This window comes from Phoca vitulina, unplaced genomic scaffold (assembly GCF_004348235.1).
Source record: "Phoca vitulina isolate PV1807 unplaced genomic scaffold, GSC_HSeal_1.0 scaffold16, whole genome shotgun sequence".
NCBI lineage: Eukaryota > Metazoa > Chordata > Mammalia > Carnivora > Phocidae > Phoca > Phoca vitulina.
Window position 1 is genome coordinate 32,667,792 of NW_022589719.1, and position 284,581 is coordinate 32,952,372.

The 284,581-nt window shown below is 47.4% G+C and overlaps 7 protein-coding genes and 1 pseudogene across 16 annotated transcripts in view; 6 read left to right on the plus strand and 2 right to left on the minus strand.

Moving 5' to 3' along the window:
- The first annotated feature begins 12,248 nt into the window (after positions 1–12,248).
- Positions 12,249–111,855, plus strand: CUNH11orf80 (chromosome unknown C11orf80 homolog). Of its 5 annotated transcripts, none has more exons than XM_032414472.1 (16): positions 12,249–12,359; positions 14,411–14,552; positions 17,451–17,504; positions 66,353–66,462; positions 71,642–71,725; positions 73,109–73,164; positions 73,820–73,891; positions 75,080–75,275; positions 83,741–83,891; positions 86,253–86,399; positions 90,386–90,507; positions 91,475–91,585; positions 93,353–93,451; positions 107,095–107,170; positions 111,332–111,519; positions 111,617–111,855. In XM_032414472.1, the coding sequence occupies exons 1-16, from the start codon at positions 12,330–12,332 to the stop codon at positions 111,680–111,682; spliced, it is 1,704 nt and encodes a 567-aa protein (XP_032270363.1). In that variant the 5' UTR covers positions 12,249–12,329; the 3' UTR covers positions 111,683–111,855. The 5 variants fall into 5 exon arrangements, with proteins under 5 accessions (XP_032270363.1, XP_032270365.1, XP_032270364.1 ...); XM_032414474.1 differs by having other exon boundaries at positions 107,098–107,170; XM_032414473.1 differs by having other exon boundaries at positions 75,083–75,275.
- A 40-nt stretch (positions 111,856–111,895) lies between these two features.
- Positions 111,896–115,030, plus strand: RCE1 (Ras converting CAAX endopeptidase 1). Of its 4 annotated transcripts, none has more exons than XM_032414482.1 (8): positions 111,896–112,114; positions 112,252–112,354; positions 112,454–112,537; positions 112,789–112,867; positions 113,372–113,539; positions 113,668–113,739; positions 113,956–114,073; positions 114,362–115,030. In XM_032414482.1, exons 1-8 carry the CDS (start codon positions 111,930–111,932, stop codon positions 114,819–114,821), a joined length of 1,269 nt encoding a protein of 422 aa, XP_032270373.1. In that variant the 5' UTR covers positions 111,896–111,929; the 3' UTR covers positions 114,822–115,030. The 4 variants fall into 4 exon arrangements, with proteins under 4 accessions (XP_032270373.1, XP_032270375.1, XP_032270377.1 ...); XM_032414484.1 differs by having other exon boundaries at positions 114,011–114,073; XM_032414486.1 differs by having other exon boundaries at positions 113,967–114,073; positions 114,362–114,713.
- Positions 115,031–115,366: 336 nt separating this feature from the next.
- PC (pyruvate carboxylase) lies at positions 115,367–214,071 on the minus strand. Of its 3 annotated transcripts, XM_032414479.1 has the most exons (24): positions 213,746–214,071; positions 208,799–208,836; positions 143,364–143,464; positions 143,115–143,272; positions 139,669–139,804; positions 139,328–139,512; positions 138,951–139,116; positions 138,679–138,824; positions 138,402–138,519; positions 138,046–138,197; positions 136,398–136,516; positions 133,945–134,107; positions 131,519–131,701; positions 121,500–121,644; positions 121,054–121,143; positions 120,743–120,964; positions 120,135–120,291; positions 119,378–119,618; positions 119,009–119,258; positions 118,567–118,811; positions 118,303–118,482; positions 117,978–118,226; positions 117,552–117,692; positions 115,367–117,459 (listed from the first exon to the last, which is right to left on the minus strand). In XM_032414479.1, the coding sequence occupies exons 5-24, from the start codon at positions 139,802–139,804 to the stop codon at positions 117,211–117,213; spliced, it is 3,537 nt and encodes a 1,178-aa protein (XP_032270370.1). In that variant the 5' UTR covers positions 143,115–143,272; positions 143,364–143,464; positions 208,799–208,836; positions 213,746–214,071; the 3' UTR covers positions 115,367–117,210. The 3 variants fall into 3 exon arrangements, with proteins under 3 accessions (XP_032270370.1, XP_032270368.1, XP_032270371.1); XM_032414477.1 differs by lacking the exons at positions 143,115–143,272; positions 143,364–143,464; XM_032414480.1 differs by lacking the exons at positions 143,115–143,272; positions 143,364–143,464; positions 208,799–208,836 and having other exon boundaries at positions 213,746–214,065.
- Positions 124,963–130,063, plus strand: LRFN4 (leucine rich repeat and fibronectin type III domain containing 4). The gene is made up of 3 exons (XM_032414481.1): positions 124,963–125,330; positions 125,788–127,146; positions 127,681–130,063. Exons 2-3 carry the CDS (start codon positions 125,798–125,800, stop codon positions 128,240–128,242), a joined length of 1,911 nt encoding a protein of 636 aa, XP_032270372.1. The 5' UTR covers positions 124,963–125,330; positions 125,788–125,797; the 3' UTR covers positions 128,243–130,063.
- A 10,375-nt stretch (positions 214,072–224,446) lies between the features above and the next one.
- Positions 224,447–225,041, minus strand: LOC116638724 (annotated as a pseudogene).
- A 158-nt stretch (positions 225,042–225,199) lies between these two features.
- On the plus strand, positions 225,200–226,933 carry CUNH11orf86 (chromosome unknown C11orf86 homolog). Its single transcript, XM_032413823.1, has 2 exons — positions 225,200–225,773; positions 226,329–226,933. Exons 1-2 carry the CDS (start codon positions 225,336–225,338, stop codon positions 226,425–226,427), a joined length of 537 nt encoding a protein of 178 aa, XP_032269714.1. The 5' UTR covers positions 225,200–225,335; the 3' UTR covers positions 226,428–226,933.
- Positions 226,934–259,174: 32,241 nt separating this feature from the next.
- Positions 259,175–279,908, plus strand: SYT12 (synaptotagmin 12). Its single transcript, XM_032414709.1, has 8 exons — positions 259,175–259,326; positions 265,113–265,169; positions 268,745–268,938; positions 270,907–271,299; positions 274,304–274,519; positions 275,180–275,300; positions 276,186–276,319; positions 277,721–279,908. The coding sequence occupies exons 2-8, from the start codon at positions 265,136–265,138 to the stop codon at positions 277,892–277,894; spliced, it is 1,266 nt and encodes a 421-aa protein (XP_032270600.1). The 5' UTR covers positions 259,175–259,326; positions 265,113–265,135; the 3' UTR covers positions 277,895–279,908.
- Positions 279,909–284,417: 4,509 nt separating this feature from the next.
- RHOD (ras homolog family member D) overlaps positions 284,418–284,581 on the plus strand; it is an 8,781-nt gene continuing 8,617 nt past the window's right edge. The window contains exon 1 of the mRNA XM_032414895.1: positions 284,418–284,569. Within this exon, the coding sequence (XP_032270786.1) occupies positions 284,438–284,569 (132 nt within the window). The 5' untranslated portion in view covers positions 284,418–284,437. The remainder of the gene's footprint in view (positions 284,570–284,581) is intronic.

Here is a 284,581-nt window from a genome sequence, read left to right on the forward strand (position 1 = left end):
GGTAGGGTTGACAGACATTAATAAAATAACCCCTTAGATACATAATCACAAATTATAATGAATGAAAGTTTCAGGATGCTAGGTGAGAATCTAACAGAGAGTCATAATCTGGTTGGGGGCTGTCAAGGAAGACCTCCCTTAGATCATTTGAGCTGAGATCTGACATAAGAGAAGTGTTAACTAGGCTGAGAATGGGGGATGATAGTAGTGGTAACTAACACTAATTGGGGACTATATTTTTAATACTTTATGCATATTATTTCATTTCATTCTTGTAAAAACTGACAGGTAAATATTAACCTCATTTCACAGAAGAAAAAATGGAGGCATAGAGAGATGAAGTGTCACGCCCAGGGTCATTTAACCAGGCTTGGGTAGGGCTGGGAATTTTAACCCAGACGTCTGGCACTTGAACCACATTCTTAGCTACAGAAACACAGAGCGTGTGGATGCCAGGCCTGAAGCAGAAGGATGCATGATGTATGTAGGAAATGGAGAGAAGGGCAGTGGGAGGGAAAACAGAGAGCAAGAGGGAATGTGTGGTAAATTCTGGCTGGGAAAATCGGCAAGGGCTAGATCATGCAGGGCTTTCCAGGTCATTTAAAGAATTTTGGTTTTCACCTTTGGAGCCCTGGGAAACTATTGAAGGATTTGAAGCAAAGAAGTGAAGTGATCACCTATGTATTTTATTTATTTATTTAAAATACTATTTTATTTATTTATTTGAAAGAGAGACAGCAAGAGCGAGGGACGGAACACAAGCAGGGGGAGTGGGAGAGGGAGAAGCAGGCTTCCTGCTGAGCAGGGAGCCCGATGCAGGGTTCGATCCCAGGACCCTGGGATCACAACCTGAGCCGAAGGCAGACACTTAATGACTGAGCCACCCAGGTGCCCCCAACTATGTATTTTAAAAAGATGACTCCAAAACTAATGATGTAATGTATGGTGATTAACATAACATAATTTAAAAAAAAAAGATGACTCCAGCTGCTGTGTGGGGAATGGAGGGGTGTGCCCATTGACGTGAGAAACCAGTGAGGAGGCTACCACTGTGGTTTAGATGAGAGAGAAGATGGTAGCTTGAATGTAACTGTTGGCAGTGAGGATAGAGGAACACATAGGTAGAAAGAATTGACAAGACGTGATGATGACTTAGATACAGGGTGGGGAAAGGTTTGTCATGGATGGATCGTGCAGCTGGAAGACTGGAGGTACCATTTGCTGAGATGAGTGCACTGGGGGAAGACCAGGTTTGGGTGGGGAGAATGTAGTAGGTCTTGGAACCTGCTGGGTTTGAGATACATTTGAACCAATCAAGTGGACATTCTGAATAGTCAATGGTATCCGGGTGTGCAGCTCAAAGTGGGGACCTGGACTTACGATGCACATCTGGAAGACATCAGTGCAGAGCCAGATGGTGAGTGAAGGAGACGGATGAGTACTGATGCAATTGATTTAGTCCAACGCAATATAACTTCTATTCCTCTGCAGCTGCTTTCAACAAAGTCATCATTAATCCTCTTGCTAAATCCAGTGTTAATTTATTTTTTTTTAATTTTTTTATTGTTATGTTAATCCCCATACATTACATCATTAGTTTTAGATATAGTGTTCCATGATTCATTGTTTGTGCATAACACCCAGTGCTCCATGCAGAACATGCCCTCCTCAATACCCATCACCAGGCTAACCTATCCTCCCAACCCCCTCCCCTCTAGAACCCTCAGTTTGTTTTTCAGAGTCCATCGTCTCTCATGGTTCTTCTCCCCCTCCGATTTCCCCCCCTTCATTCTTCCCCTCCTGCTACATTCTTCTTCTTCTTTTTTTTCTTCCTTAACATATGTTGCATTATTTGTTTCAGAGGTATCCAGTGTTAATTTCTGATTACTGTTCCTCTTGGCAGTGGTTGACTTTAATTATGCTTGCTTCTTGAAATTTTCTTCCTTTGGTTTAGGGTTGCCACACTCCTGGTTTTCCTTCAATCCCTGTGGTCCCTCCTTTGATCCTTTTGTGAATTCCTTTCTGCTTGTCACTTAATTGTGTTGTTGCCATTGGTGGTGGTGTTTCATTCTAGGCCCTTTCCTCATTCTGTGAGTTCTTCCTGGGCCCCCTTATCTACAACTCTGCTGCCAGAGCATCTTTTTAATACAACATTCTGTCAGATCGCTCCTCTGCTGAAATCTCCTCAGTGACTCCCCAAGTCTTTGGGATAAAGTCCAGAGTTCTTAATAGAGTTGACACACACTGCTTACCTCTCCAGCCTCATTGCTGACCACTCCTCACTTGATAATCTATGTCCTAGACATAAGGAATCCGTTTGAGTTTTTCCAGTGTTTGTGGGATTTTGAACATGGTATTCCCTTTGGAAACTCTTCCTTTTCCATTCACCTAGGATTTACTCATCTGTTAGGTCTAAATTTAGGTGTCACTTCTGGACTCCAATTCTGGGACAGGGCCCTTCTGATAGTGCTCCATGTGATTGGCACTGCCCATTGTGTTCCCTTTTGGATGGAGAACTCTGTGAGAGAAGGGAGCACACCCATTTCTCGGTTGTGTCCCAGTAGAGCAGATGTGTATATATCTGTGCGATATATTAAAGAATGACATAAAAGACTTTGAGAGAGGGGCGCCTGGGTGGCTCAGTCGTTAGGCGTCTGCCTTCAGCTCAGGTCATGGTCCCAGGGCCCTGGGATCTAGCCCCGCGTCGGGCTCCCTGCTCGGTGGGAAGCCTGCTTCTCCCTCTCCCACTCCCCCTGCTTGTGTTCCCTCTCTCACTGTCTCTCTCTGTCAAATAAATAAATAAAATCTTAAAAAAATAAAAAAAAAAAGACTTTGGGAGAGACGGGGATTCCTTGTTGTATAAAGATAAAACTTGATGTTTTCATAGCAAACAATGTGTTTTCTGTTTCTTCTACCCTGAATCTATCCCCCATCATTAAGCAGCAGCAAGTGCTTTCTAGATGCAGTATCTTCTGCACAGGGATGATACAGAAAGATCAGGGTCAAAGTCTTGTGCTTTTGAATTCTTTTTTTTTTTTTTTAAGATTTTATTTATTTATTTGACAGAGAGAGACACAGTGAGAGAGGGAACACAAGCGGGGGAGCGGGAGAGGGAGAAGCAGGCTTCCCGCTGAGCGGGGAGCCCGATGCGGGGCTCGATGCCAGGACCCTGGGACCATGACCTGAGCCGAAGGCAGACGCTTAATGACTGAGCCACCCAGGCGCCCCGGGCTTTTGAATTCTTAACTAGACCTTTTAAAATCGATTGCAGAGGAGATGTTCTTTTTTTTTTTCTCCAAGATTTTATTTAAATTCCAGTTAGTTAACATACAGTGTAATATTAGTTTCAGGTGTAGAATTTAGTGATTCAACACTTACATACAACACCCAGTGCTCATCACAAATTAATCCGTATCACCCATTTAACCCATGCCCCACCCCCCCACCTCCCCTCCAGTAACCATCAGTTTGTTCTCTATAGTTAAGAATCTGTTTCCTGGGGGTTCCTGGGTGCCTCGGTGGCTCAGTCGTTAGGCGTCTGCCTTCGGCTCGGGCCCTGATCCCAGGGTTCTGGGATCGAGCCCCACGTTGGGCTCCCCGCTCCGCGGGAAGCCTGCTTCTTCCTCTCCCACTCCCCCTGCTTGTGTTCCCTCTCTCACTGTGTCTCTCTCTGTCAAATAAACAAAATCTTAAAAAAAGAATGTTTCTTGCTTTGCCTCTCTTTTATTTCCCCCTATGTTCATTTGTTTCTTAAATTCCACATATGAGCGAAATCATTTCCATAATTTGGCTATTGTAGATAATGCTACTATAAATATCAGAGTGCCTATTGAATCAGTATTTTTGTATCCTTTGGGTAAATACCTCGTAGTGCAGTGGTTGGATCATAGGGTAGCTCTATTTTCAACTTTTTGAGGAACCTCCATACTGTTTTCCACAGTGGCTGCACCAGTTTGCATTCCCACCAACAGTGTAAAAGGGTTTCCCTTTCCCCTCATCCTCGCCAACACCTGCTGTTTCCCATGTTGCAGAGATGTTCTTGAAAGCTCCAGTCTTTAAATTGTTCTTGAAAGTGATTTTTTTTTAAGATTTCATTTATTTATTTGAGAGAGAGAGAGAGAGCGCGCGCGTGCACGCATGCACGAGCGCGGGGGAGGGGCAGAGGGAGAGGGTGAAGCGGCTCCCCGTTGAGCCGGGAGTCTGATGTGGGCCTCAATCCCAGGACCCTGGGATCATGACCTGAGCTGAAGGCAGATGCTTAACTGACTGAGCCACCCAGGCGCCCCTAGAGGGATTTTTTTTGTCTTTCAGAAGTTTCTCTTTAAATATCAAGAGACAGAATCTGATAAACTTAAAGCTTAGAATTTATGCCATTATCTCGTGAAATGGGAAGGACTTGTGAGTTTCCCCTCCACAAAGAAATACAATCCTTTTTGAGCCTGCAGCAGAATTGGAAAAGACTGGAAAAAGAGGGAAAGAGAATTTAGATGCTCCTTTGGGCTCTGTTTTCTGTGCTCATCACGAACAATGGTAGACAGAAGGGGCTTATGCTCCATTCTGTTCCTAGAACTCTGAGAAGACATAGCATTTCAAAGTACCCTGTGCTAACAAGGGACAGCTGCCACAGAGTACAAGTGGAATTGTCACCTGCGTAGGCAAAGCAGGTCTGAGATAAATTGCATTTCCTCACTACCCGTAGCCTTTTCACTCCCTAAACCTGAGTCTACTTGGCTCCTTGACATTTGGAAGAAATTTGAAAAATTCCTTGGTGCCCAGCCCCTGAGATGGGTGTGAGAGTGAGCTGAGAGCCAGGTGCCTGTAGGGATTGCTGTGGAGTGGGGGGGTGAACCCCCCAGTTGAGGCTGAGGGCTGCATGACCCAAGCCAGGGGCCGGATGGAGACTCAGTAGTACCAGGAAGAGCTGAGATGGGAGCCACTGAGCTCCTCATGAAAGCAGCCACTGTACCTTTCTAATCCACCCGCCAGGGGATGCTGTAGCAGGTGCGGTGGCAATGGAGTCCAATGGCCAAGATCAAGTGAAGCAAGAGAAACAGAAAATGGTTCTTGACCTTGGTGCCCTTTCCTGATGTTGGAATGATATGTGAACCCCCGACTGGAACACTGTGGGGAGAAGGAAAGAGAATCCTAAGAGACCAGGTTCAAAACTTGGAAAGATTGAGTTGTCCGGAATTGGCAAAGTTCATTATTTTTTCTGCCATTAGTAGAAATGTGGGTTGAAGAGCTCGGTTAAGAAATACAGAGAATTGGGTGCCTGGGTGGCTCAGTCAGTTAAGCATCTGCCTTCCGCTCAGGTCATGATCCCAGGGTCCTGGGATCAAGTACTGCATCAGGCACTCTGCTCAGTGGGGAGTCTGCTTCTCCTCTACCCTTCCCCCCTTTGCTTGTGATCTCTCTCTCTCTCTCTCTCTCACTCTCTCAAATAAATAAAATCTTAAAAAAAAAGAAATACAGAAAATTGCATATGTCCTCCCCTGGGTCTATGACTCAAGGCTATAAACAAGCCTGGTATACAAAGTAAAGGTCAGAAAGGTGGACTTGCAAAGGAGAGTTCTGGTGCCTTACAAGGACTGACCTGATTTCCTGACAACTGTGGACCAGGAGGCTTGGACAAGATTTGCAAAGAATGATCATGTATTTGAAAGCAAAGTCTGCAGATGAGCCAAGATAAAATCTCAAGTCAAACGGGGCGTTCTCATGCTAGGGTGGGTAGAGGAGGGGCTCAGAGGACAGAAGAATACTACCTGGAGCTCCCTTATATAGTGTAGAAAAGTCTGAGGTTCTAGGAGCCTTGAGGGGCGCATTCTGAGCTGAGCAGTGGTGTGTGTGCATGCTGTTGGTGACTAAACTGAAGACACTGGAACTGATTTGAGGACATAGAGGTATTATATCCATTTGTCTTTGTCCAGTTTGAATTCAAAACAGCACTTTATTTATGGATCATCCCTCCCCAACTATTTTTAACTTGCAACCCTAAACACCATTAAAAACTAGACCTAAAAAAACATTTGAATGATTTCAACCCATCTAGGAGCAGATTGGGATCAACCACGATGCCAGTACTTTTGATTTCACCTGTCAATAACAAACCACTTCTTTCTAAGAAGTTTCTGCCACAAAGCCCTGAGAATACACAAATCCTTTGAAAAAGTGTCTGATCACACCCATCTGCCTGAAATAAATTTTGGCAGCATCTGCTTCATACTAACAGCTGAAGGGAAGTTTTTGGAGTTCCTTGATCAAATTGCACTGAGAAATGTGAGTTGTGCGGGAAACTTACAAAGAATAGATTTTTGGGGTGCCAGAACCCCAAATGAGAAGATATAGTGTACATCTTTGAAGCTGTAAACGTTTTAGGTCAGTTTTCTGTATCATAGCCTAATTTACTTGTGCGGTAAACAGCTAGGTAGGTACACAGCTAAGTAGCCAGTCATTTCAATTATTATTGGCATCTGAAACTTCCTGGTGGTTAAGATACAAGACTCTGGAGTCTTATGGCCTTGTTGGAATCTGAGTCCATCATTTTCTAATTCTGTGACCTTGGATAAGTTATACAACTTCTCTAAGCCTCGGTTTCCTCATCTGTAAATAGGGGATAATCTTAAAGGAGTTGTGGTGAGAAATTGACTAATGCATGTCAGGTGCAGCTTAGGGCTTAATAAATGTTAGCTATTGCTATTATCATTATTTTACCTGTTTTGTATGCAGGCAAATCTTGCCTTAAGTAAAATATAATATATGAAAATCTAGATTTGTATAAAGTTTAAGGGGGAGATCTTTGCATTACAACAAAATTCTTCAGTCTATGAAAGAACAGATAACAGGGTTTCTTTTAGACAGTCAGCTTCTCAGTGTGTCTAAAACAATCTGATTCACACACAACTAGGTTTACACAATACATTAAGAACATAGCTAGTGTACAAAGCACAGGACATCTGTAATATAATCATTCAGGCCAAGTCTGAACCACTGTGACAAGTTAACAATAACAATCCTGGGTATTTCCCTCTGCCCTTTATAAAAGGATTAGATGACTTCTCTGTGGTTTCAAAGAGCAGAGCTGGGACCAACGGGTGGAAGATACAGTGGGGGAGTTTCAGTTCAATATAATGAAAAACTCCCTACCAAACCACTGTTGTCCAAAACTGGAATGGGTTGCCTGTGAGGTGGCAAATTTCCCAACACGAGGTATTCAAGTAAAAGCGAGATATCAACTTGTCAGGACTGTTGGAATGACTATTACATAAAATAGGGAGGTGAATTAGGGCAGTGTTTCACAACCATAAGCACACAAAATATATTGTGCAGACTAGATCAGTTCTCTACCTTGGATACCAGGGGTTGAGGAAGGAGGTAGAGAAAGGCTGTTCAGAGGAGGGCTGGGGATAAAGGAAATGAATTGGAAAAAAAAAAAATATTGCTCCTCTGGTTGGGAAATACTAGATTAAATGACTTGTAAGATTTCCTCTAATTTAAAGATTCTAGGGGCTCCCGGCTGGCCCAGTTGGTAGAGTATGCAACTCTTGATCTCAGGGTTGTAAGTTCAGAGCCCCACGTTGGGTGGAGAGATTACTTAAAGATAAAAAAAAAAATCTTAAAAAAATAAGATTCTAAGACTCTCAAATTGTTTCACAGATGTTATTTTAACTATATTCCTGGGATAATTTTCCTATTTTAGTTGAGGAAAACTGGAACATAACACCAAAAGCGAGTGGTAAAATTAGAAAAGAATTCAGACATCCTCACCCTTTTAGACTTCTGATCCCACAGCCTCTTTTCAGCTGGTGAGAAAAGAAGTTGAAGAAACAGAAGATGATAGCGGCCTTAAAGCTAGAATGGATGAAATCAAGTCAGCTTCAGAGATCAGGGGAAAATCAGCTTCAACAAGGCTCCATATTACTAGCTTTAAAGACTCCATACACCAGCATGCCTGGTAAATCCTTAGAGTACTGTAACCAGACAAAGATGCAACCAAGACTAAACATGTGGAGCCCATGTCCTCTTGAATGTGGCTCCTAGAAGAAGAATCTTTTTCCCAGTTAGCCTACTTGTTTTTCAAATAAAGTTGATCATCTGGCCTTTGGATCAATAGGTTTACTCAGCCATATGTGACCAGATTCCACTGCTATTTCCATTCCTAAGGCTTCTATGCCACAAAGAACACCTACCATCCAGTGGACATCAGCTAGCGGGACAAATCCAACCCTGCCTAGAGAGAAAGTTAAAAGCCAATTAGAGAGAACAAGCTTTGTGATATAGATTTTATTGGTTATCTAGGAAGAGTAGAAATTTGACATAAACGGGGAAGGAATGAAATCTCCCGGGCTGGCCCGGGAACCTATTACTGATGGATGAGGAATCAGACTCTGTACACAGGGGGATTGTCACCAGGAAAACAAGGAAGCTATCTGGTATCACAGTCAGTCATTCTAAGAAGTAGAGAAAGAAAACATAGGGGTGAAGAAAATAATACTCTAGCTATACAAACTCTAGTGTTGTCTTGGGGGAGAGTCATTCCTTTGCCCATAAGTCTTAGAATGAGGAAGGACAAATGGTGTAGTCCAAGAATTGGCACAAAAGTCAGCACCACTATGGCGACAACCTAACATACCTCTGTGAGAACATCCCTGTCTGACCCCGGATAGCAGAGGGAGGTGAGTAGAGAAGCTGCCCCAGATTCTGTGCTCCAGGTGGAGAAGGCCTCAAGAAGGTGAAGGAATGAGCTAATCTGAGCTTCCTGGCCCCATTTCCAAGGATGTGATTAGTGGAGTGGCACCTGGGACCTGCTCCATTTCAGGAAACCCGGTTATGGGAACTGGTGGGGGACAGACTTGGCTCAGGACCCGAGAGAAGCAGTTAACCCTTTCCTATTGCGTGTATGGGAAACAGCCTCTTTTAATTGTTTCCCAGGGGAAAAGAGACTTCTCAAATGGATTTAGTTTTGCATTAGCCTCATAAGGGGGACTACAGGGATATTTTCCACTTAAGTTCCTATGGTCAATCTCTTCAGGGCCTTTGAATGCTTTAGGGGAGACTGAGAGCAAGGTAGACCTAAGAGGTGTCTAGGAATGATATACACAGAGAGGGCATATTGAAAAGGGAAAGACAGCTCAGCAGTTCCTAAAATGTCACTGTTCACCTGGCAGCATTTCTTAGGATGTTCTTGGTTCCACTTAAATCCTTGGGTTTGGGTCAGAATCAATCTGGGCTCTTTTTTTTTTTTTTTAAGATTTTTTTTTTTATTTATTTATTTGAGAGAGAGAATGAGATAGAGAGAGCATGAGAGGGGGGAGGGTCAGAGGGAGAAGCAGACTCCCTGCTGAGCAGGGAGCCCGATGCGGGACTCGATCCCGGGACTCCAGGATCATGACCTGAGCTGAAGGCAGTCGCTCAACCAACTGAGCCACCCAGGCGCCCTCAATCTGGGCTCTTTAGATGGGGTCTCTTCTATCCAGACAGGGGATTTCTCCTCAGAATAAACAGGATGTTCAAAGTAGACATGCAGCACTCTTCCAAATGCTGAGGTGGGTGGAGAAACGCAAGCAGAATTAATATGCCACCAAGTGTAAAGACTGGGGATAACTGACCCCCTGAAGATGGGCTCCCAGGGCTGAAAATGTCCAGAGCAGTTTCCAAAATCTCCTTGGCTGACCTGGTTGACTAAGGTGAACTTAATCTTGGGCAGGTCACTTAATTTCTTTGGACCTCAAATTTCTTCATCTATTGAAGATAATTGATAACCTCTACAGTCCCTTCTGACTCTGACATTCTATTGCTCTGAGGATGGGGTCTGAGTAAAAACAATTTTAATAATGTGGAATCCAATAGTATATTAGTTACTAGACCCCAAGCAGGATGGAGGCACCCATTGATGGGTTGGGGAAGGGTTGGGAGCTGTGGCTCATTCAAACCTTAGTTTGTGGGAGAGAAGGGCATCTGAGTTCATTGGCTCCTTAGTTTTTGAATGGAGAGACTGGCTTTTCATGGTAATGTTAATGTTCCCATACTACAGAACTCCGAGACAAGCAATCACATCCAGGTGGGAGACGAACTGGGTAGCTGTAGGGGGGTGGAAAGAGGTGTTAAGAGATGTTGTTTGTTTCAGATTCTGGCCCTACCATGTACAACTCACTGTCATACAACCTCTTCTTGAAACCTCATCTTCATTTTTTATAAAACAATGATAATACCTTCCATACAATGTTGGGAGGATTACTTAATATAAATAAGAAAAAGTGAAGACCACTTAGCACAGAGTAGATGCCCACCAAATGTCAAGCCTTCATCAAACCTTGCCTAAAAGGAGCACCTGGCTAGCTCTGTCAGTTGAGGATGGGACTCTTGATCTCAAGGTTATGAGTTCAAGCCCCATGTTGGGCATGGAGCCTACCTTAAAAAACAGAACAAAACAAAAAAAAACAAAACAAGCTTGCCTAACTGCAAGGGTTTATACTATGGAAGTCCTGATGGCAGTCCTCATATCAAAGGCTCCCTTCCTCACTTCTGTCTACATCCAGTATGGAAGGTGGCTCTGTCCTTGGCCTGTGTCAGGCCTCCTCTGACTCTAGGATGGTGCTGGGTGTTCCACTGCATGTTCATCCCTGAGTCTCACTCCAAGGCCAAGGGCTGGAAGCCAGGACAACCAACTCATCTGAAGTACTTCTACATTGGCAACTGTTCCTCCACCCCTCATTTCCAATGCCACTCTCAAGGTGGGGCATTTCCTGCTGAGCCAGAACTCTCTATGGGAAATACTTTGAAGAGCCATCCTCAGCGCCTTGGTTCCTCACTGACGGATAGTGAATATAGTGAAGATAACAAGTATCTCACAAGATACTTGTGAGAGTGAAAAAACTTGTGTAAAGAGCCAGTGGTTGGACAACATGCAGTCGAATACTCAATAAATGTGAGCTCCCTTCTCCTTGGCAACTCCTTTGCCTAAAGGAACACTGGAGAGAGAAGCAAGTGAAAGGGAGAAGCAGGCTCCAATGATTCCCCAAATGCCAGCTCTCTTACCAAGTCTGAGATGGTTTTATGATGAATTTTCCAGAAATAAAAGCCAGTAGGTCTACCTGTGAGCAACTGAGACGGAGAGGGTGGTCAACGGTGCTGAGCATGGACTGGCCAAGGCTATGATTCAGGTCTCAGCAGACATGTTCTTTGGAGTGGCACCAAGGCTGTATACTGGATGGGCACTCTGCCAGCCCCCCATCTGTTCTGTCCAATCCTGGCTTCTTGGAGCTGGGGTGGAAGAATTTCCCCTGAAGGAAAGCAGCTAACACCCTGTCCAACGCTTCTCCTTGGGCAACTCTTTGCCACACAGGAATCTCTCTCACCTGTTCTTTCAGCTGCCTGAGGAACCAGCTGCCAGATCAGCAGTTTGGGCTCAAGCCCCGCTCACCTTGTCCCTCCCTGAACCTGCCCGGAGTCCAGCAGCTGGTCTGGAGTAATACCTTCCTTCTAGCTGGGAACACTCTCTGAAAACCCCAGAGCTTGTCCCGTCAGCTGGTGCCCAGGAAAGCCAGCTCCTGCCGTTGGCATATCTAGTGCAGAGCCAAACGTGGGGCAGGGCCTATTCCCTGGCGGGGGAGGGGGTTCCAGGTCCTGCCTAAGGCTGACCAGGCACCTTGGGATTGGGCTGGGGACATGCTTGGGGCAGGTTAGCAGATAAAATACAGGACGCCCAGGTTTGAATTTCAGATGAATGAATGATTTTTTAATATACGTATGTCCCAAATATTTCATGGGATATCTGTGTGCTTAAAAAATAATTTTTTTTTTAAATCCGAAATTCAATTTTAACTGGCCGTTCTGTATTTTTATTTGCTAAATCTGGGAAGCAGAGGTTGGCCTAGAGCATTTGGGGCAGCCCCCGCAGGAGCTGAGGCCGCTCGGGAGCCAAGAACCGGCTTGGGGATCCTGCACCGGGCCCCAGCAGCTTCTCCCGGCTGAGGGCTGCACCTCGGCGGGACCGTGGGAAAGTCCCTTTCCGGAGGAAGGAGAGTCTTGGCCTGGCTTCATTCTCGCTCGCCTCGAGCTTCAGTCGCCACCCGCGGGTTCTCCCCAGCCCGACGGCCCGCCCGCCCACGGGCCCTCGCGGCTCCCCGCACCTCCCCACCGCTCTTGGCAAGCCCCGGCGGTTCGCGGCCTGAGGGCGGCGCGGCGCGAAGTGCGCAAGCGCGGCGGGCCGGTGGGCGGGGCGGGGCGCGCGCGGGCGGGAAGAACGCCGAGCGACCGGGCGTGGGCGCCGGCGGAGGTCGACGTCCGGGCGGGCAGCCGGCGGTGGGCGTCGCTGCTGCTGCCTCCGCGTCATGGAGTGCGCTGCCGTGGCAGTCTGCGAGGTGATGCCGGGGAGGGAGAGAAAACGGAGGCGGACTCTGGGAAGGGTTTTGTGAGGGGACCGCGAAGTTTGGGCCGAGGGGTCAGGCGGTGCCTGAGGTGGGAATGAGGTGCTTCGGTGAAAGCCCGCCGGCCCCACGCGGGGCTGTGAGGAGCAGATGAGGGAGCGCTTGGGCAGTGTGGAACCATTCCCTCAGGTGGGGGGACACCCCACCTGGCAGCCCAGAAAACCGAGGCCCCGGAGGCTCAAGTGTTTGCCAGGCGTTAGCGGACCAGGTTAGGGCCCGGAGACTGGCCGGGGGAGGGGGGTCCTCGCGGGCCGAGGGGGCGCGCAGGAAGGACGAATGGGCAGCCCCGGGCGGAAGGCGAGACCAGTGCGGGCGAAGTGGGCGTGAGGGAGAGTCGTGTGCAGCCGGCCGGTGGGCCACGGTGTGGGGCGCGTTCCTGGGTCGGGCCCCGAGCAGTCGGGTGGTGGATGGCTGCGGTGCAGAGGCCTCCCTGAGCTCCGACCACCCCGCGGCCCGGAGAACCTTCGTGCCCTGGGGGGTGGGGCGGATCGCCCGGCGCCGCCACGCCACGTGGGTTCAGCCGTGGCAGCACCCTCACAGCCGCCACCTGATCGAATTCTTCGCCACTGGTTTTGTAAGGGGGACTAGACAGATCAGAACCACAGGCCAGACGGGGTTGACCTGACGGTCCTCTTGCCTCCTTCATTATCCTCAAAGTTGGAGGATTCGATTTTACAGACGACAGACGCTAGGCTAGAACCCAGAACTTCTCACTCCAAGCCAGTCTTCTTTTCCCAACTGCTCTCTCACGGATAAAGACACTGCGGGAAAGTCTTAACAGAGGGGAGCACACTGCGTCAGAGGACGTGTGAAGGAAAGTGTTAGATTGTAGGAACGCCTGGAAACCATTTTTATAAACTCTCGTACACATTAGGATCATCATTCCCAAGTTTTCTTACTGAGATGAGATCTCTTTGCCTTTAAGAAAAGGGGTAGTAATTTTCCTTGTGGTACCTTAGTGTGGAAGTGAGAGGGTACTTTCATAAATAATGGAATTAAATACAGTATATTTTAAATTTGTCTCATCAAGATTGAATGTTTTTTTTTTTTTTTTTTAAAGATTTTATTTGTTTTTTGACAGAGGGAGACACAGTGGGAGAGGGAACACAAGCAAGGGGTGTGGGAGAAGGAGAAGCAGGCTTCCCGCGGAGCAGGGAGCCCGATGTGGGGCTCGATCCCAGGACCCTGGGATCACGACCTGAGCCGAAGGCAGACGCTTAACGACTGAGCCACCCAGGCGCCCCAAGATTGAATGTTTTATCTAGACATCTTGGAACCTTAAAACTTAAAATATTGTGTGCAGTCTTCACTGCAGATGAACTTACTCGAAATAAAAGCTAATGTCTATTAAGCATTTACTATTTTCAAGGCACCGTGTTAAGCACTTTGCTCTTATTTTGTTTACATTTCACAGCAGCCATAACTGGTGGTTTTGTCCTCATTTTGGTAAATGAGGAAGCTTAGGTAGAGAGGAGTTAAATAACTTGCCCAAGATCACATGGCACATCAGAGATTCAAACCCAGGCATCTGCCTCCAAAGCCAGTGCTCTTAACTATATTCTGATCCTCAGAAATGATGGTTTAATGAAAGGTAAAGATGATTCACAGCCAGATGCCAGTCTTATTCATAATCTTCATATTGGTTTTTACTTGGGGAGAAAAAAAGAAACAGGAAAAACAAACTCCCACTTAATTTTTCCAAATTATTATTTCCAGATGAACTTACCCTTTGAATAAAGCAATTTATTGTCTCCATTTCCTGTCTTGTTGGGCATTGTGTTAATTTCCCATGTCTCCTTTCTTATGTCAGTTTTCTGGTTATTTCTTCTGTGTAGACACAATGCTTTGTTCTGAACAAAATGTAAATCTGACATTTTGCAAGCAAGAATATTATTTTTTAGAAATTAGGATTGTAAACTATCATCTAAATTTGATATTGCCATGATTTCTAAAGATTTGTTTTCTTTGAATTGTGCCCTTTTCAGATTTTGAAATATTTAATAATTCACTGGAAGTGTGAAACAGCAGGAACATCAAAGGGAGCATTGCTAGAAGGACAGCTAGTGATTTCCATGGAAGCATTAAATTCTAAGCATCAGGCAAATACTCTTCATTGTGTAACAACTAGTAAGTAGAGGAAGAAATATTGATTTTCTGTCTTTGTTTTGTTATGATTTGTTATAGTTAATTTAAAAATTTAAGTTAGTCATAATCTTTTATCATGTTATCACTCCAGGGTTATTCCATAGTTAAAAAGATTAAATAACTATGCAATAAAGTATCTGGTGATAGATTTACAAATGTGTTCTACAGGAAAGGTGAATACAATGACATCAGAGGATTATTTATTTTACTGGCTTAAGAATTCTCAGAAACAATCTCCTTCTTGCTCTTGGTTTTAACCTCCTCTTTCACAGCAAAATTATATTACATTGAATTTTATCTCCTTTTCCATGTCCAGCCTTTGATAGTTGGAAGAGAGCCAAAAAATAAAGGAAAAGGAAAAGAAAAAAATGATAAATGGTGCATATTTTCATAATTCTAACTTGCAGTTAGTTTGAAAATAAACCTTTTCCATTTGGCTTTTATTCTCTCATTGTTTCTGCCTACACTCTTGAGCTGATGCATTGAGTGTCCCTGGAAGAACTATTTTTTTTTTTAAAGATTCCATTTATTTATTTAGGAGAGTGAGACAGAGATAGTGAGAGAGCATGGGTAGGGAGGAGAGGGAGAAGCAGGCTCCCCGCTTAGCGGGGGGCTTGATCCCAGGACCCTGCGGTCATGCCCTGAGCCAAAGGCAGAGGCTTAACCAACTGAGCCACCCAGGCGCCCCAACAACTAACTTTCTTGAACTTTTGAAGTGATAACTTTTTTGTTTGGTTGTGTGTGTGTGAGAGAGAGAAGAGAGTGTGTATGTGTGTGTCTGTAGGTTTACTGAAGGATACTTTGGGATGAAGTTGTTCTGTCAGCCTTACAGGAGTCATCCTGAGTCCCAGCTGAGACTGAATAGTACTTTAGGCTCTACAAGACATTGTGTCACTGAACTGGAAAGCCATGTCTTCTCTTTGGGTACCTAGCATTAAACATCCTTGAGAGAGATATGACAGGTTGGTTTGCTATTACCGTGCGTGAACTCCACATTCTGACTGGACAGAGTTCCCACAGTTCATAAGAGAGTTTTGGTTAGCTAGATGGCTAGGGTGATGCTGGTCTGTATATGGTTTGTTAGTTTATGCATTGATTCTAATCCAATAAACTGGCCAAGGTAGCAGGATGCATTTCACTCAAAGCGGAGGACTTGAGCCATAGTAGCTTTTAGCAAAAAACCCAATTCCATAGGCATTTTGAACCTAATGGATTTGTTCAGCCCGTATGAAATATAGGGGCCTTTCTCTTCTCTTTATTGTTTTTATTGTCTCTGATCTTCATGTAATAATTTTCATAATTTTTTGGTAGAAGGAAGGGTGATACATGTTTATCATAAAACATTCGAACATTACAGACATCATGGACACACTGTGAGATATATAGGTTGTATTTTTTTTCTTATTGTTCATTTCCTCACTAATCACTAGTGTAGGCCTGCTACCACCTGCCATCCCTGTCCCAGTGACCCACTCTCCTTAAGTTAGAACCAGTGTATGCCTGTGAGGAATGTTAAGAAAAAGATGATTGTCTTTTTTTTTTTTTTTTTTTTTAAGACTTTACTTACTTACTTGAGAGCGCACAAACACGGGGAGCGGCAGAGGGAGAGGGAGAAGCAAGTTCATGTGGGGCTGCATCCCAGGATGCTGGGATCATGACCTGAGCTGAAGGCAGACACTTAACTGACTGAACCACCCAGTCACCCAAGATGATTGTCTTTTATTGAATATTCTGTGTTACTTGGGCTCAGGCCTTTTGAAATACCATTTGTCTAGAATCATTCAAAATCTGGAAATGTAAAGCCCTGCTCTCATTGCATTTCAGTAGAACTTTTTGTGATGATAGAAATGTTCTCTATCTGTGCTGTTCAGTACAGTAGCCGTTACCCACACTTGGCTAACGACCACTTGAAATATGGCTAGTGTGACTGAGGAGTCTTATTTTTAATTTAATTTAATTTAATTTAGCTAAATTTAAATTTAAATAGCCACATGTATCTAGTGGCTACTGTATTTGGACAGCACACATTTAGAGAATGGTGTTGCCTCTCACTGTAGTTCAGTTATTCTCAACCTTTTCCCCCTGCCTGAGGAATACACATTTCTAGAGAGAGAGACACATTTTCACTGGTTCCTGTGGCAGTGATTCTTAGATTCTTAACTGTGGGTTGACCCTCTGGGGGAGAGATGTTCAATTTAGAAAAAGTCTCCAGGTGGTTCTGATCTTTTTTCCCTCTTAGGTGCCTGCTTCCTTCCTCACCCTCTTTCCCTGAAGAATCATTGTTCTAGGGGCACCTGGCTGGCTCAGTTGAGCATGTGACTCTTGATCTCAGGGTTGTGAGTTTGAGCCCCACGTTGGGGGTAGAGTTTACTTAAAAAATTTTTTAAGAAAAAGATTGTTGGTCTAAATGTTCTGATGTTCAGAGTTAGAACTCTAGATATGAAGAATTCTTACCTGATAGTCTAATGTTTTCTACTAGAGAGTAAATTGTTTAAAAGAAGGGCCAAAATTTGCAATTGAATCTTATACTGGAATATGGGTTATTGGCATGATATATTCTGATTACTTGCTACAGTTTGCAGTCTTCCTATAATCCTTTTCTCTCAGGAATAGTAATACCTAAAGAAGCAGTCCTGGTATTGGATGTAGGTGAAAAGACTTGCCATTTAGTTCTCATCTCCAAGAAGTTATCTGCTGCCAGAGAGTTGTTGTAGCCTCATAATGCTTCTTTGATGCCTCCATTTTTAGTAAACTCATTACAGAGTGGTCACCTTTTTTATGTTCTGTATCTATAAACAGTGTTTTTAGGCTTCCATTAGATTCTTTAGATAAAATCTGTTTAATTGTTTGTGATATTTCTTTGTGTTCTGTTTCTTACAGTTGCTTCTGCAGGAAGCATTTATGGTGGCTTGGTTCTCAAGAAGTTCCTAAAAGGTAAAGAATTACTCTACTTTCATGAGATTAAGTCTCTTCCTGGCAGTGAATTTGGTATTTTCTAAAACAGACAAACTGAACGATAGTGTTGCCAGATTTAGCAAATAAAAATATAGGATGCCCACTTAAATTTTAATTTCAGATAAACAATGAGTAATATTGTAGTGTAAGTATGTTCCATGCAGTATTTTGTCCTGTATTTTATCTGGCAATCCTACTGAAAGACGATCTATAAAATTGTATAGATACAGGAATGAACAAGATACCTAGGTTTCTATAGTGTCTCTGAATACTCTCTGTACAACCTCAGGCAAAATTATCCCAGATATAAAATAAAATTATTGGTAAAGTATTTGTTTCCATCTGCCTCAAAGAAATAATGTGTGGAGAAGGCTTTACTGTAAATTGTTTTGGCTAGTATTAATATTGTACTCCACATGCCAAAGTTGGTATGGTTTAGGAGCTTTTGTTGACCTTGGTTTTAGTTCTTCTTTCCTTTGACTTGAGAATAATCTTAAGCAAAAGGACATACATTATTTTAAGGAGATCAAAATGATCTGAGAAGTGTTGTGCTTTCATATTTATCTTTTATAGTTGTGTGGTTTGTAAATTATCCAATGGCCCTGTCTTTTCCTAATGTGTGGTTAATTTACAGATTTTACAAAATATTTTTTAAAAGAAACCTTCTCCAACTAAATTTAAAATATAAGTAGATTGTGTTTTTTTTTTAAACTGTACATTTGTCATTAAGAAAATGTGCTGTGTGTTAAATATGGAAACAATAAAAAAACTACATTAGAGCAGTGTAATATTATAAATGTTTATGAAATGTATTACCATTGGACTATTTATTTATTTATTTATTTTACCATTGAACTTTAAAAAATGGCAGTGTTCCTTGTGCTTTTTAAAAGACAATCAATTAAAAATTTTATTTAGATCCACATTTCCAGTAACCCAATTACTGCATAAACCAAAGTACCTTCCTTTATCTTGGTCATATAAAAGAAAAAGAAGAAACTATTTTTGCATCTCACAAGATGAGTGACCCTAGGGACATAAACGTATAGGAAATAATTTTCCCTTTTGGAACTTCTTTTTTGAAGTAATTTTAATTTTTTAATTATTATTTTTTTAAGTTTTTATTTAAATTCCAGTTAACATACAGTGTAATATTAGTTTCAGGTGTACAATTTAATGATTCAGCACTCACATATAACACTCAGTGCTCATTGCACTAAGTGCACTTTTTTTTTTTTTTTTAAAGATTTTATTTATTTATTTGAGATAGAGAGCACAAATGGAGGGCAGAGGGAGAAGGAGAAGCAGGCTCCTCGATCCCAGGACCCTGGGACCATGATCTGAGCCAAAGGCAGACGCTTAACCAACTGAGCCACCCAGGTGCCCCCCACCAAGTGTACTCTTTAAAAGCCCTATCACCTATTTTACCCATCCCCCCCCACCTCCCCTCTGGTAACCATCAATGTGTTCTCTTCTTGTTCTCTTCAGTCTGTTTCTTGGTTTGCCTCGCTCTCTTTTCTCCCCTATGCTCATTTGTTTTGTTTCTTAAATTCTGTATATGAGTGAAATCATATGGTGTTTCTCTGACTTATTTTGCTTAGCATAATACTCTCTAGTTCCATCCACATTGTTGCAAATGGCAAATTTCATTCTTTTTTATGACTGAGTGATATTCCTATACACACACACACACACACACTCTTCTGTAGCCATTCATCAGTCAGTGGACATTTGGGCTGTTTCCATAATTTGGCTATTGTAGATAATGCTGCTATAAACACTGGGGTGCATGTATCCCTTTGAATTAGTATTTTTGTATCCTTTGGGTAAATACCTAGTAGTGCAGTGGTTGGATCATATGGTAGTTCTATTTTTAACTTTTTGAGGAACCTCCATACTGTTTTCCAGAGTGGCTGTACCAGTTTGCTGAAGTAATTTTTAGTTTAAGCATGGGGATTTAAAAGTGTTTGCTTGCTAAATTAAGGGTCATCAGGTATATTTCCCTTTGCCTTTGAAATTGTCTTGGCCCTCTGAATCTACTTTCTGGTAGTCTATATCCTGGATTTTTTTTTTTAAAGATTTATTTATTCATTTGAGAGAAGGTAAGGGAGGAGAAAGAGGGAGAGGGACAGGTGGGCTCTGCACTGCCCAACACAGGGCTAGATCTCAGGACCCCGAGATCATGACCTGAGCTGAAACCAAGAGTCAGACCCTTAACCGACTGAGCCACCCAGGTGCCCTTGTGTCCTAGATTCTTTTTTTTTTTTTTTTTTTAAAGATTTTATTTATTTATTTGACAGAGAGAGAGACCGCGAGAGAGGGAACACAAGCAGGGGGAGTGGGAAAGGGAGAAGCAGGCTTCCCGCCGAGCCGGGAGCCCGATGTGGGACTCGATCCCGGGACCCCAGAATCATGACCTGAGCCGAAGGCAGTTGCTTAACCAACTGAGCCACCCAGGTGCCCGTGTCCTAGATTCTTAATGGACCTCAGCTTTTTGCTCTGTGATCCTAATCTTTTTTAAAAAGATTTTATTTATTTGAGAGAGAGTGAGAACGTGCACGAGCCGGGGTGTGGGGAGGGGCAGAGGGAGAGGGACAAGCAGACTCCACCAAGGAGGGAGCCTGATGCGGGCTCAATCCCGGGACCTTGGGACCATGACCTGAGCCAAAGGCAGACACTTAACTGACTGAGCCACCCAGGCCCCTGATCTTAGGTCCTTCTTGGTGTGCACACATTTGAAAGCAGTAATTGTGGAGGAAAAGTAATAGCTCCATAACAAATATTCTGTGGGAGCTTGGTTAGAATGTTCTTCCTGTGGTAATCATCATGATGATTTATTGAGCATTACTGAGGCTTGTGCTTGACATGGAGGGGTTACAGAGATGATCAAGACAGATTTGGTTTCTCCCCTTATGCATATACCTAAGATATTTTAATCACTTAATTCTACTGCCTCCCAAAGCCTATGTCTAGAAGAAAGGGAGAATCAGTGTATTGTCCTGGAGAGTTTGCTCTGATTCTAAGACTTTTGGGAAACCTGAGTCCAGCTTTAAGAATGATGAGTTGACTGCCTCAAAACCATCTAGTCTATCAATCTTTAGTCCTCTTCTCTTTTTGAATTCTGCCCTTTGGATGGTCAAAGAATGGAAAGATCATTCCTAATGCCACTGCTTTAGTTAATATGTGTAAAAGTGCTTTGAAAGAAGTGAAAATCCACATAAATAACAGGGAGTATGTTATTATTAGCACTAAGGAGGAGATAGGAATATTTCCTGAAACATAAACCTATACTTACCATGCCTGTACAGTCAGTGGTCAGATCGTACATAATACAATTTCTTCAATTAATATTTGTGAAAATGCTTTGAAAAAGGTGAAAACCTATACAGGTACAAGGGAATGGTTTTATTATCACTGTTAATACCTGGAGAGAATGTATTGAATTGAATTTAGGTTATGGAATAACCACCTGTTATGCTAATACAAAATTTAGACAGTTTGTGTCATGGTAACTTAGTTTTTTTTTTTTTTAAGATTTTATTTATTTATTTGACAGAGAGAGAGCGAGAGAGAGAACACAAGCAGGGGGAGTGGGAGAGGGAGAAGCAGGCTTCCCGCTGAGCAGGGAGCCCTGTGCGGGGCTCGATCCCAGGACTCTGGGATCATGGCCTGAGCCGAAGACAGCTGCTAACGACTGAGCCACCCAGGCACCCTGGTAACTTAGTTTTAATTTAATTATTTTAAAAGCTCACAGCAATTTTATGCATATTTATCTCTTTTTATATCCTTGTGATAAGGTGCAGGTGGCTAACTTTTTGTACAAAGAAGAAGTACTGCATATCAAGTACACAATAAAAATTGAGTCATTTAGGGGTGCCTGGGTGGCTCAGTCGGTTAAGCATCTGCCTTCGGCTCGGTCGTGATCCCAGGGTCCTGGGATCAAGCCCCACATCGGGCTCCCTGCTCAGCGGGGAGCCTGCTTCTCCCTCTCCCTCTGCCTGCCTGCCTGTCTGCCTACTTGTGATCTCTCTCTCTCTGTGTCAAATAAATAAATAAAATCTTTAAAAAAAAATTGAGTCATTTGATCATAGTCAATCACATTTAGTAGCCAACTTCAGCCTGTCTACTTTCCAGGCTCATAATACTATCCTCCAGTCAATAATGCTATTTATTTTTATTAATTAGTAACAAAAATGACTCAACTGAAACTCACAAAGGAAATTGTCCAAGTTTAAGATTTAAATCCCTTAGCTCTCTGGTTTATGCACCATTAATTATGCCTTTATTACTATCGTTATTTATTTAGCATTCCTGTAACATTATTAACAAACTGCTTTAAATTGGTCCATTCACAAATCTTTACACTGTTTAATTAGCTTCGTTAGGAAGTCTCTGGTGGCTGATTCATTAACCATCAGATTTCCAGATGTTAAAAAAAATTACTTATCTATACCAAATTAATAGTATGCCTCTGAATTCACTTTAACTATGTTGTTCTCTTTGTTGCTTGTTGATATCTCTCAGTGCCTAAAATAAGGTCTGATCTCTCTTTGGGGAACTGTGCTGTTGTCGAGCCATCCAGCTTCGATTTTCTTTACTTTTCAGTCTATTCTATCAGGATTGTATTAAGGTACTTTTTCTCTGGATCTGGAATACTTCAGATCAATTTGTATACAAACAGGCTCTTATTTTTGAGTGTTTTATTTATGTTGGGTTAAGAAATAGTGACCAAGGTAATCTCCCCATTTTACTTCTTCTCTAATGGTTTATGTTCTCTTTCTTGCTCACTTTCTTCTCTGGTTTCCTAACTATTCTTTTATCTAAAAAAACCTTTAATTGAACATCTACTTGCCACAGGAAGTCATAGGGAGAGGTAGCTCTGTAAATAAAATATAATCTGATAAGTACTGTAATGGAGGTATGTATATTCAAGGTGCTTCTTTGGTAACCTAGAGGGTAGTCCTTAAAGTTCAGTTACCAGTATGCCTTTCTTCCATTCATTATTCTGTATTATTATTTTTTTAAAGATTTTATTTATTTATTTATTTGAGAGAGCGAGAATGAGAAAGAGAAAGAGAGAGCACACAAGAGGGGGCAGGGTCAGAGGGAGAAGCAGACTCCCTGCCGAGCAGGGAGCCCGATGCGGGACTCGATCCTGGGACTCCAGGATCATGACCTGAGCCAAAGGCAGTCACTTATCCAACTGAGCCACCCAGGTGCCCCGTCTGTATTATTATTCTATATTTACTTAAGATAGCTTTTCTAGGGCGCCTGGGTGGCTCAGTTGGTTAAGCGACTGCCTTCGGCTCAGGTCATGATCCTGGAGTCCCGGGATCGAGTCCCACATCGGGCTCCCTGCTCAGCAGGGAGTCTGCTTCTCCCTCTGACCCTCCTCCCTCTCATGCTCTCTGTCTCTCATTCTCTCTCTCTCAGATGAATAAATAAAATCTTTAAAAAAAAAAAAAAAAGATAGCTTTTCTACTTTTAAAGTTTTAATATCATTTCTATGCTGATGAGACTTATTTTTTTCCTCTCTATCACTAACATGTTTCCAGCTTTGATTGTCAATTAAACTATTCCATTTAAAGGTTCCGTGGAAATACATGTGCAACATATCTAAAATGGGTTTCATTTTCTTGCAACTAACTTGCTCTGTAATGTCTCCATTTCTTTCAATGATACAAACATTCATAATTTTCCAGGCTTATAAATTTTGAGTTTTTTTTGGCATCCTCTCTTTTCTCCATTATCTAATCTAATTGAATTTTTGTTAATTCTCCTTTTATTATGTAGAATTATTATTTATTCAGTTATAAATGAATTTAAATATATCTTTAAGTTCCTAACTTAATGATTCCCAGGTGCTTATTAGAATAAGACACCTCAGACCAGATGTGAGGTCTTTTGTCAATCAGAATACCTCTGTACTTTGAAGGATGATGTCCATTAATATAAATTCTTATGTGTTTAAAAATTCTCATTACTTCATATTAATATATGTACTATTATTCTGCATGATATGCTTATCCATTTATATAGAAATTCATTTTATATCCATTTATATATCTACTTATCCATTTATGTAGAACTGCTTCTATCATAAATATTTGGCAAAATGTGATGGTTTTAGTTTGTCCTTCTTGTCCAGATCTAGAAGCTACTACCTATTATGTCCTTACTCTGGTGAAGAAAAGAAAAAAAAAGAAAAGGTAGAAGAGAGTGATAAGATGAGGGAATATGAAAAAGGCCATGTTTATAGGTCCCTGTTTTCCTGTTTCTTTCTTGTTTCTTCCATTCATATTATTGTGATTTCTTTTTTATCTTTTTATTTTTTTTAAAGATTTTATTTATTTATTTGACAGAGATAGAGAGAGAGAGTACAAGCAGGCAGAGAGGCAGGCAGAGGGAGAGGGAGAAGCAGGCTCTCCGCTGAGCAAGGAGCCTGATGCGGGGCTCGATCCCAGGGGATCACGACCTGAGCCGAAGGCAGCCACCTAACCGACTGAGCTACCCAGGCGCCCCTCTTTTTTATCTTTTTAATTACCACCTCCTCATTCCCATGTTTATTGACATAATTTAACTCTTCTGTAAAATACAGTTTAACCAGTCATGTTCAAGTGTTTTTCCCAAGTCAAAAAATTTACAGCCCTTTTTTTTCCTTCAGAAGACCAGATAAGAATAGTAGCCCTTGAAAGTAGGGAATACTGTGCTATTGTTGTATGGTTATGATTACGATAGTCTAGTTTTTGTCTCTTTGTACTCTACCACTTAATGACTGAGCCACCCAGGTGCACCAAGACTCAGTATTCATCTAACACTTTTCCCCCAGGAGCTCATTTTGTAGACATGATCTTATTCATTCTCCAGAGATAGGTCAGACTTATGTGTTATCACGATTTCTCTTTCCAAGATGAGGAAACTGAGCTTTACCTCAGCCTCATATATTAAATTTAGAAGTAAGGGAAGAATTTGTGGGCTCCTAGGTCATTGTTGAGTCCACATTTAATCCTCAAACTTTGATATGTCCTAAACAGTCTCTTGCTGCTAAATTTGCATAACACGTGGCAAGATTTTATAAAGAGAAGATTGATTGAAGATCAAGAGAAGTTAAGATAAATGAATTTGTTAGGATGCCTGGCTAGCTCCGTCTGTGGAACGTGCGACTCGATCTCAGGGATGTGAGTTTGAGCCCCATGTTGGGTGTAGAGGTTACTTAAAAAAATAAAATAAAATCTTCAAAAAAATGAATTTGTTTTCTTTTGCTTCCAAAATATTTCTTTACTCTTTTCCCTGTTAAATGTATCTAATCATACTTCACTATTGAGAATATGTTCAAGATTTGATGTGAAGGGAAAGGAAATGGAAAGGACATGAACATTGACATGTTTCTCTTCCTTTTGAGGTTGGGTAGGTAGAGGAAGAAGAAAAGGAGAGCTCTTAACATCAGAGATCCTGGAAGTTGGCTCATCCTGCAGGCAAGTGGCTTTTATTCAGTAGTTAGTGGGAGCTAGCCTGCATTGTACCTGCTTTGACTTAAAATCCTTGAACTGTTGTTATCTCTCATTGTGTAATCAACTGGGCACTTACTGCTCCAACTCTGGCCTCTTGGATTATCATATCCCTTTCATTTCCATAGCAGACAATGTTAGCAGCCTATGGCAGTGATTTGGCTGGTATGGGAAGAAAGGACATTTTGAATATTATTTCCTGAGTAGACTTTATGGTTACCCACTTAGCACATTTAAAAAAGTCATATGACACTATATATAACAGTTAACTCAAAATGGATCAAAACCCTAGATATAAGAGCTAAAACTATAAAACTCTTACAAGAAAATAAAGGTGTAAATCTTCGTAGATAGGACACTTAAAGCACAAATAACCAAAGGAAAAATAGATAAATTGGACTTCAGCAATATTAAAAACTTTTGTATTTCAAAGAACACTATCAAGAAAGTGAAAAGACAGTAATTATGTGATGTGATGGAAGTGTTAGCTCAGGCTAAGGTAGTAATCATTTTGGGACATATAAGTATCAGATTTACAGGTTGTGCACCTTAACCTTACACACTGTTATATATCAGTTGTACCTCAATACAACTGGGGAAAAAAAACTTTAAAAAAAGAGAGAAAAGACAACCTACAGAATGGGAGAAAATATTTTCAAATCATGTATCTGATAGGATTTTTTTTTTTTTAATTAAAGATTTTATTTATTTATTTGACAGAGACACAGCGAGAGAGGGAACACAAGCAGAGGGAGTGGGAGAGGGAGAAGCAGGCTCCCCGCCGAGCAGGGAGCCCGACATGGGGCTCGATCCCAGGACCCCGGGATCATGACCTGAGCTGAAGGCAGGCGCTTAATGACTGAGCCACCCAGGCGCCCAAATCATGTATCTGATAGGATTCTAATATCCAGAGTACAAAACAACTTTTACAACTCAACAATAAAAAGACAACTAATTTTAAAATAGGCAAAGGATCTGAATAGATGTATGTGATGAATTGAATGTTTGTGTCCTCCCAAAATTCTTATGTCGAAGCCCTAATCCCCAGTGCAAGGGTATTTGGAAATGAGGCCTTTGGGAAGTAATCAGGGTTAGATTAGGTCATGAAGGTGGGGCCTTTATGATGGGATTAGTGGTTTTATAAGAAGAGGAAGAAAGAAAAATCTCTCTCCCAAGTGCACCTACCCAGGAAAAGCTATGCGAGGACACAGTGAGAAGGAAGCTGTCTGCAAGCCGTGAAGAGAGCTCTCACTGGGAACTGAATTGCTGGCACCCTGATACTGGACTTCTCAGCCTTCAAATCTGTATGAAGTAAATTTCCATTGTTTAAGCCACCCAGTCTGTGGTATTTTGTTATGGCAGCCTGAGTAGATGAAGACAACATTTATCCATATAAATGGCCAATAAACCCATGAAAAGATGTTCAACATCATAGTTTTTAGGAAAATGCAAACCAAAACCATAATGAGGGGCGCCTGGGTGGCTCAGTCGGTTGAGCATCTGCCTTCGGCTTGGGTCATGATCCAGGGGTCCTGGGATCGAGCCCCGCATCGGGCTCCCTGCTCAAGGGGGGAGCCTGCTTCTCCCTCTCTCTCTGCCCCTTCTCCCCACTCGTGTGTGCTCTTTCTCTCACTCTGTTCTCTCTCAAATAAGTAAATAAAATTAAAAAAAAAACCATAATGAGATACCACTTGATACCCACTAGTATGACTGTAATAAAAAAATAAGAAGTGTTGGCAAGGGGGCGCCTGGGTGGCTCAGTCGTTAAGCGTCTGCCTTCAGCTCAGGTCATGATCTCAGGGTCCTGGGATCGAGCCCCGCATCGGGCTCCCTGCTCCGCAGGAGGCCTGCTTCTCCCTCTCCCACTCCCCCTGCTTGTGTTCCCTCTCTCGCTGTGTCTCTCTCTGTCAAATAAATAAATAAAATCTTTAAAAAAAAAAAAAAAAAAAAAAAAGAAGTGTTGGCAAGGATATAAAGAAATTGGGACACTCATACTTTGCTGGTAGGAATGTAAAGTGGTGCAGCCACTTTGGAAAAACAGTTCGGAAGTTCCTCAAATAGTTAAACATAGAATTATCTTCACTCAGCAATGCCCACACAAAATCTCATGCACTAATATTTATGGCAGCATTATTCATAATATCCCCAAACGGAAAACAACACAAATGTCCATCAGTTAATGGGTGAGATGTGCTCTATCCACACAATGGAGTAGTATTCAGCCATTAAAAGGAGTGAAGTCTTGGTATACGTTACAACATGGATGAAAACTGTAAATATGCTAAGTGAAACAAGCTGGATACAGAAGGCTGCACATTGTATGATTCCATTTATATGAAATGTCTATAATAGGCAAGTCCATAGAGACACATCCAAAGGAGATTAGAGGGAGGAGGGAGGAATGGGGAGTTGGTATTAATGGGTATGAGTTTTCTTCTTGGAGTAATAAAAATGTTCTGGAATTAGATAGTAGTGATGGTTGTATAACCTTGTGAATATACTAAAACTCATTTAGAATAGTGAAATTTATGGTGTGAATTATATATCAGGTTTAAAATAATTCCCTCCCCCCACCGAGGTGCCTGGGTGGCTCACTTGGTTAAGCGTCTGCCTTTGTCTCAGGTCATGATCTCAGGGTCCTGGGATCGAGCCCTGCATTGGGCTCCCTGCTCAGTGGGGAACCTGATTCTCCCTCTCCCTCTGCCTGCCGCTCCCTCTGCTTATGCTGTCTCTGTCAAATAAATAAAATCTTTAAAAAAATAATTATTAAAAAAATATAAATAGGGGCGCCTGGGTGGCTCAGTCGTTAAGCGTCTGCCTTTGGCTCAGGTCATGATCCCAGGGTCCTGGGATTGAGCCTCACGTCTGGCTCCCTGCTTGGCGGAGGCCTGCTTCCTCCTCTCCCACTCCCCCTGCTTGTGTTCCCTCTCTCGCTGTCTCTCTCTGTCAAAAAATAAATAAAGTCTTTAAAAATATATATATATATAAATAAATAAAATAATCCCCCCACCAATGTTTATAGCAGTACTATCCACGGTAGCCAAAATGTGGAAAGAGCTCAGATGTCCATTGACTGATGAGTGGTTAAAGATATGGTGTCCACACACACACACACACACACACACACACACACACACAAGAATATTACTCAGCCATCAAAAAGAATGCAATCTTGCCATTTGCAACAACATGGATGGAACTAGACTATTATGCTAAGTGAAATAAGTTAGAGAGAGACAAATACCATATGATTTCACTCATGTCAAAACAGATGAACATAGGGGAAGGGAAGGAAAAATAAAATAAGATAAAAACAGATGGAGGCAAACCATAAGAGACTCTTAACTATAGGGAACAAAGGGTTGCTGGAGGGGAGGTGGGTGGGTGGATGGGGGTAAACAGGTGTTGGGTATTAAGGAGGGCACTTGTAATGAGCACTGGGTGTTATATGCAAGTGATGAATCACTAAATTCTACCCCTGAAACTAATACTACACTATATGTTAACTAGCTTGAATTTAAGTAAAATCTTGGAAGAAAAAACAAAGAAGTGGTTATATGAAATTGAAGTTTTTTGAACTCTCATCTTCCCCTTTCCTTCTCTCCTCTTTATATTGACACTGCTCTGGCCTCCCTACCCATGGTTAATTAACCACTTGGCACTGTATAATCCCCTGCTGCCTTGACTTTCTATCTTTCCTTTCTTACAGTCTTCAAGCTTGGATAATCCCCACTCTTTGCTTTTTCCATTCTTATTTCCAAGCTGCCACATGTTGCTAGTATAAATCATAACACTGGGCATTGGGCACACTACAAATTGAAGTAGAATTTCTAACTTTGTTAGGATTGTTCAGTAATTATTCTTTTATTTATTCTTTTAACTTTATTATCCTTTAATATAATTCGAATAGTATATGTTCCAACCTACCTGAACTCATCTAAACAAATTTCTTTATCTTCTGTTTTTACTGAGAAGGTTGAGATTGTCCAAGTGGTATTTCTTCAAATTCTCTTTGCAACTTAAATTTAAAATACTAAGTTGTAATGAAAATATCTGTCTCTTATTAGCTCCATGGCCTTAGACAAATCATTCTTATGGCAACTACTTCATCTGTAATACATATTTTCAGAAGTGTGACTATATGTAGAACCTAATTTGTAATTGTTTTATTATAAAATGCTTATATTACAAGAAAGTGTTTTTGATTGAGTAGGTACAAGGTGTTTATTTTTTTTATTTTTTTAAAGATTTTATTTATTTATGACAGAGAGAGACACAGCGAGAGAGGGAACACGAGCAGGGGGAGAGGGAGAGGGAGAAGCAGGCTTCCTGCTGAGCAGGGAGCCCGATGCGGGGCTCGATCCCAGGACCCTGGGATCATGACCTGAGCCGAAGGCAGACGCTTAACGACTGAGCCACCCAGGCGCCCCGGTACAAGGTGTTTATAAAAGAACACTTCCTACAAAAAGGTCACAAACTTATCTAAATGTCTATACTCAGCATTAAGATGTAAAATAAATATTGGGGTGCCTGGGTGGCTCAGTTGGTTTTAAGCACCTGCCTTCGGCTCAGGTCATGATCCCAGGGTCCTGGGATAGAGCCCCGTGTCAGGCTCCCTGCTCAGTGGGGAGTCTGCTTCTCCCTCTGCTCCTCCCCCACTCATTTTTTTCTTTCTCAAATAAATAAAATCTTTTTTTAATTTTTGAAGATTTTATTTATTATTTATTTGACAGAGAGACAGCAAGAGAGGGAACACAAGCAGGGGAGTGGGAGAGGGAGAAGCAGGCTTCCCGCTGAGCAGGCAGCCCGACCAGGATCATGACCTGAGCCGAAGGCAGACGCTTAACAACTGAGCCACTCAGGCGCCCCAATAAATAAAATCTTAAAAGAAAAAGATGTAGAATAAATTTTGAAGAATATGGGTTGTAGTCCTGACTCTGACATTAACTACTTGGTGTGATTTTGGTTATCTTGATCTTTTTGTACTTGGGGTTCTCAGAATGTAAAACATAGGGATTCACTGTATAAAAAACTTTCAAGATCCAGTTTTTAAATTCTGCTTTACATCTCTGTACCTTAGTTTTCTGATATATAAAATGAAAAACATGGTCTCTTTTACAGGTAGCTTTGATTTTGTAATGAGAAAACAATTTGAAAAAGTATAAAGCACCATGTAAATGAACATGAACAATATTCTATATTTCCAGAAGTATTTCTCATCCCATAAAAAGAATAAATGTGCTATTTCTCTGGACTCTAGTCCCTTCCTGTTGAAGCTATGTCACATCAGTTTTGCTATTTAAATCTTTGCCTCTGTTATACTGGCTTCTTTGCCCTATATGCATATGTTACCAAGTCTTTTCCAGTCTTACAAAAGAATGAACAAAGACAACCAATCCTCAGTTTTTCTCCTTTCTTACATAAATTTCTTAAGGGAGCAATCTCTACTCATTGCTCTTACCTAGTCTTGTTCACTCCATTCCCTAGTCCCTTATAAGTTGACTCTTCCCTTTAACCATTCCATTGAATTAAAGTTATATGTTTATTGTAGAACTGCAGGAAAATGTAGTAAAATAAAAAGAAAAAATAAAAATCATTCGTAAGTCCACCATTCAGAGATAATAATTTTTAACATTTTGATGATTTTTCTTCCAATCTTTTTTATTTTTTATTTTTATTTTTTTAAGAGAGTGAGTGTGCATGCACGTGAAGAGGGGGTAGGTGCAGAGGGAGAGGGAGAGAGAGAATCTTAGAGGTTCCACACCCAGCACGGAGCCTGATGTGGGGCTCAGTCTCATGACCTTGAGATCATGACCTGAGCTGAAATCAAGAGTCAGATGCTTAACCAACCTAGCCACCCAGGCTTCCCTCCAGTCTTTTTATAGTAATAATTATACACAAGCCCAGACAATATATCAAACATAAATAATATGTTTTTTAAACAAAATTATAATCAAACTATATATAGAGCTTTGAAACATACATTTTTTTCTATTCTTGACATATTGTGAACATTTTCTATTTTAAAAATTGCTCAACATAGAGTCTTATTTTGAATTTTTGTACCTTTCATCATGCTTTGTATACAATTAGGTAGTCAAAAATTATTTGTTGCATGAATAGATAGCTTAAAAAGCAGAGAAATTTAGAGGAGGAGCGTATGACTATACAATTTAGTCATTCTGGTTAGCCATTTACTAGCTTTGTGATTATGCACAAGTTATATAACCTCCTTGTGTCTCAGTTTTCTCATTTGTAAAGTGAGAATAATGACACTTAGGGTTGTTAGGAATTGAAATTGAAAAAAAATTATTTAAAATAATTTCAAAGCACCTAGAATGTGGAAGGTGCTCAAGGCTTCTGTTTATGCCTTTGACCACTCCATCTCCCTTCTCTATATTGCCAGCCTAGATGGGGCTCGATCCCAGGACCCTGAGCCAAGGGCAGATGCTTAACCAACTGCACCACCCAGGCACCCCTCTATAATTCTTTTCTCAGTTCACTTGTTCTCCAGCCACACTGACCTAGGGAACAGAAGTTCCTTAACACACCACCCTCTCTCATCTCTGAGCCTTTGTACTTGTTCCCTTTACCTGTAATAATTCTTCTGCTAGATTTTCATGTGACTGGTTGGTTCACTTCCATTTCTATTTCTCAGCTCAAATGTCACCTCCCCAGAGAAGCCTTCCCTGACACCCTATTTAAAGTAGTTTATCTTCCTGCTCTGCTTATTTCTTTCACTGCACCTATTATGTCCTGTAGGAATCTTGTAGGGTTTATTGTTTTGGTATTTATTTATTGTCTTTTTCAACTGGAATGTGAACTCCATGAGGAGATGGGTATAGTCTGCCTTAATCATCCCTGTGTTTCCAGAACCCAGTACAATGTCTGGCATATAGCAGGTGTTGAATAAATACTGGTTGAGTCACTTTAACCTCTTTATCTCTTCTTTCTGATCAGTCTATAACAGAGGTTCTTAACTTTGGGTCACTGATCTAACTAAAATTTGGTCAGTTTTGTGTTTATGTGTCTCTATCCCTACAATGGTCCTAATTCAGAATCTTATTATTCTTGCCTATAATAATTTCCAATTGGTCTTCTTATCTCTAGTCTGGACCCTAAAATTAATTTTCTTCGAAGTTGCCAGACTCCCAAGTCTACACTTTTAGCCACTACTCTATAATTGATTCTCTTATTAAAATGATCTGTAAATGCATCTGTCTCCCTTACTAGACCATGAATTTCTTGAGGATAAAAGTTTTGTCTTAATTATCCATGCATTCCCAGTGTTAAGCCCAGTGCTGGCCATACAGTGGATACTCAGTAAATGTTTAAAAACATCCAGAAAATGTTTAAAATATGAAATATTTGCTTAAATACATAAAATAACAAAGGATAATATAAATAATTATACTCATTACACAAAATGAGCAGATGCTGAGATTGTGATACATTTTCTTCAAACTTTTTTAAAATGATAACACATTTGACATAAAGTTGAAAGCTCCTGTTCCCTAAATGTTTTTTTTTTTTTTTTTTTAAGATTTTATTTATTTATTTGAGAGAGAGAGAATGAGAGAGAGCACATCAGAGGGGTTAGGGTCAGAGGGAGAAGCAGACTTCTTGCCGAGTAGGGAGCCCGATGCGGGACTCGATCCAGGGACTCCAGGATCATGACCTGAGCCGAAGGCAGTCACTTAACCAACTGAGCCACCCAGGCGCCCCCCCAAATGTTTAAGTATACAATTTGATAAGTTTTGAAATATGTGCTTATTTGCGATCCATGTGTTTTCTTTGGTGAAGTGTATATTCATATCTTTTGCCTATATTTTAATTAGGTTCTTTGTTTTCTTCTTACTGAATTTTGAGAGGTTAAAAAAATATATTCTGGATAAACCAGATATGTGGTTTGAATATATTTTCTCTGAGTCTTTGGCTTGTCCTTTAATTCTTTTAAGTGTCTTTAGAAGTTCTTAATTTTTATGAAGTCAAATTTATCATTTTGTTTTTTATGGATCATGCTTTTGGTGCCATAACTAAGGAAATGTCACCTAACCTAAAGTCACACAGGTTTTCTTCTCTACATTCTTTATAAAGTTTTGTAATTTTGGGTTTTACATTTAGGTCTATGACCTATTTTGAGGTTTTTTTTTTTTTAAGATTTTATTTATTTATTTGACAGAGAGACAGCGTGAGAGGGAACACAAGCAAGGGGAGTGGGAGAGGGAGAAGCAGGCTTCCCGCTGAACAGGGAGCCCCATGCGAGGCTCGATCCCAGGACCCTGGAATCGTGACCTGAGCCGAAAGCAGATGCTTAACGACTGAGCCACCAAGGTGCCCCTTGAGTTATTTTTTTATATATGACACAAGAATTGAAGTTTGTTTGTTTTTTTTTGCATATGGGTATCCCGATTGTTCCAGCATCATTTATTGTAAAAGCCTATCCTTTCTCCACTAAATTGCTTTTGCACCTTTGCTGAAAACTGATTGACCATACCTGTGTGGGTCTATTTCTGGACTTTGAATTCTGTTACTTTGGTCTATTTGTCCATCTTGATTACTGTAGCTTTAAAATAGGTTTTTAAGTCCTCCAACTTTGTTCTTTTTTTCAAAAAAAATTTTTTTTTTAAAGATTTTATTTATTTATTTTGACAGAGAGAGAGAGAGACAGCGAGAGAGGGAACACAAGCAGGGGGAGTGGGAGAGGAGAAGCAGGCTCCCCGCCGAGCAGGGAGCCCGATGCAGGGCTCGATCCCAGGACCCTGGGATCATGACCTGAGCCGAAGGCAGACGCTTAACGACTGAGCCACCCAGGCGCCCCTTTCCAAGTTGTTTTGACATTCATGTTTGTTGAAGGCCCTTGGCATTTCTATGTGTATCTTTATTTTTTTAAAGTGGGGTGCCTGGTTGACACAGTTGGTTAAGCATCTGACTCTTGGTTTTGGCCCAGGTCCTGATCTCGGGGTCGTGGGATCTAGCCACGCGTCGGACTCTGTGCTCAGCAGGGAGTCTGCTTGGAGTTCCTCTCTCCCTCTCCCTCTGCGCCCCCCCATAAATAAATAAATCTTAAAAAAATATAAAGCTATTAAAATCTCCTCTGCCACAGGTGAAGTCTACTAAACATTTATTTTTTTTTCTTTTGATTTCAAGTTTTTATTTAAATTCTAGGTAGTTGTCATATATGGTAAAATTGGTTTCAGGTGTAGAATTTAGTGGTTCATCACTTACATATAAGACCCAGTGCTAAAAAAAAAAAGAAAAGAAAAAGAAAAAAAAAAGACCCAGTGCTCATCAGAATAAGTGCCCTTCTTAACACCCATCCCCCATCTAGCCCATCCCCCACCCACCTCCCTCCATCAACCCTTAGTTTGTTCCCTGTAGTTAAGATCTGTATTTTAGACTCTACTTGTCAATATCTACAGAAGCCTGCTGGGATTTTAATTGAGATTGTATTGCATCGATAGCTCAATTTGGGGGAGAATTAACATCTAAGCAATATTCAGTGTTCTGATGCATGAACACAGTATATCTATATATCTATCCATTTCTTAGGTCTTCTTTAATTTCTCTTAAGTGTTTCATAGTTTTCAGTGTACAGATGTACCTTTTTGGTCAGATTTAACATTAAGTGTTTAATATTCTTGATGCTATTGTAAGTGATATTTTTGAAATTTTTAACTTCCAATTGTTCATTGCTAATATTTGAAAAACAGTAGATTAAAAATTGTCTCAACCTTGCTAAACTTTCAGTTCTAATAGCTTTTTTGTAGATTCCGTAGGATTTTCTACAGTAAGGATCATAGCATTTGCAACTAAAGAGTTTTACTTCTTCCTTTCCATTCTGGATACCTTTTATTTCTTTTCTTGCCTAATTGAACTGGCTAGATGCTCTAAGTACAATTTTGAATCTATATGGTGAGTTCAGACTTCCTCACCTTGTTCCTGACCTTAAAGGGAAATCAGTTTTCACCATTAAATATGCAGGTTATCTAATTTTTCTTCAGTAAGTGTGGGTAGTTTGTGTCTTTCAAGGAATTTGTCCATTTTGTCTAAGTTGTTGGATTTATTGGCATAAAACTGTTTGTAATATACCCTTATTATCTTTCCAAACTTTGTAGAATCTCTAGCAATATCACCTCTCTCACTCCTGGTATTGATAATTTATAGTTGTTCTCTGCTTCTCTCCTTCCCTCCCTCCTTCTCTTACCTTAATCTGTCTGGCAAGAATCAGGTTCTTTTTGTTGTATTCTATTTAATTGATTTTCACTCTGATCTTTTATTCTTTTCTTTTTTCTGTTTGCTTGTGTCTCATTTGCTCTTCTGTTTCTAGTTTTTTAAAGTGGAAGCTGCAGGGGCGCCTGGGTGGCTCAGTTGGTTAAGCGACTGCCTTCGGCTCAGGACATGATCCTGGAGTCCTGGGATCGAGTCCCACATCAGGCTCCCTGCTCAGCAGGGAGTCTGCTTCTCCCTCTGACCCTCCTCCCTCTCATGCTGTCTGTCTCTCATTGTCTCTCTCGCAAATAAATAAAATCTTAAAAAAAAAATAAAAAATAAAAAATAAAAAAATATTTTAAAGTGGAAGCTGCAATCATTGATTGACACCATTCTTTTCTGCTGAATCATGATATTCTTTAATATAGTTCTAAAGTTTCAAATTTGTATTTAATTATTACAGTTAGTTTATTTCTATTTATGATACAAGTTAGGAATATAATTTAAATCTTTTGTTTCCCCCAATAATTTGTATTCCTATCCTGTCATATACTAAGTTTCTGTATATGCCCTGTTTCTGGATGCCCTAGTCTTTATGTCTGTTCCTGGGCAAGTACCAGAGTCTTATTTCCTAATGCTTTAGAATAAATCTTGCTATTTGATAAGGCAAATCTCACCTCTTTGTTAATCTCACCTCCTTGTTGTTTTTCAGAATTATCTTTGGTTTTTAAAACTGTTACTCTGGTCTATGAATTTTATAATTTCAGTTCTATGAAAAATCTTGTTGTGATCTTGATCGTTATTTTACTGAATTTATAGATTAATTTGGTAGCTGTTAGTATTTTTATGCTATTAAGTGTTTCTATCTATGACTTGATCTAGCTTGTCATTTATTTAGATCTTCTTTTTAAAAATGTTACTTACTTTTTTTTTAAGTTTTGTATTTTTTTAATAATCTCTACACCCAACATGGGGCTCGAACTCGTGACCTTGAGATTAAGAGTCACACGCTCCTCTGACTGAGTCAGGTGCCCCAAAAATGTTACTTAATTTTAATTGTCAAAACTAGGAGGTAGACACTATAATCTCCAGTATAAGGATTCTACAGGAAAATAAGGAGCTTTCCCAAGAGCACATGGCTAGTAAAGCCAAAGGTAGCCTGACTCCAGAGACCATTTTGCTAGATTTTATTATTTGTTCAAAATATTTTCTCCCTGTGGGAGAATTATACTTCTTGCCCCATTGATATAAAGCTGGGCCATATAACTTGCTTAGGCCAATGAAATATGAGGAAGTGATATGGGCCACCTCCCAGGAGAAGCTTTAAGGGCCAATGTGTATTGTTTTTAGCTCCTTTTCTTCTGCTTTTCTTCTGTTGCTAGGATGTCTGAGACGGAAGATACTCCTTTAGCCCGGATCCTGCTCTGAAGTGGCTCTTTTTTGCACTTACCTGGAGTTCTGGTTTCTTAATTCTCACAAAGGCAATTTGGTGTTGTTAAGGCAGTATCTCCAAGGGGGAGCAAGGGCCTGGGACTTCCTCTTCTGCCATTTTGCTGATGACACTCCTATTTAGATCCTATTTTATGTTAACACTGTAATTCTTCTCATAACAGTCTTAGACATATTTTGTTTTTGTTTTTTTTTCTTTTTCTTTTTTTTTTTAAAGATTTTATTTATTTATTTGACAGAGAGAGACACAGCGAGAGAGGGAATACAAGCAGGGGAAATGGGAGAGGGAGAAGCAGGATTCCCGCGGAGCAGGGAGCCCGATGCAGGGCTCGATCCCAGGACCCTGGGATCATGACCTGAGCCGAAGGCAGACGCTTAACGACTGAGCCACCCAGGCGCCCCTTAGACATATTTTGTTATATTTAACCCTAGTGTCATAATTTTTGTTGCCATTGTGAGTAGTAGTCATTGTTTTCTCAACATTGCTGAATTGAATTGTTAATAATTTTGGTAGTTTATCTGTAGATTATCTTGGATACTCTATATGGGCACTCAAAGCATCTCTAAATTATGACAGTTTTGTCTTTTCCTTGTCACATATGGCTTCTTTTCCTTGTCATATTGCATTGGATAGAACAGTACTAGTACTGGTTAGAAGAGTAGGGGTGATATTAAGTATCTGTGTCTTGCCTTCCTTTAATGAGATTACTTAAAATTCCACCATTGAGCACATTTACTGTAGTTTTTTGGCACTTGCTCCTTGTCAGGTTAAGGAATTTCTCTTCTTAATTTGCCAGTAGTGTTTGTTATGAATGAGTGTTGTATTTTCTAAAATGCTTTCTCTACATCTTTTGGTATTATGATATGGTTTTTAAAATCTGTTAATATGATGACTTATAGTGGTAGACCTTCTTATGAAACATTCTTGCAGTTCCATCACAGTTTTATCATGAAGTTTTGTATATCCTGGATTTAGTTTTTACGTCTGTATTCTCAGTGAGATTGGTTTCTATTGTCCTTGTCCTGTTTTGGTAGTAAGATCATATTAGCTTTGTAAAATGAGTTGGGTAGGTTTATCCATTTCTGTTGTGGAACTTTTTATATCTGTTCTCTGAAGATTTGATAAAACTAACCTGTAAAAAAAAGTCATCTGAACCTGGTATTTTGGGGTGGAGGGAGGTGAAGAGGGAAATATTTTTGATAACCAACTTGTGTTCTTTGATGATGTTTGGTTTAAATTTTCTGTTTCTTCCAGAGTCAATTTTATAGATACATATATATCTTTATTTTTTATTTATTTATTTATTTAGAGCGAGGGAGGGGCAGAGGGAGAGGAAGAGAGAGAATCTTATGTAGGCACCACACTCAGTGCAGAGCCTGATGTGGGGCTCGATTTCACAACCCTGAAATCATGACCTGAGCCAAAATCAAGAGTCAGGCGCTTAACCGCTGAGCCACCCAGGCGCCCTGAGATACATATATATCTTTTAAAAAAATACACAAACACACACAAATTATTTCTTACTCCCTTTCAGTCATTCATCCAGGACATATTTATTGAGCAAACTGCTATGTGTTAGGCATTTCATCTTTTCAAATTAATTGATACATTTTTATGATTTAAAAATATTTGTATTCTTATCTCTTTGGGATTTCTTATGTTGTTTTTGTGCCTTTTTCTTAGTGGTGGTGATCATAACACTAATAGCAAACATTTCATTTTATACATGAAAAGGTTAAGTAACTTGTTCAAAGTCACAAAGCTAGTAAGTGGTTGAGTGGGTTGTATGAACCTAGACAGACTGGCTCCAGAGACTGTCTTAACCACTATTCCATAGTATTTTGGTTTACTCTATAGTATACTGTTTTGCTACAGGTTTGCCTATTAGCTTTTCAGATAACCAACTCTCATTTATGCTCAATAAATGAACAGATACTAATTTCTCTCTTCCTTTGACAACTTTTTACTTTACTCTTAAACCACAAGTTGAAGAAATCTATAGCCTGTATCACATTTAGTGGTTGAGTTGTTGAGGTTATGTGAAGAGGCAGGTGTACATTTGGAAAAATGATCAAGTTTTTTCTCCCTCCATTCTCAGTTTACATCCTTTTGGTTTGGGAACCAATAGTAGTATGAGGCTCAGGTGTATATTCCTTTGTTAGAAACTTGAGTGATCACATCTTTCCTGCCTGGCTTGCTTGGCTGGATGAGCCCACTGAATATGCAGCAGTGGCTACTAGTATCCCTGCTTTTTTGGGGGGAGTAAATGAAGATTTGACACAATATTTTGAAAGGTTTCTGATCCTCCATTAAAATGTTCTGCTTTCTATTTCTTTCTCTAAAGTATGTCTGGGGGACGCCTGGGTAGCTCAGTTGGTTAAGCGTCTGCCTTCAGCTCAGGTCATGATCCCAGGGTCCTGGGATCGAGTCCCAAATCAGGCTCCTTGCTCAGGGGGGAGCCTGCTTCTCCCTCTGCCTGCCACTCCCCCTGCTTGTGCTCTCTCTCTGGCAAATAAATTAAAAAAAAAAAACATGTCTGGGGTTGTTTTATAGTGTGGAAATAATTAGCCAATTTAACTAATGACATGAAGCCACAGAGCCAACCAAAGAACTTTTCATCTTTTGGCTTAATTAGCTTCCTTCTTTAAAATGCTTGATATGGCTGCTTTATTTACTGGTACATTACTTGCAAGCATTATGATAAAGCTATGTTAAAGGACAGGAGTCAGGCCAAGTGAGACCAAATAGTTACTGGTTTGCTGAGTCTCTTGGAAAAGTACAACAACATGCAGCCAGATCTCAACTTTTGCCCCCATCAAATAAATTATTATTATTATTTTTTTTTTTAAAGATTTTATTTATTTATTTGACAGAGAGACACACAGCGAGAGCAGGAACACAAGCAGGGGGAGTGGGAGAGAGAGAAGCAGGCTTCCCGCAGAGCAGGGAGCCCGATGTGGGGCTCGATCCCAGGACCCTGGGATCATGACCTGAGCCGAAGGCAGACGCTTAATGACTGAGCCACCCAGGTACCCCGAAATAAATTATTTTTAAAAGGAACTTTCTGTTAATAGAAGCAATATTACCCATTTTAGAATATTAGAAAAACAGAAAAAGAAAACACTTCTTGCACAATAAATGTTGGCATTTTATTATATTCTCTGCAAACTCCCCCCCCCACGAATTTTTAATGCAGTTGTAATCACAATATATACACAGTTTTGTCCTACTGTTTTTTTAACTTAACATGTAAGCATTTTTTTTCATGTTATGACATAGTCTTCTAGTCCTTATTTTTTTTTCTGCTTTTTTTTTTTATTATGTATGTTAATTCTAGTCCTTATTTTTAATGGGTAAGTTGTCCATAAGATGTATCGTTTTCATTTTGTATCATTAATCATTTTAATATTTTAATATTAATCATTTTAATCCTTTTTAATTTAATCATTTTAATAGTTTCATTTAATCATAATCATTTTAATATTTTTAGGCATTTAAGTTTAGTTTTTCCTTCCGTTATTATGAATAGCAGTGTTTTGCAGTGATTAGGAACCCATAGGTATGTCCTTGAGCAAGTTATTTGATCTTTTGAAAGAACCTACCTCATAAAGCTGTTTTGAGGATTAAATGAGGTAATACACATAATGCATGTAGCATAGTGGTTATTCTGAGTACATAGTTCTCAATAAATGCTAATGTTAATGTCACTGGGATGAATATCTTAATATATATAGCTTTTTACTTAATTGAGAAATTTAGGGCTAATTTCCCTAAGGTAGAATTAACTTAAAGTCTGTATATATTTTTATGGTTCCTGAAATTGCTTTTAAAAAAGTTGTGTCATGTAATGTAGCATTTGTAAGTGAAGATACCAACTTCCTATACTTTGCCAGCCTTAGGAATTTCAATTACTTAAAATATTTTAGCCAATTTACTAGTTAATGAAATGGTATATAATTTTAATTTGTATTTGTTTGAACCTATTTATAAATGTTTACTATCTATACTTTCTTTTTTTCTCAACTTTCTCCATGTCTTTAGGGCTAAATTTCTAATGTGAAATTTAGAATAAATTTGGTCATTAGCTATGTGCTATGATCAGAATGTTTATGTTTCCCCAAACATCCATATGTTGGAATCCTAATGCTCAGTGTGCTTGTATTAGGAGATGGGAGAGGTGCTTAGGTCATGTGGATGGAACCCTCACAAATGGGATTAGTACCCTTATAACAGAGACTTCACAGAGCTTTCTAGGTCCTTATGCCATGTGAGAATGCAATGAGAAGTCTGGACCTCTAAGAGGGTCCAGAATCTGATAAAGCTAGGACCCTCATTGTGGCTTCCAGCCTCCAGAACTGTGAGAAATAAATATCTCTTGTTTATAAGCCACCCAGTTCTGTGCTTTTTGTTAAAGCATCCCAAATGGACTAAGATACTATACAATTTGTATTTTTAGGCTTGACATCGTGATTTACAAATTATTAAGATTCATTTCACTATTGTAATGCCATTTTGTTTTAAGGTGCACAGTTGGCTATGGAATGATAGGTCTAATGTAATGATTTCCCAGATCTTCTTTTCTTTTCTTTTCTTTTTTTTTAAAGATTTTATTTATTTATTTGACAGAGAGATACGAGAGCAGGAACACAAGCAGGGGGAGTGGGAGAGGGAGAAGCAGGCTTCCTGCCGAGCAGGGAGCCCGATGTGGAACTCGATCCCAGGACCCTGGGATCATGACCTGAGCTGAAGGCAGACGCTTAACGACTGAGCCACCCAGGTGCCCCAGATCTTATTTTCTTCTAATATTTTACTGATACAAGAGTATCACTGTGGAAGTACTTGAAGAACTAGAATATTTTTTTAAAATGTTCTTTAAACAACAGCTATTTGTATGATGATGTTCTTTTTCCAAAGAGATTAAAATGATGTTTATACTGTGTTACTTACATTTATTAGAATTTATTTTACTCCATAAATATATATAGTGATTAAAAACACAGGCTTTAAAGTCAGGTCAGTGCTAGAGCCCTAACTTTTACATGTGATGTAACATTTGAAAACCAGTTTTTTCAGTTGTAAAAATGGGGATAATGAAGGAATTTCTGTCTCATAGAATTAAATTAATTTAGTTAGGTAATATTATAAAGTGTTAGTATAGTGCCCAGTACATAGGAAATGCTTAAATAAATATTACTTGTTATTAATAATAATAATAATTAATAATAATATTTAGTTTTACTTTGAGTAGTCAGGCTAAATGTTGACTAAATAGTTGCTCTTTATTTTGCTCCAAACTTTCTGAAAAGATTTCTTGAATATAAATCACTTGTTTTGGGGAAGCTAAAAAACTAAATGGCACCAATTTTTTTTTTTAAAGATTTTATTTATTTATTTGACAGAGAGAGACACAGCAAGAGAGGGAACACAAGCAGGGGGAGTGGGAGAGGGAGAAGCAGGCTTCCCGCGGAGCAGGGAGCCGGATGTGGGGCTCGATCCCAGGACCCTGAGATCATGACCTGAGTCGAAGGCAGATGCTTAACGACTGAGCCACCCAGGCGCCCCCAATTGTTTTTATTTATTGAAAAAACCCATAACAAGAAAAAAAAGACCACTTCGATTTCTCCATACCTTTTATTCTCACTCAAAAAGGAATAATTTCTTTGCATATTAATTACCAGATATAAAGAGCATAAGCTGTATAGCCTAATAATTGGCAGGAATTTTATTTTTTAAGGTATTCTAGACTTTTTTGTATTTATTTGATAAATCAAATCCGAGTTCTTTAGTATTTAATTACTCTATGGACATTTAAAAATTAATTTTTTCTTATTTATGAACTATTTTATATGTATGATATAAAACAGAAGAATGAAAGAAATATCACCCATACTTCTAGAGATAATTACTATTAACATTTAAATATTTTTCCTTAAAGTCTTTTTTCCCTCTACCTATATATTTACATAAATACCATTTTCCATAGTATATCTTATATTTCTCACTTATAGTAAGCATTTTCTTATTTCATAAGAAGTCTTTGAAAATATAATTTAAAAAAATCACAGTGGAGGTCCTAGCTAATGTAATAAAGCAAGAAAAATAAAAGGCATAGAAGTTGGGAGGCATAAGTAAAAGGCATAAGTAAAACTGTCTTTATTTACAAATGAAATGATTGTTTACAGAATTCTAGGGAATCTGCAAAATAAGTATTAGAAGAAATATGTGTATTTAGCAAGGTCACAGGGTATAAAGTCTATAAACAAAAAAATTATTTTGATATACTAGCGGCAAACAAGTAGAAAATGAAACTTAAAAAACAGTTCTGGGGTGCCTGGGTGGCTCAGTTGGTGGAGCATATGACTCTTGACCTTGGGGTTGTGAGTTCGAGCCCCACTTTGGGTGTAGAACTTACTTAAAAAAAAAATTGCATTTGGGATTCCTGGGTGGCTCAGTTGGCTAAGCGTCTGAGTCAGTATCAGCTCAGGTCATGATCTCAGGCTCCTGAGATTGAGTCTTGCATTAGGCTCCGCACTTAGTATGGAGTCTGCTTCTCTCCTTCTGCCCCTGCTCACATGCTCGCTTTCTTTCTCTCTCTCTCTAAAATAAGTATTTTAAAAAAGTACCTTTAAAATATTTCCATTTATAATAGCATCAAAAAACATGAAACACTTAGGAATAAATTTAATGTAAAAAGAAGTTCTCGGGGCACCTGGGTGGCTTAGTCGGTTAAGCATCTGCCTTTGGCTCAGGTTATGATCCCGGGGTCCTGGGATCGAGCCCCTCGTTGGGCTCCGTGCTCAGCGGGGAGTCTGCTTCTCCCTCTGCCTTTGCCACTCCGCCTGCTTGTGCTCTCTCTCTGTCAAAATAAATAAATAAAATCTTTAAAAAAATAGAAGTTCTCTATGCTGAAAATTACAAAACATTGTTGAGAGAAATTAATGGAGATATATATTATTGGAAGATAGGAAGATTCAGTACTTCTAAGATGTCTGTTCTTCCCAAATTGATCTATGAATTCAACACAATCATAATAGTAGTAGACTTTTTGTAGAAATTGACAAACTGGTCAAAAATTTATGGGGACTATAATATAGCAAGGTGGCAGGCTATAAGGTTAATGTACAAAAGTTAGTTGGTTTTTTATATGCTAGCAATGAACAAGTGATTTTTTTTTAAAGATTTTATTTATTTATTTGACATAGAGAGACACAGCGAGAGAGGGAACACAAGCAGGGGGAGTGGGAGAGGGAGAAGCAGCCTTCCCGCAGAGCAGGAAGCCCAATGCGGGGCTCAATCCCAGGACCGTGGGATCATGTCCTGAGCCGAAGGCAGACGCTTAACGACTGAGCCACCCAGGCGCCCAACAAGTGATGTTTTAAATTAAAAACATATTACTGCTTACATTAGCACCCCCCAAAATGAAATACTTAGGTATAACGTAAAAAAAAATGTACAAGATCTATATGAGGAAATCTATAAAGCTTTGATGAAAGATATCAAAGAAGAACTAAATAAGTGGAAGAGATATTCCATATCATAGATAAGAAGATTCAATATTAGCATGACGTCTGTTCTTTCCAACTCGATGTATAGATCCAGTGCAATCCCAATCATAATCCCGCAAGTTATTTTGTGAATATTGACAAACTGATTCTAAAGTTTATATGGAGAGGCAAAAGACCCAGAATAGCCAACTCAGTATTAGAGGAGAACAAAGTCAGAGAACTGATACTACTTGACTTCAAGACTTAATATAAAGCTACAATAATCAGGACACTGTTGTGTCGATGAAAAAAAAAATAGATAAATAGATCAATGGAATAGAATAGGGAGCCCAGAAATAGAGCCCAGAACAGAATAGAGAGTCCACATAAATATAGTCAACTGATCTGTGACAAAGGATTAAAGGTGCTACAATGGAGCATAGGTAGTCTTTTCAACAAATGGTACTGGAACAACTGGATATCCACATGCAAAAACATGAATCTAGACAGATATTACACCTTTATAAAAATTAACTCAAAATGGGTCATAAATGTAAATGTAAAATACAGAACTATAAACTCGTAGAAGAGAAAGTAGGGGGAAATGTAGATGATCTTGGATATAGAGATGACTTTTTAGATACAACAACAAAGGAATGATCAATGAAGGAAATAATTGATAAGCTGGGCTTTATTAAAATTAAAAAGTTCTGCTCTGTGGAAGATAATGCCAAGAGAGTGAGAAGGCAAGCCACAGACTGGGAGGTAATATTTGCAAAGGACACATCTGAAAAAGGACTGCTTTCCAAAATATACAAAGAAATCTTAAAACTCAACAGTAAGAAAACAACCTAGTTAAAAAATGGGCAGAAGACCTGGATAGGCATCTCACCAAAGATAAACAGATTGCAAGTCAACACATGATAAAATGCTCTTTATTATATGTTATTAGGGAATGGCAAATGAAAACAATGAGATATCACTACACACCTGTTAGAATGGCCAAAATGAGAATACTGTTAACAAATGCTAGCAAGGATGTGGAACAATGGAACTCTCATTCATTGTTGGAGCCACTTTGGAAGACAGTTTGGCAGTTTCTTACAAAACTAAACATACAGTATGATCCAGTAATCATGCTCTTTGGTATTTACCCAAATAAATTGAAAACTTATGTCCACATAAAAGCTTCTCCATGGATTAGCAGCTTTCTTTGCCAAAATTTGGAAGCAATCAAGATATCATTCAGTAGGTAGTAGATAGATAAACTATGTATACCTAGACAGTAGTGGCTTTACTGGATAATATGGTAATTCTATCCTTAATTTTTTGAGGAAAATCATCTGTACTGTTTTCCACACTGGCTGCACTAATTGGCATTCCTATCAGCAGTGCATGAGAGTTCCTTTTTCTCCACATCCTCACCAACACTTATTTCTTGTGTTTTTGATTTTAGCCATTCTGACAGGTGTGAGGTGATATCTCATACTTTGGATTTGTATTTCCCTGATGATGAGTGATATTAACATTTTTTCATGTGTCTGTTGGCCATTTAAATGTCTTCTTTGGAGAAATATCTGTGCATGTCTTCTGCCCATTATTTAATTGGATTATTTGTTTTCTTGAGTGTTGAGTTATATAAGTTCTTTATATATTTTGAATACTAACCCTTTATCGGTTGTGTCATTTGCAGGTATCTTCTCCCGTTCAGTAGTTGTCTTTTAGTTTTGTTGATTGACTTTGTTGTGTAGAAACTTTTTATTTTGAAGTAGTCCCAATAGTTTATTTTTTGCTTTTGTTTTCCTTGCTTCAGGAGACATAAATCTAGAAAAATGTTGCTATGGCTGATGTCAGAGAAATTACTGCCTATGCTCTCTTCTAGGATTTTTATGGTTTCAGGTTCTTAAACCATTTTGAGTTTACTTTTGTGTATGGTGTAAGAAAGTGGTCCAGTTTCACTTTTTTGCATGTAGCTGTCCAGTTTTCCCAACACCATTTGTTGAAGAGACTTTTTCCCATTGCATATTCTAGCTTCCTTTGTTGAAGATTAATTGACTCCATTTAATCATGGGTTTATTTATGGGCTCTCTATTCTGTTCTATTGGTCTATGTGTCTATTTTTGTGCCCATACCAGGCTGTTTTCATTACTACAGCTTTGTAATATAACTTGAAGTCTGGAATTGTGATATCTCCAGTTTTGTTTTTCTTCTTCAAGATTGCTTTGGCTATTCAGGGGTCTTTCGTGGTTCCATACAAATTTTAGGATTATTTGTTCTAGTTCTGTGAAAAATGCCTATGGTATTTTGATAGATATTGCATTAAATCTGTAGATTGCTTTTCATAAGATGGACATTTTAACAATGTTCTCTCAATCCATGAGCATGGAATATCTTTCCGTTTGTGTCATCTTCCATTTCTTTCATCAGTGTTTTATAGTTTTCAGAGTATAGGTCTTTCATCTCCTTGGTTAAGTTTATTGCTGTATGTTTTATTATTTTTGGTGTAACTGTAAATGGGTCTATTTTCTTAATTTCTCCTTCTGCTTCATTATTACTATATAGAAATGCAATGGATTTTTGTATATTGATTTTGTATCCTGTGACCTTACTGAATTCATTTATCAGTTCTAGTAGTTTTTTGGTAAAGTCTTTAGGGTTTTCTAAATATAGTGTATGTCATCTGCAAATAGTGAAAGTTTTGCTTCTTCCTTACCAATTTGGGTGCTTTTTATTTCTTCTTCTTGTCTGATTGTTGTGATTAGGACTTTACTTTATTGAATAAAAGTGGTGAGGACGGACATCCTTGTCTTGTTCCTGATCTTAGGGGAATAGCTTCAGTTTTTTCGCCATTGAGTATGATGTTAGCTGTAGGTTTTTCATATATGGCCTGTTTTATGTTAAGGTATGTTCCCTCTAAACCTACTTTGTTGAGGTTTTTTATCATGAATGGATGTTATACTTTGTCAAATGCTTTTGTGCATCTATTGAAATGATCATTTAGTTTTTATTCTTTTTCTTGTTGATGTGCTGTATCTCATTGATTGATTTGTGAATATTGAACTACTCTTGCATGCCAGGAATAAATCCCACTTGATTGTGGTGAATGATTTTTTTTAATGTATTGTTGGATTTGGTTTGCTAATATTTTGAGAATTTTTACTTCAGTGTTCATCAGAGATATTAGCCTGTAGTTCTCTTTTTTTGTAGTGTCTTTATCTGGTTTTGGTATCAGGATAATGCTGGCTTCACAGAATGAATTTGGAAGCTTTCCTTCTTCTTCTATTTTTTTGGGAATAGTTTGAGAAGAATAGGTAATAACTCTTCTTTAAATGTTTGGTAGAGGGGCATCTGGGTGGCTCAGTTAGTTAAACATCTGCCTTCGGCTCAGGTCATGATCCCAGGGTCCTGGGATCGGGCCCCTCATCAGGCTCCCTGCTCAGTGGGGATTCTGCTTCTCCCTCTCCCTCTGCGCCTTCCCCCCACTCATGCTCTGTCTCTCAAATAAATAAATAAAATCTTTAAAAAAAAAATGTTTGGTAGAATTCACCTGTTAAGCTGTCTGGTCCTGGACATTTGTTTGTTGGGAGTTTGTGGATTACTGATTCAATTTCATTGCTGGTAATCAGCCTTTTAAATTTTCTATTTCTTCCTGATTTAGTTTTGGGTGGTTATGTTTCTAGGAATTTATCCATTTCTTCTAAGTTGTCCAATTTGTTGGCATATAATTTTTCATCATATTCTCTTATCCTTTGTATTTCTGTGGTGTTGGTTATTTCTCCTCTTTCATTTCTGATTTTGTTTGAGTCCTCTCTCTCTGTCTTGCTCTCTCCTTTTTTTTTTTTTTAAAGATTTTATTTATTTGTTTGACAGAGAGAGACAGCGAGAGAGGGAATGCAAGCAGGGGGAGTGGGAGAGGGAGAAGCAGGCTTCCCACTGAGCAGGGAGCCCGATGTGGGGCTTGATCCCTGGACCCTGGGATCATGACCTAAGCCGAAGGCAGACGCTTAACGACTGAGCCACCCAGGCGCCCCTTGCTCTCTTCTTTTTTTGATGATTCTGGCTAAAGTCTTTTTTTTTTTTTTTTAAGATTTATTTACTTATCTGACATAGAGCACAAGCAGGTGGAGTGGCGGGCAGAGGGAGAGGGAGAAGCAGGCTCCCTGCTGAGTAGAGAGCCTGACCTGGGGCTCAGTCCCAGGACCCTGGGATCATGACCTGAGCCGAAGGCAGACGCTTAACTGACTGAGCCACCCAGGCACCCCTCTTTTTTTTTTTTTTTTTTAACAGATTTTACTTATTTATTTGAGAGAGAGAGCACACGTACAAGCAGAGGGAGAGGGAGAAGCAAGGAGCCCAACTCGGGGCTTGATCCCAGGACTCTGGGATCATGACCTGAGCTGAAGGCAGATGCTTAACTAACTGAGCCACCTAGGAGCCCCAAGTCTGGCTAAAGTCTTACCAATTTTCTTGATCTTTTCAAAGAACCAACTCCTGGTTTCATTGATCTTTTCTATTGTTTTTTTAGTTTCTCTTTCATTTATTTCTGCTCTAATTTTTTTTTTTTTTTTTTAAAGATTTTATTTATTTGACAGAGAGAGACACAGCGAGAGAGGGAACACAAGCAGGGGGAGTGGGAGAGGGAGAAGCAGGCTTCACGCTGAGCAGGGAGCCCGATGCGGGGCTCGATCCCAGGACACTAGGATCATGACCTGAGCCGAAGGCAGACGCTTAACGACTGAGCCACCCAGGCACCCCTATTTCTGCTCTAATCTTTATTATTTCCTTCCTTCTACTGGTTTTGGGTTTTGCTTGTTCTTTTTCTAGTTCCTTTAGGTATAAGGTTAGGTTGTTCATTTGAGATTTTTCTTGCTTCTTGAATAGGCCTGTATTGCTATAAACTTCCCTCTTAAAACAGCTTTTGCTGCATTCCAAAGATTTTGGACTGTGTTTTCATTTTCATTTGTCTCCATGTATTTTTTTTTTTTTAATTTCTCGGTTAACCCATTGATTGTTTAGTAGCATGTTATTTAACCTCCATGTATTCGTGTTCTTTCCAGATTTTTTCTTGTGGTTGATTTCTAGTTTCATAGCATTGTGATCAGAGAAGATGGAGGTATGACTTCAGACTTCCTGAATTTGTTGCAATTTGTTTTGTGGCCTAGCGTGTGATCTGTTCTGGAGAATGTTCCATGTGCATTTTGAAAAGAATATGTCTTCTGTTGTTTGAGGGTGGAATGTTTTGAATATTTCTTAGGTCCGTCTAGACCAATGTGTCATTCAGAGCCACTGTTTCCTTGTTGATTTTCTGTTTGGATGATCTATGCATAGATATAAATGGGGTGTTAAAGTCCCTTACTATTATGGTAATACTATAGATTACTTCTTTTGTGTTTGTTATTAGCTGCTTTGGGTATTCGGGTGCTCTCATGTTGGGTGCATAAATATTTGCAGTTCTTACATATTTTTGTTGGATTGTTCCCTTTATGGTTATATAGTGTCCTTCTTTGTCTGTTGTTGCAGGCTTTTGTTTAAAGTCTATTTTGTCTGATACAACTAGTACTACCCTGGCTTTCTTTTCACTTCCATTTGCATGATAATTGTTTTTCTATCCTTGCACTTTCAACCTGTCTATGTCTTTAGATCTGAAATGAGTCTCTTGTGCGCAGCATACAGATGGGTCTTGCTTTTTTATCCATTCTGTCACCCTAGGTCTTTTTTTAAAAAGATTTTATTTATTTAAAGAGAGCGGGGGGAGAGGGGCAGAGGGGAAGGGAGAGAATCTCAAGCAGGCTCCACACTCAGCACAGAGCCTGACACGGGGCTTGATCCCAGGACCCCAAGATCATGACCTGAGCCAAAATCAAGAGTTGGACACTTACCTGAGCCACCCAGGCACCCCACCCTATGTCTTTCTTTCGATTGGAGCATTTAGTCCATTTATATTCAAAGTGGTTATTGATAGGTATGTATTTATTGCCATTTTGTTCCTTCTTTTATGGTTGTTTTTGTAGTTCTTCTCTGTTTTCTTCTCTTGCTCTCTTTTCTCACAGTTTGCTTGTTTTCTTTAGTGATATTCTTCGATTCCTTTCTCTCTTTTTTTTTTGTATATCTCTTACCAGTTTTTGATTTGTGGTTACCATTAGGTTTATATATAACATCTTATGTATATAACAGTCTATATTAAGTTAATGGTCACTTAAGTTTGAGCCCATTCTTTTTTTTTTTTTTTTTTTTGAGATTTTATTTATTTATCTGACACATGAGAGACACAACGAGAGAGGGAACACAAGCAGGGGGAGTGGGAGAAGGAGAAGCAGGCTTCCCGTGGAGCAGGGAGCCCGATGCGGGGCTCGATCCCAGGACCCTGAGATCATGACCTGAGCCGAAGGCAGACGCCTAACGACTGAGCCACCCAGGTGCCCCGGTTTGAACCCATTCTAAAAGCACTAAATATTTACTCCTTTCCTCCCATGCTCTGCATTTAGGTATATGGTGTCACATCCTTTTATTTTGTGACTCTTTGACTGGTTGTTATACATATACTTAATTTTACTTTGGTGCTTCCTACTTTTCTTACTCCTGCTTAGGATCTTTCCATTCAAAGAGTCACCTTTAACATTTTTTGTAGGGCTGGTTTAACGGTGATGAATTCCTTTAACCTTTGTTTGTCTGGGAAACACCATCTCTCCTTCTATTCTGAATGATAGTTTTGCTGGATAGAGTATTCTTGGTTGCAGGTTTTTTTTTCTTTTAGCACGTTGAATATATCATGCCACTGTCTTCTGGTCTGAAAAGTTTCTGCTGAAAAATGAGCTGATAGCCTTATGGGGTTTCCCTTGTGTGTAACTGTTTTGTTTTGCTGCTTTTAAAATTCTCTATCACTACTTTTTGCCATTTACTATGTGTCTTAGTGTGGACTTCCTTGGGTTGATTTTGTTGGGTGGGGGGGGAGGTCTCTGTACCTCCTGGATCTGGATTTCTGTTTCCTTCCCAGATTCAGGAAGTTTTCAGCCATCATTTCTTCAGATAAGTTTTCTGCCCCCTTTCTCTCTCTTCTCCTTCTAGGACCCCTGTAGTGCAAATATTATTATGCTTGATGGTGTTGCAGAGTTCCCTTAAGCCTATTTTCATTTATTATTATTATTTTTTCTCTCTCCTGTGCAGCTTGATTGCTTTCCATTACTCTTCCTCCAGGTCACTGATCCATTATTCTACTTACTATAGTCTACTATTTATTCCCTCTAGAATATTTTTAATTTCAGTTATTGAGTTCTTTGTCTCTGATTGGTTCTTCTTTTATGTTCTCTTTCACTTTGCTGAGGGTCTCACTGAAGACCTCTACTCTTTTCTAAAATCCACTGATTATCTTTATGACCATTATTTTAAATTCTCTATCAGGTGTATTACTTATCTCCATTTCGTTTAGCTCTTTTGCTGTGATTTTGTCCTGTTCTTTAATTTGGGACATATTCTTATGTCTCCTCATTTTGTCTAATTCTGTGTCTGTTTCTATGTGTTAGGAAAGTCAACTATGTCTCTTGCTCTTGAAATTAGTGGCCTTATGCAGAAGAGGTCCTATAGTACCCTGTAGTGCAGTATCCCCTGTTCACCAGAACCTGGCACTTCAGGGGTGTCTGCTATGGGTGTTGTGTGTTGCCCTACTGTTGTTGCTGAGCTGCATTTGCCTTCAGTCCAGTCTTCTGCAATGGCTCTCTTTGCCTTTTGTAGGCCGTGTTTGGTTCCTGTGTTAGTGGGCCAGGGTGGGGCCACCTTGGGTTTGAGTTGAGTCTGACCAGGCATTTGCCAGAGCTGTGGCAGCCCCGAACTGTAGGGCACTTCCCTGTGTTGTCCTGAGAAATTTTTGTTGGTGGGTGGGGCCTGCAGTCAGACCAGCTGCAGTCAGACTGGTGTGTGTGGTTATCTTCCCCTCTCTTCAGGTCAGGAGTCACTTTGGAGTTGTGCTAGCCCCTCCAGGGACTGCTTGCACACTGCCAGGGTTTTGGCACCACTCTGGATGGGCTCCTGCCAAGGATGTGTTGTTGAAGGGGGTGTGTCCACAGGAGAATACAGGGGCAGGGCCCATGGTGCAAGCAAGGTCTTCCGGTCTGCTGTAAGAATAGACCTGCAGCCACTGTGAAAAACTCCTGCCCAGGCCAGGATGGAGGGGGGGCACTTCAGCAGGAGAATCCTGGGGGTGAGACATGCTGTTAGCAAGCTAGGTGGGAAGTGTTTGCTCTCTGCTGGTTCTTGCAGGAGTCTCTGTATTTAGGCTGGGAGTTTAGGGGAGGGAAATGGTGCCTGCCAGCTCTTTTCTTCTTTTTTTTTTTTTTTAAGATTTACTTATTTTAGAGAGAGTGTGAACAGGGGGAGGGACAGAGGGAGAGGGAGAGGGAGAAGGGAGCTCGATGTGGGGCTCAATTCCAGGACCCTGAGATCATGACCTGAGCCGAAGTCAGACATTTAACCTACTGAGCCACCCAGCCCACCCCAGCTCTTTTATTCTTGGAGAAGTCTCAAGTGTTTTTCAAACTGCTGTTTCAGGGGCGCCTGGGTGGCTCAGTCATTAAGCATCTGCCTTCAGCTCAGATCATGATCCCAGGGTCCTGGAATCAAGCCCCGCATCAGGCTTCCCTGCTCAGCGGGAAGCCTGCTTCTCCATCTCCCACTCCCCCTGCTTGTGTTCCCTCTCTGGCTGTCTCTCTCTCTCTCTCTGTCAAATAAATAAATAAATAATCATTAAAAAACAAAACAAAACAAAAAAACCCCTGCGGTTTCAATGCTGTATCTCAGCAGGGCTATTTGTTGTGCTCTCTCTTTAAGGATGGGAACTCGGTTTCCTATCCCTTCCAGCTCTCCCAGAGCTCAGCTGCTGATTTTTAAAGTTCCAGGCATTAAGCCCTACAGATTGTAAGAACTTGTGAAATTAGGCCCCTCTGGTTTTCAAAGCCAGTTGTTATGGGGATTTGTCTTCCTAGTACAGGTTGCTTGTGCCTGGGGTGCCTGGGGTGCCTGGCATGGGGTCTTGTCTCCCCTCTCTATGCCCTGGTGTCCCTCCCTCCCATGGACAGTCCTCTGGGTCATTTTGGCTCTCAACCTTTTCTGCCCTTCCTACCCTCTTTGATGTGGTGTCTTTTCTGCATTTAGCTGTCTGTGCTACCAGTGTTCGGGTCATTTTCTAGGTTATTTATACTGATGTGGGTGTTATCTAGGTGTATCTTTGGGACAAGGTAAGCCTAGGATCCTCCTACTCTGCCCTCTTCCCCAGAAGTCTCCAAAAATTATTAATTTTTTAAAAACAAGGAAAATAAAGAATCTGGGTGGCTCAGTTGGTTGAGCATCCAACTCTTGATCTCAGCTCAGGTCTTGATCTCAGGGTCATGAGTTCAAGCCCCGTGTTGGGCTCCATACTGGGTGTGGAACCTACTTAAAAGATAAACAAATAAGGGGCACCTGGGTGGCTCAGTCAGTTAAGCATCTGACTCTTGATTTCTGCTCAGGTCATGATCTCCGGCTGGAGAGATTGAGCCACATGTCAGGCTCTGCACTTAGCGGGGAGTCTGCTTGAGATTCTCTCTCTCCCCCGGCTCACGCTCTCTCTCTCAAAAAATAAGTAAAATCTTTAAAACAAACAAAACAACAACAACAAAACAGGGAAAATATATGTAAATGGAAAGGAGCTAAAATAAAACAAACTTGAAAAAGAACATTACTGGAGGGCTTAAGCTACCCTGCAAAGTACTTTCTATAAGACTACAGTAATTAAGACAGTGTCGAATTGGCATAAAGACAGAAAAGTGAGAAAGAATAGAGTCCAGAAATAGGCCCATTCTTATGTGGTTACTTGATTTTTTTTTTTATAAAAGCACCAAAAATCCAATGACGAAAATTTTTTTAATTGAGGTATTATTGATGTATAACATTATATTAGTTTCAGGTATACAACATAATGATTTCACATTTGTATACATTGTGAAATGATCACTACAATAAGTCTAGTTAACATCCATCACCATATATAGATAAAAATTTTTTTATCATAATGATAACTTAAGGTCTATTGTTTTAGCAACTTTCAAATGTGCAGTATAATATTAACTGTAGTCACCATGGTGTACATTACATTCTCTTGACTTACTTACTTTATGACTGGAAGTTTGTATCTTTTGACCCCCTTACCACCTCCACACCCCCCCTCCTGGGAACTATCAATTTGTTCTTTGTATCTATAAGCTCATATTTTTCTTTTTCTCTTTTTTCTTTTTAAGATTTTATTTAGTTGAGAGAGCGTGCACAAGCAGGGGGGAGAGGGGAAGGGCAGAGGGAGAGGGAGTAGCAGACTCCCCACTGAGCAGGGAGCCCAACATAGGGTTCCATCCCAGGACCCTGGGATCATGACCTGAGCCAAAGGCAGACCCTTAACCTACAACCACCCAGATGCCTCTCATTTTTTTCTTTAAGATTCCATGTATAAGTGAGATCATATGATATTTGTCTTTTTTTTTAAAAAAGATTTTATTTATTTATTTGACAAAGAGAGACACAGCTAGAGAGGGAACACAAGCAGGGGGAGTGGGAGAGGGAGAAGCAGGCTTCCCGCTGAGCAGGGAGCCCGATGCGGGGCTCGATCCCAGGACCCTGGGATCATGACCTGAGCTGAAGGCAGACCCTTAACGACTGAGCCACCCAGGCGCCCCAATATTTGTCTTTCTATGTCTGACTTCACTTAGCATAATGTCCTCAAGGTTCATCTGTGTCGTCACTAATGGCAAGATTTCATTTTTCTAAAGGCTCAATAATATTCCAGTGTGTGTGTGTGTGTGTGTGTGTGTGTGTGTGTGTGTGTGCATGCGTGCGTGCCACGTTTTCTTTATCCATTCATCCACTAGTGGAAGCTTAGGTGGTTTCCATGTCTTGGCCATTGTAAATAATGCTGTAGTGAACATGTGTGTGCATTTATGTTTTCAAATTAATGTTTTCGTTGTCTTTAGATAAATACCCAGAAGCGGAATTGCTGGATCATATGGTAGTTATATTGTTAATTTTCTGAGGACTCTTCACTCTTTTTCATAGTGGTTTCACCAGTTTACATTCTCTTTAGCGCACAAGGGTTCACTTTTCTCCATATCCTTGCAACACTTTATTATTTCTTATCTTTTTGGTAATAGCCATCCTGACAAGTGTGAGGTGATAGCTCATTGTGGTTTTGATTTGCATTTCCCTGATGATTAGTGATGTTGAGCATCTTTTCATGTACAATAATTATTGGTCATCTGTATGTCGTCTTTGGAAAAATGTCTATTCATATCCTTTGCCCATTTTTAAATCAGATTGGGTTTTTGCTATTGATTTGTTTTTTTGTTTTTTGTTTTTTTTTTTAAAGATTCTACCCATTTATTTGACAGAGAGAGCAAGAGAGCACAAGCAGGGGGAACAGTAGAGGGAGAGGGAGAAGCAGGCTCCCCACCAAGCCTGATGTGGGGCTTGATCCCAGGACCCTGGGACCATGACCCGAGCCGAAGGCAGATGCCTAACCATCTGAGTCACCCAGGCACCCCTTTGCTGTTGATTTGTATGAGTTCTTTTTTTTTTTTTTTTTTAATATTTTATTTATTTATTTGACAGGGAGAGACATAGAGAGGGAACACAAGCAGGGGGAGTAGGAGAGGGAGAAGCAGGCTTCCCCGCGGAGCAGGGAGCCCAATGTGGGGCTCGATCCCAGGACCCTGGGATCACGACCTGAGCCGAAGGCAGACGCTTAACGACTGAGCCACCCAGGCGCCCCTGTATGAGTTCTTTATATATTACAGATATTAACTCCATATGAGATACATGATTTGCAGTTTTTTCTCACATTCAGTAAGTTGCCTTTTCATTTTGTTGATAGTTTCCTTAGCTCTGCAGAAGATTTTAGTTTGATGTAGTTGCACTTGCTTATTTTTATTTTTGTTGCCTTTGTTTTTGGTGTGAAATCCCAAAAAATAATCCCCAAGACCAATATCAAGGAGCTTCCTGTTTTCTTCTAGGAGTTTTATGATTTCAGGTCTTACATTTAGGTCTTTAATCCATTTTGAATTAATTTTCGTGTATGGTGTAAAATAGTGGTCCAGTTTCATTCTTTTGCAGAGCATTTACATTTTTCTAGTATTTATTTTTTTTAAGATTTTATTTATTTATTTGACAGAGACGCAGCAAGAGAGGGAACACAAGCAGGGGGAGTGGGAGAGGGAGAAGCAGGCTCTCCGCTGAGCAGGGAGCCCGATGCGGGACTCTTATCCCAGGACCCTGGGACCATGACCCAAGCCGAAGGCAGACGCTTATCGACTGAGCCACCCAGGCGCCCCAAGCATTTACATTTTTAATTTGAAAATAATTTTAGACTTACAGAAGAATTGCAAAAACAATACAAAGAATTCTTACATACTCTTCATCCAGCTTCCCCTACAGTTGATACTTTAAATACCTGTAGTGCAGTTATCGAAGTTGAGAAATTAACATTGGTAAAATAGTATTAACTAAACTACAGACTTGATTAAGATTTAACTAGTTTTTCTACTAATGTTCTTTTTTGGTTCCTGGGTCCATTACAGGATCTCGCATTTTGCATTTAGTTGTTCTGTTTTATTAATCTCTTTCAGTCTGTGACAGTTTCTCAGTCTTCCTTTTTCTTTCATGACCTTGATACTTTTGAAGAGTATCAGGTATTTTGTAGAATGTCCTTCAGTTTGAGCTTTTGTGATGTTTTCTTATATTAGATTGAGGTTATACATTGTTGGGAACAGTACCACAGAGATGATGTATTCATTTCAGTGTATCATATGAAGGAACAGATGATGTTGATGTCTTTTTATTAGTAAAATAAACCTTGATCACTTGGTTAAGGTGTTATCTGCCAGATTTTTTCAAAGTGGAGTTACTTTTTGTAATTTTTAAATATTTGGGGGAAATAGTATGAGACTTTGCAGATAACTTGTTTTTCCTTAAATGTTTGTCCAGTAATTTAGTATTCATTGGTGCATCTTGCCTGCAGCAATTATTACTGTAGTATTTTGTGATTTCCTATGTCCTCATTTCTTCTACATTTATTTATTGGAATTTATCTTTAAGGAAGAGCTATTCCTTCTTCACCTTTTATTTATTAATCCAGTTATTTATATCAAGATGAGCTTGTGGATATTTATTTCATTTGGGGTGTTATAATTCAGTACTATTTTCTGTCCTATTTTGAGTGTTCTCAGATGTTATAATTCCTGTCTTACAATGTTATTGTTTTTGCTTTAAACTGTTAGTTGTATGTTAGGAAAAATATGAAAAGAAAAAAGTATCTTTTGTATTTACCCACTTATTTATTTATGGTGCTCTTCATTTCTTCCTTCCTTCTGGGTTTTCTTCTTCAGCCTAAAGAACATCCTTTAACATTTCTTGTAGTCAAGACTTCTGCCAACAAATTATTTAATCCTCTGTTTATCTTAAAACGTCTTTATCTTGGGGTGCCTGGGTGGCTCAATCGGTTAAGTGTCTGCCTTGGGCTCAGGTCATGATCCTGGGGTCCTGGGATCGAACTCTGCATCGGGCTCACTGCTCAGTGGGGAGTATGCTTCTCCCTCTCCCTCTGCTCCTCTCTCAGCTCATGCTCTCTCTCTCTCTCACACAAATAAATAAAATCTTTAAAAAACCTAACAATTAAAATGTCTTTATCTGGGCGCCTGGGTGGCTCAGTTGGTTAAGCCACTGCCTTCAGCTCAGGTCGTGATCCTGGAGTCCTGGGATCGAGTCCCGCATCAGGCTCCCTGCTCAGCTGGGGGTCTGCTTCTCCCTCTGACCCTCTTCCCTCTCGTGCTCTCTGTCTCTCATTCTCTCTCTCTCAAATAAATAAATAAAATCTTAAAAAAAAAAAAAAATGTCTTTATCTTACCCTTGTTTTAAAAGGATGTTTCAGTGGATTTGAAATTCTAGCTTAACAGTGTTTTTTTTTCTTCCTCAAAGATTTTTTTTTTTTTTTTGACAGAGAGACACAGCAAGAGAGGGAACACAAGCAGGGGGAGTGGGAGAGGGAGAAGCAGGCCTTCCGCCGAGCAGGGAGCCCAATGTGGGACTCAATCCCAGCACCCCGGGACCATGACCTGAGCCAAAGGCAGACACCTAACAACTGAGCCACCCAGGTGCCCGCTTAACAGTGTTTTAAAAAATGTCATTCCATTGTCTTCTGGCCTCCATTGTTTCTCAGAAGAAGTCACCTGTAATTCATATTATAGTTCCTCTGTATGTAAAATGTGCTTTTTTCCCCAGCTTGTTTCAAGATTCTTTAGGGGCACCTGGGTGGCTCAGTTGTTGAGCGTCTGCCTTCAGCTCAGGTCATTATCTCAGGGTCCTAGGATCGAGCCCCGCATTGGGCTCCCTGCTCTGCGGGAAGCCTGCTTCCCCCCTCCCACTCCCCCTGCTTGTGTTCCCTCTCTCACTGTGTCTCTCTCTGTCAAAAAAAAAAAAAAAAACTTCTTTTTTTTTTTTTTAAATCATTTCGTCCATTATCTTAGGTGTGATTTTCTTTGCATTTATCCTGCTTGGGGTTTGCTGAGCTTTTCACATCTTAATAGTTTTCATGAAATTAAAAAAATTTTATCCATGAGTTTTTCATATTTTTCCTGTCCCATTCCACTTTCTTTTCCTTCTGGAACTTGCATTATACATGTTTGTGATTGGTTGGTATTGTTCTATAGGTCTCTAAGATACTATTCATTTTTCTTCAATCTCTTTTCCTCTGCTGTTCGGATTGGATAATTTTCTTTGTTTTCAATAATTTCACTGATTCTTCTTTCATATCTAATCTATTAAAACTGTCCAGAAAATTCTTCATTTCAATTATTGAACTGTTCAGTTGTAGAAATTCCATTTGGTTCTTTTTTACAGTGTACATTTCTCTGCTGATATTTCCTATTAGTTGACTCATTTAAACTAACTTTGTCTTTGAACATATTTATACTAGTTTGTACTTTAAAGTCTCTCCTAAATGTAACATCTATTACAGGCTTGGTTTTTTTACTGCCTTTTTTCTTGCAAGTTACATTTTTTTTCTTTGCATGTCTAGTAAATCATTATTTTATATTGGGTAATGTGTTCATATTTTATATTTGGTTTTACCTCTGAAGTGTTGATTTTTGTTCTAGCAGGCTAATCACCTTAACCTTGTGTTGGCTTGTTTTTGTACATTTTATAGAGTTGATATGTAGAAACCCAAGTCATTTTCCAAACTCCTCTAACTTGGATAGAGTTGGATACCACTCAACCTCCAAATTATCTTTTCTGTGGATCTTGTTGAGGCTTGTTTTTTTTTGTTTTTGTATTTTTTAGGTTAGATCAGGAGCAGATTTCCATCTACAAAGTGTTTTGTTGTTTTTTTTTTCCTTCTAAAGCCTTACCTTTTTGGCCTCTTAGCTGGATACCATCAGTTTCATCAAGGTCTCTCCATTCTGGTTGGACCCGAAAGCCAACATTTTCTAGCACTGCTTGACCACTTATATCTTGTTCCATTCTCAACTCCACTGCACCTGCTCTCTGGAGAATTTTATATAGTCTCACCTGTACGTGCATAGTCCACCTTTTGGCCAAGGACTCATGGGGAGCTCCCACACAGACTTTCAGTACCCACTTCTGCATAGGTCCCTCCCCTCCAGTGCTCTGCCTTGTAGATTCCAGGTACTTTTGCAACTCTGAACTCTGTTCTGTGTCTCCTCAGCTTACTGGAACCACTGTACTCTGCTTGAGTTCTGGGTCCCTGCTCAGTAGACAATAAAATTTCCATAGGTAGACATCCAGGGCAATCGTATGATTCACCTCAGGAGTTTTTCCTTTGTCAGGGATCACAGTCTTGGGCTACATCTTATCCAGTGCCTGAAAACAGCTGACTCATATGTTTTATAGTAGCTTTTGGTGGGAGGGCTGATTTGGTACCTGTTATTTCATCATTGCTGGACAGAGAAATTTCAGTATATTGTTTTGATGTATGTTCACATTGCCACATGATTGAAATTTTGCTACTTCATCTTTAAAAGTTGAGGAGTTAAGTGAAGAGATAGTTTGATATTGTTGATGATATAATTTTTTCTTCCTTATCCCCACAGTATCTCAGCAAAAAGGTGCAAAAAATTTTTAAAGATTTTATTTATTTATTTGAGAGAGAGAGAGAGAACATGAGCAGGGGGGAGGGGCAGAGGGAGAGGGCAAGGCAGACTCCCCACTGAGCAGGGAGCCCAATGTGGGGTTCGATCCCAGGACCCTGGGATCATGACCTGAGCCGAAGACAGATGCTTAACAGCCTGAGCCACCCAGGTGCCCCAAAAAAGGTGCAAGTTTAAACTCGTTTTTGAGTGGTAATGCTGGTTTATTTAGTTCTTTCATCAAGAGCTTGTAGAACATAACATTTAAAGTTTCTCAGTCTTTAATGATGGTTTGATTCTCTTTTTTTTAAACTTTTTTTTTTTAAGATTTTATTTATTTGCGAGAGAGAGAGAGAGAGAGAGAACATGAGACGGGAGGGTCAGAGGGAGAAGCAGACTCCCTGCTGAGCAGGAAACCCAATGCCGGACTTGATCCTAGGACTCCAGGATCATGACCTGAGCTGAAGGCAGTCACTCAACCAACTGAACCACCCAGGCGCCCCGATGGTTTGATTCTCTTAAAAGTCCAGATTCAAAGTTAATTTTTTTCTGGTCTTTGACAATAGTACTTAATTTTCTGGCATCTAGTATTGCCAATGAGAAGTCTAACTCAGGTTTCTTTGAGATAATTTCCTTCTCTTTTGTAGAGTTTAGGATTTTCTCTTTATCTTTGTTATTCTGGGTTTCATTGTGATATGTTCAGCTCTGTGACTTTTTTGTGCCTTTTTTTTTAAAGAAATTTATCATGCTTGGCATTTGGTAAATTTATTCAAACTGTACTTACATCTGTCTTTGTTATAATTCTCAGTTGTTATTTATTCTGGACCTATTTTTTATTTTTTTATTTTTTTTTAAAGATTTTATTTATTTGACAGAGAGAGACACAGCAAGAGAGGGAACACAAGCAGGGGGAATGGGAGAGGGAGAAGCAGGCTTCCCGCGGAGCAGGGAGCCTGATGCGGAGCTCGATCCCAGGACCCTGAGATCATGACCTGAGCCGAAGGCAGACACTTAACCGACTGAGCCACCCAGGCGCCTCTGGGCCTATTTTTTAATTTAAATTTTTTAGTGTCTTTTTAAGATCTATCCTTAATGTCTTTATGGATTTGCCTATTTTGGACATTTCATATAAATGAAATAATATAATATGTAGCCTTTTTTGTCTGTCTTTCTTTGTTTTTTTGTTTGTTTGTTTCTTTCTATTTTATTTATTTGACAGAGAGATAGAAAGAGCCAGAGAGTACAAGTGGGGGGAATGGCAGAGGGAGAAGGAGAAGCAGGCTCCTCTCTGAGCAGGGAGCCTGATGCAGGGCTCAATCCCAGGACCCTGGGATCATGACCTGAGCCAAAGGCAGACGCTTAGCCAACTGAGCCACCCAGGTGTCCCTTGTCTGGCTTCTTTCATTAAACATAATGTTTTCCAGATTCATCCATGTTGTAGCATGTAACAGTACTTAATTTATTTTTATGGCTGAACAATATTGCATATTTTGTTAATCTGTTTATTTTTGATGGACACTTAGGTTGTTTCCACTGTTGCCTACTATGAATCATGCTGCTATGAAAGATTCAAGTACTATCTTCTTTTTTTTTTTTTTTTTAAAGATTTTATTCATTCATTTGACAGAGAGAGACACAGTGAGAGAGGGAACACAAGTGGGGAAGAGGGAGAAGCAGGCTTCCCGCCGAGTAGGGAGCCCGATGTGGGGCTCAATCCCAGGACCCTGGGATCATGACCTGAGCCGAAGGCAGATGCTTAACCAACTGAGCCACCCAGGCGCCCCCAAGTACTACCTTCTTTTAAATGAGTTCTTTAGTCACAGACAGTCACTAATCTGCCTTCCATAACATTTTCATTTCAAATACTGTATCTTTAATTTCTAAAATTTCTAACAGGGTTTTCCCCCCTTAAACTTTCTGTTTAATCGATGGCAGTATATTCTTTTTTGAAAAATTTTTTTGAGTATAGTTGACACACAGTGTTACATTAGTTTCAGGTATACGGCATGGTGACTGAACATCTGTTTATGTTATGCTATGCTCAGCACAAGTGTAGCTCCCATCTGTCACCATACAACACTATTACAACATCATTGACTATATTCCCTATGCTGTGCCTTTTATTTCCATAACCTATTCATTCCATAACCAGTAGCCTGTAACTGTTATTCCCCATCACCCATTTTGCCCATCTCCCATCCCCCTCCCCTCTAGCAACCATCATTTTGTTCTCTTTTATTTATGATTCTTTTTGTTTTTTAGATTCCAGTTATGAATGAAATTTATATGGTATTTGTCTTTCTCAGTCTAACTTATTTCACTTAGAGTACCATCCATGTTGTCACAAATGGATGTGATTTTTATGGCTGTGTAATATTCCACTGTGTGTGTGTGTGTGTGTGTGTGTGTGTACCACATCTTTATTCATTCATCTGTCAATGGACACTTGGGTTGCTTCCGTATCTTGGCCATTGTAAATAATGCTGCAGTAAACATAGTGGTGCATACTTTTTTAAATTAGTTTTTTCCTTTTCTTTGTGTAAATATCCAGTAGTGGAATTATTGGATCATATGGTAGTTCTATTTTTAATTTTTTGAGGAAACTCCATATTGTTTTCAACAGTGGATATACCAATTTACTTTCCCACAAACAGTGCATGAGAGTTCCTTTTTGTCCATATTCCTGCCACATTATTTCTTTCTTTTCATTTGAGCCATTCTGACAGGTGTAAGGTGATATTTTACTGTGGTTTTGATTTGCATTTCCTTGATGATGAGTGATGTTGAACATCTTTTCATGTGTCTGTTGGCTATCTGTATGTTTTATTTGGAAAAATGTCTATTCAGGTCTTCTGCCCATTTTTAATTGAATTATTTGTGGGTTTTTTGGTATTGTTCTTTATTTATTTTGGATTTCAACCCCTTATCAGGCATATCATTTGTAAGTATCTCCTTTCATTCAGTAGGTTGCCTTTTTAATTTAATTTTTTTTTTTAAGATTTTATTTATTTATTAGAGCAAGAGAGCACAAGCAGGGGAAACAGTAGAGGGAGAGGGAGAAGCAGGCTTCCTGCCAAGCAGGGAGCCCGATGCGGGGCTCGATCCCAGGACCCTGAGATCATGACCTGAGCCGAAGGCAGATGCTTAACCATCTGAGCCACCCAGGTGACCCTAATTTAATTTTTTTTTTTAAGATTTTTATTTATTTAACAGAGATGGCACAAGTAGGCAGAGCGGCAGACAGAGGGAGAGGGAGAAGCAGGCTCTCCGCCGAGCAGGGAGCCCGATGCGGGGCTCGATCCCAGGACCCTGGGATCATGACCTGAGCCAAAGGCAGCCGCTTAACCGACTGAGCCACCCAGGTGCCCTCTAATTTAATTTTTTTAATTTAAATTTTAGTTAGAATAGGTTGCCTTTTGGTTTGTTGATAGTTTCCTTTTCAGATTGTTTTGTTAATTCTGTTTCCTCATGTATAAGTTGGTGTTTCTAAAGATTTTATTTATTTGTCAGAGAGAGCGCACACAAACAGGGGAAGGGGCAGGCCGAGCAGGCAGAGGGAGAAGCACGCTCCCTGCCAAGCAGGGAGCCGGATGTGGGACTCGATCCCAGGACCCTGGGATCATGACCTGGGCCGAAGGCAGACGCTTAACCGACTGAGCCACCCAGGCGTCCCTCCTCATGTACAAGTTTTATTAGTTGATATGTGTCACATTTTTCATGGTATTGATCTTTGTTGGTTGGTAACTTTTAGTTTAGAGTTAGTTGTCCATTATTTATTTGTTTTGAACACATCCTGCGTTGACAGGCTTCCAGTAGGAGGTTCTCTGTTGCTGAGCTCTAATCTTGCAGGATTATATATAATATATATTATCTATTTATCTATATATATGTATATATAAATTGGTTCAAATTTTGCTTGAGTGGCAAGATGCAAAGCTCTTGCATCTTAATAGATTATATAGTTCTGAGTCTTTTTCCACTTGTATGACATAGCTGTTAAGGCCCTCAACCTTCATCATTGATGCTGCTACTAGCATCACTTGGCTTTAACCAACTCTCTGGCAGGCAGGTGAAAAATCTCTGGCCTTTGTTCGTGTTTTGGTTCCTTGTTTAGATCTCCTATGTGTGGCCTGTGTGGATCTTGCTCTTAAATCTGTGGCTGTTGCAATATTAGCCCCATGTTTTTTTCCCTAGTCCAAGCCCCAAATATGGTGTGCATCTTTGGTCCTTTCCTACCACTGTAGATTCTCTTTCTTTTTCCTTTCTGAAGATGAGGGAAATATACCTCTCCATTTCTGGTCTATAAAGTTTTCTCTATTTTTCTTACCATGATTATGTATTTATTAAGTTTTAGAAATACTTGTTTTAAAGGTGATGGGGATTAAGGAGTGCACTTGTGATGGGCACCGGATGATGTGCAGATGTTGAATCACTATATTGTACACCTGCAACAAATATTACACTGTATGTTAACTAACTAGATTCTAAATTAAAAACTTAAAAATACCTGTTTTATCATTTTTTGTGTTTGAATGGGAAGATGCAGTTTCAACATATGCTCAACTTATCTTGAAATAGGCTTTTATTTAGTTTTATTGTTCTGCCTTTCACATTTAACTCTAGTCAATCCATCTGGATTTTTATTTGTGTGTATGTGTGTATGAAGAGAGGCAATTGAAATTGATTTCCCTCAAATCACCACACATTTTATTTAAATTGTTGTTAAGATTTCTGGAGAATTTAGTTATTGACAAGACTTTTTCTCACATATCTACATGTTTTCCCCATTCTTCACTGTATCAATACTTCAAAGACAAGGTAGGATTCAGGAACAAGTTTTTTTCTTATTTCACAGAAAGGTAATTTAATCACAGTAAAAAGGGGGTCACCTAAGGTCAGAAAGTTGGTAAGTGGTAAAACTGAAGATTGATGCAAGGCATCTTGGTTCAGTGCCAAGTTCACTAAACTTCAGTGTAGCATAACCTTGCTGCTATGTTATCCCATGCTTTATGACTGAATTATATTTGAAAAACAAATAATGGCAAGAAAAATACTACCCATTAAGATTGATAGCTAGTACTTGATCTTGTTAATATCCGTACTTTTTGAGATGGTTAAAGTTTTATTAGGTATGTAGTATGAATGCTATAGGAGAAAGTTGTGCTATTAGGATGTATTTTGTTGTTAGGTTTTTAAAGTTGAATTCTTGTATAATATCAACATTGTCAACCTCATTTACAAGGTAGAGCTTGCAGAGACTGGAAGCTCTCTTTATTCATCTGTAGTTCTTTATTATAATAGTACTTTAGGGGGGAAATAAGGGATAACATTTTATAGAATGGGAGATTTGTTTTTTTCCTTTATAATATGAGTGCCAAGGTACAGAAAGGAAGAACCATGATGCCAATTTTGATGATTCAGGAACCGTTGGTGCTTTGTGGAAAGATAGTTCTAGGTCCACGTATGTAAATACACCAAATGGTTAACTTATGAATTAAATTAGCAAGAATTTGCTTACTTTGTTAAAGACTGCCTTTGCTTTGTTAAAATCTGCTATAAATACAGTTTGTTGTTAGCAGACATACTGTATTAGGTAAATGCTTGAGAGGGTCATTCTTGAATTTTTCTGCTTTCAGTTCTAAATTAGCTCACTTACTGGATTTGTGTTTATTAAATAATGAGTTAATTTATTAAAAACTACAAGAATATAAGCTAGAGCTATCAACTTTGAAGATTTCTGGCTTTGGACATGACCTTGTGGAAATTAACTGAACATACAAATTGATTTAGCAAATGTGAAAAATTGAAAACACGAGATGAAATGTCTTAACCACATAAAGTGATTCTAAATGTTCAAGCAATTTGCTGATGCATAGCCATTTCCAGTCATATTTTAAATTCTGCAGATAATCTTTTCATCAGGGAAATGCTTTCTTGGCTCATCAGTTTAATAAACAATTCCAGAAATTCTGGTGCTTATCCAAACTGCTTTTTCTTTTTGTCGCCATTTCTTCTTACACAGAAATACAATCTATACTGCCCGGATTCTCTGCAAAACTGAATTGGACTTCAGAGGAAGCCAGCTATTCTCAGGACATATCAGGGGTAACACCATTCCAGATGATTTTTGAGGTAGGTTTTGTTGTGGTTCTATAAATTACTGATGTCTTAATTCTTATTTTTCTACAAATCCAGTAAAGCCTAGGTCCATCACAGTTCCAAGTTGAAATGAAATAAGGCATTGGTTCCCGAACTTCTCTGTGCAGATGTTAAAACACTTGGTAACTTCCAAAATACTGGTATTTGTGTCCCACTCCAAGAGGTTGTGATTTAATTGGTCTAGGGTGCTGGATTAGTTTGGTCAGGTTGTCATTTAAAAAAACAAACAAACCACGGATTGGGTGGTTAAACAGTAGAAACTTATTTCCTCGTAATTTTGGAGGCTCATAGAAGTTTAAGATTAAAGTGGCTTGTCATTGTTCCCTTACATGACCTTTCCTTTGTATGTGGAGAGAGAGCTCTGTGGTATTTTTCTCTTCTTATAAGGACGCCTGTCGTATCAGATTAGGGCTCCATGTTTATGACCTCATTTAATATGTCTTTAAGGCTCTGTGTCCCAAGTACAGTCACATAGGGGGCAAGGGCTTCAATGTGTGAATTTTGGGAGACACTGATGTGGCCTGGGCTTTGGAATATTTTTGAAATCCCAGATGGAAAAAAAATCCCAGATGATTCCTAATGTGCAGATAAATTTGAGAACCACTGAAACAAGCCATTATTTGAATTTGGATCTCCTGAAAAAGAAAATAAAAATGGATTCTCAGTGCAGATCCTATTTGGATACATTCTTATTAGGTTGGTTTAAAGATCTTCATTGATTTATTTGTAGCTCAGATTTATGAGAGTGACAGTTGAGTTCTCCATTCCCTTTAACAATTCTCTGATCCCCTATCTTTCTTTCCTTTGTTTGTGGAGACATAAAGAATTAGAATATTTTCTTTTATTTTTTTAAGACTTTATTTAGGGGCACCTGGGTGGCTCAGCCAGTTAAGCGTCTGCCTTCAGCTCAGGTCATGATCCCCAGGTCCTGGGATCAAGCCCCGCATTGGGCTCCCTGCTCAGTAGAGAGCCTGCTTCTCCCTCTCCCTCTGCTGCTCCCCCTGTTTGTGCTCTCTCTGTCAAATAAATAAAATCTTTAAAAAAAGAGAGAGATGTGACAGCACGGAGCGGCGGCGGGGTGGGGGGGGAGGTTGGGCAGAGGGAGAAGCTGACTCCCCGCTGAACAGGGACCCCAGTGAGGGGCTTGAGCCCAGGACCTGGAGATCATGACCTGAGCCAAAGGCAGTTGCTTAACTGACTGAGCCACTCAGGAGCCCCAGAACTGGAGTACTTTAAACATTCTCCCAAGAAGCATTTGGAAGGCCTTTCTTTGTGTTTGGACAATTATATGCTCCTTGTCAAAGGAAATGGGTGCAGTATTGCGACAATAGATATCCCTGGCTGTGCCTTATCTTCTTTAGGGGAATGATGGGTAAAAAATCTGGAGCAATTAATGGTTAGTCAGCTTTGAAACTATTAATTTCAAGTAGCAATAAAAAAAAGCTGATTTCAGTGAATCAAGGAGAGCAGTTCTAGAAAAGGAGATCATGTGTTTTAGCCAGTTTAAACAAAGAATAATTTTGGGGCACCTGGGTGGCTCAGTCGTTAAGCGCCTGCCTTTGGCTCAGGTCATGATCCCAGGGTCCTGGGATCGAGCCCCACATCAGGCTCCCTGCTCAGCGGGAAGCCTGCTTCTCCCTCTCCCACTCCCCCTGCTTGTGTTCCTGCTCTCGCTCGCTCTCTGTCAAATAAATAAATAAAATCTTAAAAAAAACCAAACAGCTCTGATATTATCTGTGATATAAAGGTGAAGGCTGGAACATATGATTCAGTAATGGTTTCTGCTGCCCAGGGCTGGCAGCATCTATGTTTTCCTAACAACACTTAAGTAAATTCACTGCTTCTATATGTATGTCAGGCTGGGGTACTGGGTTTCTAACACCCAACTCTAAAAGGCTTTAAAAGACTTTGTAGACATAGACACATATTTTCATTCTCTTTCAATAATTTATGAGTCGATTTTAAAAGGAATATTTGCTTTATGTTAACTATCCTCTGCTGACATGGTATTAGGTCACTTTATCTTCTCAGTCTGGATTAGGTACCAGTCCTTCTTGTGTATTTCTTTAGCATTTCTTAATATATGTAAATCATAGGACTTTTCACATTGCATATACGTTATTTATTTGTCTTTCTTTTCTACTTAACTGTGAACTCTTTAAATTCAGATTGTTTTATTTACCTCTGTAGGCCCAGGTTACATAATAAACTCCATTCAGTGTTTTGAGTGGGTAATTCAGTAGTTTGCATAAGCATTGCCTGTCAGGCTCCATAAAAGTGATGATAGATTACATAATATCAAATTCTGAAAGCTGTATGCACAGATAATGAACTTTCTTGGAGAGACAGCATTGCGTGGGCTTTGAAGTTAGATCTAGATTTGAATCCCAGTTCTGCCACTTAACTAGCTATGTGTGACCTTGGACAAATTAAACAGCTTATTTAGTCTCATTATTCTCATAAATAAAATGGGGGATATTTCCTACTTGCATATAAACTGTTTGGCATGTAGCAGGTGTTCAGTAAGTGGTAGCTCTCATCATTATTAATTGTAGCCCCTCTCTGGTAGCCGCTCAAGGAATTTTCACTTATTTGGTTGCCTTACTGCTAGATTTAATTAGCCCTTTCTGTGATGTACCCTATAATAACCAAGGCTACAGAAGTTTGAAATTGTTCCAAGAAGTTGTTTTGTAAGTGCTAAGTACAAAAAATGCTTTGAAGAGATCATTGCTTTTCTACTATTTGAACATTTTATAATAAAGTTGGTTTTTTTTTATTTTTTATTTTTTAAAGATTTTATTTATTTATTTGACAGAGAGAGAGACAGCGAGAAAGGGAACACAAGCAGGGGGAGCGGGAGAGGGAGAAGCAGGCCTCCCGCTGAGCAGGGCGCCTGATGCGGGGCTCGATCCCAGGACCCTGGGATCATGACCTGAGCCGAAGGCAGACGCCTAACGACTGAGCCACCCAGGCGCCCCGTGTTTTTTTTTTTTTAAAGTAGGCTCCCCACCCAGTGTGGAGCCCAACACAGGGCTTGAACTCAGGACCCTGAGATCAAGACCTGAGCTGAGATGAAGAGTCGGACACTTAACCGACTGAGCCACCCAGGCGACCCTATAGTAAAATTTTTTAAATGAAGGATGTGACTGATATGTATGCGGCAGTTACTGTTTAATCACTACTATATACATGCATGAATAATCCTAGATCTGTTTCTAGAATTTTCTAATAATTCCCATCCACTTTTCTGATAATTTTTTGTAATGATTCTATAATAATCTTTCTAATTTTCCCCACTCATTGCATACTTCTTGATCTCATTTTCAGTGTACTTACAAAAAGTATTATAGTAATTTGTTCTTTCTGTTTCTTCCTCATTGTGTTATGATATGTTGAGGTCTAGGACCATTTTTTTCTTTAATGTGTTCCTACTACATGGCTCTGTATTCTCTGAGCCACCAATAAGAACTTACTGATTTTTTACTCCTTATTTCTTCTCATTTTCCTAGACTCTCCCATTTTCTAAAAGACTCCTTATAACTTTGGTTTTAGGGACACTGTATTAAATATAGTGAATCATTATAGGAAAGTGGTTATTACTAAAGCTTTGGAGCCAGATTTGGTAACCTTGAGAAAATTGTTTGACCTCTTTGAGACTCATTTTTTTTTTCATCCATAAAATGTGGGTTATATGTACCTAATAGGGCTTTTGTGAGGGGTAAACGAGGTAATATAAGTAAGATATTTTAGCTCCATTCCTGGAATAGAGAAAGCCCTCATTAAATTATAAATTTTATTATATTTGTAGGGAGGTATCTGGGTATATTGGAAAGAGTACGGACAATTGGTATTAGACAGACTTAGGATCAAATTCTGGGTCTGTCACTGAACAGCTGGGTAACCTTGGGCAAGTTGCTTAACTTCTCTGAGTCTTGTTTAAAAAAACAATCTACAAAGAAAGGATAGTAGTACCTGCCTCCAGGACTGTTTGAGGTAATGTTGAAATAAGACCTGCACAATGCTTGCTACGTAGTAGGCATTCAACAAGTGATATCTGCTATTGTTGCCATGTATAATATATACTTAAAGATTATTATCTGATCCTTAAAACAGTTCTGTGAGGTGGAATGGCTAACTTTTTTTTTTAAAGATTATTTATTTATTTATTTATTTTTTAGAGAGAGAGAGAGAGAGCACAAGTGATGGGGAGACACAGAGGGAGAGGGAAAAGCAGACTCCCTGCTGATCAGGGAGCCCAACATGGGGCTCGATCCCAGGACCCTGAGCTCATGACCAGAGCTGAAGGCAGACACTTAACTGACTAAGCCACTCAGGTGCCCCTAGAATGGGTAACTTTTATCGCTGTTTTACAGATTAGTAAACAAAATTCAGAGCAATTGAGTGATTTTTTTTTTCATGGTTACTTAAGTAACTTTTATAGAGCCAGTACTAGAACACAGGTCTTCTGACTTGTGAGCTTTTTGCTTTACAGCTTTTCCTAAAAAAAAAAAATGATTAGATAAATGGATTGATGTTGAAAAATAGTTCCTTTTAAAGGTGTCTGCTCCTTTCACTCCATTCTTAATACAGATCAACTCACATCAGGTTGGTAGAGCTAAGATAGAGTTACTCTTCTTAGTTCCAGTCTGAATTACTTCTAAATTTGTTCCAAAAGGTGGTTTTGAAATTGTGGGTTTTGCTCTGATCTTTGTTCATGTGTCTCCTGAAGTTCCATGGAATAGTTTAGCCCAAGAAATGATACCTAATTATTAGATTGCCTTTTATGTCCAATTCTTAGATCCAAAGGTGTTTCCCCTTGGATGTCTGAAAAGCTTTCTGAGGGGTAAGTTACCTTTATAGGAAGAAATACCATTATTTATTTATTTAAAGATTTATTTATTTAAAAGTTTATTTATTTTAGAGAGGCAGGGAGGGGCAGAGGGAGAGGGAGAGAGAATCTTAAGTAGACTCCACGCGGAGCCGGACATGGGGCTTGATCTCACCACCCTGAGATCATGACTTGAGCTGAAACCAAGAGTCAAATGCTCAACTGACTGTACCACCCAGGTGCCTCAAGAAATACCATAATTTAATTCATTTGTGCTCCTGGGTTTGTGTATTTGTGGTGGATGTTTTTGTTGTATTGTTACAGGTTGATGAAAAGCCCAGAACTTTGATGACAGATAGTTTGGTGATAAAGAATTTTTTACATAAAATTGTCATGGTACACCCTAAGGTAAGCTGTTCTTTTGCACAGTGATGCTTCTCTTGTCATATGTTTTCAGGAGACCTCTACTCTGTAGGACATGAAAGGATATGGTTGGTCCTCTTTCTTTTCATGGTAATGATTACAACTTTTAATATTGAATTGATTTGATTTCTTTGTCCCTAACACAGAGTTGACGTTGGTCATGTGACATAGCTAAGAGCCCTTGGATATAGAGCTTTCTTTGGGTTCTTGTTTTTACTTCCTTACTGTCTTATTATTCAGTTTAGATACTTTTTTTTTAAAGATTTTATTTATTTGACAGAGAGAGACACAGCGAGAGAGGGAACACAAGCAGGGGGAGTGGGAGAGGGAGAAGCAGGCTTCCAGCTGAACAGGGAACCTGATGTGGACCTCGATCCCAGGACCCTGAGATTATGACCTGAGCCGAAGGCAGACGCTTAACAACTGAGCCACCCAGGCGCCCAGTTTAGATACATTTTTTTTCCTCCTCTGTGCTTCATTTTTCTATTAAACCTGGATAATAAACCTTGCTGACTATCTCCTTCTTTTCCAAAGTGACTAGAAGAGCAAATCAGGAAATTTTGATAAAGTACTTCAAACTTTGGAGAGCTATAATTTTTATCATTAGCTATAGTTAGGTATGTTTATAGGGATGCATACCATTAAGTATGCTTTATAACTTCTCCTTTTTTTTCTCTTGCTAGCTTTCTACTTTTTCTGTCTTCAGCAGGGTTCAGTGCTTATTATGCCAGTCACTATTCTGAGTGCTTTCCACGCACTCACTCACTTACCCCATGCAACAGCCCTTGTGAAGTAGGTTTTATCATCATCATTCTCATTTTATAGTTGACGAAACTATAGTACAGAGGTTAAGTAACTTGCAGAGCCAGGATTTGAATTCAGGCAGTCTGGCTCTAGAGTCCTTTATTACCCATTATGTTACATAGAAAGAAAAATGTAGGTCAAACAGTGACAGTGAAGAACAGTGAAGTAAACTGGAGGGAGGACAAAAGTCATATGGGGGCAGGGGAAGAAAAAGCAAAGAAAAAAGCATGGAATGTTCTATGTACAAAAACAATGGAAAGAATAGAGAGAAAAATTGATAGTTCCTTTAAGGGGGAGAAGAGATAACATTGGGAGAAGAGCAGAGAACAAAGGGTAGGATTTACTGATAATCTATGGCCACTTGGAATTGAAGTGTAGGACTCAATATATTTAAGATGCAGAGTTTGAGCACAGATAAATGTTAATTGTGTTAATTATGTTTAGGGAAAGTGCAAGTGAAAAAAAGGGGATATAAAGAATATCTTCCCCTTCAGGAATTAAGTATGGAAGTTTTTAATCTCTGTCCTGGTTCGTGTTAAATCTCATACTCCATTTACTTTGCAGATTAAATTTAATTTCACTGTAAAGGTGAATGGAGTCCTTTCCATGGAAGTCTTTGGGTAAGTCCTTAAATCCATGGCTTAAGTTTATGCTGTGGCTTTATAGTTTTTCTCAGTCATTATTGTCCTGTTTCTAGTAGCTTCACAGTTTGACTTTTATTTTTTTTTTAAGATTTGTTTATTTATTTTAGAGAGAGTGAGAGCTCACGAGCCTGTGTGTGGGAGGGAGGGGCCGAGGGAAAGAGAAACCTAAGCCGACTCCATGCTGAGCGCAGAGCCTGACACAGGGCTCCAGGAAAGTCTCAATCTCATGACCCTGAGATTGTGACAGGAGCTGAAATCAAGAGTTGGACACTCAACCAGCTACGCCACCCAGTTGCCCCACAGTTTGACTTCTTGACCCAAAGTCACCCTGAAACTAGTTTCGAGACCCCCCACATTTTCTTATTCTATGTTAGCTTTAATTTTTTTTTTTCAGATTGAATAGATTTCTTTTCCTATGTTAGCTTTTAATGAGCCAGTAGATTCATCTAAACATTTCACATCTTTTCCTCTCACTAGAGTGGGTGATCTTAAAAGTTGCCATTTTTCCCCTTGGTTAATTGGTTATTGAATTCTAGGAATCTTTGAGGGTGGTGGTAGTCATGGGCCAAAATTTATATCAGGTAAAGATTGGTTTTAGAATCTCTGAAATAGGCTTTTTCTTTGTTTGCAGGACAAAGAATGAACCCACTTTGAACCTATCAAATGGAATTGCTCTTGTTATAAGCTGTCAGCATTATGTGAGGTGAAGGGTAAAAGCATTGTGGTCCCTCTCCATGTTTTAATCTCCTGTTATGAGTATGAATGTGGGTAGAAATTGAAAATAGCCTCACTTATCATTTCTTAGTGCCAGGTATCAGATTCTCTATCAGAAAAGTGGAAGTAAAACTTTGAAGCTATTTTTATTGAAAACTCTTATTATTTCTGGCTCCTTGAATATATTCTAATTGACCCAAGGACATGTGCCTTCTCTTTCCCATCTGTAAGTAAAACAAAATAAACCCTGCTAATTTCAATCTTATTTACATATGAGAAGAGAGGAATGACTTTAGATAGTAGTTACTTAAACTCTTGGCTAGAAAGATACTATGAATACAAAGGAATTCTTCGCATGTTATTTTTTGTGCATCAACATTTTGCATATGTTCAGAAATCATCTCTCTACCTCCACCTTCTTCAGACTACAAAAAAAATCCATGGAGAAGATGGTAAATAAATGGAATAGAACCCTCTGCCTTGCCTTCCTATGCTGTCCACCTACCACAGAATCCAAAGTGAACATGCATTTTAGCAAGAAAAAAACTAATTTATTATTAAGTCCAACTAATTTATTCTTTATTCAGTAGTTTTCCACTCCGTTTGTATGCCCTGAACCGTCACTGGTAGTCATAGGATCTTAAGGCTTGAAGAGATTGCCCATGGCTTTTTAGTCTGTTTTTTCACTCTTAGAATTACAATTCAGATTAGATTTTTTTTATTCTTTAATATGTGCAGGAAACAAAGCCCCCACCCCTTATCTTTCTTTAGTAGTCCTCTGCTGTCATACAATCTTTTCAGATAGACAGCTCATTATCACAGATTTACTGAAAAATTTTAAGCCTCTGAGCCAGTGTTTGTGGACATATCTTCCTGGATGACCTGATCAGTTTAAAGAGAGAGGTAAAGAAAGCTTCGTTGGGTGTGGAGCCTACTTTATTTATTTATTTATTTATTTATTTATTTTTAAAGATTTTATTTTAAGTAATCTCTACACCCAGTGTGGGGCTCAAACTCACAACCCCGAGATCAAGAGTTGCACACTCTTGATCTGAGGGAGCCAGCCAGGCGCCCTATCGTGGAGCCTACTTTAAAAAAAAAAAAAAAGAGAAGAAAAGAAAAAATAATTTCTTAAGAACCAAAAAAAGCTAAATTTGTCTTACCTGTTTTTTGACAGTAGACCAAAATTTGGTACAGCTGAATTACTCTGCAGCAGAATCCATCCTGTGCTAGGACATCCAGTAATGCTTCTCATCCCTGATGACATGGCTGGCCTGGGCTTGTTGGGAGAGCTGATACTGACTCCAGCGGCTGCTCTGTGTCCCTGCCCAGAGGTCTTTTCGAACCAGCTGAGTAGGATTTCTTCGGTTTCCATATCCTTTTGATGATAGAGTCCATCAAAATCTTCAAATTCATTGTCTTGAAAAATGAATTTTTTAAAGATTTTATTTATTTATTTTAGAGAGGGAGACAGTGAGTGGGGGGAGGAGCAGAGGGAGATGGACAAGCAGACTCTGAGCTGAGTGTAGAGCCCCATGTGGGACTCAATCCCATGACCCTGAGATCATGATGTGCACTGAAATCAAGAGTTGGATGCTTAATTGACTAGGCCACCCAGGCACCCTGAAAAATGAATTTTTCTATCTCAATTCTAGAAAGCCCTTGGCATATAAACTCTGTGCCTAGAAGCCAGTATGATTTGTATAAAAACAAAAATCCATTATGAAAGCCAAGCTTGAGAATTTTTCAAAAAAATTGAAAACTATAAAATGTGACACATGTGCCACATACTTTTCATGTAATTTAGTATGACTGAAGCATGGAATGAATGGTGCAAGCAGGAAAGATGAGGCTGGGAAAGTAGTTGGAGTGGAACATGGCTCTTGTGTGCCACACTAAGGAGTGTGAACTTCATTCTCTTTATAGTGGGAAACCATTGGATGTTTTAGGAGTCTCAGGCAGCATCATACAGTGGGGTAGGAGAGAGAAGTCAGCAAACACTAAGTAAATAAGTAAGTGACCTGGCAAGAGATAATACTTGCCTAAGTTAAACGTGTGATGAGCATGGAAAAAAGAAACTTACCACTTGAAGGAATCAACATAATGAGGCAACCAGTTCATTGTTAGGGTAGGGAGAGATTAGGGGCAGGGAATAGCCAAAGTTGATGTCAAGATTTCTACATCCAGAAGAGGCAAATCTATAGAGACAAAGTGGGTGGAGAGGGATTTTTTGGGGAGTGATAAAAATGTTCTAAAATTGTTGGTGTTGATGGTTGCACAATTTTTTGAATATACTACTACCTATTTAATTGTGCACTTTAAATGGGTCAATTTTATGTTATGTGATATGTTTAAAACTCAGTAAGCTGTTTAAGAACATTTCCATAGATGGCTGATAGAATAATGACACTGTCAATTAGATGCAAATCATAAATGGCAGATTTGGAAGGTAAAGAAGATTAGCTTAGCTTTAAACATGTTAGGTTTATGGTTCCTGCAGGATGTCCCTTGAAAATGGCAAACAGCTACATAGAAATTTTGGTCTGGAAATTGGAAATGATCAGATTTAGAGATAAATTTTAGAGCCTCAACATTTCCTCCCATGGATTTAGTATAGCATAGTGCTTTGGTTAGAGCATGGCACAAGAGTGTAAATGCTGGATTCACCACTAATTGGCTGTGACTTTATGCAACTTACTTAACCAGCCTAAGCTTTTATTTCATCAGCTTTAAAACAGAGATAATAATACTTTGTAGATTTATTTATTTCCCCTTGCAAAGGTTTTGTTGTTGTTATAGCTGTTCTTTTGGGATTTGTTTGTTTGTTTTAGGATTGATTATATACTAACCTATGTGAAGCTCCTAGCATACTGCCTGAGATATAGTAAGTGTTCAATAAATATTAGGTGTTGGGCGCCTGGGTGGCTCAGATGGTTAAGCGTCTGCCTTCGGCTCAGGTCATGATCTCAGGGTCCTGGGATCGAGTCCCACATCAGGCTCCCTGCTCCTTGGGAGCCTGCTTCTCCCTCTGCCTCTCTCTCTCATGAATAAATAAATAAAATCTTTAAAAAAAAAAATAAAAAAAAATAAAAAAATAAAAATAAAAATAAATAAATATTAGGTGTTGTTATATGATTGAAGCTATAAGAGTAAATGTAGTTATATATAGTAGAATATAAAGAATAAGAACAGAAGAAGGCCAAGACCAATGTCAGCTGAAAATATCATTAGGGAGGAGGAAGGAGCGGGATGGTGATAAAGACTATGCATGGACTTTTGGATTTTAAAATCTTAATATCTAGGTCATATAGAAGAGTATAAAGTAAAATATAAAATTTTCTCCTTCCTCCTCATCCCATTCCCCAGAGGGAATAAGGCACATTTTTCTATCCTCTTGAAGTTTACATTTAGTGGGACATGTTAATAAATAGATGTCAGGTAGTGATAAGTACGGTAAAGATAAAATAAAGCAGGTAAAGAGATAATGATAGGGAAGTTATTTTAAATATTATAGTCAACGGAGACTCTAGGGAGGTGATGTTTTATTTAGTGAAGAGAAAGAGAGCTAACAAAACTGGTAGGATTTCAGTTTCTGAAAATGGCAAACTAGGTAATTTAGACCCACCCCCCCATTGAGGACAAATGCTGGATGAAATGTTAAAACATCATAAAAGAATCTAAGAGCTCTAGTGAGTAGGAAGGAATTTCTGGGCCAACATAGGAAAGAACAGGAATAGCAGAAAGCTTGAGCCCAACACTGGGGGCTGCTTTTGCCCTGAGGTCATTTGCAAATTAGAGCAAGCAGACAAGAGGCTAATATGCACTTCTGAATCAATGTAGGACAAGAAGGCCAAAGAGTTTAGGGCCTGCTGAGCTGGGGTGCTGTTAAAAGCACCTCTTGTTTTGGGCAGGGATAACTAAAAGGTTACACTTTAAGGAGTAAGGTGAACCTGAAATAAACCATCCTTCACATGAACTCATATATTTTTTGGGTCATCTGGAAAGGCTAGAAAATCTTAAACTTTCAAAATGGATTAAAATGATTCTAGATTTCTAATTCTCCCAGATGCCTTGTAGAAGCAAACAAAAATTCTTTCTAGCTAGCTAGATAACCACATCTGTGCTTCAGATTATTTAACAAATACTTTCTCAAAATGTCCAGCTCATGTGCATATTTCTCTCTCTCTCTGTCATACACACACACACCCCCACACCCTCCCACCCCCACACCTAGATAAAAGAGTGGACAAGGTAACATGAATAAGAGCTAGCAAAAACAATAGCAACAGAAGCACCCAGTGGGACTCCAGATGTTGGTAATATCAGACATTGATTTTAAAAATAAAAAATTATGTTTACTATGCTTATGAAATTGAAATCCAAGCTTAAAAATCTTGCCAGGGAACTGTAAACTATAAAATGTGACATAATTTTTTAAAAAACCAAACAAATTATAGAACCAAAAAATACAATGACCTGTATTGAAATTAGGAAGGTTTAACAACAGATTAGATATAGCATAAGTGAATTTGTGAAGTAAAAGATGAGGATAGCAAAAACTTAGTAAAATAAAGCAAAGAGAGACAAAAGTATGGAAAATACAGAAGAGAGGTTAACAGGTGAGAGGAAACAGTGAGACCATTTTAATGTACATTTAATTCATGTCCCAAAGGAGAAGAGAGAAAATGGGGCAGAAACAGTCTTTGAAGAATTAATGGCTGAAGCAACTAAGACAGATTTCAGAGCTTAATAATCAAGCAGGATAAACAAAAAGATATCTATATCTGTAGAAAATCAAAAACAAGGAGGAAAATCAGCTAAGGAAGATGGATTTTCTTCAAAAGAGAAACAAATTGACAGCTGATTTCCCCATACCAACAGGATGTAGTAGTATAATAGTATTAATGTCCTGAAACTAAAAAATCAAGCTAGAATCCCATAGCCAGTAAAAGTATTTCTCAAGATAAAAGATAATGAACTTACCTATATAGATTAATGTCATAATTCATACAGTAAGAAGAATTAATTCAACTGACTTTAGAACATAGTGTTTTGGTGTACATTCTTGGTGGGATATACTCTAAGGATGAAGTGAACTGTAAAGCACTCTTGAAATTCATTTAGTGGTCTTGATTCTTTTTTTTTTTTTTAAGATTTTATTTATTTGACAGAGAGAGACAGAGTGAGAGAGGGAACACAAGCGAGGGGGATGAGAGAGGGAGAAGCAGGCTCTCGGCAGAGCAGGGAGCACTATGCGGGGCTCCATCCCAGGGCCCTGGGATCATGACCTGAGCCGAAGGCAGACGCTTAACGACTGAGCCACCCTGGTGCCCCTAGTGGTCTTGATTCTTAATAATGACATTGGTATTATACTGAAATTATCGTATACGTACTTATTATAAAACAAGTAATTATATTAACATTGTTGGGAACCAGAATTTTTAGAATAAGATATAGGAGTTTAAATTCAAAGAAATATTTTTATTTTGAAATAAAAAAATATTGGGCGCCTGGGTGGCTCAGTTGGTTAAGTGACTGCCTTCGGCTCAGGTCATGATCCTGGAGTCCCTGGATCGAGTCCCGCATCGGGCTCCGTGCTTGGCAGGGAGTCTGCTTCTCCCTCTGACCCTTCCCCCTCTCATGTACCCTCTCTCATTCTCTCTCTCAAATAAATAAAATCTTTAAAAAAAAAAGAAATAAAAAAATATTTTAAAGTAATCTTAAAGTGGAATTGAAGATACCAATATGTACCCCCAAGTTTTCTGACTTTTGAAATTATATATTTCTTAGCTTTGTCTGCTAAACAAACAAAAAACAAACAAACATAGAAACAGTGAGCACTCCTAGTACCCAGAATGTGTTCTCTAAATGTCATTGCTCACTAAAAAGGAGGAATGACTGATTCCAGGTCTAAAGTAGAAGATGAGGGGTGCCTGGGTGGCTCAGTCAGTTAAGCATCTGCCTTCAGCTCAGGTCATGATCCCAGGGTTCTGGGATCAAGTCCCACATTGGGCTCTCTGCCCAGGGGGAAGTCAGCTTCTCTCTGCCCTTTTTCCTCCCTCCCCCCCCCCCCCCCCTCATACTCTCCCTCAAATAAATAAAATCTTAAAAAAAAAAAAACGTACAAGACGAGCCTGGGTATCTTATGTTGATACAGAAAGCAAAGAAGCTATCGAAGTCCATGAGATTATGTCAATTTCAGAAATTCTGTCTCCAGCCAAGAACAAATAACAGGGACTGGATCCAACCTCCTACCTTGAACAATTTTAAAAAATGGACAAATTATATAAACAACAGATAGTATAGGACAGTAGGTCTAGAGAGAGGAGAAACAGACAAACCCTGTGTGGCACCACTGTACTACCTAGAGAGAAGTTCATAGGGAGGGCGTATCCAACTAGAGTCTAGTGGATCTCTCTGAGTTGAGAAGACAAAGTTCAGAGTTCAGGAAGGTTTAGGCAGCTAGAAATTATAGAGAAGAGTACCAAAGAGGAGATAAATACACAGAGAGAGCTCCAGACAGAGGAGAATTCCTGGGGAACACACAGAGCTGGGAATGGTTTCTGTTCTACCACGCAGGATAGAAAATCTCGTATTTCATAAAATATCAGTTGGAGTCCTAAGAAGGGTTTGCCTGAATATAGTGAAGGAGTTAGCCCTAGCCCTAGCTTCCCTGGTCCCACCTAACAAAGCTTAAAAGTAAGACTCAAAAGACTCAAACTATTATTCCCAAGTAACTTTATAGTGTCCCAGAAAAAAAATTCAAGAATATTTACAGGAATGCAAAAATGTCCTGCATTCCACTAGATAAACTTTGCAATGCTGGGCATCCAATAAAAAATTACTTGGCATGCAAACAAGCAGGAAAATAGGACCCATAATGAAAGAAAAAAAAAATCGGTCAATGAGAACTGCCCAGAAATGACAGAAGTAATAGGATTAGTAAACAAGGACATTAAGACAGGTATAACTGTACCCATATATTCAAGGTGTAAGAGGAAAAGATTGAACATATTAAGTAAAGACACAAAAGATCTAAAAAAAACACCCAAATTGAATACCTAGACATAGAAATTAGAATTTTTAGGGTGAAAATACGCTGGATGAGATCAGTGACAGATGTACACATTGCAGAGGAAAAGATTAGTGAGCTTGAAGACATGGCAGAAGAAACCAAAATGAAACAAAAAAAGACTAAAAAAGTGAACAAAGCTTCAGTGAACTGTGGGATAACTTCAAGTGGCCTAATTCAGGGACATGTGATTGGATTCCTGCAGGGAGAGAGGGCAGATAAAATATTTGAGGAAATAATGTCCCCCAAATTTCCAAATTTGCTGAAAAGTATAAACCTGCAGATGCAAGAAGATAACAAACTTTAAACATAAGAAACTTGAATAAAATTATATCAAGACACACCATAATCAAATTGGTTAAAGCCAATAATAAAGAAAAAACCTTAAAAGCGGCTAGAGGTAAAAAGACATATTAACATACTGGGGAACAAAGATGAGAATTAAGATTTCTCATTGGAAACTGTAATCTAGGAGAAAGTGAAGCAATGTTTTTATTTTATTTTTTATTTTTATTCTTTTTAAGAGAGCACGTGAGTGGGGGGTGGAGGGGCAGAGGGAGAGGGAGAATCTTTTTTTTTTTTTTTAGATTTTACTTATTTATTTGAGAGAGAGCACATGAGAAGGGGGAGGGTCAGAGGGAGAAGCAGACTCCCTGCTCAGCAGGGAGCCTGATGCGGGACTCAATCCCGGAACTCTAGGATCATGACCTGAGCCGAAGGCAGTCGCTTAACCAACTGAGCCACCCAGGCGCCCAAGATAGTTGACTTTTTAAAGCAAAAAAAAAAAAAAAAAAATGCCATCAGTATATAAGATTTATAACGTATGTCGAAGTAAAATGAGTGACAATAGCACAAAGACCAAGAGGGGAGAAATGGAAGTATATTATTGCAGGATTCTTTTTTTTTTTTTTAAGATTTTATTTATTTATTTGACAGAGACAGAGACGGTGAGAGCAGGAACACAAGCAGGGGGAGTGGGAGAGGGAGAAGCAGGTTTCCCACTGAGCAGGGAGCCTGATGTGGGACTCGATCCCAGGACTCTGGGATCATGACCCGAGCCGAAGGCAGCTGCTTAACGACTGAGCCACCCAGGCGCCCTTATTGCAGGATTCTTACACTTTATGTGTGTGAACTGTTATATCATTTAAAAGGAGATGGTGATAAAGTTGTATACTATAAAGCCTAAATTTATAGTATAAATCCCTAAGTTTCTACAACAAAGAATTATAATGAATAAATCAAAAAAGGGGATAAAATGGAATTAAAAAAACCCCCAGTCCAGAATAGAATCCAAAAATAGAAGAGGGAAATACAAGGAACAAATGCAAAACACGTAAGAAGATGGTAGATTTAAACCCAACCATAGCAGTATTTATATTAAATGTAAATGGTTTCAACAACCCAATTAAAAGATAATCACACATTTTGACTCTTGAGACACTCCACTCTTACTGAGTTTGCAGTACCTCAAAGCTCCCCTGGCTCTAAACAGTGAATGTGTTGGCCTTAGCTCCTGTGTAAATGTCTTGGATTTGTGATGGAGACTTCATTTATGGGTACTGTCTCCCTTCGTTCTGCTGTGACTTTTCATAATGTCCCAGTGCCTACGAGTGAGGATTTTAATCTTCTTCACACTTAATGCTTCATGTTTACCCTATTAAAAAGAGGATGAAAACAAACAAAAAGATAAAGGAAAATATATTTCTGGTTTCTTTAGCCTTGGTTCAGGGGACAAAAAGGATTAAGTATTAGTTTTTTGGTTTTTTTTTAAGATTTTATTTATTTGACAGAGAGAGACACAGCGAGAGAGGGAACACAAGCAGGGGAGAGGGAGAGGGAGAAGCAGGCTTTCCGCTGAGCAGGGAGCCCAGTGCAGGACTCCATCCCAGGACCCTGGGACCATGACCTGAGCCGAAGGCAGATGCTTAACGACTGAGCCATCCAGGCGCCCCTAAGTATTGGTTCTTAACTGGATAATTTTGCCCTCAGAGGACATTTGGCAATGTCTGGGGATATTTTTTGACTGTCATGACTCAGGGGGAGGGTGCTACTGGCATCTAGTGGGTAGAGGCCAGGGATACTGCTAAACATCCTACAGTGCACAGGACAGCCCCTACAACAAAGAATTATCTGGCCCAAAGTGCCAGTAGTGCCAAGGTGGAGAAACCCTAGGTGAAAAGCAAGGCGAGGGTAGGAGTGAACTCAAGAAAAGGAAACCATTTCAGAGGCCTGGCCGCCTTCGTCTTGGTTAGAGAATAGGGTTAGAGGAGGTAAGGAGTTTCCTTTTTAATCTGAATATACTCAAATACTTACTGAAAGATATTTTTGTATATACTTCTAGCATGTATCACACCATATTTTACTGATTTTTACCTGTATCTCCAGTACTAATATATATGATAACTCAAAGGTAGGTATTAAATCTGGATGTTGATCTTTGTATTCTCTGAACTTAGTATGGTGTTTAGCGTGTAGTACCACTCAAACCTACGATGGAGTGAGTGGGATGAATATATAAACTAATCGTCCCAATACTATACCTGTCGCACACACTTATTAAACCCAGAATAAATTTCTAGGAATTCTAGTGGATCTATCTCTGGTGCCTCACACGTATATTCAATGTGGAAAGCCTTAATACATAATCATCTGGCACCCTAGTTTATTTCTGGGAGTGTGAACCAGGTCAGTGTTATGTTTGTTTTATGCAAATGAATACATAGTCATAAAAAACTAAAATTTGGTAGTTTTCTTTAGCAACTATACATATTTCTATATGGACCCTCAGGTCTGCCTCTGATATTGCCAAGTCAGGAGCAGCCAACTACTACTGTCTTCAAAGATACCTCTTATTTCATTGACTGGAAGAAATACCACTTGTGTATGGTGCCCAATTTGGATCTCAATTTGGATAGAGGTATATCTCCCTCTCTCTGCACAGGAGTAAAGAAACCTGGAGAATATTAGAGAAATGCAAGGAGATATAAATAGCAGGTGTACATAAAAAATAGGACACAGTGATCTGATGGTTTAGGTTGGGGGCCACTGGTGGGGGTCTGGCTAAGTTTGAGAATCTACGTGAAGTGCGGCAAACAGGTCAATAGTCAAAGCCGCATTAGAGCCTAACTGTTTTGGTATTACATGTTAATGCTGGTTTTCCTCATTTCCTCTACTGCCTCCTCTCTTCCTGGTCCTCTTGAGGTAGTCAGTAGGCCTCCGTCTTATAAGGACTTGTTCAGAGGGTTTCTGTTGTACCTTAATCTGTCAACTCTGGGGTTTTAGAAAGGTTAGTAACATCATTGAACTATTATGGAAGAGAAATGTTTCCTGATGAAATGAGAAAATGCATATAAAATTACTTATAAAAAATTAAAACACCATATAAATTCAAAGCAGGAGTATAAACCATGTAGTAATCAACCTAGGAAGCTGGCTGTAGTATTCCTGTAGAGCATAACCATATTAACTTTGGGTGAATCACACTGAGAGGTGGACGCTTAATAACTGGACCAAAAAATAAAACTGGAGAGTAGGGATATGCAACCATGAGGTGATATCTAGGAGGTTTACAATCTTTTTTTTTTTTTCTTTTTAAGATTTTATTTATTTATCTTAAAGAGAAAGAACAAGTAGGGGAGCAACAGAGGGAGAGGGAGAAGCAGGCTCCCCGCCAAGCAGGAAACCTGATGTGGGGCTTGATCCCAGGAACCTGGGACCATGACCTGAGCTGAAGGCAGATGCTTAACCAACTGAGCCACCCAGGCGCCCCAATTTTTTTTTTTTTTTTACCCACACATCCTTCCCCTTTATCAGTCTCTCTATTGGAATCTTACATCAGCATTTAAATTGGCTCACGTCTTCCTCATTTGTAAAACAGAAGAGAACTCCCTCTGCCCTCCCATCTACACCCGTCTATACTGTCTACACCGAGTGCATCCCTTCCCCTGTCTCCACCTCTCCCTAGGGGCCCCACAGGCACCACCTAACTGCACACTTGCAGAGGGAGTGGGGGGTGGGTGTAGGAGGTTTACAGTCTTGAGCTTGACTGTTGTTTGCTAGAATCCTCTGAAATTTAGAAAGTAGTCTGGTAAACTGGATGCTGAGGAAGGTGACCAGTGGGGAAGAGGCATTCTAGAGCTGTGACTGGTATGAGAAGACTGAAGCCTCCTGGGATGGAGAAGTATCTCAGGGGGAATGATAGAATCTTCTCTAGGAAGTAAGACTCAGAGTAAGGATTTTTTTTTCTTGAGTAGGTAGTTGTTCCAGAGGGTGCAATGAAAGGAGGAGGGTGTCTTTGAACAGGGTCTGTGGAGGTGAATGGTTTTGTGAAGAAAGAATGCCTGGTCTTAACAGGTGGGATGTCATGCCTTTAGAATTTTTGAATCTCTAGGGCTCTCCATATCTCCTTTTCTCTTTGAATTTTTATTTTCATGCTTTGTTGGTTTCCTTCGTTTTTTGCCAATTCCTGATGCCTGAGCTTGCTCAGTTTACTTTGGAAATGAGTAATGTAGAAAATGTCCCCTCATCTCCTTCCCTCCCTCATTACTCTAAAGGACAGAACCAGAATCCACATGGAGATACTTCTCTGTATGGATCTGGGTAGAATTTAGGACTATCATGATTGTATTCTAAAGGATCAAGGTGCTAGAAAGTGACTGTAGGGCATCAGATTACCTGGGAATACAAATATAATATGGTAATGTGGTTAAGAACACAGATTTTGAGTCTGTCTAAAACAGTTCCACCACTTACTGCCTCATGTTGGGCAATGTATTTAATCTATTGGTGCCTTTTTTTAAATCTGTAAAATGATATAAGAATAGGTCCTATGTCATAGTGTTGTTGAGAAGCCTATATTTAGATAGACCATGTGAAGAATTTAACACAATAAGTGGCATGTAGTAAGCATTTAATACAAATTAGCTGTCATCATTTTCATTACTCAGGTTTGACTCTGACCTCTGCCTCTTACTAGTGGTATCTATCTTAGACAGTTGTATGGGGAATTAATAAATGTATTAATGTTTCCCAATAAATTCTAAGGAGTGCTGTTTGATTTGCATTTTACACACCCAGTTGTTATTTTGATGTTTCTTTTGTGAGTCGCTATTATTTCCTTCCATCATGTGGATAGAAAAACAGGTTCAGGAGAAGAAGGGAGTGTTCTAATATAGATCTGTCTCAGATCCTTCTTTGTTTGAGGTATAGGTTCTTTATTTACGTAGCATTCTGAGGGCTTTACTTATCTTAGAATACTGTGTAATATCTTGTCCTCTAGATTTGGTGCTTCCAGATGTGAGTTATCAGGTGGAATCCAGTGAGGGAGATCAGTCTCAGAATATGGACTTCCATGGACAAACTCTGCTGCTTTTTCTCTTTGTGGATTTTCACAGCGGATTTCCAGTCCAGCAAACAGAACTGTGGAGTAGGTATAGGGGCTGCCAGTTTGGGTGTGCTTAAATGTTAAGAGAGTAAAGAAAGGGAGATGTTATATGATGCACATATCTGAATTACATATATTTCTGTAGAATAATGAATTTTAATGAGAAACCTTGCCTAAATAAGTTAAATTATATGCTTTATGGAAAAGATACGTATCTTGAAACATCACTTAAATGATGACGTTCCCAGATTTAGTGGGCCAGAAATTAGCGGATACTTCCTATAATGGTCTCTACAGAGTCTATTACCTTAGATGAATGGTTCTCAACCTTAGCTGCTGATATATTACCTGGGGAGCGTCTATAAAATGTCCAGACCTCACCCCCAGGGATTATGATTTCCTTGGACTGAGGCAGGATTCAGATATCAGTATGTTTTTAAAGCTCAGGCCTGAGAACTGTCCACCACGTTATCGCTTTTCCAGGTGGAATCAAGAAACATTACTGGCGTTACTTGGCCCTGATGCAGCATCTCTCTCAACTACAGCATAAGGACGTGTGGGAGTAGTATTGGTATGAATGACTTTATGTGATTGCCACGTAGACCTCTGGAAAGGGAGAAACTGTCCTTGTTCAGGCATACAAAGGGGGCCTTTACAGTTTATCTGACAAAGTGGTGATAACCTGTTATCAGAAAGGTTCTCTCTGTTGGTCCACGAAACAGATGCACCAAAATCACCTGCAGTATTTGAAAATGAGCTGCTTCCTGAGCCAATGATTAACTCATTGTTTTGTTACAATGTAAAAATATGGTATGGCTCAAGAATCTGCATTTTTAACAAGATACTCAGGTGATTTTTAAATATAGTAAAGTTTGAAGACCACTGAGTGTGAGTGGGAGTTGGCTTATGTGTTTAATCCAATAAACACTGAGATATAAATTTAAGTGTTTCTTTTTTTTAAGATTTTATTTATTTATTTGAGAGAGAGTGCGAGCAGGGGGAGGGGCAGAGGAAGAGGGAGAAGCCAGCTCCCTGCTGAGCAGGGGGCTTGATCCCAGGGCTTGACCAGGGATCATGATCTGGGCTGGGCCCAAGGCAGACGCTTAACCAACTGAGCCACCCAGGGGCCCCAAATTTAAGTGTTTCTCAATGCCCTCCTAAACTTAAAGGGAAATAGCAAGAAGTGGAGCTTATAAATGTCTGGGGAAAGGTTCATAAGCCTCTCCTTTGGTGCTCCTGATATGTTTCTGTGTTCTCTGTGAGCCAGTGTTTTTTCTTGGGACTCTACTCTCCAGCCATTCCAGTGCTTGTTTGGTATGGCCCTGCTCCCACTGAGTCATGAGAGACAGGAGACAGCTTACATCCCCAGATCAGAAGAGCTCGTGTGGACTGGTGCCAACTATTTATTGAACAAACTATTGTCAGCTGTGGGATTCTTCCTGCTGCCTGCCTTCTGTGCTTCTCCTGTCTTTTCCCAGTATCTATATGTTGTTTAGGGGAGAAGCACACTGCTTTCCTGGGCTCTGGCTTGCAACTCTTCGTTTGAAGAGCTGTTGTTGTCTGGTGCTCCACTGTTCCATTCATCAAGGCCCTGGAATGGGAGCATAGAAGTGACCCACGCTAATGAGGCTTCCAGCAGGGAGGACAAAGTGAGGATGCCTAGGGTTGTTACCTCCTGCGCTCATATGGACAGAGGCTGATAAGAGGAGCATCTTAGTGGAAAGGACTTCAGGGTAGAATCAAGAAAGCTGGGTTTAATTTTAGTTCTGCTACCAAATTCCTCAGTGATTTTTGGGAAGCAAGTCACATAAATCATCTGATCTTTCCTTTTCATATATTTAATGTGAGATTGTTAGACTAGGTGCTATCAAAGGCCCTTCCAAGTCTAAAGACCCATAAGACTTAAGATCTACTGTCTTGGCAGGGCTTTCTGGTTGGTTGTTATTTGGTTTTGATTTTGTTTTGTTTTTGTTTTTGTTTTTTGAGGTGTGCTAGAGGGATTACCACATTCAGTCTTCCCTAGGATGACATAAAGTCTCATACCACTTTCTGAATCCTATTGAACACACCTGAAGGACTGATTCCTCAAAAACCAGTGTTTCCTGTCATTCTTGTAGTAATGTGAGAGTTTATACATCTTTGTTTAGCTTGGCTCTGAAGGCCTGTAGCATCTCAGGTAGTGACATTCGATATTGGATTAAATAGAAATTCATCACTGCATTAGTAAACATACTAAGTATCTTTTTTTAAAAAAAGATTTATTTGAGAGAGAGTAGGGAGGGGAAGAGAGAGAATATCCTGAAACAGACTCCCCGCTGAGCATGGAGCCCAATGATGATGATGCTGGGCTTGATCCCAGGAGCCCAAGATCATGACCTGAGCCGAGATCATGACCTGAGCTGAAATCAAGAACTGGCCGCTCAACTGACTGAGCCACCCAGGAGCCACCCAGGAGCCACCATACTATCTATCTTTTTAAATTCCCTTACACATCTGGTAGTTTAGGACGAGCCTTTGGAAAAGGATGTATGGTGAAGGTAGGTAGATATAGATACATGGATAGAGATACAGTAATTATATCTTCCTTTTCCCTTATTCTTTCTCATATCCTTGAAAGCTTTCTCTAGAGCTACTTTTAGGAAACAGATTGTGCAGAACTACAGTCTGTTTCCATGTGTCTTAAAAAAATCACTTAACTGGCCTCCTGCCCACCTTGTCATGGTAACTTTTCTATGATTAACTCATTATTTTGCTACAACGTTAAAGGCATCTGGTAGTATCAGCAGTTTTAGGGGAACAAACTTGTAGCTTTTTAATTAAATGTCTGCTTTCAAAAGGGGCCTAACTGATTTCTTGAGGCTATTCTTAGCACCAAACAATAGAAAACAGTAACCCATACGATTTCATCATAGCAATAGCGATATTTTCCCTTTGAATATTGCAATGTACATTTCAAAACACTTCATATATATTATCCCAGTGTATCTGCACAACATGCCTGTGAGAGCAGGTGGTATAAAGCCAATTTTAGTTTTGAAGTGAGAAAAGTGAAGGGACTTGGTCACCACAAGTTAGAGGTAGAATTCACTCTAGAATCTGTGTTCTCCAGACTCCAATTTCAGACCCCTTTTGAGCAGACCACATTTTACATTCCTTTCTGGGAAAGCATCATGGCGCATTGTGGTAGAAAATGTACCTTCTGGTTTGCATTTTTAATGCAGCCCTGAGACAAGCCAGCCAGCTGTAGGCTGCTTCACCATAGTGCCTTTGAACAGACTATTTAGGGAAGAATAGAAAAACACTGAAAAAGGAAAGGTTAATTAAGGAGTATTTTCTCAGGTGTAAAGTGAATTTGTCTTCCCGTGTCTGTTGTCTCCGGGTCATCAATGCTAGCCTATTGTTGGATGACATATTTTGCCTATCACTCTTACCTGTTAGCTTTTCTTCTGAGCAGTAGTGCCTATGGTTACTTTATCAGAAATAGCCCCCATTTAAAAAGACCCTTATACCAGCAGTCTCAGAGTCATCATTGTGAGTGTTAACTTTTTCTGTATCACGGCATATGTGAAAGGATTGAGACCCTGACAGTAACAGTGGCTCACCACAACAGTGATGCTCACATAGGAAGGGTGTAGGGTAGACACTCTCCAACAGGCCTTTCCTTTTTCTCTTCCTCCTCCTCCTATCCATTGGGAGTCACCAGTATCATTGTTTATAGTATGTGGTATATATTTCTGTTTCTGATATGAATTAAACAGGATCCCTCACTTGTTTCTTCAAAAATAATGTCAACCTTCACATTTAATTTGTGAAGTCTCTTTCATTTGTAAGTGAAATTGGGTGAGTTTATAAGTTGCTGGGTTTTTTTTGGGGGGGGGGGTTGGTCTAAAAAAGTAATTATTTGTGGATAGGCAAAAGTGGTCTCTTCTTCCAAGAAGCCTCTTTCTCATTCCTGACTCACAGCGCATAACAGCAGTCTTGAAGTGGCCATTCTCATTCAAGGTTACCAATATTTTCCCTCCCCTTAGGAGTCCACACCTTGCTCACCACTCATCTCAGTGCCATCCTCACGGAGAGCCACAGTGTAGTGCAAGATTCCATCCAGGTTGCCGTGGACCAGGCCTTGGAACAGCATCACCAGGCTACCAAGGTAATAAGAAATTCATAACTCCTTGTCTCCTACTCTAAGAAAAAGAACTAGAGGATATGACAGCCTGAGGGCCCTTCCTCCCTTAATGCCTCTTCCTCTTTTGTCACCTTGGCTGATCCTTACATTGCCTCTAGCCTAGGAACTCAAGCTTTAACTTAGGATATGTCACTGTAACCAGCTTGCATAGTCTTACCTCCTAATAGGTGAATTTGAGTAAATAGGGACAAAATAATAGAGAAAAATGACTAATAATGAGCCTTTTCCTTATCTGTCTTCCCTTCCCACACATACTTCTGGAGCTACTGCTTCACTAAATCTTACATTCTTCCCTCATTTCTAATGCTTTATAACATCACTTTCTCTCTCTTTTTAAAAGATTTTTATTTATTTGAGAGAGAGAGTGAGCAAGAAAGAGCAAGTGAGCATGAGCGGGGGCGGGGGGAGCAGGGGAGAGGGAGAAGCAGACTCCCGCTGAACAGGGATCCTGATCCTGGGACTCCAGGATCATGACCTGAGCTGAAGGCAGAGGCTTAACCAACTGATCGACCCAGGCACCCCATCATTTTCTCTTCTTATCTGACTTACTGATTTCCTCTATCCTTTATACTTTCGGTAACATATTTCTTAACTTCATATGGCCCCCTTTCAGGGAAAAAAACACACTAAGAGAGCAAAGTTTAAAGCTTTTTTTTTTTTAATAGTAAGCGCATCTATTTTATTGCCTAGTGTCTCATGGCTTATCTTTTCTGAATGTGTCTGTGTCAATAAGTCATGTCTGTAAAAGAGGAGAACATTTTTCAATCCCTAAGTGTCCTTTATATGGCATGATCTCAGTAAGTATTGTTTATGGAGGGGGAAGAGTTGTTGAAATCCTGCTGTTACTGAAATCTTTGATTCCTTTGGGATTCTCTGAACCAGCAGCTTGGGATTATTATAAACTGCCATCTCTCCTTATTATGTTCCTTAGGATCATCAGAAATTGCAGGTCTCACTCTCAGTGGCTGTGAATTCCATAATGAGTATCGTGACTGGAAGCACCAGCAGTAGCTTTCGAAAGATCTGTCTCCATGCCCTTCAAGTTAGTAGGAGATTGGGGCTGCTTAAAAGTGCCAGGGTTTTAATGATGTTCTACTACCTAACGTAGTATTATGTACAGAGCTTTTAGAAACATTATTTCATTTTACCCTACTGTGGTCCTACATAGTATCAGGCCTGTGGTGTTTTAAGAAATATTTATTGAATGGATAGTTACATGTGTACTATTTTATAAATGAGAAAATAAGTTATCTAAAATTTCTACTTGCTTTAGGTCACATAGCTAGTTACAGTTAGAGCTAAGACTAGACAGTGATTCCCAGTTTCTTATTGAAGAATGTTTTGTTACCTCATGGTGACAGAAAACATTGGAAATAACTGAGTAGCCTTAAGTATTACACATATTTGGCAGTATGGAATAGTGTAACAATTGAAATCAGAGGCCTGAGTTCAGTTCTTGGCTCATTTACTTACTGGCTATGTGGACTAAGGCCTGTACTTAATTTTTCTGAGCTTCATCTATAAATTGGAAAAAATAATAGTACGTCAGAGGGTTATTACGAGGGCTAAGTGTGAACATGCATAGCACATGGTAGGTTCTGAATAAATGTTAGTTTCTTTCCTTTTAGGAATGTGTGCTGACCAATTGGTATTATCAGTGGGGTGACCCATTCATTCCATGTCTGTTGCTTTATTTTTTTTGTACTTTTTTCTTGAAAAAATAGTGTAATACATTCAAAATTTAAAATAATAGCTAATAATATTTATCACTGTATTTAAAAATTTTTGCATATTTTCTCAAGTTATATTGTATAGTTGTAACTGAAGAATTCTATATTCATATATAATTTGACATTTCCCCATTTCAGCTGTTTTAAAATTTGTATCAGTTACCCAGTTCTACTCCATTGGTTTAATCTAATTTAATAAACCATTCCCTTAATGAGAGACATTTAAGTTGCTTATGTTCTTTTTGCCAATATAGATAGTATTTCAGTTAATACCTCTGTGTGATATCTTGCTTCTTCTGAATTATTTCCTAGAATAAATTTCTATAAGTGGATTTACTAGGTCTAAGAGTATAACACCTTTATAATCTAGTGCATCCTACAGCTTCAGCTTTCTGGGTCATGTGGATAGCACAGGGTAATGAGAAGAATGCTACATTGGCAATCCTAAGGTCAGCCCTAACTTTTGTATTAATAAGCCATGCGATCTTAGGTGGGTCACCACTTCTTTTTGGATTTTAGTTTTCTCATCTATAAAATTAGTGTGTTGTATTAGGTGATTACTCTTGTCCCCTTTAACTCTAATATCCTGCAATTCTATACTAAAATGTAGAGGTTATTACCCATTCCTTATGGATGCTATTATCTTCTTCCTTTCTTCCCTAAAAGCCTTACCTGAGGGGAAGTTCTTATATCAGCCTTAGTTGAATATAGTGGAACCTCTGCTCTCCTGGAACTTGTTTTAGAGGAAAGCAGTTTATATAACCCCTTTATGAACAGATAGATCTCTGGGATATGTATTTCCTATAGAGATAGGAGAACAAAGGCCTTGTGTGAAAGATCTTGCTTAAGTAACAGAAATTGGAAGACCTAGGAGCCACAGCTACCTATCTCATGCCATGTATCCCAGGCCTTCTCTCTACTCCTGTATCCATAGGAGTTAAGGATACTCCTAACATAACGTGAGGGATGTCAGTGGTTTGCCTTCCTCTTTGTCTCATCCTCTTCCCATATCCTGTGGGTACCTTCCTTTTGGTTGCCAGTACTGGAATTCAGCATGTTTCATCTCTGACCCATTTTAGGCAGCTGACACTCAAGAGTTTGGGACCAAACTGCATAAATCATTTCATGAGATCACCCGGCACCGATTTCTTCCCTACTGCTCATGTGAGATGAAGCAGGTAAGTATAAAGTAATAATCAGTACTTTGGTGGAAATCTTCCATATTGATGTGTGGGAACTCTGAATACAGGGTGGTTAGGTGCAGGTACTTTAGATTGCACCATCTGAGGTTAGCTTTCAGCAAGGAAGCCTATGGTTCAGGAAAACTTTATAGAATATAGTATTATACAGAGATCAAGAGCATGGCTAGATGTTGCTCAAATTCCATTTCTGCTACTAACTAGTTGTGTAGTATTGTGAAAGCTATTTAATCTTTCTAAGCCTTAGTTTCTTTATCAATAAAATAGGAATGATGCATACCTAAAATGATTGTTGTGAGGTTTGGAAGGCAGCTATGCTCACCACTATACCACCAACGCAGATTGTTGTGAGGTTTGAATAAAATAATGTATGTAGAGTGCTGAGCACATAGCTACCATTACAGTGGTGATGATATAGTGGAGTATTTATGTTTAGTTTTGTCTAATCAAAACCATACTTTATTCACCTTTCTGGATGCTGGAGATAGAGAATTGCATTAGTTGGGATCTCCACCCTCAAGGAGCTCAAACAGCTTCATCTGGTTTTGTGACAGACTCCTCTAATGAGTGAAAGAATCGTAGCTGGGAAATTCTCTAGATCTCCAGATTCCAGGTATAGCTGGTAATAGTGTTCCAAGTAAAGCCCACTCTCTGGCTCTCTTTGCTCCAATCGGTAGGACTGGCTTTTGTGGAACTAAAGGATAATATGAGAAAATAAAGGAGATCACGGGTGATATTATTATACAGTGGCTTCTGGCCAAGATGGAGTGACAGGAACTAGATTTACTCTCCTGACTGAAATAACAAAAATCCAGACACAACATATAAAACAATGGTTCTCAAGACATTGGGCATCAATGAATAGGATAGTCTTTCCTGAGACATGGAAAATAAATGAAGTGAAGTGAGCCCTAGGATTACCCTAACATACTGCCTAGAGAAAGTACAGAGGCCATTGAACAAGGAGAAGGTATCTAGGCAAAGCCTAGTGGTCTCCCTGAGTTGAATAGATGAACCTGGGAGTTCCAGGATGCCAAGGCAGCTAAAGTTTTCAGGGTAGAGTACCAGAAAAGAGAGAGCTCCATAGAGAGAGAATTCTGGGAATCTGCAGGGTTCCTTCTCTTTTATTCAGATGAGAATGAATCAGCTCATTCTTGTGAAGAAACTATTCAGGTAAAGAACCGACTAGAAGGATTAAAGCGAATGATAGGCAGAGTTTACACGGGGCCAGGAATAGTGCATATTTCCATCAACCAGAGAAGAAAGCTTTATAATTTATGGAACATCATGTAGAATACTAAGAAGGGACTTGCCTTGGAAATGGAGAAAAATTAAACCTCTGCCTAATAAACACTCCCCTGGTCCTGCCTAACAAAGCTTAAAAGCAGAAGCAAGACGTAAAGGAATCAAATTGTTTCCAAGTAATTCAATAGCATCACAGAACAAAGGTCACGAATATTTATAGGACTATTAGAAATATCCAGCACCCATCACAGTAATATTCACAGTGCCTTGCATCCAATCAGAATTAACAGGCATGGTGAGAAGCAGGAATATACAACCCACAATGAAGAGAAAACCCAAGTCAGTTGATCAATCAATCATTGAATCAAAACTGATCCAGAACTGACACAGAAGATAGAATTAGTAGACAAAGACATTAAAAGATTTATTATTATAATGTATTCCATATGTTCAGGAAGCTAGAGGAAAGACTGAACATATTAAGTAGAGTGTGGAAGGTATAAAAAAGACCCAAAATGAACTGTAAAGATGAAAACTATGATGTCTCCAAGGTGGAAATTACACTGAATAGTACGAATGGCACATTGGACACTTAAGGAGAAACACATAGCAGTAGAAACTATCTGAAATGAAACACAGAGATTTAAAATAATAATAATAATAACAACAACAACAACAGTAGGGGCGCCTGGGTGGCTCAGTTAAGCATCTGACTCTTGATCTTGACTCAGGTAGTGATGTCAGGGTCATGAGATTGAGCCCTGCATTGGGCTCCATGCTCAGCATGGAGTCTGGTTAAGATTCTCTCCATCACAAACTAATGATGTACTATATGTTAGCTAACTAAACATAATAAAAATAAATAAATAACATAAAATAACTTAATCTGTTAAAAAAAAGATTCCTTCTCCCTTCCACCCCTCCCCACTCCACTCACCCCACCACTCATACACGTGCAAGCTCTCCCTCAAAAATAAATTAATTAGTTAATTAAAAGGGTGAGATTTCTTTACAAATAATAATAAAACATAGAACATCTGTGAGTTATGGGACAGCTTCAGGTAGCCTAAATATATGTGTAATTGGGGAATCTGAAGAAGAAATGGAGGCAGAAAATATATCTGAGCGAAAAATGGCTGAAATTTTTCCAAATTTGATGGAATCTATAAATCCAACAGATCTAAGAATCTTAAGAAACACCAAGCCCAAGAAACAAAACTACACCAAGACACATCATAATTAAATTGGTTAAAACCATTGGTAAAGAGAAAATCTTAAAAGCAAACAGGTGGGGAAAGCTTATTTACAAGGATAAGGATTACAGAAAATTTCTCATCAGAAACAGTATAAGCTAGAAGAAAATGGAGCAACATCTTTATAGTACTGAAGAAAAAGCCTTCAACCTAGGATTCTTTACCTAACAAAAATATCTTTTAAAAAAGAAAGATGAAATAAGGACTTTTTCTGACATATAGGAGTTGAAAGAATTCATTATCAGATGAGAAATGTAAAGGAAGTCCTTCAAGTAGAAGAAAAGTGATACCAGCTGGAAACGTGAATCTACACAAAGAAATGAAGAGTACTGAAAATGGTGACTACATGGATAAATATAAAGACTTTTTTCTTATTACTTTAATCTCTTTAAAACATAATTAACTTTTTTTTTTTTTTTAGAGTTTATTTGACAGAGAGACAGCGAGAGAGGGAACATAAGCAGGGGGAGTGGGAGAGGGAGAAGCAGGCTTCCTGCCGAGCAGGGAGCCCAATGTGGGGCTCAATCCCAGGACCCTGGGATGATGACCCAAGCTAAAGGCAGACGCTTAACGACTGAGCCACCCAGGTGCCCCAAAACATAATTAACTTTTAAAAACAAAAATAGCAATAATGTGAGGTTTATAACCTATGGTGAAGTAAACTGTATGACAACAGCACAAAAACCAGGAGGAGAAAAATGGAAATATACTGTTGTAAGGACTTATACTGTATGTGGAGTGGTATAATATTACTTGAAGGTAGACTGGTAAGTTAAAGATGAAAGGAACCATCAAAATAATACAACAAGGAGTTGCAGCTATTGAGCCAAGAAAGGAGATAAAATGGAGCCGTAAAAAATATTCAGCCCTCCAGAGAATGAGAAGACAAGCCACAGACTGGGAAAAAATAATTGCAAAAGACACATATGGTTAAAAGACTGTTATCCAAAATATACAAAGAACTTTTAAAACTCACAATTAAAAAAATTTTAAAACAGGCCAAAAACCTTAACAGATACCTCACCAAAGAAGACACAAGATGGCAAATAAGGACATGAAAAGATGCTCCACATCATATGTCATCAGGGAAATGCAAAGTAAAACAATGAGATATCCCTACACACCTATTACGATCACCAAAATCCAGAACACTAATAACACCAAATACTATAATGGGAGAGGCAAGGATGTGGAACAATAGGAACTCTCGTTCATTGCTGGTGGGAATGCAAGATGATACAACTACTTTGGAAGGCAGTTTGGTAGTTTCTTAAAAAACTAAACATACTCTTTACCATGTGACCCAATAATTATGCTCCTTGGTATTTATCCAAAGGAGTTAAAACTTAGATTCACATAGAAACCTGCACAGAGATGTTTATAGCAGCTTTCTTAATAATTGCTAAAACTTGGCAGCAACCAAGATGTCCTTCAGCAGGTGAATGGATAAATGAACTGTGGCACATCCAGACAATGGAATATTATCTTACACTAAGAAGAAATGAGCCATCAAGCCATGAAAACACATGGAGGAAGCTTAAAGGCATATTATTAAATAAAAGAAGTCAATATGAAAAGGTTACATACTATATGATTCCAAGCAGATGACATTCTGGAAAAGGCAAAACTATGGAGACAGTAAAAAGATCAGTGATTTCCAGGAGTTAAAGGGAAAGGAGGAATTAATATACAAAGCACAGAGGACTTTTAGGGCAGTGAAACTACTCTTTATGATTCTGTAATGCTGGGTACATGTCATTATACATTTGTCCAGAGCCATAGAATGTACAATACTAAGAGTAATCCCTAATGTAAACTATGGACTTTGAATGATAATGATATGTCAGTGTAGGTTTATCATTTGTAACAAATATACCACTCTGATGGGGGATGTTGATAATGGGAGAGGCTATACATATGTGGGGCAGAGGGCATATGAGAAATCTCTGTACCTTTTGCTCAGTTTTGCTATAAACTTAAAACTGGTCTAAAAAATAAAGTCTGTTTTTGGGGCGCCTGGGTGGCTCAGTTCGTTGGGCGGCTGCCTTCGGCTCAGGTCATGATCCTGGAGGCCCTGGATCGAGTCCCGCGTCGGGCTCCCTGCTCGGCAGGGAGTCTGCTTCTCCCTCTGACCCTAACCCCTCTCATGTGCTCTCTCTCATTCTCTCAAATAAATAAATAAAATCTTTAAAAAAAAAAAAAAAAAAAGTCTGTTTTTAAAAATAATCAAAGAGAGGGCAGAAAAAGAGGAAGAAGAAGTAAAGAGAACAAAGTACAGATGAGACAAATAGAAAGCAGTTAGCAAGATGATATATTTAAACTCAGCCATATCAATTATCGTATTAAATGTAAATGGTCTTTACAACTATTTCCATTAAAAGGCAGAGATTGTTAGATTGAATAAAGCAAGAGAACTATATGCTGCCTATAAGAATCCACTTTACAATAAAGACAGAAATAGGGGCGCCTGGGTGGCTCAGTCGTTAAGCGTCTGCCTTTGGCTCAGGTCATGATCCCAGGGTCCTGGGATCGAGTCCCATATCGGGCTCCTTGCTCAGCGGGGAGCCTGCTTCTCCCTCTGCTGCTCCCTGCCACTCTGCCTACTTGTGATTCCTCTCTCTCTCTCTCTGTGTCAAATAAATAAATAAAATATTTTAAAAAATAAAAAATAAAGACAGAAATAGACCATGTAAAAGGATAGAAAAAGATATACCATGTTTAAGATATATATTATATCACTAATAAAAAGAGCACTGAAGAGGGGCACCTGGCTGGCTCAGCTGGTAGAGCATGTAACTCTTGGTCTCAGGATTGTAAATTTGAGCCCCATGTTGGGTGTAGAGATTACTTAAAACAAAACAAAATCTAAAAAAAAACACTGATGGGCACCTGGGTGGCTCAGTCGTTAAGCGTCTACCTTCGGCTCAGGTCATGATCCCAGAGTCCTGGGATCAAGCCCCGCATCGGGCTCCCTGCTCCGCGGGAAGCCTGCTTCTCCCTCTCACACTCTCTCTGCTTGTGTTCCCTCTCTCGCTGTGTCTCTCTCTGTCAAATAAATAAAAAAAATAAAAATAAAAAATAAAAAACACTGAAGAGGCTATAAAGTAGATTTCAGAGCAAACAGTATTACTAGGGATAAAGAGGGTCATTTCATAATGATGAATTCCATACAGTGAGTACAATGTAATGAAGATAATAGCCCCAAATATTCATGAAACTTTTTTTTTTTTATAAAGTGGTTTTTTTTTTTTAAGATTTTATTTATTTGAGAGAGAGAGCATGAGTGGAGGGGAGGAGCAGAAGGAGAGGGACGAGCAGACTCCCCACTGAGCAGGGAGCCCGATGCGGGGTTTGATCCCAGGACCCTGAGATCACGACCTGAGCTGAAGGCAGACGCTTAACTGACTGAGCCACCCAGGTGCCCCCATTCATGAAACTTTTGAGAGAACTTTAAAATAAATGAAGAAAACTGATAGAATTGTAAGGAGAAATAGACGAATCCACAATTATATTTGGAAATTTCAACATACTTCTGTTAACAATTGATAGAACAATAGACAGAAAATCAGTAAGTCTATGGAAGTCTTAAGTAACACTATGAATTAACTAGACCTAACTGACATTCATAAAACACCCTGCCCAACCACAGCAGAATATTCTTCTCAAGAACAAAAGGGACATTTAACAAGAAAGACCATATTCTGAGCCATCAAATACATCTCAATAAACTTAAAAGAATTCAAGTCATATAAAGTATTTTTTTAAAAGATTTTATTTATTTATTTGACAGAGAGAGACACAGCGAGAGCGGGAACACAAGCAGGGGGAGTGGGTGAAGGAGAAGCAGGCTTCCTGCAGAGCAGGGAGCCCGATATGGGGCTCGATATGGGGCTTGATCCCAGGACCCTGGGATCATGACCTGAACCAAAGGCAGACGCTTAACGACTGAGCCACCCAAGCGCCCCATATAAAGTATGTTTTTGACCACAGTAGGATTTAAGTAAAATCAATGACAGAAAGATATTTAGAAAATTCCAAATATTTGGAAATTAAATAACACACTTATAAATAACCGATGTGTCAAACACAAAATCAAAAGAGAAATTAGAAAAATATTTTAATTTAAATAGAAATGCAAATTATCAAAATCTGTGAGCTGTCTCTAAAGCAGTACTTAGAGAGAAAAATGCCTGTGTTAGGAAAGGAAAAGGTCCCAAATCAATGATCTCAGCTTTCAACTTAAACTAGAACAAGAAGAGCAAATTAAACACAAATTAAACAGAAGAAATTAAATAATAAAGTCATGGGGTGCCTGGGTGGCTCAGTCGTTAAGCGTCTACCTTCGGCTCAGGTCATGATCCCAGGGTCCTGGGATCGAGCCCCGCATCGGGCTCCCTGCTCAGCGGGAAGCCTGCTTCTCCCTTTCACACTCCCTCTGCTTGTGTCCCCTCTCTCGCTGTCTCTCTCTCTGTCAAATAAATAAATAAAATCTTTTTTTTTTTTTTTAAAGATTTATTTATTTGACAGAGAGAGAGAGACAGCTAGAGAGGAAACACAAGCAGGGGGAGTGGAAGAGGGAGAAGCAGGCTTCCCGCGGAGCAGGGAGCCCGATGTGGGGCTCGATCCCAGGACCCCGGGATCATGACCTGAGCTGAAGGCAGACGCTTAACGACTGAGCCACCCAGGCGCCCCTAAATAAATAAAATCTTAAAAAAAGAAATAATAAAGTCAGAGTGGAAGTCAGTAAAATAGAAACCAGAAAAGCAGTAGGGAAAAATCAATGAAACTTAAAGGTGGTTTGTTGAGAGGATTAAGAAAAATTTTTTTTCAAGATTTTATTTCTTTATTTGACAGAGAAAGATAGCGAGAGAGGGAACACAAGCAGGGGGAGAGGGAGAGGGAGAAGCAGGCTTCCCGCTGAGCAGGGAGCCCGATGTGGGGCTCGATCCCAGGACCCTAGGGTCATGACCTGAGCCAAAGACAGACGCTTAACGACTGAGTCACCCAGATGCCCTGAGAGGATTAATAAAATTGATAAACATTTAGCCAGACGAATCAGGATAAAAGAGAGAAGATACAAATTTCTACTATTAGGAATTAGAGAAGTGACAATCAGATATTAAAAGGACTATCAGGGGCTATTATAAACAATGTTAAGTGTTACCATATGTTAAATGTTAAATATCATATCAGGAAATTTGACAACTTAGATTAAATGGACAAATTCCTTGAAGGACAGAAATTACTAAAGTTCACTCAAGAAGAAATAGCTCTTGGGGCACCTGGGTGGCTCAGTCGGTTAGGCATCTGCCTTCAGCTCAGGTCATGATCCCAGAGCCTTCATCAGGCTCCCTGCTCAGTGGGGAGTCTGCTTCTCCCTCTTCCTCTGCCCCTTCCCGCTCCTTCTCCCTGCTCATGTGCATGCGTGCTCTCTCTCTCTCAAACAAATAAATAAAATCTTAAAAAAAAAGAAGAAGAAATAGCTCTATATACCTGGTCTATTATACCTGTGTCTATTAAAGAGATTGAATTTATAGTTAAAAACCTTACCTTAATATTGAGACTATTTTAAAACTCAAAACTTAAGCATAGGAAAACCCACTTTTTAAAATGGGCACAAGATTTGAACACACATTTCACAAAAGAAGATACACAAACAGCAAATAAACGTACGAGAAAGATGCTTAACATTAGTCATTAGGGAAAATGCAAGTCAGAAGCAGTTTCACACCTATTTGGAATGAAAAGACTGACCGTACCAGGTATTGCCCAGGATGTGGAAGAACTGGAACTCTTATACCCTGTTTGTAGGAATAAAAAGTGGTACAATCACTCTGGAGAACATTTTGGCAGTTTCTTAAAAAGTTAAACATATACATCATATCCAGCCATTCTGCTCCTCTAAGTATTAATCCAAGAGAAATGAAAACATATGTCCACACAAAAATTTATATACTAATGTTCATGGCACCTCTGTCATGTAACCCCAAACTGGAAACAACCCAGTGTCAACAGGTAAATGGATAAATAAATGGTTCATTCAATGGAATACTACTTAGCAATAAAAGGAATGAACTATTGATATATGCAGTAGCATGAGTGAATCTCTAAATAGCCATGCTGAATGAAAAACCTTGAAATATTGGATCAGGTGTGATAGCATCCAGGAAAAAGAAAACCCTTAAATACAAAAGGACATACTGTTTGATTGCATTTATATAAAAATTTTCAAAATGCCAACTAATCTTTACTTACAGATTAGTGGTTGCTTAAAGCTGGGAGGTATAAGAGTTGGAGGGAATGATTATGAAGGTCAGAGGATACTTTTGAAGGTGATGGATGTGTTCATTATCTTGATTGGGTGATGGTTTCACAAATACGTATATATGCCCAAACTTACCTAATTGTACATTTTATATAAATACAGTTTATGTAAGTTATATTCCAATAAAGTTGCTTTTAAAAAATTACAGATACTGTTTCTGACAAAATAATAGGCCCTTTTGCACTTCTGCTACTTCTTTGCCTGATTAGATGGGGAAGTTCAGGTGCCTAGACACCCAAGGATCACAGCATCTTATCAATTTGCTTATCCTCCTCTGCTTTATAGTTAGAAAGGCTAGAAGATGGGAGTGAAATCCCTATAAATGCTCCCTTCACCACACCTTTTATGTACCTTCTAGGAAGCACATTCCTTGGAATGCATCTGCCATTCCCTTCAACTAGTTCACTGCAAATACTCTTGCTGGTTTCCCTCCAACTTGGAAATCTGTTGCCCACAACTTGAACAAACTAATTTCCACAAAATTCATGGTTTAAAAACCAAAAGTTTATTATCTCATGGTTCTGGAGTCCGGAAGTCTAAAATCAGGGGCACGTGGGTGGCTAAGTTGGTTAGGCTTTGGAGTCTGATCGCACTTCAGGTCTTGATCTCAAGCCCAGCATGAAGCCTATTTAAAAAAATAATAAAAAAGAAGTCTGAAATCAAGGTTTTAGGAGAACTATGCTCCCTCTAAAGGCTCTAAGAATCTTTCCATTCCCCTACCAGCTTCTGGTGGCTCCAGATGTTCCTTGGCACAACACTCCAGTCTCTGCCTCCATCTTCAACACATGGCCTTTCTCCTGTGTCTCTCAAATTTCCCTCTGCCTCTTTTATAAGGACACCTGTCATTGGATTTATGGCCTACTCTAAATCCGTGATGATCTTATCTTGAGATCCTTAATTACTTTTGAAAAGAATTTTTTTTCCAAATAAGGTCACATTTACAGGTTCTGGGGGTAAAGACTCGGACATACCTTTTTGGGAGCCACTGTTCCATTCACTATAGCCATCCACACCTTCAGATTTCTAGGGATGGGTTCAGAGTAAGGCATGTACCATTATCATAGGACCTAGGATATATGGATAGGATCTAGAAATGTTTCATCCTGTGAAGACCTTTTGCTTGGGCCTCTCTGATATTCTAGTGAGATTGCAAAAGGAAATGATCTGACTTCTTTTGCCCCATTCTGTTGCCATAGTGATAGCTCATAGCCTCAGGGCCATTCATAGCCCAATTAATTTAGCACATGGGTAGTGAACTCAAGGTCTTACCCAGTAGTCGTAGGTCTTGGAAGGAAGGAACATTCATTGAATCCTTAATCTGTGCCAAGATTTCCACTTTAATATCAAAAAGATCCTACAAATAGGTTGTAGTTTTCCCATTTTATAGATGGAGAGACTGGTTAGAGAACTTTCCTAATTTGCTCAGGATCCCATAGTCAGCAAATGTCAAGGCTAGGCTTTGCACTGAGGTCTCCTTGTTCCAAAGCCTAGTAACATTGTTACCATATAGGACTGGTATAGGAATGTTCCACACCATATAGCCCAGGGAAGATGAGTGATCAGAGGCACTCATGAGCAGAACCTCTGCTTCTGCACTCAAGATCATTATTGTTTCCCTCTGGTGATGTCCTTTTAGTGATAAATAACTTGTTAGTGGCACAAGAGTGGCACCCAATGGCTTCAGCTAAAAACTACAAGATCAATGATGATAGGTCAAATTCTTTTACCTCTGGACCAGTCCCTCAGTTTCCACTTTTATTTTATTTTATTTTTTTAAAGATTTTATTTATTTTTGACAGGGTGAACAAGCAGGGAAAGCGGCAGGCAGAGGGAGAGGGAGAAGCAGGCTCCCCACTCAGCAGGGAGCCCGATGTGGGGCTTGATCCCAGGACCCTGGGACCATGACCCGAACCAAAGGCAGACGCTTAACTGTCTGAACCACCCAGGCGCCCCAGTTTCCACTTTTAAACAGATAAAGTAGAATGGCTGAACTCTTGAATAATATAGAGTAAAACAATCTGTGGCTATTATATATATAGTTTATGGAGAAGTAGAAGAAATGAGAGAATATGTATTTAGAGTTTTATAGAATAGGAAAAGGCCATGCCTGGAGTGAATATTTAGGGGTGTTGGCACATAGGACGTGGGCCATGAAGGAATAGACAAAGTAGTTCTCCAGGGCTAGTGTCACAGATGTGTGTAGCAGCTGAGAACATAAACCCATAATAAATAAGAGCAGTAACAGGGAAGTAGTTTTGTTAGGAAAGGTATTGTTTTCTGGGGGTGGGGGGTAGACCACAATCAAATGTCTCACAGTGTTAAATCCAAGGAGGTGTATCCCAGAGATTGGGCTGTCTCATCTGGGGGGATTGATGATGAATGAAGGGTATGCAAGATTCATCTAAGGCTGAGAGCTTTAAATCTGAGTGTGGGTATTTCCTTGGTGATACCAGTTTCAGGATAGGAGAAAGGTTTGTCTATTACATGAGATTTTCTAGGCAAGAATGAAGTAAAAGAATAAGCTTTTTCTCAAAGAAGGAAAAAAAGTGCCTGGAAATTTTTTCTTTTTTTCACACCATCAGGGCCATCTTTACCTTTCTGTGTTCCTTGGAATGTACTTAGATGTTGAAACTTTAAATAATACATGATAAGAGTATTTTTTGAGTTACAATTCACATACCATTAAATCTACCATTTTAAATTGTAGGATTCAGTGGCTTTAAATATATTCACTGTGTTGTGCAACAGTCACCACTAAATTCCACAATATCTCCATCAGGCCAAAAAGAAACCCTGTACCTATTTGTACTCAGTCCCAATTCCCCTCCTCCCATCTTCTGGCAACCACCAGTCTACTTTCTGTCTCCATGGATTTGCCTATACTGGGTATTTCATGTAAATGGAATCACATAATAGGTAGCCTTTGGCTTCTTTCACTAAGCATAATGTTTTTAAGATTCATCCATGTTGTAACATGTGACAGTGTTTCCATTTTATGGTTGAATAATACCCTTTTGTATGGATATACCACATTTTTTCTGTACATCAGTTGATGGACATTTGTGTTACTTGCACTTTTGGTGATTATGAATAATACTGTGAACATTTATGGGTGGACATATGTTTGTAATTCTCTTGGTTATATATCTCGTAGTAGAATTGCTGGGTTATATGGTAACTCTGTGTTTAACTTTTTTTTTCTTTTTTAAAGATTTTACCTTTAAGTAATCTCTATACCCAACATGGGGCTCGAACTCACAACCCTGAGATCAAGAGTCACACGCTTTACTGACTGAGCCAGCCAGGTGCCCCACTATGTTTAATTTTTTGAGGAACTTTCAAATTATTTTCCAAACTGGCCATTTTACTTTCCCACCAGCAATGTATAATGGTTCCAGTTTTTCCACATCCTCCGAGTATTGTCTATTATTACTGTTGTTGTTACTACCACCACCATCCTACTGGGTGTAAAGTGTCTCATAGTGGTTTTGATTTGCATTTCCCTAATGAATAATGATGTTGAGCATCTTTTCATGGGTTTGTTGGCCATTTGTATCTCTTCTTTGGAGAAAGGTCTCCAAATGTATCAAACCCATTTTTAAAAAAAAGATTTTATTTACTTATTTGACACAGAGAGAGAGAGCACAAGTAGGCAGAGTGGCAGGCAGAGGGAGAGGGAGAAGCAGGCCCTCTGCTGAGCAGAGAGCCTGATGCAATGTGGGGCTTGATGCCAAAACCCTGGGATCATGACCTGAGCTGAAGGCAGACGCTTAACCGACTGAGCCACCCAAGTGCCCCAAACCCATTTTTAATTAGGCTGTTATTTTACTGTTGAATTATAAGAGTTCTTTATTTTAAATACAACACCCTTATCGGATATGATTTGTAAATATTTTCTCCCATTCTTGTGGGTTGAGTTTTCGCATTATAGCCCCCTTTGAAGCACAAAAGTTTTTAATTTTCATGAAGAGGATGTCTATTTTTATGTACTTGTATTCTTGAAAAACAAGAAGCTAGGAGGATTGGGTTCTTACCTTAGTAAGAACTTTCGTTTCTCTGTCCAAATCAAACCAAGTGTGGCAGGCTTTGAAAGGCTACAGAGAACCACAGAATGTGCCCTGTGGCCTCCCAGGTTTGACCTCAGGCAGTTATATGTTGAGCACTTACCTGTGCAAGGTACACTATGCTAGCTGTAAAGGGATGCAGGCACAATGAACCTTACCTTTCAAGGAATTTAAAGTGTGGAAAATGGGGCGCCTGGGTGGCTCAATCATTTGACTCTTGATTTAAGCGTTTGACTCTTGATTTCGGCTCAGGTCTTGATCTCAGGGTCGTGAGATTGAACCCTGCGTCAGGCTCCGCGCTGGGCATGGAGCCTGCTTAAGATTCTCTCTCTCCCTCTACCCTTCCACCCTCTTGTGTGTACTCTCTACATACCTAAATAAATAAATAAAATCTTTTTAAAAAATAATGTGTAAAACACACAAACAAAAATGATAAACAAGGGCAGGCAGTGCATCTTCAGAGCCCAAGGAGAGAGGCAGATGGTAAGCAGGTGACCAGAATTCGGAGGAGGAAGGAAATGCCTGGAGTGCCTGGAATGGGTTGCAAAGGCTCTGACAGAAGGAAGCTTTGATTGGAGCTGGGTAGGGGACTCACATGAGCCAGGAACAAGTACGAGGGAGTTCTAGGTGAGGGAAGACAGCCCTGTGAGGTCAACAAAGCCACCAGGCACACTTGTCTCATTGGGGCTTTTTCATGTTCCTGCAAAACTCACTTACTACTTCTGATTTTTAAAGCAGCTGCTCCCAGAGAAAAATGCAGAGCAGAGCACAGAGGATGCACATGAGAACAGCAGCCTGGAACTCCTTGCAGGTAAGGTTTCAGCTTTTCAGGTGAGCCCAGGACCAAAGCTGAGAAGTAAAAAATGTTGACTTCAAGCTTTCAAACTGCATCTTCCACCACAGCAAAATCCTGGGATTTGGTTGGCTCCCACTGCCACTAGGGGTGTTCTGGGGCAGCAGGGGGCATTCTCTCCCTAAAGCTGGTATGATAGAACTAGAAATTCCTCATAAAATTTGTGCAGTTAAAGATAGTTGTACATGGAGGGGCAGGGCCCTGAATCCAGTTCATCCCTTTGTGTCTTTTCTCGATCATTAGTGCTGATAATGCAGCTCTCCTGGTTTTGGTTACTGCTCTGTTTGGGGCTCTAGAGATTACTCCTGGGTGCAGAACACCTCAACCTCGATGTATGTTTTGGGGAGTTGTTGTGTGTGATATGATTATACTGGTTGTTCCCCCCCCTTCCCTCCAACACTTACACAGCCTTCAGATCCAGCAGTGGCAGAGGATGTGTGTATGGCTGGAAATCACCGTAGCCACTGGTGCCTGAGCCTGATAGTGCAGGTGCCAGGCACTATTCTGAAGTTTTAATGATTTTTTTAAAGATTTATTTATTTATTTATTTATTTATTTATTTATTTATTTAGGGGAAGGGGTAGCAGGCACGGGGGGAGGGGCAGAGGAAGAGAGAGAAACTTAAGCAGACTCCCCACTGAGCGCAGAGCCCAATGCGGGCTCCATCTCACAACACTTGAGATCATGACCTGAGCCGAAATCAAGAGTCAGATGCTTAACTGACTGAGCCACCCAGGCACCCCGATTCTGAGCTTTAAAATGCGTTAATGCTCTTAATTCTCAAAACAATCCTCTGAGGTAGTGTTACTATTCCCATTTTACAGATATGTCAGTAAAATTACTGAAGGTCACACAGGTAGTAAATGGGAGAGCCAGAATTCAAAGCTAGATAGCCTGGCTCCAGTCTGTCTCCAAGAGCCAAGACTAGTAGGAATGCACCGTCAAAACAGTACCTGGGCTTGAGGGAATTTGGGGACTGACTTAAGCACCTATACTTTGTTGGTAAAATTCCTCTTTCCAAGGTCACAACTACAACATGCTGCATGTTGTCCAGACTTAGGCCTAAGAGGTGTTCCTGAATCATTCTATCAGTTGAGCCTTGTTTGAAATGTTGTGGGGGCTGTTGCTACTGAAAACCCTGCAGTGAAGGCTTGTATAAAGCAAAGAATCTATTTATATAAATATAGATTTGGAGATTTAAAAGAATGGATACAATTCAGTATTTATACAGTGAAGAGTAAAAAAGGAATTTCTTCCTTTCTTTAGAAGGGAGAAATTAACATTTTATCCAGCACCTTCTGTGGATGCAGGATGCTAGACTTTCCCACAGTGACCACTCTGACAGTGGTCCCCTTTGGCATGGGCAGCATTGGTCCCATTTCACAAGAGACAAGCCAGGCTCAGAGGTTGCTTTGCAGGCAGATAATCTGAATTTCAGTCTATGCTTTTTCCACTGTGCAATATAAGCCTTAAAATCTAGGTATATGTAATCCGGTGCAACCCTCTGGAAGGCTGGGTGAGCTTCTCTGCTTGATAAAGCTGCAGCTCTAGTCACCATCAATCCTATGTCCCACGTGGGCAGTTCTGCTAAAGAAAATCACTGAAAGTTGGATGATGCCACCATGTATCCACGGTCTATTCACTGGGTAGCCCTTAGCTGTCAGTCCTTTATGTCATCTTCCTGGCCTTCTTGTCAGTTGCTACTCCATTCTTTAAAATGTCTACCCAGCTTCTGCCTACTGACTTAGCATCCTACTTCACACTTAGTGCCCAAACTATCAGCATGGGGCCCCATCCCTGCTAGGCTCAGGGGTGGCATTAGCCCTACTGCTTTCTCAGAACCTACTTGCATCAGCTACCACTTCTGCACCTTTAGTTTCTCTTCTGAGTTCTCTCCCCTCAGCAGGGCAATCTCTCAGTACTTAAAAAAATCTCCCATGATCTTGAACAACTTCTCTTTCTCTCCATCACATCTCAGCCAGGGTTCTCAAAAAAGCAAGCTGTACCCTCTCCCTTCCTTCCTCCCATTCTCTAATTCTAACCCAGGGCACTTGCTTTCTTTGTGGCGTCTGCGCTGCAAGGTCTCTTGTTTGGGAAGACTTCCTAAGTACCAAATTGTACATTTATCTTTACTGTGCCTGAACTATTTACAGAATTCAGCACTATAAGACTGTGACTCACCTCATTCTCCCCTCTGATCTTTCTCTTCAGCCAGCTTCCTTTGGCCACCCCCTAAACAGTGCTTGTATAGCACTCCTTCCCTAGCTGCTCTCTTCCATCCCAGGCATTGAACCTTGCCTCTGGAGCTCAAGACTTTCCAGTTGGTGTGAATAGCCCAGGCCTCTCTTGAGTGCCAGATGGGAGATTTATCTGCTCACTAAGCAGCTCCATGTGGAGGTCGCATGGTCCTACCTCTGTCAGGATTTTTTTTTTTAAGATTTTATTTATGAGAGAGAGAGGGTGAGAGAGCACAAGCAGGGGGGAGGGGCAGAGGGAGAAGCAGACTCCCCGTCAAAACAGGGAGCCCAGGGACCCCTGGGTGGCTCAGTCGTTAAGGGTCTGCTTTTGGCTCAGGTCATGATGCCAGGGTCCTGGGATCGAGCCCCATATCGGGCTCCCTGCTCAGCGGGAAGCCTGCTTCTCCCTCTCCCACTCCCCCTGCTTGTGTTCCCTCTCTCGCTGTGTCTCTCTCTGTCAAATAAATAAATAAAAATCTTTAAAAAACAAAAAACAAAAAACAGGGAGCCCAATGCGGGACTCAATGCGGGACTCGATCCCAAGGACCTGAGCCAAAGGCAGACACTCAAATGACTGAGCCTCCAGGCGCCTCCCCTCTGTCAGGATTAATAGCACCACTACCCATCCAGTTTTTCACATCTGAAATGAGATTCATTCAAGATGCCACTCATTCTCCTGTATCACACCTAATCTCTCACCAAGGCCTGTTGGTTTGGCCTCATGGATATACTTCTTAACCTGGTGGTGCCTCCATCCATTCCTGCTGCCTTCACTCTCTGGGGCTCTTGAGGTCTTCATGTTCCTTTTTTTTTTTTTTTTTTTTTTTAAAGATTTACTTATTTAAGAAAGCGAGAGAGCGCGTCGCGTGCCTGCATGCACAGGGGGTAGGGGGAGAGGGAGAGAGTCTTAAGCAGACTCCATGCTGAGCACAGAACCCCATGTGGGGCTCCATCTCATGACCCTGAGATCACGACCTGAGCCTAAACCAAGAGTCAGATGCTTAACCAATTGCACCACCCAGACACCCCAAGGTCTTCCTGTTTCTAGTTTGACTCTAAGCCACACCTGACAGAATAATCTAAAATACAAAATTAACAATACATCTCCAGTGCTTACTAAAATTCTTCACTGCCTATTTTCTACAGATAAAAATGCATTTCTTAGTCTTCTCTGATTCCTACTAACCCTTTCAGATTAATCTCCTAGACGCCCCCCACCATTTTGCATTTTATGTGGGATACTAATTAATGCCTTTGGGTATTTGCATCTTTCCACCTGGAATTCCTTTCCTCTCCCTTGTTGGTCTGGCATATTTCTCTTCATCCTTTAAAAACCCAGCTCAGACATCTCAGGGAAACTTTCTTCACCTCTAGGGATGATTAGCAGCTTCTTTTCTGTGTTCTATCGCTGGGCTTTGTACACACTTCTGCATTCTTCCTAGCATTTGTGAGCCTCACCCAGAAACAGCTCACTGAGCTACATTCTCAGGACCTGCTCAGAAGGAATCTGTGGGTACAAACTCACTTTAAATTTGCACAAGTCCATCAGTTAATGGGCACTGCTCAATGTACTGTGAGCTACGAAGGGAGAGGTGAGGCTGGCTTTCGGGCAGGGGGAATCACAGCTTGTCAGGGAGGGAGGAGCTGGACTCCATGAGAAATCTGTGTGCAGTGAATGAGTGGGCGTGAGCCCCAAGTGAGGACTGAAACCATTCTGCTGCCTCAGCCTTAAGGCCCGGAGCTGCGTTTTGATCTGGACCTGATTGAAAGGAATTTGAGGTGGGAGGGCAAGAAGAGCCGGGACCAGTTCCTCCCTTTCTTCTGCCCCAAGGGTCTTTCTAGCACGGGCCGTAGGCGCAAAAGTGGGCTTGTTTTCGCCTAGGGACCAGCGGGCAAGTGGAAAACAAGAGGCTCAAGAGGGGCTGCCTCCGGCAGGGCATGGACGAGACGCGGGCCTTCCACTCTGCCAGTACCCGGGGCCCGTCAGAGGCTGCCGCGTGCCGCACGAAGCCCACAGGGCCCTCCCTGACGCCTAGCGGGAGCAGGGGGAGCCCCGGGGGCGGCCTGGAGGTAACCGGGCGAGGGCCGCGCAGGGGAGGGCGCAGCGGGAAGGCGAAGACGGCCGCTGTCGAAGGGTCCTCACTCCGGGCTCCCTTTCCTCCCGCAGGACTCGCTCTGGCAGCAGGAGGTCTCCAATCTATCCGAGTGGCTGAGTCCCGGCCCTGAGTCCTAAGCTGGGGAGTCCCACCCCCCCAAAACCCCAAGCCCCGTGCTTCCACGCCTCCCCGGCAGCTGTTGGCGCCGCGTGCTGTCTGTTGTTCAATAAACTTGCTCGGCGCGCGCCGCCTCTGCTTCAGTGTTGGGGGCGGGGTCAGGGCGGGGCACCCGCGCTCCCGGATGACGTCGTCCGCGTTTCCGGCACGCGCGGGTCGAGCGCCGGCGGGATCGCGTCACTGGTGCGCGCCGCGGGTCCGGGCGCGATGGCGGCGCTGGGCGGGGATGGGCTGCGCCTGCTGTCGGTATCGCGGCCGGAGCGGCAGCCCGAGTCGGCGGCTCTGGGCGGTCCAGGCCCTGGGCTGTGCTGCTGGGTGTCAGTGTTCTCCTGTCTTAGCCTTGCCTGCTCCTACGTGGGCAGCCTCTACGTCTGGAAGAGTGAGCTGCCCAGGTGCGGGGGCTGCGCGCGCGGCCGGAACCCGCGCCTCCGCGAGGCGGGGCTGTGGGCGGAGCTTGGGCGAACCGGGGGCGGGGCCGCGCTATCCGGAGGCGGCTGTGGGCCCCCAGAACTTACTGCTCCCTCCATAGGGACCATCCTGCCGTCATCAAGCGGCGTTTCACTAGCGTCTTGGTGGTGTCCAGTCTCTCGCCCCTCTGCGTGCTACTCTGGAGAGAACTCACAGGCATCCAGGTGCGGAGGAGGCGGCGGGGCAGAGGGCAAGAGGGGGAGGATCTCTGGGGTCTCTAGCGGGGAGAGAGCAAGACTGATGCCTCCTTTCCTGTGGCTCAGCCAGGCACATCCCTGCTCACCCTGATGGGCTTCAGGCTGGAGGGCATTTTCCCAGCAGCACTGCTACCCCTGCTGCTGACCATGGTGAGTGCTCGTTTTATTTTTCTCTTGTTTTTAGCATGATGTTCCTTTCCATGGTCTTTTTTTCTTTATTGTGTCCGTATTTTGACTGATGGGCCGCAGAAGTTGTGAGATGGTCCTTGGCCCTCGGGTATGCATGGGTGGGAAATCCTGGCTGAGAACAGGAGGCTTGAAGTCTCATGAAGTTTTTTCTGAGCAAGGGTGTGGATTATGGTTTAAGCCTTTCCTTTGATCGCTCGTTTTTCTGTCCCCAGATCCTTTTCCTGGGCCCACTGATGCAGCTCTCTATGGATTGCCCATGTGATCTGGCAGATGGGTTGAAGGTTGTCTTAGGTAAGTCCTTAGGGCTGAGGGAAAAAGTAGGCACAGGCAGCCCAGCTCAGTGAGAAAGGGCGTAGGTGGGCTCATGGCGGGACGTGGACACGAGATGTAGGAGATACCTGTTTCCTTATCAGTAAAATGGGAACATGTAGCAGATGGCCTTAAGAGTTGGTTTCTGACATCCAGGGAGTCCCCTAGGAAGCCCCAACAGTACTTTGTGTGGACTGAAGAACATTTGGCTGCTTCAAATCAGAGCTGGTTTTGAGTTCTGATTTTGATGTTTCCAGAATTTACGACCATGCCTCAGCTACTAATACTTTTCCTTGCAGTCCTCTTGAAACATTGTTTTGTCCTGGGTGTGATGATAAAGCTTGACTCTTATCTGTTGTCAGGAGTATTGATGCCTAATCTGAGTTTGGCCAGGGAGAGGTTGTGGGAGGGGGGGCCTTTGGGGCCTCTAGGATCTCTTTGTTCAATAGCTAGTCACTAATTCTTGGTCCTGAATCCCCTCCCTAGCCCCTCGCTCCTGGGCCCGCTGCCTCACAGACATGCGTTGGCTGCGGAACCAAGTGATTGCACCCCTGACAGAAGAACTGGTATTCCGGGCCTGCATGCTGCCCATGTTAGCACCATGCACAGGCCTGGGCCCTGCCGTGTTCACCTGCCCACTCTTCTTTGGAGTTGGTGAGTTTGTCTAACCTGGTCCTGTTGAGATGTTCCCAGCATGAGAGCCAAAAATGGGGTTTGGAGCAAGGGCGCGGCCTATAAGGCAGTTGTAGAGGAATGTGACCTAGTTCTTGCCTTCCTCCCAGCCCATTTTCACCACATTTTTGAGCAGCTTCGTTTCCGTCAGAGCAGCGTGGGGAGCATCTTCTTGTCTGCAGGTGAGTCCTAGAAAGCTTGCCTGGGGCAATCCTGGGTTGGGGTGTGTAAGGGTGTCCCTGATAGCCGTTCTGGAGGAAGACTTGGGAACAGGGGGCTGTAGTACTGGAAGGGCTCCTTGCCATGGGAGTTGGGGTGTAGAAGACAGCCATAGGTCCTGGGGCAGGCAGCCACTGCCCTCAGGGGGAAGGGGATGTCTCTGGCTGATGGTTGTGCAGTGCTGGGGCAGGAAGAGCATGCAGGTGTGGTCACTCGAGGCCTCCCCGTCTCCAGCGTTCCAGTTCTCCTACACAGCTGTCTTCGGTGCCTACACTGCTTTCCTCTTCATCCGAACAGGTTGGTCCTCAGTCTCTCATGGGTCCCCCCCACCCCGGGGCTCAGGGGCCCACAGGAGTGGGTGGGAGAATGGGAATGCTGTTTGTTGTGGGAGTGGCAAGTTTCTTCCACTGTGGTCTGAGACTGGCAGAGCCAGGGCTTTTAGTCTGGTGAGGTCTGAGAGGTGGAAGAGAGCAGCGGCTGTGTGGTGTGTGTGGGCGGTCACTGATGTCCTATTTCAGGGATGTGGGTGATTAGCCCTGGAAGGGGTGGGGATGCTCCAAAAGCTGCTCTGTCTCCCCTCCCTAGGACACCTGATTGGGCCGGTTCTTTGCCACTCCTTTTGCAATTACATGGGCTTTCCTGCCGTGTGTGCAGCCCTGGAGCATCCGCAGAGGCGGCCCCTGCTGGCAGGCTATGCTCTGGGTGTGGGACTCTTCCTGCTTCTGCTCCAGCCCCTCACGGACCCCAAGCTCTACGGCAGCCTTCCCCTTTGTGTGCTTTTGGAGCGGGCAGGGGACTCAGAGGCTCCCCTGTGCTCCTGACCCATGCTCCTGACCCATGCTCCGATGAACTCTCACGGGCTCCCCAGCCCCTCCCCACCAAGGGGTACTGCAGGGGAGGAGCTGGCTGGGGTCCCCGAGATCTCAGGAATTTTTGTAGGGGATTGAAGCCAGAGCTAGTTGAATCCCAGGGACCAAGAGAAAGGAGCAGATATCCAAAGGGTGCAGCTCCTCTCCAAAGGAGGTTGAGGAACAGCTGGGAGTGAGGGGACAAGGGGCAGGTCCCAGGAACCGTGCACTCCCTTCCTCACTTTGGACTGCTGCTTTTCTGAGCTCCTCTGCCCCCATCTGCCTCTGAAAAGCTGCTCGGGGGTGGAATTTACAAAATCCCTCCCCCCAACTTCCCAGGGTTTTCTCATTGTCTTTTTGCATCAGGACTTTGTATTGAGATATTAAAGAGATTTAACTTGGGTAACATGGCCTTGGACCTTTGGAAATCAATCTATTTGGGGTCTTTTGAGTGTGCCCACCACCTTTCTTGGCTACTTTGAACACTAACCTCTGGGCAGTTCAGCCTGGTAGGCACAATTCCCTGAAGTAAAGGACAGGATGGGGTCCTCTGGATGCCTTGGGTCTGCAGCTTCCTCTCTCAGCCATGCCCCAAGTCCCAGCACAGGTGGACCTGGGACTGCAGGTGCCACATGTGAACTCGGCTCAACCTAGGGCCTCTTGGCTCCCAGGATCAGGGAATGGAACCTAGGGCCCTGACCCCAGTGATGGAGCCTCCAACCTGTGTCCCCTGAGAGGGTAGAGGGTCGACTGTAGGCTTTCCACCAGGACCTCCTCAAAGTCTACCAGCCTCACATTACACAAGGGAGAATAAACAGGTTTCAAATGGGAGGGGAACCAGCTCAGAGTCACCTGGGAGTAGAGGCTTTTCTGGCTTGGCCTCTGCCACTGTGTGGTTAGTCTGGTCTCTGGAGGAACTCAGAACAAAGACTGCAGCCCGGAGAGCACCAAGGACCCTGCTAAGCAACACTGGAACTCAGGGTTCTTTCTTAGAACTTTCTAGTGTTCTACCTGCCCTTCCTCTTGTTTTTTGAATGGTTTTCATTTCCTTGTCCCTGGGACTTTAACTTTTAAAAGAATATCATACTTTGAGGTCTTGCTCTAGACTGAAAGAGGTGGTCCCAAGTCCTGTCCCCTGAGGCTGGTGGTTGAAAGGAAATGGGTGTGCAGTCACTCCCCAGGGCACCCCCAGTTTGGCTGTGACTACACTACATTCACGTGGATCTAAAAGGTCGTCATGACAGTCACACACCTACCTTGCTGTGGAGAGCTTTCCTGTCTTCCGGCCTGTGTAGCAGCTGTTGGGGAGCCAGAGGGAGGCGAGCACGGCCCTGTTTTAGTGTACCTTTGGGATCTTGGGGTCCAAAGAGGAAACCCAAAACTGCCCCCCAAATTAGGTTGTGGTGCCCCAAGAGCACTGGGCTGGCAGGGTGCTGGGGGTGTACTGCCTGCCTGGTCCCCCTGGAGACTGGAGATCTGGGCTGTGCTCTACCCCCTCCTCATGCTCCTGCTCGGGATTGCCTGGCGCCCCCATTTCACCTCCCCTGTGGGGGCTGGGGGTGGGCAGCAGTGCAGTGACGCATGCAGGGTTGCTGTCCCCCTGCAGGTGAGGGATTCTCCCGAGGGCTTGGTTATGGGAATGGGCAGGCTTAGATCCTGAGACTGAATCCAGTACTCCTAACCTCCCACTAAACCCTCACCCACAGGTTCCCACATCCAAGGGTTTTGCCCACCTCCTAGAAGTTGGTGTCTGTTTGTTTGCATGCAGTCCTCGACTAATGGGGTGGGAGGCTGGCCCAGGGTTTAGGAAGTAAAGCAGTGTGGTTGGGAAGCAGGTCTACTGACAGCTTGGGTCTGAACCCTCTGCTTCCTTACCAGCTCTGGGGTCCTAGACGAGTTACTTAACCTTCCTAGGACTCCATTTCCCTTTACATAAAACGCGTGATTGATTCACTGCGTTAATGGGTGTTCGGTGCTTAGAACAGCACCCCTCTACCCAAGTTCTCAGTACAACTACTCCTGTTTGGGGTGCACGTACCACAGGCACTCCATAGCGGCTGAAACCAACACCATTCTCCCTACCCTCCGAGGAGGAAGATACAACTGACCTGCCCCTGCCATGGGGAGTCCCCCAACAGGCAGGCCGGTCCCTCTGCTGAGTGGCGCTGGGGTGGGGGGTGGGGGGGGCTGCTGCACAGGACCCGGCAGGGAGGGCAGGGGAAGCCAGTTTTATTGAGCAAAGTTCTCAGGACTGGACCTGGAGCCTAGGTCTCCTCCCAGGAGATAGGACCCCTAAACCTGCTCCCCTGGGCCTTAGGCCCACCACCTGTAGTCTCCCAACAAGGAGAGGACCCTTGTTTGGCAAGAGAGGACTATGTGAGCAGCTGTCCGGCAGGGAGAAGACAGACGGCCGGAGGAAGGGAATGAGCCACAGCAGGCAGAGCGTCTCCTGCCACGAACAGCTGAGGACAGGAGGTCCCGTGCCTCTGTGCCCTCGGGCACTGGCTGGCCTGGGCCTGCCCCGGCAGCGCAGTGTCTATGGAAGGGCTGAGGTGGGGAGGGCCAGGCTGCCAGCCTGGGGCAAGATCACTCAATCTCCAGGATGAGGTCATCGCCCTCCAGTGTCATGTCTGTGGTTACGTGGACCTTGCGGACAGTGCCCTCCATCGGTGAAGTCACCACAGTCTCCATCTTCATGGCGCTGAGCACACAGAGGGGCTGGCCCTTGGCCACCTTGGCCCCAGCTGCCACCTTGATGTCTATTACCTTCCCAGGCATGGGTGCCCCGATCTGGCCCTTCACGTCCTTCAGGGCCTTGGGGTGGAAGTGCATCTCCTGCAGAGAGGGCAGAGGGGAGGAGACCTGAGGCACAGGCCCCACCCGCCCCTGCTGCCTGGCTGGCCCTGGAGGGGCGGGGGGGACTGTACCTTCATGGCCTGAGTGTCCTTGACCAGAATGGACCGCAGCTGTCCATTGAGCTCAAAGAAGACCTGTCTCTGGCCAGCCCGGTTCAGGTCACTCATGGCGAGGGCTTTGATGTGCAGGGTCTTGCCCCGCTCCAGCTCCACCTGCAGGGAAGGCACGGGGGCTCAGAGCTGGGGGTGGGGGACAGTAGAACACACGAGTCTGGGTAGAGCAGCACCCCGACCCAGTCCCAGGCAAGTCCCCCAACCCTGGGCCTCAGCTCCTCACTTGTAGCCTCCTGGTCTGTCCAGGGTGTTTTGGGTACCCACAGCCTGTGAGGCGGGGTGACAGCCAAGCCAAAGCCTGGAGCTCTAGATGTGCTGGTGTCCTTAGGGACGCAGGGGCAGGGGTGCTGGGGTGGAGTGCAGACAGGTGCCAGAGCCACTGACCTCAAACTCCTCTGCAATTTTGGGTCCCTGCAGGAAGAGGCGGGTATTGAGGCTATCCAGGGGGCCAAAGGTAGCCGTGAAGTCCTTGAAGTGGGCAAAGACGTCTGGGTATATGGCCGCTGAGAGCACGTCCTCCGGGGTCACCTCCTCCCCATGCCGCTCTATCAGCTCCTTCTCCAGCATCTGCAGATCCAGTGGGGGGAGGGAGGCTCCAGGCCGCCCCTCCACCCTTGGCAGGTCCTTTAGCACCTGGGGAGCAAAGCAGAGGGTCAGGTCTGATGCCTGCACCCAGCCTCCACCCTCACACTGTGCTGGGCCTTCCTACCTTAGAGCGAAGGGGCTCAGGGAACCCCCCGTGGGGAATGCCGATGTAGCCCTGCAGGAACTCTACCACGGAGCGGGGGAAGGACAGTTCTTCTGCCTGGGCTTCAGCCTCCGCCCGGCTCAGCCCATTCTGCACCATGAACTGGGCCAGGTCCCCCACGATCTTGGAGGACGGTGTCACCTAAGAAGAAAAGCCCCTGGGTTAGGATGCTCGGCATCTTATGGAGGCCCAGAGGCGGGGATAAAAGCACTGGGCCTAGCTCACCTTGATGAGGTCGCCCAGCATCTGGTTGGCCTCCACATAGGCCTTCTTGACCTCCTTGAACTTGGAGCCAAGCCCCATGCTGTGTGCCTGGAAGTGCAGGTTGGTGTACTGGCCCCCCGGGATCTCGTTCTCGTACACGTCCGAATTGCCAGACTTCATGGTGGCCGTGCAGTCAAAGGCCGCATACAATCCCCGGGCCCCCTCCCAGTACTCACTGTAGTCAAACACATGCTCCAGGGGCACCCCTGCAGGGAGGCCAGGAAAACATGCTAAGCTCCCAGGTGCTCCTCCCAGGACCCCAGAGCCAGCTCAGGCCCCGTCTCAGATGTGGGTGAGGAAGGCAAGGTCAGCAAACCTGGATTCTGGTATAGGCCAGACGCCACTAGGACTACTGAGGACCAGACCTGTGAGGGGAGTGGCCGCGGACTCCCGCTGTTCCTACCTGTGTCCAGGGGAGTCCCCCGGGTGCAGGCCACCAGGGCCCCCATGCTGGGCTGTGAAGTCATCCCGGACATGGAATCAGCTGCCACATCTACCACGTCGGCCCCAGCCTGGGCACAGGCCAGCATAGCTGCCACACCTGCCCCCGATGTGTCGTGGGTGTGGATGTGCAGCGGGAGGTCGGGGAATCGGTCCCTGAGGGAGCTGACCAGCATGGTGCAGGCCATCGGCTTTAGCAGCCCCGCCATGTCCTGGGGCAAGAGGGAAAGAGAAAGGCGGTGAGGAGGGGGCATGATGAGGGGGACATATCGGGGGGGTGATGGGCTAGGGGCTGGGGGAATCCTGGCGTGGGGTGCAGGGCTCCAGGCACCTTGATGCACAGGATGTGGGTGCCAGCCCGCACCAGCTCTTCGGCCAAGCCCATGTAGTACTGCAGGGAGTATTTGGTGCGGCTGGGGTCGGCCACGTCCCCGGTGTAGGAGATGGCGGCCTCCACCACGCCACCAGCGTTGCCTGCGGCCTCCATGCCCAGTAGCAGATTGGGCATGTAGTTGAGGGAGTCAAAGACCCGGAAGACGTCCATGCCATTCTCCTTGGCCACCTCACAGAACCTGCATGGGTAGGAGAGCCCAAGGGTCAATCCCATCTCACTGCCCCCCTGCACATCCCTCTCTGACCCTGGCCTGGCAGGGGGAGCGGGACCCACAGAGCCAGTGTGTGTGGGGGGGGGGGGCGCCCCAGTGTGGGCTAGGCAGGGTCACCCCAGAGGCATGTGGCCTCCAGCAGAGCTGTCCTGCCCTAGTCGATCTGTACCGTGCAGCTCAGTCTGCCCAGGTCAGAAGGATCAGCTGGAGATTCTTGGCAAAAGTGACAGTCTGAGGGAGAAAGAGCACCGAACGGAGGAGCCCTGAGGCTTCCACTGCCCCATGAGTTAGCAGTCCTCCCAGGTCTCCAACCATAACTCTCACTCCATGAAACTGCCAGATGGCAGCCCTTGCTGGGGACAGCTACGAGGCTCGGTGTCAAGCCCTCCTCGGGGCGTGCAGGCCATTGCAGTGTGGCCCAGCACCCGCAGGGCCCTGCGGTACAGTGACCGCAGCCCCCCCCCCCCCCGACCCCAGGCTCACTTGAAGACCACATTGTCGGGGTAGTTGGTGTAGCCCACGGCGTTGGCCCCCCGCAGCAGCATCTGGAATGGGATGTTGGGGATGAGCTCCCGGAGCTCCTGCAGCCGCCGCCAGGGGCACTCATACAGGAAGCGCATGGCAACATCAAACGTGGCTCCTGCACAGGGACCAAGAGGCCCGGGTCAGCCCCTCACTCCCCCGGGGACTCCACCACACCTGCAGCTCCGCGGCCTGAGCCTCCAGCCCTCACCCCATCCCGCGCATCGTCAGGTCCCTCATGTCCCTGCCCCAGCCCTTGCAGACTTTTCCCTTTGCTGCTCTCAGGGTAGCTCAGCACCAGTGTCCTCTGTGCCCCCTTTCACAGTCCTGCCACCAACTCTCTGTGCCGTAACGAACAGACCTTGAGCTACCAGGGTCTCAGCTCCATGAGGCGCGCCCGGAGTCGGCCCCAGTCACTGCTGAACAAATGAACACCATGCCTTGTTCACTTCTCACTGGTTTCCTCGCTGTTAACATCTCTAGCCTCCGGAGTGGCCGGGGGCCGGGCCACACTGGATACCCAATTCCTTCCAGGTGCTGTCCCACGTTCCAGCCCTCCTCCAGCCTACCTCCCCAGTTCTCCATGCTGAAGAGGTTGCTCAAGTTGTGGGCAACATAGGGGGCAATCTTTTTGAGATCGTGGGTTCGCACACGAGTGGCCAGCAGTGACTGGTGGGCATCCCTGAAGGTCGTGTCCATCAGCAGCAGCCCCTGGTGGTTCCGCACAGCTCGGGCAAAGCCCTTGGGCCCCTCCCGCAGCAGGATGTCTCTGAAACCGGCCGGGGGTGGGCCTAGGGCAGAGCTGGGCATTAGCACCCATCCTTCAGGCAGCAGAGCCTCCTCTTTGTCTCCCCGAGTTGGCAGAATGAATCTCACCTACCTATGGGCACCGCAGGGACCACAGGGTCTGTGGGGCTGGGGCTGGCCTTTACGGGGATTGGGGTGGTTGGGCCGTTCACCATGACATGACCTAGGGAGAGAGTGGGTAGCGGGATCAGGAAGGGCTAGGGACAGTCTGAGTTGAGGGCAGAAGTGACAGTGGACGGGCCTGGGGACGAGGGCTTCCTCCAGGATCCCCAGTCCTCTCCAAAGCCAGGGCCTCCTGGGTCCAAGCAGTGGGGATCTACTGAGGGCCACGTGGACGGAAAAGGGGGCATCTCTAAGATCAGGAGCAAGGAAGCTGGGCAAGGTGGGAGGGTGAAGCAAAGGAGGAGGGTGTCGGACCAAAACGAGAGCAAGGACAGTGGGTGCTAGGAAGCTCTTCTAGGCAGGGGGCCAGGAGCAAGGCATCTGGGAGCGGAGAGAAGGGCCATGTCGGGGCCAGACCGAGGTAATGCAGGAGCTTCTGAGCCCGGTTCTGCGCAGGCCGCAGCTGGAATAGGTCCGGGTTCTCATCGATGAACTGGGTGTCCACGGTGCCTGCCAGGAACTGCTGGTTGTTGAGCACATTCTGCAGGAAGGGGATGTTGGTCTGCAGGACAGAGGTGGGTGGGAGGGTGTCACCGTGTAGCATGGCTGGGGAAAGAAGAGGCTGAAGGTGCCACCCTGGGCCAGCATAGCTCCCCCCACGGTCCCCAGGATACTAGGCTGAGGTCTGAGGCCTCCCTGTGGGATGACATTTCCCCATCTCCTCACCAACCCCCTATCCTGGCGGAGTCCCCTAAGTTGTTCGGGGGCTGAGCCCACCTCCTCCCCTTTTGATCACCCCAGAGCATGTGCCGAATCACCTCCTCCTTCCTCAGGGACCTGGAAATTAAGTACCTCCCCTCCACACAGCCCAGAAAACGGGTCAGGCCCTTCCCACGGCACCGTGACATAAAGCGGCCATGCTTCTTGACAAATGTCCCTACCTTCGGCGACCCCCTTCCCTGCAACCTTCCACCCCCAAGAGCCACACTTTGGTATCCTCACTAAGCTCCATCCTGGTGGCTGACTCCTGCGGGCCCTCTCCCACCCTGCACTTGCTAACAGCTCCCACCTGGGCATTGGTGCCCTGGGCTTCCAGGACCCCCTGCTCTCCTCTTCCCCATCCCCACTGGGGGCTCCTCTCACCCCTGCAGGATGGAGTTCTCAGAGCTGTCACTGGGCCTCTTCTCCTCACTCAGCACATTCTCCCTGGGTGGCCCCATCCTGGGCATCCAGCTCCAGAGCCAAGACCCTAAAGTGGAAATGCCTCCTGGGCACCTCTCCTTGTGTGGCCCTCACACAAGCTCATCAAGTCCAAAGTCCGCTTCCCTCACCCGCCTCTGCCTTCTGCTCGGTGCCTCACTGTCCACCCGGTTACCCAAACCTACGCTCCATCACCCCCAATACCCACTCCTGTGTTACTGGTCAAGCCAGATGGTTCTACCATGGCCATCTCTAGACTCTACGACCCCTTGTCTCCAGGCCATGCGTCTGCCAGGCTCCCAAGTCACGGCCCCCTCCAGCCACAGCAGACTTCCTGTGCTCTCACGCAGCCACAGCTCTGCGCCGGCCTGGTAGGCGCTTCCTCGAAGTCTGAACTGGAAGGCCTTTGTCTGTACCTCCTGCCCTCACAAGAGCCGGGCCCTCCCCCCTTTTTAGTAGGCTTCTGTGGGATCAGCTGTTGGAAAGCGCCTCCCTAGGCCTCAGCTTTTGCTTGTCTGCATTCTTCCTACACCTGGGAGCCCTGGGAGCGTTCTGGGGGCAGGGGTGCTGTCCGACGGATCTGTGTCCACCTGCTTTGTGCACAAGGGTCATTTCTGCTCACTGAACTGTTGGGAGACAGCATGAAGCTGGAGCTGGCCAAGTCCCACCTAGAGGCCATAAGGGAGCCTGGAAGGCAGCATGGAGCCATGTCCCATGACTGCCGGGCCCCGTGGGTGGAATTCGAGCGTGCATGTGCCTGTGACCACATGGCTGTCACTTCAGATAAGGCATCCCGTGTCACCCACTCATGACCTCTGTTGGCAACTTCAGTAGGGACTCATGCTGCTGGGCCCTGCGGCCACTCTGAGAAATTCTACCTGTGCCCCTCCCCCCCACCCCGCGCTCCTATCACCTGGAGGTCCAGATGCGAAGGGTGCCTCCCCCACAGTCACTGCAGAGTGGGACCCAGCCAACACTGCCTCATGCCTCTCTGGTGTGACAGATCTGCCTATCTGTCCCTGAGACTAGTCCCTGCCCCTCCTAAAGGGACATTTCAACTGGACCAAGGCATGGCATTTGAGAAGATAAAACCAATTTAAGCCATCTAAAGAACCTAGAACCACACAGTGTTAAGAGGGATTCTCAGAGGCCTCCCCTGTTCCACCTTACATTTGCTATTTGTAGGCCCCTCCCCCTTTGTGATTTTGTGGGGGATCGGTCGTCCCTATGTACTGTGAGGCCTGGTGGGGGCAGGAACCAGACCCATCTGGTTCTTGATGTACCCCAACTCTCAGCACAGAGCGGCTTGTGATGGATGCTAGTAGACTGGTTTGTTTAGAGTGAATGAAGACATTCTTGAAGGTGAAGACAGGGACAGAGATATCCCATGCTTCTGAGCGTCAGAGTTGACCTGGGCTAGAATCCAGTGCCTTCATTTTACAAATGCAACAGCTGAGGCCCTGGGAGTGGCAACAGTTAGGAACGGCGTCCAGCTGCCAGGTGGCTGCGCCCCTCACAGGCTACACTCTCCTCTCAGCCCTATGAGGCACGTGACTATGTGTAATTAATACCCCTCGGCCAAGATGAGTCAAGTGTTTTAGCGGTTAAATAACTTGCCTAAGATTAACCTGCTGTACCAGGCAGAATCAGAATTCCGTTTCCCAGGGGTCCTGGCCCACCCAGCCCCTAGGCATCATGTCTGCAGGGAAGGGAAAGGGACGGGGGTGGGGGTGTCCAGGTAGCCTGAGAACTACGAGATACCCGGAGGAGGTGGCGACTCCCCTTGTTTCCCGAAGAACCAGAGCGCGCTACCTGGTTCCGAGCACTCAGCGCTCCCACCCAAGCCCCGGCGCTCGGAGGGAGGCAGCCGGGAACTCTTCCCCCCACCGCACCCCCGCCGGAGCCCTTCCTCGGCCCGGACGAGCTCACCCTGGGCCGCTCTCCCAGGAAAACGGCCCGACAGGGGCAGAAGGGGAGGGAGGGGCTGCCGGCGCGGCGAGGACCACTGACGCACAGCTTCGAACAGCGTGCCACCGCCGGCCTGCTGGGAAACCGCGCGGCGCAGGACCAATCGGGCCGGAGGCGGAGGCCGGTTGGCTCCCGAGCACGCCGGGCGGGGCAGGGAGCCGGGAAGGGGAGGGAGGGGCGGGGAGCCGGGAAGGGGAGGGAGGGGCGGGGCACGGCGCCAGCCCGGAGGCCGAGCCCTCTCCGCCCCACCCCGCAGCCGGCCTGCCGGGGGCGTCGCCCCAGCCCCTCACCCCCGCCCCCACCCCAGGCCCCGTGCCTGTTGGGGACCCTCCACGTGACTCGGTGATGCAGAACGGTTATGACCTTCAGCGTGTGTCTGTGAGGGTCCAACAACAGTGCGGGTTTGCGCCCGGCCCTGCCTGTGGGTGCGGGGACGTGTGGGAGTGTGGGCATGTGTGGGTGTGCCGGGGAGGGTGCCCAGCGACATGTGACAAAGGCTCCCGTCTCTGGGAGATGGTGAAGCGGCCCGCGAGCTGGCGCTTTGTCTGGCTGTCTGCAGAGTGACGGTTCGCGCGGCGGCGGCGGGCGCCCGTGCGGTGCAGGATGCCGGGGCGCCAGGGTGGCCGGGGGCGCGCGCGCCTGTGCCGGGGTGAGTGCGCTGCGGCAGCGCCGGGGGACTGCGCGGCGGGCCCGCGCCGGCCCGGGCCTCGGGCGTGACCGGGAGCCACCCGTGGGCGCTGCGGTGGCCGCGTGTCCCCGTGACCTCGGGAGCCAGCCGGCCCGGGTGGATCCCCGTGCGCCCCTCCCTGTCCGCCCTCCACGTGCGTGTCCGCGGAGCGCGTGCTCGCCGGCGCGCACCCGCCTGCCTGTCGCCGCCGCCGCCGCCGCGAGCCGCCGGGAAAAGGTGCCGGGAACCGAGTGAGCCGGGGCCGCGGGCCCGAGCGCCATGGGCAGGAGGGCGCGCGGCGGGCGGCCGGTCAGCTCCTGGCCTCGCCCCCGCGGGAGAGCCGCCTGGAGTCGGCGGGGGCTGGCCAGGCCCACGGGGAGGCCGGCCCGCGCCCCCTGAGCTACAGACACCAGGTGAGGGGCCGCGGGGCACAGCAGCGGTGGCTGGCCAGGGAGGGGCGACGGGCCACGGGAGGGGCTGGGGGGGGTGAGGGCGCCTTCCCTGGCGGGGGAGGGGATAGGCGCGGAGGGAGGGGGCTGGCGGTTCCTGGAGACGCCAGAGAAAGGAAGTTCCGGGACCCTCCCTGCTCTAGTGCCCACCTCCGCTTCCTGCCTCAGGCTGCACCTTGTCCCCAGAGCCAGGACCCCCCTACCGGCTTGGGAAATGTGACCTTTACTCTGGGGGGCCTGGCCCTGCAGGCCCCAGCCTTCTTTCAGCCCTGGGTGGGGGGCCCCTGGGGCCTCTGACCCTGACACCCCCCCACCCCCCACCCAGGCCAGGCTCTGGAAGCTGGCCCTTGGGACTGGGCCGTGGGCACAGCGGGCACCGCACCCGCCCCACCTGTGCCTGGGCTCTGGCCCTTCCCTACAGGGCGCTCACCATGGCCCCCCCACTCCTGCTGCTGCTGCTGGCCAGTGGAGCGGCCGCCTGCCCGCTGCCCTGTGTCTGCCAGAACCTGTCCGAGTCGCTCAGCACCCTCTGTGCCCACCGAGGCCTGCTGTTTGTGCCGCCCAACGTGGACCGGCGCACCGTGGAGCTGCGGCTGGCTGACAACTTCATCCAGGCCTTGGGGCCGCCAGACTTCCGGAACATGACGGGGCTGGTGGACCTGACACTGTCCCGCAATGCCATCACCCGCATCGGGGCCCGCGCTTTTGGGGACCTGGAGAGCCTGCGCTCCCTGCACCTGGATGGCAACAGGCTGGCGGAGCTGGGTGCCGGCAGCCTCCGGGGCCCGGTCAACCTGCAGCACCTCATTCTCAGCGGCAACCAGCTGGGCCGCATCTCGCCTGGGGCCTTCGACGACTTCCTGGACAGCCTGGAGGACCTGGACTTGTCCTACAACAACCTGCGGCAGGTGCCCTGGGCTGGCATCGGCGCCATGCCCGCCCTCCACACCCTCAACCTGGACCACAACCTCATCGACGCGCTGCCCCCGGGCGCCTTCGCCCAGCTCAGCCAGCTCTCCCGCCTCGACCTCACCTCCAACCGCCTGGCCACGCTGGCCCCCGACCCGCTCTTTTCCCGGGGGCGCGACGCGGAGGCCTCGCCCGCCCCCCTGGTGCTGAGCTTCAGCGGGAACCCCCTGCACTGCAACTGTGAGCTCCTGTGGCTACGGCGGCTGGCGCGGCCCGACGACCTGGAGACGTGCGCCTCCCCGCCGGGCCTGGCCGGCCGCTACTTCTGGGCCGTGCCCGAGGGCGAGTTCTCCTGCGAGCCACCCCTCATTGCGCGCCACACGCAGCGCCTCTGGGTGCTGGAGGGCCAGCGGGCCACGCTGCGGTGCCGGGCGCTCGGCGACCCCACGCCCACCATGCACTGGGTCGGCCCCGATGACCGGCTGGTTGGCAACTCCTCCCAAGCCCGGGCTTTCCCCAACGGGACCCTGGAGATTGGGGTGACGGGCTCTGGGGATGCAGGGGGCTACACCTGCATTGCCACCAACCCTGCTGGGGAGGCCACAGCCCAGGTGGAGCTCCGGGTGCTGGCCCTGCCCCATGGCGGGAACGGCAGCGCGGAGGGGGGCCGCCCGGGGCCCTCGGACATTGCTGCCTCGGCCCGCACTGCTGCCGAGGGCGAGGGGACACTAGAGTCTGAGCCAGCTGTGCAGGTGACGGAAGTGACCGCAACCTCAGGGCTGGTGAGCTGGGGGCCGGGGCGGCCAGCAGACCCCGTGTGGATGTTCCAAATCCAGTACAACAGCAGCGAGGACGAGACCCTCATCTACCGGTGAGGAGGCACTTTGCAGCCCTCAGCCCCAGCCTCGCTCCCAGCTGCCCTCTGGGCCACTCTCCACCCCTCCTGGACTCCACTTCCACACACCCCTCCTCAGCTTCTGAGCTGCCTGCAGGGGCAGGGGAGGGGCAGGCACCAGGGAGAGGTGGGGAGTGCCCCAGGAGCTCTGTCCAGGCTAGCCGGAGTTGGGTCTCTGTGCGGAAGCACCCAAGCCTGGGCCACGCGGCGTCTTCTTTCTGGCTCTGGCCACGTGACTGCACCGCCTCCCTGGCTTGCCCTGGGCTTGTGCGTCCACACACACTCAGACGCCGTCCGTCCCCGTGCTGTCCCCAGCTGCACACATGCATGCCTGCCTTGGCTGCTCTGCCTTCTTGAGTCAACAAACGAGGCCCAAGTGGCCCTAGGGGAGGGAGTGTCCCGAGCTGGGCCCTGGGGAGCATGCGGTGAGGGTGGGGGGTGGGCAGTGAAGGGGTCGGGGCTGGGGTCAGAGCCTGGAGCTAGGCTCTGACCACCCACCCCTGCCCGCAGGATTGTCCCGGCCTCCAGCCACCACTTCCTGCTGAAGCACCTAGTCCCTGGTGCCGACTATGACCTCTGCCTGCTGGCCCTGTCACCCGCCGCTGGGCCTTCCGACCTCACAGCTACCAGGCTGCTGGGCTGTGCCCACTTCTCCACGCTACCGGCTGCACCCCTGTGCCACGCCCTGCAGGCCCACGTGCTGGGCGGGACCCTGACCGTGGCCGTGGGGGGCGTGCTGGTGGCTGCCTTACTGGTCTTCACTGTGGCCTTGCTGGTTCGGGGCCGGGGGGCCGGGAATGGCCGCCTTCCCCTCAAGCTCAGCCACGTCCAATCCCAGACCAATGGAGGCCCCAGCCCCACTCCCAAGGCCCACCCGCCAAGGAGCCCACCACCTCGGCCGCAACGCAGCTGCTCCCTGGACCTGGGAGACGCCGGCGGGTGCTACGGCTACGCCAGGCGCCTTGGAGGGGCCTGGGCCCGGAGGAGCCACTCTGTGCACGGGGGGCTGCTCGGGGCAGGGTGCCGGGGGGCCGGGGGCAGCACGGAGCAGCTGGAGGAGAGTATGGTGTGATGGGAAGGGAGGCGGCCCGGAGCGGGCCGGGGTCGGGGCAGAGGGCATGGGGTGGGCAGCTGCGGGGCCCGGTGGGTCAGCACTGCCTGGGAGCCCCTCCTGATCTTACCCTTGGTACCTCAGGCCCCCTTTGTACCTGGCAGGACGGGGGGCCCTTTCCCTGGTTCTGGCCTCCAGACCCGCATTCCTCCGACAGGTGCTCACAGCCACCGAGGCAGAGGGCTGCAGCCACCACGCGGGAGTCTTGTTTTTCTTTATAATAAAATTGTTGGGTACACCTCAGTGCTGGCCTTGACTTACCCGGCTAGGCTCCCTGAGAGCGGCGGGGAACGTGGGCCAGCAGAGGCACAGACAGGACAGGGTCAGGCCTGGGGCTGTGAGCCCCACAGAGGTGGCCCAAACAGCCCGGGGTGCCCTCAGCCTCCTCTAACAGCCAGCTGCTTGGGGCTGGTGCTTCCTGTCCCAGGTGAGCCGGACCAGCCCCTCGAGAAGGGGAAGGGCTGTGCCTGAGCCCTCTGGGCCCTAGTCTGCGTCTGTAAGTGCAGAGAACACCCCTTCCTGGCAGGATGTGGACAAGATGTGACATCCTCGTGGAGGCATGGACGCCAGGGTGCACAGAGTGGCAACAGGGGCAAGGGGACCATGGCACAGCCCTTCAGGGCGTACGGACCTTGGCTGGCAACACTCTAACTCAGTAGGAAAGTCCTCATGGCTTCCACTGGGGACAACCTCATTCACCATCTCCCAGGGCATCTTCTGGATTTGTAAAATGTTATCCCAGAACAGTTGGAAAAGGCTTGGAATCCCACTGCTCTGCTATCAGCCCAAGACCTTCTGGAAGGTTCGTCAGCGCTAGAGGCCCTGAGCTCCCAGCTGCTCCTCGGATTCCCCGCCCCGCACAGCTTTGCTCTGGGCTTGTCTGGAAAGACTGAGTCAAACCCTTGCTGGACACTGGAGGGGCTAACACCGGGGCAAGAGGGGGGTGCCCACACCCGCAGGGCCACTGCCCTGCTCTGCCTCCTCGACCCAAGATCCCTGTCAGCCTCCGGCCCCGGGCACAGCCTCGGCCAGCCTCTGAACAATCACGGCTCCCGAGCGTCAGCTGGGAGGAATGATGCTCCAGACACAAATGCTTGCAGACGTGTGGCTCCCCACGGTGCTTGGCAGCCTGCCCCCCACCGACGCTTTAAGAACATGCAGGCGCCTGGGCCCCACTGCGGAGGGCGGACACTGGCCTGTGATGGTGCCCAGACTGCGGCGGCCACCATACCTGTGGCCAAGGGGCGCGTGGCGTCTGTGTGTGAGGCCCGCCGTGGCTCTAACGGGCAGCCCGGGAGAACTGCACGATAGGTGTGTGCACGTACACGTGTGCTGGCCAAGCTCACACACTGGTGGGTCTGCACAGTGTTCACACACACGTGCGCCTGCCCGCCCAGCCGCAGAACACATACCTGGATGTGGCCCAAGAGAGATCCTGGTTTAAATAAATGAAACAAGGTCCTCAACAGAATAGCAGGAGAGGATGAACCCTCCAAGGGGCCGTGGGGAGAAGGCAGAGGTGGCACGGGGCTGAGGGGAGACAAGAAGGAGCAAGGAGCTGCCAGGTGCCAGGTGCGGGAAGCTCTAGATGTGGCAGGAGCCAGCAGCCTCATCAGGGTGCACATCTGGGGAGGACTCTGATGCCCCACGGAACCAGAAACACGTGTCCCGCAGCTGGCCTTCCCACCTTCCTCCTTGTGGGCCCCGTGGCCCCTTCTCTGCCCTCAGGGATCTAAGGCAGGGGGTCCTCATGAGCCTGCTGGGCTGGGGGACAGGTGGAAGGTCCGGTGGCCCGGGGGGTCACAAGCACAGGGGCTAGCGGCGGGGGGGGGGGGGGGGCACCAATAAGGACGACAGAGCAACAAGGGCAGGCGGGTGAAGGGTGGGGCAGTCGGGCTCCACACTAGGGTCATGGTGCATGCTGGCCACCCGGCCCCAAAAGCTCCCCTAGGACACCGTGTTGGGAGCACCAAGGCCCCTCAGAGAGCAGCAGGTTGAACACAGGACGACACATCTCCGTACATGCGCAGGAAACAGCCCCCAGGCCAGGAGCCCTGAGGCTTCCCATGGGAGAGCACAGAGACCCCGACACCCCGGGAACACCATCCCCTCGGAGGTGGGCCAAGGGCCTGAGGGGAGACAGCTGACCCAGCACCGGCCCCGCAGGTTCCCTTCCTCCCTCTTTCCCTCCCAAGTGCTTTTTCGAAAGCCTTCTGCACCCCCTGGGGGCCCCTGCCAGGACGCATCACAGAGCCGCGTCGGCGGGTGAGAGGACAGTGCCGCCCGCAGGCCCTGACCCACCGACCGAGCCCGGACCCCAGGCAGGCCCGGAGGCAGCCAGGAGGAAGTGACACGAAGGGGCCGTCAGCCAGGGCCCCAGCGCACAGCGTGCACGGCAGGCCAAGGAGGGCATCCCCTGCCTTGGGCTCCATCCTTTGGACACTCCCAGGACAGGATGAGGCGCGGGCCTGCCCAGCAGCCACCGCACGGTAGGGCCGGGCAGCACAACCCACGAAGGGCAGAGCCCTCCTCCCTGCTCTTCCTGTGCTGCAGGGCGGCTGCCGGCAGCATCTGCCCAGGGGATGCCCGCGGGCATGTGGGCAGGGCTGGCCTCAAGGACAAGACAGCACGTGGCTGTGGTTTCGTCTCTAGCTACGCACACGGGGAACCAAGAGGCCATCGAGCATTTCAGGTGCTTGCCCGGCAGCTGGGCCCCGTGCCTCCCTCTGCCCTGGCTCAGGCCTCCAGCTGCAGCCTCCCTTCCCAGCGGTCCCAAAGGCACCCAACACGACGTCATTATGTGCCAGGCCAGGGGATGAGGGCAGTGAGGGCAGACAGGGGGCTCATTTTATGCAAAGTGACCCTGTCCACACAGGCTTGTGCTCTCTCACCCAGGGTTTTCCTGGGGTTCAGAACTACCCAGACAGCTTATTCAAAACGCAGGCTCTGGGGCCCCCACCTCAACCTGTGGGATCAGAACTTCCAGAAGGGAGGCCTGTAATATGTGGGTTGAACACAGACTCCAGGTGATCTCACCTAAGAAGGGCAAGAAGGAGCGTGGGGCTCCCCGGAGCAAGACTCCTGGCTCTGGCCGAGGCCCCCCCTGAGCATGAGGAGCCCAGGCCCACTCCCAGGGCAGCTGAGGGGCCAGGCCCCAGCAGAGGCAGAGCGGCCAAGGGACAGGACTGGGGCGGGCCCGAGAGCGCCTGGAGGCAGGCAGGACCGACAGCCTCTCACCTTTACACCTCGGACTCGGAACTCGGCAAGGGCTCTGCTCATCTTGGTGGCAGCTGTGGGGTGGTCTTTGCCGTGGGCGATGACTTTGACGAGCAGGGAGTCATAGTGTGGGGATATGACAGCCCCTTGGAAGGCAGATGCGTTATCCAGGCGGATGCCCATGCCCTCTCCGCTCCGGAACACCTGTGGGCAGAGGCGAGCAGAGTCAGGAACTGGGCCGGGAGCGGGGGTCCAGATGCGGCCCCCGGGCCAGGCTGGACGCGTGGGAATGTGGCAGGGCGCCGGGCCCCGCACAAGGGCGCAAAGTCTGCTAGCGAAGTTCCGCCTCATTTCCGCCAGCGAAGCCAGGGGCATCCCGCCTTCTCTGGCTGCCACACGGTCACTGCTTCCTTCCCCCGAGAGGAGCTGGCAGGGGAGGGGGCAAGAGAGGGTCCAGGACAGGACCTTCCCGGCCAGCCCCAGGGCTGCAGGCCCAGAGCTCAGCAGAGCACGGAGAGCGGCCCTGGGCAGGCAGGGGCCGAATCCGCCTGACCTTCCACCCGCCTGCCTGACCAACCCTCTTGCCTCTCATTCATCCCCCCAGACATTTGTGCCCACCACACGCCAGGCACCGGAGTGAGTGGCTAAAAGAGGTGTGTGCCCCCTGCTGGGCAAGGGGGCGGACAAACAAGGAAAACCGGACTGGGGACAGGGACACTGCAGGATGCAAGCTGGGCAGGGCGGGAAGCAGGCCAAGGGGTTTTTGTTTTAACACACACAGTGAAGGGATGGGGAAGGCCTCAGTGTCCCCCCCCACCTTCCCTTCCTTCCAAAAGGGGAGAATGGGAGGGAGAAGGAGGGGAGGCAGAGGAGATAAGATCCTAAGAGCAGGGAGAAGGGCCGGACATGAGGTGCGTGCCCGCATGCCCAGAGAGGGAAGCAGGGCAGAGAAGGACCTGGGTCCCGGAGGCAGACTCATGGGGGTGGGCGGGGGTTCCAAGTAGCAGCTGGACGGAGACAGGGTCCTGCGGGGACAGAGGTTCTGTTACCCCACGGTGTCTGGGGTAACAGGTACACACACGAACATCCGTGATGCGGGCTGGGCTGGGCCCCAGCAGGGCGAGCCTGCACCTGGGCCAGGGGACCCTGTGAGGCTGAGGGAGGAGGACGGGGAGTGGGAGGGACCGCCCAGGGGGCTTGGGACACCCACTGCACCATGTTTCCGCTTCTAAGGGACACAGGCCTATGTTCGATAAAAAGGAACTTAATAAAATATTTAAGGGTGAACGCTCAGCTGTGAGCAGGAACTGTCAGCTAAAAATATTCTGTGGTAAACCAGGCTCAGAGGAGCCGGGCCTTGGACGTGGAGGTGGAGGAAGGCAGTGGTGCATCGCAGGGCTGCCCCTTCCCCACTGAGGGCAGAGAAGTCAGGGGCCCCCGCTGGACAGCACTCCAGCCTTCAGGCTGGCCCCCACCTATGGACGTGGATTGTTCCAGAAATGGAATTCCAGTGGCAGCTCTCTGCCTCAAGCCTCCCAGCTCTGCAACTTTCAGAATCCAGATCCTCCCTTTCCCTCCCTGCATCACTTGTTTCTCAGAAGCCCAGTATCTGTCTCCAAATCATCCTGGCCCTCTCCCTGGGCCAGAACCTGAGCTCCCGCGCATGTCCTGCTTCCTTGGAGGCTCAGACCAGATGGGGAAGCAGTAAAGCAGCGGAGCTGGTAGGAGTGCTGCTGAAGGTTCCAGAAGTATTCTGAGCCAGCGTGAGCTAGAGGGCCAGGGGACAGGCACCCCAGCGGTTCAGAGGGCGCCTGCCCCAAGCAGGCCCAGAGGCTGGGAGTGGGGAGGGGCGGGGGAGGGCTGTCTGTGCTGAGAAAAGAGAGGGGGAGCAGGACATACTCCCGGGGGCAGAGGCACGGCAGGGCCGACCTCCACGTCTGCCCACCCAGCCCCGGGCGGCCCCGAGCCGGCCTCCTCCCTGCCTTCCACCTTCTCCCTGCCGTATGACTGCGGCATTGATCCATAATGGGCGCCTCGCTCAGCCTGTCCTCTCCACTGGGACATCTGGGCCCCAGTCCTTTGCAGCAACCCCCAGGTCCTGCCTTGCCAACACACTCCCTCAGACCGAAGGCAGGACAGAGGCCACTGCTCTGTCCTTGGGCTCTTGTAAGGAGCCAAAATCAAGGGCCTGGGCTTCGTTTCTGGGGACCCTACATTTGGCTCCACCCAGCTGGTCTGCTCCCTGTTCCGCACGATTCACTCCCTGGTTTTTTAATCTGTGCTCATGGCTGTCTCCCCCTGGAATGCTCTCTCCTTACTCTTGGACAGAGCCTGGCTCCTGCGTACCCTCAGCCATCCCAAGTGAGGGTTCCCTTGCCCCGCTGGGCACACAGGAGGGTCTCCCCGCCCACGAGACCAGGGCGTGTTCCGTGGGAAGGCTGACGTACCTCAATGCGGCCAGTGTCCGGCTGGAAGCTGCGCGCAGGGTCCTCCGTGGTGACCCGGCACTGAATAGCACAGCCGTTGATACGGATGTTCTCCTGCCGCAGGCCCAGGTCAGGCAGGCTCCGGCCCTCGGCCACGTGGATCTGGGCATGGACCAAGTCCACACTGCAGGGGGGCAGGGAGGAACGGAACATGAGGCAGGGGATGGATGAGGAGGGTGGTCCCCACCCCTGCCTGCCGACTCTTCATCCGCTCCTTCCCACCAGACCAGCAGCCCCTGCCCGGTGCCCACTTGGGTCGGGAACTCCAGGCAGTCTGAATAAGGAGGTGGCAGCCAGAGAGGGGCCAACTGGAATATTTGCATCTACCTGTTCTGGTACCCACCACCAAACGGCCCCTCCCCATACCCTGCCCTACTTTCTCCCTAGGGTCTCTGTCCTCCTGCCTCCCCCAAACCCTCGCTCGATGAAGCCGGACTTGAAGGCTCAGACACTCCGTGCGGAGAGCGATACGCACTACACCCCGACAGAGGCAGGGGGCGGTCTGCAAGAGAGCGGGGTTGTGACCACGGGGCTTGCTGAAATGGGAAACACAAGCCGTTGGGAGGGTCCACGAGGGGATGTGCCACGGGGAGGGTGCCGTCCTCCCAGGATCTGTGCGGTGGCTGGGCTTGTGCCCGAGACCCCACCCCACCGGAGATCTTAGTGCACAGAACTCTCCAAGTGTGCATGATTTTATAAGCTCAGCCTCACTGACTGCCATGCTCCTAAGGACAGCGACAGATTTCGAAAAAAACAAAAACCAAAAAAACTCAAGATTTTAAATGTATTGTCACTGAGTCTTGTGACAGGGACAGCCTGCAAATGGCACTGGCAGATTTTCCCCAGTGTCCTATAGAGCACTTCACAGTAGTGACGACGACTACCGTGCATCCCCGTATCCACACACCACGGACTTAAGGCTGTGTTCTTTTCAAGCTTGATCTCCACGATGATGCTCTGAGAGTCTGTCATTTCTATCAGAGGAGGAGGAGCCTGAGGGTCAGAGAGGCTGCAGCTCACCCAAGCTTTGCGTGGATAGTGGCCGGGGAGGAACCTGCACCCTGTGTCTGTGGGGTCTGTGTCTTTCTGACACAAAACCCCTACTCCTGAGCAAGCACAGACTTCCACCCTTAACACAGCAGGCTTGTGGCAGGCCCGAGATCGACAACAAGTTTACAGCGGTGCAATCGGGCAAAGTCTCATGGAGCCAGAATCCAAAGCCAGAGCGTCCACCTCAACTCAGCCTTTACCTCGAGAGGACAAGGAGTCTGGAAGCCTCTGTGCACCTGCTGAGCAAAGGCAGGCGCCCCCCACAGCATCCTCAATCTCAGGTGGGGGTCGGGGGAGGAACAAACTGTCAGAAAAGTTCCAGGGTGAGGTGGACCGGCCCAAAGCCAGGGCTTCACACTTAAATGGCTCAAAATAGGATCTTGAAACAACTGAATGGTTTATAAAATGGGCAGATTTTTAAGTGTCTCTACTCAATGCTTATGGGAGAACAAACTGATACAAGCAATCTGGAAACCTGATTAGGCTTCGCTCAGGTAACCACATGGAAAGTGTCTATCCCCAGAACTCTTCAGAGGGGAAGGCAAAGAGCTAGGCACAAAGATGGTAACTGACCACCCTTACGAGCTGCAAAAACCAGAAACGACCTGAGTGTCTAGCAACGGAGGGCCATGTACCTAAGTTATGAAACACACACCTATAGTTTCAGAAAGAACAGTGGCCTGGAGGATGCTTTCAATTAAGTAGAATAGAAATTCTACACATAACATGTCAATTGTGTCAAACTATTTATATGGTAAAATAAAGAAAGATGGAACAAAACCAGGAGAGTTAGAGCACGCACAAGCAATGCTGCGCTGGGCTGGCAACTGTCTTGCCCTGAGCCTCCGGCTCCTCATCTGAAACCCCGGAGATGAGACCTTCCCCCGGCACACCCGGCCCGAGCCGCCTCAGCATCCTGGTTCTGAGGGTGGAGTTCTCAATCTTTTTATTTGCTTCTTAATTCTTACAATAGGCATATAATGCTTTCCTTTCCTTTTTCCTTTCCCTCCTTCCTTCCTTCTTTCTCTCTCTTTTTTTTTTTTTTTTGAGAAAGAGAGAATCTTAAGCAGTCTCCATGCCCAGCACAGAGCTAGATGCAGGGCTCTATCCCACGACCCCGAGATCATGGCCTGTGCTAAAGTCAAGAGTTGGACGCTTAACCCACTGAGCCACCCAGGCGCCCCACATATAATGCTTTTCCAATAATAATTTTTGTAAAAAGTAAGTACCTAGATCCCTGACTGCTCTCTAGCATAGTGGAGATACGCTGAGCTCCCCAGGAGCCGCCGACATGGATTTCACCAGAAACCTGGAAGCTGCCCCTTCCCAGAGGCTGCCGCCCCCACCGCCCCCGCCCCACTCACTCGGTGATCTCCTCGGTGACAGTGTGCTCCACCTGCAGGCGGGAGTTGACCTCGATGAAGTAGTGCTTGCCATGTCTGTCCACCAGGAACTCCACCGTGCCCGCGTTCTCGTAGCCCACCTGCGGGGCGGTCGCGTCAGCGGGGCCCGACTGATGGGGCCTGGCAGCCACTCTGGCTCAGCCTCAGCCATCGGGCCGGTTCCAAAAGGAACAGACCGCCACATGCCCTGCCCCAATGGAAGGCACAACCAGCCCTGCCCCGAGGTGAATGGCCGCAGCCCACGTAGCCCGCGGCTGGGCCCCTGCCTAGCTGGCTCCCCAGGACTCCGCCTGAGCCTCTGGTGGCTGCACTGGCTTGTTTGGGGCAAGATTCAGCAGCTGCCACGGGCCCCAGACTCGGCACCCTCTCCCCGGAGGACAGCATCCCAGCACCCTCTCAGCCACGCCTACCCCGGCCTCTGCTGGACCTCCTCACTCTCAAAGGGTTTTCAGAAAGTTCCCCTCTGCTCTACTCGTCACCACCTCTGGCCATGACCCAAAGAGGTGTCCGCTGAGAGGAACCAACAGTGATGATTCTAATGCAAAATTCAACCCTCATTCCAGTCTCACTCTGGTCCTACCAGAACCACAAAACAGACTTCAGTTAGCTCCCTCAAATCTGTTATAGAGTGACACGTGGCCTAATAAGCCAATAAATTAGACCCAGCTCCAGGTAAGATTACTCCTCATATGAAATAACCCAAATGTCAACTCTAAACTAGAGCCTCACCAAGCCTCATATTAACTGTGGCTGAAACCTCTCTGCAGAGTGCTGCCCCTGTCTTTCAGCCGGGTAAGGTCACAGAATCATCTGCTGTGAGAGGTCTGCGGGAGCACAGCTCTGGAAGGAGAGCAGGGCCGGGGCCCACCCCGTCTGCTGGGGAAGGCAGATCTGAGAAGATGCTCTCCCTCGGGGCCCCAGGAAGGGGAGGCCGGGGTGGGGGCAGGGTGCCTGGACTCTGAGAGGGGGTGGGCTCTCTTCCGAACAAAGAACAGACAGTGGGACCCCTGCTCCAGGCCTGGCCACGGCAGGTGGTCTCCGGGGCAGGCCTGGGGGGCAGGTCACTGCTGGGGAGCCAGTATGCCATCTCCCGCCTCCATGCCCAGGAGAGCGAAGACTGGCAGAGGAGGACCTGAGGATCAATGGGGGGCAACAGATGTGATGCCGGGGATGGTCGAGAATGAATGAGAAGAAATGCCTTAATAATGTTTCTTAATCTTGCCAGAACCCACTGGATCTCATTCCTTTTGTTCCAGTGGTTAGTCAGTGCCACGCAGAAGCTCCATCTGTGCACAGTGGCCAGTGGCCTCTTTCCCTCCCTCTTCTCAGCCTTTTGGACTCCAGGCTTGGGTCTCTGGGCCTGGAACCTCTGCTCCTCACACAGCGAGGATCCCAAAGAGCCCGTGTCAGCCCTTTCTCCTCCCAGACGGTCCCTACCCCACCCTCCCAGAGCCAGTCACTCTGGGCCTCCCTGCTCCCTAGCAGACCGTCCCCATCCGGGCAGGACCCCTGGCATGAGCCTAAGCCAGCAGGAGCTCAGAGGGAGCCTCTAGGAACAGGCTCCTTATCTCCGCCTGGGAGACTGTCCCCAAAGGCCCCTGCCCTTCACCTGCTTAGCAAGTTTGACAGAGTCACTGGTGAGCCGCGTCCGAAGCTGGGGGTCCAGGTGGGCGGCAGGGGCAATCTCGACCACTTTCTGGTGCCGCCGCTGGATGGAACAGTCTCGCTCGTACAGGTGCAGAATGTTCCCGTACTGGTCTCCTAAAGTGAAAGGGAAACTCAGCTTCTCCAGGGATCTAAACACTTCCCAAATACCCACCAACCCCCACACAACTACCAGGGCCGATCAATGCCGGCTCCCAGCAGTCGGAGCAGTGAGCAGAGAAACCACCACCACCAAGGCCTGGGCCCTGACCAGTCCAGCCTCCACAGCCTGCCTTGGGCTGTGGCCCGGTGAACGCTCACCTAGGATCTGCACCTCGATGTGGCGCGGCTTCTCGATGAACTTCTCCACAAACAGCGCTCCGTTCCCAAAGGCGGCCAGAGCCTCCGAGTAGGCCCGGTTGTAGTTTTCCTCCAGCTCCTGAGAGGCAGGCAAGCGGAGCAGACACTGGGACCTACAGCTCTGTCTCACCCTCTGCAGGACCCCACCCACTCTCGGAACCCCAGGGTCTGCTCTGTGGGTGGCCTCACAGTCCAGCTGGGCTCCCTGCTCTGCTCCCAGCCCTGGGCTTCTGCTCACCTCATAGCTGTGCACGACCCTCATGCCACGCCCCCCGCCCCCATAGGCGGCCTTGAAGATAATGGGGAAGCCGTAGGTGTTGGAGAACTCATGGGCCTCGTGCAGGGAGGTGATGGGGGCGTCTGTGCCAGGGACCACGGGGACACCTGTTGGGAGACAGGCACGTGGGTCCTCTGTAACAGGCTGGAATCCCTGCCCAAACCCACCAGCCCCCTCCTCGGACAGCCCCTCCTGAGCCGTGCGGCCCCTGGTGGCCTCTCAGCCACACGTACCTGCAGCAATGGCAATGGCCCGGGCCTCCACCTTATCTCCCATCTTGCGGACCACCTCGGGGCTCGGCCCGATGAAGCGCACACCGGCATCCTGGCAGGCCTGGGCGAAGTCCGCTCGCTCCGACAGGAACCCGTAGCCAGGGTGCACCGCATCCACGTTGTTTTCCTGGGGGCAGGAGCAGTGAGAGGAGTGCAGCAGCTCTCCAATTCCTTCACACAGGCCCAGAGCCAACCCCGTGGCCCGTGCACCTCCCCCCACCGCACTTGGTTCGTTCGTTCATTCATTCATTCATTCATTCATTCATTCCCCTATTCACAGACACTTACTGCGGTTGGCCTGGAGGCCACGCATAGCACCCAGGCCCCACCCTGATCACCTTGGCCACCTTGATGATGTCTGGGATGTGCAGATAGGCCTGCACCGGGGCGAGGCCACGGCCGATGAGGTAGGCTTCGTCTGCTTTCTGCCGGTGCATCTGGCCTGTGTCCTGCTCCGAGTAGACAGCCACAGTGCGGATACCCAGCTCTGTGCAGGCCCGGAACACGCGGATGGCAATCTCACCTTGAAGGGAGCGGGCAATGGACAAGACACTAGATTCCTGGGTCCTTACAGAAGCAGAAGCGAGGCGGGGAGCTGGTACGCAGGGCAAGGGCAGAACAGGAATGCTAAGGCTGGGCTGGATACGTGGTTCCTCTCGCCGGCCCCAAGGGCACTCACCTCTATTGGCCACCATGACTTTCTTGATGGGCTTGTACTCCAGGCGCCGGACATTTGGGGAGGCAGCGGGGGCGGTGGAGGCTCGGCGGATACGCAGGAGCCTCAGGCCCCCACGGACAGTTTGGAACTTCAGCATCTGGGAAGTCAGAGCCGGGTTAGAGCAGATTCGGCAAAGAGGGTTCCCCTCAGGAAGAGTGAGGGTCCCGCCCCAGCCCCCCTCCCCCACTGCCCCTTAGTGCCCCACACGAAAGCCAGCAGGCTCACCCTCAATCCCTGGCCAAGCCCAATAATCCCTGGGGTACTGACTGGCTGTAGGGAAGGGAGCAAAGTCAAACCCAAACAGAATCCAAGCTCACCCTAGCGCTCTAATAACTTTCAAAACACTTCAAGCTCCTAAAGCAATCCTGCGTGCCCTCAATGTGTGTTCGTCAGAGTCCCCTTCGGTGCCCTCTCCGGGGCCCAGCAGCCTGGGTTTTAGGACCTCCCCGCGCCACACTGGCCCCTGTGTCCCTCCATTGGGGTTCCGCCTGGCCAGGCAACGAGGTAACGGCAGATCTCTCAAGGAGCCAACCTGCATCAATGTGCCGTCTCAGGAAGCAAAGCCTCCGCTCAGACCTCAGGAGCACGACTTCCTCACACAGTGGTAGAAGCCTCCTTCTCTATCAACGGCCACCTGAGGTGCACTGAACTCCAGATATCACCCCGTGATCTCCCCCACAGATCCTCTAGCAGCCTGATCCCCTGAGATCTGCTTCAGGTAACCGGCCCACTGGGAGGGGCACGCTCTCCTGGGGGAGCCACGGGAGCCCACCGCCCTGGCAGACGACAACGGCGCACACACCAGAGAGCACCCACCTCCCCTCGTCCTGGGCACCGAAAGCCTGCTCTGCTCGGGGCCACAGGCAGCTCTGCGGTGGGGACAAGGCCCCGTAGAAAGAGTCCAACCTACCACATAGGGTTAAGTCAAGAAGAAGCAAAGCGCTCCTTCAGGACAAGCTCAGAAACAGAGCAGTAAACAGGAGTGGTTAAGAAACCATTAGCAGTTTCACCACAGACAAGAGAGAACAGTGAGGTGACACTTTGCCTATTAAATTAGCAACAGTGTTGTAAAACCACCAGATTTACTGTGGGTAAGGCCTATGGGAGACAGACCCACCAGGCGAGGTCCGGATATCAGGGCAGCTCTCTGGAAAGCTCCCTGGAAATTCTATCAAGAGCCTTTGAAATATTTCTGCCCCTTGGTCCTGTGGTTACCATTCTAGGAATTTAACCCAAGGAAATACTCTAAAATGGGAACCAAGATGGATGCAGAAAGATGTTCAAAACAGCATTATTTACAACAGCAAATAATTAGAAGCCACTTAAAGATCCAACACTAGGGCATCTATACGGATGTTATGTACATTAAAGATGCTTGTTTGCACAGCTCTGACGACAAGGTGAATGCTTGTGACACAACGTGATGCTACGGAAATTAAAACGGTAAATAATATGATTTCAGGAAGCTTTTTTTAGGCAAGGAAAATAACCGGAAAGAGCTCTGTCAGACAGCATGTCACTCACGCCCATGTTCTAGAATTGGTGCAGTGTTGTTCTTTTCCTTCTTTATGCTTCTCCATACAGTCTACACCTTCTCCACTGGGGATGTCATTTACAATGAGCACAATGGAGACATATATGGAAGGGATCGGAAGATCTTTGTGGAAAAAAGCTAAGTGGAATGTCTGAATCGTCTCCCTGGGGGAGGTGAAGGACTCCCATATATCCTGCGAAACAACAGTGAGGCTGGGCCCCCTCCCCCCACACACAGTGGGGCCACCTCACCTTCCTCACCTCTTGCCCCAGGTGAGCCAGCTCCAGGTCTTCTTTACCTGTCTACAGGTGAGCAGCCTCATGGCCCGGGCCAGTGGCACCAAGATTCTCAAACCTCTGGAAGTTTCAACTATTTCCGGGGAGGCCCAATTTTTCCTCCCACCTGGGTGGGTTTGCTCCTGCTATCCCTCAGGCACTTACCCCGTCATCTTGTGTATGAACACCCCCTCATACTCCCTGCTTTTTCCAGATACAGAAAGGGATCCCTGGAAGCTGTGCAGAGGGTGGGCACCAAGTGCCTCCCAGCTCACAGTGAGGAAAAGAGGGAGCCTAAAACACCCACGCAGGCCTCAGAGCGCCCTCCCCCCACCACACACACTCCCATGTCTGATTCTCACAGACCCTGCAGCCTGGCCTTCCCCGGCGATACCACCTTACACACCAAGAGCTCTGGGCCGGGGACAGAAGGACCAGGGATGACGTAAAATGTCCTCTCATTCCCAGAACATGTCCACCCTTCTTAGAACTTGGCTAGCTCAGCACCCAGCCTCTTCCCTTGTCAAATCCTACTCTCCTCCTAGACCTGAAACCCAGGGGTGGGCGGTCAGTTGCCTGGTGCCTCCTGAGGCCTTTCCAGAATCAACTACAGCTGGAGGAAACCTGAAGGACAGAGGTGGGCTGCCTCACAGAACCCTCTTCGTCCGGGAAGCAGGACATTCATGGGTCGTGTGTGATGAGTCCACTCTGGGTATGTTGAGCTTGTGGGCTCTGGGATGGGCCAAAGGGAGGTGCTGAGTGGGCAGATTCCACTGCTCCCTGAATCTCGCCCCCTCTCCCAACCCAGAAGGGAGGAGAGGCCCCTGTGCAGTGCTTGGTGGGGGGAGGTGGGACGGAGGCAGGAAGCTTCACTGTCTGAGGCACCTGGCCAGACCCACCAGTAGAAGCAGAGCCCCTGGGGTGGGAGCGGAGGGCAATGGGGAGGCCGCCGGGTACCAGACTCCCTTCCCACAGCCCTCCTAGAGGGGCTGCCTCTGGCATTAAATGGGGCCCCTTGCTCAGAGATCAAGCCCTGGCCTCGTGGAGTGACCTGAGTGCCAGCCTCACCTCACACCGGCACTTTCCCAAAAACAGCCTCCGGAGTGCCGGCGTTCCCTCGGGCGCTGTTCCAGGTGGCATCCTTGTCATCCTCACACCAGGGCAGAGAACAGCCACAGGTGCTGGTCACAGGTGAGTGGTGTGGGGCTGGGGCCAGGCTCCCAGCGTGGGTTTTCGGTGGGTGGATGGTAACTAAGAAATCCTCAAACTCACGGACAGTTTGGCTAAGAATCTCCCTTAAAAGCTCCAAGGGCCTCGTTAACCAAACCTGGCATCTTGGAAAGCCCTGGAACCCTTGGGCCGGGGAGGCTGCTCTCCCGGACAGGACAGCCTCGCCGGCTGGATCTCCTCAGGAGGAGAGGCCACTCGGATGCTGCCCGAGCACAGCAAGCGCCTGGTTACCCGCCCCAGGCGCACCATGTCGCCTTGCTCCACACGGGGCATGCACAGGAGCAAACATCTCTTTCCCTGGCCTCAGCGATGGGGAAAGAAGCCGTGAGTAAGAGAAAAGCAACAACCATCACCCGCAGACCCCTTACCCTGGTTTCCTCTCCAGAGAGCTGACCGTCCCAGAGAAGCCTGTTCGCTATTTTTTGCAAATGCCAGCTGACAGATCCCTTTCCTTGGCCTCGGGGTGTGCATTAGAGACAGGGAGCAAGACGGCTTTGACTCTCACTCGGGCCGCATAAACAGCGCCCTGCCGGCAAGCGGAGGCACAGTGAGGCAGGGGGTGTCTGCAACACCCGCTTTCTCCCCGCCGCCTCTCAGCACGACTCCACACTTCCTACTTCTCTCCGAGCTTCGATTTCTCCTCCAACACTGGATCAATAAGCTCAGCGCTCTCCTTCGAGAAGGCAGTGGTGACAATCAGGAAGGTGCCTACAACAACCTGTGGAAGGAGGGAGGGGAACGGTCGGGGCGCCTTCTGCCCAGTGTTCATGGCCCGCCCGCTTGGCTTTGAGGACACGCAGCACTCCCCAAGCTCTGCCTACGTGCCAGGCCAGTGCCGGCAGGTGGGGACCTGTGCCAACCGCACACCGAGCAGCGCCTTCAGTCTTCACCAGGTACGGAGCTACGCACGGGATGTTCTCAAGTACTAACTCAGGCAACTCTTACCATTCCTCATCACACCCTTGTACAGGTAAGGAACCACACCCAGGCCACCCAGCAGGGCTGGTTTTGAGCCCAATGTGTATGCCGCCCTCCAGAGCGGGAGCTCTGATTCCATCAGGGCATATGGAGTCTTCACCAACTAAAGGAGTAAGTTGTGGCTTTCATCGAAAGCACAGCGTGATGGGCGCTTGGAAACCAAAACCCCAAAAATCCCACTCCTGATAAAAACCCTGTCACTGGCCTGAACTTCCAGCAGGGCCACCAGTGGCCTCTGCAGGTCCCACCAGGGAGCAGGCCAACAGTGCCAGCAATCCTGTGTCCCCAGTAAGCTAGGGTAGCTTCAATTTGTCCAATAAGTCACCAAAATGTCACTAGAAGTACCACCACTGCAGACCTAAACTACATCTCCCAGGCTGCCTCTTGCAACCAGGAACAGCACAAAATTCGGCTGTCAGGCCATCGTCGTCCACATTTTTGTCCACATAATACAGCCACTGTGCTCAGGGTGGGTGTGCTCTCAGCCAGAGGAGCCCTGCTGGGACCAGGGTAAGGCTGCCACCTTCGTGGTGGAGCCAAGCGTCAGGCCCTGGAATGCTCCTTCAAGGATCTGTCAGGGGTGCCTTCGGCTCAGGTCATGGTCCCAGGGTCCTGGGATTGAGCCCCACGTTGGGGCTACCTGCTCCGTGGGAAGCCTGCCTCTCCCTCTCCCACTCCCCCTGTTCCCTCTCTTGCTGTGTCTCTCTCTCAAATAAATAAATAAAATCTTTAAAAAGAAAAAAAAAAGGATCTGTCCAGAGTTTCCACCCTAAATAGCTGTCAGGTGGCATCTCCTACAGCCTCGGAGGGCAGCTGTGGGCAGGAGGCACACCGGAAGGGGAAGCCATGGCCCTGCTGTGGGGGCGCCTGGCTGATGGAGGTTTTGGAAGCCCACAGTCTGGGCTCCCCGCCGCCCGTTCCCAAGCCCCTCGGCACATCCATGTAGGAGGGCAGCCAGAGGGGGTGAGAAGAAGGGAGAGTGGCTCAGAAACAGGCCCCAAGGATCTCCAAATGAACGAACAAGATTCCCATACATCTGCTCCCCCGACCCTCCCAGCACGCACACCCCCACCAGGCTGCAGCCCCGGCCCCCAGCTGGCCTCAGCAGTGCCAGCAAAAGCAGGTCAAAAGCAGAAGGAAGGAGCTCTTGGCAGAGGACTCCAGCCGTGGCAGAAGCGAGCCTCTGATGGATGGGGCTGCTCCCGGGGAGCTTTCTCTCCAGGCAGCTCTGCGCTGTCCTAACCGTGTCCAACGGGGGCCCCAGGGCTGGTGGCCAGCAGGGACAGATGAAAGGAAAGAACTCAGCCGGTATCAAAGCGCCCAAGAGAGGCTTGACTAAGGCTGAGATGTCTGGGTAGGGGGAGCTGAAGAGAGGACACAAAAGCAGGGAAGGTGACAGACAAGAAGAAAGGAGAGCAAGAATACCAAAGTCAGAGACGGGAGAGGAAACAGCACGTGGCCTGGGGCAGCTCAGCTGCCTGCTACCGTGAGTGGCCTCCGTGGTTCAGAGCCACGCCAGCATGGCCCCACAAGCCCTTGATTTAAGGCTGCAGGGACAGGGGAAGAGGGTGGGACAGCCACACTGGGACAAATGGTGCTGCGTGGGCTGCCAGGATATGTAGGCAGGGGCGTGGATCAGGCTCCGAGGAAGGAGGCGAGCCAGGGGTCTGGGCCTGAGGGCAGTGGCAGGGAAGGACAGGGATGAGGAGGGTGCGACTGGCACAGCAGGGGCTGCCCTGACCCAGCCTCTTTCAAGGGCAGGGGAGACTGGCAGGTTGAACACTGCCCCCTGGTGCAAAAGGAGAGCTACTGCCGACCTGCGCACGCCTGCCCAGGTACCAGAGCGTCAGAAGGCCACTGGCCCTGACAGCTCCACATCCTTTAGGACTCACTCAGAAGGCATTCCTGGACATCACACCTCCTCAGCGAGCTCCACACCCTCCCTGGAAAAGCTCTGTCACTGTCCTTGCCACACCCCACTGTCTTCCTGTCTATGGAGGATGTCTGTGAGGTCACATCTGTCCTCGGGAAGGAGCACTTAATGTTATAATGATTCGTTGACCCATCTCACAAGACACTGGGAGGACCTTGGTGACGGGATCCTCGGTTTATTTTGTCCTTCGCTGTCTCCCTTGTCCTCTGTACTGTGCCTGACGCTGTGATTAAATGTCTGGGGAATGAATTAATGAACGAACAAATGAACGAATCCTTCAGATCACGAGTTTCCAGAAATACTATGGAATGCTGAGACAAAGTCACAGCCCCTCCTAGGAGCAGCACACACAAGTTAGTGGGACATACAAATGCCCCTTACACACAGATTAGAGCCCAAAGTGTTAATAAGGAAGTTTAGCTGAAAGGGCAAGATCAGCAAAAAGCCCCTCCCAAACAGAAGATGGGAACCAGGAGGGCTGAGCAAGGCAACTGGCACTCCATTCTGGACAGTAGCTGTGCAGGGAGACAGACCCCAGAATGCAGCAGGCACGCGGGTGGGCCAGGAAGCTCCCTGACCCCTTCACGGCACACCACCCCCGCTGAAAAGTCATGGAGGACACCCTCCCCACTTGTTCACCCAGTTCACCCCAGTCCCAGGGTGGCAGGAAAGTAGATGCCAGTGTATGGGCTGAACTGTGTGTTCCCCAAGGAGGCCTATGGAAGCCCCAAACCCCAGGGTCTCAGAATGTGACCTTAGTTGGAACTGCATGGGTATTCAGTGAAAATGAGGCCCTTAGGGTGGGCCCTAATACAATATGCTTGATGTCCTTATAAAAAGGGGAAATTTGGAACCAGAGAAAGACAAACACAGAGGGCAGATCCTATGAAGACACACAGGGAGAAGACGGCCATGTGTCCAGAAAGATTCATCTAGAAGGCTTGCTAGAAAGTACCAGAAGTCAGGAGATAAGGAAGGACCCTCCCCTACAGCTTTTGGAGGAAGCAAGGCCCTGCCGACACCTTCTTGATTTTAGACTTCTGGCCTCCAGAAGTGTGAGATAATAAATCTCTGTTATGAGTTTCGGGGACTTTGCTTTGGCAGCCCTAGGAAACAAGCAGACCCAGGTTCTCCACTGATGACCAGAACCTACTGAGACCCTAAAACCAAGGACCAGGACAAGGGAGGACATAGGCTGGTAAAAATGTCCCCTTCTTTCACCTGCTCAGGCTGACCCAGGCCACAGCAGGGCCTTCAGAGTATGGAGCTATTTAGGATTGTGGTCAGTGTTCCCTCCAGGGAAGGCCGAGTGGGAGGCAGCGACCACGAGCTGTGAGCAGCGCCAGCACGAGCACGCAGCTGCACGGAGAGCGGGCAGGCAGCAGGACGACCTCCTGAAGGGCACCAGGGCCGAATCTTCAAGGACGAGGAGAAGGGGGAGGCGGTTCAGGCGTGGGGCAGCTGGAGCAAAGGCAAAGGAGGGAACAGCCTAGTAGTGGCTGTGCACTGAGGCCAGAGGCAGGAGTGAAGGTGCTCAGGAGGAGGTCAAGGGCCAGCACCTGGACTCTGACACCAGGTCAGGAGCTTGCAAGCACAGCAAGGGACGAGGACCGTATCCCTGGGGTCGGGAGGTGCCAGCCAAAAACCAGGCAGGGGAGAAGAGACCTGCAGTGTGGCGGGACCCCTCCGGCCGTTCTGAGGAAGCTGGATGTGAGGAGGAAAGACTAGAAGGTGGAAGACAAATGAGGAAGATGTTCTAATGTAGGCCAGAGACAGTGAGAATCCAGAAACACGGCGGCAGCAGTACCGCCACCACCTCTTAGACGAGGGGTGGTGGCCACAGGTGAGGAGGACTCGTGGCTCCTGCCTGAAAAGCAGGAATGAACGGCAGTGATGCCTAGTGATGCCCAGTTAACACCGAAGTGTAGGTAGCGAGCAGCGAGGACGAGCAACACCCGCGGCCCCTGGGAGGACCGCTCGGTCCTGAGACCCCTCAGGTCACATGCCGGGTCCTCCCAACCCCCCGCGACAGTTCCCTGTGCCCCGAGGGCAAGGGTCTAGAGTCGAGGTGAGACCCAGGCAGGCCAGATGGCGCTGCCCCTGGCCCCCAGGCCCTGGAGAGGCTCCACCTGGGGGGGACAGGTGGCAGACAGAGCCCGGGGAACCGGGGAAGGGTGGCCAGGCAGGACAGGGACGCCACACACCCCTCAGCTTCCATAAAGCGGCCCCGGGCTGACAGGCAGGTGGCATGGCGAGGACCCCTCTCAAGGAAGCCACCAGCCCAGGGCAGAGCGGCAGTGACCGGCAGGTGCTGGGGAAGCGGCTGCCTCAGTCTCTCCTCCAAGGGGTGTGGCGGCCGGCGATGAGCAGCCCTCGAGTCCCACTGCACCCAGGCTTTCCGACCCGTGTCCGTGTCAGTCTTCAGTATGAATGGACAGCCAAGATCACCAGCTATTTGAGGCGATCACCCCAAACTCACCAAAACAAATGGGGAATAAAACAGGGAACTCTGAGGAGAAGAGTAATATGGAGAGCAGATAGTTAGGAAAAAAACTATAATTAATCTCAGAGAAGTAAGAGAAGCTATTGCATTGAGAGGCGGCAGCTATTTTAAAGGCAACGAGAAAGAGCTCTAGGAAATTAAAAATAGAGTTGCAGACATTTTTAACCATAATAAATAGAAGAATGAGAAGACAGTTGAGGACATTGCCCAGAGAGCAGAACAGGAAGACTGGCACAAAGCAGTCCCGGTGCTGGGGACGTGCACTCTGGCGGCGGTGGCGAGGGCGCTTGGAGATGCCAGCATGACGCCGCAAGTCCCACCTGGCGAGGGGACCGGGCGGGATCCACCAGCTTCCTGCATGAGTTTGCTGGTGCAAGCGTCACAAATCACCACAGACTTCGTGGCTTAAAGCAACAAAGATCTATTCCCTCTCCATTTTGGAGGCCAGAAGTTCAACATCAGTTACATGAGCTCAAATCAAGGTGCTGGGAGGGCCATGATCCCCCCAAAGTCTTGGGAGAGGGTGTCCTATCCCACGGCCCCCTGCTTGTGGTGCCTGCCAGACACCTCTGCTTGTGGCCACATCCCTCCAGTCTTGGCCTCTGGGGGCACTTGGCCTTCTCTGCCATGTGTAATCTCCTACCTCTCTCTCCCGAGGACACGTGTGACAGCATTAAAAGGGTCCCCAGGTAATCTGGGGTCATCTCCCCATGTCAAGGTCCTTCCCCTCATCACCTCTGCAAAAACACTTTTGCCATTTACAGCGTCCAGGGATGAGGACCCAGAGATCTTTGGGGGCCACTATCCAGGCTACTACACTTCCAAAAAGGAGAACGAGAAGGTGGTCACGTAACGGTCTTTGACAGGGACACTGAGCCAGAAGCTACTTCTGAGGGAAGATGTCCTCCAACCTAGAACTCTCCACCCAGTTAGACTACCAATCAAGTGGGGGGGGGGGCAAAATAAAGACCTTTTTGGGCACATCCAGCAAAGGCAAGCTCACTGCCCATGAGCCCATTTGCCTGGGAAGCTCCTGGCGAAGGGGCACTAACAAGATGAGGGAGTAAATAAACCAAGATGAGGAACGTGGGAGCCGGCACAGAAAGAGGCAAGGGGGGGCTCTCGGAAAGATGGTGACAGAGAACCACTGCCCGGACTACAGCAGAGGCCAGGAGAGGGAGAGAAAGGGGGTACTAGATTGCCTGAAGCCCCTGAAAGAATGGAGAGTAGATGGCAATCTGCAATTTAGGGATGAAGAGTGAGGCAAACAGTAACTCCAGGAAACTGAGAGGTTATACAAGAAAATGTTACCACATATGCACCTGGGGTTCTCAAGTGTGAATATTTACTTGATTTTAATAATGTACAAACTGAAAATGTACTTAAACAAAAATGGTTACCTAACCAGGGAAAGTGGTACAGGTCGGGGGCTGGGGCGGAGGGAGCGAAGTCTTCCACAGCAGAGCCCAGCAGACAGAGTCAAAGGCCCTGTGCAAACAGGGGTGTCAGCAGCTAGGAGTAACGTGTTTGCCTCTGGGGAGACAATCAGGGAGGGCAGGTTGGGCAGGGGACTGGTGGGAGTTTTTACAGGCCTCCTGACACAATTTGACTTCCCCAAGTGTCCACATATATTATTTTGATAAAATTACAGTTAAAGTTAACAAAAGGAAAAGCAACTCAACAAACAGCTGCAATTTTTCTTGCTCTTATTCCAATCCCATCCCCCACCCCTTTCCTCCTCCCCTGATCCCCAGGGGCTACCACAAGCCAGTCCCTCAGGGTGCTCCCCCTTTGTGGATTTTACACTGATTAGATAGATTCTGGATACACATCTACCTAGATGTGTATCTAGAACATACACTTGTGTTTTAATTTTTCCATAAATGATATACTGTCATTTTTTAACTCACTTTTTTCACCCAACATATTTGGAATCTATCCACATTGATACAAGTCAATATAGGTCGTTAATTTTAATGGCTGTATAATGGTATACATACTACAGCTCATCCATGCTCAAATTAGGGACACAGACCAGAGGTTGTCTCCAAATTTTAGCTATTAAAGACTGTGATGTGGGCGCCTGGGTGGCTCAGTCGTTAAGCGTCTGCCTTCAGCTCGGGTCATGATCCCAGGGTCCTGGGATCAAGCCCCGCATCGGGCTCCCTGCTCCGCGGGAAGCCTGCTTCTCCCTCTCCCACTCCCCCTGCTTGTGTTCCCCTGCTCTCGCTATCTCTCTCTCTGTCAAATAAATAAATAAAATCTTTAAAAAAAAAAAAAAAAACTGTGATGTATAGATTGGCAAAGGGATCATTGTTGAAACCGGGGTACAGGCACATGAAATTCATTGTACTATTTGCTCCATTTTTATGGATGTTTGGAAACAACCATAATAATCTCAATTAAAATGTTAAAAAATGAATAACCTTGAACCCATATACAAAATGTGCAGGAATTTCTCCAGCGCCTACACATAGAATTGGAACTGCTGCCTCAGATGGCAGGCACATTTTACCTTTTTTTTTTTTTTTAGAGAGAGTGTGTGTGTGCACAAGTGGGGAGGGGGGCAGAGGCAGAGGGAGAGAGAGAATCCCAAGCGGGCCCACACTCAGTGCAGAGCCTGACACTGGGCTCAATCTCACGACCCTGAGATCATGGCCTGAGCTGAAATCAAGACTCAGAAAGTCAACTGACAGCCACCCAGGTGCCCCTGGCAGGCACATTTTAAATGTCAATACTGCCAAGCAGCTCTCTAAAGCAGTTGTCCCAATAACTGATGTAGCCACCAGAAGCACAACAGAAATTCTATTTCCCTACATCTCTGCCAACTCTTCTGTCAGACTTTGATTTTTGTCAATCTCATGGGTAGAAAATCATTTCTCTGATTATTAGTAAAGCTGGATATTTTCTCAGAATTGTTGAGATTATTTTTAGGTTTTCTCTTTTATGAATTGCCTGTTCATATTATTTGCCCCTTTTTCTACTGGACTGGTTGTCTTTTTCTTACTGAATTGTAGTAAGTCTTTATGTATTCTAGATATGAACCATGCTCCATTATATACATGGCAGGCATCTTCCTGCATGACAGAGTAGTTACTAAGTCCTAGGAAGAGCAGAGGAAGAGGAAGTGGGGAAGGCAGTAAGAGATGGAGCAAGCCCAGGGCGGGTCTCCCTGGTACAGGTGAAAGACTGACCCTGAAGTCGATAGAGAATGCCTCCCTACTCTGAGACCAAAGCACCTACACTTGCTGGGATAGTCCCAGGGGAAATATCCCAGTGCCCGGCCACAGGCAGCTATAATATGTAGCTGGCTGGGACCCACTGTCACCTGATGCACTGACCGGGCCAAGGCCTGAAATGACCAGCAGCTCTTGCACGGTGGCTCTCCGGGCTGAGAAGCCCAGACATCTCATTCCAGGAGGCACAACCGGAAGAGCAGCAGACCAAGGAAGATAAATCTGCAGATGGCAGGGCATCCTGTTCACATCCAAACTCCTTGTTAGCAGCAGCTGTTCCAAGAACCAGGAATAATGAGTCCAAGCTGCATCAGAGATGACTGATATTTAACTTTAAGAAAAACTGTCTGGCCAGTCAGATCAGCAAAAGATACAGATTAGACAGAACAGTGGCATTTCCCTCTGAGGGGGTTTTAAAAGAATTTAGACAGTTCTCTGAATGAGTCAGTTTAGGTCAAGTGACTCTTTTGGAATAGCAAAATGTTAGACTGGTTGTATGAGACTTCTTCAATTTCTGTTGTGATTATCCTCGGAGAATGGGGAAGAAAGCAGTTTCCTACCTGTGTTTTGGCATGTTCCTACAAAATGCTGTTTTAATATTCTTTCTTTAGAGGAACAAAAGCAAAAGTTAAACATGTTTGGAGTTTAGATATTAAGTATGTTTTACTTTACAGCATACTGTGGATCAGAGACCTGTAGCCCTCAGCACAACCTGGCCAGAGAACCACGAGCAGCAAGACCGCTCACTTCACTCTCCTCTCACACTCCCGACTCTGTTCTCAACCAACGTAAAACTACCGGAGGGCTGCCATTCGGTCAAAATCTGATTGTCAGAAAAATAACATTTTTTTCAAAGTGTGAGTATATCCCATGCACTATTTGGGGCATATTACAAAATTATTTGTTGTTTATCCGAAAATTAAATTTAACTAGGCATCCTATATTTTATCTGTATTTTACCCCAACAAACCAGCGGTGCTGAGGACCGACTGGGTGTGAGGAGGAAAGAAACATGTAAAGAGAATTCTCAGATGCTGGCACAGAGGATGGGGATAACACTGGTTAAGATCCCAGGGTCCCACTGCCTGGGTTCAGATCAGGGCTCCACCAAGCCCACTGACTCTGGGCAAGTTGCTTAACCTCTGACCATCAATTTCTTCATCATAGTGACAGCAACAGCACGGGCACGTGGGGTTGTTACAAAGACCAAACGAGTTAATGCTTGTGAAGCCCTCGGATTAGTGCCTGGCCCAGAAGCAGCCTTTATTATAACTGTCAGCTTCTAGAATTAGAAGCTGGACCGCAGGTCTGGCCCTGCTTCTGATGGACAGAGGTGGCGGGGGAAGGGCTGTGAAGGGAGAGCCAGAGGACAGCCGAGGCCCAGTCGGGGCTGGGGCTGTGCCATGAAGCACTCTGTTTATTGCGAGGACACTGAAACACGCCTCGACCCCAACAAGACAACCTAAGAATCAGTCCATCTGCCCAGCCGTATCACGTCACCAAGGACCCACCGTGAGGATGCAGCTCACTCCTGCTCACTCCCACTGGCTCCCTGACTCTGCTTCTGTCCAACTCCGTGCTCAGTGGCATCACACTGGAGGCCTACACTTGGCCACAGTGGGCAGATGTATGCCCCAGAAATTGGCAAACTTAGCGATCAGGGCCCTTTCCTCACCTCCTGGACAGCCGTCGAAAGAGCACCAGATGGCCCGAGCAGCCCACCTTGACGCAGAGATGAGGGTGTGTGTGTGCATGTGCGTGTGCGTGTGCGTGTGTGTGTGTGTGTGTCTGGGTGAACAGCACCCCTTCTCCATTTTCTCTTTTGGCTACAGAACCCAATAAAGAGGCCTCTGGTTTTTTTTGTAAAAGCCTGATGTGCAAGTGCTTAATTCAGTTAAAACATGGGGGTGAGCTAAGGAAGAAATGAATTTGGCACTCTCTCCATGTCTTAAGGCAGCTCAGAAGCCATTCCGCAACACCAATTAACCTGTGAGAATATCAAACTAAAGATTCTTTTGATAATCTCATTTAACAACATGATAATTATTCTTTTGTTTTCTAAGGACTGATTTCTTTGTTCATATCCTTGACACCTTGTCTTGCCCTCCCTCTCTCTTGACCAACATAGGCATTTGCAGGTTGAAGTGTTAGGATTTAAAATAATAGCTGTTGGATGTACATGTCAAATGTCTATTCTGTAACAGAACTTATCCCCTTCCTCCTCACCCTCCTCCTGCTCCCCCAAATGACACACACCCCAAAACCCAAATCCAACACTTCTTCCTGTCTTCCATCTCCCCAGGGACTAGGGCTTCAGTTTGGGGATCATCTTCAGCTCTTCCCTCCCCCGTACCCACCATCTGGCCAAGGAGGCCTGTCAGTTCTCTTAAAGCCTTCATGGCCTCTTTCCTTTCATTTCTATGAACACACCCTAGATTATCCCCTTCGTGTTACTTCAACTAGTACGAAAGCCTCCTAACCATTACCAACCATTACCCTTGGTTAGATTTAGCTACCAATCTGTGCTATATACTAGTGGTAGTTAGCACGCCCAAATACAGGCCTTATTTCACTCTCCTCTAACCTCCCCCCCACAACTACCCACAAGTAAGCTCTCCCTCCCGCAGGCCCTCTCCTATTGTCAGTGCAACCTGCCTTTCCAGCCTGATTGCCCATCAGCCTCCCGAATCTTGTAACTCCAGCCAAACTGCCTCTTTCTTGTTCCCGAAGAATCCAAGCACTCTCCATCTCCCTTGGAGCACATCTTTCCCGGGATGCCCCCACCTGATCACCCTTCTCCTTGTGCTGATCTGTGCAAAGCCTACTTGAGGCATCTCATTTTCCTTTCTCCTGAAATCCCACCAAAACTTGAGTGAAGAGTTTTTTGTTGTTGTTTTTAAAGCTCTAAAGCCCCAAGGACAGAGAGACCAGGAGAGGAGACCACAGCCATGCAACTCTGGAAGCTGGAAGGCAGCTCTTGATACCTGACCTTGAGGCCCCTATCGGGTGGTGGGGAAGGCTGCACATCCAGCAGTTTCCTCCCCAGAATCCACGGAAGACTAGGGAGCCGTGGCTCCGGGGCCCCTGGGACTGGGATGAACTGCTCCTCATGTGGCTGGAGACCACCCCTCTCCTGAAGAACAGACGTTTACTCTCTGGAGAGGGCAAAGCCCAGGGTCTATACTGGGGGTTATGAGGCACAGTTGAAGGCCTGGTTACCTTGTCAAAAATGGTGGAGGAATGTTAAGTAAGCCTGCCTGTCTTGTCCCTTTACCCCACTCTGCTCCCACAACACAGCAGCCCGCTCTTCCCCTCCTCGGACACCTGACACAGCTGAAAAGGGAAGACCTCAGGATATTGACACTGAGGTTCCCCCACAAACGACACACATATCACCTACCATGCAGGTTGGAAACCGGACTCCCAGGCAGCTTTTAGCCCCTGTGAGCAACCATGAGCGGCAACCAAAGGTCACTGGGCAGTTGAGGACAGAGGCCCTCAAAGGTAGAGACCAAAAGAAAGCAGTAGAAAAAAGCAACTGGGAGGAAACAGCCTGCACGAGGGAAAAAGAAAAAAAAGACAAACACGCATTGACATCCTCCACGAAGTACGCGAAGGCTACAGGACCAGCAAATCCACAGGCGGCTGTGCACATACTGTTACAGGCCCATTCCGAGAGCAAACAGAGCTCTTGGAAATTAAAAATATCATGGGAGAAACAAACAAACGAATCAACAGAAGGGCTGGAAGACAAGGTAGGGGAGACCTCCTAGAAACGGAAGCAGAAAGACAAACGGAAAATAGGCCCGAGAGCAAAGAGAATCAGAGGGCCTGCCCAAGAGCGCCCGGTGCTGAATGACAGGAGTCTCAGAAAGCGAGAACAGAGAAAAACAAAGGGGTTCCAGCAAATTCAAGAAACTCCCAGCACAGGAGCACATTTCCACACGGAAGGACGTACCGAGAGCCAACAAGATGGATGAACCCACACCCACGCCAGGCACGTTGTGAAATTTCAGGTCCTGTGAGTTTTCAGAAAAGGGGGGAAAGGACACAAAGAATCAGACATCGGCGAGGTTTGGATTTCTCAACAGCAACTCGAGAGGCCAGAAAAATTCAAAGCAATCCTTCAAAATTGCAAAGGAAAAATTATTTCAAACCTGAAACTCTCATCCAGTTGAACTATCAATTATGTATGCAGGTAAAATAAAGATAGGGGCTGCCCCACCTGACCTCCCTGGCACTTGGCACTCCTTCTCAGGAAGCTACTGTAGACAAGCTCCACCAAAACAAGGTAGTGGCCCAGAAAGGGGGCAGGAGCTGCAATGAGAGGCGGCAGGGGGGCCCCCGGAGAGCACACCATGCAAGGAGAGGGGGCGTGATGGGCAAGGCAAGGACTAGGCAGGACCCCCTCCATGGGCACCCCTCTCTCCAGGGGACCTGAAGGAAAGCGGAGCCAGCATTCCTACTGATGGGACCCATGGTGAGCCTGGCTGAACATGACTGGGAGGCAGAGAGGGTGGCATGAATGCCACCTTAGCCCAAGCCTTCCGTGCCCATGCACCAGCAGGGGAAGATGTCAAACCTGCCCCACTGACAGGAGCTCTGCTATAGAGATGTACATTTGCTTGTATGTGTGTAGAATATTCCTAGGAGGAGACTCAAGGCGTGGATAATAGCAGGTGCCTTTGGGGAAGAGACATTAGGAAAAACTCTTTACCATTTACCCTTCTGACTTTACATCATAGGACTGCTTATTCAAAATATAAAGTAAATACAGGGTGCCTGGTGGCTCAGTCAGTTAAGCGTCTGCCTTCGGCTCAGGTCATGATCCCAGGGTCGTCGGACTGAGTCCCACATTGGCTCCCTGCTCAGCAGGAGTCTGCTTCTCTCTCTGCCCCTCCCCCGGCTAATATTCTCTTCTCTTCCCCTCTCTCAAAAATAAATTAAAAAAAAAAAAAGTAAATACAATATACGACAAGGGGATCCTCCCATTCTTGAAGCCCCCTCCCACAGGGAGCCTTCCCTGGGTCCCCAACCACGCTCCAGAGCCAGCCAGGTGTCTGGTGTCCTCTTCCTGCCTAACTCTCACTGGGTGCTACGTAGCTAATGCTGGCTGAGGGTGGACCTCAAGCTCTTTGTGGTCACATCTCACTCATCTTTAAACATGCTCCAGGAGCTCTGCAGGGGAACTTTCATTTTCTGCCTATTGGATGCCAGGCCCCTTCTAGTTGGCTTAATTCACACCACAATCCCAGGGGTTCAACCCTCACTTTGCTGATAAGAAAAAGCAGCCTCAGGAGGACCCCCAGGGAGAAGCCAACTCAAGAATCACCAAGCCCATCCAAATCCAGACCCCGTTTTTCACGAGAGTACCCAGTTTGGTGCCTGGTTCACGGTAGGGTTCCAGAACTGTTTAACCAAACCAAAATGCAAATTGGGTTGGAATTAAAATTTTCCAGGGGGTCTTCCCATGCTCTGAGACCCAGAAAAAGAGGCAGAGGGTGCTCGGTGGCAGGAGGCACCCCCGCCCAGCCAGGAGAGCCAGCCGTTACAAAACAGTAGGAGTTTCCTCATGAAGTCACAGACTTAGCCTACAGGAGTACCCCCCGGGGCCAGGTCTGTGTGGGGTTTTTTAAACAGCTTTATTGAGGTCGAATTCACATACCAGACAGTTCACATACTCAAGTACACAATTCAGTGGCGTTTAGTCTATGGAGCTGTGCATCCATCACCACAATCCATTCCAGAACACGTTCATATTGCTTAGCTGTCATTTCCGCCAACTCCCAGCTCACTAAGCTAACTCTCTGTCTCTCTGATTTGCCTACTCGGGACGTTTCATATAAAGGGAATAAGAAGGTCCCTCGTGTCTGGCTTCTTTCCCTCGGCATAAGGTGTTCGAGGTTCCTCCACGTTGCAGCAGGGGCCAGACCTTCATTCCCTTTCACTGACAAGTACTATCCCACTGTAGAGACAAACCACGTCTTACGTAATACCCGTTCATGAGCTGATGGACATCCGGGTTGTTCCCAAGTGTTGGCTGTGAGGAATGGTGCTATGAGCATGTGCGTGCAGGTTTTTGGGTGCACATGTGTTTCCTCTCTGGGCTAGGGACATGCAGCTGGATCTTACGGTGACTCTATGTTTAACTGCTTGAGGGGCTGCCGGACTGTTTGCCACAGCAGCGGCCCCATTTTATAACTCACCAGCTCCTCCACATCCTTGCCAGCCCTTGTTACTGTCTTTCTTTTTGAGTAGCCGCCCTAGAGGGGATGAAGTGGTATCTCATCGTGGTTTTGATTTACATTTCCCTGATGGCTAATGATGTTGAGCATATTTTCATGGGCTTACTGGCCATGTCTATCTTCACTGGAAAAATGTCTATGCAGATCCCTTGTCCATTTTTATTTAAGATTTTATTTATTTGAGAGAGAGTGCACACGTGTGAGCACAAGTTGGGGGGGGCGGAGGCACAGAGGCAGAGGGACAAGCAGAAACCCTGCTGAACACGGTGCTCAATCCCAGGACCCTGAAATCATGACCTGAGCCAAATTCAGACGCTTAACCAACTGAGCCACCTAGGTGCCCCTTCCTTGTCCATTTTTAAGCGGAATGATTTGTCTTTTTACTGAGTTGTAAGAGTTCTTTATATATTCTAGATACAAGTTCTAGATAGAAGTTCCCTATCAGATATAAGATTTGCAAAAATTTTCTCCCATTCTTTGCGTTGCCTTTTTGCTTTCTTAACAGTGTCCTTTGCTGCACAGTAGTTTTTAATATTGATGAAGTCTGACTGATCTATTTTTTATTTTATTGCTTGTGCTTTTGCTGTTGTAGCTAAGAAACCATGACCTACCCCAACATCACAAAGATTTATGATTATGTTTCCTTCTGGAAGTTTTATAGTTTTAGCTCTTGCATTCAGGTCTTTGATCCATTTTGATTTTTGTCTGTGGTATAAGGTACGTGTCCAATTTCATTCTTCGGCATGTGGACATCCAATTGTTCCAGCACCATTCGTTGAAAAGGCAATTCTCTCCCCATTAAATTGTCTTGGCACCCTTGTCAAAAATCAATTGACTGTTAAGTGTGAGGATTTATTTCTGGGCTCTCAATTTTATTCCACTGATCTATATGTCTGTCTTTACGCCAGCACCACACTGTCTTGATTACTGTAGCTTTGTACAAAGTTCTGAAATCAGAAAGTGTGAGTCCTTCAACTGTGTTCTTTCCCAAGACTCTTCTGGTTGTCTGCTTCCCCCTTGCATTCCCATGTGGATTCTAGGATCATCTTGTCAGTTTCTGCACTAAAGGCAGGTGGGATTGTGAAAGACCCTGTATTGAATCTGTGGCTCATTTTGGGGAATACTGCCATTTTAACAGTATTAAGTGTTCTGATCCATGAACATGGGGGGTCCATTTATTTAGATGTTCTTAAATTTTTTTCAACAATGTTTTATGCTGTTATAAGTTTTACATTTCTTTGTTAAATTTATTCTTAAGAATTTTCTTCTTCTTGATGTTGTTCTATATGAAATTGTTTTCAGTTTGTTCACTGCTACTGTATAGAAATACAGTTGATTTTTGTATTGATCTGATGTCCTGCAACCCTGCTGAACTCTTTTATTCATTCATTTTAATAGGCTTTTAGTGGATTCCTTAGGTTTTCCTATACAAGATCATGTCAGCTGCAAATAAAGATACTTTTACTTCTTTTTTCCCAATCTGTATGCCTCTCATTTCATTATCTCTCCTAATTGCCCCTGATGACCAAATTTGAAACTGGTGACTAATTTTGATTTGGAGGTAGCCCCTTCCCAAAAAGCAGTAGTTGCTCTGACCTACAGGAAGCCAGAGGCCTCATTCCTCCCCTTGTCACGCTTGTTGAGTGGATGTTTCCATAGAGATTTCCTTTAGGAGAGGCTTCCTGGTTGGTTATACTCTCTGCTCTGCGCCCAGGGAATCTGAGACCAGTGAAAGGGCTCCCTTTGCAGGCTGGCTTCCTGCACGTTCAGCCACTGGGAGGCACCAGCAGGAGAGAGAGCATGGGTTTATCTTTCCCATTCTCTACGGGCTTGGGTGCCACAGTCCTGACTGGGGGTGTGTCCCGCCACTATGACAGTCCCTGCTGGGCGTTCCCACCTCCATGCTGCCAACCCGCCCTGGAGTATAGAGGAAACTGTGTTTCCTCTCCCAACCTGGAAGTAATGGCTTCCCACTGCTGTCCATCCTGGGTGCCTCAACTCCCCTGGTTCGGCGCCTGATTTGCTTTGCCTGATTAATTCAGTTTCTCAGCATCAGTGTGTGACCTCAGCTATTCCTAGCCAGCCTTTACCGCTATTCCTCTAGACACCACCCCCCAAGCATCCCTTTGGGAGGAAGGGATAGAACCTGGCTCACTAGAAAACTTGGTTCTCTGGGTAAACAGATCAGTGTGTCCAGTCCATGAGCCAAGGAGACAGTGAGGAAGTTCAAAGGCCAAGTGCTTCAGTTCCCAGAAGGAAGAAAGTAAACAACAACCCAGACAGGATATGACCTTGACTATGGCTGCCTCTACTTGCTCCCCCCTATTCTTGACCCCAGGAAAGCACACGTGGGCAGCCCCCTGATCTGACCTTTCACCCTCTGCTTTGGAATTTGAGCACAAAACCTGGACTAAAGACTTTTCCAAGACGGAGTCGTAGACCCCCCGCGATTGTTGGTTTCATCCTTACGACCACAGCCACATGGCAAAGCGTCAGAGCCACTGATAATGTCTGCCTGGGGCTTGCTACTGGGTGCCAGCCACTGCATTAAGTGCTTTACATCATCCCATTTAATCATCCAAAACCTTGTCTGGCGGGTGTTACGGCCCCAACTTTGTAAGTAAGGAAACAGAAAGTCGCGATAAATAGCTTGGCCATGGCTTCAAAGCCCAAAGGCACCCATACTCCCGTCTGCCCATCACCCCACACCGTGCCTCACTCATGGCACTAATTCCCAGGAGCCACCCGTGGACCCCATCCTAGCTACGTTACCAGTTACCACTCTCTCCCTTCCCTGCCTGTCAACCTCCAACTAGTCTTCTTCAACCATCACACTTGCCCTGGGCCACACCTGGGCACTCCATCGCTGTGTGAAGAGCCTCCTCCCCCTCTAGCTGGATCAGCACCACCCCTGCGTCACCCCTCTACTACAGCCTTCCCTCGCACGCTGGCTGTGCCCCGTCCCAGTTGTGCTGCCCCACGGTGGTGGGAGCCCGACGAGCACCCAGCTAAGTGGAGCAGAACCTTCCCCTAGGGTGTTTCGGAGCTCTGCAAAAGTGACCAGAGGCTCCCAGTGGCCTTTACCCTGGTGTGCACGCCCTGGGAGGGGAGAGCAGGGTGCCTGCCAGGAGCTCCGGCAGCTCCAAGCCTTCACCTCTGGAGCAGGTTCTGACTTGCCAAGACTCACTTTTCTGCTCTCAGATAGCAGGGGACATGTTCATTTGAATATACTAGTTTCTCCTCAGTGTTGAGAAGTTAGATTGAGAATTCCCTGGGAAGGAAGACGCCTCCCAGCTGAGAACTTCAGGCTTCGTGGGAGACAGGCTTTAGGGACCTGAGGTAGTAAGTGAATTTCGAAAGTCCCAGGTGACAGACTGCCCTTCTCATCTTCTCAGTCCCAACCCAAAGGGTCCCCACTCCAGGACGTCTCCTCAGTGCCACCCACCCTCCATCTGAGGGAAGAAATTATGTGTTCTAATAGTTACAAAAACAATAATTAATTATAGCTCTAAGTGTCTGTGCAGTGCCAGACCGCTGGACGAGGTCATTTCCCGACGCTTAGGAGGTGGGTATTGCTCCATTTGACAGTTTTATTGAGCTGTAACTTGCATGCTATATTTACATTCAACAATATACTTCTGGCTCTCTGCAGTTTATAAGGTACTTTAAAAGACTTTAGTCATTTGCTACTAACAACGACTTTGCCTCGTAGGAAGGGCAAGCATTACCTCCATTTTATAGATAAGAGAAATGCGGCTTTCCAGGCCCATCTGCCGACCCCCATCACTTCTTAGAATTCCTTGCTGCTTCCTGACACCACAGTGTTCTTTCAAGCAACTCACCGTGTCAACAGTCCCAGGAGCTGGGGCTTTGGAAGGATAAAGGGAAAAACAGCCAGGGTCCTGCCCCACAACTCTGCCCTGCTTAAGTCAGGCAGGAACCTCCCTCCCTGGAGGGCGGAGAAGCCTTGATGAAGTGGAGGTGGGGCCAGAGGCTGTTGTGATTCCCTGGAAAGGGCAAAGTCTTCGAGTCTGAAAAGTCAGGTTCAAATTCTAGTTTTGCCACTATCTGGTCGAATGACCTTGGGGAATCACTCCACCTCACTGCCCTTGTGTGATACAGTGATGTAAGAACTATAGAATTTGGTTTTCCTCCCTGGTTCCTGGCACAAAGCTCCTAAAACCCTTGGAATTTCTTGAGTGGTAGGGGAGACAGGAGCAACCTTTCTTATTCATAATAAGCCCCTTTCAACCACACCTGACTTTATACTAATGAAGTGACCCCTGGTGGACCCCTAGATAGCTTCAGGCAGGGGCTGCTTGCCAGAGGAACCAACCACATGAGTAGAAGGTTGGAACTTGCTCCGGGAAGGGGTAGGGACCAGAGATTGAGTTAATCACCAATGGCCAATGATTTGATCAACCGTGCCTACGTAAGGGAGCCTCTATAAAAACTCTAAACGATGAGGTTCAGAGAGCTTCCAGGATGGTGAATGCATCCACACACCAATAGGATGGTGCACCCCAATCCATGGGGACAGAAGCTCCTACACTCAGACTTTACATATGTACCTCTTAATCTGGATGTCCATCTGTATCCTTTATAATAAGCTGGTAATAGTAAGGAAAGCAGTTTTCTGAGTTCTGTGAACAGTTCTAAAAAATTATCAAACCTGAGGAGGGGATCATGGTCATCTCCGATTTATAGCTGGTTGGTCAGAGGCCCAGAAGGCCAGGCCAGGTCTTGTGACTGGTGTCTGAAGTGGGGGCCGTCTTGTGGGACTGAGCCCTTCACCCATGGGGGTCTGCGCTAAATCTGGGTAGTGTCGGAACTGAACTGAGTTGAAGGATACCCCGTTGGTGTCTGAGGAGAACTGAAGAATTGGTTGATGTGAGGAAAAAACCCACATATTTAGTGTCAGAGGTGTTATGAGTAAAAAAAACAGTTTGGAACCTGTTAGTCCGTCGACAAAACAGCCTTATCCCCCAGCACAGGTGGCTGACAATTAAGCAACCTGCCGTACGAGAAACCTCAGATTGTCCCCCTTAAGTTTCATAATCTAGAAGCTGCAATTCGTACTCCAAGGACTAGGATTAGATTTCATACAATTGGAGCCATCACGTGTTTATTCAGCACCCACTGCCCGTAACACACACTTGAGGGACAGAGGATAATATAAAAACCCAGGGCCTCTGCCTTCATGAAATTTTCTGTCTGATGAGGAGACAAGACTAGCACACTTGAAATATAAGGGATATTAAACAGCCAGCATATGCGAAGGAACCGCTTGGGGGGAAAGGGAGATTGGAGAAGGGTAAAGCAGTTGAGGAGAGTTAAGTAAGTGGCATGGAGGAAGGGCTTGACCTGGGCTCAGAGGAAGGATCCACTCCAGAGGCCCCGGGGCGGGGGGCGGCACGTGTCCCGCAGGACATCAGCACCTGCTCAGTGTGGACCAGTGGTGAGAGGGAACCGCAGGGCCCACCGGCCTCTCCCTGTAAGCATGGTCTTGCCTGATTAGTTTAGAGTCACGGCTGAGTGACACCAAGTAGATGCTGATCAGGTGAGAAGTCTGCTATAGAACCAACAAAAGATGAAATTGGAGAGGTTTAGTGAAATGACAGGCAGAGAAAAAGTGTTCATTCATTTATTCACTCAATAGTGATCAAGCCTTCGCAAGACACCAGGTACTGTTGGGCACTGGAGATAAGCTGAACAAGAGAGAAGAGGTCCCTGCCTTCATGAAACTGAGGGTTTCATTTCTAGCCAGGACCAAACCAAGTGCATTCCAGACCCAGCCCTTCAGGTTTGTAAGCACGGACTGTCCTCTTGCCTTAGACTTCCTGCTGATGACAGGTCTCCCTTTGAGTCACGCAACAGGGAATAAAGTCCAGAAGCCACATCCCTCCATCCCTGGTCCACAACACCAGGAGAAAAGGCACATTTCTCACCAACTTCTGCTCTGGGAAGTTTGGGACAAAGCAAAGGGAAATTAAGTCCTCCTTTTCACTTGTTCCTCAACACACACACACACACACACACACACACACACACACACACACAGTCTGTTACTCCCTTCTTAAATTCTTATCCCATGACCTGGAGAATCTGGCCTGTTTGCAGTGAAGAGAACCAGTAGCCATTTGAGGCCCTTAGTCTCTCCGCCACTGGAACTGAGGGAAAGGTTTTCTTCTAAGCAAAAGTTGTTTCCCTTTACACCTGAGCAGTGGGTCCTGCTCAAAGCCAGAAATTTGTTCTCCCAAAAGGTGGGGAGTTACATGCTTTCCCTTCACTGCTCTCTAGGACGTAATCACAAACTCACCTCTTGAAGAGAACTGATGTTGGCCCTTCCATTTCCCAGATTCCTAAAGGAGAGCCAGGCCTCCCTGTTCTGCAGCTCCAGAGCATGTCGTCAAGGCCCAAGCTGGCCAAGGAGCTGGAGCACAGCACGTGTGGGCTCCTGAGCCCCTAGCCTGGTGCTGTACTCAGAGCAGACCCTTCTCCTGACCACTTGTTACTTCACCATTTCCATAAGGGATCTTTCCCACCACACAAAGGCATTCTGGCCCAGAGCTCTGGGACCCATGGCACATCTTTCTCTGTCCTCAAGGTCTCAAGCAGAATCCATTTTCATTATCAAGTAGGGTTTGCCCACTTTGGGCTCCTTGGTTTCGACCATCCCTCACCAGAGCTGTCCCCACAGGCCCGTGAACAATGATCCAGCCCACCTGTCCCCTGGATTCCTGTCTCCAAGGACTGTTCCCAGAATCCCTCTGCCCTTTTCTTTCTAGTAGCAAAAGACTGCCAAGTTCCAGAGGGAAGAGAAACAAGTGGTCTGCCACCAGGGACCACCAGTGCACACCCCCACCCAGGACAGTGTGCCCAGGACTGCTGAGAGGTGGTCTTACCATGGCAGCTGGTGTGCAGAGGTCCAGGGAGGCCATGGCGTTCCTGGTACCAGAATACCCAAATCTAGGCCCTCTGCCCACTGCCTGTTTATAATTGACGTTCTAGGTTAAGCCTGTCAATGACTTTCTAGAATTATCCCCTCCCTACAGCTCAGAGGAGAGAGAGCTGCTTGTGAGCCAATCTCTGGCTCAGCAGTAGACCTTGAACAGCTTGTTTGAGAGAATGGAAAAAACAAAACCAGGTCAGCGGTGAGCTGGGAGAGGGCGGTCAAAACCACTGCCCATGGGTTAGCGGGAAGGATTCAAGGGCAGTGGTGTTTGGCCTCTACCGAGAAAAGAGGGCAAAGGACAGGAGACCCAGCCAGGTGAGAGACCTTCTGGCCTAAGGAAAGGAAGAGAGGTTCTGACAGGAGAAGAAAAAATGAGGACTTTGAGGTCTTCCTCCTCCTGCTGAGACCTCACCAAATCTCAGGTTGTCCCCCTGGGATCTGGAGACATCCTGTTCCTTTCTCCCGTGGGGCCAGGAGACAGGATTCCTCCCAAGGGCACATGTTACCTAGTGGCTCTTGTGAGCTCTTAGCCTGGTCTGACTTCATTAGCAAGATTTTTAAATGCTTGAACATATTATTAAACCCACTCAGATAAATTATTTAACGTAGTGTTATCCCAAAGACTACTCCGGTCCAGAACAGGGATAGAGTGCCTACCCCATAGATGCCACCCCACTATCACCAAAATAAAAACCAGCCCAGGCTGAGCTCAGACAAGAGTTCTTGGAGGAAGCACAGTCCATAAGTCACTGTTCTATCTTTGCTTAGCTTCCTGAACCTGAGATTTATTAGTCAGAGAGAGGCCTTCCCTACTTGAGTGCTCACTCCCGGACAAGGCAGGTGGCATCCAGAGAAACAGGAAGGACGCTCCTGCTAATGAAATGTGGGCATGCCTAACCTGGGCAGAGGTTCTAAGTCAGGTGCGAGCCTGACCGTCAGGAGTCCCTGGGAGACCCGCAAGTTAAATGCAAACTCAGCACGGGAAGGAACCTGCTTACTCCTCTCAGATCCAGGACCTCACCCAGTACAGGTACTCTGCTTTCTCCAGAGGTGACAACAAGCAGCTTTCCCCCTCCCCTCTAGCCCACCAAGGAAGGGTGCTAACCACTAATAAACCCTGACAAAGGCAGGCAGTTGCAGAGCCCGGAGGAGGCCAGTGATACTCCAGAGGGGGCCCTGCCCAGGAACAGGAAGAGTAGAGGGTCGGCTGGGATGCCGGGGTGGGAAACCAGCAGAGGCTCCCTGCATACACTGCTCTGGCTTCTGAGCTATGTCAGGCCTCGTCCTCCTGAGCCATCGGGACAGGCACCCAGGGCGGCTTCCCCAGCTGAAGGCAGAGCAGTGCCACAGGCTCCCACATCCACCTTGAGAGTGGCCGTCTGGCTGATGAACTGCTGAGAGGGTGAGCAGGAGGGAGAAGCTGGCAGCAGGCTGGCACATGGCCTTGGCCTCATTTGTGGCAGGGCCAGGAGCAAGAATGGTCTGAGGGACATCTCTACAGCATGAGAGCTTAGTCCAGCGCTTGCACACACCTTACCTCAATCTCCCTACACCACAGGGACGAAGACAGGATAGGGACATTTATCCCCACGATGGAGGGGAACGGGGCCCCTCCCGACACAATGCAGAAACAGTGCCGAGAAGGACTGGACAGTCGGAGGCTACCTGGGGAAAGGCACAAACTCTGGGTGAGGGCCCCCGGATAGGAAGTGGCCGAATCAGGGAAGATGGGACTCCCTTCACCTACGTTCTGGATGTGCTGACAATATGGGTTATAGAAGGGGTTGATGCTTGCTGCTCACGAGGATGAGCGGGCATGAGAGAAGAACAGGGCTTCGCAGTGAGATGCACCTGGGCTTTGATCTTAGCTCTGCTGTGTGTGTGTGTGTGTGTGTGTGTGTGTGTCCGACCCTGGGTAGGTCCCTTAACCTCCAAGCCTCAATTCAGTTATCTGTAAAACGGTGATCAACAACACATAGCTTGCAGGGCTGCTTGTGAGGGCTCGATGGATCTGATCACTGTGAATGGCCAGCTTCCACTTCCAACTGTTCAAGTAGAACATTCTTCATGAGAGAAGAGCGCAGTCCAGAAGGAGAAACATATCCTAACATTCTACTGTTTCTCCAACTTCTGTTAGTTTCCCAGCATTGAGGAACTCAATGACAGGAGGACGAGGGCAAGGGGAAAGACTGGTGGTCGAACAGGCCCGGTGAGAAGGTTGGGCACACGTCCTCCTTTCTCTGTAACCTCCTGGACACCCACAGCCATCGCAGAGGTGCCACGAAACCTGGCACCTCTCTCCCCACAGCGCCTGGGGCGGGACAAGATCAAGGAAGCAAGTCACCTAGCTTTGAGCAAGGATAGTCCCAGGAGCAGAGACCTGCGTTCTGAGAGCTAAGAGGACCTTCGGGCCTCCCTAGGGTCGGTCGGAGGGGGCTGGGGAGGGGCGCTGATGCCACTCCCCATGGGACACTTCTCATGAGCCCCAGCTGCCTCTGCGCATGCTTCATTTCTAGCACTCGGAGATAAGGCAGAAAAACAGGAACCTTCAGAACAGGTGTCTCTACTTGTCCAGATTAGAAGCTGCCCGGGACTCGGCCTGCGGCGGGCACTTCACAGGCTGTTACTGAACTGCACCAAGAATACCGCTGCCAGGGCCGCAGCGCCTTGTTTTGTGTTTCGCACAGTGCAGCCTGCCCAGCTGTCTCTATCAGCAGTGGGGACACAGAGCGACAGAGGGCCAGGGGTGGGCCTTGCCCTCACGGCGTTAGGGTCAGGGAAGACACTAGACATGTAAAGAAGTGAAGTGAACTGCTCAGCACAGTGACTACAGTAAACGATATCGTACTGTATATTTGAAAGTTGCTAAGAGAGTAGATCTTAAAAGTTCTCATCACAAGAAAAACAAATGTGTAAGTATGTATGGTGATGGATATTAACTAGACTTACTGTGATTATCTCACAATACATACTGTACATACATACATACTGAATCATTACCTTGTATGCTGGAAAGTAGTATCATCAATTGTATCTCAATAAAAGAAGGAAAGGGGCGCCTGGGTGGCTCAGTCCCTTAAGTGTCTGCCTTTGGCTTAGGTCATGATCTCAGGGTCCTGGGATGGAGCCCTGGACTGGGCTCCCTGCTTGGCGGGGAGTCTGCTCGTCCCTCTCCCTCTGCCTCTCCCCTCCCCCTGCTCATGCTCTCTCTCAAATAAATGAATAAAATCTTAAAAAAAAAAAAGAAAAAGAAACAAGTAAAGGGGAAAAAAGTCAAATGAAGTGTGGTGGGGGCGCCTGGGTGGCTTAGTCATTAAGCGTCTGCCTTCAGCTCAGGTCATGATCCCAGGGTCCTGGGATTGAGCCTCCCATCGGGCTCCCTGCTCGGCGGGAAGCCTGCTTCTCCCTCTCCCTCTCCCCCCTGCTTGTGTTCCCTCTCTCGCTGTGTCTCTCTCTGTCAAATAAATAAAATCTTAAAAAAAAAAAAAATGAAGTGTGGTGGGTACTATCATATAGAAATAAGCAGCAGGTGTCGACTCTAAGCTAGGGGTAGGCTAAGGGTGATTCAAGGATCCAGAAGGGCATCACAGGAGGGAGCCTGAAAGATGAGGAGAGGGACAGGTGGTCTGGAGGGAAAGGAGGAAGGGCAAGCATCCAGGAAGAGGGAGCAGTGTGCTAGGGACACCACCTGGCTTTGTGTGTTCACAGCCATGCATAGCTTGGCGTGGCTGGGGCAGCAGGTGCCACAACAAGGCTGGGGAGGAAGGCAAGCTCACTGCATCACAGAAACATCATCACTGTGCCACTGTTTTCAATCCAAGCAGAACATCCAGCATCAAAAACTGTCCCAGTCAGGGCGCCTGGGTGGCTCAGTCAGCTCAGCCTCTACCTCTGGCTCAGATCATGGTCTCAGGGTCCTGGGATCGAGCCCCACGTCAGGCTCCCTGCTCCAAGGGGAGTTTGCTCCTCCCTCTGCTCCTCCCCACCCTCGTGCTCGCTGGCTCGCTCCCTCTCTTTCTCTCTCAAATAAATAAAATCTTTTTTTAAAAAACTGCACCAATTAACTTTCTAAACGTTGTAAAACATGTCAAGGCCACCAATTACTACTACTTCATAGTTGTTTTCTTACTTTAGAAAAACAGAAGTGGGAGTAGGGAGTAAGGGTCTGGCTCAGTTAAACCAATGGCAAAGATATTCAGTGCTGTTCTGGTTCATGGGTCACTCAGATGTGTAAACAACACCGTAGACCCTGGGTGTGACAGACCAGATGTCAGCTCTGCTCTGGGGGTGCAGATGCAGCCGACAAGAGCAGATCTTGCATCTCTCCCGTGCCTCTTGTCTCACACCAGCAGGGCAGCTGGGACCCCTCTAATGGCCTTGTCCCCCATTCTTCTATATCACCCCAAATCCAGCCATAGAGGCATTGAGGTTCTATGACTTCTATGGAGCAAAGGAGGCAGGCAGAATGTCTTTCATTTATTCAAAAAGCTTGGAAGGAATGTCCACTGGGTAATGAAAATGATGCTAGGTGCTCTAGAGAAACAAAGAGGGAGAGAGTCACCCCCAGAAAGGAGCAGCCAGCCAATCATTTTGAGATACCAGCTCCAGGCCAATGATCAAATACTTCTGGATTGATCCAAATCAATCTTGGTGTTGATGAGCCTCAGTTTCCAAGAAAGGCCCCCATTCCCTCCCTCCTCCCCACACCTCCCCCTCTTTCAGCACAACTGGAGACAGTTGGAACAGTGTTGAACACGTAACTCACTCTTTGACCTGGGAGTTTCCATGACTCGTTGAACTTTCACCTCCTGGTCTATATAATGCAGAGTGATCTTGTGGAGTTGTTTTCAGAACTTAATAGGTCACGTATTTTGGAAATACCTAGGAGAGTTTGGCATAATAGAGATGCCCAGAAAAGTGACCCCAGTGGTCAGCCCTTGTGATATGAGCCTTAATCCTTCTCTTCCCCCTGGGGCTCAATATAAGAGAGGTAGAGACACGAACACAAGTGGGGGGTGGGGGGGCAAGAATAGAGTATCAGGGGCACCTGGAGGCTTAGTCCGTTAACAGTCTGCCTTTGGCTCAGGTCATGATCTTGGGGTCCTAGGATTGGAGCCCTGTATCAGGCTCCCTGCTGGATGGGGAGTCTGCTTCTCCCTCTCCCTCTGCCCCCCACCCCGTACTCACTCTCTCTTTAATAAATTAAAAAAAAAAAAAAAATAGAGTGTCAGTCCCATGCAGGATGATGCCTGGAAAGAGGAGTGGGCTGTGATTCAGAAAAATCCTGGTCCTACTTCTGCTACCACTAACCAGTGCTGTGCCGAGAAACAAGTCACCTTGCACTCTGAGCTTCAGTTTCTTCAACTACTAGGCCAGGGACAATAAGACCATGCCTTCTTCACAAGGGCAGTAACAAAAAATAAACAAGAAAATCTCTACTGCAGTGCACTGTGCTACCAAAGTGCCAGGCCTTATGGAGACTCGGTCTAGTTGAAGAGACAGTCGGGCGGGGGTGAGGGGGGGTGTATTAAACAATAAAGTTAAATCAATATACAGTAAGATAAGAATCAAAAAGAGGAGGATGGGAGGCATCAGGTGGCTGGGTGATGGACATTGGGGAGGGTATGTACTATGGTGAGCATTGTGAATTGTGTAAGACTGATGAATCACAGACCTGTACCCCTGAAACAATACATTATGTTAATAAAAGAATTTTTTTATAAAGAATCAAAAAGAATAAAACACTGAGGAACAAATTTAACAAAAGAAGTGCAAGATACACTGAAAACTACAAAATATCACCGAAAAAATTTGAAGACCTGAACAAAAAAGAAAAACACCTCATGTTCATGGATCAGAGACTGAAACATTGTTAAGATGGCAATACTCCCCAAAATGATTCAACACAAACCCTAACAAAAATTGCAGCTTACTTTATTTGCAGAAATTGACAAGATGATCCTAAAATTCATAAGGGAATGCAAAGGAACCAGAACAACCACAAGAATCTTGAAAAAGAAGAACATAGTTGGAGGATTCACACTTGCCAATTCCAAAACCCACTAGAAAGCTACAGTAATCAAGATGGTGGCTGGGGGGGTGGGTAGTGACGGTGTGGTACTGGGATAGGGATAGAGATACAGATCCATGGGATAGACTTGTGAGCCCATAAGACCCTCATAGTTAGTCAATTGATCTTCAGCAGGGTGTCAAAATGATTCAACAAATGGTGCTGTAATGACTGGATAGCCACAAGCAAAAGAATGAATTTGGACCCCCACCTCACACCATTTAAAGAAATTCACACAAAATGGATTAGACTTAAACGCAAGGGCTAAAACTATAATTCTTAGGATAAAATATAAATCTCTGTGGCCTTGGGGCGCCTGGGTGGCTCAGTTGGTTAAGCGACTGCCTTCGGCTCAGGTCATGATCCTGGAGTCCCTGGATCGAGTCCCGCGTCGGGCTCCCTGCTCGGCAGGGAGCCTGCTTCTCCCTCTGACCCTCCCCCCTCTTATGTGCTCTCTCTCTCATTCTCTCTGTCTCAAATAAATAAATAAAATCTTTAAAAATAAATAAATAAATAAATAAATCTCTGTGGCCTTGGTTTCTTAGCTCTGACAGAAGACTTGTGAGAAACCAAAGAAAACAGATAAATTGGCTTCATCAAAATAAAAACCTTTTGTGCTCCCAAGGACACCAAGAAAGAGAAAAGACAACACCATGGGATGGGAGAAAGTTTTTACAAATCATGTAATCTTCTAAGGGTCTAATATCCAGAATATATATTAAAAAAAAAAAAAGCAACTCTTATACCTCAACCACAAAAATACAAACAGCTTCATTAAAAATGAGCAGGAGATTTGAACAGATATTTCTCCAAAGAAGACATACAAATGGCCAATAAGTACATGAGAAGAGATGCTCAACATCATTAGGAAAATGCAAATCAAAACTACAATGAGATATACTTCATACCCACCAGGGTGGCTATAATCAACAAGCCAATCACAAGTATTGGTGATGATACAGAGAAATCAGAACCCTCATACACTACTGGTGGGAACAGTGCAGCCACTTTGGAAAACTGTTTGGAGTTCCTCAAATGATTAAATACTGAGTTATCATGCAATCCGGCTCCTAGATAGATTCTCAAAAGTATCACAGCAGCATTGTTCATAATAACCAAAAAGTGTAAACAACCCAAATGTCCAACTGATAAACAGTGAATAGATAAACAAAATGTGGTATATCCATACAATGCAATATTATTCAGCCAAAGAAAAAGATAACATACTATTATTTGTGACAAAGTGGGTGAAACTTGAAAACATCCTAACTGAAAAAAGCCAGACACAAAAAGCCACATATGGTATGACTCCATTTATATGAAATGTCTGGAATAGGCAAAACCACAGAGACAGCAAATTAGTGGTTGCCAGGGGCTGGGAGGGGGGTGGGTAACAGAGAGTGATTGCTGATGGGCACAGGGTTTCCTTCTGGGGTCAGGAGTATGTTCTGGAATAGTGGTGTTGGTTACACAACATTGAATATACTAAAGCCACTGAATTATACACTTTATTATTTTTTTAAGATTTTATTTTTATTTATTTGAGAGAGAGAGAGAGACAGTGAGAGAGGAAACACAAGCAGGGGAAATGGGAGAGGGAGAAGCAGGCTTCCCGGCCAAGCAGGAAGCCCAATATGGGGCTCGATCCCAGGACCCTGGGATCACAACCTGAGCTGAAGGCAGACGCCCAACAACTGAGCCACACAGGCACCCCTGAATTATACACTTTAAAAGGGTGAATTTTATAGTATGTGAATTATATCTCAAGTAAAGGTATTATAAAAATGAATTTTTAAAAGTAATGTATGTTAAAGTTTCTTGAAAAGTTAAAATCCTTGCATAAATAAAAATTTTAACCACCAATCAGAAGTCTATATGGCTCCTTGACCTCAGAGAGTCTTCTAGTAAGGGGAAGAGAGCTTTCTGGGGGCAAAGCAAATTCAGTGCAGGGTTATTCTGGGATGTGGTACCCTCATTTATATTTATTAATGTTTTTAAATAATAAATACATTACAGGTTAACAATACTTTTCATAAAACATAACTATATTTTTAAAAACACTGAGAAGAGTGGTATTATTTTACATTTTTGCAAATCTCTTTAATGTCCAGCTTAACAGAAGATACTGGATTCTTCTATCTATGCTTCTGCATTCAGTCTGTTGTTGCTCATGAAGAAAATCTGGACGACTCACCCAGACATGTATTAGCAAAAGGGAGGAATATTTTAGTAGCCATTTCAGACAATGGTGGATACCCCTGTTTGATACTACACCAAAACTTTACCAATAGTAATTAATGATAATGTGAGATAGGAAACCCTATGAACCTTGATGTACTCTGTTATGTTAAAATCCACTGGCCTATCTTGAAATATAAACAGACCTTTACCCAACATGATTTTGTAACCTTACACACCACACTGGTCATTTGGAAAAATACTAGTTCATGGACTTACGCTGATCTTCAAGATGGGGAAAATGCCAAGACATCACATGTGTAATATTACCACCAACATCATCAGAGAAGTCTAAGGACTGAAAAGCTGCCGAGCTCATGATGGTGGATAAAAGCTTTCCAAAATTCTGTGGCTTGACAGCTCGAATTTGGCCACTGGCAATAAATGCTATTAGCGGGGTTTTTTTGAAGCAACAGGTTTGCTACATCCATTTTTTGAGAAAAAGTCTGTCGAATACCCAAGTCTGAATAACCACAAGTGCCAGCTGTTCTTTCAAGTAAAAACAGCGTTCCCTGCAAAAAGCAGTTAGTTCAGCTCGCAACCCAAACAACCCCAGAAGTGCTTGTCCTCAAGCCACGCAATGTGGTCAGGCCAGCGGAGTGACTTCCCACCTCACCACACAGGGTAGGAAGGACGAATTCACGAAATGGCCATTTTCCTGCTTCATCAAGGCCACTCCTAAGTGACGCCGGCCCCTGGCCCGGCAAGCGTGTGGAGGTGAAGGGCTCCGTGCCTGCCGGGCAGTCAGTCTGCCGCCGCTGCCCGGACTCCCGCAAAGGTGCCAGCAGTCTTGCCACCTCTGCTTTTGCACATTCGGCACAAATGTCAACACAGGGGAAAAGACAAGTCATCCCTTGGTACCATTATGACCATCATTCTGACTCAGGCACCCCCTTGAAATGGGCTTGAGGACCCCACTTGAAGAGACACTTGTGTAGGAGGCCACTCTGCAGACTGGGAGAAGGGAAAGCCAGCTTTAAAAGAAAACAAACAGCCTTCCTCGGCTGCTGACATAAGGAGAGGCGTCCGAGGTGAGCAGAGACGAGACATGATTCCTGTTCTGAGTCAGGACAGGAGGGCTGACTCAATGCCCTGTAACTGACAGCCTCAAAGGGCCCGGGAGCTTGCGCAGAAAAGATCGCTTGGTGTGCTTTCAAAATCTTACAAACAAGCTCCCTGCCTGTTTGCTCTCTGACCCCTACTCCGCCTTCCCATTCCTTTGACCTCAACATAGAAGAGGCACCTTCCATTCTTGGGATTGTTCTCCCGTTTCCACACCAGAGAGGGGGCGAAGTGGTAAATGTGTGCAGTTGGAGGAGAGCAAGAAGGCAAAAAGAAAGGAGGGCAGCAAGTCGCATCCTCTGCCTTGATCCAGCTGCCCCCAGCCTCGGCTCACCCCGCATTCCCACCACATTCCCTTCCTGCCCATTCAGGGCAGGCCTACATTCCTGCCAGCTAGCTCCTCAGTTCAATGTGAACAAAGGGGTCTCCCCACTTTTCCTTCTGCCACAGCTAAGCTCTCCTGGTAGGGAACGCCCCTGCTCTCAGCATTGCCATTATTAGCTCCCACCCCACAGCAACTAACACAAGACCCCAAGCTGGCTCACAGTCCTACTCTCCCAGGATATTCCCTAGAACGTGAAGTCAGAATGGGAATGGATTTCTCATCCAGGACACGACTGCTGCAAGAGCAGCCGCAGAAAAGCCACCGCCTGGGAGTTCAAATGCAGAAAACAAAGTGCCATTCAGGCCCGGGAACAAACAATAGGCCCTTATCCTCTTTTCTGGTGCAGGCCAAGAGCAGCTAAGCAGAGCTGGAGGGCCCAATGGGTAGTCCTTGGACAGGTCTGCCCCTAGGATGTGCAGGGCCCCAGGCAAATATTTTGGGGGATCACCTCGTCTATATAAAAAACTCGAGTCACTCACACTTAACATTGTCAGCACCATCTTGGCTGCCCAACCTCACGTGAGCCTAGAGAAGAAACACTGCGGCCACCAGTGGGGGCCACCCTCCTGGAACTGGACCCAGACATGGGACTCCAGGACAACCTCTTTAGACATCTGGTTGTCCCTGCACAGGGCAGAGGGTTGAGAGCACCCCAAAGGCGCGATGTGGGTCCCACTCAGGGTTGGGAATGCCCAGCCAGAACGGCACTGTAGGGGGACACAGAAGATTCACAGGGAGGTACTCCCAGAGGTGCGGCCCCCTGAGGTGTGAGTTCCAGGCAGGGACGACACACTCCTGGCCCAAAGGTGGAACTGGCCCTAGTACACAGCCACAGTCGTGGACTTGATGGGGTAAAGGACGGCCTTCAAAGAAAGAAATCTAGGAACTCACAGCCGGGGTGCTTCCTGTTTCCCAGTTACCCAGCACCTGGGTGACCCGAAAACGGCTCCATCTTCTCCGCCAGCACCCATCCCTGCCCTTTTCTCTCAGTGAGGGCAACAGTTAAGAGTCCAGAAGAAAACCCTAAGAAGACTTTGCTGGGAGTTCTTTGAGGGAAGGACTGAGCCTGGCCCAAAGTAAAGGCTCAACAAATGTGCGGAAAGAGTAAGCCAGATAACCCGAAAGCATGCAATTCAACTAGAAACAGACCTTGCCCCCTAGAGGCATTTCTGCTGTCACCTCGGTGACACCACAGGGGCTGGTTCTAGGGTGAGCCTGTGGAAAGGGGCTCACCAGGCCTGCAGACAGCTCCAGGAACCCGACTCCAGCCAGCAACTTGGGGAAGGGGGTGGCTGCCATAGCTCCTCCCACCCTCCATTCTAGTTCATGGAGAGTTCAGTTGGAGTCACTAAAACCTACCCAAGGTTCCCTGTGTTCTGCCAAGATCCACACCCAGCCGCTGCCTGCTGTGGAGGCAGATAACTGCTTGGCTGGCCAACGCACTTAAGGTGCTCTCCTTCCCCACACGCTTTTCTTCCTAGTATTTATCACAGCCGTAATTAAACAGTAACTGGCCTTCCGCCTGTCTGCCCTGATGTCAGGTGCCCAGGGCTCCATCGTTACAGTTCCCTGCTGTGTCTCCAACAGCAGCATGGGGCCTGGAACACGATGAGTACTCAGTAATTAGCTGGGGGGCACGTGCAAGTCTCTCTCAGCTACACAGTGGCCCCCTGAAGGTGAGGGCCAGCTGCAGACCACTCCATGCCCAGTGATCATGGACCAAGGACTCCAGACGGGATTCACCATTCAGCCCAGCCCACTGTCTCCTCTTAGCAATGGGCAGGCCAGGTTCATGGCTATGGAGAGAAGGCCTGTTCGGCTTGCTGCCAAGCAGTTTTATATATGTGATCTGTGCTCCTCACAAGGTGAAATAGAGCCTTTCCCAAGTGACAAGACTGGCTGGAGGCAGCAAGGAGCTCACCCCATTGCCAGGCTGGAGACCACAGCTTATTCATCTTGGCATCCCAAACTAGCAGAACAGGAAACCAAGCAGGCACTGGGTAAATGTCTGTGGATGTAATAAGCCCTTAAGGGAGAGACATAGCTTTGCAGACTGTCCAGGGGATTTGGTGGCAGATTACCTGGATCCCAGGCCTGGGTTTTGTGACCATCTGCAAATGACACCCCTAATTCCCCTCAGGAACATGGGTGAGAGTACTGTGCTTGGCGTAAGGGTTTATGCAAACTGGGATCAGTTTCCAGAGATGGCCCTCACCTGCCTGGGATAAGGAGGAGATGGAGAACTGACGAGCTAATAAGAGAGGTCAAGTCTGAAATTCCAGAACTAAGCTCCAAGGAAAACTGGAACCAGGCCTGGAAGGCTGATTGTATGTTATAGCAGCTGATGTGTCCGTTGCTTGTACACTGCTGTCAGGCCGTGTCTGGTATGTGGGTTTTGCCTTAGCTAGGCCTAAGCTTCAGAGTAACCTAACACCTAAATAAATGCACATCAACTGCTTAGATGGATATAAGTCACCACAAAGGGGAAAGGGTCTGGAAAACTGTTGTCATTCTTCATAACAAGGCCGAGATTATTTTTTGGCCTGGACTTGGGTGACCTGGGGCAAGAGGTGTCTCAGCTGTCTGGGACAGCAGTACTCATAGCCAACAGCGGCTGTGGGGAAGGCCTTTCGAAGGTCCGGGAGCACCTCCAGCTACAAGGAGGTGAGAAACTGGAAACCTGTCAGCTAAGTTACACATGTTTTTATCCCTATGGAACACCCACCATCCACTGCAAAATCTTGACTCAAAATGCCCAAGTCCCTTCCCTGGCAGTAGCCTGAGAGCTCTCTAGGTGGTAAGGAAAACAACAAATGAAATCCTCTCTCCTCCTAAATCATTTTGCATTAAAGGAAAAGTCACATGAAGGCAATTAGAATTCTTGTCTCTGCCAGCAGCTCCTGCAGAAGGCAGGTGAACAAACCACCAAGCCTCCCGTCTACTTCCAATGGTCTCTTTTTGGGGGTGTGGGTGGGAAGATGAGAGGCAAAGGGATAAATAAAGAGAATGAATAAAAGGCTCCTCCACCCCCTAAGCCTCCAGATGTTCTGTTGTTCACCCTAGCCTCAAAGCAGAGCCCCAGACAAATGGAGGCCCACAACACTCCTGTCTTCTCCCTGAAGACACCTCTATCCAGAAGTGCCTCTAACGTAAGCCACTCAGAGGAGACAGACCGAGCCCCACAAGCCTGCAGGCCCACTTGAGCCTTCAGCACGCACATAAGCCAGAGGGTTTTAGGAGAGACCCTGGAAAAGACTCAGACGATCCTGGCACCATGGGCCCAAGTAGACTGTCTCAAGCCATCAGGTTGGTCTCAAAGGATAAAATGAATGAAGAAAAATTTTCTGTTTGTTCAAGTTCCCCCTTCACTCATACCCTTAAAGAGCATCTTTTTGGAACTTGGGGGAGGGGCTTCCCCTGAGACCTCCAGGAGCTGACAAGCTGCGAAGGAACAGAAGCCACTGCTTGGGGGGAAGGGGTGGGAGAGACAGGGTAGTGACAACAGGGGAACAGGCTCTAGGCCAGAGGCAGTGAATGGGCCAATCCCGGGGATCTGTGCTAGGAATAGCAAACAAATAGCAAAGGGAGGGAGGGGGCTCTAACTCCCAATGCTGAAAAAAAAATGAGGCCTGGCAGTGAGGGGCCTGGCCCAGGCTCCCCCTCTGAATGAGGTCAGAATCAAAATCTAGGCCTCAGCTCCTTGGGGGAGAGATACCATATTACTCAGGAGGAACATGAGTTTATAAAACAGGCATCAGGTCAAAGGCACATACATCAGTGACCCAAACTTCTGCAAGCGATAACGGTTTGATAATGGCAGATACAGCCTTGAGAATGCGGGTTACCGCAATGCCTGGCACAAAACGCTCGTGGAATGAATATTTGGATGAATGGATTCAGAATGAGGCTGGTTTGATCTGGAGTAATCGGAGTAGCAGAGACAGAGAGATGGTGCATATGTAAGTAATCTGGAACAAGGAGGCTCACTTTACCATGGACCCAGAATGTACCATGCCTCTAGCTGGGGTATAGAGGAAAGGGGAAGGGAGGAGGGGGAAAGCAAGGGAGATGTGTTCTCAGACTCCACATGCCAACAAGACGAACCTCAGCCGGCACAGTAGACACCCCAAAGAAAGGTGCCTGGCTATTCATCAACAGACCTCGGCATATGGGGCTGGGAGAAATATGGGGGGATCGGGGGCGGGGGAGGAGAAATGGCATGGACCTAAAACCAGGTAGTGTGTGGTCTGTCTTCCAGAGACCTGTTGCAGCTTCAGAAAGAGCAAGGGGCCAACTCGGCAATGGTTTCCTGTCAACTCCAGGCTCTCAGAGGCACCCCTCTGTCTTCACCACACCCTCCTCCAAGCAACCTCACCCGCGGCTCTCTTCCCTCTATGGGGGAGAACTCCGACCTCCTTAGGAAATGGCACTGGGCCTGGACTCATGTTTGTTCAGTGCAGAGAAATGTGACGCAGTGTGGCCAAGGACAAGATGCCTTCCCAGGTCAGTGGCTTGACTGCCCCCCGGATTGCATCCACTCATACACATGCCCCCACTGTGTCATGAGGAAGACAACCCGCTCTCACTAGGGCATTGAGAAGCATGGCAACAACTTTACTGAACGCTTAACTGCTTAAAAAAAACTCCTGCTTTACATGTCTTCAAACCCTCGGGCAGGCTCATCTTTATCTTCATTACAGTCTAAAGCAGCATTGCACAGAGGAAATAAAAGCAAAAATAAAACAGAGGCCAAGGAAAATTTTGTAAAACAGAGAAGAACCAAGATGTCCTGAGCAAAGAATCCTGCTTCTACACCCTGGGCATCATGTCAGATGCCAGCAGGGAAGGAAAATAAAAAGGAAGGAAAGGCTTTGCGAAGGACATCAGCACAGAAATGGACAAAGAGAAGACCTGGGCCGTTCAGAGAAAGAAGCAAACGCGTGGCCTTCTGGCAGAGGGCTGCAGCTTCTTCTGTGGACAGCGGCACCGCAACAGGGCCCGGGGCGCAGCCTGGGTGTCCCCGAGCTCTGCCACTCCGCCCCTGGACAATTTGGGGCAAGGAGATCACTCCCAGGAGCCTCAGTGTCCTCAGGGTAACACCTTCAACCTCCAGAAGAGACCCCAGCAGAGCAGAACAAATGTAGCTGCTGTTATGACTTTACTATTGATTTCTATTATGTACATTTAGTTTTAAATGAGAAAAAAAAAAAATCAACCAGCAGATACAAACCCACCCAAGAATTCTGCTCTCATTTTTCCCACACTTTGGAACGCTCCCTGAGGATTTCAGACTGACAAGCTCTACAAAGAGAAAGCTGCCTACCCCCTGCATCATTCACAAAGGGGTTCCTTCCCTAACCCCCACCTCAGTTAAATAGGAAAAAGGAGACCCTACATCTTCCTCATTACAATTCCCCTGTGCTTGTGAATGAGGCTGTGGGTCCCTTTGTCTGCATGAAGCTCACCCAGCATCTATAATCCCAGAATAGACTTTCTGAAGAAGTAAGGCAGTTTCCGACAGTCTTACTTTAAATCAGAGTGGAGAGGCGCTTCAAATCTAAATAAACAGAATAATGACAAGAAGGATGAAGAGGCAGCTATAGACAGACGTACTTCCATTCAACAAGCACCTGCCTCAGCCTCAGATTAAAACATTCTTTCAGGCTTCCGAGCGTCAGCTAGGAAAACCAGCTCTGCTGGATGTATGTCTAAAACTCCAAGGAGAAGTGCCTGCTTATCCAGTACTTTACCCTTTCTTTCCTATCTCTGGTCCACATCCCTTCACGGCTGCAGGTGACGTGGGCACGAGTTGTCTGCCGTCCACAGGAAGCCGAGGGCCACTGGCCTCTCCATCACTGAGAAGGCCTGTTAGTTTTGGCCTAGGTCCTGGGCTCCACCCTCACCCTGATGAACTGTCCTGCCCAGGTTTGCTGTTAGCTAAAAAGGGGGTTTCAGAGAATGACACAAGGAGTGTGTGAACATCCTCATTGCTGGAAAAGAACTCCCAAGAGAAAAGCAAGGTACAGGTCAGTAACATTAGCCTCGTAAGTAGACAATGGCCTGTCACTGCTGCCACGTCTCACCTCACTTGAGGTTGCTGAGCTGTGAGTGCAGCAGAGAAAGGGGTCCAGATGCCACTGAGTGGCAAGAAGGCAGCCTAGTGAACATCTCTGCCACAAGCAAAGGGAGAGGAAGAAGTCTTAGAAGTCCACTGCTTCCTTTCCACAAAAGAGCCATGTCATAAATGAAGGTTTTAAATGGGTCACAGAAAAGCACACAGCTTCGGGATTCAGAAAATCACAAGGCAAAAAAGAAAAAAGAGAGAGAGAGAGAAAGAAAAAAGTTAGGAATTAAGGGGACATTGATGTGGCAGAACAAATGGCAAACACTATTCTTTCTTCTTATTTGCAAACAAGACAGACGTGATCTTTGGACAAGAGGACAATGGCGTCCTAGGCTCCTGTCTCAGAGAAGGTATCTAAGAAGCTATTTGGAAAGAAGTGATGAAGGCCAAACTAATTCAAGATGCAGAGAAGATAATTAAAAGAATGATAGGACAGAAAGATAAAAAAAAAAGAGAGAGAGAGAAGCTCCTTTGCTGATTTGGAATTGTCTGGAGGCTTCTAAAAGCTAAAGGCCACAGTCCAGGCAAGACCATTATCTGAATCTTGCTTAAAATTAGCAAATATTACCTTTGTGATCAGAAAAGCCAAGCACACTATTTTCTATCTGGAAAAAATATAGACACAGCTTACAAATGTAAAATGTAGAGCTCTTACTGAAAGGCATATAATTTAAGAGATATTATCTCTTTTTGAAACAATCTTGAACAAAAGGTAATTATAGCTAGCCTGCAATTGTCCACACTAATGAAATGCGAATAGCAAGCATAAGTAATTCAGTAAATGTTGATAGACTACCTCTTAAGTGCCTGGCCTAGTGTAGGAAGTAGAATTTTTTTTTTAATTATCAAATCATGGTAAATTGATAAGACCAGTGACTAGGTACATGACCAATTAGAACTGTTTGGCACATGGGCCTAAAAACGTACACATAGTGGTTACAAGTGTGTACAAAGTGCTTAAGTGCACTGACAAAGAGGAGAAGTCAGTCTTATGTGATGTGGATTAAACTTTCAGTTTGCAGCTTTAAATTTTTTTCGTTTTTTCCCCCCATTTTAACCATTTTAAAGTGCACAATTTAGTAGATTTTAGTACTTCACAATGTTGTGCAGCCATCACCATTAATTCCAGAACATTGTTCTCACCCCAAAAAGAAACCCAGTACTATTTTTTAAAAAGATTTATTTATTTATTTTAGAGAGAGAAAGAGAGAGAGGGAAAGAGGCATGGGGGGAGGGGGAGAGGGAGAGAAAGAATCTGAAGCAGGGTCCAACCCAGCATGGAGCCTGACGTGGGGCTCGATCCCACAACCCATGAGATCATGACCTGAGCCAAAACCAAGAGTCGGACGCTCAACTGACTGAGCCACCCAGGCACCCCAGAAATCCAGTACTATTAACAGTCACTCCCCACTCCCTCATCCCCCCAACCCCTCAGCCCCTAGCACCTACCAATCTACCTTCTGCCTCTATGAATTTGCCTACTCTAGCCATTTCATATAAAGTCCATACACTACGTAGCCTTTGCACTAGCTTCTTTCACATAGTATGTTTTCAAGGTTCATCCATGCTATGGCATGTATCATTCCTTTTTATGGCTGAGTAACATTCCATTTCATGGATATACCATCTTTTGCTTATCCACTCATCTTAAAATGTTACCTATGCATGCATGTTCATGGCAGCATTATTCATAACAGTTACAGTTAAAACATTTGGGTTGTTTCTACTTTTTAACTGTTATGAATAATGCTGCCATGAACATGCATGCATAGGTAACATTTTAAATATATAATTTTTAACCATCCAGGCTGGTCTCCCTAGTTATGCTTTAATTAGTCAGGGACTTGAACCCAGTAGTCTGACTCCAGAGCTCAACTCCTAGTCACATTGCTGGACTCCTCTTCATTCCTATGCTCTGATATGGAAAGTAACAGCAGCCCAGAAATGTGCTAGATGGCAAAAGGAAGCTGCAGAAATTTGTAGTCACTGTTGACAATCTATACACATGAAGCACTTAGCTGCATGGACAGAAAACCATCTGATTGATTGCACTCCTTCCTGTCTTCACAGACCAATAGAAGGGAGATTACAGATTGGGAAACTCTATAAGCTGACCTTTTGAATCCTGTAGTAAAACACACTGCTATGAGGCTAAATGAGACAAGGGGAACTAGAAGTGGGCAAGTACTTACTCAACTCCCAACACACAACATGCTTTCAGTAGAGGTTCAGTTGCTCATGCAATAAAGAAAAAACAGAATTTGGGGTGCTAACTTTGGGTTCTACTTTCCCCACCTGGAAGGCCTGGCTGGTGTCAAACCTACTGAAGGTGGCAGAGTGGTGATGAAGGCAGGAAACCAGAGCATGGGAAACAAGCAATGTTTGTAGAATCAGGACTATGAGAAAGAAGAGAAGTATGTAAAGAATAGGAGAAACTCACATGAAGGAATAGGAAGGGAAGAAACTCTAAGACAATAAAAACAAATAGAAGAATTTATGTCTAAATTGGCCCAGACAACAACAGGCTGATGGTGTGTGATGAGCACATGACAGGCAGATACCAAAGGGACTAAAGAGGACAAAGACCACCTGGGAGCAGGGGCAGAACCACTGAGGAGGTTCATCCTCCAAAATGTATAGGCAAAGTAGGCACTGAACGAAGTCACATATGAAAGTGTACTGGAGATGGTAAGGTACTACAAAAAGATGATACTTTGTATGCATACAAAATAATAAGTAGGAGGATTCTGGGAAGAGGCAAAGTAGGAAGTACCAGGAATCTGACTTCCCTCCTAGACAACAACTCCTGGCAGAATCTTCTGATGTAACTATTTTGGATCTCTGGAGACTGGTGAAGTCTGAAATCTGCAATTTCCACATAAGTCTTGGGAGGTAAATTGCAGTTAATTTCTGTCAATTTCAGCTCTTAGCACAGTAGCCTCTATGCATCCCCAACCCCTAGCCACAAGGCAGGCAGCTGTGCATGTGTTCCAGGAGCAGGGTGCACACAACATGTAGGAACCAGGGCAAAGAGGACCCTGACCTTCAAATATTGAAAATCTGTACTCTGATCACTGATTGCTGTTTCTGATCACAGAGGTACAGACAAAGAAGTGGGTAGCCATGGTTACTGCGCTTCCCTCCACTGTTGCAAGCCCCCTCCCCCTCCAGTTGAAGTGACTGCCGGGGGACTTAAAGGGCATCTACCCTCTTTCCTCCCCTTCATTTGTTTGCTTTTTCTCCTTTGGGGAGCCAGACATTAAAGACTAGAACATCCAGAAACAACTGCACACACAAAACTGGAAAGTTACCATGCATGCTGGGAAGATGCACAGAAAACACCTAAAAAGACCTTACATATACACCTCAGGATGATCCTCAGCACAGAGGCAGCCTACAATAATAATCTTAAAAAACAATAAACAAAGACAGCAAACCCTGGGAAACAGGGGGTCTGACTGCCAGAGTACCACACTATTAGACTCAAATGCCCAGTGTTCAACAACAACAAAAAAATCACGAGGCATACAAAGAAACAGAAAAGTATGGCCCATTCAAAGGATAAAATAGATACTGTCCCTGAAAAAGACCTAACAGCAGATCTACTAGACAAAGACTTTTAAATAACTGTCTTAAAGATTCTCAAAGAACTAAAGAAAGATGTGAAAAAGTCAAGAAAAGTATGTGGAAAATACCAATAATGATATAAAAAACCTAAAAAGAAACCAAAAAGAAATTCTAAAGCTGAAAACTACAATACCTGAAATGAAAAATCCACTACAGCAATTCAAAGGCAGATTTGAGCAGGCAGAAGAAAGAATCCATAAAGACAGGACAATGGAAATTATCAAATGTGAGGAACAGAAAGAAAAAAGACTGAAGAAAAGTGAACAGAGCATAAGGAACCTGTGGGACACCATCAAGCACACCAATATATGCACTGTAGGAGCCCAGAAGGAATAGAGAAGAGAGAATATCTGAAGAAATAATGGCTGAAAACATCCCAAATTTAATGAAAAACATCAATATGAACATCCAAGAAGCTCAGTGAATCCCAAGTAATATGAGAATATGAGAAACACAAAGAGACCCACACCAACACATTATAATCAAATTTTCAAAGGACAAAAACAAAGAGAATCTTGAAAACAGCAAGAGAGAAGTAAATTGTCACATACAGGGATCTCCAACAAGATATTTAACAGATTTGCCATAAGAAACGTTGGAGGCCAAAAAGCAGCAGAGCAATATATTCAAAGTGCTAAAAGAAAAAAAACCCAGGGCGCCTGGATAGCTCAGTCGTTAAGCGTCTGCCTTCAGCTTGGGTCATGATCCCAGGGTCCTGGGATCAAGCCCCGCATCGGGCTCCCTGCTCCGCGGGAAGCCTGCTTCTCCCTCTCCCACTCCCCCTGCTTCTGTTCCCTCTCTTGCTGTCTCTCTCTCTGTCAAATAAATAAATCTTAAAAAAAAAAAAAAAGAAAAGAAAAAAAACCCTATCAACCACAAATTCTATATCTGGCAAAACTGTCCTTCAAAAGTGAGGGAGAAATTAAGATATTCCCAGGTAAACAAAAACGGAAGGGAGTCTGACCACTAGACCTGCCTTGCAAGATATGCTCAAAGGAATCATGCAAGATGATATGAACAGATACTAGAGAGTAATTCAACGCCATGAGAAGAAATAAAGATCTCAATAAAGGTAATTACATGGGCAATTATAAAAGCTAGTATTATTGAAACAATGGTTTATACTGTACTTTTTGTTTTCTACATCATTAAGAGGCTTAAACATTGGAAGAAAAAACAATTACTAGTGCAAACACTAGTATTATTGCAACTTTAGTTTGTAACTTCAAATCTTTTCTACATAATTTAGGAGACTAATGCATTTATAAGAATTATTAGTTTATATTTTGGGGCACACAACATATAAAGATGTAATTGTGACATCAACAACTGCAAAGGGTGGGGACAGAGCTATAAAGGGGCAGTTTTTATATATTACTTAAGTTAAAATGGTATAAATTAAAATTAGAGTGTTATAATTTTAGGATGTTAAATGTAACCCCCATAGTAGCTATAAAGAAAATAGCTATAGAATATGTTTCACTACAGGGGCGCCTGGGTGGCTCAGTCGTTAAGCATCTCCCTTTGGCTCAGGTCATGATCCCAGAGTCCTGGGATCGAGCCCCGCATCGGGCTCCCTGCTCCGCGGGAAGCGGCTTCTCCCTCTCCCACTCCCCCTGCTTGTGTTCCCTCTCTCGCTGAATCTCTGTCAAATAAATAAATAAATAAAATCTTAAAAAAAAAAAAAAAGAGTATGTTTCACTACAAAAAATCAACTGAGGGTGCCTGGGTGGCTCGGTCGTTAAGCATCTGCCTTCGGCTCAGGTCATGATCCCAGGGTCCTGGGATCGAGTCCCACATCGGGCTCCCTGCTCCGCGGGAAGCCTGCTTCTCCCTCTCCCACTCCCCCTGCTTGTGTTCCTGCTCTCGCTGTGTCTCTCTCTGTCAAATAAATAAATAAAATCTTAAAAAAAAAAATCAACTGAACACAAAAGAGTAATGCAGTAAATAAAGGACAAAAACTACAGGGCAGGGGCCTGGGTGGCTCAGTCAGTTAAGCGTCTGCCTTCATCTCAGGTCATGATCCCAGGGTCCTGGGATCAAGTCCCACTTCAGGCTCCTTACTCATCGGGAAGCCTGCTTCTCCCTCTGCCTGCTGTTCCCCCTGCTTGTGTCCCCTCCCTTCTCTCCAACAAATAAATAAATAAAATCCTTAAAAAAACAAAAACAGAAAAACTACAGGGCATACAGAAAACAAATAATACAGTGACAGAAGTAAGTCCCTCCTTATCAGTAATTTCTTTAAATGTAAATGGATTAAACTCTCCAATCAAAAGACAGAGACTGGCATAATGGATAAAAATACATAATAGGGGCGCCTGGGTGGCTCAGTCGTTAAGCGTCTGCCTTCGGCTCGGGTCATGATCCCAGGGTCCTGGAATCGAGCCCCGCATCGGGCTCCCTGCTCCGCGGGAAGCCTGCTTCTCCCTCTCCCACTCCCCCTGCTTGTGTTCCCTCTCTCACTGTCTCTCTATCAAATAAATAAAATCTTAAAAAAAAAAAAATACATAATAATCCAACAGTATGCTGTCTACAAGAGACTAACCTGAAATCCAAGACACGAACTGGTTGAAAGTGACAGGATGGAGAAAGATATTCTGTGCAAATAGTAACCAAAAGAGAGCAGGGTGGCCATACTAATTATCAGACAAAATAGACTTTCAATTTTAAAAAAGTTATAAGAGACAAAGATATTATATATTAATAAAGTAGTCAACACAGCAAGAAAATGTAACACTTATAAACATTTACACACCTAATGACTGATCATCAGCTGACAAAGTGGAAGGGAGAAATAAACAGTTCTTTTTTTTTTTTTTTTTTTTTTAATTTTATTTATTTGAGAGAGAGAGAATGAGAGACAGAGAGCATGAGAGGGGTTAGGGTCAGAGGGAGAAGCAGACCCCCTGCCGAGCAGGGAGCCCGATGCGGGACTCGATCCAGGGACTCCAGGATCATGACCTGAGCTGAAGGCAGTCGCTTAACCAACTGAGCCACCCAGGCGCCCCGAAATAAACAGTTCTACAATAATAGTTGGAGACTTCAATACCCTACTCACAATAATGGATAGAACAACCAGACAGAAGAGGACTTACATAACACAATAAACCAAGTAGATCGAATAGATTTATACAGAACACTCTACCCAACAACAGAATACACATTCTTCTCAAGTGCACATGGGACATTTTCCAGGACAGATCATACATTAGGCCACAGATTAAATCTCGATTAAAAAGATAGCAGCTATCCATACAAGTATCTTCTCGGACCACAATGGGATGAAGTTAGAAATCAATAACAAAAGGAAAAGTGAAAAATTCACAGATTTGTGGAAATTAAACAACACATTTGTAAACAAACAACGGATCAAAGAAGAAATCACAAAGAAAATAATAATTGCACAAATGAAAATGAAAACACAACACACCAAAACTCATGAAATGCAGTGAAGGCAGTGCTAAGAGGAAAATTTATAGCCATAAATGCTTACATTAAAATACAAGAGGGGTCAAAGACCTGTACCTCTGAAACAAGTAATACATTATATGTTAATTAAAAAAAAAAAAAACAAGAGGGGCACCTGGCTGGGTAAGCTGGAGAAGCATGCAGCTCTTGATCTCAGGGCAGTGTGTTCAAGCCCCATGTTGAGTGTAGAGATTACTTAAATAAACTTAAAAAAAAAAAAAAAACCCACAAAGACCTCAAATCAAAAACCTAATTTTACAACTTAAGGAACTAGAAAAAGAAGAACAAACTAAACTCAAAGTTAGAAGGAAGGAAATAATAAAGATTAAGAACAGAGATAAATGGAATAGAGAATAAAGAAACAATAGAGAAAATCAGTAAAACCAAAAGTTAATTCTTAGAAAGATCCACAAAACTGACAAAAATGTAGCTAGATAGACTAAGACAAAAAGAGAAAAGACTCAAATTACTAATATGAGAAATAAAAGTGGAGATATTATTACCAATTCTACAGAAATAAAAAGGACTGTGAGAAAACTACAAACAGTTATACATGACAAATTGGATAACCTAAATAAAATGGACAAATTCCTAGAAACACAAAACCTACCAAGACTAAATCATGAAGAAATAGAAAATCTGAATATAACTAGTAAAGAGATTGAATTGTTAATCAAAATTTCCCAACAAAGAAAAGCCCTGGACCTGATGGCTTCACTGGTGAACTCTACCAAACATTTATTTATTTATTTATTTATTTTAAGATTTTATTTATTTATTTGAGAGAGAGAGAATGAGAGACAGAGAGCATGAGAGGGAGGAGGGTCAGAGGGAGAAGCAGACTCCCTGCTGAGCAGGGAGCCCAATGCGGGGCTTGATCCCGGGACTCCAGGATCATGACCTGAGCCGAAGGCAGTCGCTTAACCAACTGAGCCACCCAGGCGCCCCTCTACCAAACATTTAATAGATGAACTAATACCAATCCTTCTCAACCTTTTACAAAACACTGAAGAGGAGGGAGCCTTCTTAACTCATTCTATAAGGCAAGCAGAACCTTGATACTAAAGCCAAAGACACTAAGAAAACTACAGATTGGGACGCCTGTGTGGCTCAGCTGGTTAAGCATCTGCCTTCAGCTCAGGTCATGATCTCAGGGTCCTGGGATCGAGTCCCACATCAGGCTCCCTGCTCAGTGGGGAGCCTGCTTCTCCCTCTGACTGCTCTGTCTGCTAGTCCCCCTGCTTGTTCTCTCACTCTCTGACAAATAAAATCTTAAAAAGAAAAAAAAAAAGAAAACTACAGATCAATATCCCTTATGAACACTGATACAAAAATCCTCAAAAAAATACTAACAGAATTCAGCAGCATATTATAAGAATTATACACCCTGACTTAGTGGAATTTATTCCTGGAATGCACAGGTTCAATATATGAAAACAGATCAATGTAACAGGCCACATCAATAAAATGATGGGGAAGAAAAACACGTTATCATCTCAATCGATGCAGAAAAAGTCTTTAACAAAATTCAACACCTTTCAAGATAAAAACACTCAATGAAACAGGAATAGAGGGGCACCTGGGTGGCTCAGTTGTTAAGCGTCTGCCTTCGGCTCAGGTCATGATCCCAGGGTCCTGGGATCGAGCCTCACATCGGGCTCCCTGCTCAGCAGGAAGCCTGCTCCTCCCTCTCCCACTCCCCCTGCTTGTGTTCCCTCTCTCGCTGTGTCTCTCTCTGTCAAATAAATAAATAAAATCTAAAAAAAAAGAAACAGGAATAGAAAGAAACTACCTCCACATAATAAAAGCTATATATGAAAAACCCACAGCAAACATAATACTCAATGGTGAAAGACTGAAAGTTTTTCCTCTAAGATCAAGAAAAAGGCAAGGATGCCCACTTTCACCACCGCTGGAAGTTCTAACCACAGCAATTATGCAATAAAAAGAAATCAAAGGTATCCAATTTTGAAAGAAGGAAGTAAATTATCTCTGTTTGGATATGATCTTATATGTAGAAAACCCAAAAGATACCACACACAAAAAAAAGCTATTAGAATAAATAAATTCAGCTAGGTAGCAGGATATAAAAGAAAAACAAAGTTAGCTGCATTTCTATACATAAGCAATGAACAATCTGAAAAGAAAGTTACAAAAGCAATTTCATTTACAATGGCCTCAAAAAGAACAAAATACTTAGGAATTAACTTAAGGAGGTAAAAAACTTGTACAATAAAAACTACAAAACATTGCTGAAAGAAATTAAAGAAAACATAAATAGATGGAAACATCCCATGTTCACGGTTTGGAAGACTTAATATTATTAAAATGTCAATACTACCCTAAGTGTTCTACAGATTCAATGCAATCCCTAACAAAATCCTAATGAATTTTTTTGGCAGAAATAGAAAAACCCATCCTAAAATTCATATGGGAACCTCAAGGGACCCCAAACAGCCAAGATAATCTTGAAAAAAAAAAAAGAACAACACTGGAGGACTCACACTTCCTGATTTCAAAACCTACTATGAAACTACAGTAATCAAAATAGTGTGGTACTGGCATAAAAACTGGAAAATAGACCAATGGAATAGAAGTGAGAGCCCAGAATTAAACTCACATATATGATCAAAGGATTTTCGACAAAGATGCCAAGCCCACTCAATGGGGAAAGGATAGTCTTTTCAACAAATGGTGCTGGGAAAACTGGATATCCTCATGCAAAAGAATAAAGCTGGATCTTTACCTAACACCATATGCAAAAATTAACTCAAAATGGATCAGGGACCTAAATGTGAGTCCTAAAACAAAAAAACTCTTAGAAGCAAACATAGGACAAAAGCTTCACGACATTGGTCTTGGCAATGATTTCTTGGATATAACACCAAAAGCACATGTAACAAAAGAAAAAATAGACAAAGTAGACTTCATGAAAATTTTTAAATTTTGTGCATCAAGACATTATTCCCAGAGTAAAAAGGCAACCCACAGAATGGAAGAAACATTAACAAGTAATACATCCAATAAAGGACTGATATCCAGAATATACAGAACTCCTAAAACTCAACAACAAACAACCCAATTCAAAAATGGGCAAAGGACCTGAATAGACATTTCTCAAAAGAAGATATATGAATGGCCACTAGCATATGAAAAGACAAAATATAATGGTGGTTTCCAGGGAATAGATGAGAGGGGAGAATGCAAGTTATCGGTTAATGGAAACATGGAAACAGAGGTTCACTTATACAAGACAAAAAAGTTATGGGGTTGGATGGTGGTGACAGTTGCACAGCAATGTGAATATACTTAATACCACTGAACTTTACATTTAAAAATTATTAAGACGGCAAATTTTATGTTATGCGTATTTTACCACAGTAAGAAAAAAAAAAAGGAAGAATGAGTAGCTTCTTCAGTATCCAGACGGCAGGGCATTATAAAAAGGTTATGAAAAGGTTTTGTTTTGGGCGCCTGGGTGGCTCAGTTGGTTAAGCGACTGCCTTCGGCTCAGGTCATGATCCTGGAGACCCTGGATCGAGTCCCGCATCAGGCTCCCTGCTCGGCAGGGAGTCTGCTTCTCCCTCTGACCCTCCCCCCTCTCATGTACTCACTCTCTCTCATTCTCTCTCTCTCAAATAAATAAATTTTAAAAAAAAAAAAAAAAAAGATTTTATTTATTTATTTGACAGAGAGAGAGACAGGAGAGAGGGAACACAAGTAGGGGGAGTGGGAGAGGGAGAAGCAGCCTTCCCGCTGAGCATGGAGCCTGATGCGGGGCTCGATCCCAGGACCCTGGGATCATGACCTGAGCCGAAGGCAGTCGCTTAACCAACTGAGCCACCCAGGCGCCCCTGTTCTGTTTTTTTGAGAAAGAGAGGGGGGGGCCAGGGGGGGGGGGGGGGGGTGTCGAGCCTAGCACAGAGCCTGATACAGGGCTCAATTTCACGACCCTGGATCATGACCAGAGCTAAAATCAAAAGCACTTAACTGACTGAGCCACCCAGGCACAGCAAAAAAAAAAAAGGTTTTTAAAAAAAACAAAAACAACAATCAGGCCAGCCTGAAATTAACACCTACCAAGATCAACTTGGCAGCAGCAGAATGACAATGGGATATTCACAGTCTCCCCAGGAATGTGAAAAATGTGAAAATTATGGAGAATTTCAGAAATCAAAAGGGCAAAATATTTGAAAAAGCAACTATGCCAAAGTAGGATCTGCAACCAGAAACAAGGGGGACCAGGGTCTAAAATAGAATCATATCATTTTAAAACTCCATTAAGACAGGTATCAATAGGGGCGCCTGGGTGGCTCAGTTGGTTAGGCGACTGCCTTCGGCTCAGGTCATGATCCTGGAGTCCCGGGATCGAGTCCCACATCAGGCTCCCTGCTCAGCAGGGAGTCTGCTTCTCCCTCTGACCCTCCCCCCTCTCATGTGCTCTCTCTCTCTCGCTCTCATTCTCTCTCTCAAAAAAAAAAAAAAAACCAAAAAAAAAAAAATTAAAAAAAAAAAAAAAAGACAGGTATCAATAATTGCCTGTGTGTTATTCCTGCTCTCTAAGCAACCCTATCTATGTAGTGAATGCTAGAGTGGACCTAGCCCCCAACAAGACCCCAGCAAGATGGGCCAACCACAGGTCTTTAAAACAAGAAGGGTAGACCCCAGGGATTCTATCTTCCATTATAAATTCAAAGTGGCCTTCCAGGACAAATCAATGGCGCGTGAGTTTAAAATGAGTGAGTCAGATTTCCAGGCCCAACCCAACCATCAAAGTACTACAGTTTGGAGTGGTCCAAACCACTTCCATAACATCACTATGATGCTGGTGGTTTTATTCTCAAGTGTTAAAGCCAAAGACCCAGGACAATGGGAGCCACATCCTAGGGATGAAAGGGCCCTGCCTCAAAAGCACCACTTCAAAGTTAAACAAGAATTTCTCTAGCTGGGTTAGATAAACGTTGATGGAAGAAAAAGAAAGAAACAACAGGCCCCAAATGCAGTCACTTGTGCCGAGCCCTACATCAGCAAGCCAAGATTTAATACCTAACCTAATTGCAGGTTCCACCTCTCCCAGGAAGGCAATCTTAAACCAGTCCCTCTGGGCTTTTCTTTGTCAGCTTTGTGAAGTATCTGCCTGACAGACCCTTCCATCCCTCAAAGAAGGTCAAGGTAACCCACTCTTTCCTTGTTCCTGTGCCCGCTGCTACAGAAGTCTCCCATTCTGTATAGCTCTTTGCAGCTCCTTTCTACTTGCTACATGAGATGCTGCCTGACTCGTGAGTCACTGAATAAAGCCAATTAAATCCTCAAATTTACTCAGTTGAACTTTTGGGGTTTGTTTTTTTTTTAAACACCATCTATGCCTCCTGCAGATAACTAAAAATGCTGAATAAAATACCTGTATATATATGCATATATTTCTTAAAACTTTTTTTAATTAAAAAAAAACCTGAATTTTTAAAATTTTCTTAAAAGTGTTGACAAGTTAGCAAGCAAATAAGGAACAGCCAGACCAAAATCTGAGTGGAGGAAGAAACCCAGAGAGACAAGTAAACATTGAAGCCTTTGTCCTGAGGGCATCTACAGAACCAGGTATTCCTTCAAAGCTTCCACAAGCACAGGAGCACAGGTCAGAGCCCACACAAGGTGGGGAGTCTGTGGAGGTCCTAACCCCAGTGAAGCTAGGATTTCAAAGGATACTCTCTTTGCACGAGAGTGAACCAGAAATAAACCTGATCTACCTCCTCACCCACAAGAGGTACCTGCAAAAAAAAAAAGCAAGTGTCTTAACCCGAGCAGTTGGAGAAACAAAAAAACAAAACAAAGAAACAAAAGACCCCACCCCCAGTTGTCATCACAAAACAGCCCTCACAGGTTTGCGGTCCAAATTCCCACTACACGGGTCATCAGAAAACACTTAGTGCTCTATACCGCTGGTGGGAAGTACACCACATTAGTACAACCACATTGGCAAAGAGTTTCCTGTAACCCAGAGGGGTCAGATGTGCCATCAATTGCACTCCTAGTATATCCCCTGGAGAAACTCGTACTCATGGATACCAGGAGCCATGGAAAAGAATGTTCACAGCAGCGTTGTTCCTAAGGGCAAAAACATGAAAGTAGACCAAAGGATTCTTGGCAGTGGAAAGGATCAATGTGCTGTAGCACATTCATACAGTGGAAAGTTACAGAATAGTGAAAATGAAGGGAGTTATGTGCATCCACATGGACACATCCCAAACATGCTAAGTGAGTCAGAGGGCTACAGTATGACTCCATGTCTAGGATGTTCTAAAACAGGCAAAACTAAACAATAAGTTATTTAGAGACTGGTCACAGGTGGTAACACTATTGAGAAAATCACGAGATGGGGCACCTGGGTGGCTCAATCTGTTAAGGTGACTCTTGATCACGGCTCAGGCCATGATCTCAGGGTCATGAGATCGAGTGCCGTGTTGGGGCTCTGCACTCAGCAGGGAGTCTGCTTGAGATTCTCCTTCTCTAAGTAAATCAATCTGGAAGGAAGGAAGGAAAAAAGGAGGGAAGGAGGGAGGCAGGGAGGGTGGGAAGGGAGGAGGGAAGGAGAAAGAAAAAGAAAAAGAAAAAGAAAATCAAGGGGCGCCTGGGTGGCTCAGTCGTTAAGCGTCTGCCTTCGGCTCAGGTCATGATCCCAGGGTCCTGGGATCGAGCCCCACATCGGGCTCTCTGCTCTGCGGGAAGCCTGCTTCTTCCTCTCCCACTCCCCCTGCTTGTGCTCCTGCTCTCGCTGTGTCTCTCTCTGTCAAATAAATAAATAAAATCTTTTAAAAAAAAAGAAAAAGAAAAAGAAAATCAAGAGAATGATTATTACAAAAGAATAGCTGTGGGGGTAAGGCCCTTCAATTGGGGGGGGGGGCTTGTATGGCATAGTCTTTTTATTCCTTAACCTAGGGGATAGAAACATAGATGTTCATTATTTTGTTTTAATGTATGTGTGTGTATATGTTTTAAATACCTCTTCTGTGTGATATATTTTGTAGTAAACATATGGCCAAAAAAAGAAAGAAAGAAAGAAACTATGGAATGTTACACAGCTTTTAAAGAGTGAAACGGACATCTGTACTGATATGGGAAGATCTCTAAGACACACTGACAAGTCAAAATGGCATGGAGCAGAGAGAGTGTAGGAGGAAAAAAGAATAGAAATAGATTTATGTTTTATTTTTTTTTTTTTAAGATTTTATTTATTTAGGGGCGCCTGGGTGGCTCAGTTGTTAGGCATCTGCCTTCGGCTCAGGTCATGATCCCAGGGTCCTGGGATCGAGCCCCACGTCAGGCTCCCTGCTCGGCGGGGAGCCTGCTTCTCCCTCTGTCTGCTGCTCCCCCTGCTTGTGTTCTTGCTATCTCTCTGTCAAATAAATAAAATCTTTAAAAAAAAAAAGATTTTATTTATTTATTTGAGAGAGAGATAGAGAGCATGAGCTGGGAGGAAGGGCAGAGGCAGAGGGAGAAGCAGACTCCCCGCTGAGCAGGGAGCCCCACACGGGGCTCGATCCCAGGACCCCGAGATCACGACCTGAACCGAAGGCAGACACTTAACCAACTGAGCCACCCAGGCGCCCCAGAAATAGATTTATATTTTAAATGGACCCATCATTTCTAAAAGGATAGACAAGATACTTTAACTGAGGTGGCCTCTAGGAAGCGGAACTAGGTTACAAGGGAAAAAGAATAAAACAAGGCTTTCATATATAAATGTTGTGTCAGGTGCCAAGTATTACTTAGCTAAAATACTTGTTTTTTGTTTTTTTTTTTTTAAGTTAAACCCTAACTCTCTGGTTTACCACTTGGTGAACTGGTTGTAGACTGTCAGGTCCGTGTGTAGTACCTCTGAGACCACTGCCCGGGTCACAGCTGGGCGTCCTTTGACTCCTTCGTGGCTGTTCCACCAGACCTCAGTTTCCAGGGTGGAAGGCACTCCACCATTCCAGAGATTTCACTGCACGGGTACACCAGCCCATCCAAGCCCAGAATCCTACAAGGACCCTATGATATGGTAATATAATAAACAGGAATTTGGTCTTTATTCCAGGTTTCCCGGGGCACAAGAGATTCTAAAACCCTTGGAATGTCCTGAGTGAGAGGGGAGTCTTTTCTTATTCACAACAAGCCCTTTTCAACCACACCAGAGTCTATGCTAATGAGATGACTCTTGGTGGGCACCTCGACAGAATGCAGGAGGGGGCCGGTTGCCAGAGGAACCAGTGGTGCGATCAGAGGGTGGGAACGTTCAGCCCCCCCCCCCCCCCCCCCCCCCCCCCCCCCCGGGCCTCAGGAAGGGGAGAGAGGCTAGAGAAGGAGTTAGTCACCAGTGGCAAATCATGTCTATGTAATGAAACCTCCATAAACACCCTAAACAACAGAGTTCAGAGACCTTCTTGTTGGTGAATGCCTGTGTGTGCTGGAAGGGAGGCATCCCCACAACTCCACCGGGACAGAAGTTCCTGTGCTCAGAATCCTTCTGGACTTCACCCAAAGTACCCCTTCATCTGGCTGTTCATTTGCACCCTTTATAATCGATCAGTAAACATAAGTAAAGTGAAGTGCCTCCCCGAGTTCTGTGAGCCATTATAGCAAATTAGCAAACGCGAGGAGGTGGTCGTGGAAACCCCCTATTTACAGCCAGTCGACAGACGTACAGACAGCAACCTGGCACTTGGGACTGGCATCTGAATGGGAGACAGTCTTGTGCAACTGAGCCCTTAACCCATGGGGTCTGCACTAACTCCAGGTAGTTAGTGTCAGAACCAAATTAAACTGTAGGACACCCAGTTGGTATCAGAGAGTCAGAAATTTGGTTTGTGTTAGGAAAAATATCACACATTTAGTGTCTAAAGTGTTGTGGGTGAAAAACACCATGAGAGATCTTTGGATGCGAACCCATCAATGACTGGACCCTTGGGCTTACTCTGCTTGGCTTGCTGATCTGGGACAAAAATCTCAAAGAGACAGTGGCTGAAATGTCTTCCTGAGACTATAATTCTGCTAGGAATGGCTATACTTGCCCTCTGCCCTTGTTCTGCCTCCTGGGGAATAAAACCTCTTTAAAGCTGCGTTCTCTCCAGTGGGAGAAGTGAGCTAGGAGGGGCAAGAAAACAGACTCCAAGTTGTAAAAACAAGAGAGAAAGGCCAGCTACAGGACTAGACGCAGATCTTTGCTTAGAAGGTAAAGCATACCATAAGGTAAAGCATACCATCCCCTCACTCACGACCAGTCTCAATGTACTCACCACCCCTCTCCTCCGCAGGAGCCCCACCTGTCTGTCCTACTCACCAAATGCCATTCCAAAGTCCCAGCACGTGAAACATGAAAACAAAGTAGTTGGAAGAAAAACAGAAGCCAGAGTTATAAATGCATATGCAGGGTGTGCTAGGAGGCTCCCCCTCTCCAAAATGCCTCCCTCACCATGCACCTAAAAAATGCAAAGAATAAAACCTCTCGAATTTAACCTCTACAAATCCGTTGTTTTGCTTAGAGTTAAGTCCCAGTGCTGGCAGGCAGTTTCAGCTTCCACCTTCCCTACCTTGGAAGGAAAGGGAAAGCTCCAAGTACCTGGAAGCCGTTTCTCTCCCCAGTAGCCCTGCCGGCCCACCTAACCAAGCAGGAAGGGGCTCTGACAGGCTCACCATGCAGACGGCATGCTGGTCTCTCACCTGGACCCTGTCAGCAGCTCCTGCCCTAAAATCGGGAGAAAAGGGAAGGCCCTCGATTCAAGAAGTAGGAGGACTCAGCTTGATTTCTCTCTGGATTCCAGGTGCGTTCTCAGGACTAGCTGCTCTGGTCTCAAGCAAACTCAATTTTCTCAGGAAATTGTGAGTTGTGCTGAACAGCCCAGTCCAAAAAGGGCATTCCATTCCAATTCCCTTGTCTATGCCTGTCTAATTCGTCTCTTCAGCTCGATGAATGTGGTTGCTTTTCCAGCTCTGCATCTCAAGATGGAGGCAGAGTTGAAAATTCGAGCTGAGTCCTTTCTGCACTCCACCATGGCAACCTTTCTCCTGTAGCCGTCTGTATTTGCTCCTTCCTGCCCATCACCACCCTGTCTGAGTTACAACGACCTCTCAGAGCTGGTCTCCCACCCTGACGACCTGCCTCTCCCCATTCCAGGCCAGCCAGCATGCTACTTCCCGAAGAGTTTTTCAAAACCCCATTCACCCGTGGGTGGTTGCCCGCTCAAGCATCTCAGAGGTTTCTCATCATCTCAGATCCCAGCAGGCAGCTGGGCATTCACAGAATAAATCCCCCAACAGCAGCCATTCTTTCAACAGGGTTTCCTAAGCACAGGGTCCTGTGGGTTCAGCAGTGAACATAGCAGGCGCAAACCTCCACCCTCGCGGGGCTTCCACCATCTTCCTCCCACCAGCGAGGCTGGGGCATCACCCTTCCCGAAGCCCGCCTTTTCCCATCATCATGACTTTTGTCCGTGTGCCACCACTTGGATGCTGTCCTCTCCTCTCTGTAGAGGCAGCTTTTAGGCAAACAGGCTTAAGCGATAGAATGGAGAAAGGGCCCACAGTGACCTCCTGGCTGAATACAGACAGGCCCATCGGGCGACTCACCTCAAAATACCCATAGGCCCTAACTAACCAATGGGCTACTTACAGCCACAGTTTGGCACAGTTACTAAAAAAGGGAGAATTCTGTGCGTCCCATACCTCACCTCCCCCCTTTAAAAACAGCCCCACTCACTGCCTCGTTGCAGTCTCTGCTTTGCTGTCCTGTCCTCCACTCCCTTGCTGTATTCAATACACTTCTATCTCCTTTGTTCTGCCTCGGGTGAATCCTTTCACTGCCCAAACCCCGGCTTCCACCCCACATTTGGGGGCCCTCATCTGATAAGGAGAGACACCCCACTTAGACACCACACTCTCTGCCAGCCCAAACAGGGCCCCCCTGTCGCACAGCCAGCTCTCCCAAGAAGTCCTTCCTGAGTAGCCACCCACCTGACACCATCCCTTCAACTTGCAGGCCCTCGGGGTCCTGTGCTCTACTCCTCGCTGTGTTCCCCTGTGGCTGTCCTCCCCCAGTACCACCAACACAGCCACCATCGTGATGTGTCCGCTGGCTGCCACGTCACATAACGTGATCTCGTTTAATTCCCCCAACAGCCCTGTGAGGAAGGTCTTATTGTCCCTATTTTATAGATGAGGAAACCAAGGCTCAAAGGGGCTCAGGAACTTGCTAGAAGTGACAGGGCTGATAAAGGGCCAAAGCCCAACTCCACCCTGACTGCCTGACTCCAGAGCTCTGCTCTTAGCCACGTCTCGTCATTTTTGCATTGAGCATCTATCTCCCCTGGCATAGAAACAGCCCTCGGTGAGCGCCAATTACGGCAGCTCCTCATTCACAAGCACTCCTTGAGCAAGCATGTATTTTGCGCCAGCACATGCCTGCCTTCTCTCCCCAACCATGGGATACATGACCAAGGGCAAGGGCCACACCGTCAGACCCTCCCTCTGGCAGCCCCACGGCGTCCGGCAAAGAGCAATGCCTGCCACAGTAAACGTCTGAGGAAAGAACAATTTCTTGGAATACTGCACAGTAATAACTTGTGCCCTTCTTAAACCATTCAATTGTGAAATGCAGCATTAGGTCATGGGGAATTTGTTCTGCCAAATATTCAAACTGCCATTTAAGACTATTGGGGGTAAAAAGGGAGGGAAAGATGGCTTGGGTCAGTAAAAACAAACAGCGGCTTTGCAACCGGCTGGAATGGAACAGTCAAAAGCCTGCAAGGCGGAGCCAAACCTTCAGGTCTTACAGAAGTGACCCTGGCTTCAGCCTCGGGCAACACAGCAGGGAGGAGACCCTGTCCTGAGTGGAGGCTCCCAGTTGGCCTGGAAGTCCAAGTGACCACAAACAGCTCTAATGGAAGAAGCTGCAAACCCCCATCAAGAAATGAACTCAAGTAAGAAAGACTGAGTTTCAGAGTGATCTCTTCAGCCCTGCGCACAGTGATACGGCCACATCCCATTCTAATCCTGTGTGTGACAGCAGGAAGGACTCCAGGCCAGGAATCAAGGTGCTGCTTTCAAAAGCTTCCTGGCGGAGCTGGTTGAGTCACTGAACCCCTCTAACCTCTGCTGTCATCCATAAACAGCGAAACCATGACCTTGACCAGTGCCAGTAAGAACTGTCTGACGAAATGATAAAACTGGAAAGTGCTATACGCATATGAGGAGTGTTACCAACAAGAGAAGCAACAGAACATCAGTAGGTGGCTCAACAGTGTCCTGGGAAGTGCTGGTTGGGATTAGACTCCAGTATTTGTTGACACGCTGATGGCTTACGGGCAGGGGAGAGGCTGCCACTATTAGGTTATAGCCGCTGTTCTATTTTTCTTGAGGCAAAACTTTTTTTTTCCTGTTTTGTAATTCCATTCTGCTATTTCCCAAGCAGTCAGTAAAATTTTGTGAAACGTCCAGTAATACTTTTAAAAGCTGTACTTTGAGAAGTTATTAAACTGGTTGGTCTGCATCTTTCAGGCAAAATGGTATGAGGAGAGAGACAATAACCCTGAGACAGGGAGAACCAGGTGACGTGCACAAGAGTAGATAGACAGCTGGCCAAAGAAGGAAGCAACCCAGACAGATTTCATTCACTTAAATATTTGGGGGGCCTATTACGTTCTCAGCTTGGTAGAACATAGAATAAGCATTTCTTAGGCATTTCTAGAAATACTTGCGGAGGGGAACTTGGTAAAAGACAGACTTCCTGCAGATCAAGTGTGAAAAGACCTCAATTGTTATTTAGGGACTAAACAGACATGTTGTCCCTGAGGACTGAAGAGATCTGAGCTATCTCAGACTCAAAGGTCAAATACACTGAAAGTTTGCCTCATTCGGCATCTGTGTTCATCCCACTGCCTCTGGCCTCTGTGGTTTGCAGGGAGAAATGAGCTCTTAATCTTATCAAAGATCCCTTGTTTGTGATGAGTTGCTTAAAAGCTGCTTTCAAGAATCTTTACGTGATGCCTAGGTGTGGTTCTCTTTGAGTTTTCCTACTTGGAGTTCGTGGAGATTCCTGGGCACGTAAACTATTGTTTTTCATCAAATTTAGGAAGTTTTTGGCCATTATTTCTTCAAATATTCAAATATTCATTCTGCTCCTTTCTCTCCATCCTCTCCTGCTAGGACTCCCATATGCACACACTTTACAAGAAAGCCACGGGGGGGGGGGGGGGCGGCGCTGGCTGCTTAGTGGGTACAGAAATGGACTCCTGATCTTGAGGTTGTAAGTTCAAGCCCCACATTAGGCCTAGAGCTTACGTTAAAAAAAAGAGAGAGAGAAAAAGGAAGAAAAGAAAAGCCACAAGCTCAAAGTGGAGTCATCACTTGCCCCCAGGATGGGCAAACCAAGACTTAATTGCAGTTTCAACCTCTCTAGAAGTGGAATCTTAAACCAATCAATCTGGAATCTTCTGGTCAGCACAAAAGAAGTAATCTGTCCCGTGGGCCTTTCCATTCCCCAGAGAAAGATAAGGTAATCCATCTAAAAAGACCCTCTGCTGCACCCTCTGAGGAAAGGTGACTGGTCTGGAACAATCTCTTCTTTTCTTCTGCTAATAACTCCTTGCCTCACCCTCCCTCCTTTAAATACCTGGTAGCACTCCCCAGAGCTCTCCTCTACTTGCTAGACGGGATGCTGCCAGATTCAAGAATCATTTAATAAAGCCAATTAGATCTTCAAATTTACTGTTGAACTTTTTTTGTGTAATAATATTGATAGGTTTGATGGTGTTCTGCAGGCATCTGAGGCCTGTTCATTTTCCTTCATTCTTGCTCCCTTCTGTTCCTCCAACTGGATAATCTCAATTGACCCATCTTCAAGTCCATGGATTCTTTCTTCTGCCTGCTTTATTCTGCTATTAAGCCCCTGTAGTGACTTTTTTCATTTCAGCTATTGTATTTTCAGCTCCCGAATTTCTTTTTGGTTCTTTTTTTATAATTTCTATCATCTCTATTCGGCGAGGCACTGTTCTCATAGTTTAGCTCTTTAGACATGTTTTAACACAGCTGATTTAAAGTCTTTATAAAAGTCCAACATCTGAGCTTCCTTAGGGATAGTTTCCACCGGCAGCTTTTCCTATGTTATGTGCCATTCTTTCTCGTTTCTTTGCATGACTCATAATTTCTGTTGAAAATAAGATTCAGCCATTTCTCTTGAGTAAATGCTCCTTGGATTGCTGCAAGCCATTAATTTCCAGAGTTCTGAAAAAGATGATTTTGACAATTTTTGCCAGTTTTTTCATTTCTTTAGGGAGAAGCATCTTTTAAGAAGTCTTTATTCCACTATTCCCCAGGAATCTATAACTTGTATGGCATTTAGAAAGAGGTTTTGATCCCCCCAAACAATCTGCTGGAGAACAGGAGTAAAAGAGAGGAATTATTTTGTTGTTGTTGTTAATATCTTATTTATTTGTCAGAGAGAGAGAAAGAGAGAGTGCACAAGCAGGCAGAGGGAGAAGCAGGCTCCCCGCTGAACAAGGAGCCCAATGCGGGACTTGATCCCAGGACCCTGGGATCATGACCTGAGCTGAAGGCAGACGCTTAACCAACTGAGCCACCCAGGCATCCAAATGAGAGGAATTCTGATAGTTAAAATTCTGTCCCTGATCTTAAGTCCCACATCGTATTATAAATTGCACCCTTCTCTATTTTTTTTTAAAGCTGATTATTCAAAATTAAAAGACACAGCAAAACAAAAAAATTTTAAACACATAATTTTATAATTCTAGCAACTAGGAAAAAAATTTTGGTATAGCATTCCAAAATAACCAAAAAGGAGATGCTACACATTGTTTTATAATATACCTTTCTCATCTTGTTCTAGGGTAACAAATTTAGAGCAACCATTTGATTGGGGTACAAGGGCTATTTTTAAAGCTGCATTGTAGGACACTGAACAGACTGCACGTGTAGCAATACTTTTTTGAGGTACATTTTGGTGGTTTCCCATTTTCTTTTTTTTTTCCTTTTTTAAGATTTATTTTTAAGTAATCTCTACACCCAATGTGGGGCTCAAACTCACAACCTTGAGATCAAGAGTCATACGTTCCACCAACTGAGCCAGCCAGGTGCCCCGGTTTCCCATTTTCTGCTATAAGAGTGCTGATCTGAGCAGCCCAGTTTGTGTGCTTGCCCCGTTATACCTTAGGTTACATTTCTAGAACTGACACTGTTGTGTCGTATGCTCTATTTATTTATTTACTTTAAGTTTTAGGTGTGATCTTCTCTATATCGCCTGCCATTTAATGCCCTGCCCTGTGGTGGAGCACATCTTCCTCTCTCTCTGAACAGAGATTCTGTTAACTCAGTGATGTCACTGCCATCATCAATATACTCCCACATGCTCTTTATTATCACACAGTGCTGCTTCACCACCTGAGGGGGAAACTCAGAGCCAAAGCTAAATAGAGACTGTATTTCAAACTGCAGAGCAGGAATCTAAGCAGTCCCCCACTCAAATTTCCTTTCCTTGGAACTCCACGGACGTTCACTCTTACATACATGGGGTGACATCAGCATCAGCCATCATGGGAGAGGTCAGGCTGCATTAATAATTTTCAACCAGGTTTCCTGAGGCCACACATAGTGACCAGGATGGGAATACAAGTCCAAATCCATTTATCATCTAACATCAAATCTATAAAAATAATTTGATGGTAATGGGCCTCCAAAGAGATTGGTAGCTCTCTACTGCAAGGTCAGGGAGAAGCCAGGGTTCTCACCATTTCTAGGAAGGTGAATTGAAGAAAGCAAAAGGCAGGCATGGGTTCTTGGTGCCAGGATTTCTTGGTAACCAAGCATGACCAGAAACCACCAGTACTCTGAAGTACCACCAGACTCCCTTTCTCTTCATTTGAGAAGATGTAAGAAATGGGGGAGGGGAGGGTGTGGAATGCCAGACCTAGACTCAGAAGACTAGGACTCAAATTCCAAAACTGCTGGGTCACTGGCCTGATTTTACAGCTTGTCCTTGGTAAGACAAAGCCTTGGAAGATACACAGAATTTCAATTCCACCTAGTTCGTACTTTAATTCCACCTATTTTGTGGCCATAGTGCATGAGAAATGAAGCCTTAAATAGGTTAATTGAATCTAGTGATCCAGTCACACGGTATGGCAGCCTGGGTGGAAAAGTGCAGAGTTCCATGGGAAGAGGATTAGGCAATGTGATGTTTCAATCTGGGGCTTATGGGCTGTGAGCCTATCCCCATTTGGGGGCAAAACAGTGATGAATCAGGACTCTGCCTAGCAGCTGGACTCAAAGGAAAAGACCTAGTTTCATCCTGGCCAGGAATCTCTTGAATTATAAAGAAATGTCATCTAGTGGAGAAAGAAACTCCTGAAGTTGCTTAGGAAAATAATTTACTACAGTTTAAATCATAGCATTATTTCTTTGTTAGGTAAGATTCTTTAATTCCAGGAAGTTAAAGCATTAAGAATAAATATGCCCAAGAAAATAAAAACTATAGTATTTATAATTTTGAGTTAAGAAATCTGTGTGTATCTGTTATTTTACGTACTTCAAGGGAGTTCAGTCTGTTCAGAATAACAAGTCAGTCTCAAGATTCCAATTAAAATATGTAACTGAGTTTGGTTTTTAAGTAAGAATTTTATTAAGTTTAAAATCAGTACGGCAGATGACAAATAAGCTCAAAGATGCTCAACATCATTAGTAACCAAGGAAATTCACATTGAAACCACAAGACACAATGGGGCGCCTGGGTGGCTCAGTCTTGAGTCTGCCTTGGGCTCAGGTCATGATCCCAGAGTCCTGGGATCAAGCCCCGGCATCGGGCTCCCTGCTCGGCGGGAAGCCTGCTTCTCCCTCTCCCACTCCCCCTACTTGTGTTCCCTCTCTCGCTGTGTCTCTCTCTGTCAAATAAATAAATAAAGTCTTTAAAACAAACAAACAAACAAAAAAAGAAACCACAAGACACCAACACACATCTTTTAGAATGGCTAAAAAAGACTGAAGACTGACCATATCCAGTGTCGGTGAGGATGTGGAGACTACAGCTCTCGTAGGCTGCTGGTGGGAATGTAAGATGGTACAGCCACTTTGGAAGAAGGTTGGGCAAGTTCAAGTTACATATACACCTATCATATGCTCTAGCCACTCCACTCCTACACGTTTGCCCAAGAGAAAAGGAAATATATGTCCACATAAAGACTTGTACACAAACATTCACAGCAGCTTTATTTGGAACCACCAAAAACTGGAAATAACTGAAACGACTAACAACATGTGAATTAAATAAACTGTGGAGTACCCACATAATGGAATACTACCCTGAAGCAAAAGGGAAAGAACTACTGATGGATGCAACAACATGGACAGATCTCAAAATAATTATGCTGAGTGAAAGAAGCCAAACAAAAAAGGATACATACTCTATGATTCCACTTACGTAAAATTCCAAAAAATGCAAACTAATCTACAGTAACAGAAAGCAATTCAGTGGCTACCTGGGGATGGGGGAAGCAGAGAGGAATGGGAGAGAGGGACTACCAAGGGGCATGAGGACACTTTCAGAGGCAATGATGTGTTCACTATGTTAACTGTGGTTAAGGTCTCACAAGAGGATACATATGTGGAAATTTATACATTTACACTAAAGATACGCAATTTATTATGTTAGAAATACCTCAATAAAGTGAGTAGAATAGCTTTAAAATGGTAAAACATAAAACAGTATAAGAATGTTTAAGAAAATTTAACAGTCAGCTTAATTTATTAGATTTACAGGAATCATTTAAGCATTAGGGATGTTTGTTAAGCAGACAATTGGAAGCGTTAAAATAATTAAAGCAAGTTGAACGTAATTTACAAATTCAATTTAAAATTTTCAAATGAGTTAAGTTTGCAAATGGAATCAAGTATTAATCAAAAGGGGGGCGCCTGGGTGGCTCAGTTGGTTAAGCGACTGCCTTCGGCTCAGGTCATGATCCTGGAGTCCTGGGATCGAGTCCCACATCGGGCTCCCTGCTCAGCAGGGAGTCTGCTTCTCTCTCTGACCCTGCTCCCTCTCGTGCTCTCTCTCATTCTCTCTCTCTCAAATAAATAAAAAAAATAAAATAAAAAAATTAAAAATTAAAAATTAAAAATTAAAAAGTATTAATCAAAAGGTCCCTTTAAACTGATTTGTTAAAATTTTCTAGAATCATAAATAGAACAGAAAGATCTATAGGCTTTACTTAAAAGTGAAATTTAAAAGACTAGAGACACCTGGCTGGTTCAGTCGGTTAAGCATCTGACTCTTGATTTCTGCTCAGGTCTTGATGTCGGGGTTGTAAGATCGAGCCCCACGCCAGCTCATGCTGGGCATGGAGCCTGCTTAAAATTCTCTCTCTCCCTCTCCCTCTTCCCCTCTCTACCCTCTCCCTCTCTATAAATAAATGAATAAAAATAAAAATGAAAGACTAGCCTTTGGGGCACCTGGCTGGCTAGAAGAGGTCATGACAGTTGATTTCAGAGTTATGGGTTCAAGCCCCACATTGGGTGTGGAGATTAAATAAACTACAAAAAAATAAATAAATAAAAAATAAAATAAATAACAAAAAGACTAGCCCTTAAAGGAAGAAATTGATTTTTGAGCTTGTGACTTTAACAAATTGAAAATCAATTTTTTTTTCAACCAAAGTAACTTCCAAATTATCTTTGTGTTACACAAAAGCCCAGGGGGAGGGGAGGGGAGGGGTGCGCCATCCCCACCCAGACATTCCAGTCACCTGAAACTCAAGAGGTCACTTAATCTCTCCGAACTTCAGTTTCCTCATCCTTAAGAGAGAAATCCGGAATAAACAAAACATTTCTTTTTTTTTTTTAAGATTTTATTTATTTATTTGAGAGAGAATGAGATAGAGAGAGAGAGCATGAGAGGGGGGAGGGTCAGAGGGAGAAGCAGACTCCCTGCCGAGCAGGGAGCCTGATGCGGGACTCGATCCTGGGACTCCAGGATCATGACCTGAGCCGAAGGCAGTCGCTTAACCAACTGAGCCACCCAGGCGCCCCAAAACATTTCTTATTAATGATTTCATATTAATAAATTTCATGCTGATAAACAGCACATTAGTAAAAGCACTCGGAGAAGCATACAGTGATGTACAAATACAACAGATTAGCAGCATGATATCACTCCCGGGTAAATGCAGCCCTTCCCAGATGCCTGGCTGACCAGTGACAGACATGCGAAAGGTACCACACAGATCCTCGGAGACTAAGCATGACTCAGCACAGACAGATCACGGAATTTTCCTTAAGGCCTCAGCCAGGGATGGTTGTCTGTGGGGAGGGGAGCTGCCACATGTGGAGTCTGGCCCCATTCCACACACAGCTGGTGGAAATGTACTTAGAGCACCCTTGGCTATCCGCCCCCCACCCCTTCTCTGGCCTGCTGGCACATCAGGATAAGGAGCTACGGGACAGCGGCAATGAGGGGGTGCTGGGATGACCTCAGTTACACCTTCTGGCATACTACTTAAAACAACAACAACAACACAAAGCATCCCCCTCCCTCCAGGATCACCAAGGAGATGGCAAAGGAGGAGGGCAGGGCGGCCACCTTCCATGGCAGTCTTAGTTCCAGTAACTAAGGAAAACTCTGAGGATTCAGCAGGGACTTAGGGATGAAGCGCCAGACAAGCCTTAACAAATTAGATAACATGGTAAAAGGCAGCCCTTCTTGGCAACTAATTTTCCCTTGATACTGATGGGTTTGGGCGAAGACATACAAGAAAAGAGGGTACTCTTAAAAAAGCAGGGGGAAGGTCAGAATCTTGGATTCTGCTAATCAGCCTTCTCTGGGCCCCAATTTCTCAGCTCCGTAAGATAGCTGGTTTGGAGCCTTCACCAACTCTCCCACCTCTCCGCACAGGGATGCAAGTAAGAGCAATAACATTCAACTCTACCAACCAAGAATAGGAAAATGAGAGCAAGCAGAGAGAACAGGGCAGTAGAACCTTTGTGGAGGGCAGAGTCCATCAAAAACCCATCTGCCTTTACTCCACCTGCTTTTCATTTGATGAGAATTTTTTTTTTTTTTAAGTAGGCTTCACGCCCAATGTGGGGCTTGAATTCACAACCCTGAGATCAAGAGTCACATGCTCTACCAACTGAGCCAGCCAGGTGCCCCACTCCACCTACTTTTCAAAGCAAACGCAATCCTAGATTGGAAAATGGCCACTGCTGGTCCAAGACCTAGGACTAGAGAGGACTGTGGGAACATCTCAGAAAGCAGAACAACTCCCGGGTCATGACGGGTCACCTGAGAAAAATCCCTACACAATGGGTGGAAGCCAAAGAAAAATCCCAACACAAAGGAATCTCCACTCTGAGCACAGAACATGAGCTCTGGGGAAGGCTATAAAATGAGGATAGCCAAGTGGCCTGCCTCTGGATGTGGGGAACAGCAACATTATCAGTGTCTGAAATACAGGGAGACGCTAGACAGACAGCGAGGATCGTGCCGGGCAGGACGTTTGTGTTGGACTAGCAGAGAGAGATAGGACTGGGTCATTAGGTGGACTGCAGCCCAGACGGCCTCGGCCATTAGGCTGAGGAGATGCACCCAGATCGGTGCACTGGGGAAAACCTGTGTGAGAAGCAGAGGGTTATATGGGACAGTGCTGCCTGAGCACTATGTGGGCAAAGAAGGTCCAACTTCACCCCTTTACCCCCTTATCACTGGGACTCCCAAAGTTGAGTGTCATTGTCTGGAAACACAGATCAAGGGTCTTTACAGCCAGCAGACAGAGCCACCTCCCATGTCCAGCTTCACACTTCCCCAAGTCCCCCACTGCCCAGCTGCCTGTTCTACCCATTGACTCAAGGGGTCTTCCCAGAGGCTGCCCAGCCCTAAACATGCTTCTTGTGGTCCTGAGAAGCCCCGCCACCCTCCCCTTGACCAGCTTCCCAAGCCACACCCTTCCAGAAGTCAGGCCTCCTGTCGAGGTTGCCGGCTACTTACTGGGGCCAGCAGAGAGCCAGATGTCACTTTCCTGTGTAAACCAAGGGAGATCAGGAACAGACAAGGACTGCTTATACTTTCTAAAACTCAGAGCTTGACCTTTCTTATTTATTGAACTTGATGATGGACATGCCAGGACTGCTTACACCTACACCTGCTCCTGAGGAAGACCCATGCGCATCCCACCAACCTGGAATCAGGCACAGACTTACCCTCAGTGTTCTGTCAGCTCTCAGAAGGCAGCTGCTATCTAAAGTAAGACAAAAAAGAAGTGTTATCCTCATTTCTCCAGGCATTCCCCAGAGAACCTAGGAGTGGCAAGAACATAGATTTAGAACCCAGAGAACTGTTCCTTTGCTTCCATCTTAGGGACTTGGGATGGCGGCGGGGGTGGGGGGTGGGGGGGAGCTGAGAGTACCCTGGCTCTTGTCCAACTGTCTGGGCCCCACCCCTTGCTGCTCAGACACCCATTCCCATAACCACTCAAAGCCTGTTTCCTCATCTGTGAAATGGGAATAATAACAGCATCCAGCTTGGAGCGTTCCCAGTGAGGTAAGACACGCAAAGCACTGGCACCAAGCCGGGTACAAAGGACACTCTCAGACATTAGCCAACGTGCTCAGTAAGAAGCATGAAAGTAAAACCCTTTTCTGGCACCCACTACACAAGAACAAGTTCTGGAAACTTTTACTGTTTTATCTGAAGTGTTTTCTCTTCCTGCCCACCTCCATTCAGCCCCAGGCCCAGTTTCTCCGCAGAGCTGTCTCTAATCCTTCAGGAGGTAGCTCCCCTTTGGATTCTCTGAGCCTGGTTCCTATTTCACTAAGTAACTTGACACTAATTAAGAACTGTCTTACGTGACCTGAGAGCTGGTATGTTTCCTATTTCCCTATTTCCTCAGATCTTCTCCTTTTTCTTTTTTAATTTAAAAATTTTATTTATTTATTTGACAGAGAGAGACACAGCAAGAGAGGGGACACCAAGCAGAGGGAGTGGGAGAGGGAGAAGCAGGCCTCCCTCTGAGCAGGGAGCCCGATGCGGGGCTCGATCCCAGGACCCTGGGATCATGACCTAAGCCGAAGGCAGACACCTAACAACTGAGCCACCCAGGCAGCCCCCTCAGATCTTTTCCTGCAGAGATAACACACACAGGAGAGCACACCTCTTGTTTAGGCCCATGGAAGCCCATCATTTTTTGGAGTTTTACAGACCACTTGGGTTTTTTTGTTTTTAAAGATTTTATTTATTTGAGAGAGAGCGAGCACGAGCCCAGGGAGGAGCAGAGGGAGGAGCAGCAGACTTCCCACTGAGTGTGGAGCCTGACAGGGGGCCAATCCCAGGACCCCGAGATCATGACTGGAGCTGAAGTCAGACGCTTAACCGGCTGAGCCACCCAGACGCCCCTTGACCACTTGTTTTTGAAAGGCCACACCTGTCAGTAAAGAGCAAAATGGAGACACAGGCCAGCAAGCCATCAAATGGACTGAATCCATGTTGTAAGAAGATCAGTTGCCTTGATAGATTACGTAAAGGCTAGAAATGAATGTTTGGGGCATTCAGTTCAATAAAATATTTATCGAGCACATACCTTGCATGAGGCAGCCATGCCGGGAGGCACAGGCTCTGTTCCCAAAAAGCCCAAGAGCAAGTTGTTGAGGGCTCCTAACAGGGAGTGAAAATGGGGTAATACATGAGAGGTAGCCAAGCAGGGACTACGAGCCTGGCAGCCTGGGACAGACATTAAATGAGGGCCTAGGAGTACCTTTGTTGTAGGATTGTTGTCATGACCAAGTGACGTAATACGTGTGGTGGGATTAGCAAGGCCCCCTGCCACCTTACAGTTACAGTAAGAGTGCAATAAAAGTTGACTTTTATTATTAATAACAATAAATCATTAGTTATCATTATTAATAGAGAGAGCCCACATCCAACTGAACAGACTTGGCAAGACTTAATAATGCAGGAAAGCCTGAGTCTTGAAGAATAATTTCACTTTGGTAGGACAAGGTAAGAGGAAAAGTCCTGCAGAAAACAAGGTCACCAAGGAACAAGACCGGGGGGGGGGGGGGGCGGGGCAGGACACTAAAAAGCAAGTCTGGGATGATGGCAAGCCGTCTCAGACATGGGCTAAGGCAGAAGATGGTACCTGTGATGTCAAATGGAAGAAAAAGCCCAAGAGATGGCCTCACATCTTTTCACTCAGTAGGTAAGAGGAAATGGTTCTTCTCTCCATCATTTCCCACTGTCCACTATGGTGCCCTACTCCTTTGGCAGCTCGACAACGTGTCCACAACTGAGACTAGAAGCAGCTAGGACAGAGACCAAGGGATGGTCAGTCAGGCCCAGGTGAGGTTTCAGAGTAAGCAGGCAAAATGGCCCACTTCTGCAAAGGAGGTCTCTGGTGAGAAACTAGCCCCCAAAAAGGCATACTCTCTGGATATGAGGACTCGGGGCCCATTCAGAAGAGGGTCAGTTGTTGCTGGGAGGTAGTCAACGAGAAGGCCCACCTTACTCCTCAAGGAAAATGTCTACTCAAGTGAGGCGTCCAGCTCATGCTGAAGAGTGCTAGTGACAGATCTGCATGGTTTGGGGCCTATCCAGGCCTTCCTCCCAGATTCACTGCCCTATGACAGTCACCCACGCAGCTCCCAAACAGGACTCCTTTCCTGGTTCCCCAATTTCTGCCCTTCCTTCCTCACTGGTTTCCAATTTGAGCCATTTCCAGTAATTCACCTGAAACATCTGCCAACAGCACTGACAGGTCACAGGGCAGAGGGACACAGAGAACTGCAACTTGGAACGACCTGGGTCTGAGGTCTACCCTGCCATGGTCCCAGGGCCTCTGTGAGCAATGCTGGGAGGACTGGCACCTGGTACAGGACCTGGGTTACTGGGTGCCGGAAGTCAAACAAGCAGAAAGCAAAGAGCAGGGCACAAAAAGGGCAGGTGGCCTGTGTTGGTACATGAAAGGCAGCAGGGGTCCAACTGGCTACAGCCACCAGGGCGAACCTCCCTGAAGGATGATCTTGGAAGTGAGAACTGGCACAGAGAAGGTCCATCAGGCTGGAGCAGGCTTTGGGAGAGAGAACAGGAAAGAAGGCACACAGGGGACTTTGGGACAAATTGTGGAAACTGGCTGGCAACCGAATTCAATTCAACAAACAGATATTGAGCAACTATGGTGAACAAAGCCCCTTCCAGCAGGGCAGGGCAGCCACTAAGAAACACAGGATGTTTGCTCACAAGCTGCTCACTAGAACACAAACAGACACGACCTGTAGCTCAGGCCTGCTGCTGGGTCCCTGGAGCCCAACCAAGCCCCATGGCACCTGCGGAACCCAATCCCACTTCTGACTTTTGTGCACCTTAGCACCTGCCCTCACCTTTGTTACATCTCCTGGACAGGCCTCTTCAAAGTGCCCGACCAAACTTCTACTCAACTGGGAAGTGCTACTTGCCCCACTTTCTCCTCCCACCTTCCTCAGCCTTTCACTTGCAGGTTTTAGTTGCTTAAAACTCACCTCTCCTCCATTAATAAAACCTGGACTGCTCAAATCCAATCACTGCTTCTTCACTGAAGGCTTTAATGGAAATGAAGGAGACTCACCACTCACCTCCTCCAAAAATCCTGCCCCAGTCTCGCCCACTTCTCCTTTCCCTGGCCTTAGTGTGTGGTCTGCCTGGATTTGTGGGCCTTTACGAACTTCCCAGAGGCCTCCTAGAGGCCATACCTCACCCACACTGGGCTCTCCACAAACATCTGTGGCACGCTGACTCGCTGGTTAGGTTCCTTCTTTTTCTCTCCCCAGTCTGCCAGCAGTCCTAGGGCAAGGATTAACCTCACGTCCCAAGTCTCTCAATGCCCAGTCTAAGGCTCCCAACATGGTAGGTGTGCGAAAGAATGCGATGGAGAGTTCCAGAGTCAGGATGAGGACCGGGCAAACAGAAGAGCTGTCGTTGAGAGTAACTACAAACGCCGAGCACAGCCACCCCCACCAGAAGTGTCTGCATCACAGGCAGGGGAAGGGTGGCACGGGCAACCAGGACTGCTGGCAGCGGAGAAGGCACAGCCTTCTTGGTAAAGACACTGGAGGCGCTAACTGCGATCTGGCAAACGCCGGCATCACCTGGAGCCTCAGCTTTCTCAGCTGCAGAATGGGGACAAGGAGCCCTGGCCTACTCTCTCTCTCACAAAATGAACATTTCGATTTTTAAGAGTTTCAAAGCTGCCGGGCAGCTAGGGACTTGGCCTCACCCCAGCATTTTGTGCGATGAGGAAAGAGCTCGCCAGAGGTGAAACAACTCACTCAAAAGTACACAAAACAAGTCCCGCTGGAAAGAACCTGCCGCGGCAGGTCCTCAAAGCCAGGGCTCCCGATTCCGTGCCCAGGAGGGCACTTCCAGAACCGCCCGCTGCTCCTCACCGCCCCCGGCCAGTGCACTTTGCAAACTGCTTCCAGCCCGAGAATAACGGGCTGAGTGCAGCCCCACCTGCTCCTCACAAAGCAGCCTCGGACCAATCACTGCTTGGCCTCTGAAACCAAGTGGAACCGAGATGCCCGACAGGGTTATTACTACGAGACTCCCTACAGCAGGCGGAGGGCAGGCACTCGGAACACGGAAAACCCTCGCCGTGCACGCCGCGGCTTTCTTCAGGGCTGAACAACCTCCAGTACGCTGGGGAAAGCTTGGGCTCGCGATTCTGACAGACTTGGGTTCGAACCCTCAGGGACCTCGCCCGAGGCATTTGGGGGCTCCGTGCGTCAGTTTCTCCATCCGCAAAATGGGCCGGAGGACAGGAATAAGGCCGCCGGCCGCCGCCAGGGACGCGGGGCGGACGAAGCCCGGCGGGGAGGCGGGCCGGGGTCCGGCTGAGGGGGCCCGGGAGCACGGTCCCCCGAGCGCGTGCGTGCGCGGGGAGGAGGGCGGGGGCGGGCCCGCGTCGGCCGGCCATCCCCGCGGGAGGGGGAGGGGAGGGGCGGCGCACGTCGCGTCGCGCACCGCCCGCCGCCGTCTCCTCCAGCCGTCACTCGTGCAGCCGGCACCGCCTTGGCGCGCACGACCCTTACATAAGCGTCCCCCGCGGCGGCGCTGGCGCACGCCCACCTGCTCCGACCCGCCGCGAGTAGAGGAAGGTGCGTAGCGCCGCCGGCACTCACCTCCTCGCCTCCGCCGCAAGTCGTCGCCACCGTCTCTACCGCCGCTACCTCCACTGACAGGGAACAGCTGCGGTCTCCGCGCAACCGAACTTGCTGCAGTCTTGGCCCCGCCTTACAGACTTATTATTGGCTCAGGTAGCCCATCCCCTCCTGTTATTGGGCAGTGACTCCCGTCACTCACCGCTCCCCCGCTCAGGGCTCCTCCCTACCCCCCGCCTACCCCTCTCGTTTAAGCCTTGGCGCCCCACGTCAGCCCCGCCCCTCGCGTCGCCGGCGGGTCCCTGGATTGGTGAGAAGGCTGGGAGAGCCCGCCCCTGGCGCACCACCGCCTACTCCCTTGTCTTTAGAGCCCCACGTGGGCCGCACCGCCGGGGCCTCCACCCGCAATAGGCGGAAGTAACTGGGCTCCGACGCGCTGTGATTGGCTGTCGGCGGGGGTGGGGACGTGCGATTCATTCACCCGAGTAGCACGTGTCTCCCAAAACCGCAAGCATAACAGATCGCACGGGGACTCAGAGACCCGGGCTGGACGCAAATGCACGGAGCCGACGGGGAAGAGGGCGGAGGAAAAGCGTTTGCGAAGGGCAGGAGGAAGGAGATGGCGGTTGTACCACACGGGTGTGCGTGATTGTGTCCCTTAGCTGTGGGGGTGGTGGTGATGGGCAGGAGTCCGTCTCTGTGTGACCTTGGACAAGCAACCTCATCGCTCTGAGCCTCAGTTTCTTAATCTGCAAATTGAGGCCCCTCGGGACCTAGAAGGTTTAGAAGGCTTGATTAAACAGAAAGCTTCATAAGCTGGGCTCTCTGCCAGCCAGGGGATATGGGAGTGACCAAAACCAAGCAAAATTTCTGCTTTACAGTGAGAGAAAAGACAGACAATAAACAAAACATAGGGTACATCAGATGGTAATGAGTGCATGGAGGAAAAATAACCTGCTTCCGGACAGTGAGGAGGATCAAGGACTATGAGAACATCTTGTTAACTAGAAATTGCTTATTGAGGGGCGCCTGGGTGGTTCAGTCGTTAAGCGTCTGCCTTTGGCTCAGGTCATGATCCCAGGGTCCTGGGATTGAAACCCCGCATTGAGCTCACTGCTCCGCAGGAAGCCCGGTTCTCCCTCTCCCACTACCCCCCTGCTTGTGTTCCCTCTCTCGCTGTGTCTCTCTGTCAAATATATAAAATCTTGAAAGAAAGAAAGAGAGAGAGAGAGAGAGAGAAGGAAGGAAGGAAGGATGGAAGGAAGGAAGGAGAAAGAAAGAAAGAAAGAAAAAGAAATTGCTTATTGTGCATGGAGAGATATTACAACTCCATTCTCTGTTGTGTCTGTTACATTCTCTGTCTCTTGTTTTCTCTCCAACTTTTTGTCCTTCCTTCCACCTATCTGGCTGAGCTTCACCGTGATAGGTCAGTCCAACACAGTTATTTTAGTAGCAGAACAAGGATTAAAATCCCAATTCTGCAGACCCACATAGTCATTCGATTAACAATTCATTTGATTGTGCCCTACTATAAGCCTAGTGCTATGCCAGGACACAGTGGTGAAAAGACCTACCCTGTGGCATCACATCATAGAGCTCACATTCTTTTTTTTTTTTTTTTTAAGATATTATTTATTTATTTGACAGAAAGAGAGATAGCGAGAGCAGGAACACAAGCAGGGGGAGTGGGAGAAGGAGAAGCAGGCCTCCCATGGAGCAGGGAGCCGATGCTGGGCTCCATCCCAGGACCCTGGGATCATGACCTGAGCCGAAGGCAGATGCTTAACGGCTGAGCCACCCAGGTGCCCCTAGAGCTCACATTCTATTAGATGTCTAGGTTCTAGGACTCTTTCTACGTCAGAACTTTATTTATGTCAGAAAGAATTAAAGCTGTGTGACCTTGGCCAGGGCCCCTCCCTCTCTGGATTGAATTTCCTCTTAAAAGCAGTTGGACTTGGGGCTCCTGGGTGGCTCAGTCGGTTAAGTGTCTGCCTTTGGCTCAGGTCAGGATCCTACAGTCCTGGGATCGAGCCCTGCTTCGGGCTCCCTGCTCAGTGGGGAGCCTGCTTCTCCCTCTCCCTTTGCCTGCAGCTTCCCCTGCTTGTGCTCTCTCTCTCTCTGTCAAACAAACAAATAAATAAATAAATAAGCGGTTGGACTTGATGGACACAGAGTCCCTATTACACTGTTGTTCCTATTACTTCTCTAGCATGCCTACCTTGTGATTTCAACATTTCCTGCCTGTATCTTATATCCCTTGCTGTGTATGTGTAAAATGTGGGCCCCGGTGTCCCTCAGGAAAGGCAAGGCCCTGCTCTAGGTCTGGCCATGCTGTAGGCGCTGTGACAGGTCAGCTCAGTCCTAGCTGGTTCCCTGTGAACCTGTGGGTCTGGAGCAAAGAGTGGGTGGCTCCAGCCAGCTTCAGGTGATTCCCGTGTCAACACCACCAGGTAGAGGTCTGAACAAAGAAACTATTGAGAACTAGAAACTGTGAACAAAAAAAAGTATGGATTTTGAACAGTTAGCTCAGGTACATAAATTATCTAGTTCAAGTTAGATTAGGAAACAAGACACCTCTCCATCGGGGCTCTGTCCTACCCCCAGGCTGAATTCCCCATGAGGACAAATTTAAAAGTGGTATTCCATCCCAGATAGAGAAAACCGCCCAGACAAAACCTGGGTGGAGAGCCTAATGTGACTTAGAGAAAGCATATCTCTGTGGGCTTCCCTACCACTCTGATGGAATCTCCTTGGGACAGGGTGTTTGCTAGATTCCTGAGCGCTACTCCATGGCTCTCACGCATATTGATCACCAACTCAGAGGTCTTAGAATGACCAGCAGAATACTACTTGGGTCCGTATCTGGGCAATGAGATCTCTGCATTGTATTGCTAGTTTAAGAAGCTCTCCAAATGGTTTTATTGTGGGTCAGTGTTGAGACCCACTAAGAGACCAAGAGAAGTTACTCTCTTGGCTTCCTGATAATAAGAGCCCCCCGCCCCGGGCTCTTTAAAAACAAAACAGATGGGGCACCTGGGCAGCTCAGTTGGTTAAGCGTCCAATTCTTGATTTTGGTTCAGGTCACCCTCTCAGGGTGGTGATTGTCCCTCTCCTTCTGCACCCCCCCCCCCCGGGCACATGCGCTCTCTCTCATCAACCGATCAAACAATAAAATCTTTAGAAAAACAAATAAAAACAAATTGCTTCTTAGTATCAATCACTTTCTGGAAAGTTCTTGGTTTGTGTTTGTCTTCTGTACTCCCATCCCTTTTCTCACATTTGAATGTTACTACTACAAGAGTTGAGTCTGCACACAGTAGATGCTTAATAAATAGTCAGCAAATGAAGGAATGGGAGTCATCAGCCCACACTTAATGGCTAAAACCCTGGGAGGGAATAGGACTGCCCCTGAGGCCGAGTGGAGTCCACCAATAGAGAGGGGAGTTCAGAGGGCACCACATTTAAGGGGAAGGGGAGAATTAAAGAGGGGGAGGGCACGGCCTGGTGGGAGGAGCAGATTCTGAGGAGGGAGGCATTTACAGTGCCCCAGACCAGGAAGGAGGAAGGGGTGGCATGAGAGACAATGAGGTACGGTCACTCTACGGCCGTTTAGAAAAAGGAGCTACTTGCCCCACACCCAAGCTGCTCCTAGACCAGAGGGGGAGATATACCTCAAAGCGTATGATTTCAAAAGTGTGGTGCTGTGCTAGAGATAATGGCCAGAGTGCTACGGGAGTCCAAAGAGGGGGTCTCTTACCCCATGAGAGGGGTGTGGAGGGCTTCCTGGAGGGGGCAATGCCTATGCTAAGTTGATAGATAGATTGATTGATTGATTGATAGGCAGGCAGAGATAAGTTGAGAGTTTATCAGGTAAATTTATTGGTAAAAGGAATCCCATACAAGGCCTAAACAAAGGCAGGGAGGCATGATAGGTTGGAGGCATAGAGGGGATCAGCGGGGACAGCCCCCCAACAAGTTCAGGAAGCACTGCCTGAGAGGGAGTTGTGGGGAGGCCCGAGAGCAGTTAGGACTGAGGAGGATAAGCAGAAGTACCCAGGTGGATCCCTTAAACTGTAACAGCCACCATGAACCCACCTCTCTCTGTTGACAGCTCAGAAGCCTCACTTTGCCCTGAGGACCTCACAAGGACAATCTAGATGCCCCAGATCCCCTGTCCTGGGAGACAAAAGAAAATCACTTTTTAAAAACAATTAACCAAATTCTGGCAGCTGGAACCTCAGATAGTTTGGCTGCTGGTGAGACCTCAGGGTTAAATCCTTCATGATGGAAAGAGGAGGCAAGAAGAATGGACAAAACCTGTCCCTTTTACTGGCTGGAGTTGTGTCTTCTATTCTTCGAAGCAGCCCAGAACCCCCGGGGTGTGTGATGGGGGTGGAGGTGGTTCAAGATCTGTTCTCCTCCCAGCAGGTCCTCAAGGGTCCAGGCTGCCCCACCTATATATAAACTCCGTTAACCCATGCTGTACCGTGTGACAATGAGGAAAAGATTCTCCTCTGGCAGCATGCTGGTGCTGAGGCCCTTCTTAGGGCAGTAGAGTCATGCCGGCATGTGACTGAGCTGGCAAAGCATGGGCTGGATTGCAGTCCCAGCTCGCCTAGAGTGTTTGTGCAGTGTGGAAACTGAACAGCTGTATGAAGCTGTCCTGTACCCTTGCCAGGGCCACCCGAATACTGTTTTGGGGTTTGGGGAACCTAAATCCCAATGCCTCCCCTACTACGGTCTCCAGGCTTATTAGTTAATGCCATAAACCTCCTACCCCCAGGGACCCACCCTATTTTTTTGGCCTCCTCCCACTCTGGTTGTTCAGTCCGCAGGGCCTATGGAGCCCATGACATCATGGGATCTCTCCAAAATGGTCAGACTTTCCACTTGCAAAGGTGGGCCTTGATCTAGCAAATCCCAGCCCCCGAGCACTTCAGGCCCATACCAAGGCTGCTCACAGGTTGCTGAAAGGCTGAGGCAGATGAGGGTAAAATCCTCCCCCTCCCCACCCCGAGCCACAGCTCCTCGGGTTCTCACACTGAGGCTCAGAGAAAGGAAATGACTTCCCTCTGGATCATACAGCTAGTCAGAGGCAGAGCCAGGACTGGACCTCCAGTCCCCTGATCCCCAGGCTGTGGTCTTTTTGCTCCAACGGTTGCCTTGGGGGAAAAGAGAAGGCAAGAATGTGCAGAATTCAGATTTCAAAGGCAGGGCTTTGATTTGAAATCTGAGTCCTAAAATCACAGTCCTCAGAGGCAGAAGGGCCTTGAGCAATTATGTTTCCAAGATTTCCCACAAGATATAGATCACCTGGGGCATGATTGTATAGACAGCTTCTCAGGCCCCTATCGGGACCTGTCCATGCAGGGGGCTTGTGATGGGGACCAGCAACTGGTGTTTTGTTTTTGTTTTTGTTTTTTTAAGGTTTTATTTATTTATTTGACACAGAGAGAGAGACAGTGAGAGAGGGAACACAAGCAGGGGGAGTGGGAGAGGGAGAAGCAGGCTTCCCGCCGAGCAGGGAGCCCGATGTGGGGCTCGATCCCAGGACCCTGGGATCATGACCTGAGCCGAAGGCAGACGCTTAACGACTGAGCCACCCAGGCGCCCCCGCAACTGGTGTTTTTTAACAAGGAAAGTTTGGGACACTCCAGCTAGACCCACTCATTTTTTTTTTTAAGATTTTATTTATTTATTTATTTGCCAGACACAGAGAGAGAGAGAGCCCAGCAGGGTAGGCAGCAGGAAGAGAAGCAGGCTCTTTGCCCAGCAAGGAACCCGATGTGGAACTCAATCCCAGAACTCTGGGATCATGACCTGAGCTGAAGGCAGACGCTTAACTGACTGAGCCACCCAGGCATCCCTAGACCCACTCATTTTACAGATGAGGAAATAGGCTCACACAGGAGAAGGGACAGGCTCACCATCAATAGTCATCAGGTCCTGCGTATTAGAAAAACTGCAAGAGCACCTATATTATGAGCTCCAGGACCCTACACGAATTGATCCCAATTGCTTGTATGTAATGTAGAAATAATCCTCCCCTGCTTCCTTGGGACTACATATAGGAAGCCCTAAGCACAACACCTGGCAGAGAATGGGTGCTCAGAACATGGGAGCTTTCATAATCAATAGCATTATTATAATTTATCATTCCTTTTGTTTGATTTCTCCAAATGATAATGTGGCCAAAGTCTGGCATCGAACCTGATAGCCTGGCATTCTAGCCTCCTGTGGAGAAATGACAACCACAACCATGAACACATCTGATACCATTATTCCGAAGTAGAACTAGTTCCCCCCAAATGTACTGTATTATAAGAGTTGCTCGGGCAAAGAGATGAATTATCAGTTGAAACATACACAGACAATTTTAAATTAAATATGTATGTCTGCACAGCCCCTCGCCATACTTCTGGCGGGCAACATATTTTTAAGGAAAATTCTAGGGGCATTAACCATTTGGTTCATAGTTCTGTCTGATCATCCTGTAGGGTGTATGAAGACCCAGGCCCAACCCACAAAGGGTGGTCACACATTTGCTAAGGCCTCTGTTTGTTGGCCTGATGCTGCAGTGATGAATTTAAGACCCACTATTCACTGTGTGTCCTTAGCAAGTTGCTTCACCTCTCTGGGCTTCTGTTATTTCATCTGAAAAATGGGGCTAATTTCCAGAGTAGTGTGAGGATGAAATGTAAGCACAGAGGTAAGGCTCCTGGAACAGAGGCCACACTCCATCTCCATCTCCAAGCCTCCCTAGAAATTGAGCTCCATCTGCCTTTCCAGATTCTTCTCCCACCCAGGGGTAACCCTGTGTGTTCCCAGGCTCTGGTCACCTGTAGGATCTCACCCCCATCTCGACTGCACCAATCCTTCCTGCTCTAGAGGCTGAGCTCCAACACCACCTCCTCCTGGCAGCCCGCCCAGATTCTCCCTACCCCCAAACCAAATGTGGTATACCATTCTCTTTCCTCCACTCTCAGCATTTGGTGTCTGTTTTAAGGTGCCTTCCTTTATGTATATGAGAATCCCTCCTTTTCTGGGGGCAGAGATTCTACCCTGTTCCCCTTGGCCTTACTCCTAGGTATCATCAAAAAAAAAAAAAATTCTTGCCCAAAGTGTGTAGATGTAGATTAATTTCATTGGCTCGCTAATAAGAATATCTGGGTGGCCTGCCCCCATTTGCAGCCTTTCTGTATATCTAAGTCGCAGAAACCACTTTAGGAAAGAGATACCATGTGTTTCATTAATTTCACGGCACGCCATTTCCCCCCCATTTTAACCTCTCTGAAATGGACTGTATCTTCCAATTAATGGGCAATGAGTACTTTTTTAAAAAAATATTTATTTATTTGAGAGAGAGAGAGAGCACAAGTTGGTGGGGGGGGGGGGAGTGACCTGAGCCTAAGGCAGACACTTAACTGACTGAGCCACCCAGGCACCCCGAATATTCTTTTTTTTTTTTTTAAGATTTTTATTTATTCTATTTGACAGGGAGAAGCAGCAGAGGGAGAGGGAGAAGCAGGCTCCCCCCTGAGCAGGGAGCCCGATGCGGGACTCGATCCCAGGACCCTGGGACCATGACCTGAGCCGAAGGCAGACACTTAACCAACTGAGCCACCCAGGCGCCCCTCAAGTATTCTTTGTTAATGATGTGTGAATTAATGCTACCTTTCCATCAACACCACCTTAGGTTTGATGAAATAAGGTATTTTCCCCACGTTGTAGCTGAGAAATTATAGGCACACGAGGGTAAGCCACTCATTCAAAGCACAGAGCTCTCACATAGAAGCACCAGGCTCTAAACTCGGGCAGCATGATGGTTTAAATACAAATCTGGGGCACCTGGGTGGCTCAGTTGTTTAAGCGTCCAACTCTTGATTTCGGCTTGGATTATGATCTCAGGGTCTTGGGACGGAGTCCTCCGTGCTCAATGGGGAGTCTGCTTGGGGATTTATCTCCCTCTGCCCCTCCCCCTGCTCATGCTTGCTTGGGCATGTGCATGCAAACACACACACACACACACTCTCAAGTAAACAAATAAATATTTTTAAAATAATAAATAAGAAATTTTAAAAAATAACAAGGGGTGCCTGGGTGGCTCAGTCAGTTAAGCATCTGCCTTCGGCTCAGGTCATGATCCCAGGGTCCTGGGATGGAGCCCCACATCGGACCCCCTGCTTAGTGGGGAGTCTGCTTCACCCTCTCCCTGTGCACCACCTCCTGCTTGTTCTCTCTCTCAAATAAATAAATAAAATCTTAAAAAATAATAATAATAATAATTAAAAAATCCTGGTCTGTGGGTAAGCACCTCCGTGATGACCCCCAATGATCCCACCTCCTGGTGTTCAAGCCCTGTGGGGATCTCTCCCTGGAGTGGGGACTAGACCTGGTGACTCCCTTAGAAGGAACAGAAAACGGCAAAAGCAATGGGAGGTCACTTCTGAGACTGAGTTCCCTGAAGACTCTGGCTTCTGCCTGCCCACCATCTCTTGCCCTCTCACTTGCTGGCTCCATCTGAAGGCAGCTGCCATGGTGTGAGCTGCCCTTGGGAGAGGCCCATGTGGCAACAGCCAACAACCAACAAGAAACTGAGGCTCTCCACCTGCAAGGAACTGAGTCCTACCAACAGCCATCCGAGTGACCTTAGAAGCAGATTCCCCCCACCTGAAGCTTGTGATGGCTGCAGGCCCCTGATTGGAGCCTGTGAGGGACTTTGAACCAGAGGCCCCGCTCGGCCAGGCCTGGATTCCTGCCCCACGGAAACTGTAAGGTGGTACATGAATGTTGCCTTAAGCCACTAAGTTTTGGGGTAATTTTTTTAGCCGGCAATAGACAATGAATAGTCTCCAATATTTAAGACAGAGTATTTACTACGTTGTGTTCTGGGAACACAGAGATGAAAAGCCTTCAAGAGACACCTAGTGTCGGGGGGCGGAGGGGAGGCATACATGTGTGACTGTGATGAAGGGTAATTGGGAGGCAGGCAGGCAGGGACTGGAAGGCAGGCAGGCAGGGACAAGCCCCCCCCCCCCCAACCTCCACCCTAAGAGGAAACCACCCTTAAAAGGATTTTACACTGCCCTGGAAGGAGCCCTCCACCCTTTCCCATATGATAGATAGGTGACAAAAACCTGATTGGATGACAGGTGCAGGGAGGGTTCATCCGATGAAAATAGCCCGCCAACAAGCCCGTAAAAACCCCTAGACTTAGAAACTCCGGGGGCAACCCCTTCGGGTCCCCTCCCTCCTTAGGAGCTTTGTACTATCACTTTTGCTATCACTCAATAAACCTTTGCTGCCCACCACTCTGTCTGGTCTACCTCTTCATTCTTCAAAGTGGCGTGACCAAGAACCGCGGGCACCAACGGAGAAAAAAAACATCCTGCAACAATTGCTGTGTTTAAACTGTGTTTATGGGGGTGGGACTGGAGGGGGGCTGCCTCCCTCACCCGTGCAGAGGGGACTTCAGGGGAGGTTATCACCGAGCACAGCAGCTTCTGGAGAAGGCAAGAGCTTCCCAGCTGACCAAGGCAAGGAGGCCGCAAGGGAGGGAAGGAAGAGAACACACATCTCCTTGTCCTCCGTGGATCTGGGAAGTTGTAAGATTACACACTTGGCGGGAGGGAATCGGGCAACTATATGCTTGACGCAAGAGTCAGTGATTCACCCCAGCACGTCCCAGAAGTCTGAGTCAGCAAACTCTTCCCAGACCAGGTTTCAGTGAGTGTGGGTTTGAGCCCACTGTGCGGGGGCGAAGATGCTGACGCCCTCAGGCGCTGCTGCCTTTCAGCCAGGACCAGGGTTGGCCTGTGGGTTGGACATTAGAGGTGTGGTCACGGTTGGCGTGAAGAGGCCCACCTGCAGGTCACAGTCCAACTTCGGGACAGGCTGGGGCAGAGGATCAGGCCCTTCTTCTCCATGCTCCTCTTCACACCGGCCCTGCCTTAGCTTCTCTGGCTGGGAGATGAGCCTGGAGGATATGACAAGACCCTTCACCCAGGGAAGCCCTAGCAACCCCGAGAGAGAGAGGAAAGAGAGCCAGGCCAGGCCTAGGGAGAGGTCAGGGATGAGCCGAGAGTTGCAGCCCGCATGTCCCTGACCCCAGACAGGGGTCACAGAGGACGACGCCCGGCCCTGGGTCCTACCTCAGCCACCAGAGCAGGGGAGTACAGTGGTCCGCAGCATGGGTTCTGACCAAGGAGCGAGTCCCAGCTCCGCCACTTACTGGACATGCCCTCATGCCAAGTGCTTCATCTCTGAGCCTCTGTTTCCCCATCTAGAAAATGGGGATGACAATGCCCACCTCATAGGACTATCATGAGGTTGAAAGAGCTGCTGCTGACCGTCTTGCCCTTCCACATTCATGATTTCATTGGATTTTCGCAGCGACCCGTTTTGTGGCTGACAAGACTGAGCAAGAAGGGGAAGGGATTCGTCTCAGCTAATGAATAATGTCCAGTTGCAGTAAAATATCCAGAAACGTAAAATTTAGCCATGTAGCCATTTTTATGTGTAATTCAGTAGCATTAACACATATTCACGGTGTTGTTCAACCAATCTCCGGAACGTTGTCATCTTGTAGGACTGAAGCGCTATGGCCGTTCCTCCCCAGCCCCTCAACCACCGCGCTACCTTCTGTCTCTGTGAGTCTGACTATTCTAGGCTGCAGCCGTCCTGTTTCTTTCTTTCTTTTTTAATTTAACAAAGTTTTCTTTTTCAGGATGTACCGTTGCTGGGATCTGTGAGTGCATCCTCACCAGCAGCGGGGGCATCTCCACTCTTGGTGTTACTGGTGTAAATGACTCGAGCTCTGGGCTTTGAAACTAGTTTAATAAGTCCTTTACTAAGGAGATCCTGAAGGGCTGCCCTGGCCAGGGGACCTCAAATCTTCTCTCAGAGACAACAGCTGGGGTTCTACGCTTAGAGAACTTTTTTTTTTTTTTTAGATTTTATTTATTTATTAGAGAGAGGGGGAACAAACAGGGGAAGCAGCAGGCAGAGGGAGAGGGAGAAGCAGGCTCCCCACTGAGCAGGGAGCCCGATGTGGGGCTTGATCCCAGGACCCCAGGATCACGACCTGAGCCGAAGGCAGATGCCCAACCATCTGAGCCACCCAGGCGCCCCTACGCTTAGAGAACTTAAAGAGTTTGTCATATGTAGCTTTGTTGCACAAGACCAGGTCATTGAGCGTGCCCCGAACCATGCCTTTGGACCGTTTCTTTTTGGCCTTGCCCCCAGATCTGCTCACTAGGTCTTTGTCTTTCTTGGCTGACTTTCCTGCATCTTTCTTCTTCTTGTCCTTGGGAGGCATTGTGAAGCTCGGAGATCAGCGGCCACACTTACAGCCTCACTAAGATGTCGGACAAAAAATGGAGCTGTCCTGTTTCTTAAAGGCCCATCTCTGTTTTGCTGTTGAGCCATCTGTTCTCGGTGTCAACAGAATGAATTTGGATATCCTGGGCTGCAGGAGTTCAGGGGAGGCCAAGTGCTTCAGGGGTAGGGAGATCAGGGAAGGCTGCCTGGAAGAGGAGAAGGAGCAGGAGGAAGAGACCTGTACCCCTTGCCCTAGAAGGTAGAGAGAGGCAGTGGTGACGCTGACTCAAGGATGCTTGTCCCCCGTGGCCTGCCCTTTGGTTTACGATGGCCACCTCAGCCGTACCAACCTTTGCCCCCAAGTAAGTTCCCATCACATGCGTGGAGACTCCAGGCCATCTCAGAAGCCACTGGCTTGCTGAGGACCTGTAGCAGTCCTGTGCTCGCAGCCTCGAGAACCATGGGGACAGGCCCACGCAGCCAGTCCCTGCGAGGACCACGGCCCACCTACGGCAAACTCCAGGAGCCCTGGGGAAAGCCTCTAGAGAGCCGACTGCGCCGGGCGCTGAGCCTCAGACAGGGGCATGAGGAGTCCAGGCCCTCAATCGGAGGCCCAGAAAGGCTGGACATGCCTGGTCAGGAGTGGCTGCCAGGGGGCCCGGAGGACACGGAGCAGCTGATCCAAGCCCAGCGAGGAGACAGCCAGTGGTGGCTGAAGCAGTGTCAACAGGTTTGGCTGAAGGTTGATGGATGGACGGGGGAGGATGGGCACTCCACAGAGAGGGACCCATGGCTGCAAAGGCTCAGAGGTAGAAACTTATGGGGCCAAGGACCAAGAAGACAGCAGAGCTGTCTGGAGACGGGTCTGGAAAGAGAGGTATCCAGGCACCATATTTGCGAGGGCCCGAAAGGCATTTGGGATTTACCCCACAGGCACTGGGGAGTCACGGAAAGCTTTAGAGCGGGCTGGTGATGTGGCCAGAGCTGTTTTAAAATGATTCATCTGGCAATGTGTTGGATGGGTGGATTTCGCTGGAGGCAAGGAGATCAGCCAATAAAACTCCCCCGGCGTTACATCTTGTGTTCCTCTGCCCCAGGAAAGGGGGCATCCTGACCCCCTTGGTGGGAGCTGCTGGCTCCTGGCCGGGCCTCCTTATTCTAGGAGAAAAGGGGCTCCTGTCTCTGGGGTCTACCACCACCTCGTGGCTATGGCTGGAACAACACTGAAGCCCACCGCACGGTTGTGAGATCAGGACCCTGATCTCCCCCCTCCCCTGTCTTCCAGCAGGTGAGGAGAAGGTGGAAGAGCTTTGTCTCCAGCTTCCCTGGTGTGACCCTGAGCCGGCCGGCCTCCCCACAGCCCCCTCTGGGCACCACCAGCTAAGGATGTTGGAAGTGGTGTTGGCCCCTGCTGCACCCAGATGGGCTGGCCATGCCTGCTGACCTACCTCTTCACGGCCCCCTGGACACCCCTGCGTGGACTGCTCCTGCATTCCTTACATGGTGCGCCGAGACCTCTGCCACCAGCTCACCTGAGGGTCCTGTGATTGCCCCTCGGCCCTGGTCCTCCACTCCAAGGCTGGCTCGCCACAAAGACCCCAAAAGGGCTGAGAAGAAGGGGGCTCAGTTCTGTTTCCTGGTGGATTCTGCCCTCTGGGCATGGGGGCACCCCTGGACGGTGACATGTGTGAGGGCCTTAGAAACCTGCCTAGAAGTAAGGGTATCGACAGCATGGGCCCCACACAAGACCAGTCATGAACTTCCAGGACAGAGCTCAGTGAAGCCGGACCCATGGCTGAGGGGCTCTTGCACATTGCCTGCCCACCACCCCCCTGCCATGCCCCACCTGTCAGCAGCTAGTGGTGGGCAAGGCTTGGGTCTCCCTCCCTGACAGCGAGCCCCCCCAGGGGCAAGGACTGAGTCAGGGAGGTCGTCAGTACCAGAGCTCTGTGGGGACAGGCCCAGGCCTGTGTATGGTCACTTGTAGCCTCACAGTGTCCCAGTGAAGGAAGCAGGGGAAGCCTTCCCTCCCTGTGTGACAGAGGTGGAAACTGAGGCCCAGAGCGAGGAAGGAATTACTGTCTTTGGGACCCCTGACCCCACCCCCACCCAGCTCCCAACCTTCGGGCTGAACACAGGAATAAAGATTGCTGAGCTGAAGTAAACTATTTGCCTAGTGATTAACTTGCTTCGGGGGGGTGAGGGTGGGGGTGAGGGGTAGGCTTGGCTCAGAATTTGCCAGAATGGTGGAGCAGGGGCACCAGGGGCAGGTCCCCCATGGGTCCCCAGGAGGCTGGGTCTTTCCTGCCACTTCTCTTGACCTCACTCCCCAGAGGAATTGCCACCTCCCCTGTGCTGACCTCCAGCCAGCTTTGGGGGACTTGCTTTACCTTTGTGCTCACTCGGAGGCAGGGCTCACTCACTCTGAGGCCCAGAAAGAGCAAGGGGCTCGTCCAAGTCCACACAGAAGGGAGGGTCTTACCCCAAAGAGCCTGAGCTCTTTAAGAGATGCTGGTACTTCTTGTGGGGTCCCTGAGGCTCTCTTGGCTCAAGCAGACCCAAGGTCAAAGGTGAGGGGGCAGCTGCAAGCATCCTAGTGCAAGGTCTGTCCTGGGATGGTGGGGAGACCTGAGGGTCCAACCAGACAGAAAGGGGGGTTCCCTGTTTCCACAGAGCCCAGACCGTGGCAGGGCCACTGAGGAACAAGAGGGCTCCTGGGGAAATCTTGCCTCAGACAAGCCACTGAGATCAGAGACGGAGGTGACTGGCTTGGAAGCTGGACTCTGGGAGCTGACCAGAAGCTTCCAGCCCAACTAGTCACAAACTTTATTTTTTTTATTATTTTTATTTTATTTATTTTTTTTAATTTTTTTATTGTTATGTTAATCCCCATACATTACATCATTAGTTTTAGATATAGTGTTCCATGATTCATTGTTTGTGCATAACACCCAGTGCTCCATGCAGAATGTGCCCTCCTCAATACCCATCACCAGGCTAACCCATCCTCCCCCCCCCTCCCCTCTAGAACCCTCAGTTTGTTTTTCAGAGTCCATCGTCTCTCATGGTTCTTCTCCCCCTCCGATTTCCCCCCCTTCATTCTTCCCCTCCTGCTACATTCTTCTTTTTTTCTTTCTTAACATCTATTGCATTATTTGTTTCAGAGGTACAGATCTGAGATTCAACAGTCTTGCACAATTCACAGCGCTTACCAGAGCACATACCCTCCCCAGTGTCCATCACCCAGTCACCCCATCCCTCCCACCCCACCCCCCACTCCAGCAACCCTCAGTTTGTTTCCTGAGATTAAGAATTCCTCATATCAGTGAGGTCATATGATACATGTCTTTCTCTGTTTGACTTATTTCGCTCAGCATAATACCCTCCAGTTCCATCCATGTCGTTGCAAATGGCAAGATCTCATTCCTTTTGATGGCTGCATAGTATTCCATTGTATATATATACCACATCTTCTTTATCCATTCATCTGTTGATGGACATCTTGGCTCTTTCCACAGCTTGGCTATTGTGGACATTGCTGCTATAAACATCGGGGTGCACGTACCTTTTCGGGTCCCTACTTTTGTATCTTTGGGGTAAATACCCAGGAGTGCAATTGCTAGATCATATGGTAGCTCTATTTTCAACTTTTTGAGGAACCTCCATACTGTTTTCCAGAGTGGCTGCACCAGCTTGCATTCCCACCAACAGTGTAGGAGGGTTCCCCTTTCTCCGCATCCCCGCCAACATCTGTCATTTCCTGACTTGTTAATTTTAGCCATTCTGACTGGTGAGTCACAAACTTTAGATGCCCACTGCTCTGTCACCTTCTGCAGGAGCCCCTGGGGTGCCTCTGGGGAGCCCCAGGACTCCAGGAAGCATAGTTTGAGTCCATAGCTCTGGCAAACCCTCTGGATGTCTAGAGGAGGAAACTGAGGCCCAGAATGGGGAGGTGTCCTCGTTGCCCTCCAGGTCTCTGCCCTGGAGGCTCATCCTGGCCTCTGTGTCCCCAGGGACTTTCTAGCCCAACTCCTTGCTGTTCTCCTACTTGTCATGCTCTGTGACCAGTTTGTCCAGTTATGAACTTTTGTCATCCACAAAACAGAAGGTTCCATGGGGACCTGGCCTGCTCACCACTAGGACCCCAGTGCCTGGCTCAGAGCCCAGCCCATACTAGGTACTCAGTAAGCTGTTGTTGAATGAATGAGGTACTGGCCCAGGGTCACCCAGTAAGCTGATGGCTGGGTGGGCCTATAGCTCATGGGTTTGGGGGCTCCCACTCAGGCAGAATAGTTCAACCTCAGCCTCATCAGCAACCCCGTCATCAAGGAGCATATATCTGGGCCCCTCGGCTGAGGCCTTCACCAAAACACACACACACACTCTGATAGGTCGTTTCCAAAGATGGCCGCAACCCTCCATCCCATGGTGCATGCGTGTCCTCTTGAATTGCGTCTTTGCCACACCTCCCACCCAGAAAGGTATTCTATTTTCCCTCCCCTTGAATCTGGGTGGGCCCTGTGACCTGCTTGGACTAACTGAATCAGTAGAAATAATGATCTGGGACTTCTGAGCTTGGGCCTTAAAAGGCCTTGCAGCTTCTGTTTCTGGCCTCTTGGAGGCCAGCTACCATGTGAAGGAGTCCAGGTGACCCTGCCCTGAAAGTGGCCCCTAAATAGATACATCATATTCTCATCTCCAGAACCTGTGAATTTTGCCTGCTATGGAAAAAAGATCTTTACAGATACAATTAAATTAAGGACCAGGACACCTGGGTGCCTCAGTCGGTTAAGCGTCTGCCTTGGGCTCAGGTCATGATCCTGGGGTCCTGGGATTGAGCCCCATGTCGGGCTCCTTGTTCAGCAGGAAGCCTGCTTCTCCCTCTCCCTCTGCCCCCTGCTCATGCTCTCTCTCTCTCTGTCTCACATAAATAAATACAATCTTTAAAAAATTAAGGATAGGGCGCCTGGGTGGCTCAGTCATTAAGCGTCTGCCTTCGGCTCAGGTCATGATCCCAGGGTCCTGGGATCGAGCCCCGTGTCAGGCTCCCTGCTCGGCGGGAAGCCTGCTTCTCCCTCTCCCACTCCCCCTGCTTGTGTTCCTGCTCTCGCTGTCTCTGTCTCTGTCAAATAAATAAATAAAATCTTTAAAAAAAAAAAATTAAGGATCTTGGGATGAGGAATCATCTTGGATTATCAGGGTGGGAGGGGGCTAACTCCAACAAGAAGCTTCCTTAAAGAGATGCACAAAGGAAAAGACGCAGAGATTGAGGCCATGTGAAGGCGGAGGCAGAGAGTGGAGTGATGTGACCACAAGCCCAGGAAGCCTAGGGTCGCCCGCAGCCACCAGTGGCCACCAGCAGAATCAGGAAGGATCTTCCCCTGGAGCCTCCAGCACCTCAATCTCAGACTTCTGGCCTCCAGCCCCATGAGACAAGACATTCCTGTTGCTTTAAGCCACAGAATCCGGGGAATAGTTACAGGAGCCCCAGGAAACTAACACAGTGTTTGTGTGACTCTGCCTGGCAGAGACTGGCCAGCTGTTCAAACCTGGATGTGCCGGCTAGGTGACATTTCCCAGACTTCTTTGCACTCTGGTGTGGCTGTGTGGCCAAGCTCTGGTCAGTAGAGTATGAAAGGAAGTGACATGCACGCCCCCCCAGACCCCACCGCTAAGCCTCCCCGCCCAGCCCTCGATGCTTCCCTCTTCGCTCACAAGCCTGCCCAGTGCAGAGGACCCAAGGGGGCTTTAAGGCTGGGGGATGACTGTGGCACAGAAACAGAGCCCCCTGTCACCCATCTCGACTGTGACAAGGCTGCAAAATAGGCCTTCGTTGTGTGAAGCCTCTGATTTGGGGTCCACTCGTGACAGCCACAAGTCTATCCCAACTATTTCATGTCAGCTCTGTGTGGTTCCTTCGGGACTGGAAACTTCCAGAAGGCGGGACAATTCTCTTTCCACTCACTGTGAACAGCTCACCTTGGACAGTGTCTGCCTCCTTGTAGGTGCTCAGGAAATAGTTGAAGTGCTGAGCTGTCTGCAGCCGAAGAGTAGGAGTTAGCCAGGCCGAGGGAGGGAATAAGTGTTCCAGGTAGAGAGAGAGGCGCGGGAAGCCCAGAGAAGACACGGTGCATCTGGGAGGTGCAAACCATTTGAATGGTCTGCGACAGGACAAATGTCCTGGCTCAGGCTCTGGACATACATGTGGCCAACGGTCCCCCTCCCCACCTCCCTGCCTCCCCAGCTGTGCCCTCCTCGGGCCTTGCTATCTTGGTTTTTCCTGCACATGAAGACTTCACTCTCCTGGGGTGGGCGGGCCACCGGGAAGGCCCCTGAGCCTCCAGCCAGGCTCTGTGACTGCCACTCACACACTCATGCCCCTGGGACCTCCGTTTCCTCATCTGTCAGAGAGAGAGGATAACCTTGCCTTGTCAGCTTTTGGGGGTGGGGTGAGGTGACAGGAGGAGGCCTGGGTACCACACCGAGCTGGGCCAGAGCCACAGCGGGGGCTTGGGTTCAAACAAGGTGAGAGGGAGGGGGTGTAAGGCTGCTTCTGGGCGGGCCAGCTCCTGAGCCAGCGAGCAAGCTGACCTCAGAGGACATGGCCGACCTCATGGGTCTAAGTGGGAGGCGGTGGCTCCCCTTGGAGGCCTCCCTGATGTGAGTGGCAGGGGTGACCTGGGTGGAGAGATGACCCTGTCAGCACAGAAGCTCCAGGCTCTCGAAGGGCTCCACCCGCAGGTCCACCTGTGCCCAAAGGTCACATAGAGCAGAGCAGGCTTCGTGCCTCTGCGTTCTGTTCCTGCTGCCCACGAGGGCAGAGCCTCCCAGGCCTCTCCTATGCCATGGGGGCTCAGAGCCAGGAGCTGGAGGGGCCTGGGACCCTTCAACCTGCCCCCTGCCCCTCTGTGCATGTTTCCAGAACCGGAGAGCTCACTGTTTATCAAGCCCTGCTCTTTCCATGGGACCTCTGCCCTCGAGCTCACAGTCCTGCTTGAGAGGGAGACAGACAGGCAGACAGACAGATGACTAGTTGTTCTGTTTCGATGCAGAATGGGGTAGGAGCTCACAAGGCAGATCAAGCAGGAGGCCCCGATTCCTGAGCCAGTGGGACACTCTGGGCTTGGTGGGACATCTTTCCCCAGCTTCCTGCAGCTTGCAACCATGCCGGATGGGAGGAGGCCACCAGCAGGTGGGGGAAGATATCCTGCAGGGGAAATGGGGCCACTTGGTTGCCGTCATGGGGAAGGCAACAAGGCAAGCGGGGAACACTGCATCCCCAAGCACCTCTCAGAGCAAGGACAGCAAAATCAGCTGGAAGGGTACTCGGAGACCAACGGTTCCAGGCCATTCATTTTACAGACGAGGAAGCTAAGGTCCCACAGCAAGCCAGAACTCTCCGCCCACCCTGTGCGCCCAAAGCCCCTTTCCTCGGGGACAGGGTGGGCCACAAACTCAAAGTGTCCAGGTAGTCAGAGGGGGCCAGGCTGGGCCCGAGCCTGAGCGTCAAAGCTGGGGCCCCAGCCCTTACCCTGCAACTAACTTGTGGAGTGATTTTGGGCCAATGATTACCCTCCTCTGTAAAATGGAAATTTTGGGCGCCTGGGTGGCTCAGTTGGTTAAGCGACTGCCTTCAGCTCAGGTCATGATCCTGGAGTCCCGGGATCAAGTCCCGCATCGGGCTCCCTGCTCAGCGAGGAGTCTGCTTCTCCCTCTGACCCTCCCCCCCTCATGCTCTCTCTCTCTCTCATTCTCTCTCTCTCAAATAAATAAATAAAATCTTTAAAAAAAAAAAAATGGAAATTTTGATCTCTGCGTCTCCCTGGGCTGAAGGGCACATCAAGTGACAAGTGTGCAAAAGCTTTGCAAATCGGGGCATGCTGTGTCCTGAGAAGGAACACCGTTGCCGCCCCCTCCTCACCACCTTCATCATCAGGCAGGAGAGCAACGTATTTAAAAGCTCTATAGCCAAATGTCCGAGTTAGGGCCCTGGCTCCGCCACTAACTAGCTGGGTGAACTTGGGCAAGGCGCTCATCCCTCTCTTTGCCTCAGTCTCCGCATCTGTTCAATAAATACAAAACCGGTCCCTCCTCACAGGGTTGTTGTATTCCCCAAGTTAACACATGCAAAGCACTTGGAGCATTTGGTCCTCGGTTCTTAGCAGCCAGTTCCAGAAGCTTCACTTGATGTGACCCCAGGTGGGTCCCTTCTCTGAGCCTTAGCAGCCTCCTCTGGGAAATGGGGGCGCTAATAATAGCATCAGACTAGAGGCATCTTGGGGATGAGATGGGCCAAGGCACACAGGCACTGAGCCCGGGGCCAGCACACAGAAGCGCCCGTTCAATGAGAACCTGGCACTCAGAGCTCAGTGTGTGCTCAGCTCACCTTGGCCTGGCTGGGCCTTGGCAGGGCCGTGGGCATCAGGATCCAGGGAAGTGGGCCCAGCCACAGACCAGACAGCTGCCTTGGAGCCTCCCAGGACGCAGTCTCTCCTCTAGTGCCAAGGCAGGAACGGGCGTGGGAGGGGGGCCTCTCCTCCCCCTGCTCTGTGGTTGTCACTGAACCGCCCTGCCCCACCCCCACGAGGCCCCATCTCCCTTCTCTGAGCTCCAGACACAAGCAGTCAGTTCAGCCAACACTCAGAGCCCTGCTCTGGTGAAGACTTCAGACGGGATGACATGCACGGCCCCTGAATCCACCACGGCGACAGCCACGGAAATGAACCCGCATTCCAGGAGCTGGCTCGGGGAACAGGTGTGCCCGGAGATGGGTCCTTGGAGGGCGGGCATCGGAGAAGGCTTCCTGAGCAGCAGACAGCAGTGCAAGTGCGCTTCTCCACAGTGGAAGGGTTGGGAAGGGCGTGCCAGGCAGAGGGAAGGGCGCGGGGATGTGGCCCAGCTGGAGTGTTGGGAGATTCAGGCACACCTCAGTTTTCCTGGGGAACAAGTGGGAGCGGGGGAGGTGAGGACAGATCCACAAGGGACCAAGGCACAAAGGACCGGGGACACCACTTCACCTGGGGAGCCGTCACAGGGTTTTCAGTAGCTGAGGAAGAGGGATAGCTTAAAGATTCCCTGTGACTACTCCAGCCCAGAGGATGGTGGGGACCCTCTGGGCGGAATGCAGGTGGACTGTTTCCATTTTGCAAATGAGGGTTTTGAGGCCCCGGTGGAGAGGCGGGCTTGAATGGGTCACACCCAGTGAGATGAGCCAGGCTGAGCACCCTGTACTCTACACCGGGTCCCCACCATGTGCGTGGCACAGGTCCACCTTCTGTCTTCTTTCCTCTGCTGGGTTCCACCACCCCAGTGGGGAGCTCCCAGAGGGCGGGGTGCTTGGCCCTCCCCTTCCCAGGACCAGCTTCAACCCTGACAGCTGGGGGTGGATGGGTTGGTGAGGACGGGCGCCAAGGAGGCTGGCCACGGGTCTGGGCCCCTGCTTCTGCTCTTCGCGCTGGACACCCTCTCAATCTTTCCACACCCTCCTCCTACTTCTGTCCTCGCCTCCACCCTGGAGCCAAGCAACCCACCTCTCCACCTTTGCTCGCACGGCTGCTGCCTCCTGGAACGCACACCGTGACTAGTCAGCGTGCTTATGTTAAATGTCCATAGACCAGGGATGGCTGGAAGGCTAGAATCCAAAGCTGTTCCCAATGTCTGCCACTTCACCTGCCACAGCAGAAGGGCCCTGGGGACGGGTGTAAACGTTCCACGGGGAGGTAAAGTGAGCTGAGCCTGCACAGTGGGAGTGGTCCCAGAGGACACTCCTCCTGGTCAGACTTCCAAGTTGCTCCACAACGGAGACTCCATTCCTGGAATGGGGGCTGGGGCAGCCTGTTCCCAAGCAAGGATCCTGGATCTTCAGAGACATCGAGTAGGGGGTTTGGTTGGTTGGCTCAAGGGGCTCAGTTACCCATTTGCTCACTAGTTGTGTGACCTCTGGTAAGTCTTTCATCTTTTCTGGGTTGTACTTTTTTTTTAATCTGGAAAATGAAAGGATTGGATGGTTTTCCAGGTACAGCTCTTTCTATTTCCATTAACAAGAAATTCAACCTAAACTAACTTGAGGAAGAAAAGAATATATTGGTATACCTAACTGAAAAATTTAGACACAGACTAACTTCAGGTATAGCTTGATCAGGGGCTCAAAGCCTATCCCTAGGACCTGTGTTATCTCCCTCTCCCTCTCTCCATCTCTCTCTCAGATTCATTCTCTCTTCATGGTCTCCTCATGGATCTGCAGCAGCTCCCAGCCCTTATATCCAGAAACACAAAGGGAAAGAATGCTTATCTCTGTCCACAGGCTCATCTCTGAACCAGTCACTGTGGCAGGTAATGCAAGGCTCTAACTGGTCAGGTCTGAGTTGTCTTCCCTGGAATCACATGGGACAAGATGGATTCTCCAACTAAAATATAAAGCTCTTACAGGAAATAGTCAATTGCCCAAGGTCACACAACTCCCCCCTCTCCATGTCACACAGCCCCCCTTCAACATGTCCCAAACTGTCTTCCCAGTCATCTGGTCCAGGCTGCCAACTCCAAGCTTTCCATAGGAGGACCAGAAAGCTCAATGGTCAGCATACCTGTCAGGGTCCTCCAGAGAAACAGAACCAGTGTGAGACATATATAAATACGGAATTATTATAAAAATTGTTTCATTATAGAGGTTAAGTCTGCAGTTCGCCAACTGCAGACCAGCAAAGCTGATAGTGTAAGTCCCAGTCCAAGTCTGGATCTAAGTCCAAAGGCTGGAGGAAATTGATGTTCCAGCTCAAAGACAGTTGGGTAGAGAGAGTGAATTCTGCCTCACTCCACATTTTGTTCTTTTCATGCCTTCAACTGATTAGATGAGGCCCACCCACATTGGGGAGAGCAATCTGCTATACTCAGTCTACCAGTTCAAATGTTAATCTCATCCAGAAACATCCTCACTCTCCATATGCCACTTCCACCAGCTAATCTTGTTGGCCTCATCTTCAAAATTCATCCAAATTCTGAGAACTTGCCCTCCCTTTTAGTACCACAGCCCAGGGCTAAGCCACCATCCCCTCTCATTAGGACCATGTCCACGGTTTCCTATCTGGTGGCCCTCTTCCAACTTGACCCTCTGCCATCTACTTTCCACATTTGTCCAGGGTTATGCCTCTAAAGTTAAAGTCAAATCCGGGCACTCTTCTCAAAACTCAGAAATGACTTCCCTGCTCATACACAGCAAATCCCATGGCATACACAACCCAACACTATCTGGCTACTTCTCCAACCTCATCAGGAGGCCTTCCCGCCTACACCTTGCCCCTCAGCTCCAATCACAATGACCTTGTTGTTCCTTAAGCATATTGATACACTATCCCACCTCAGGGCCTTTGCACTTACTATTCCCTCCACCTGCAATGTTTTCCTGCAATACCTGCCTCACTTCTCTGCAATGTCTGCTCATTAATTGGCTTATCACAGAGGAATTCCCTGACTTTTCTATCTAAAACAGTTCCTTCCATCCCATCCTTCCTCTCTGCACCTTACCCACTCATTCTGGTCAACATATGTTCTTATTCTTATTCTCTCTGCCACCAGAATGTCAACTTTATGAGTCAGGAACTTGATTTGCTTTGTGACCTGCTGTATCCCCAATACCTTATGCATAGTAGGTGCTCAATTAATAGTTGTTGATGGTTTTAGTGATGATTTTTTGGATTTGACACCAAAAGCAAAAATAAACAAGTGGGACTATGTCAACTAAAAAGCTTCTGCACAGCAAGGAAACCATTAATAAAATGAAAATGGAATGGGAAAAAAATATATGTAACCCCTTATCAGAGGTTAATAACCAAAATGCATACAGAACTCATGCAGCTCAATAGCAAAAACACGATCTGATTAAAAAATGGGCAAAGGATCTGAATCAACATTTTCCCAAAGAAGACACACAGATGGCCAACAGGTACAAGAAAAGCTGCTGGACGTCACCCGTCATCAGGGAAATGCAAGTCAAAACCACAATGACATGTCACCTCACACCTGTTAGAATGGCCATTAGCAAAAAGACAAGAAATAACAAGTGATGGCAAGGATGTAGAGAAAAGGGGGCCCATCACTCTACCCAGCCTCAGAGTCGTTAGCGGGGGTCTTCTCTGGATCCCACTTCTCTGGGTGGGTGGTAGATCATCTTTGGCTATTAATAATATGCCCCCTTTCAACCACACCCCAAGTTTGTGCTAATGAGGAGACATTTGGAAGGCGGGGGCAGGCTTGGTACCAGAGGAACCAGCCCTGTGATTAGAGGGTTGGAATTTTCAGTCTCACCTCTGGACCTCTGGGGAGGGGAGAGGGGCTGGAGATTGAGTTCAATCACCAATGGCCAATGATTTAATCAATCATCCTATGTAATGGAACCTCCATAAACATTCTAAACAATGCGATTCAGGGAACTTCCTGGTTGGTGAACACATCAAGGCACTGGGAGGGGTGGTTCTCCTGGAGAGAGCCTAGAAGCTCCACATCCTTTCCACATTCTTTGCCTCATGCTTCTCTTCCATTTGGTTGTTCATCTGTATCCTTTATCATATCTTTTATAATAAACTGGAAAACAGTGTTTCCCTGAGTTCTATGAGCCTTTCTAGCAAACTACTGAACTTGAGGAGGAGGTCTGGGAACCCCTGATTTATAGCCAGTTGGTCAGAAGCAGGTGACAACCTGTGACTTATCACTGGCTTCTAAAGGGGAGACAATCTATACAATGGAATATTAATCAGCCATCAGAAAGGATGAATACCCAACTTTTACATCAACCTTGATGGGACTGGAGGAGATTATGCTAAGTGAAATAAGTCAAGCAGAGAAAGTCAATTACCATATGGTTTCACTTATTTGTGGAACATAAGGAATAGCATGGAGGACACTAGGAGAAGGAAGGGAAAAATGAGGGAGGGGGGAATTGGAGGGAGAGATGAACCATGAGAGACTATGGACTCTGAGAAACAAACAGGATTTTAGAGGGGGGGGGAGGGGAGATTGGTTAGCCCAGTGATGGGTATTAAGGAGGGCACGTACTGCATGGAGCACTGGGTGTTATACGAAAACAATGGATCATGGATCACCACATCAAAAACTAATGGTGTATTGTATGGTGACTAACATAACATAATAAAATTTAAAAAATAAAATAAAATAAAAAATAAAGGGGAGATAATATTGTGGGACCCAGCCCTTTGCCTGTGGGGTCTGTGCTAAATCCAAGTGGTTAGTCTGAGAACCGAATTGTAGGGCACCTAGTTGGTATCTAAAGAGTTGGAGAATTATTTTTTTTTAAGATTTTATTTATTTATTTGACAGAGAGAGTACGAGAGAGAGAGAGAGCATGAGGGGGGAGGCAGAGGGAGAAGCAGACTCCCCACTGAGTAGGGAGCCCAACACAGGGCTCAATCCCAGGACCCTGGGACCATGACCTGAGCCAAAGGCAGATGCTTAACTGACTGAGCCACCCAGGTGCCCCAAATTGTTTAATGTGAGGGAAAACCCACACGTTTGGTGTCAGAAATATTGTGAATATAGAAAGAAACTGTTTTTCTCTTAGATGGCTATGAAAGAGAGTTCTCAGGAGATAACAAGTGAAAGCATTTGGAGTGAAGGGCATAATGCTTGCAGCCCATTCTCAAATAATGTGTATACAGGTATATATATATGTACGTACGAATGACAAAATCAGTGTGGCAAAGATTGGTAAATCAAGGGGAAGGTACACCAACCATCCTTGCAACTTTCCACAGCTTTGAAATTTTTCCAAAATAAGAATTTTTACAAATAAAGCAATACCACACCATCGCAAAAGGGGAGGCAATCGGACGGTATACATCTCCTGATAGAAGAAACAGTACCACCTATGAAACAATCTTGCCAAAAAAAAAAGTCGAGCCTGCGTCTTCTGAAACTTCTATATTCCCAACTCCCAATTTACAAGATCCCCCCCGGGGTACAGAGAAACATGTTACATTACACCACTGAGCTGCAGTGAGCGAAATCCAGGCTATGGTGATCCCTACAGGACAGACTGCCAAGCTTTTTTTCAACAAATTAGCTGCAAAGAAAACAAGAGAGATGCAGGGGAACTGTAGAGTAAAAGAAACCTAATATGTTAGCCAATCACAGTGTATTAACCTTATTTGGATACTAACTCAAACTATTTTTTTTTTAAGATTTTATTTATTTATTTGAGAGAGAGAATGAGATAGAGAGAGCATGAGAGTGGGGAGGGTCAGAGGGAGAAGCAGACCCCCTGCTGAGCAGGGAGCCCAATGCGGGACTCGATCCCAGGACTCCAGGATCATGACCTGAGCCGAAGGCAGTCGCCCAACCAACTGAGCCACCCAGGCGCCCCTCAAACTATTTTTTTTTAAAGGAAATTCTTTAGGAAGTATCTGGCACTTGGAGTATTGACCAGACAGTTGATGGTACTATAGAACTATTCCTTTTGCGGGGGGGGGGGGGAATTATACTATTATATTAATGAAAAACTCCTCATCCTTTAGATGATCCTTGCCTTTCGTGGATGAAATGATGCACCCTCTGGGATTTGCATTAAAGGTGAGGGACAGCAATGGGAATGCATATAAAGTAAGATCAGCCCTGAACTGAAGCAACGGGGTGGAGACTGCCTGATTTTATGTTCACAATTCTCCACAATCAAGAGCTTTGGCAAAGCAATCCTCTCGGTCAGTGGCGACCGGGTGGAGGCAGCTCACATACCTCCAAGAGCTGTGCAGCCCAGTTCAGTCCCCGGGATGTGAGGCTGGGGGCGCTGGGTGCGGGAGACAGCCCTGGAAGAGGACCCACAAAGCGCTCTGTCTGATGACAAAGACACCGGTGTCCAGGACGACTGTGAAGAATTTGTTCCGGATCGTTCTGTAAATGTGAAGCGTAGATGACGCACGCGAGCCGGATGTGGCCATGAGCTCCTACCGCTGTTACCATTGCTGCTGGTGGGCGTGAAGATGCCCCACAGGGCAGGTCTCCGCACAGCAGAGGACACGTACTGTCCTGAGGAGGACTCCAAACCCAGAACCTGACCCCGGGAGGGGCAGGAGCCGGGCGGGATGTTTGACGTTCCAGCCAGGCCCGGCGGAGGTGGGAAGGAACACTTATCTCCTTATATTTGGAAATCTGTGGGCGGTGTTTATTTGCTGGGAAGTCTGGGTCCCTTCCCCAGCTGGTGCTAGAAGCCGCAGCGGCCAAAGGACACGCACTAGGGGTGGCTCACGAGTGGGCAGCTTGGGGTGGCGCTGAGGGCAGGGCTGCTGGCCGAGGATTAGGTGCTGACTCATCGGGGTCAGAGGTGGTGGCCTGGCCGTGGGGGGACGTGGGCGAAGCCACAAACTTGCTGGGTGGGCTCAGATAAGCGCCCTCTCTCTGGCCCTTGGTTTCTACATTTAAGCAGTTCTGTTCAGGGGCGCCTGGCTGGCTCTGTCGGAAGAGCGCGCGACTCTTGATCTCCGGTTCGTGAGTTGGAGCCCCATGTTGGGTGTAGAGATTACTAAAAATAAATAAACTTAAAAAAAAAAAAAAAGCAGTTATGTCCAGTGTCAGACAGACCCAGGTATGAATCCTGACTTTGCCGCTAGCTGGCTCTGGTGTGGCTAATGGCAGGCGGACTCCACTTTCTCTCCACAAAATGGAGACAAGAAAGGGACCAACATTACGGGTTGTCCTCAGGGGTCAGTGAGGCAAGTGTGGAAGTTCTTAGCATGGGGTTCGATGCTCCAGGGGCACTCACTACATCAGACCTGGTGGTGTCACTGACTCTGTCCCTTGATGAAGGTCCTTCCAGCTCCAAAGAGACCAAACATGTAAATCTTCCACATGAAAAGACACTGTAAAAAAAAAAAAAAAAAAAAAAAGGACACTAGAAACACAGGAGACAGAGGAATAAAGGAGTAACTTAACAGTGAAAAACCTGCCAAATACTACTTCAGTGAGGTCAACATCAACGATGATAAGCGATATGACAAACATGGCACTTTATCTCCGTGGTCTTCCCCCCAAAGCCCACGGATCCTACCTAATCATGAGGAAACGAACTGAGAGACATTCTACAAAATACTAACCATTTGCTCTCAAAACTGCCTAGGTCATTAAACACACACATACACGCGCGCACACGTGAGGAAAGTCTTAGGAACTGTCACAGGCAAGAGGAACCTGACTAAGGGGCACCTGGATGGCTCAGTCAGTTAAGCATCTGACTCCTGATTTTGGCTCAGGTCATGATCTCAGGGTCCAGGGATTGAGCCCCGCATCAGGCTCTGAGCTCAGTGTGGAGTCTGCTTGAGGTTCTCTCTCTTCCTCTCCCTCTGCACACACCCCCTGCTCTCTCTCCCTCTCTCTTTCTCTCTCTCTAAAATAAATAAGTAACTCTTTAAAAAAGAAAGAAAGAGGAGCATAAGAAGGCAAAGGGACTAAAGGTAATATGGCATCCTGGATGGATTCTGGGACAGAAGGACATAGCTTAGAAAGGAAGGAAATCTGAAAAAGGTTGGACTTTTAGTTAATAATAATGTGTAAATATTGGCTAATTAATTGTGACAGTCATGCCATACTAATTCACACTAAGGTGTTAATAGAGAAACCTGGGTGTGGAGTATGTGGGAATTCTCTGTTCGACCTTCGCAAATTCTCTGTAAGCCTAAAACTATTCTACGTTAAAAAGTATCAAAAGAGAGGGGCGCCTGAGTGTCTCAGTCGATTAAGCATCTGTCTTCGGCTCAGGTCATGATCCCAGGGTCCTGGGATCGAGCCCCGCATTGGGCTCTCTGCTCAGCGGGGAGCCTGCTTCGCCCTCTCCCTCTGCCTCTCTCCCTGCTTGTATTCTCGCTCTTTCTCTCTCGCTGTCAAATAAATAAATAAATAAAATCTTAAAAAAGAGTATCAAAAGAGGAAAAAAGAAAAGAGACAGCGTGGGAGAAAATACGTAAATATCTAAAACAAGGACAAGGTCTGTGGCCAGAATACACAGGAGCTCCTGTACACAGGCAGAGGAAGGAAACGGGAAAATTCACAGAAGAGGAGAGAAACAGGTCAGTACTCACGTGAAGATGCCCTACGACGGATACAGATTAAAACAAGGAACCACCACCTTCTCACCTGATGAGAAACCGATGGTGTCCGGTATTGATGAAGGCACAGGGACAAAGTCAGTGTCTGCAGGAGTGTAATCTCTGGTGTAATCTCTGGAGGAGGCAATTTGGCTGTAAATTTTAAAAATAAATATGCTTTTGGGGCACCTGGGTGGCTCAGTCGTTAAGCGTCTGCCTTCGGCTCAGGTCGTGATCCCGGGGTTCTGGGATCGAGCCCCACATCGGGCTCCCTGCTCCGCGGGAAGCCTGCTTCTCCCTCTCCTACTCCCCCTGCTTGTGTTTGCTCTCTCGCTCTGTCTCTCTCTGTCAAATAAATAAACAAAATCTTTTAAAATAAATAAATAAATAAATAAATAAATAAATAAATATGCTTGTGCCTGGTGTGTTTGTTGCAGCATTATTAGTAATAACCCAAACTAGAAACAGCTTTGGCCCATCAATAGAAGACTATGATGCTCCCATAAAATAAAATACTCTGCAATAGAGCAAAAGCATGAGGTTGGCCTTTGGCACAAATAGTGTAATAGTCACAGTTAACATTGTACCATTCCTCCTGTGGGCTAGCCTCTCCCGCGGTGTAATTTTCACAACTCTGTGAGTTCATTGCTATTATTATTCCCATTTTGCAGATGAGAAAATTGAGTCACAGAGATTAAGTAACTTTCCCAAGGTTGCACACGTAGTAAATAACAGAGTGGGGATTTGAACCCGGCAAGCTGGCTTGAAACAGCAAAAATAACAGCAAAAAAAAAAAAAAAAGTGGACACACAAATCTGGGTGCCTATATGTATATGCAAATGCATAAACAAACACCTGATAAATGTGCTCTCCTTTAGAGGGTGTCCCACAGGACCAGCCAAGAGGGTCCTTGGCTTCACACAGGATAGAAATCAAATGGGAGCTGAGAGGAAGTGAGAGCAGAGTTTATTGAAGACATAGAGTGCAGACAGAGACAGAGATCTGGGAGACTTGGAAAGGAAGTAAGAGCGAGTCTCCTCTTGGCTCGGGGCCTGGGGTTATTAAGGATTGTGGTGTGGTGCATGCGTCTTCTCAGGCATCCAGGAGCAAAGATAGGTGTTTACGTGTCCCCCATAAGTCACTTAGGCCCTGGAGCTAGGGGTCTCAGTGGGTCAGTGGTCTTGGAAAACATTCATGACAACCCCGCCCAGTCACTCCTTAGATGTTATCTGTTGTGCAGGAAGACTCCAAAGACATCATTAAACCCTTGACCTCTACAAGGAGGACACATTATCTGTTCTACAATGCTGCATGAGGCAGGAAGGTAGGGAGAGCAAGAACAGAAGCAGGAAAAGGAGCAAAAAAAGCAATTTTTCATGGGGTCTGCTCAGTTTCCTTATCTCAGCTGCGCTGGGTTTCAAAGTGCAGTGAATTTTCTTCCTTGAGCTAAGGTCAAAAATAGAAGCGAAACTTTCTCCAAGACTATAAAATCTAAGTGTAAATGGAAAGTGCCCAATACTAAATTGGCACTATTAGGATTTTGCTGTCATTGAGCAGAACTGTGGGCAAAGGAAGCTGAGCTCAGTTATTACAGAGTTAGAGATTCTGGTGTTTCATACCAAATTTCGTGTTTCAAATCTTAAATGACAGCCATTTGTTTGATGTTTGGTACATTGATAAAGCTTCTGTAATTTAAGAAAAAAATTTAATGTATTTCTTAAAGACTATCCCGACTGCAAGTCAAAAGCAAAAAGGACAAAGGCCATGAGTTTATCTGGGGTCTTTGGCAGCTCTAGTTTTGTTGTTGTTGTTTTATGATTTATTTATTTTGAGAGAGAGAGAGCGCGTGGGGTGGGGGCAGGGGCAGAGGGAGAGGAGGAGAGATAATCTCAAGCAGAACCCCCCACTGAGCTCAGAGCCCGACGTGGCACTCTAGCCCACGAACCTGAGATCATGACCTGAGCCAAAATCAAGAGTCAGACACTTAACCAACTGAGCCACCCAGGCACCTCAAGGCAGCTCTAATTTTTTTTTTTTTTTTTTAGGTTTTATTTATTTATTTGTCAGAGAGAAAGAGAGAGCACACAAGCAAGGGGAATGGCAGGCAGAGGGAGAAGCAGGCTCCCCACTGAGCAGGGAGCCCAATGAGGGACTCCATCCCAGGACCCAGGGATCATGACCTGAGCCGAAGGCAGAAGCTTAACCAACCTAGCCACCCAGGCGTCCCGGCAGCTCTAATTTTTTAAAGCCAAATGATCACGAACCCAAGGGATTCTTCTCCCATTTGGCCTAGAAGTGGCCGGCTTCCTCTCTGTCCCTGCAGACGGTCCTCATTGCACAACTGGATACAATCAGAAGGGGATCAAAGGTGACAAGACTAAGCCCCACCTTCAAAGAGCACCTTACCATTTCTTGTGTGCACTCTGCATCAGGGTGAAGATGGTGACAAGAGTCGCTACCGTGGTAAAGACACCAGTGGGCCCAACAGGCACAAAATTGGCCACTGTGTGGGGTGTCCCAACTGGGTGGGGACCGGCAGTGCAGGCGGTGAAAGAATCCACCCAAGGCAGAACTAAAGAGATAGAAGTTTATTGAATACGCTGCAGGCAGGACAGCAAAGGGGAGACTGCCACACGTGGTGGGGACAGGCCACAGTTACAGGGTGGAGTGAGGGAGTACGGGGATGTAAGGAATTTTCCCTTTTTTGATAACTGTGCCTGGTTGTCAGGAGCCCATTGATCAGTTAGGGCCTATGGCTTAATGCACCTGTTTGCATTCAGCTCCGTGGTCACTGTGGGCCTTTGCTTCATTCAAGTTTCCATTGCTCAAGCCTGTTGCCTAAAAGCAGCCTCTACAATAGGGTTTGGTGAGAGCTCTAACAGGGTGAGTTAAGACACACAGGAGGGAACTCTGAGGCCAGTCATGGAGGCAATGACAGGTGGGCAGAAACAGCATGCAGGATGAGGATGGGTCATGGCAAGTCCTGAAGATGGAGTACGAGTTTGGCAGGCATGGAAAACACCAGCCAGACAGCCCCCAAAGTCTCTGAAGGGTGTGAGTGCTCTTTACCCTGGAGGGCTGTGTCAGACAAAGTCAGGGGTAGACTGGGTTGAACAGGGCGCTGCCCAGGGTGAAGAAGCCAAGGCAAGATGAACCATGACCCAGAGTGAAAACCAGAGGTCAACGCCAAGGGCCAATGCCACCTGGTAGATCCAAGGGGGCAGGCATGAGTCTGTGCACGAGATGTGAGCACAGGGGCCAGGAACCTAGAAGGTTGGTGTTATGGGCTGGATTGTGTCCTCTCCAAATTCGTATGTTGAAGCCTTAAGCCCCACTGTGACTGTATTTGGAGACTGGGCCTTTGGGGAAGTAATTAAGGTTAAATGAGGTTGTAAGGGTGGGGCCCTAATCAGATAGAACTGGTTTTCTTATAGTAGGAAAAGACACCAGAGAGCACTTTCTCTCTCCATGGGGCATTTTGAGGTAAAAGGCCGCGTGAGGACAAAGTGGAAAGCGGCCGTCTACAAGTCAGGAAGAGAGGTCTCAGCAGAAACGGACTTTGCCAGCACCCTTGATCTTGGACTTCTGACCTCATAACTACGAGAAAACCAGTTACTGTTGTGCAAGCCGCCCAGTCTATGGTATTTTGTTATGGCAGCCTAAGCACACTAAGACGGTCAGGTTGGAAAGAAGATCTCAAGGTGAGGCAAGGAGAGGAGGAGGCCTGGCTACCTAATTTGTAGGGCTTTAGCAGAATGTAAACGCTGACTCTTTTTTCCAAAAATTATTGTGAATGTCAAGGCGGCAACAGCAGAGCATTAAACCATGCACAGGCTGTGCACCCACGAACGCAGGCCTGACGACGGGTTAGGGTGGAGACCTTGAACCGACACACGCACGGGTGAGGGGTCCGTCCGTGCCGCAGGCTGGGGTCCTCCTGCGGGCTTGCGCGCAAAGACCAGCACACACAACCAACTCAGAAAGCGAGCAGAAGAAGGCGGTTGGACTTCACACTGCGTTGCACAGGAAGCGCAGGAAGCACACGCACAGAGATGAATTCTGCAGGAAGCGTGAGCGTGAGAAATGAGCACGCAGGCGGCACGGACACCTTTTGGGTGACGTCAACATCCCCTCCCGCGCAGCCCGGTGTGGACCACGTGACAGCACCACCGGCCACACTGGATTGGAGCAGGGCCGACCACCTGATCCACGCCAGCCAATCAGAGCTCTCTCCAGAGAAGGGGGCGCAGGTTGGGATTCCAGATGACGTTAACCCGGGAGCTTGGCGTGGCCTTTCTCCCTGGTGAGGGGGCTGCAGAGAAGCAAGAAGGGGGCAGAGCCATAGAGGGAAGCCATTAGGGCTCGTGACGGTCTCCCTATCCCTGATCCTTGTCATTTATGGACATCTGTCTGCATTGGCAGGGCGCCTTGAGACGCAGCATGTGTTTGAGACATTCCCCTCTTCTGCTTCAGCGAGCCTGAGTGGGTTTCTTGTTCCTTGCTGGGGTGGGACAAGGCTTCCCAGAGGAGGGGGCGTGAGCCGGGTTTCCAGGGATGAGCAGGAAATAGGAAGTGGATGACATGGTGTGAGAGTGGGGTGGTGGGTGCTCTGCCGAGAGCTTCCTTCACACTCCCTCAGGTTTGCTATTTTTACCCAGAGCGCTCTCAGTTCTCAAGTGAGAGGCAATAATAAGAGGGAGAAGGAAGAATAGATTTATTAAAAGACTGGATTTGAATCAAAGGGTTTCTCTTCATTTCTGAGGGGGAACGTTTCCTTTCTGATCCTCAAGAAGTCCCTCTTCGTTTGATTTTTTTCCTGTGGGTCCTTTTAGTCATCTGTTCATTCATCAACTCATTCTTCCTCCACCTGTTTTTCCTCCTTCTTCTTATTATTGCTATTACTACCGCTACTACTCGTTAGTCATTTGTTTGAATCCCACCTCTGCTACCTGCTAGTGTTTGCTCTTGGTCGCATTTCTTCTTTCCCCCCCAGCGAGCACCGTGGGTCTGATATAGGAACTTTCATCATAGGAGTGTTGGGGGGCTTAAATGAGTCAAACTCGGTACAAACACTGAGAACTGCCTGCCACTAAAAGCCTTCATAATTGTGGGTTCTTGATTTTTAAATATTTTTTTGAATATTTTATTTATTTGTCATAAAGAGAGAGAGCACTACAGGGGGAGCAGCAGAGGGAGAGAGAGAAGCGGGCTCCCCCCTGAGCAGGGAGCCGGATGCAGGACTCGATCCCAGGACCCTGGGATCATGACCTGAGCCAAAGACAAGACACTTAACCAACTGAGCCTCCCAGGCGTCCCATTGATTTTTTAAAATATTGACAAAGCATCTGCTGCATGCTGGGCCGAAAGGATTGAGAGATTTCTGAGAAATTGTACCTGCTCTCCAGCTGGCCAGCATCCTGTAGAGACAGGCACAGAAAGAAAGACTTTCAGGGCCCCTGCGTGCCTCGGACAATCAAGCCTCGGACTCTTGATTTCGGTTCAGGTCATGATCTCAGGGTCATGAGATGGAACCCCGTGTCAGGCTCCATGCTGGGCGTGGAGCCTGCTTAAGATTCTCTCTCCCCCTCTCCCTCTGCACCTCCTCCCTCAAAAAAAAAAAAAAAAAAGAAAGACAAACAAAAGAAAGACTTTCATTACAGACTTTATATGTTGATATGCTAAAAGGAAACCCAGGGTACTGTGGGCAAGGAGAATGACTGACCTGTTGGAACAGTTATGAAAGGCATTGCAGGGGCACCTGGGTGGCTCAGTCGTTAAGCGTCTGCCTTCGGCTCAGGTCATGATCCCAGGGTCCTGGAATCGAGCCCCGCATCGGGCTCCCTGCTCCGCGGGAAGCCTGCTTCTCCTTCTCCCACTCCCCCTGCTTGTGTTCCCTCTCTCGCTCTCTCTCTCTCTGTCAAATAAATAAATAAAATCTTTAAAAAAAAAAAGAAAGGCATTGCAGGAGAGGATTTTGAAGGATGAAGAGGAGTTTTACATGGAGAGAAGCAGATAAAAGGCATTCTAGGCAAAAGGAATTGCGTTGAGCAAAAACCCAGAGGCAAGAAAGGCTTGGTATGTTTGGGGAATAGTTAGTAAGGCGTCTGGCTGAAGCTTAAAATGTGTGGCCCTGAGGGACAGGGAGGGCTAGACAAGAAGCTGAAGATACAGGTGAGAAAATACCACAAAAATATCTGCCCTGATTTCTGGCTTCCCAAGACATTAAGAGAAAATATTTTGCCACCTCCCAGGCTAGAAAAAGAAAAAGCAGAGTCTTAAGAATTACCCAGAGGAATCTTCAGTCATTCATTTCTCCCCTTTGGAAGCATCCAGGCCAACTCTATCCCAGGGGCCCTCGATGGGGAGGGTGTGGCATGATTTCTGGAGTTAGCCACCTTGCTGAAGTCCAAGTTCCACCTCTGTCGTGCTGGGTCCTAAGGGGTGGGTAGGACAGATGAGAGCCAAGAGGGGTGTCAAAGTCTAGACTGTAGGCATCATGATGTAGCTGGAGGTGTGCAGTGCCAACCACCCCCCCAACCCGAGGTCCCCTAGCCCCCTTCCTGCGCTCATGCCCTTCATCTTGCCAGGACTGTTCTGGCTCTCTGTTAACTGCTTGCTCGGCACCCTGCTGCTGACGCTTGCCACACCTCCAAATGCTTTTTGTGCCTCACATCCTGCTCGTGCCTACAAGGCCCTGACTCCCCTCCCTGGGCATTCTGGGGAAGGGTAACCTCAGCTGTGGCTCAGAGTCTGGGGAGAAGTTAGGAGGTGCATTCCTGTGGTTCTTTTGCCCTATTTTAACAAGGGCTTTTGGCAATGGTGCCACACTTTTTTGGTCTTACCCCCAAACGTGCTGAGCCAAGGGAATTCCAGGCCTGGGGAAGTAGGGAAAGGATTTGGGGGCCAGGGTCATTTAAGCTTTTCCTAAGGCCCCACATTCTCCTTCTCCTGAAGGCCTCATCCCACAACACATCACACAAAATGTGTCCACATGTTATAGTAAAGAGGATTGATTCTTAATCACACTATGTTATGGTACAGTTTACTAGTTGACAAAATATTTGTACATCATCAAATATTAACTTTGATTTTCTTTTCTTAGTTGGAAGGCAATAATTTTCCCAGGTGTCCGTGTTGTAGGCCCTTGCAAGCTGGGTTGGAAGCACTGGGCTGTCTTTGAAGAGCCTCCCACAGAGATCCTCCAACCCCTCAGCCCTCTGGTAGCCTCCCGCTCTGAACCCCACAGAGTCCCCTATCATAATTCCACCCTTTGTAACGAACCTCCTGCGAAATCAACATTCTCGTTAGGTATGAGGGACTGGTCTCCCAGTCTAGCCCAGGCACACAGCAGGTGCTTAATAAATGGGCCTTGACTCTCTTCTCATGAAACTGTTCCTCTTCCAGCAGGGCCTGGAGATGGAGAGAGTCTGAGCCTGCGGGACAGAACTGACCCCGTGTCCCACCCTTCCTGGGAGCTGCAACCCATCTCACAGTTCCTAACAGCAAGCCTGTAAGAAAGGATGAGGAGTGCCCATTGTACATATGGGAAAACTGAGGTTATTAGGTGGGGTCCCTAGTGGCAAGGCAGAGGGAGCCCCAGCTGCTGGTTGCATCAGCAGCCAGACTAACAGTAGAGACAAAGACTCAGAGTCGGTCTGTGGTCAGGAGAGCACAGGCCAGGGGTCAGGGGCAGGAGAAGGCAGGGGGAGGCCCAGGCCCTGGGAAGGAGGCCCCAGGGCTGGGTAGGTCAGCAGGCTGGAGCCTTGGAACTGAAGCCCAGGTGTCTGTGCTGGGTGGCAGAAACTCCAGATCTGCCCCTCACCCACTTAGCCCTCTCATCCCAGCTAAAAAAGATTCCTTTGGATGTGCATTTAAGGCCTTGAGATAAAGTCCAGATTACTGGGACCCACAAGACCCTGCTTGGCCCCTCTCCTCCTCCACAGCCCCATCTTGCTCCATTCCCCTCCGAAAGTAAATTTCATTCCCTCAATACATATTTACTAGGCACCTCCTAGGTGCTGGAGATGCAGGGCTGATCAGGTCAGTCCCCCTTCCTGCTTTCATCGAACATATGGCCCATTTTCCTCTGATTGGAATGCCTTCTCCCACCCCCTTTGCCTAGCCAATGCCTGGTCATCTTTCGGCTCTTAGCTTAAAGCTCACCTCCTCCAGGAAGCCCTCTGGGAAGCCCTTCCCCCTCAGATTGAGCGAGCCACACTCCTTTGTGCTCCCATCATGTTCTAGACTCCTTCATCACATTGTCTTGTACCTGCTTGGTTACAAGTTAGCCTCCTCTATCAGCCTGTGAGCTTCAGGAGGGTAAAGTCTGTCTCATTCGTGGGCCCTCAGACCCACCTTTGTCTAAAAATGCAGGTACTTAAAAATGCCAGCAGGTGAACGGGGCAAAAGAGCCTTGAAATCAGCACCGGATCTGGTTTCCCCATTGGCCTTGAAGTGGTAATAAGAGCCATCGCTCAGAGCCACACTCCAGATTCTCACTGGTCTAAGGAGGCAGTTCGAGTTACTTTGCAGTTTGTGCAAACTGAGGCATAGAGAAGGTAAGAAACTTATCCAAGCTCACGAAGTGACTCTGGCACTCTTAACCACACGTGCTGCCTCTGAGGGTTGTGGAGAAGGTTCGCAGATGTCAGGTACTTAGCGCGAAGTAGGCACATGCTGAAAAGGAGCCGCAGTGGCTGTTCCCCCAGGAGAGGGGACTCTTGGGGCAGAAGTTGGGGCTCTGCGGTCCGGGAGAGTCAGCCTTTCTTTTGGGAGGTGGGAGCAAGAATCTACCTGTAATTCCTGAGTTCTGGGCCTCGAGGGATGGCATCCATGTCTTCACAGGTGATGGGCTGTAGAGTCTGGCAGGAAAGGGGGTGTGGGTGGCTTGAGCCAGAGTAATTCAGGGTAATCGAGTCGCTGAGCGGGGAGGTGAAAGGGGCCCAGCCGGGCAACGTGTAGGGTCTCCGGATGGAAAGAGGCCCTTAGAGACCAGCTGTCACGAGCCATACCCCGTGCTGAGATCTGTGCCAGGCACCCATGTTTACGCTCTCCTTTGATGGGGAGCTCAATACCTCTCGGGGATGCTTTCGATTTGGGAGACTCTGACCATGAGAAAGTTCTTGTTTGTGCTGAGTTTACCTCTGCTTCCCAAAGCTTCTTCTGGCAGGTGGTGCTCCATCTTGAGGTCCTTAATTACCTCAGCAAAGACCTGATTTCTAAATAAGGTTACATTCAAAGCTACTGGGGGTTAGGACTCAGACATATCTTTGTGGGGGGCACAATTCATCCAGCTACACAACCCCACTAGCCTAGGAGCATTCAGGGATCAGGAACAATATCTCCTTTATCTCTCCATCCCCATAGAAAATGCTTGTTGGGAGAACATTATTGACTGACTCAGTGACTGAGAATCCAAACAGTGTGCCCAGAGTAGATGCCTGGGGGGGGGAGCTAGGTGGTGAGCAGATGGAATGGGGGGCCACAGACACCATAGGCTAGCCTCCCTGCCTCCCCAGCACCAGCTTCTCAGGAGAGGGCTAGAGAAGGGGCCCCTGTCAGCCTGCCCTCTGCCTGGACACTGAGGCCAGGCTATGAGCGAGGCATGTTGCCAGAAAGTGGGAGCTGGTGGGACCCTGGGGCCTTGTGGGTGCGGCCCAGGCTGGAGAACAAAGGCTGAGGGATTGCAGCAGGGGGAGGGGACGGCGGGTGCTGGGCTGGTCACACAGCTGTTTTCACTTGAATGGAGGCAGCAACAAGGTTTGGCCTGGGGGTCTGAGGACACAGATGGGCCTAGGTGTCCCTGTCCTGCCCTCCACAGGCATCCGGGACCCCCGTGGCCTCCCATCTCATACATTGGTGTTTCCTGGCAGCTGGGAATGCCAAAGATGGGGGCGGGGGTAATACAAGGACAATCCCAGCCTGTGAACATGGGCCCTGGGAGCTGATGGGCGTGGGAGGTGGGGAGGAGAGTCACAGCCAACCTGGGTCTCTGAACTACAGAGGCAGATGGACAGATACCCATCAGGAGAGAAGCGGCTGGCTGACAGGTCTCCCTGGGCACATCCTGGGTGGCTGGAAAGGGCCCCCCAACCTGACCTTACATCCAGAGCTGTAGCCTCCACTTGAATTTCCTAATGCCAGTGGCAGCCCCCCCACCCCCAACCAAGGAGCTCTGAGCTACCCATGAATGAGGCAGGCTGGGTGTCTTGTGGGGGCAGAGACCGAGAGTCCCTGGCATGGAGGGTTACAACAGGGGAGCTGGGAGAACGAGTCCCTGCCCCACAAAGGCACTTGCATCTCAACGCCCTCCCCAGCCTGAGTCCCAGCCCCTTGGCCTCGTGCTCTCTGCATCCCAGTGGGCAACTCTCTTAAGGAGCTGTGCTGGAGACAGCTGCTCAAGGAGCCACTTCCTCACCCTCGGGTGGGGGAGGGAGGCACGCAGGATCAGGTATGGTGGGTGCCCTCGGGTAATGGTACGATGATGGGATCCCCAACTGGGAGCAAAGGGAAGTTAAGGGGCTCCTTGGAGAGCGGGGATTCAGGATTTGGGGCTTAGGCTCAGGGGCTCTACCTGGACGTGATTTCAGCTTTACTGGACTTGGGTTCTCTGTCAGCGACAAGAGTTAATTATAGCATTAACCTGTTGTGATTAAACGAGATAATGAATATAAAGAGGGTTTGAAACATGTCTGACAGATCCCAGCTGTTGTGGCTTTCACTGCTGGAATCCCTTCATGTTTGGAGCTTTAGAAAGTTCCTCCCTGTATGTGACCAGAAAAAAACTATGAACACAGGAGGGTCCAGTTGCTCCTTCCTGCCTTGCTGGTAAGGAGGGCTCTGGATCTTAACGGGGTGGGAATGGGAGGAGGGGGATTGGAGAAGCCAGGGGAGGCCGGGCTGGATTTCACTGGGAAGCTGGGGAGCTCATGGCTGGAGAGAAATCTCATCTGCACGAAGAGGGGGCATGAGGGCGGGCTGTAGGAGAGCCCCAACAGAATGCTCAGGAGTCTGGAGCCAGGTAGAGAGAAATTTGGGGAGCAGCAGGTATGGGTAAGAGAAGATAGGAGGAAAGGGTTTTTGCTGAGCATTATGAATGCGCTTCTTTGGCATTTTCTAGAGAGGCTTCTGGAAAAATGTAAATAACTGTTCAGCCATTTCAGATGCCAGACTAGTGTTTCTTTAAATGTGTAAGACAGAGTCTCCAAGTAGCATATATTATCAAAAAAGAGCATCACAAAATCTCCCCAAGGCAAGCTTGTTCGGGAACTACACTATTTTATGAGACTCATGAATGGCATTGCAGGAATGATAGCATCTCCTCTTCCTAACTGGTTGTTGTGCCCCCCAGATAGACCCTAAATCTGTCTATTCTTCTTCCTGAGAAAACTCTGTTCCAAGCTCTCACCTCCTCTGCTTGAATCCCACGAGAGCTTCCAAACTCTTGCCCCTCCATCCCTGTTCCACAGAGCAGCCAGAAAAGGAGTCACGAAAACTGACATCAGATCATGGTGGGCCCTGCTCCTATCACCCCAGATCTGCGACGGCCCATCTTGCTGATCCATCTCTCCCCACCACCGCCTAAAGCCACAGGGTCCTTGCCTGCACAACTCACCAGGCCCCCTGCTGCCTCAGGGCCTTGACATTGGCTGTTTCCTCTGCCTGGACTGCCCCTGGGTCCTAGCATGGTAGGTCTAGCTCGAATGTCACTTCCTCAGAAGCCTTCCTTGCCCACCTAGCCCCTCTCCGTCATGTCACCCTGCTTTATTGTTTTCATTACAGTTACCAAAGTCTGTAAGCATCTTGTTTCCCTTTTGGTTTGCTCCTTTACCTCCTGTCTTGCCCACCAGAGCGTAAGTCCCAGGGGGCAGGGCCCTGTCTGCCTCCTTCACGGTTACGTCTGCCTCACGGGACAGGAAGACTCTTGGCTGGCTCTACCTTTCCTGGGTCCAGGAAGGCGGCAAGTAGAGGAGAAGGCAGGGAGCCCCTGGCCAGGGCACAGGCCACACTCATCTCTTGCTATGCTGAGGAACATGATCCCAGGATGGCAAAGCACCAGAGCCACCAGAAAGTGAGGTTTCTGTCTTCCTGCTCCAAGATATCCAAGAGCAGCAGGCTGATGAGGAGGTAGACAAGAAAAAGGCCAGGCCTGGAGTCCTGGTGCCCCAGAAAAGTATGTGTTGGGGAGGCGGCCAGCAGAATCTTGGGGATTGATTCACACTCAAGCCAGCCCTGCTCCCAGACCCCTCCCCAGAGGGCATTGTGCCCCAATCCCCACCCCTGCTTCTGGCCTTCCCAAAGCTGGTTACTTAAGACCCCCTGGATGCGTTAGCTTCCTATTGCTGCTGTGACAAATTATCACAGAATCGTGGCTGAAATTTATTCTCTTCCAGTTCTCAAGGTCAGGAATCTGAAGTGGGTCTCACAGGGCTAGAATCAAGATCTTAGCAGGGTTAGTTCCTTCTGGAAGCTTGAGGGGAGAATCCATTTCCTTGCTTTTCTCCTGTTTCTAGAGGCTGTCCTCATTCCTTGGCTCATGGCCCCGCATCACGTGGCCTTTTGTCTCTTACCTAGTCTCTGACTCTGGCCCTCCTGCCTCCCCCCCCACACCCCCGCCCGTGAAGACCCTTGGGATTACCCTGGGCTCACGGTGATAAACCGAGGACACTCTCATCACAAGACCCTTAACTTAATCACACATGCAACATGCGATTCCCTTTTACAATGTGAGGTAATATTCATGGTTTGGGGATGAGGATGTGGACATCTTCGGGGGGCCATTATTCAGCTACAACCTGGGCACCCCAAAAAACAGACCTCAATGGATGGAACCTCAAACTATGTTTCCCAGGGCCCCAGGACTGGGGAGAAGCTCTAGCTTCAAGGGGAACAGATCCCTTTGATTTGTTACGTAGAGTAAGGAAAGACAGGATTTGGGGCATAAAGTTTGAAAATCACTAAAATGGCTGTGAGAGCCTTAGGATTAGCCCTCCTACTGCAGTGGCCTGGTCTCCCCCTGCTGTTCAGCACCCCTCCCCTCCACCAGCTCTGCCCCCTCCTCAGTTGCTTACTCTGCACATCTCCCATCCCCCAACATCCTGGCTACTGTCTGTGACGGCACCCCCCCCAGACCCAGGGGCCGCTGGCGCTGAGGGGTTAAGGGGTCCCAGTCCAAGCACAGTGATGACTGGGTCCCCCTGCACCCCACCCAGTTCCAAGTGCTTGGGGTCCCTGCTGGTCTCCCCAGGCTGCCTTTGCACCTCAGACCAGCCACGGGAAAGGTGAGGTTGAGGTTGGAGAGACCAGAGAAGGAGCAAAGGAGCAGAGCGTGGCCAAGAGGGCACCAGGGGTGGGTAGCCTGGGAAAGGGGTGGTGGAGGTGCCAGGCACCCTAAAGGGCCTGGGCTTTGGGGGTGGGGTGGGGACAGAATGTGCCACATACCCACCCACTGTTAACTCACGGCATGACTCCTCTCCTACTCTCTGAGCCTCAGTTTCCCCATCTGCCTTGGAGTATGACAGAGTGAATAAGAAAATAGGAGGCATGAATCCAGCCAGCCAGTTTGGGGGTTCTGGCAGGGAACTTAGCATCTCTCTCCCAAGCCCTGGCTGGCTGCTCTGTGCCCTTCATCTTGAGACCTATTACCTCCGAGCGCCCGACTCTTTCATTTTTGGAGAGGCTCAGCCCAGTGCCCCTGGGCATGAGCTCTGAGGTCAGGCAGATGTGAACTTAAATTCCCATTATGGCTGAGCAGCTTCCCTTCTCTGAGCTCAGTGCCTTCATCTATAAAACAGGGACGAGCCTCACAAGGCTGGAGGGGCATTAAAGGAGGTCATGCATGGCATACAACAAGCCTTCAGCAAATGGGGGCTGCTGCTACCACCTGCCCCCACATTTTCTTTGAAATAATAATACAGGACTGGAATTCATATAATACTTGACATTGTGCAAAGTGTTTTCTTGGCTATTACACCATGAAATCCTCACAACAGTTGGTGATATTGGGGCAGATGATCCCAGTTTATGGAAGGGAATGAGATAACTGAGACCAAGCACAGAGAACTTTCCAGAACTCGTAGGTAGAACTGGAAGGTTCTTCTGGGGCAGTCTTGGCTTCTGGGGTGGGGTGGGAGGGAGTCTGAAGAGCTCTGATTTATTCATATAACAAACATTTATTGAGGACCTACTCTGTGCCAGGCACTGTCCCAGATAAGCTACAAGGAAGAAGACAGGCAAAACTGTCAAAGCGTAGAATTAAAGCAGAGACTCTGGAGCCAGGCTGCCTGGGTTCAAACCCCGGCTTCGCTGCTTTCCAGCTGTGTGACCATGAGCAGGTTACATAACCTCTCTGAGCCCCAATTGCCTCAACTGTAGAATCGGCCTAAGAATAGTATCTCCCCGTGGCGTTGGGGTGGGGACTCAATGCCTTAATATAATGTTAGAAGAGCACTTGGCAAATACTAAGTGTGGTGTGTGTTTATTAGTCTAGTGAGGGATGCAGAAAATGAACTCTAAACAAATAATTGCAGATTATGGCTGGTGTTTTCAAGGAAATAAACGACATGCTGTGGGTGGAGGACTCTCTGTGGGGTAGTCAGGAGGGCCTCTCGGTGACTGCTTTAGGGTGATGTTTAGGGGATAGAGGAAGCAGCCTTGGCAAGAGCAGGAGAAGGTGCTTTCCAGGCAGAGGGACCAGCAAGTGAGACTCCCTGAGGTGGAAAATGGCTTGGCAGGTATCAGGAACACCAGAAGGCCTGAGAGGTGGGAGATCGGTGGGTGAGGAGGAGGACAGCAGGACAGGTCAGAGAGGACAGCAAGGCCGTATGGACCACAGAAAGGAGCTTGGCTTTTATTCTAGGATGGTGGGCAGCCACACGAGGTGCTTCTGTTTTTGTATACAGAAGCGGATCATGCATGCAGAAACTCACACAATCTAAGTGTCCAACCCTGGGAATTTTCACAAAGTGAACACACCGGGAGCCAACACTGAGATCAAAGCCAGGACACGAGCGGGACCCCAGACTCCCCCTTAGGCCCTTCCAGCTGCAACCCCCTGGAAACCACCATCCTGACTGCTAACAACAGAGAGTAGTTTTGCCTGTTTTTTTTTGAACTTTCTATAAATGGAATCATATAGCTGTGTTCGTCTGTGTCTGGCTTCTTTCACTGAACATTATAAGCACCATTCACCATCACCTGCCAGTGAAATTCATCCAGCTTGTTGCAAGTGGTGGTAGTTTTTCTCTCCCTTTGTTGTGCACCTGCCACGTGACTATGCCCTGATGCTTTTACACACCTGACTGTTGACAGGCACTTGCAGCCCCTGACATCGGAGCACAGTGCTCTGCTCTTCTGTTCATGGAGGGGTTTTTGACATGAAACCTACAAGAGCTCCTTCCAAGCTCACTCCAGTTCCCGCATCAGCCTGACCGACCCCAGAACCAGAGGAGCCTCAACTTCAGCTTTTTGCTGCTCCCACAGAAGCCCACATCAAAGTTGCCCTTTTATGTGCTGATGGTGCGTCTAACTCATCACTCCCTCCCAAACAGGAACCCTGTCATTCCCTCAGGCTTTGGTGTCCTAAGAAGATATTATTCTTAGACCGACGGTGTTCCATGGAAAATGGGCTCAATCAATACAAAACTTCAGGTGGCTGTGAAGATTCAGTTAAATGAGAAATGTCAGTGAAAGCCCACAGCCCGGTGCCCAGGCCCTACCTCCAAGGGTCATAATGAATGCCTTCCTATTTTCTTTCAGACCCGGAAAATAAGCGGAAAACGAGGGCGCCCCCTGTGGGTGCGGGTGAAACTGCATCGCTGGCTCCCCAGGGTCAGGTCTTCTAGGCTAAGGAAGCCCCCTCCGCGCAAGGCCAGCACAGACCCAGCTCCTACTGAGAGGGCAGTGCCCACAGATTGCTCTCAGCCCCAAAGGCCCAGAGGGTAGATGCTCCAGGAACCACTGCTGCCTTTACGCACTTGCTCCCCACTGAGATCCTCTCCCCTCTTCTCCACCTCATCCCAGATCGTCCAGGTCCTCCTGGAGGATGTCCCAGGTGCCCACGGCAGGTGGCATCTTCCCCCACACACCCCGGCCCCTCCTGATGCGTGCGTGCCTCCCTGCCAGACTGCGAGGGTAGGGTGGGACCTGTCCCCTTGTTCCGGGAACATGGAAGATCGCCCACACCTGGCACTCTGCCTAGAGTCCAGCGGGGGCGTCATAAATAGCTCCTGAATGATTCATTCACCACTTTGGGAGAGAAAGCACGACCTCTAAGGGGTTAAGAGCATGGGCTTTGAAGTCACACAGACGTAGGTTCAAATCTTGGCTCTGACCTTTGGCTCTGTGACCTTGGGAAGGTCATTGCACCTCTTTGAGGCTTGTTTCCTCATGTAAAAAAAAAAATGGTGTGACCACGACCCCATTAGGTCACTGTAGGCATTAAGTGGGATGATGTTGGCCTGCCTAAAAGCCCAATTACGGTGGGAGGGGTAATTATCCGTTCAGAGAAGGGGAAACCTCCCGCTGTTCCACCTGTTTTCTCACCGGTTTCCAGGAGGCGCGCAGTATCAGGCCCGTTTTACGGAAAAAGAAACTGAGGCCCAGAAAGGGAACAGGATAACCCCGGGCGCTGCACGCTAGGGCCAGAACCCGGGCCTGTCGACTGCGGCCAGTACTCCGCCTGCCTCTCAAAGCCACTGGAGAGCACATCCCCACCCCACCCCACCCTCGTCCCCCGACCTGGGAGTGAGGGGCTGGGCTCGGCCTCGGGCGACCCCCCGGGACTGCGGGGTGCGCTTGGGGATCTCGGGCTCAGACCCCGGAAGCGGCGCGTGGCTCCCGGGAGCGGAGGGAGCGCTCGGGGTTGTCACTTTAAATTAAAGAGGGAGCGGGAGGGGGGCGGGCGAGCGCGAGGGAGCGCGCGGCGGGCGCCTGGGAGCGTGCCCGGACTGCGGCGCAGCTCCCGTCCGCCGCCCCGGCCCGGCCGAGCCCCCGGCCCGCGCCGCGCTGCTCCGAGGCGGCCGCCGGGCGACACTGCAGGGGTGGCGTGGCCGGCGACGGCCGGGCTCGGCGCCGGTGCGTGCGCGCTGCAGGAGGCCGGCCGGGAGCCGGGAGCCGGGAGCCGGGAGTCGGGAGTCAGGAGCCCGGAGCCGGGAGCCCGGAGCCCGAGCGGGAGCTGAGAGGCGGCCCCTCCGCGGAGCCTGGGTGAGTAGCACCCGGCCGCCCCCGCGCACCACCGGGAGCCGGTCCGGCGCGGGGACGCACGTAGCGCCCCCTCCCAGCGCCGCGGACCCCGGCCTCCGCGCACCCTGCACACCCGCGCCGCGCTTGCACACGCACGCCGGGCACAGAGCACGCCGGGCGCCCTTGCCCGGCCCGGCCACTCGGCTCACTGCGCATCACATCGCGCCCCGCACGCCCGTCCCGCGTGTGCACACACGGGACTCCCCCGGCCGGTTACACGCCTCCCCGGCGCCCGCGCTACACGAGCGCCCCTTACTCTCACACTCAGCAGCCTGACTGTCCCCACTGCCCCTGCCCCACCTCACACCCTCTCCCGACTCTCCCACGTCAGTCCCCCACATTCGCGTCCCCATATACCCTGGGGGTTCCCTTGGCAGGGGTGCTGGGTCTTCAGGAAATGCTCCGATAAGGAGAGGCATGTCACACCCTATCGCTGGGAGGCCCCGGGAGCTCGGGAGAGGATCCTCAGGCCCGTCCAGTGTCACTGGCCTTCGTGTGGGGCTTTCCGGGGGCTCCTGGGGACCTTTGATGCCGCTGCTCTTGCCGCGTCTCAGGGCCTCGGACTGTAGATTTGGGCTGATGAGGGGGTGGGAGTGGGGCCCAACGTGGGGACCTGGAGCCAGGCCTGTCGGTGGAGGAGCCCTGAGCCAGCCATCCTGGTGACCCCTCTTCCAGGGCTGCATGACTGTGTGCCCCCCTCCTCTGTCAGTGAGGCCACCCCAGAGTGACTGGGAAACCTTCACGCAGGAATGTCAGCCCCTTCTCCAAGCTAGGGAGGGGGACAGACTTGGAGAACAGTAGCAGTTGTGCTCCTTACTAGAAATGGAGAAACTGAGGCTCAGAGCAGATAGGAGTTCCAGCCAAGTTAGCCAGTCTGGAGAAAGGTCAAGACAAGTATCCAAGCCCCCTGCCTCCCCACTCTGAAATCCAGAACCTTCCCCTAGCTTGGGAGAGTGGAGGTTCCCAGTCTAGGGTTCAAACTTGGGCTCTGCCTCTTGTCGGCTCTGGTGACGCTGGGCAAGTCATTTCCTGCACGTCAGTTTTCTTACCAGTACAATGGGCAGAGGAGCAGCCCCCTCCGAGGGCGGCAGGGAGGACTTGCTGAAATAAACCATGGCGAGGCCTTGGTACAGTGCCTGGCACATGGTAGGTGCCCAGTAAATGCCAGCCGCCACCACCCTAGCCAGTCTGTCCTGCAGTTTCTGTGGGCTCTAGGGGGATGGGAGCAGGATGTGGTAATTTCCGCGGTGGGGGGGCGCACTTGAAAAAGATTTCAGACCTAAAGATCCTAAAGAGGTCCACAGCCTGGGAGGTCGAGGACTGCCCTGTGCCCACATCCTAATCCTTCCTATTATCTGATGACCCTCGGGGGGCAGGGGGCAGGCAACACCTTGCTAGCCACAGATGTGATGTGGGGATACAGTGAGCAAGGAAATAGGGTGGGGGGAGCAGAGACACGGGGCCCCTTTCTCCTGAAGAGCCACAAAATTCCTGGAAAGCCATTCCTCTGACAAGCCCAGGAGGGGGCCTCGACTGCGGTCACATTCCAGTAAGACCAGTGACAACTCTTCCCACCCACCTCCACCCCCCGAAAGGCCTGGTCAGGAGGTGGCATGACGGCCAAGAGCCCAGGCCCAGATCCATCACACCCTGACGCCAATCCCAGGGTTGCTACTCAAATCTGTGTGACCTGGGCCCCCGCTTCCTCATCTTGAAAATGGGGACCCATTTATCCAGTCAAGCATCGTGTCTGTATCGTGTGCCTAGTCCAGTCTAGGCTCCGTGCTGAGCACTTAGCATAAATTATGTCTAATGCTTACAGCAGTCGGTAGTTATTGCCAGGTAGGTATGATTAAGCCTGGATTTGAACTTAGAGCGGTTTCCAGTGAGCAAGCCCCATGCAGTTTCGGGTTTCGGGGGTTGGGGCCAGAATGAATAGACTGGATGGGAAAGGGTGCCAGAGAGGGAGACATGCATCTGAGGAGCTCGGGTGTGAGTTTGGGGCAGCTCTGGCTCAGCCGGGTTGAGCCCCGTTTCCTGTGTATCAGAAGCTCAGGGGAGCTCTATCATAGGCTGCCCTGGCTTCCCGATGTGCCTTGTCAACATCCTGTTGTGAGCCGAAGCCGCAGCCCCTCCGCTGGGCGGACCTCCAGGCTGGCGATGGGAGCCTGCTGAGGTTGTGGTCCATGAGATGGAGCCAGGGCGTTTCCGGGCCGATGAGGAAAGCCACTTGCTGCTGAGCTCTGGCTCAGTCTCAACTCCCTGCTTACTGTTTGGTTCACTTGGGCAAATTCACTGCCCTTCTCTGAGCCTCATCTTCCTCCACTGTGGACTGAGGTTCATAATAGGCTGTGCCCCATTGGGGTCTTGGGGGAGGTGTTGCGGGAGTCACATGTGAAATCCGTGGGGGCTGTGGCTACTAATGGGGTAGGGCTGCAGGACCAGCTCTACCACTGCTGGCTGTGTGGCTTTGGGCAAATCACTGAACATTTCTGGACCTCTCATAGCTCATCCGAAAGCCTACTTACCGGGCTCATGAATGGAGATGCTCCAGGGGCCGGCAGGTTCTGGAAGTGAATGGAGGGAGGGGAGAGGGGCCAGTCCTGAGGAATAAATACGCTGTCCGAAGGGGCGGAGCCTACTCACAATTTGGTAATTTTGCAGGGGTGGAGGGAGACCAACCCACCTGCCCCCAGATCTTCTAACTTCTAAAGGGAAGCTGTAAATCCAGCTTTTTTTTTTTTTTAGAAATCTATTTTTAATGGGAATTTTCCCAGTTTTTAAATGTTGGCAACTCCCTTTGATTGAAGACAAAACATATCTGCAGGCTGGCAGTGCGGCCCCCACGATTCTCCTGCTCAAACTAGGGGTTAGTTTGGGGGCCTTTGGGATGATTGTCAGGCCCAGTAACCACAGCAGCTAATATTTACCAAGCCAGACTACCCTTACTTCTCATTCTACCCTCCTGGCACCCTGATAAGGCAGTCATGAGCCCCATTTTACAGATGGGATGACTGAGGCTCAGAGCTAGTGAGGGGGAAGATCTGGGATTCAGAGCTGTGCTCAGGCTGCCCACCCCCTCCCCCACCCCAGTTTTCTCCTCCGTCCCTCGCTCCCTCCCTCCAGGCAGATGTGGTCTGGCTTCTGCCACCTCCCTGGGGACCACTGCAGAAACTTGGGGCTTGGGTGTGCCTAGAATCATTCACACTTTCACTGAAATTACAGCTCCCGGGGAAGGGGTCTTAGAATGAGGGGTGTGGGAAAAGTGGGCAGTGTGATAGTCTGGGGTCGGAGCTGGACCAGCCTCGGAGGGCTGGGGGCCCCTCAACGGCTCTAGGTCTGATGGAGCAGATACGGGGTTCTGTCCCGTACCAGGTGGTACTTGCCACAGGGGGGTACCCAGCGTGCTGCTGGCATTGGCTGTCCCCGGGCAGCCTCACTCTGGAAGTCAGCTTGTGCCAAGTGAGCCGGAAAGAAAGCTGATGGCATTACTAGATTCCCAGCAAGGCAGAGGTGGGCTGGGACATGTGTGTTCACCTTAATGTGTGTGTGTTGGTGTGTCCAGACCCTGTTCTGCCGGGAACTAGGGCCACCCTGGACTTGTCCACAGTGACCAGTTTGGCCTGCACGTTCTTAGGAAAGTTCAGAAACCATATGCCTGTCTGCAGTAAGGCACGAAGTTAGGAGTGTGGAGCCAGATGGCCCGGGTTGACTGGTTTCTTAGCTGTGTGGTCTGGGGCAAATGATTTTCCCTTCGGGCCTCAGGTCTCTCCTCTGCAAACCGGAAATGGTAATAGTATCTACCTCCTGTGGTGGTTAGAGGATTAAATGAGTTAATACATATGCAAAATGCTTAGAACCGTGTTCTCGGGCATAGAGTGCTCATCAAGGTTAACTGTCATCAAGATCGACAGCCCAGGGTCCCAGGAATGAGCTCCCCGTTCGAGTCAGCATCAGTGAAGCCTCCCTGGTTAATACCTCCCTTCTATCACCATGGAAGACCCACGTCTTACTGGATCATGATCAGGGTAGCTGGGAGCAAGGAGCTGTCTGGGCACCTGACAGAGCTTTGCCCCAGGGCTCTGTCCTGCCCCATTTCTGAAGGCCTCCTGCCCTGAGACTTCTGGCACTCCAGTGTGTGCTGGATAACCCTGTCTGAACCAAAGCACCCGAACTTCTCGGCTCTAGAGCCATAGATTGGGGAGAACCCCAGGATTCAGGAAAATGCTTCCCCTCTGATTTGACCCCAGTCCCCAAGGGAACCCACAGGATCTTTCCAGGGGTTGCAAACAGACTAGCCAAGCCACAGCCCAGGAGCCTTTTACTCTGTGGCTGGACAGTGTTTACATTTTTTGTGAATTAGTTACAACATTTAAAAATCAAGAAACTGCACATTAAAAAGTCCAGGTATCTGGCCTTTCTTTAAAAAGACAGAAGGTAGGTAGGTAGGTAGAGAGAGAGAGAGAGAGATAAAATAAAATGCCAGGAGACTGGGGCTCCTGACTGGCTCAGTCAGTAGAGCACGCAGCTCTTGATCTCAGGGTTGTAAGTTTGAGCCCCACATTGGGTGTAGAGATTAATTGAAAATAAAATATTTTTAAAATAAAATAAAATCATATAAAGCCAGAAGATCCAGCAATGCTAGGTTGGCATTCCTGCAGGAACAGAAAAACAGTGGCCCTTGGGTGGGCAAGCAACACCCTGACCTGTTTGCAGCCACCTCTGGGGGGGGCGGGGCTCTCCTATCCTCCCGTGCCCCTGGAGCTGAGGCCCATAGGGTTATCCCAGCCTCCCTTTTCCATTCCCTTAGCTCATGTCTGTGAGACAAATTTACTTCTCAGCAACAGTAATAAAACTATGAGCAGTCACCCGGCTTCAGGTAATGGCTTGTATGACTCCCAGACCTTTCTAGAACAACTAAGTCAGACCTTCAACATTCATAAAACTTGGAATTGGGGGGGTGGGGGTGGGGAGGAAACCATCCTGAGCAGTGAAAGGACTGATAATAGAATATTACAGAAATGCAGCCTTTCCTTTCCAATTGAAACAAAAGCTTTTGGAGTAAGGCTTAGCAAACACCCCAAGGGCCCACACTAATGAGTAGCAAAGAATCAAAGAATTGTTGCTGGTAGGAAGTTGGTTGGATGGAAATGAGGTAGGGGTGCCAGATTTAGCAAATAGAAATGCAGGATGCCCAGGAACTTTTGAGTTTCAGATAAACAATGAATAATTTTTTTTTTAGTATAAGTATGTCCCAGACAATATTTGGGATATACTTATACTAAAAATGAATCAAATTCAAATGTCACTGGACATCTTGTGTTTTATCTGGCAACCCGGAAATTAAGATGGTCTTAGAGTGGTTGAAAAGAGCTTTAAACACCATTTTTTTAAAATGCCATTTAATGGGTGCCTGGGTGGCTCAGTCGGTTAAGCGTTTGCCTTCAGCTCAAGTCATGATCCCAGGCTCCTGGGATTGAGCAGGGAGCCTGCTTTTCCCTCTGCCCCCTCCTCCCATCCCCCCAACTTGTGCATGCACTTTCTCGCTCTCTCTCTGAAAAATAATTAAATAAAATCATTTTTAAAAAAATAAAAATGCCATTTAAAAGCCACCTACCTTGGGCTGAGCTCTCCTCACAAGTGAATGTGAGCTCCGGAAGGCCCATGGGCATCAGGAAGGTCAAGGCATAGGGTTGGGGTTGGTGGCCCTCCAAAGCCCCCTCTGCTGACTCTCTTTCCCCTTCCAGGCCCAGCTGCTTCAGTGGGCATCATGGCCATGGATGTGGCTGAATACCACCTGAGCGGTGAGTCCCAGCAGAAGCCTGTCATCTCACATGGCCCTCCCACCAGGCCTGGGGTAGGGGGGTGGGGGGGGCGGTCAGTGGGATGCCAGCAATGGCCCTATTTTACCAGTAAGGAGAGGGACTTGCCCAAGGTCCCACAGCCTTGGGGACATGGGGCTAGGAACTGGCATGGCCTTGGACAAGTGATGACACCTCTCTGAGCCTCCACTTACTCATCTGCAAAATGGGGGCGGTAAGGCCTCCCTCAAGGACTGCTGGGAAGATTCAGTGACCAAACTTACATAAAGTGCCAACTCAGGCCTTTGCCCGTGCCCTTCCCTTTGCCCAGAATCCTTCCCTGCCTCTGCCTGGCTAAGCCCTTGAGACTGGTGTGGAGGCCCCAGGGGCAGATCTAGCGCCAGACTGGCAGGCAGCGAATGTCTCCTCGGCCCCTCAGCTTCTGGGGTCTCAGTGGTTAATCTACAATGAAGTGCTGGACCAGGGCCTGGCGAATAGTTGACAGTCAAGGAAGCTTTTGTTACCTGCCACTCCACTGCCTCCTCCTCCTCATTTCTGGTCCCAGCGGAGACCTGGCTTCCCTTAGGAATTCTTCCCATACCACCCGAGGCTGGCAGTCAATAAAATGGATAAATAAATTTGCATTAATAGGCATCATTTTGCATCACCTTCCTGGGGCTTTTCCTCTTCTGCCCCCCTTTTCTGCCAACCAGGAAGCTGGCTTCAGTCCCTTAGCCCCCCTGGGATCCTAACTCTCAGGGGAGCCTGGCTCTTGCCCATCGTCTGCGGGGACCTCAGACCTCAGTGCCCACCTGCTTGCCCGCCCCTGGGAACCACCCAGGCCCTGCTGAGAGCCCACTGAGTCACATCCCGGCCGGAGCCCCCATATGTGCACCTCACTCTCCAGTTTACCAGGCCCATTCCCAGGCCATCCCTTATTCACCAGACTCCCAGAACTTTCCTGGCTCAGCAGGGCTTGCCTGGGGCCCTCTGTAGATCTCTATTGTGGTTTCAGTTAGCCCACAAATTACATTCTGTCAACAGAGATCAGAACACAGAGTTTGCTCACAGCCTCTCTATCCTGATTTCTTGCTCCTCTCATCTGTCCCTCGTCCCACCCAGCCCTTGTCCATAGGCTGTGTGATTTTTACATCAAAACTGTGTGGTTGGACCATGTCGTGGATTCATTTTTTTTTCTTTCAACAATGCCCGAAAACGTCTTCCTGCTTTGCCACAGTGACATCCTAATGACCTCAATTCTCAAAGGCCAGTGATATTTCCCTCCCAAGTCAGCACCACCTGGCCCCAGTGACCCCGTCAGGCTGTTTGCAGATTTCTGATGTTATAAATACAGCCTCAATGACTCACACCAGATATAAAACTTCCTGGGATTTTTGCCCCCGCAAGATAAATTCCCCAGGGCGGGACCATCTGCTTAGGGGGATGTGGTCATGTCCATTCTCTGGATCGGCAGGCTCAAGCTCACGGTGTCAAGGTGGCAGCCAGGCTCTGCATTTCTTACCCCATGGCCTTGGGCCGATGGCTGGGCATGCTCTCTAGCCTCTCCCAGCCTCAGCTGTCCTCCTCTAGCAGGTGGAGGTAGGGAGATCATAGGATGCTGAGTTCTGGATAAATGCCAGGGCTACAGGCTGGGCCCTGCCCTGATCCCGAATGTGATAGTGTTGTGGATTCTGGCTAGAGGTGGCTGGGCTCAAGAGAGCAGGGGCAGGCTGAGGTCTCCCACTGCCAGAGGGGCTGCCACTGCTGTGTGATCCCTTTGCAGCCTGGCTTCAGGGAAGGGGTGGCAAGGAGCTCCCCAGCCCCAAATGCCCCACTCCTTCTCTCCCACTGGACACTCTGAACACTCCAGGCTTTGTACATCCTCTCCTCTTCTTGCCCGAAACTCCCAGTCCCTGGAGCCTTGGCCTGGCACATTTCTTGCTCCCCCTTCGTATCTCAGCCTAGATGTCTCTCCTCCAGGAAGCCCTCCTGGACTGTTCTCATCACTCCGTTTTGTCTGTTTATTTGCCTATTCACCTCATCCCTAGACTGTGAGCTACTTAAGGACAGGGACTGGCCCTGGGGCTGACTCCCTCACCAGGGTGCTCGCACACAGTAGGTGTTCAACAGATGTTGTGGTGATACATCTCCACCCCTGAAGTGCCCTCCCACCTCTTTCCACCCTGCTACTTCGGAACTGTGCTGGGTCAAGGCTGGGTGGGGCAGAGGAGACTCCTGCTTGCTCTGAAGTCTGGCTGCCCGAGTTAGAATCCCAGGACCACCCCTTCCTGGCTCTGTGACCTTGAGCAAGTTCTTTATCCTTTGTGCACCGCAGTTTCCTCATTTGAACTGAGTATAGAGGCAGCACTGAGAATGGTCTAGAGAATTATATTTGCCAACAGAAGGTCACTTCTGCTAGGTGAGAGCTCACCCAACACAGGTGAGGGGGCAGTTAATTACTATGTCTGGGGACAGTGAGGCTCAGATAGGGAAAGTTCTTTACTTATCAGTGGAGAGAGAGCATTTGAGCATCTGGATTTGTGCCCAAGCCCTGCACTGCCAAAAAGCTACCTCTCACTTCTGGCTGAGACTTTTTTTTTTTTGGTAGTAGCTTTATTGAGATAAAATTCACATACCATACAATTTACCCGCTTAAGGAGTACAATTCAGTGGATTTAACCTATTTTGTACCCATCAACATTTTTAACTTTAAGAATACATTCATCATCCTCCAGAGCAACCCTGTATTCTGCATTGCCCCCTTAACCCCCCAGACAATCACTAATCAACTTTCTGTCTGTATGGATTTGCCTATTCTAAACATTTCATATAAACAGAATCGTATAACATGTGTTTTTTTTGTGACTGGCTTCTTTCACTTAGCATGACATTTTCAAGGCTCATCTATGGTACAACATGTACAGTACCTTTATGTTGCCAAATTACATTCCATTGTATAGATGGGCTCCATTTTATTTATCCATCTATCAGTTGATGGACATTGGGTTGTTCTAGATAAGGTTGAGGCAAAAACGGGGTCATTTCTTTTTCTCCCCAAACCCCTTCCCTCTTCCCCCAGACCTCAAAAGGCTGCTTTGATTATCTGGAAGTAAGAGGTCTTTGGAAGGCTATAAGGTCAGAGAACTCAAAAGTGGGAAGAATTTGTTTAAAGCCTAGGGAATGTTTAACCATTGTTCACAACTCTTCGTCTGATCTAGCCAAGCGTCCCCACCACCATCCTATTCCGGTAGAAATGCATGCTTTTGTGAAAAAGGGGATAGAAGCAGAAATCACAGAGTACACACTATATCTAAAACTAATGATGTAATGTATGGGGATTAACATAACAATAAAAAAAAAGGAAAAAAAAAAAAAAAAGAAATCACAGAGTACATATGTCTTATTCAACCCTGGATCCCCTAGCACCTAGCATGGAGCCTGGCACATAGTAGCCACTCAGTAAATATTTGTTCAGTGAATAAAGAAGTCAGTGCTGAACTACCTGCTCCTTGGGTGGGAGGCTATAACCACTGGGAGACCCCAGAGCCTACTAATGAGAGGCTGTCCTTGCCTTGCAGTAATCAAGAGCCCCCCTGGCTGGGAGGTGGGTGTCTACACTGCTGGGGCCCTGGCACTGCTGGGAGTTGCAGCGGTGAGCCTGTGGAAGCTCTGGACATCGGGGAGCTTCCCCAGCCCCTCCCCGTTCCCAAACTACGACTACAGGTACCTTCAGCAGAAGTACGGGGAGACCTACGCAGAGGCCAAGCAGAAGGTGAGGTTTCTGCTCTCTCAAGATGGCCTCCCCTCCCTCCCCACTCCCTTGTTCTCTCCTGGTTAACTTCCTCCTGTGAACAGGGACCCTTGTCCCCCTCCGTGTCTCCACCATAGCCCAGTGCTGTGAAATCAGGGGATACTTGGTGAGGGAATGAATGTTTTCAATTTTAAAAACCATCCTGTGAAAAAAACAGGAAAATACAAATAAGAAAAACCTCTCCCCACATGCCACCACCCAGAGGCAAATAACTGTGAACTCTATTTTAACTACTAACATTTTGATTTATTTCTTTCCAGTACTTTTAATCTACCCACCAGTCTTTTTTTCCGTGCATAGTTTTTATACGACGGGTGTCAATTCTACATAGAATTTTATACCCTGCTCTTTTTAACTCACAGCTAAAGCATTTTCCCATATTGTTGAGCACCCATCATAAAACATTTTTTAAAAGATTTATTCATTTACTTTAGAGAGAGAGAGAGAGAGAGCAGGGGGGAGGGGCAGAGGGAGAGAGAGTCTTAAGCAGACTCCGCATGACCCTGAGATCATGATGTGAGCCGAAACCAAGAGTCAGACGCTTAACCAACTGAGCCACCCGGGGGCCCCATAAACATCATTTTAATGGCTGTGTCGGATTCCTTTTTATGTACGTGCCATGATTTACTAAGTGCCATTATAAATAATGCAGTGAATGTTTTATATGTAAAACTTTGTCTTCATTTGGGATTATGTACTTTGAGCGGATGCCCAGGTGTAGGATACTGTATCAGGGAGTACAAACATTTTTAGGGCTCTTGAAATATATTGCTGAATGTTTCATCATTAGACACTGGCAGAGAATTTTTCTAACATCATGTAGAGTTCCAGAGAGCACAGCCAGAATCTGTTATTGGATAGGGGCCCCACATGCTCATTCATTTGGGGTGTGAGGGGATTATCTCCCATTCTGTGGGGGTGGGGGGGACAGTACATTGGCACAACTTTTCCAAAGAGCATTTTGGCAACATGTGTCAGCAGCTTTCAAAAGGACCAGGTCCTCTGAGCTAGGATTTTAAGAAAGCTATTTGATCCTGCATTATTTATATTTGTGAAAAATAAGAAACAACATAAATGTACAACAGTAGGGGGATAGTAAAGTAAATTACAGCTATCCATTCAATGACAGATTGGGGGCCCATTAAAAATTATGGTAATGAAGACTATGCAGCAGCATGGGAGATGCTTAATGGTACAAAGGCTTTTGTTTTCTCAAATCCCAGGGTCAGTTTAGGGAAAAGAAATTTTTGAATATTAGGGCAAGTGTTATCCAACATGGAAGACTTCTCCTTTTGTAAATGTTTTGGTAAACACCCTCTGAGGCTGCTCGATCGTCTGTTGAATAGCTCTACTCTAGGATTCTTACCCATTCCCCTTTCACTGGAGCCTTAGATTGCTAACTACTTTCCCTTTTTATAAACATCATTACAGTGAACATCTTTATGTATGGAACTCAGTCCACATCACTAAACATTTTGAGAAAAAGCTTTCTTCCCTCGTGGTTAGGGAAAGAAAACTGAGTGACACAAAATAGCATTAAACAAGGACCTTCCTGGGCGCCTGGGTGGCTCAGTCAGTTAAGCATTGGACTCTTGGTTTTGGCCCGGGTCCTGATCCCATGGGTTGTGAGATCGAGGCCCACACTGGGCTCCATGCTCAGTAGGAGTCTGCTTGGATGTTCTCTCCCTCTGCTCCTCCCCTTGCTTGTACTCTTCTCTCTCTCTCTCTCCCCCTCCCTCCCTCCCTCCTTCTCCCCCCAGATAAATAAATAAATCCTTTAAAAAAACAAACAAAAAAACAAGGACCTTCCTGACTAAGGCATGCATTATTTCTGCAAAAGGAGAACTAGAGGTGCCTCGAATGAACCGGGCTCACAAGACCATGCCTATTGCATTGTGATGCTCCTGTGTTCCTTTTTCTCACCCCCAGAGAGTGCCTGCTTGGAATGCCCAGCGGGCCAGCACTCGGGGACCACCCAGTCGCAAAGGCAGCCTCAGCATTGAGGACACCTTTGAGAGCATCAGCGAGCTGGGGCCCCTGGAGCTGATGGGCCGGGAGCTGGACCTGGCCCCCTACGGGACCCTCCGCAAGTCCCAGTCGGCGGACTCCCTGAACTCCATCTCCTCCGTGAGCAACACCTTCGGGCAGGACTTCACGCTGGGCCAGGTGGAGGTGAGCATGGACTACGATGCGGCCTCCCACACCCTCCACGTGGCTGTGCTGCAGGGCAAGGACCTGCTGGAGCGGGAAGAAGCCGGCTTCGAGTCCTGCTTCATGCGCGTCAGCCTGCTGCCTGATGAGCAGATCGTGGGCATCTCCCGGGTAAGTGGGGGCCGGGGCAGGGGTATGCTCTGGGCTCCCGGGAGTCCTCCCCAGGCAGGCGGGTCTGCAGGGCCAGGCCGGATGTGAGGAGAGTGCCGCAGGGCAGCTCTGGATGCTAATCCCAGAGCTGAAGGTGCTGCGAACCTGAGGACTCACACCATGCGCAGTTCTCGGCAATCCTACCACATGAGCCCAGTGTGTGGTAATTGTCCATTTCCACACCTGTCCCCTGGGTCAGCTTAGGGTCCTGGCAGGAAAGGGATGACATGTTCAAGTTGGCTAATTTGGGGAGAGCTTAATAACAGAACTGTTAACAGTGGTGTGGGTGAGGGGGGCCTGGGTGGCTGAGTCGGTTAAGCATCTGACTTTTGATTTGGGCTCAGGTCATGATCTCGGGGTCGTGGGATCGAGCCCGTGTTGGGCTCCTCGCTCAGCGGGCAGTCTGCTTGAGATTCTGTCTCTCCCTCTCCCTCTGCTCCTCCTCCCCCCGCTCTCTCTTTCCCTGCCCCCGCTCTCTAAAATAAATAAATAAATCTTAAGAAAAACAAACAATGGTGTGGGTGGGTGTAGGGTGATGTCAGAGATGGAGTGGACCCTCTTCTGAAGGGATAAGGAGAAGGGGAGGCTACTGGACCCAAAAGGAGAGAGGCGTGTGGAGGGGCCACCCTGATAGACGCTGTGTCCTTTGGTCAAGGGACATGACATGGTCAGACCACAGCAGTACTGCAGAGAAGGACCTAGGGAATAAGCACCCCGAGCTCCCTCTGACCTCTGGTTTCCCTTGAGTGACCCCTACTGTCTGATCCCACCAGAAGCCAGAGGCCAAGGGAGCCTGTTGCTCAGCTGATAGAGGTCAGTTCCTGGGGTGGAGAGCAGGTTGGGGAGGGCGAGGGGAGACACCCAGCACCCTCCCACACCAGGCTACCCCTCGCGGGTCCCTCTGTCTTGCCAAGAGGGAGCAAAGCCTTCATGAGACACACTCCCCTCCAGGCTGGATTAGGGGTAAAAGGGGTCCAGACGCCATGACTGGGAGTCCTCTGAGGTGGGCAAGGTTGACACTCCGTGGCCTCTAACTGGAGTAGAAAGAACCTGAGGGCTTGTAGGACCAAGTGGTTTCTGACTCCTCAGAAACCCACCTGTGTCCAGTCACTCTTACCATGCTGAAGTTGGCTGTCCCTCCGTGGTGGACAGTGTCATCCCTCTCCCACCCCACGCTGCCCCCCTCACTCCTGGATGGTCAACAACTGACCACGGCCCAGTACATGTGGGGCCCAAGAGAAGCAGTCCAGTGGGTGGTGAGGAGCAGGACCCTAAAACCTCACTCTCTGGGTTCCAATAGCAGTTTCCCACTTCCTAGCAGCGTGGCCTTGGATAAGTCATGTAAACTCTCTGTGACACGATTTCCCTATCTATCAAATGGGCACCATAATCCTTGAGGAAGGGATATATTAATATATGCAAAGAACTCAGCCCAGTCCCTGGTAAGTGTTCAATAGATTGTATCTCAGGACCATGAAGTGTCACTGTTGAGCCTGGATCCACGCTGCCAATGGCCTGGACTGCCTAGAAGATCCTGAGTGGTTCCGGACACCTTCCTTGAAGAGGGACATTGGTAGACAGGAACCATCACAGCCTGATGTGTGCTCAGAACCTGGTTCACAGAGCCCATACATCCGTGATTCTCTCATTCGCCCCAGTGGGATGAACCGAGGGCATCTTACAGATGAGGAGGTTCAAGAGAGTGCTTTGCCCAACACAACGCCAGCAAGTGAGCAGGAGATCCAGGACTTGGCCCTGGAGTTCCCATTTTCCTCCCCCCATGTGCTCATAAAGCACAACACACAGAGAATGGATGGTCAGGGAACCTGAGCCCCTGTGGGCAAGGGACAGCAAAGTGGCCCATTTGGCAGGAGAAGGGAGATCATGAAGAGCCTGAATGCCAAGGTCAAGATCAGGGGGTGGACTTTATTCCACAGGGGAAGGAGCCCTTGAAGATCCTCAGGCAGGGAACTGGATGTGGGACGTGGCTCCCAGGGAGCGGTGGCAGAAGAATCTTCCCACAACCCAGGCAGTGACCAAAGAGCGTGCTTCAGTGCGCTCGGAGGTGTTGGCGGATTTATTCCCAAGAAGGCAGGCTTCTTAGCATTGTAGCCCAGTCATTCCCAGTAGGTAGGTGGCTGCCCCCAGGCTGGGCAACCCCCCAGCTTCAGGCACGGTGCCAGGGATGAGAGCTCCTCTCTAAATATTGCCAGGCAGTGACTAAGGCAGCCCCCAATGGAAGGGGGAGCCGTGCCCGCCAGGGCACCTTCCCAGGGGGCCTGCCCACGGCTTCCTGGGAGGAGGCCAAAGGCGCCCACCAGGCAGGACTGGACTTGGAAGTGGAGTCTGCCCAGCCTCGCCTCGTCACTCTATCCGTCCATCCATCCCACACATTCAGACCATCCTGGGCCAGGCTCTGCGGGGGCTGGGACATCAGCAGCTCCCAACTCCACGATTATCTGTACTTACTGCACGCCTGGCCCACAGCTGGACCTGAACTCGTGCAAGAAAGAGGAAACCGGTCCAGCCAGGACATCACAAGGGTTCTGTGGAGCCATGGGCACTGAGGCTGGGCATTAGTTGGTGTCAGATTATGGAAGCTTCAAATGCCACGCTACCAGATTGGCCACCACGGAGAGGAAGACGGGGGCTTTTAAATCCCCAGGGCTGGGGTGCCTGACTAGCTCAGTCAGTAGAGCACATGACTCTTAATCTCAGGGCTGTGAGTTCAAGCCCCACAGTGGGCATAGAGCCTACTTAAAATAAATAAATAAATAATTTTAAAGAAGTTCTCAGGGCTGAGCCACCAAAGGAAGAATTGGCATTGAGGTTGTGGGGCAGCAGAGCCAGGACTCCAGCCCAGGCCTCTGGACTCTCTGCCCAGTGCTCTCTCCCCACCATAGGCCCCTGGCTGCCACCACCTTCCCAGAGTTGGAGCTCCCTCCACGTCCCTTTCTCTCTACAGATCCAGAGGAATGCCTATTCCATCTTCTTCGATGAGAAGTTCTCCATCCCCCTGGACCCTGCCGCCCTGGAGGAGAAGAGCCTGCGGTTTTCTGTGTTTGGCATCGATGAGGATGAGCGGAATGTCAGCACGGGGGTGGTCGAGCTGAAGCTCTCTGTGCTCGACCTCCCACTGCAGCCCTTCAGCGGCTGGCTCTACTTACAGGACCAGAACAAGGTCAGTCCGCCCGTGAAGAGAGGGTCACACACACCTCTCGCAGAGGGGGGACCCCACTGTCCACACCCCAAACCCACAGCCCAAACCCCGGCATCTTTAGGAAATGAGAGAAAGAGGCCTGAGCCGCGTTCAAGGAAACTCCGTTTACCGCATGAAACGAAGATGCTCTAACCACTGTTTACTGCTCTTCTGCTCCAACCACCAAACCTTCAGAAGCTCTACTCCTAGAGGGTTTCTGCTGGGAGGTGCTCTGGCACTAAAGGGAGTTATTCCAGACAGAGGCCGAGCTGAAGTTTACCTCTATAAGTGTAGGCGTGCTTGGGGAGCATCACTGTTATTTAAGCAAATGATCTCCCAGTCCCAGTCCCCTGGGACCTCTATGTGCTACTACACAGAATGTTTTCCCTGGACTGGAAAGAGGGACCCTAACTGCGTTTGGTGGCCACATTTGACAGGCGACCTCTGGCCCTCCTTCCAAGGCAGGACCCACACCCGGTAGGAGGGAGAGATGACGCACCCCTCATGGAATGGGGGATTGGGGTCCCTTTCTCAATCCCACCAGTCCAGTGCCTGGTAGAAAGGCAAGAGCAACAACTTCTCAGTGGAGAAGGAAGCTTCTGCCTTTCCCTCAACCCCTTAAGTCACTCACGTGTCCTCCAGGCTGCGGATGCTGTGGGCGAGATCTTGCTGTCCCTCAGCTACCTCCCGACGGCTGAGCGCCTCACGGTGGTGGTGGTGAAAGCCAAGAATCTCATCTGGACCAACGACAAGACCACAGCAGGTAAGGCCCTGCTGGCTCCCCGGCTCTTTCATGTGGGCTGCCGGGAGCGGTGGCCCAGCTGATAAGCCGGGGACACCTGGGAGCATCAGCAGGTGTGGGGCACGGTGCCAGGCCCCTCCACCCCCGGTCTTGGCTGAGCTCAGGAGCCGTGCACAGTGGGGAAATCAGTCTAGCTGGGGAAAGTTGAGAGCAGCCGAGGGTGGCAGGGAACGCCCGGGAGGGACAGACTGGAGTCTGAGAGCAGGAGGCTGGGGCACTAGGAAGAAACCAAGGTGGACACCTGCTCCCCAGAACTAGAATTCATGGTGGAGGCTCCATTCCCAGGAGTTGGACTGCATCCCAGATCCCTGAATGGTGTGGGTACCGGGCAGGACCTGATGCCCCCAGCCTGCAAGAACAGGACTGAAAACAGAGGGCTGGTGGGGGGAGCCCGACCTGCCGGGAGCCGGGGAGACTCCAGGGTCCAGGCGGGTACAGCAAGGACACCCAGTGGGCGGAGGGTGACAAGTAGAGAGTGATTTGTTATTTCAAAGTCAGGCTCCACTGAGCGGGCGCAGGGTGACTCAGGGCTGACGTCTGTGCTCATTATAGAATGAGAAGTGGTGGGTCTGCCGACTCTGCTGAGCGCCATGGGCGGGGCGCACGTGTGGGGGCCAGGAGGCGGGCTGCCTGAGCCCAAAGCCCCGCTCTTCTCCTGACTTGTGCGTGAGCCTCAGTTTTCTCATCTGTAAAATAGAAAAGAAATAGAGGCCCAATGGCAGGACGGCAGGAGATGGTGGCAGCAGTGAAGGTTTGGGGCATGTGGAGCCAGCGGGCCACTAGGGCTGGGCAGGCCTATGCCAAGGGAGCGTGGCCCTGGTCCTGACCCCCACCTCTCGCCCACAGACCCCTTCGTCAAGGTGTACCTGCTTCAGGATGGGCGGAAGATGAGCAAAAAGAAGACGGCTGTGAAGAGGGACGACCCCAACCCAGTGTTCAACGAAGCCATGATCTTCTCGGTGCCAGCCATCGTGCTCCAGGTGAGGGGGGCACAGCTCAGGCGTGGGGGGCTCTGGGGCCACTCCAGCCACTCCAGCCTCACGTCTCAGGGCTCCCGCAGGTGGCGATGCTTTGCCTCAAGCCCTCACCTTTCTAGTGGAGAGGTATTTATGGAGCACCCACTAGGTACCAGCCCTATGGTGAGGGCTGGAGACACAGGCACTGCTTCCTTGGTGCTCACAAGGGACAGGCAGAAAGTCCCCAGACAGTCCTAATCCACTAGGAGCATGCCAGACTTTGGCGGTCCGGGGAGGCTTTGGCAGGAGGGGTGAGCTAAGCCGAGATCTGGGGGGAGACAGTTCCCCGTAGGAGCTACAAAGGCCTGGAGATGAGCCAGGGCTAACCCAAGCGCCCACAGCTCTGGCCCTAAATCTCTGGAGACGCTCCCTGCAGAGGCCCTGCTGAGCCCCCCACACTGCCGTGGCTTTCAGAAGGTCACGTGCTCCAGGGAGCCCCCCCCCCCCCGCCTCCCCAGCGCACATACCACAGACCAAGCCTGGGGGGTTACAGAGGATATGGCCTGTGCCACACCAGTGGCCCTGCTGGCATGCCTCAGAGGATGGGGAGCTTACCACCTCGCCTCCCTACCTCCTTCCGTCCTTGGGCATTCCTGACAGTGAGGACGTCCTTTTGTGCCTTGAGCCAAATCCTGCCCCTTAATCACGGGGCTGTACAGAACCCACCGGCCCTGACACCCCATCTGAATTTGGAAGCCCAGAGCTCTGCCTCCCTCCGGGAGTTCCCGATCCAGGCAAACGTCCCAGCATCTCTGGTTGGCGCTGGGTGTTGCCTTGTCCTGCCACCCTCATGGGACAGACTGTCCACCTGTCCCCTTCTTCCCCCAGGTGGCCGCAGCGTTACTACACAGCCTCTGAGAGCAGGAGACCTCTTGGGACCAGGGGGAAGGTGGGGGAGGAGGGGCGGGAGGAGGAGGAGGACGGAGGGAGGTCAGGCTGGGTTTCAGTTTCAGCTCAACCACTTTGATTTCAGGCACATTCTTTTCCTTCCTCAGCTATGAGTCCAACACGGGATTATATTAGGAATAATGAGACATCTAAAATACTCCGTGTGCAGGCTATTCTAAGCACTTGACACATTTTAACCTATTTTGTTCCCAGAACAGGTAGGAACTAATATTATTACCATTTCACAGATGGGGAACTAAGGTAGGAAGAGCCCGAGTCACTGCCCCAGGTCACATAGCAAGGCAGGTGGGGAGGCCAGCGTTTGGAGCTGGCAGTCTAGCACTGCCACTGTGTAGGGAGGCAGCAGCAGAAGCCGGGGGGCTAAGCAGATCAGGGGTAAGGATTCAGGGAGCCACCCCTGGCCCCCCGCTGGGACCTGGCACCTGGTCCCCAGCACCCATGTCACTTCCTCCCCAGGACCTGTCTCTCCGTGTGACGGTGGCTGAGAGCAGCAGTGACGGCCGAGGGGACAACGTGGGCCATGTCATTATCGGGCCGGCAGCCAGCGGCATGGGCACCACACACTGGAACCAGATGCTGGCCACGCTGCGCAGGCCCGTGTCCATGTGGCACGCCGTTCAGCGAAACTAGCAGTCAGCAAAACGGGCCGGGGTGGGCACCGAGCTGCCTGGGGCCTGGCCCATGCTCAGCTCCGATGCCCCTCCCTAGTCCAGTGGGAGCCATGAATGCTGGGGTCCCCCACCGGAGTCCCCATGAACCATCTTGGTCCTTCTGTCCAGACTGCAATGGAGGAGTGGGCCTGGCCAGGTGTCTAGGGACCCAGGGTTTTCTCCCACGGAGGGCCAGCTGGAACTGGGCCACGACCCAGGAAAGGCAGCCTGGCACTGGCCCATCGTGCTCCCATTTTGAGATCCCCACCCGGCCTGTCCCTCGGCCTGGGGTGTTGGGGCTTAGTCTCTCAGGGCTCTCCACGCCCCACCCCTGCTGGGAGGCCAGGGCTAAGCTGGGTCATGTACGGGAAACTCGTGAGTCTCGGGGGCCAGAGGCCGTGCTAGACACCAGCAGACACGACATGAAGAGGACACGGCCCTTGGGATGGCCGGAAGACAAGACCTCCCTGCGCTGGGGATCCGCTCAGTGCTGGACGCGGCCGGGGCAGAGCTCTGGGGGCTGCAGGGACAAGATGGGAGCCGTGCCCTGAGGGGCAGGAGAGGAACTGAGTATCGCAGGCAGGCAGCCAGCCCAAGCAAGGTGGACATGAACTTCCCCGACACAACCTGTCCTCAGCCTCTGGGCAGGAGAAGTGACCGGGAGACCAGGCCAAGCAGAGGCCTGCAGGTGGACGCTGGCTCTGGAGTCACGCTCTATGAAATCCGCTCCCTTGATCCATAACCCTTGCAAGGCCCGGAGGTCCTTGTGTTCGGTCCCAACTGAATTAGGCATTGGCTCCATACCTCCAGGCCAGGCCCTATTGGGAAGAAAGACGCCTCAGCCCGTGGGCAGCTGGTGGGCAGCGGGGCAGGCAGAATACAGACTGCAGGGGGTCCGTGGGAGAGGCCTTTGTGGGCCTTGGAGGAAAGGGGCGGCCTGAGCAGGGACAGTGAGGGGAAGTCGAGGGGCATCCGGATTGAGGGCAGTGGGGTGGGGGGGAGCAGGTTTGAATGCCAGACTGGGAAGGAGGTGGCACCCAGTGTCCTAGGTCAAGTTCTAGAAGCGGATCCTGAGATTCTCAGGCAAGGGGTTGGTTGGGAGGGGGGCAGGGAGCCTTTCTCCCTCTGGAGAAGACTGGAGGGCAGAGAGGAAAGCCATGAGCAGGGGCAGAAGCTAAGCATGTTATGGCTTCCGGAGTGTCTAGCTCTAGCCTGATGGCCTGAGGACCTCTGTTGTGTGACTGGCCCCCCAGAGGGGTCCTGCCGAGAAGCAAAGGGGCTGGGCTCTTTAGCCCCCACAGGGCTTTGGCTACCACCAACCCCCCCCCAGCTGAGGAAGAGCGTGCATACTTTCCAGCTGTCCCTGGCTGAGGCAGCCCCTATCCACCAGAGGCGGCCCCAGAGAAGCAGGCAGCTGAGGGGTAGGTGCCCCTGCCAGTTCAGAGGGATGGGGTGGGGGAGGGTGGTATCTGCTCCCTGGGGCCACCCACAGATCAGGGCAGGGCTCTCGGGCTGGCTGCCTCTGGCACTGGTGAGCTAGGGAGACACAGGCCCAACCAGTCCCCTCCCGCCCAGTGCGGCTGGGAGAGCCCAGGGTGGTCATGGGACTGGAGGCAGAACTGTGGCCCTCCCCACCTGACACGGCTGTGGCCCAGCCCTGGGGCCGGCACCAGGAGGTCTGCACAGGGTCCAGGGACACCGCTGGTGAGCCTCTGCAGCCGGGGCGACCCAGACTCTTCCTGCCCCAGTGGCTAAGCAGCACAGGCAGGCCATTTACACCCACCTTCTCTTCCCCCTCTTTCCCTCCCTCTAACTGCATGAAATGTGGACTGTGTACCTGGGACGGGCACGGTGGGGACCGAGTCTGCTGACTGGAATGATTCTAGAACCAAAATAAAGCTGGGGCAGGAAGGAGGGGGCTTCCGGGGAGCCTGGCTCAGCCCCAAATCACCTTGGTCTCTTCTCCAGGAATCAGGGACTTGGGTCTCTGTGTGGGTTGCTCTGAGTGGACCGCCCTGCTGCTGGATACCCAGAGGGGAAGGAGGCCCCTGTCTGGCTGGGGAGACCATCACAAGGACCAATGCCATCAGACTGCTTGGGAAGCTCCGAGAAGGGGCCCTGAGCCAGGCCTGGTGGGGAGGATGGCAATAGAGAATACCACGGAGGGCTTCCTGGTGGTGTCGCTGAGCCGTCTTCAGGGCAAGAAGAACCATAAGGTTGAAAAAGGTAGACAAGGCCAAAAAAGCATTTTTGGAAGAGGGAACAATACACAAAAGGGCAGGAGCGGGCAACAAATGGGCCAACTCGTCAACCTTGCGAGAGCAAATTTGGGGGAGGCTGAGGAGAAGAGAACCAAAAGAAAGGCTTAGGGAGAAGAGGGTCGTCCAAGTTCAGTGGGTGCCGGTGCCAGGCTGCAATCCTGCAACCCCACCTACCCAGAGGGAGGTGCTGTTGTCATCCCCTTTTTTGCAGGTCCGGAAACAGAAGCTTAGAGAAGTTAGGTAACTAGTCCAAGATCACACAGCCAGAAAGCCTCAGAGCTGGGACTCAAGCTCCAGCTGTCTGGCTCCAAAGCTCATGCTCTTAACCATCAGACCACACTGCCCCCTTCCCCGACTCCCCCAGGCTGCTCTAGTTTCTCCCTCCCCTGCCCTGGAAGATCACCGCAAGTATAGGAGGATGATCTAGGTGGAAATCACCAGCAGTCCCCAGGAGGCCTGCCTCCCACAGGGCTCGAGGGTCCCAGGCCCCCTTCGTCTGGGATGCTTCAGGGACAGGCCGCACTGCATCCAAGAGGACAGGTATGGAGGTCAGTGACCTGACCACACTGGGCCACGCCTGCGTGTGGGAGGGGTGGGGTGAGCCAGCGTAGTGCCCGCAGCCGCTCAGAGCTTCACTTCCTCTCTCCTGCCTCAGCCAACTATGCCGACAGATGCCCAAAGGGACAAACAGAAAGGCTAAATAAACATAAGATGGGCCACAGGGCCCCCTCGCTCTCTGCCACTTCCACCCCATTATCAACCTTCTCATTCCACCCACCAGGACCCATAATGGCAGGTCAGGGAGAGGAGGTGAGGATAGGAGTGCAGTTAAATGGTAGCTGGAGTGGAGTGGATCTGACGGAGGCCAGACAGATGGAAACCGGAGAACAGGCTCCACCTGCCATAGACTGGGCCTGCAGCTTACTTGCTGTGTGACAGGTCCCTTCCTCTAGAGAGCCTCAGTTTCCCCATCTGAAGAATAAATGTGTTGGTCAGAAAGGCCTCTGAAGCCCCCCCCCCCACCTCTGGCTTTCGGGGATTCTGTGTGTAGGAGCTCTAGACCCCAAATGCCTGGGTTAGAATCCCAGCTCGTCCACTTACCAGCTGTGGGATCTTGGGCAAATCATCTGTCTTCTTTGGGCCTCAGTTTCCTTACTTGTCAAAGGAGGATAAGAATTATACATAATAGGATGGAATGAAGTGACACAAGCCAAGTGTCTGGCATTCAGGAGATGCTCAGTGAACAGGAGGTCAGGGCTTCGGGTGGAAGAGTTCTGGCCAAAGACAAGATCTCTTGAGACCTGGTGTTTGAGCTGAAAGGGAGGGGAAGGCACAGAGGGAGGCATGAGGAGCAAAGGGTCTGTGGACCCTGCCAAGCCATCCCCAGGGGCACTGGACCTCTGAAGTTCCACTCCACCCCCGGCACCCACTTCCCCCCTCCGTCAACCACTCATAAGCGCCCCACACCCCAAGCCAGGAACTCCCAGCAGAACAGGCAGCCGGGGCCGGGATGGTGCAGGGAACGGAGCAGCCACGAGGCGGCAGCAGAGACTCGGCTGGGGCCCCAGGGGACTCCTGGCCTCAGGGAGAAAGGGGTCGGGGGGTCAAAAATACGGCAAAGGTGCCAAGGCCAGGGGGCACTGGAGCGGATGGAGGCTGGAAGGTGGTCACCTGCCTGCTGCCCCTGCCATCAGGTCATGCACTGTATTCTCACCTAGGTGGTCGTTTGGTCCTTTTTCGTTTCTCCAGTTTGTTTATTCTTTTGAGTCAACCAACCTTCCTTCCTCTCTTCCTTGCTCCGTTTTCCTTCCTTTCCCCTCTTTGTCCAGCCAGGCAGTCAATCAGACATAACATCCTGAGCCTCAGTTCCCAAATCTGTAGAGTGAAGGAAGCAGATCACTTGCTCTGCTCACGTCACAGTCTGACGGCTGAATGAAATAATGCATATGAGGTGTGATGTCACGAAAGAGACCTGCTGTGTGGCCAGACCTGGATTCAAACTCAAGTTCTGCCTCTTAGTAGCTGTGGATCTTAGACAAGAATTTAACCTCTCTGCCCCCCAGGGTTCCTCATCTGTAAAATGGGGCTAACAATTTCCACCTGCTAGGGGACGGTGCCGGCACAGTTAGCTATCCATTAATGGGCGTTGTTATTCTTAGGAAATGTTCAGTGAAACTGTAAGGCATGACATACGTCGAGGATGTCATTATAATGATTATCCCTATAGCAACCAAGGCCAAACGCCTCTGCCTGACTCTCAGCTCCCTTCCACCTCCAGTCTGGCCCCACCTGCCTCCTAGCCTTGTCACCCAAAGCCCGATGACAGCAGCAGTGGGGAGAATAGAGGATGACAAGGCTGACAGCTGATCCTTGGGGGACGGGGCCCCTCCCACCACTCCTTGGGGCGGGGAGCCCTGCTCGGTGGCTACACACCCAGCTCAGTGCCAAGTCATTGCTCAGCCCTTCGGCAGTTTCGGGGAGGAAAGAGCACCTAAAGGGTGGGGATGTCATGAGATGCTCCCTCCATCCAGATGAGGCTCCATCCCTTCCTGCTGACTGTGGCCCTGGCTGAGCTTGGAATAAGAGTCAGGGGTCTGGGCTCTGCCTCTTTGCAATGGGGACAGTGACTCCTGCCCCAGCTGCCTCTTTGGTCCCCAGTGAGGTTCAACACGGGTTGAGGGTGCTTTTCCACCTGCCTGGCTTTGAACTCAACAAGGGATGATGTCATGACCTGCATGGGGAAGGGTGTGTGAAACCCAAAGATTCTACCGTCTATTCCTTTGAGCTTCACTGAAAGCACTCAATCCAGGATCTGGGGAGAGCCTTGTGCCCATTTTCAAAAGATTTCAATTCAGTTCAGTTCTGTATTTATTCCCAGCATCCAAAATGCTCCACTATCCAGGCCCTGTTTGGCACCTCAGCCTCTCCTGGCACCAGCTCCCCAACCTGACCTCACCTTCCATCACAGGGAAGGACCACAGCACCCCCTCAAAGTGCCCCCTCTCTCTTGCCTCCATACTTTGGCTGTGCTGCTCCCTCAGTTTGGACCACCTTTCTCCCCCCTCCCCCATTTGACTGTCTCACTTTTTTTTCTTTTTTTTTTTAATTTTTTTATTGTTATGTTAATCCCCTGACTATCTCACTTTTTCTTCAAGACTCTGGCCCCTCTCCTTAGAAGGGTTTCCTGATCCCCCCCCCCCTCCCCCCCCCCCCCCTCCCCCCCCCCCCAAGGGGGGTTTCCTCCCCCCCCCCCCCCCCCCCCCCAGGTAAGGAACTAGCCCCTCTTCCCTATTGCTGTCCCACTGCCTGTCCCCACCTCTACTGTAGCTCTTACCACACCAATGTCCTGCCTGTCTCCCATTCTAGAGGTGAGCTTCTCAAGATAGGGACTTCATCTTGAAGTGTTCAAGGGTCGCAGGCCCTTGGGCATCGGTATTGGTTAAATAGTAAGGATCACTAACATGCACCAACCATGCACCAGACCCTGCTCTAAGCACTTTATTGGTGGAAGGTTCCCTCACTTTCCTTAGATGATGCCCCAGCCAGAGCTGAGACAGGTGGTCACTGACCCACCTGCATCGAAACTTCCTGGTGCTGGCTGGGGCAGGGCAGGGCAGGGCAGGGCAGGCTGGCAGTGCCAGCAGCTGACCCATAAGGGTGTGCCTGGGTCCCCCCCTTCCCACCTGGCCTTACACATCTGGAGGGAGGATTGTGGTGGGCTCTGATTCCAGAGCCCTGGGGGAAATGCACATTCTTTCCTTCACTCATCCATTCATTCACCCAAAGTCACTGGCTCTTGTTCAGGGCCGACCGGCGCTGGGCACCAGGGACCCAGTTCTTGTCCCTTTAAAGCGGTAGGCTCACCTGGCTGACCCCCGCCTCCTTCCTCCCAGGGGAAGTGGGCCAGGTGCCTCCTCTTTCCCTGTCCACCCTCCCCACACACAGTCATCGTTCGGCTCCTTGTCGTCTCCCCATCGGACCCGGGTGCCCTCCCGAGGACGCAGGCTGAGCGCGGGCCCCCGTCCTGTGCCCCCCTCCGCAGGGGCTCCAGAAGAGTTTCCCGGGGGGCCGGCCCCGCCGCTCGCCCCGCCTCCGGGCTCTCACCTGGGCGCGCGCCCCCGCCCCCGCCCCCGCCCCCGGCCGCCCGGCGCGCACTTCCTCCCGCCGCCCCGCCCCTTCCACATTCCTGCCCCGCCGGCCGCCCCGCCGCCCGCCCCGCGCCGCTGCCCGCCTGCCCGCCGTTCGTCCGTCCGCCGCTCGCGATGAAGGCGGCCCAGGCCGCGGGCGCCGAGGCGCCGCAGGGCGCGCGGTCGGTCAAGGTGGTCCTGGTCGGCGACGGCGGCTGCGGGAAGACGTCGCTGCTGATGGTCTTCGCCGAGGGGGCCTTCCCCGAGGTGAGTGCCCGC

Bases quoted from the DNA above. Each gene is read 5' to 3' on its own strand.
- CUNH11orf80 (XM_032414472.1), top strand. From the start codon at position 12,330: ATGGAGTGCGCTGCCGTGGCAGTCTGCGAG. The intron at 83,892-86,252 runs GTATATCTCCCT...CTTGTCCTCTAG, and splicing joins GGATCTCAATTTGGATAGAG to ATTTGGTGCTTCCAGATGTG. The intron at 91,586-93,352 runs GTTAGTAGGAGA...GACCCATTTTAG, and splicing joins TCTGTCTCCATGCCCTTCAA to GCAGCTGACACTCAAGAGTT.
- RCE1 (XM_032414482.1), top strand. From the start codon at position 111,930: ATGGCGGCGCTGGGCGGGGATGGGCTGCGCCTGCTGTCGGTATCGCGG. The intron at 112,355-112,453 runs GTGCGGAGGAGG...CCTGTGGCTCAG, and splicing joins GAGAACTCACAGGCATCCAG to CCAGGCACATCCCTGCTCAC. The intron at 113,740-113,955 runs GTGAGTCCTAGA...ATGGTTGTGCAG, and splicing joins GAGCATCTTCTTGTCTGCAG to TGCTGGGGCAGGAAGAGCAT.
- LRFN4 (XM_032414481.1), top strand. From the start codon at position 125,798: ATGGCCCCCCCACTCCTGCTGCTGCTGCTGGCCAGTGGAGCGGCCGCC. The intron at 127,147-127,680 runs GTGAGGAGGCAC...CCCTGCCCGCAG, and splicing joins GACGAGACCCTCATCTACCG to GATTGTCCCGGCCTCCAGCC.
- PC (XM_032414477.1), bottom strand. From the start codon at position 139,804: ATGCTGAAGTTCCAAACTGTCCGTGGGGGCCTGAGGCTCCTGCGTATC. The intron at 138,825-138,950 runs GTACGTGTGGCT...GTCTCCCAACAG, and splicing joins GGCCATTGCCATTGCTGCAG to GTGTCCCCGTGGTCCCTGGC. The intron at 119,619-120,134 runs GTGAGCCTGGGG...CTACCCATGCAG, and splicing joins CCCGACAATGTGGTCTTCAA to GTTCTGTGAGGTGGCCAAGG.
- CUNH11orf86 (XM_032413823.1), top strand. From the start codon at position 225,336: ATGCTTGTCCCCCGTGGCCTGCCCTTTGGTTTACGATGGCCACCTCAG. The intron at 225,774-226,328 runs GTTTGGCTGAAG...CCTGTCTTCCAG, and splicing joins GGCTGAAGCAGTGTCAACAG to CAGGTGAGGAGAAGGTGGAA.
- SYT12 (XM_032414709.1), top strand. From the start codon at position 265,136: ATGGCCATGGATGTGGCTGAATACCACCTGAGCG. The intron at 271,300-274,303 runs GTAAGTGGGGGC...TTCTCTCTACAG, and splicing joins AGATCGTGGGCATCTCCCGG to ATCCAGAGGAATGCCTATTC. The intron at 274,520-275,179 runs GTCAGTCCGCCC...CGTGTCCTCCAG, and splicing joins ACTTACAGGACCAGAACAAG to GCTGCGGATGCTGTGGGCGA.